The sequence below is a fragment of the Rhododendron vialii genome, chromosome 3a (assembly GCF_030253575.1).
Source record: "Rhododendron vialii isolate Sample 1 chromosome 3a, ASM3025357v1".
NCBI classification, from domain to species: domain Eukaryota; kingdom Viridiplantae; phylum Streptophyta; class Magnoliopsida; order Ericales; family Ericaceae; genus Rhododendron; species Rhododendron vialii.
The window spans coordinates 34,536,738-34,818,358 of NC_080559.1; the positions used below are offsets into that span (position 1 = coordinate 34,536,738).

The 281,621-nt window shown below is 37.9% G+C and overlaps 25 protein-coding genes, 3 long non-coding RNA genes and 1 other non-coding gene across 49 annotated transcripts; 11 read left to right on the plus strand and 18 right to left on the minus strand.

Annotated features, from left to right (window-relative positions):
• Positions 1–10,597: 10,597 nt before the first annotated feature.
• LOC131320300 (probable flavin-containing monooxygenase 1) lies at positions 10,598–14,317 on the plus strand. The gene is made up of 5 exons (XM_058350963.1): positions 10,598–11,162; positions 11,983–12,220; positions 12,445–12,620; positions 13,216–13,574; positions 13,729–14,317. The coding sequence occupies exons 1-5, from the start codon at positions 10,725–10,727 to the stop codon at positions 14,078–14,080; spliced, it is 1,563 nt and encodes a 520-aa protein (XP_058206946.1). The 5' UTR covers positions 10,598–10,724; the 3' UTR covers positions 14,081–14,317.
• Positions 14,318–14,914: 597 nt separating this feature from the next.
• Positions 14,915–19,536, plus strand: LOC131320301 (uncharacterized methyltransferase At2g41040, chloroplastic). Of its 4 annotated transcripts, none has more exons than XM_058350965.1 (8): positions 14,915–15,172; positions 16,055–16,155; positions 16,270–16,410; positions 17,141–17,222; positions 18,175–18,368; positions 18,471–18,582; positions 18,901–19,008; positions 19,095–19,536. In XM_058350965.1, exons 1-8 carry the CDS (start codon positions 15,023–15,025, stop codon positions 19,224–19,226), a joined length of 1,020 nt encoding a protein of 339 aa, XP_058206948.1. In that variant the 5' UTR covers positions 14,915–15,022; the 3' UTR covers positions 19,227–19,536. The 4 variants fall into 4 exon arrangements, with proteins under 4 accessions (XP_058206948.1, XP_058206947.1, XP_058206950.1 ...); XM_058350964.1 differs by having other exon boundaries at positions 14,928–15,160; positions 16,040–16,155; XM_058350967.1 differs by having other exon boundaries at positions 14,930–15,172; positions 19,098–19,536.
• A 1,816-nt stretch (positions 19,537–21,352) lies between these two features.
• On the plus strand, positions 21,353–25,723 carry LOC131321361 (protein RGF1 INDUCIBLE TRANSCRIPTION FACTOR 1). The gene is made up of 5 exons (XM_058352346.1): positions 21,353–21,502; positions 24,019–24,072; positions 24,200–24,445; positions 24,554–24,694; positions 25,270–25,723. The coding sequence occupies exons 1-5, from the start codon at positions 21,353–21,355 to the stop codon at positions 25,624–25,626; spliced, it is 948 nt and encodes a 315-aa protein (XP_058208329.1). The 3' UTR covers positions 25,627–25,723.
• A 5,547-nt stretch (positions 25,724–31,270) lies between these two features.
• Positions 31,271–35,392, minus strand: LOC131320302 (uncharacterized). Its single transcript, XR_009198174.1, has 2 exons — positions 35,229–35,392; positions 31,271–31,486 (listed from the first exon to the last, which is right to left on the minus strand). It is a non-coding gene; the product is annotated as an uncharacterized LOC131320302 (long non-coding RNA).
• Positions 35,393–37,689: 2,297 nt separating this feature from the next.
• LOC131321362 (putative UPF0481 protein At3g02645) lies at positions 37,690–39,315 on the minus strand. The gene has a single exon (XM_058352347.1). The coding sequence runs from the start codon at positions 39,313–39,315 to the stop codon at positions 37,690–37,692; it is 1,626 nt and encodes a 541-aa protein (XP_058208330.1).
• A 2,244-nt stretch (positions 39,316–41,559) lies between these two features.
• On the minus strand, positions 41,560–43,320 carry LOC131320303 (putative UPF0481 protein At3g02645). The gene has a single exon (XM_058350968.1). It carries the CDS (start codon positions 43,259–43,261, stop codon positions 41,687–41,689), a length of 1,575 nt encoding a protein of 524 aa, XP_058206951.1. The 5' UTR covers positions 43,262–43,320; the 3' UTR covers positions 41,560–41,686.
• Positions 43,321–62,076: 18,756 nt separating this feature from the next.
• On the minus strand, positions 62,077–70,380 carry LOC131321363 (putative UPF0481 protein At3g02645). Its single transcript, XM_058352348.1, has 3 exons — positions 70,070–70,380; positions 67,926–67,983; positions 62,077–63,681 (listed from the first exon to the last, which is right to left on the minus strand). Exons 1-3 carry the CDS (start codon positions 70,378–70,380, stop codon positions 62,077–62,079), a joined length of 1,974 nt encoding a protein of 657 aa, XP_058208331.1.
• Positions 70,381–81,483: 11,103 nt separating this feature from the next.
• LOC131321364 (putative UPF0481 protein At3g02645) lies at positions 81,484–83,067 on the minus strand. The gene has a single exon (XM_058352349.1). The coding sequence runs from the start codon at positions 83,065–83,067 to the stop codon at positions 81,484–81,486; it is 1,584 nt and encodes a 527-aa protein (XP_058208332.1).
• Positions 83,068–96,368: 13,301 nt separating this feature from the next.
• On the minus strand, positions 96,369–97,952 carry LOC131321365 (putative UPF0481 protein At3g02645). The gene has a single exon (XM_058352350.1). The coding sequence runs from the start codon at positions 97,950–97,952 to the stop codon at positions 96,369–96,371; it is 1,584 nt and encodes a 527-aa protein (XP_058208333.1).
• Positions 97,953–106,485: 8,533 nt separating this feature from the next.
• LOC131320304 (uncharacterized) lies at positions 106,486–107,648 on the plus strand. Its single transcript, XM_058350969.1, has one exon. It carries the CDS (start codon positions 106,586–106,588, stop codon positions 107,138–107,140), a length of 555 nt encoding a protein of 184 aa, XP_058206952.1. The 5' UTR covers positions 106,486–106,585; the 3' UTR covers positions 107,141–107,648.
• A 10,243-nt stretch (positions 107,649–117,891) lies between these two features.
• On the plus strand, positions 117,892–122,411 carry LOC131320307 (protein NUCLEAR FUSION DEFECTIVE 4-like). The gene is made up of 3 exons (XM_058350972.1): positions 117,892–118,384; positions 119,786–120,666; positions 121,300–122,411. The coding sequence occupies exons 1-3, from the start codon at positions 118,061–118,063 to the stop codon at positions 121,763–121,765; spliced, it is 1,671 nt and encodes a 556-aa protein (XP_058206955.1). The 5' UTR covers positions 117,892–118,060; the 3' UTR covers positions 121,766–122,411.
• LOC131321468 (small nucleolar RNA snoR100) lies at positions 121,988–122,095 on the plus strand. The gene has a single exon (XR_009198513.1). It is a non-coding gene; the product is annotated as a small nucleolar RNA snoR100 (small nucleolar RNA).
• Positions 122,412–122,735: 324 nt separating the features above from the next.
• On the minus strand, positions 122,736–128,454 carry LOC131320306 (ATPase 8, plasma membrane-type-like). The gene is made up of 15 exons (XM_058350971.1): positions 128,237–128,454; positions 127,749–127,868; positions 127,533–127,631; positions 127,285–127,422; positions 126,831–127,145; positions 126,319–126,645; positions 125,938–126,057; positions 125,566–125,688; positions 125,376–125,480; positions 124,968–125,277; positions 124,031–124,545; positions 123,781–123,954; positions 123,454–123,636; positions 123,154–123,335; positions 122,736–123,053 (listed from the first exon to the last, which is right to left on the minus strand). Exons 1-15 carry the CDS (start codon positions 128,285–128,287, stop codon positions 122,957–122,959), a joined length of 2,859 nt encoding a protein of 952 aa, XP_058206954.1. The 5' UTR covers positions 128,288–128,454; the 3' UTR covers positions 122,736–122,956.
• Positions 128,455–130,868: 2,414 nt separating this feature from the next.
• LOC131320308 (vacuolar-processing enzyme) lies at positions 130,869–135,905 on the minus strand. Its single transcript, XM_058350973.1, has 9 exons — positions 135,416–135,905; positions 135,036–135,200; positions 133,938–134,094; positions 133,464–133,549; positions 133,169–133,368; positions 132,210–132,258; positions 131,718–131,927; positions 131,319–131,525; positions 130,869–131,216 (listed from the first exon to the last, which is right to left on the minus strand). The coding sequence occupies exons 1-9, from the start codon at positions 135,620–135,622 to the stop codon at positions 131,034–131,036; spliced, it is 1,464 nt and encodes a 487-aa protein (XP_058206956.1). The 5' UTR covers positions 135,623–135,905; the 3' UTR covers positions 130,869–131,033.
• Positions 135,906–138,141: 2,236 nt separating this feature from the next.
• LOC131320309 (two-component response regulator ARR12-like) lies at positions 138,142–144,512 on the plus strand. 5 transcript variants are annotated; one of them, XM_058350976.1, is made up of 7 exons: positions 138,142–139,076; positions 140,956–141,108; positions 141,524–141,889; positions 141,980–142,056; positions 142,531–143,290; positions 143,360–143,766; positions 144,268–144,512. In XM_058350976.1, the coding sequence occupies exons 1-7, from the start codon at positions 138,938–138,940 to the stop codon at positions 144,358–144,360; spliced, it is 1,995 nt and encodes a 664-aa protein (XP_058206959.1). In that variant the 5' UTR covers positions 138,142–138,937; the 3' UTR covers positions 144,361–144,512. The 5 variants fall into 5 exon arrangements, with proteins under 5 accessions (XP_058206959.1, XP_058206957.1, XP_058206958.1 ...); XM_058350974.1 differs by having other exon boundaries at positions 142,531–143,766; XM_058350975.1 differs by having other exon boundaries at positions 141,524–141,880; positions 142,531–143,766.
• A 49-nt stretch (positions 144,513–144,561) lies between these two features.
• Positions 144,562–148,272, minus strand: LOC131320311 (uncharacterized). The gene is made up of 3 exons (XM_058350979.1): positions 147,890–148,272; positions 146,244–146,267; positions 144,562–145,156 (listed from the first exon to the last, which is right to left on the minus strand). Exons 1-3 carry the CDS (start codon positions 148,080–148,082, stop codon positions 144,855–144,857), a joined length of 519 nt encoding a protein of 172 aa, XP_058206962.1. The 5' UTR covers positions 148,083–148,272; the 3' UTR covers positions 144,562–144,854.
• A 1,079-nt stretch (positions 148,273–149,351) lies between these two features.
• LOC131320312 (uncharacterized) lies at positions 149,352–153,355 on the minus strand. The gene is made up of 10 exons (XM_058350980.1): positions 152,870–153,355; positions 152,463–152,643; positions 152,045–152,178; positions 151,854–151,966; positions 151,087–151,210; positions 150,839–150,994; positions 150,358–150,510; positions 150,110–150,189; positions 149,963–150,012; positions 149,352–149,847 (listed from the first exon to the last, which is right to left on the minus strand). Exons 1-10 carry the CDS (start codon positions 153,248–153,250, stop codon positions 149,714–149,716), a joined length of 1,506 nt encoding a protein of 501 aa, XP_058206963.1. The 5' UTR covers positions 153,251–153,355; the 3' UTR covers positions 149,352–149,713.
• A 3,860-nt stretch (positions 153,356–157,215) lies between these two features.
• Positions 157,216–159,378, plus strand: LOC131320313 (temperature-induced lipocalin-1-like). The gene is made up of 2 exons (XM_058350981.1): positions 157,216–157,672; positions 158,933–159,378. The coding sequence occupies exons 1-2, from the start codon at positions 157,298–157,300 to the stop codon at positions 159,116–159,118; spliced, it is 561 nt and encodes a 186-aa protein (XP_058206964.1). The 5' UTR covers positions 157,216–157,297; the 3' UTR covers positions 159,119–159,378.
• Positions 159,379–162,176: 2,798 nt separating this feature from the next.
• On the minus strand, positions 162,177–166,084 carry LOC131320314 (VAMP-like protein YKT61). Its single transcript, XM_058350983.1, has 6 exons — positions 165,722–166,084; positions 164,399–164,496; positions 163,759–163,863; positions 163,547–163,612; positions 162,799–162,885; positions 162,177–162,427 (listed from the first exon to the last, which is right to left on the minus strand). Exons 1-6 carry the CDS (start codon positions 165,915–165,917, stop codon positions 162,377–162,379), a joined length of 603 nt encoding a protein of 200 aa, XP_058206966.1. The 5' UTR covers positions 165,918–166,084; the 3' UTR covers positions 162,177–162,376.
• A 4,455-nt stretch (positions 166,085–170,539) lies between these two features.
• Positions 170,540–174,848, minus strand: LOC131320315 (uncharacterized). Its single transcript, XR_009198175.1, has 2 exons — positions 174,174–174,848; positions 170,540–172,852 (listed from the first exon to the last, which is right to left on the minus strand). It is a non-coding gene; the product is annotated as an uncharacterized LOC131320315 (long non-coding RNA).
• Positions 174,849–180,463: 5,615 nt separating this feature from the next.
• On the minus strand, positions 180,464–181,257 carry LOC131321367 (protein IRX15-LIKE-like; the record flags this gene model as incomplete). The annotated part of the gene is made up of 2 exons (XM_058352351.1): positions 180,464–180,522; positions 180,765–181,257. Coding segments are annotated over 2 exons (528 nt in total), but the record flags the coding sequence as incomplete, so codon positions are not given.
• A 9,117-nt stretch (positions 181,258–190,374) lies between these two features.
• Positions 190,375–196,768, minus strand: LOC131320316 (uncharacterized). Its single transcript, XM_058350984.1, has 9 exons — positions 196,255–196,768; positions 194,612–194,695; positions 193,819–193,853; positions 193,521–193,632; positions 191,919–191,992; positions 191,431–191,542; positions 191,125–191,210; positions 190,970–191,018; positions 190,375–190,884 (listed from the first exon to the last, which is right to left on the minus strand). The coding sequence occupies exons 1-9, from the start codon at positions 196,651–196,653 to the stop codon at positions 190,807–190,809; spliced, it is 1,029 nt and encodes a 342-aa protein (XP_058206967.1). The 5' UTR covers positions 196,654–196,768; the 3' UTR covers positions 190,375–190,806.
• A 3,736-nt stretch (positions 196,769–200,504) lies between these two features.
• Positions 200,505–212,680, minus strand: LOC131320317 (FIP1[V]-like protein). Its single transcript, XM_058350985.1, has 9 exons — positions 211,649–212,680; positions 208,119–208,348; positions 207,319–207,445; positions 207,176–207,244; positions 206,913–207,053; positions 206,320–206,421; positions 205,897–206,213; positions 203,038–204,574; positions 200,505–201,326 (listed from the first exon to the last, which is right to left on the minus strand). The coding sequence occupies exons 1-9, from the start codon at positions 212,537–212,539 to the stop codon at positions 200,772–200,774; spliced, it is 3,969 nt and encodes a 1,322-aa protein (XP_058206968.1). The 5' UTR covers positions 212,540–212,680; the 3' UTR covers positions 200,505–200,771.
• Positions 212,681–214,416: 1,736 nt separating this feature from the next.
• LOC131320318 (probable CCR4-associated factor 1 homolog 7) lies at positions 214,417–216,343 on the minus strand. Its single transcript, XM_058350986.1, has 2 exons — positions 216,035–216,343; positions 214,417–215,340 (listed from the first exon to the last, which is right to left on the minus strand). Exon 2 carries the CDS (start codon positions 215,308–215,310, stop codon positions 214,504–214,506), a length of 807 nt encoding a protein of 268 aa, XP_058206969.1. The 5' UTR covers positions 215,311–215,340; positions 216,035–216,343; the 3' UTR covers positions 214,417–214,503.
• Positions 216,344–222,503: 6,160 nt separating this feature from the next.
• LOC131320319 (NADP-dependent glyceraldehyde-3-phosphate dehydrogenase) lies at positions 222,504–228,317 on the plus strand. The gene is made up of 9 exons (XM_058350987.1): positions 222,504–222,790; positions 223,648–223,841; positions 223,928–224,056; positions 224,844–224,963; positions 225,427–225,563; positions 225,665–225,820; positions 226,519–226,897; positions 227,566–227,682; positions 227,982–228,317. The coding sequence occupies exons 1-9, from the start codon at positions 222,646–222,648 to the stop codon at positions 228,093–228,095; spliced, it is 1,491 nt and encodes a 496-aa protein (XP_058206970.1). The 5' UTR covers positions 222,504–222,645; the 3' UTR covers positions 228,096–228,317.
• A 6,022-nt stretch (positions 228,318–234,339) lies between these two features.
• On the plus strand, positions 234,340–239,150 carry LOC131320320 (bHLH transcription factor RHL1). Of its 2 annotated transcripts, none has more exons than XM_058350990.1 (8): positions 234,340–234,499; positions 234,576–235,094; positions 235,316–235,384; positions 235,513–235,665; positions 235,794–235,859; positions 236,662–236,727; positions 236,968–237,036; positions 238,363–239,150. In XM_058350990.1, the coding sequence occupies exons 2-8, from the start codon at positions 234,585–234,587 to the stop codon at positions 238,783–238,785; spliced, it is 1,356 nt and encodes a 451-aa protein (XP_058206973.1). In that variant the 5' UTR covers positions 234,340–234,499; positions 234,576–234,584; the 3' UTR covers positions 238,786–239,150. The 2 variants fall into 2 exon arrangements, with proteins under 2 accessions (XP_058206973.1, XP_058206971.1); XM_058350988.1 differs by having other exon boundaries at positions 234,424–234,499; positions 234,583–235,094.
• Positions 239,151–243,871: 4,721 nt separating this feature from the next.
• LOC131320321 (uncharacterized) lies at positions 243,872–245,876 on the minus strand. Its single transcript, XM_058350991.1, has 3 exons — positions 245,734–245,876; positions 245,478–245,615; positions 243,872–244,146 (listed from the first exon to the last, which is right to left on the minus strand). The coding sequence occupies exons 1-3, from the start codon at positions 245,815–245,817 to the stop codon at positions 244,030–244,032; spliced, it is 339 nt and encodes a 112-aa protein (XP_058206974.1). The 5' UTR covers positions 245,818–245,876; the 3' UTR covers positions 243,872–244,029.
• A 7,628-nt stretch (positions 245,877–253,504) lies between these two features.
• On the plus strand, positions 253,505–267,780 carry LOC131320322 (uncharacterized). 13 transcript variants are annotated; one of them, XR_009198188.1, is made up of 5 exons: positions 253,511–254,466; positions 254,573–254,622; positions 254,954–255,035; positions 262,126–263,438; positions 264,440–266,338. It is a non-coding gene; the product is annotated as an uncharacterized LOC131320322 (long non-coding RNA). The 13 variants fall into 13 exon arrangements; XR_009198179.1 differs by adding an exon at positions 266,979–267,249 and having other exon boundaries at positions 253,505–255,035; positions 262,126–264,283; positions 264,440–264,525; XR_009198180.1 differs by having other exon boundaries at positions 253,505–255,035; positions 262,126–264,283; positions 264,440–264,525; positions 264,652–264,697.
• A 2,915-nt stretch (positions 267,781–270,695) lies between these two features.
• Positions 270,696–272,616, minus strand: LOC131320323 (CBL-interacting serine/threonine-protein kinase 6-like). Its single transcript, XM_058350993.1, has one exon. The coding sequence runs from the start codon at positions 272,310–272,312 to the stop codon at positions 271,002–271,004; it is 1,311 nt and encodes a 436-aa protein (XP_058206976.1). The 5' UTR covers positions 272,313–272,616; the 3' UTR covers positions 270,696–271,001.
• Positions 272,617–281,621: the final 9,005 nt, after the last annotated feature.

The following is a 281,621-nucleotide window of genomic DNA, read 5'->3' on the forward strand; positions in this document are numbered from 1 at the left end:
TTATATGTGACAAAAATTTCTACTTTCTTTTTTTTATTCTTGTTTTGAGTCATTCCCTTCTTGAATCTGTCACTTCTTAACATATAATGTTATATGTGTGACAAATTTTTTTTTTTTTTTTTTTAAACCTATGTTGAGTCATTCCCTTTTATGAATCCACCACACCTTCACATATAAGGTTATCTATCTCAATCTGCGTTCTTGTCTTATGTTTAATACTACATCAACAAAAGTGCACATGTAATCTTATATGTCATAATCTGTCCTCTGTACGTTGTCAAAAATGAAGATAGATCTGAGACATATAAAATTATCTATGGATATCTGGAACGTATTTTTTGCCAACACAAGCACATACAATATCATATGTGCATATCTGAACTTTGTACCATGTCAAATATATTCTCTGCATGTTGAAACAATGCATATATAAACTTATATGTCACAATTCATATGTTCTCTGCATGTGTTTTATGCCAAACACAATCACGTATAATATTTAGCTTTGGTAAAATTCGGTTAACAAGGAGTCAACCGAACCGAACAAAGATCAGGAAAAATGAAATATGCCAAACATGGCCCAAAAAGTAGTTAAACAATGATGAAGACAAAACAAAGAGGAAGACAGCCTCTTGAACAACACCTTGATTTTTCTGGATCCCTTGAAAAGCCCATCACAGTTGAGAGGATGTAGATTCCCGTTGATAGCAAATCATGGCAGAAGTATCGTCAGCAATTCCAACTGCCAATTGATAATACCGCCAATTGATGAGTTGAAATTTAGATTGAAATGAACCCATGCAGTAGAGAAATCACCCCACTCTTTTTTGACGGAAACCTCTCAAACCCACTTTTTAGATGCAGAATCCCCATACCCATTTTTCTCCGATGGCAGAGAGAGAGGAGGAGGAGGCTGTGCTCCAGATTTATTGTTGGTCCAAGATTTCTCTCTTTATATGACAGCTTATATAGGAGGATATTTTTGTCTTGATTAACTGGGTTACAAGTTTTTTATAGTAGACCCAAGACCAATTTTTTATACTTTCTAAGGCCAGTTTGTCCATCGTCACTGATTTCTTGGTCCGAAAGTTATTCAAATAAATATATTGCTATCCTAGTGCAAATTCCAGGTGAAGTCAAATATTCAACTTTCCCAACTGATTTCTCATCCAGTGGAGTATTATTATTTTTAAACACAAAGTTGTCTATTCCTTATATAATTATATTTATAATCTTTAGGCCCCGTTCCACAACGGAAAAAAAGTTTTTATTTTTTAAGAAGTCGATTTTAAGCTCAAAAATTATGAATTTATTAAAATCTAAAAATATGCAATATGAATCTTAAAGAAAGATCTCGATGAGATCTTTTATACGATGCAAAAAAAATTGAAAATTTATTTTTTATTTACATTATTTTTGTGTTTGAAAATATAAAATAAACTATTTATTTTTTAAGAAAATTTCTGGAACAGAGCCTTAGTCAACTTCCCGTGATCAGCCGGGAAATATGGATCATTTGCACTGGACCAAAAATAATCACTACGCCGCTACCGATATTGTACTTTATTTTGAAAAACATCAAGAATAGTAGTCTCGAAGAAATGTATCGTGTTGAACTGACACACTTGGCTAATTGGGTATAAACCAACCGATATTGTACTTTTTCGGATAACTCATATGTCCGGGCCAACTTACATTATGTGCTAGTCATTAATAGCATCACATGTTACCAGTAAAGATACAAGTACAACAAATGATGCACAGCAGCTACTCACAGATCGTTTTTGCGCCTATTTCGGATCCCGCAAAGATGATCGGAACCGCTTATGTTGTTCAAAATATATTGTTTAGGGTCCCTGTAAATCCGATATCAAGAAAGGCGTTTACAAATCATCCAACTTTGCTTCAAAATATAATTTAGCCTATATTTTGAAGTAAAATTGGATGATTTGTAAACGCTCTTCTTGATATCGGATTGAGATGATTTTTTACAAGGGCCTTAAAACGAAGTATTTTGAATAAAATAAGCGACTCCAATCAATTTTTGGAATCCCGGACAGATGCAAAAACAATTTGTGCACATCTGCTATGCATCATTTGTTGTACATGTAGCAGTGTTCAGGGGTTACACTTTCCCGCACTGTTAACTAACGTGCGTTTATGATACAGCATGCCATTTCATGCGGCAGCACGTTTAGGGGACCAAATCAATCAATGAACAGAATGATTATTATCGTGAATGCGTCCCACCATTTTTTGTCCATCAATTGATGATTTGGTATCCCACTTGAGAACACTCTCAATTGATTCCAACCCCAAATCCACTTAACATGGCATACAGATATTGTGACACCCGGTCGGCTAAATAAGTCATTTTGATTTATTTTTTGTTTTTATTCAAATTTTGTTCGTATCACTTGGCTTATCATCAATTTTTTGAAGATTATTGCATCCTCACGACAAGAAAAATCTAAAAAGTAAAATTTTTTGACCGAAATCCAATTTTTTTTGAACAAAGACGAAAATAAAAATTGATGATAAGCCAAGTGATATGAAAAAAATTTGAATAAAGACAAAAAATAAGCCAAAGTAACTTATTTAGCCGAACGGGAAAGAGATTTTTGGATTCTGACTGTATTTTCACTCATAAAGCAAATTGTTTTTTCCACCCCTCGACACAACCCTAGGTCCCATGCCAAAAGTTCTAAATACCTCTCCCTTTTAACTAAATTCCATTTTTATTTAATTTCTTAATTTTTTTATCTTAATTTTTTAAATTCATTTATCTAATTATTTATTTTTCTCTTTTTCTTTATATTTTTATCTCTTTTATTTATCTCATATATTTTTTAATCTATTTATCTCTTTCTATCTATTTTTTTTTCTCCAACCTCACTATTGTAATGTGCGCGCCGATAAGAAAAAATTGACATATGTCGGGACTTGATCGAACAACATTGAAAATTTTGGATAGTTTAAAATGTGCTCAGGACAATTACCGTACTACAAAGATCAGTTCATTTAATCACCGAATTTGGGAAGCCGAAAATGTTTATTTGTGTGCTAATTAATAAGTGTGACTTATTATTAGTTATAAAAAAAAGACCAGACAGAATGGAACAAAAATGTTGATTCATGTGCCAAGAATATTTATTTAATATTCTATATATCTTTTTTCTCTTTTATTTATTTCATATTATTTAAGTGCTCCGATTTTCAATCCGGTTGAACCGGTGCGAAGATCTTATTTTTTTTAATCATTTTATTCTAAATGGTCGTAATGAATTTTTGGCTCTAAGGTCTTTCAACGAGCACTTATTTAGTTTCAAGGCTCTCTTAGGGTGTCCATTAAGATCTTAGAGCCAAAAATTCATTACGACCATTTAGGATAAAATGATAAAAAAAAAAAAAGATCTTCGCATCGGTTCAACCAGATTGAAAATCCGAACACTTATTTTTTTACACCGTTTATATATTAAAAAATATAGTTATTAAGTATTTCAATTTTTAATCCGTTTGAACTGGTGTAAAGATCTTATTTTTCTGATAATTTTATCTTAAATGGACATAATAGATTTTTGGCTCTAAGGCTTTTCAATGGGCACCCTAGAAAAGCTCTGAAACTAAATGAGGAGTCTTAGGGTACTCGTTGAAAGACCTTAAAGTCAAAAATTCATTACAATCATTTAGGATAAAATGATCAAAAAATTAAGATCTTCGTACCGATTCAACCGAACTGAAAATTGAAGCCCTTAATTTTTTAATCATATTTTTTAATTCGTTACCAACATATTTGTTACCCACATTAGGAAAAAAAGTTAGACAGTCTTAACATATTTGACACCCGAATTTCCAACTACATGTACTAGGAGTCTTCCTTATGTGGCATTCACAAAAATAGCATGTGCAAGTAAAAATTTTATTGCGGACACTTTTTTTTTTTGGAAGCTTAGAAAAATATGGGTTGTTACATTAATGTTATACTCATAAATATTCGTTATAATTGAAAATATAATTTGAGTTAACCAGAAACTCTTGGCACCACCTCACCACATGTGTAATCGTGTAAAACGAGAGTGTATGGGTTGAAGGAATTAGTTTGAGAAGCGCACAATGCCCAGGACACATTGCATTACCCAAAAAAAAATGTGGGAAAGACACTGAGAATGTAAACGGCAATTCCCGACGAGCACTGCTATGGGTACATATGGCCTGTACATGCCATGCACGTATAGGTTTTGTGGGGCCCATCTCGGGACTCACAGATATGATTCGAATCATTTATTATTTTTAAAACTTTTTTATGGAGCCATGTAAAAACTCAGCTCAATCCGATATCGGTAAAGATTTTTTCTGAATTTGTTGGGGCGAAACTTAGCAGTTAAGTAGTTTCGCTCCTACAAATTCCGAACAAATCATTACCGATATCGGATTGAGCTGATTTTTTACGGGGCTACATAGAAAAATATTTTAAAAATAATGAACGATTCAAATCATATCCGTGAAACATGAGGTTGACCCCACAAAAAACCGATATGTGCATAATATGTCCATACTCATGTGTACTAATAGCTTTTCCCATTCGAGAACGAGATGCATACTGTTCTGGGAGAGCCCAAATGAATCACCCCTTCTAATACTGATACTCCCTCCGTCCCTTTTTAAGTGTCCTGCTTCGTAACTCCAACTTATTAAAAAGACATTATCATTACACCTTTCACATCAACTTTTTCCTCCACTTTCCCTACTTACCTATCATCATTACACTTTTACTCACTAACTTTTCAAAATAAAATCTACTTTTAGGGACAAAATAGAGAATACACCAACTTTTACCCCCCTAACTTTACAAAATGGACACTTATTAAGGAACAGCCCAAAATAAAATACTGGACAGAAAAAAAGGGACGGAGAGAGTAATAAAATAATGATAACATAACAAATATAGTTATCAACTTTATTATCAGCAGCAGCAGGGCCACGTGAACTTCTTTCCTGAAATTTCAAAGTTATTCAAATAAATATATCGTTGTCTTAGAGCATCCACATCAGGGGAGGCAAAAACCCCTGTGCACTACTTTAATGAGAAAAAGGCTGAAAACTCAGCAACATCAAACTCGCTTACATCATCGTTACTTTACAAATTTTCATTTGGGCAAATTTCACTGACCTCCCCTGAGGTTTCTGACACGAACAGAAATCTCCCCTGAGGTTTCTGAAATAACACTGCCCTCCCCTCCTTTACCTAAAAATACCAAGGGACCCCCCTCTCCGTTAATTGCACGTTAGAAAACGGATGGAAAAGATTATTTCTCTCTCCACCCACTACTAAAACTAAACTAAACTCTCAACCAAACAAAACCGATGTCATTGTACTATATTTTTTACAATACGTACGTTACCCTCACCAGACTCTTTACTACCCCTTTTATTTATAAAATATAAAATACAAAAATCACTACACTTTGTACCCGTTTCACTTTGAGATTTTGTCCTTATTTAAAAGGTTTCACATTTGCTAATTTTCTATCAAACTTTTTTGAATTATTCTTTCGTCTCGATAAGAGGAATTGAAAAAGTAAAAAATTAAGACTTTTATCAAATATTTTGAAAAATTCAATATTTTGAATAAAAGTAATAATTTTATATTCTTTTGATTCCTCTCGTTGAGACAAACCAATGATCCACAAAAATTAACACAAAACTAGTAAATACAAAAAAAATTCAAATATGGACAAAAATAAAAAAGCCTAAAAATCCCACAAACAAGTCTGCATGAAAAAAATTCGAATATGAACAAAAACTAAAAAGCCTAAAAATTTCACAAACAAATCCCCTAAAAACCAAAAAACAAACTATTGGCAATGGAGGGTACGGGCTTGTTGGTGGAATTTTTAGGCTTTTTGATTTTTACGGGGTTTGTTTGTAGGATTTTTAGGCTTTTTGATTTTTGTTCATATTTGAATTTTTTCGTATTTGCAAGTTTTGCGTTAAATTTTTGTTGATTATTGGCTTATCTCAACAAGAGGAATTAAAAGAGTACAAAATTATTATTTTTACCTAAAATATTGAATTTCTCAAAATATTTGGAAAAAGTCTTAATTTTTTACTTTTTCAATTCCTCTTATCGAGACAAACTAATAATTCATAAAAATTTGATAGAAGATTAACAAATGTGAATCCTTTTAAATGAGGACAAAATTTCAAAGTGAAACGCGTACAAAGTATAGTGATGTTTATATTTTATATTTTATAAATAAGAGGGGTAAAGAGTCTGATGAGGGTAATGTAGGTATTGTAAAAAATATAGTACAATGACATCGGTTTTATTTGGTTGAGAGTTTAGTTTAGTTTCAGTAGTGGGTGGAGAGAGAAATAATCTTTTCCATCCGTTTTCTAACGCGCAATTAACGGATAGAGGGGTCCCTTGGTATTTTCAGGTAAAGGAGGGGAAGGCAGTGTTATTTCAGAAACCTCAGGGGAGGTTTCTGTTCATGTCAGAAACCTCAGGGGAGGTCAGTAAAATTTGCCCTTTTCATTTTTGCTACAGTTGCTCGCAGTTTTACACGAGCCACTGTTCACAAGTTACATATATTTTATTTTTCCTTCTTATTTTATTAGTGATAATTATGTTTCATCAGAATGTACTAGTAGAAAAAAATAGATGAAATCTTTAAAGAATGATCAATGAGTAAACCAAATTGAGTTTATTTCTTAGAAAAATTGAAAAGAGCCATGTTTTTTTTTCCCCTCTAATATGATGGATTAGATATCTCTTTGAGTCCTCTATTTGGAAAATTACACCTTGAAGAGAAGGGAAAACAATGACTATAATAATGTAAAATGCTTGATTAATTATTCAAATTTAACAAAAATTTGTATAATTGAGTCTAATTTGATGTTAAAATTATCTTATATAAACAATGTAATGTTACTTTTAATATTTGAGAAACTCCAATTAAAATACAAAAAAGAAGAAAATGACTTGATTGTTTAGTTTAGTAATATTCAAGGGCATTTTAGTCAATTAATAACAAAAACTAGCAGTGTTAGTGTGGATTTAACGGAATGGGGGAATCTGAACAATAGTTTGTAAAGTAAGGGAGGTCAGTGCAATTATTAGAACCTCAGGGGAGGTTCCTGCATTTGTCAGAAACCTCAGGGGAGGTCGGTGAAATTTACCCTTTTTTTTTTTGTAATAATAAAGAAGCAATATTTTTAATAGGATAGTTTTAATATAAAGAGTCTGATGCAGTAGATATTTTAAAAGTGAGTAGCTAAAGTAATAAAGTGAATTTTTAAGAGGTAATTTGATCCAAAATGTAGAAAGGCTAATGCGGATGCCCTTAGTGCAAATTACAGGTGAAGTCAAATATTCAACTTTCCCAACTACTGATATTGTACTTTATTTTCAAAAACATTAAAGAGTAGTAGTAGTGACAGAAATGTATCGTGTTGAACTGACACACTTGGTTGATTGGGTGTAAATCCAACCGATATTGTACTTTTTTGGATAACTCATATGCAGTAATTAATTGTATCATTTGTTTCACTTTCTTTTTAAACTTTTTTTTTGGAAAAAAAAGTAATTTTAAATTTAAATATAATAAAAAAAACATTTTTTAATTTTTTTTCATCGTTTAAAAATTTTCAATAAGATCTATTAAATAAAATCTATATTTGTAGAAAAATTATTTACATAAATACGTAATTTTTAACTTGAAATTATCTTTTTTTTTTAAATTTTTTTTTGAAAAAAATGAAACACCCGGTCCTACACTGTTAACTAATGTGCATTTATGATACAGCATTGTCATTTCGTGAAGTCGTACATTGAGGGGACCAAATCAATCAATGAACAAATTATTATCGTCAATGCGTCCCATCAATTTAATGTGATCAATTGGTGATTGGTATCCCACTTCAGAAGTGTCGCCCGTTCGGACAAATAAGTCACAGTGGCTTATTTTTTATCTTTATTCAAATTTTTTTTGTATCACTTGGCTTATTGTCATTTTTTTGGGGATTATTGCATCCTCACGACAATAAGGAATCTAAAAAGTTAAAATTTTTGACCGAAATCCAATTTTTTTTGAATAAAGACGAAAAAATTGACTTACTGATTTTTTTTCGTCTTTATTCAAAAAAAATAGATTTTGGTCAAAATTTTTTACTTTTTAAATTCCTCTTGACGTAAGGATGCAATAATCTCCAAAAAAATGACAATAAATCTAGTGATACGAAAAAAAATTAAATAAAAACAAAAAATAAGTCGAAGTGACTTATTTGTCCGGATACCAATCCCAAATCCACTCAACAGTCAATTGTTTTGTCTGATCAGTTACGTCAGTACATGGATGTTCTTATGGGGAGGTAACTTGGGCTAATTACTTCGAGTTGTGCTATAGCGGATCAAAAAAAAAAAAAAAAAAATACTTAGAGTTGTGCTATAAGTACCAACCGGCTGAGAGGGATTTTGTACTGACCGGCCGCGCCGGGCAACCTCTGGCCACCGGACGGCTGATTCGAGCCGTCCAAAAATTCTAAAAAAAAAAACCCGAGGGGCCCTACGCCAGAATCAATGGCATTCGAGGTGTGTAGGGTGCTTGATCCGAGCAACTTTTTTTGTGTGTATATACACGTATATACATATATACAAGAAAAGGGGTACTCGGATCAAACACCCTACACATCTCGGATGCCGTTGATTCCCACGAAGGAACCCTCGGTTTTTTTTTTAGAATTTTTGGACGGCTCGGATTGACTGTCTGGTGGCCAGAGAGGGCCTGGCGCGGCCGGTTGGTACGAAATCCCTCCCCGGCCGTCGGTACCTATATCATTTCTGAATTACTTAGGTCCGGTCGGCTAAATAAGTTAACGGTCTTACTATTGTCAGCCCACTGGACTGACGATAAACACATTAGAAGACAAGGAAAACACGTATTTCTGTGCACTTTTTACACCCTTTAATACATATTCACACGCTCACTATTGTCAGCCCATTGAGCTGATTTTAGAATTTTTCATAAGTTAATTGGCTAATTTTTTTATTTTTATTTAAAATTTTTTATTGCATTTCTTATTTTTGGTCAATTTTTTGAGAATTATTGTATCGTCATGACAAGAAAAATCTAAAAAGTAAAAAATTACGATCGAAACTTAATTTTTTTGAATAAAAACAAAATTAAATCAATAAGCCAATTTTTTTGTCTTTATTCAAAAAAATTGGATTTTGATCGTAATTTTTTACTTTTTAGATTCCTCTTGTTATGACGATGTAATAATCCCCTAAAAATTGACGAAAAACTAACCAATACGATTTTTTCTTGAATAAGGACAAAAAAATAAATCAGTTCGCTTATTTAGCCGAACGGGGCTTTACTCCATCGGTCTCAATTTACTTGTTCCAATTCTATTCTAACTGGATTAAAAAAACTAGTTAGGTCCCGTTCCGCTTTTTCCAAAAACCTTGTTTTTCAAAAAGAAGGTAATTTCAAACTCAAATATAACGAAAATGAAAAATAATTTTTCAATTTTTTTTACACCGTTTAAAAAATCTCAATGAGATCTATCAAACAAGATCCATATTGGTAGAAAAATTATTTGCGTAAACATATGATTTTTGGCCTTGAAATTTACCTTCTTTTTTAAAAAGATACTTTTTAAAAAAGTGGAATGACCTCGTATATCTTTAAAGTGGTAATGAATTTTATATCAAATATGGATCTTGTTTGATAGATCTCGATTTGTTCTATAATTCAATGTTTTTGAAATCACCTAAAATATTATAAATTACAAGATATAATTAATTGAAAAATGACACGAACTCCCAAAAATGACAAGTAAATTGTGACAGAGGGAGTATCCCTATGGTTGGCCAAGTAGTGTTGGCTAGAGATTTAGGGATTTGCTCTTTTTTATGGTCCCATGTTCGATTCTCTTAACCAGCAATTTTTTAGGTCACCTCGACACGTGTGCAAGCGTGTGAAACGATTGTGTATGGGTTAAAGGAATTAGTTTGAGATGTGTTCAAGTTGGCCCGAGACACTCTGCATTAAAAAAAAAAATTTTGTGGGAAAGCCGCTGAGAAGGTAAACGGCAATTCTAGAACGAGATGCCTACTGTTCTGGGTAAGCCCAAATGGAATCACCCCTTCAACTACTAATAAAATAGGAAAATGATACACCCACCGAGGCTCCCCCACTGCACGCATGTCGGGCCCACTCCGGCTATCGGACGGCCGATTCGAGCCGTCCAAAAATTCTAAAAAAAAAATTGAGTGGGCTCCCGCGAAAATCAACGGCATCCGACGTGTGTAGGTGCTCGATCCGAACTTCCATTTTTAAAGTCTTAGATCATCTGATTTTTGGAAGTTCAGATCGAGGACCTACATACGCCAGATGCTGTTGATTCTCGCTGAGGCCCACTTGATTTTTTTTAAAAAATTTTTGGACGGCTCGGATCGGCCGTCCGGTGGCCGGAGTGGGCCCGGCGTACGTGCGGTGGGCGATGCGGTGGGAGAGCCGCGGTGGGTGTATCATCTTCCAATAAAATAATGATAACCTACTAAATATAGTTATCATCAACAGGGCCACTTTTCTTGAAATGAGGATTTGAAAGTTTGACAAAATTATTAATTATCTATCTAAGATTAGAAGTATATTGCTTGTACGTAGTTCCTAGCTAGTCCAATTTCAGTCCAAATTACACCAGAAATTTGTTCAATGGAGAAACAGGTGGCGATCGTCGGGGCAGGGATCAGTGGCCTTCTGGCCTGCAAATACGCTCTAGAGAAAGGATTCCACCCAGTAGTCTTTGAAGCTGGAAGCAAGGTAGGTGGTGTTTGGGCACAAACAATAGAATCCACCAAACTCCAAAACAACCAACAAGCTTATCGGTTCTCTGATTTCCCATGGCCTGCTTCTGTGAAACAAGACTATCCAAACAATACCCAGGTCAAGGAGTATATTGAATCCTATGCTCAGCACTTTGGGATATTGCCTTTTATCAAGTTCAATTCAGAAGTGATTAGTATAGATTACGTTGGGGAGTCTGATGCAGAGATGAAGGCATGGGATCTGTGGGGTGGAAATGGCAAGGCATTTGGCTCTAACGGAAAATGGCATATAACAGTGCAGGAGGGTGGAAAAGGTTCCATAGAGGTATGCACCCTGGCTAGATTTGTCACCATAAATCTACTTTCTTGCTTCTTTTTGTTGTTATTTTCTGGTAAGTTGCATTCCTTTCATAGGAAATCATAATTCTTGAAAGGATTTGTTTTAGGACAACCCGGAAAATGACGTTCGAATGAAATGATGTGGTCGTAGATCGAGTTGAGTATTGATTTTCCAACAAGATGTGCATGAGAGACATCAGAATATGGACTTTCTACTATGCTCGTCCCAGCACGAATATTATACAATGAGTAAAAATTGCGTTTATTGCCCCTCGAATGCCGGAGAGTATTTACAAAATGCGTACCCAAATTTCCCTCAATTTTTTTGAAAATATCTCTATTGGCCCTTCATTCTGGAAGTATTTCAACGACTTATGTAGCAGGACTTTATTGACAGTAAGACTTTGACTGTCTATTTTCACCCAATCCATTTCCCATCTTCCATACTTTACAGTTATTCTAGTGACTTTATAATGAAAATAATCGATTGTTGCTCGATCAATTATGAAAGTCACAGATGCAGATTTGTTGTCCGGCCTAGTTAAATGAACTTCTGGCTTTGTTCCTAAGACCTGGGAATCACATTCCGTAAGGGGGCCTTTTCGCCATCATGTATGCAAGTGTCTAGGATAAAGGATACCTGCTTACTTACATCGAGAATTCTCATCATATCGACTGTTTAACTTGCTGTCGTACCTGGCTAAAAAGGGTTGGAGGGAAAACACCTAAGTTGTGCTTGGCATCTTGAATCTTTTATAGTAAACTACACTGGACGGGATTGTGAGATCCTTGTTTTGTTGTGATAGGAGTACCAAGCCGAGTTCTTGATTCTATGCGTTGGAAGATTCAGTGATTTGCCAAACGTTCCAGAGTTCCCTCAACGTCATGGCCCTGAAGTATTCCATGGTAAGGTGATGCATTCATTTGACTATTCTGCCATGGAAAATGCAGAGGCAGCTAATTTTATTAAAGGAAAGAGGGTTGCAATCATCGGTTCACAGAAATCTGCAGTGGACATAGCAGCAGAATGTGCAGATGCTAACGGTGAGCGAGAATACACTTTTGAGCTCTTTATGCAAGGGGGTATCCATCTATCAATAGCAACTTGGAAAATTTTTTAGACTGCGTCTGGATCATCAATTTGTTATTCTTTATGAAGTTCTTCACGTGCTCTTTTTAATGTTGCTAGTTAATGAGATTGCTTCTCAAAATTCCTCCTTCGCAAGCCACCTGATCATATTTTCCTCCTTTTTGTTTTTTGTTTTCAGGAACTGATTTCCCATGCACAATGATTCAGAGGAATACCCATTGGATGTTTCCGTCGGACCAAATATGGGGAGTTAATTTGGCTTACTTATACTTCAATCGCTTCGCCGAGCTACTGGTTCACAAGCCTGGTGAAACCTTTCTTCATAGTAGTTTGGCCACTCTGTGTTCTCCCTTGGTAATTTGGTAACATTGTCTCCTCCTATGTATTGCATTCGCATTGTCTTTTAGGTAATGCTATCCAAACAGTTACAAAATCTTCTATGCACAATGTTATTGAGCTGTCAGCTCTCACTCTTAAAAACAAAACCTTTCAAAGTTCAACATGGCACTCACCGCATCATCTGATATCATCTAGCTCTCCCAACTAAACTAGCATTTGTGATATTTCCATTTTTTATGTCAGATTAGATGGTACCCAAATGTAACACTATAGCATTATCGTATCTTTGGGTTTTGTTTTGGATACCATGAGTTGTATCATCTGATGGTCTTCGCATAAGACGTGTCACCTTACAAGCCAATCAACACAACATATGATGTCACATTGTGGTCACATCTGATTGGTCCATGTCTATGAAGCATGGATACTGATACTGGATATGAACATGATACGATACAGATACAGTGATACGAGAAAATCTAAAAAAACACAAGATACGAGTACAGCTAGGATATGGTTGACCAAAGAATCCAATTTTCTTATCTTTTCAGTGATTTGCTAGTGAAAAGTTTGTTTTCTTGTGTATGTTTTAAACTTGTAAATTTTTCAGAGATGGGGGGTCTCAAAATTTGTAGAGAGCTACCTCAGATGGAAGCTTCCCATGAAAAAACATGGAATGATACCAGAACACGGCTTTCTTCAAGATGTTTCTTCTTGTCGGATTCTTATGCTGCCTGATAACTTTTATGACAAAGTGGAAGAAGGAAGTATCATTTTAAAGAAACCAAAAGGCTTTCAATTCTGCAGAGACGGTTTGGTTATTGATGGAGAAAATGAGCGTCTGAAAACTGACCTCGTTATATTTGCCACTGGATTCAGAGGTGATGAGAAGCTCAAAAGTCTGTTTCATTCCCCAACCTTCCAAGATTACATTATGGGGTCACCCACTTCCGCAGTTCCTCTCTACAGGTACTTAATTTCAACAAGTTGGACTTCTAATTTTGCTATACCTTGTGAGGAACAAGATTTTTCATTTTATAACATGATCATGATATTTCCGCGGTCAACAAAGAATAACCGAATAAGCTAACTTGGGTGGAAAACATTCTCTCTTATTTTGTAGAGAGATGATTCATCCTCGAATACCAAGACTGGCTGTAATTGGATACTCGGAGAGCCTGTCGAATTTACACACGTCGGAGATAAGGTCCCAGTGGTTGGCACATTTTCTGAATGGAAGCTTTGAATTGCCAAGCATAAAGAGTATGGAGAAGGATGTGATGAGGTGGGATAAATACATGAAGCAGTATGCTGGGTGGATGTACAGAACAAACTGTATAGGTGGTCTGCATATATGGTACAATGATCAATTGTGCAGAGATATTGGATGCAAACCAAGAAGAAAGAAAGGGTTCTTTGCAGATTTGTTTCTACCATATGGACCAACAGACTATGTGGGACTCAGGGCTCAGTGATCCAAACAATGCCCACTTATTTCTGGTATATGTTTAGATCATGAATCAGTGAAGGGATTCAGCGAGGAAACAACATAATAAAAGACATTATAGATTTCGAAATTCGACATTTATGTTTATTTCATGGACAAGCAGTTGAATTTTGAGCTGCAACTGAGAGATTTATTTAGTTTGTCAAACAACTGAATCAAACTGCGCGAGTTATTAGAGATTATTAATTTGGTGCTCTTTTTCTTTGATTGGACTATTTGGTGCTCTTAGGACATTGCTTTCATGCTCGAAAAAAAGTAACACAAGACTCAATCCGCAAGTTATTATTTGTAGTTTTGAGGCATGGCTGTTTAATCACCACACAATCACGTGAAATTTAATGAAAGTGTTTAATTATGAATTTTCCAATTAAAATCGTGTTATCATTATACTTTCATAGAGTGCGTGGTTCACCTATTAGAGATAAAGTCGACTTTAAAAAGAGTACTAAAGTAAAAATTGTCATGAGTTCAACCAATCTTTCAAGTGTTAATCTAATTGTTGCAACAATATTAATTGTTGTCCATAAAAAAAGTCCACTTTTAAAAATGGTAGGAAAAAAAAGGTCCACTTCATCAAAGGAAAAAATAAGGGCCACTTTGACCTAATTTGATTGAGATTTTTTGGCGTGATTTTTTCACTTAATTTTTTTTTTATCAATTCTTATTAATTTTTGGTCAAATTTTTACCTCACATTGTTTGTTTCTACGTGAGCAATCAAAGAATTTAAAAATATTGACCAAAGATTAAAAAAAAAGAAAAAAAGGGTGAAAATGTGGTTGAATTCGGCGGGTCGTATGTACTTGGATTCTCCACGCAGAAGGAACACCACCATTCAACTCGGGAAAAAAATACTCCTATTCCTATATAGAGATAGAGAGAAGCAGAATCCGAAAGCCCTCGAATCCATCAATGGCGATCGCGGCTTCTTCGACTTCGTTTCCTCATCTTAATCACACCCTTTTCCCAAAACCCCCTTCCCTCTCTCACCATTTTTACCAATTCCGTCCCCATCGCTTTCCCTTCACAGTACGCGCTACCTCAGCGCTCGTTCTTGAACGGGTACTCTCTCTCTCTCTCTCTCTCTCTCTTGGATTTTCTTGTTAGGATTACGAAGGATTGAGTCTTGGTTCGTAAGTTTTCGATTGTGGGTGGATAGCTTTCGTGTTAATTGGGCACTGGGCAGTACTAGTACAGTACAGTTGAGGATGTTTACACTTCGGTACGAGGATAAGAATTGTTGATGCAATAATCCAACTCGTCCTTTTCTTGTTTAGGGCAACTTCCGCGTCCCACGTGATGTCATGTGAGAGAGGCCTTACAACTTACAAATAACTGTTGTATTGAAGATTTTTTCGGCATGAGGGGTATATTATAGTATCATAATGAAAAAGTTTCAGGAGGAGGGGACATGATGAACCTTATCTCTCACACAAGAGAAAGCCTAAAGCTAGAATGGTGAAGATGCATGACAAAAATATAAGCAGTACAAAATGCATGCTGGTAGAAAACGGACTCTTTTATAAGCAGTACTAGCCCTATCTAGACATGTCAGACCCTTGTTTGAATAATGGAGACGGGTGAAATCAGAGAAGAAGCTATCACCATTAGTTTAGCACAACCTCAATTTGGTATGGCATCTGTTGTGGAATTTTCTTCACAAAAGGTGTTAACAATTCGAAGCTCCATAACAGCTAGTACTTGCTTAATCTTGGGAATATCATGCTGAGAAACCAGGGAGGGGCGCGTTCACCATTTGAAAATTTTGCATTATTTAGTTCTGTTGGCACTGATAGATGATGCAAGATTTCAACATCATTCTTCTGAAAGACATTTCTTAACCTTGAAAAATTGAGCATTGATTTTCTTCTTTCAATCAATTTTAGGATATCCTCATCCTTGGACAGGGATACATATGGTGTTAATCAGGATTTCCTTTTTCAGGATTCAATCACACAGCCTCAAGTTACGTCGGAGGTCGAGTTATTTGCATGCCCAGTATGTTTTGAACTGCTAATAAGGAAAGGCCCCCCAGGTTTTAACTTGTAAGGTTTAAAATTTGAAAACGCTAAAACATACTTTTTTGGTTCAATTAGGTAAGTTTTCTTTTGGCATACATGATCTTGCTATTGTTGACTCAAAATCTGCCATACCTGCAGGCCAGCAATTTACAGGTCTGGTTTCAAATGTACGAACTGCAACAAGACTTACTCTAGCAAAAATATTTATCTTGATCTCACTGTTACTGCGGGAACTAAAGATTATATAGAATCCCAACCAGCTCGGACTGAGTTATTTCGGTATGAATGCGTGCTATCATTCATTGAATTCACTGTATGATGTAGTAATGAATTTGATGTTTTATTCATGTTTGCCCTGAACCTGATGAATTCAAGCAGTTAAATAATGAACAATTATGTTTCTGTTTAATGTTTCATAAGAATGTGTTAACAGACTCGCATTTGGATCCCAAATCAGCTTCCTATGCCTTAAAATGTGAGCAGCTTATGAGTTTTGTTCGCTTAGTAGCTCCCTCATGAATTTGACTTAACCTTGCAAATGCATCTTTAGAAGATTGAGAAGCTTATGCTTTTAATGTCAAATTTGGGTTTGTTTGATTGCTGTTCCCATGCTTTGGTTATAGATCTACACACTCCGGTCACCAAATCTTAGCTATTTGTGGACAATGATTTGTTTCCCTATATACTTCATTTTGTGTTTTTTATTTTGGTTCCTTTTTCTTTTTACTACTAGTTCTTTGGTTTTGTCGTCCAATGAGGATTCCTCGAAATGCTAGAGAGTGCTTCCTTCTTTATTTTGGTTGCCTACTTTGCGCATATTAGTGGAGACACGCGTACTTTGCGTACTTTTTAAGAGAAGAATCTTGCAGTCTGTTCTCTTTCTTCCAAGGATAGTCAATTTTCTTTCTTGTTTTCAGTTTTGGTTCTTGTGAATTGGAAAGAAACAATGAGATATGATTTATATAGGAATTGTTCATAGCTAACTTGTAGTATCTTCCACTTTCTTTAGGAGTCCGCTGGTATCATTCTTGTACGAAAGGGGCTGGCGTCAAAATTTTAACCGCAGTGGTTTTCCTGGTCCTGATGAAGAGGTAAAGCTTGCTTGCTTGGTTTTGTGATACAGAATCACAGATGCATTTCTACAGTTGAAGAAACTTTATGGAGTTCTATGTTTGAGCAAGGGAGCTAAAGTGGGGACTTGATCATCCTCATATGTTAGTATTGTTGAGTCTTTCTTGATCACAGGAAGGTCGCAAATCTAATCTATCTAGCTAAAGGAGTAATTGCCTCATTAAAGTTTAGAGAAACAAAGCTTTAGCATTTTGTTAGCTCTCTCTTGGTGAACACGCTTAATTGCGTCTGCATACTAACTGAACAACGTTCCCACAGTTGTAACTTACCCCATTCCTGAACCAGAATTACAGAAAAAGGGAAGAACGATTGAGCTACTATTTTTCTTTATGAATTTGTTGGAGAGCCTTTTCATGCATATCCCCCTTTAATACTTGTTGCAGACTTCTTGTAAGTTGTATCTTGCTCGGAGAGTCCAAGAGAATGACTGCCATAACAGTTGGGTTTGTGCTTGAAAAACTTCGTGAGAGTGCCTCGAACTTGTGCTTGAAATTTTAAGCTTGAATTGCAGAAAGAAACCTGAAGTTACCATTCGATAGCTCCTCTATTTATACTCTTTCTGATAATGTAAGTTGTTCATTATATGTCTGTATATGCATATGGTTGAGAGCTAAACTAGTTGACTCTGTGGAGGTAAACTAGTTGACTCTTTTAAGTTTATATATATCAGAGAGAGAGCACACTAAACTTGGCTCTTTGTATACCTCTGGATATTGACTTTCATAATATCAATCTGGTGGGACTACATCGCAGTGAAGCGTTGCAAACTAAATGAGATAAACACTGGAAGGTTAAAGTCTGACTAGTTATGAAATTGATGTCATCCATGCGTCATCTAATTCTAGTACTTGTGACACTACTTTTCTCCATGTCCACTGGTAACGGTTACTTGTGCTGTTGTTATTTTTACAGTTCAACATGGCTCAGGACTTCTTTAAACCTTCAGAATTAGGTATTTTAGTAGATGTTAGCTGTGGGAGTGGTTTGTTTTCTCGGAAATTTGCCAAATCTGGAACCTATTCAAAAGTTATTGCTTTGGATTTTTCTGAAAATATGCTTCGGCAATGCCATGACTTCATCAAGAATGATGACACGATTATATCTACGTAAGTTTTTCTACTTCTATCATAAGATAAAAAACGTTAATGTCTTGTCAGATGCAATCTTTAAGCTGTATTGTTCATGTATATGCTCCGTGGAATTTGCAGCAATTTTGCTCTTGTAAGAGCAGATGTTTCTAGGCTGCCCTTTGCGTCAGGTTCAATTGATGCTGTTCATGCTGGTGCAGCCTTGCATTGTTGGCCATCTCCTTCAAATGCAGTGAGTTCTTTTGCTGGATTTGTCTCTTTTTCTGAGTTCTTTTATCTGTTAGGATCAGAAATCACATCTATCTGTACTCTACATGGTTTAGGTATCGACCGTACACACCTCCCAAAAAGAAAAAATGGAAAAGGATGTGAATATAACGGAAGTAAAATACAATAGAAAAGGGACCCCATAACATGTTTCACTATTTGGCTCGCATATAGGTTCTGAACTAAGGATTTTCATCTTTGTCCGTGTATTTCTTTCAACCTTCTCATCTGCAATCACGAGTGAATGTTCTCATCACTGTATTTGCTCATATTGTGGACTCAGATCGCTGAGATAAATCGTGTAATGCGAAGTGGTGGTATCTTCGTCGGAACTACCTTTCTCCGAGTCAGTTCAACAACTCCCGAGATACTGAGGCCTTTTATTAGACAGGTGATGCCTGTTTCTATGCCAGCACTTGGTTCTAGCATTTGTTTCTCTTTAGTATAGACGTCTGAAAGTTCTTATGGTTTCTGAAGCAGGGGATGTCTCAGAGTTATAACTATTTCACGCAGGAAGAGATAGAGGATTTGTGCACAACATGTGGTCTTATCAACTACACAAGCAAAGTTCAGCAGTCATTTATCATGTTCTCTGCACAGAAGCCTTGATTTGTGGTTTTGATCCATTTGATATATACCCTTTTCTTCATCTTCTTCTTTTTATCTTTTGTACTGTTATTTATCTCTCGATTTGTTGTATATGTAAATTGTGATCATATTAGGAGTAACAATTTAGAATCAATACCTAGAATCAATTTAGTGTATGTTTAAGTGTCAGACTCATCTGTTCTCTCTCGGGGCTGGGCAAGCGGTGTTCATGAGATTTCTGGAAGTACCTCGTTTGTAATATCGGAGTTGTTTTTTTGCTGGAAATGTCTTTTTACGGATGTTAATTCATGATCAATTAACCCATTGACAATGCCGTGCATATTTTACTGTAAGTTCATACAACATGAAGTTGAAATATGCTTTACGTTTTTGGACTGAAATACGTTAGTGCACAGGCTTAAACTGATAATTGGTGTATTGCATTAATCCACAAACTTATCTATTCAAAAACTCTCTCTCTCTCTCTCTAAAGTAGAGGTTGTATTGGTATGTGGTAGAGCCCCATGTGGAAGAGGATTTTAAACTAAAACCACAACAATTGAACAGAAGAAAGTGGATGGTCTCAACCCCTTTCAGTAATCTTTTACTATTTCAGTAATCTTTTACTAATTTGCCAGCAGAGTGAGACAGATCCCCCCTCGTGCGTCTCAAACGCTGATACCTTCTGTTTGTTCCTCTCCCTTTTCCTCTCTCTCTCTCTCTCTCTCTCTCTCTCTCTCTCTCTCTCTCTCTCTCTCCCTCCTTACCCTCGTGCAGTTCTGGATCTTTGACCTTTGACTGCCCCAAAAAAATACGTATTTGAATGTAAGAGAGGGATATTTGGTCAGGAGAGAAACGTATTCACGAATTGTATTCATATTATTATGAAAACGAAAAAGTCAGGCCATTGGATTGCTTTGCACGTGAGGTTCATAACTCACAACGATAGAACAATTTGTTCAATACAATCGCAATACTAGCGGGGTTTTAAATCACGATATCGAGAAACGTAATGGTATCGGTGAATCATCATATAATCGGATCATATCGGACGACACATAAGCAAATAATAGTGTTGGAAGTCCAAAGTAAACACCTTAGTTTAAAACCACGATTTATATTAGTGTCCTCTCTCTTTATGGGAACTCTCTTATAGTCACATGGGGAGGGTGATTTTTTGCTTAAAATGGTTGTCTTTTATTGTGCTATGTGTACTTGAGTTCAGTAACTACCATTTTTTCCCTTTTTGAAATGGGAAAATTTAAGAAAGAAATTCTAGTTTTTTTTAGGCTTAATTGCAAGAACACCCCCTTAACTATCACTTTTTGGCAACTTCACCCCCTTAACTACTAAACTCCCCAACTACACCCCCTTAACTACCAAATTCGAGCAACTTCACCCCCTCCCCCATTTTCCGTTAAAAAAATGGATGGACTGAAAGAAAATGACCAACGTACCCCTAAATTTAAAAAAAATAGTTTCAATAAGTGTTGGTCGTGAGAGGGGGTTCTAGGTTTAGGTAAGGTGGTGTAGAGGGAGGAAAGAGATCTTGCAGGGAGAGGAGAAGATCTGGTGTGGAGGAGAGAGAGAGGGGGGTTATAATCCGGTGTAGAGGAGAGGAGAGGAGAGAGAGAGGGTATATAACACCCCAAAAGAGCATTTTGGTATGTTGAATTAATTTTCCATCCAACTTTGCAATTTTCCATCCAAATTCCTAACAGAAATGGACTAAAAATGGGGAGGGGGTGAAATTGCTCAAATTTGGTAGTTTAGGGGATGTAGTTGGGGAGTTTGGTAGTTAAGGGGGTGAAATTGCCAAAAAGTAATAGTTAAGGGGGTGTTCTTACAATTAAGCCTTTTTTTTATTGTGTTTTATGAAATTTAGAATTTATTGTGATTTTATTTATTGTGTTTTGTGGCACATCAAATTTATTCTATTTTCTTTAGCGGTTGTGTTTTGCAAGGAAAAAAAAAGTTTCTAAAATGGTGTTCGAGTTTTCGGGGCACATCAAATTCACCCCTTTGGTTTAGACTTGATGCACATTGCCTCCTTGACTTTTAAAAAAATTGACCACACCAGGCCCAAATCACAGGAGACATATATATATTTCGAAATTTGCCGTATATTTTTTGCAACCAGACATGTCATGTGTTTTATTGGTTACAAGTACGACGACCCAGAGATGCTGACCGGAAAAAGAACCGAGAGGAGGGATAGAAACAGTACAAGTGAAAAACAATTAATTACTCCACTACATAAGATTATAGTACAGTTAATATTCAAGATTAGGCCTTGGGTAAAGCTCAGGGTCTCCTCAAAATTAGCAAAAACAACAGCTCAACTTAATAAGGGCATTAATTTTCGAAACTAGTGCTTTAATGAGTTGTGTTTGTCTGTCAAATGGTATGGACAAAAGTGCATTAAAATTTTTAATCACAGTTTTTTCATTCACTAGTGGAGTGGTTGTTGAATGTTTCCCATTTTTGATTCCCCTAAACCGGGCTTCCTCGTTAGTGTTCTTCTTTTTCTCGTCACTTCCAGCTGATCTCCACAAATAAAGATCGATGCAGAGAGAAAAAAATTGAATCCCAATAATGCAGAATTTATACTGTTTGATTTTGGATCCTCCTCTCTTTTGTCCCAGTACTTTGAATTCTCTCTATTAATTTTCTCCTCCAAGAAGAATTGGAAACAAGCCAATTATGGTCTTATAAGATGATGCCATAGAATGCTGGTGTCAATGATAGCATGAGGAAAGTGTTTTTTTTTTGTTTTTATAAATATAAATCGAATGTTCGGGCTAGCTTTGCGCGCACCTCGTCAAATTTCGGGACCCTAAAGTTAACGACCGGACAAATCCTTATGAGGGCAAACACATATTAGCAGCTTTCTCATATTCTCAATTGGGATTGACAGTACTATGAGGATAGTGTTTGGTTCGCTAGAATGATTTTGGAAAGTACTCCGTAATAGAATGGTCAGTAATTCCTTGGCGTTCCATTAAATTGGGGCTGATCCTTCCATTGGTCTTACACTGCCTAGATATTAAAGGATGTTCTTAATTCTTTGTTCCTTCTTGTTCTTGATCCTTGAAGCATATATAGGATTGAAGTCAGGAATGAAAAATTTTTTCGGTTCCAATTTTTGTTGGAATGAACCCTGCATAGTACGAAATTGTTGTACACTAATAGGCTTGGGTATTTTTGAAAATTAAATTTTTTTTTTGAAGAGTTTTCACTATATCTTCAAGACGATCAAATTCTCAACGCTTTTATAGCCAGTGACGGATTTACTAAGAGACATGTGGGGTACATGACTCAAAAACGAAAAGATTCGACTAAGACCTCTTGAAGAGATGTCTCAAGCGTTGACCACTAAGCATAATTACTAGTGCTAATTTTTTTGATCAAAATAACTGGATCTAATTAGTTACCATAAGATTGGAGATCGAAATTGTAGCTACTGATTCTTTGGTAATCGGTTTACTACATATTTTGGTGTGATAACCAAGTGGGCATGTACTCCCAAGTTATATATAGATGCTTTGAGAAGTCAAATCTCACCTACATTAACCTTAATTTCCTCAGTAATTATAGTATATATATATTTTTAGACAAATATTCACAGTTCAACTTGTTCAGAAAACAAAAACTTTTGACATTTCAACTTGGATCCAAACGAAACACAATTTAGGTCACCAACTGTAACTTCTTTTTTTCCCCTTTTTAGTATACTAGTCAAATTACGTTGCCAGAGTTAATTAGCAAGGAAATAGATCCTCTCCCATCCAAAGATTCGGGCTGGACGAGACAGTCCATGTATGGACCGTACATTTTTGCAATGAATGATTGAGATTTGTTGAAATTTTTTTTCATGAAAGAGTTTTTGAACAAATTCAAACTATTGATTATACCAATGGACAGTTCGGATATGGATTGTCTCGTCCAATCTAAACCATTGGACCGGAGAGGATCTAAACCCGAGTTAATACTATGTACAATATTCTTAATTCCAGATCAAATTGAAGATATATATTCTTGCATGATAGGAAAATCAAGCTTGCCAATGAGATGGATACAAAACATTGGTTTCTAAGAACATTTTGAATTTGAAAATTTATTTATTTGTTTTAGGGAAACGGGTTCCAAGAATAGGTAATTGGCTGTGAGCACAAAAAAGGGGAGTTAGGCCAAAGAGATGACGAGTAATTGTATATTTTTAAAAAAAAAAGTGAGAGAAAAGTAGGGTTTTGGAGACACGGGAACAGCGCCCACGTTCTCCTCGATCATCTCTCTCTCTCTCTCTCTCTCTCTCTCTCTCTCTCTCTCTCTCTCTCCAAGTATATAAATGTACATCTACTAGTAAGCCAAACCTCTTGACAAAATGCATGTAGTGTATCTGCCCAAGGAATAAATATATACCCCTTCCTCTCTTGTGAACCTCCATAAATACTCTTAAAAACCCTTTTACTCTCTCTCTCTCTCTCTCTCTCTCTCTCTGGTCATGGTATGTCTCCTCTCTGCCTCCCTCTCTAACAGAATTCTTTCTCTATTTGTAATGATAGAAATTCATTCTTACAGAACTCTTACACAGAATTTTCGAGTAGAATTACGTAATTGTAGCATTTTCAAAATTATAGCTAGGCCACCTTGAAGGGACTTAATTTCGCTCTCAATTTGCAAAAACAAGACTTTACCGAATAAGTAGAGTATAGAAGAACAAAAACCGGCGAGATCGATGGACATGATTTTATAATGTTAGGTGTCACTAACGCGTTCCATGAAATCATGTTCATCCTTGCACTTTCTGTAGCCTATATTCTGTGATCAATTCCGGTGTCTGTTAAAGTTGCTAGCCAATTCCGGTGTTTGTACGTAATTTTGTTTTCTTTTATAACATCAATTCGATACTCCATATGTTTCCATAATTTTGTTCAAATTAATTCACATTCTCATCAATGGGTTTTTGGCTTTCTGATGGAATATTCATATAGGGAAATCAGAAGCCAGCATGGTTGGAAGCCCTGTACATGCAGAAGTTCTTCATTTCATGCCCAATTCACGAGAACTCGAAGAAGAATGAGAAAAACGTATTCTGCTTGGACTGTTGCACAAGTATTTGCCCTCACTGCGTGCCCTCCCATCGATTTCACAGGCTCGTTCAAGTTCGTCGTTACGTATATCACGATGTCGTCCGGTTGGAAGACTTAGAGAAAATTATAGACTGCTCCAATGTGCAGGTGCTGTAAAAAACAATTAGCTAGTTTACTTACGTGATATATTCATTTAAATTGGGATGAATTTACTTAATATAGTTTTTAAGTATTTTTACTAATTAACTGCTGCAGGCTTATACTATCAATAGTGCCAAGGTGGTATTCATAAAGAAGAGACCACAAAACAGGCAGTTTAAAGGGTCTGGAAATTATTGCACTTCTTGTGATAGAAGCCTCCAAGAACCTTACATCCATTGCTCTCTAGGCTGCAAGGTAATAACCACATTTTAATTTTAATTTCAGCATTTATACGATCATTCACCCTAAATTAATAGTATTCCTTATCAAGTGTAAAGTAATTAAGAGCATAAAACCAAATTATCGTAAGGGTTTTCTCAATAAAACTACGCTAATCTTATTTCTTGATCAAGCAAGAGTCTGCAAGACATACTATCTTAAGTGCAGTACGTTGTTGAATTCTGCAATATTCTGATGTTCATAGTTCAAAATAATGCTTATCTTTAAGAAGCTGGTCTATGAAAAGAATTTTGATTTCTTTTAAAAAATGGAATTCAAAAATAGGGTTTATATATAAATAAAGAAAAACAAGCTACTGAGCTCAACTCGGTTTGGCATGCATGTTAAACGCTCAAACGAGCTAGATTAAATCGTCCAATAAACATGCTTCAACATATTATGAACAATAATAATCTTTAATTAACTTTATCAAATATAGTAGTAGTTATTCTTTTTTCTGGCCGGGTACTTCGGAAATTCAATACTAGTAGTTATTCAATATTGATTGTAAAAACAATGTACCTATAATTTGATGTTATTTTGACAAATAGGTGGACTTTTTGGTGAAGCACTACAAGGACCTATCACCATACATAAGACCATGCCACACATTGCAACTAAGCGCGGACTTCTTTGTCCCACAAGAAATGGGAGATGATGAAATGACCAACGAGACCCCTCACTCCACAATTGTCGACGGCACCGAGTACGAACCCATGTGCTGGTCTTCTGGTTCTTCGGGGTCTGAGACCATGAGTGTCGGGTGCACCACCAGCTTCGTTCGAAAGAAGAGAAGTGGTTTGTATCTCTGTGGAAGATCAGCTACTAAGGTTTCAGCTGAGGAAGAAGACATGGCCACTTGCATTAGTAGAAGGAAAAGCATTCCTCATAGGTCTCCTTTGTGTTAACCAAATTAACTGATGAGCTAGCCCTACCCTTTTTTTTTACCACAAGAAAAAATTACACCAACTCTATGATGTGCACATGTTTATGTGCACAAAATGCTAATCTAAATGCGTCTGAAATCGTTCCGTGATCAGGTTCACGTGCATTGAAAGATTCTGAATGCGTCCGCGTCTGAATCTGAATCTGTACACATAACTATATATGTGTATGCAACGTTAATTAGAGAATAATAATCCTTCATTGGTCGAATATTCGTAAGAAAACGATTGAAATGTCGCATTACCATTGGACAGTCATAAAGAGGGGCCCACCACTGTCAAATGAGGTGGAGCCACCTCAGTCTGGATAGAAATTCGATCGATCGATCCAAGTGAAGTAACATGACTCTTTTTACCATTTTGTTTTTCTGTTTTAATTTTTACCGACTTTAGCGTTCTCTCTCTCTCTCTCTCTCTCTCTCTCTCTCTCTCCGAGGCTGTTTGTCTTTGGTTTTTGATTAATTAGGCTTGGTCGGAGGAGAGGCTTTGTCTTAATGGCATTCACGTGGTTCCCAACTCCGAGTCATTGGTTTCGTACATCGATCTTTCCAAATTGTGTTTGTTTTTCTTGTTTTTTTATACACTGGCCGGTCTGGTCTACTATTAGTTCAAGAAGAAAGCATTAATTAGAGAGCCATCTCTCGTTGTATTGAAATCTTCATGATCATCTTCTTCTTTCCAAAAAAACTGTCGGTGGCAAGAATTAATTAGAACGTACGCCCCATTGGGGACAACTATATATAAGTTTCTAACAACAATTGATATCGTTACGAAAATCGAACCGAAAAACGAAACCGGACTAAACTATGAATGAGTTGGTTTTGGTTCTAGAGGTAAACGGTACACAAATGATCGGAGCCATTCAATTTTTTTAAAACATCTATTTAAGAGTTCTTGTAAAAAAATCAACTCACTCGGATATCAGTAAGGGCTTGATCGGTTTATTTAGTTGATTTTTGTCAAATTTTACAAGATAAAACTAAATAAACCAATTAAGCTCTTACTGATATCCGACTGAGTTGATTTTTTTATGAAAATTCTTAAAAATATGTTTTTTTTATTTGCATAGAACTCTGATTCATTTTGTGTCAAATGTTGAGTCATCAGAACTGACCCTATATGTGTGTGTCTATATATATATATATATATATATATATATATATATATATAGTTTGGGCTTTTGGTGAACTACTTTTGACTGAATAATAATTTTGTAGGCCTAGACCCTAGTTAATAGATTTTACACCAGATTGGGAGCACATCTATCTATATTTTAAATATATTTGAAGCCCAAGATAGAACTTTGATTTGTCTTTGCTCAGTGCCGATCTTGATTGTTGTGTGAGTTTCTTTTGGAATTGCCTGTTGTCAAAAAGGAAAAAAAAATAATCCTACATATAGTCTTTGTGAACTGTGATCATCACCTTCTCTAGTTCAAGTCTCTGTATAATAATATGATCATCTGTAAAAATAGGGGGCTTTCCTCTTTGATTTGAGCCTAGAGAGAGAGAGAGAGAGAGAGAGAGAGAGAAGTTTATTTACCATAATTCTTGACCGGTCAAACCCCATTCACTTGGCATGCATTGACTATTATAAAGGCAATGGAAATTGGTATTATGATGTTTCTACTCTGAGATTAAATTAAGTAGGCCTAGGTTTCCAGTACATTAAGTAACTACTAGCACTACTAATATCTCTGTCTTGTATAGGCTTATGGAAGTAATGGCCCAACGTTTTTGAAGATCTTAAGAAGAAATCTCAATTACATTAACCAAAAGAGTTGGCATGGTGGTCTTGCCCTGTGATTGAGTTTATTCCGTAGGTATCGGGTTCGATAATCTTCCATCTTTCAGTGATACGCATGTTTGATTTTTGTATACATGATAGTACATATATGTGCGCGAGTGGGTGGATGGGCGTGTTCTTGTTTGTTTATAAGTACACGTTTTTGGTAGTTCATTTGATTTACACATTTTTGTTTTAGTGAACAATTAACACACGTTCACTCTCCTAGCACGTATAGGCAACTTAGGCCTCAAGTCCATCGGTCTTGATTTGGTCTAGGGTAGTAGACTCATATTGGGCCAGGTTGAAGCATTCCTAATGCAGCCCACTATATCTGTCTGCTTTGGGTCATTTATAACTGCAGCCCAAACTAAATAAAAGGGAAGGGAATTGATCTTTCCCAAGACCACAATTTGAGGATCATGTGTTGGATCAGTCAATCTGGACTAGCTCTGACATTATCTTTCCCAAAGCCTCTTCCTTCATATGCTAGGCGGCATTGAATCAAGGCCTCGAGCCAACTTTTTCATCAAAACATCCTTTGGTTTTACAGTTTCAATACATAAATTATTCTCCCATGCCTTGCAACATCAAATTCATCATTAAAGAATTCATCAATTGGATCTTTCATTTCACAAATGCCTTCAATCAAGCAAACATCACAAATCTTCTTTATAGCTTCGAGAGTCCCCCCCAAAATCTCACCATTAGCCCTCTTTAAACTACTCCTTAAACGACTTTCCAACTCCTGCCACTTCCATCCTTCGAATGTGTGGACGCAAATTTCCACTATCATGTTGCTCGTAGCTTTTTGTGCAAAAGCTTCACCGAGGCTTCCCAACAAAAACTATTTTGCCACATTGTCCATACCACACTTTACCTCCATAGCATCTCATTCCTTTTGAAACTCAAACCTATCAATTCTTGTAAAGGAATCCCATTCCTTTTGAAACTCAGATCTGTCTATTCTTGTAAAGGAATCTATCACTTCAGATATTGACTCTTCGTTCGATCGTCCATTCGACAAACCCAAAATTGAGATAAATGTAGGTTAAATACATCCATCTCTAAATGTTGTAAGCCTTTCAATAGAAATACCATCTTCAACTGGTAATTGCTGAACAAACTCACATATCCCTTCAAACAACCCTTTTTTACCCCAAATTGTTGTAATTTGACATGCAATTGATAGTTTTAGGGTGCGAAAAAGTGGGTAGTTGTAGAGGACAATCCTACCTAGACTCAATTTGGTATTATGTACAAGCCCAACATCTTGCTCATTTGCTTCACGGATAACAAGCGGGACCAACTGGGCAATTTGGTCTGCTTGTTAACCAAAGAAATCACTCAAGCCGAGAGCGATTGGAGATAAAAAAAGAAGGAAGAGTAATACCGATCATGCGATATTGGCCATGATGAAGCCCAAGTACGTCAACATCTGCTTGTTAACCAAAGAAATCACTCAAGCCGAGAGCGATTGGGGATAAAAAAAGAAGGAAGAGTAATACCGATCATGCGATATTGGCCATGATGAAGCCCAAGTACGTCAACATCATGGTACATTGACTTACAGCTAAGTTTCTTTGATCGAGATGTCCTTTTGCGGCACTTAAATGGAGTGCACCCTACCATGCAACCACTCCTCTTCAAATTCACTATGCATGCAAATCAGGAGTTGGGGAACTCAACTTATCAGTCTCTCCCTTCAAATTCAATCTACACTCATAACAACCAAACAGCCAAAAATAATAAAAGTTGAAAAAATATTTTACTTAGACGAATAAAATATTTTACATCGAAATAAACGGAGCCTAAGAGAAAGAAGTACAACTTGCTTAATTCTTTTGTCGATACAAAATGGCTAGTCCTCCTCCCTTGATATTTCCTCGGAGATATAATATTTGTGCAATAAAAATAATCTAAATTCAAAGATTTTTTTTCCTGGAGTTCAAGGAGCTCGTCAAGGCACTGAACATCGAGTTCGAGCCTGTTACCACAAGTACCTTGACATTGAGGGGGAAACCTTAATTAGCTTGGATTATGGCCATTGACGGCCTTTTCTTCCTGGATTTTCTCAAAGTTTACGGCGAGTCTCCTTCGACGACGATGACCCAAGTAGCTGAATCCACAGGGAGGAAACTGGCCTACGGGTCCATCCTCGGCAGCATAATGATGCTCGAGAACCAGATTCCGATCTTTATTCTAGGTGAGATCTTGTCCATCCAGTGCCCCTCGATTTCTGACCTAGCTAGTAATGTCTTGTCCGTTTCTCCTCTCTCTCTCTCTCTCTTAATTTCACCTTACAAATAGAAAATATCGTTAGTACTATTTTAAAGTACTGAAATTATACAATCGTCTGACAATACCCTCACATGGTATTTCGGATCATCTTACAATCACACATTTCTGGATTATTTTAAAATTGTATGTTTTAAGGAGAAAAATATAGCTCACATTTGTTTGGATACCATAGTTTTTGACTGAGTCCACCGGATCATAACGAGGCAGCGATTATGATTACTCGTAGGAGGTGATCTATAGGAAAGGGGTGTTTTTTCTGTTATAAAATTCTCCATATACATCCATTATTCAAAAGGTATTTACAGGTGTCCATTAAAACAGACAATAGCACACAAATTTAATTACAGAGGATGGACCATAATTCATTTGACGGGCCCAAGATTGAGAGCATATATTCTTATTGTTTGTGATGAGTGACCTCACCGCCCGCAAAACGCAATAATTATTGGGTACTCTCGGAATATCATGTAGCATTGTCATATGATTAGTTTCAAAATAAAAAAAATTCATCACCACACAATATGGGTCACTCTTTGTCTCCTAACGAACAAGAGGATCCTGTAGTATAGAGGTCATGTACTATAAGGTTGTAGTGCATGATTTGAGCAATCTGTTCGACAATCTATGGTTAAGATTATAATCTAGGTCCATGCAAATTTGAGCCATCACTCTGAGATGAAATCTGGACCACAGATTATCGAGATGAATGGCTCGGATCGTGGACTACAAATCTGCAGTGCACCCCTGCACTATAGGGTCCCCGAATTCCTCTCAACTATTCAACAAAAGTGAATGATAATGTCTTTGTTATAATCAGCTGTCACTGCCATAATCAAGCAATTAATTTTCATATTATCCACGCTTGTCCACCCACTCCTATCCATCCATATCAGCTACTACTCAAACCAATTAAATATAAGTTAATCTCCCCTCTTTCACTAATCCTCCGTATAACATATCCACCTATTGTCCATTCTCTTTTACTCATCTGTCCGACAAACGGGCTGTTAAGGAGTAAGGTTAAAATTTATCGACGCCTTACATAAGGCCTTAATTTATTCTCCATGCATGCATGTGCATGCATGCTCAAGCTTATGCATGGATTAAAAAAGGAGAAAAATATGTTATTTCTTACTTTTGCTTTAAAAAGTACCTAAAAAGACATTAGACTCCGTTTGAAGCAACAGTTTTGGCCTGGGGACACATCTCACAATCTGGAATTCCCTAGATTATTTGTGCTTTTAGAACAAATTAAAGAACCCACTTATTAGTGGAGTATTAATTAGTGGGATGTGGAATCTGCAATTCAGTGGAATGTGGAATTAATCTGTATGGGGAAGCTGAAAATGGAATGTGAAATCTGCAATTCAGGAGAACAAATTTTTTTTTTTGGGAAGAGGCTATCATGAGTTTCAGATATTGCATGATCAGAAGCTGCAGGGAGTGATTATTAATTTAACGGAAATGGGCATGATCATATTGAATGTGTAACGCTTCGATTTTTGGAAATATTAAATAAATAAAATTTTAAAACATAGTTTGTCATTTATTTAAATAAAGAGGATAATTAAGTCATTACAATCCAAATAGTTTTAGAAATTTAAATTACATTAATCCAAATTTCGAAAAGGGTACTAAGATAATTTCTACTCCTTAGGGCGTCTGTCTTCTTCTGCAACCATCTGTCCTGTACCAAATTTCTCCAGACTGTAGTACCCTTCCTGTCCGTCTCTATTATCTGGCATAAGATGCCAGGTCCACAAAAAAATAGATCCGATGAGCAATTAAGTTTAGTAGCTAACTCCAACTCCTATGTCCCTTACATTAACAAAAATAGTATATAACTTTGAATGGTAAATTTCAGGAGTCAATAGTTCATCTCATAAAAATCAAATCAACAAATAAAGTGTCAGTGTCTTGTCAGAGTTTATCATCATTGCAGCGTATCGTAATCCGTGTCCTCATTTCTCAAGTATCGATTCCACTTTTCATCTTATTTCTTCGAGCACCGGTTCCGTTGACCGTCTCTCAGGACCTATCGGCTCCCAGGCTAAATTCAGATTTTGCCACCCAATAGCACTAATTCCGCTGACCGTCTCTTTTAGAATTTACCGGGCTCTCAGTCTTTAATCATTTCACATTTCTCAACACATATGACACTAGTTCCGCTGATCATTCTTTCAGGACCTATCGGGCTTCTAGGCCACACACACACAACCGAGCCATGGTTCCGCCGACCATTCTTTTAGGACCTACCGGCACTACAAGAAATTACACAATTGCCGACTAAAATTTCCGACTAAACTAAATTTAGTCGCCAATTATTGAACAATTGCCGACTAAAATTATTTAGTCGGGAAATAATTATGTTTGCCGACTAGTAAATAAATTTAGTCGGCGAATATCAATTTTCTCCCTGATTTTAAAAACCAATAAATGAAAACAATTTCCCGACTAAACCATTTAGTAGGGAATATTAATATTTGCTGACTAACATTATATTTAGTCGGCGAATATCAATTTTTTCCTAAATTTAAAAAATTAAAGAACGAAAAACAATTCCCGACTAAATAATTTAGTAGGGGAATATTAATATTTTCCGACTAAAATCAAATTTAGTCGGCAAATATCTATTTTTTCCTAAATTTAAAAAATTAAAGAAAGAAAAAAATTGCCCGACTAAATAATTTAGTAGGGGAATATTAATATTTGCCGACTAAAATACATTTAGTCGGCGAATATCTATTTTTCCCTAAATTTAAAAAATTAATGAATGAAAAACATTTCCCGACTAAATAATTTAGTAGGGAATATTAATCTTTGCCGACTAAAATTACATTTAGTCGGCAAATATCTATTTTTTTGCAAATTTTAAAAATTAATAAATGAAAAACATTTTTCAACTAAATAATTTAGTAGGGAATTGAATAGTATTATTTGCCGACTAAAATTACATTTGATTGGGGAATATCAATTTTTCCTCTCTTTTAAATAAAATTTCAAGAAAATCAATATGTGTTCCGACGACATCGATCACACGATGAAACCTTCCTGATCGAAACCGTTCAATTTTTTTTTCCTTCTTAATCATAAAATTTCCGTAAATTTTTTGCTCGATTGGGTTAAGGAAAGCTGTTTATCGGCACACAAATTGTTAATTAAAAAGAATTTTATTGTCTGATCAAATGTCTATCCAAATAGAGTTAACTTCATTCTTGGTACGAATGATTAACTTCATTCTTGGTACAAATGATCTAATTTGTATTACGTAAAAGATAGATGATTTGGATTGCCAAATAAGTCCTCAGGCGGGGCTCGGTTAGTGCACTATAACACTTAAACGTCTCCGGATGCATTAAATATGTTTTTGATTATGTGGTCGCTGATATCGAATGGTCTTTGATTTTGGTGACAATGCTATAATTGGTAAGACATGAAATCCTAACGGTTCAAATCGAGTATTACAAAAAATTACTCTGCATTTATGTTTACAATCTATGCTTTTTTTTATTTACTTGATGATAGTCAACTAAGTCTTATGTTGCACTCATTGTTACAAAAGCCACACGACCATGAGAAAAATATTACGATCGAGACTGTTCATTTTGCTACACTCGGTGAATAATTCATTCTTGTAAATTTGCAGCTCGATTAGGTTTAGAAAACCCCTTTATAGAAAGGAAAAAAAAAACCCTTTATTGAGACATGAACACATTAGAATAAATAGTATTTTCATGCAATCAATTGTCTAATAAAAAACAATCAACTATAATCTCGGTAAGTATTATCGTTTAAACCATATTTAATAAAAACAAAAGATAAGATGGTTTTAACCGGGGAAAAAAAGACCTCAAAATGGGGTTTGGATGATAATGTTCTAATTTGTGCATTGAAGAAATAGGTTCTGTCTGTGAATGTGTGATTGAAATAATTCTCTTTTAGTGTGTGTAAGTTCTAAAAAAGATTTTTATTTTTAAGAAAGTAAATTTAAAGAAAATATAAAAAAAAGTAAATTTAAAAGCTTATCAAAGAAAAAAATAAAGGTAAAACAAACGAAACCAAATAGTATAAATATTTTTATTACTGAAAAGAAAACCAAGTACAGCAGTGGTAGAGTGGTTAGTCGCGCGTGTGATGAAGGCGGAGGTCTCAGGTTCGAGACCTGGAAGCGCCATATTCCATCAAATGAATGAATTGGGTGGGAAAGGCAAATACAGTTCAGAAATGAAAATGTAATTTTTCCACTTTGGTCCCCTAATTTTTTCGTAATGGCATTTGACGCCACAATAATTATTATTGCCGACTAAATATTTAGTCGGCAAAAATTTAACTTTTGCCGACTAAAATAGAAACCCCGACCAAGTTTTTTAGTCGCTAAAACCATACATTAGCCGACTAAACCTTATTTAGTCGGCAATTACATTAGCCGACTAAAAAATTAGTCGCGCGTGTGATGAAGGCGGAGGTCTCAGGTTCGAGACCTGGAAGCGCCATATTCCATCAAATGAATGAATTGGGTGGGAAAGGCAAATACAGTTCAGAAATGAAAATGTAATTTTTCCACTTTGGTCCCCTAATTTTTTCGTAATGGCATTTGACGCCACAATAATTATTATTGCCGACTAAATATTTAGTCGGCAAAAATTTAACTTTTGCCGACTAAAATAGAAACCCCGACCAAGTTTTTTAGTCGCTAAAACCATACATTAGCCGACTAAACCTTATTTAGTCGGCAATTACATTTGCCGACTGTCATTCTCCGACTAATTTGCCGACTAAATTATTTAGTCGGGAATACCCTTTGGCGACTAAAAAGTGGACATTTGGCGACTAAATCGTTAGTCGGGAATGGTGTAATTTGTTGTAGTGCGGCTCTCATGCTCACACATGCACACCCGAGCCATGATTCCGCTGACCATCTTTAATGGACCTACCGGGTTCTCATGCTCACACAATTGTCAATCCACTCTTTAATTTTTTTCCTCGTTTCTACTTTTCAACATTTTTCTTGTCTTTCGTGTCTCGTATACATGTCTCCTCTACTTGCCTGTCAAAATTTTGTTGTACGTGTCCTAAGAATAAAATCCCTACATGTTAATAGTAATACACTTGTCATCTTGCCACCAAAAAAAATTCTTCCACGTAGCAACAGTTGGATTCCCATTTCCATTTACTAAGTTCCAATGTCATGCATTACTTAATCAATAACAGTGAACCAATGTTTAGCTTTTGTTCCCTTATTTATTTATACGATTGTCACAACGTATGCCCAATTCGATATAAAAAAAAATTATAATAATAACAGTGATATACTTAAATGAGTAAATAGGAAGTTTCTATGTACCTCGTGATTGATAATAACGGTACTTATCATTTAATTCCAAAAATTAATTTAAACATGTGATATTATAAAAATTCTAATTTCAATATCATTTAACACATCCATATTATACTTAGGTGATTAGGTAAGAGGTTTCTACCGTTCTCCTTGCAGTGGATTGATTCTAGCAGCGTCGAATCAAGTCACGAACGACACGACTTCAGTCGGCAAAACACCCCCTCTTTTCTCTCTGGAACTTTGCTTGCATGTGTTGGGTGGGAGAATGGAAGCAAGGCGTGAACTAATGTGTGAGGTGGGTTCACTATTTATCAATGTTATCAATACCGTTCCGTACCGGCCGGTACGTACCGTTTTTGACAGAATCCGGTACCCCGTACCTCTAATTTCGTTCCGGCTCAAATACCGGTCGGTACCGGATACTTTTAAATTTATTTTTTTCTTCAAGTACCGGACAATACCGGTCAATATCGGACGGTACCGGGCAAATACCGGACGGTACCGGTCAAATACCGGATGGTACCGGGAAAATACCAGATTTTTTATTTTTTTAATTTAAAAAAATGTATATTATACTATAAATTCTTTTAAGTAGAAAAATAACACTAATAGCGATCAATCCGAAACGGTACCAGGTATTTGATCTTTACCGGTACGTACCGTACCAGTGGAAAAACCGGTACCCTGGCCGGTACGGTATTCATAACATTGCTATTTATAGCAAAACACCCACCCTCATCTCTCTCTCTCTCATTTATTGTTTTTCTTGCCCACCAAGATTGCCACGAGGATAAGGAAGTGATAAGGGGTGAGTCAGAGGATGGATAAAAGTTCATCCTCCCTTGCCTCTTTTCGGCTCTCTCTCCCTCTCTATATATGCATGCATGCAATTAATGCTTATGTTTATAAAAAAAAAAAAAATTAATGCTTATGAATATATATGTATAACTAGTCTAGGATTTTATTCACATATAATAATAATAGTGGGGTGTAATATATTTATATGTGTTGGTACGTATATACTTAGTACTAGATTTAGTTTTCTTTAGAATAGGTTATAAAATTGCAATTAAGTAAAAAGAAATGATAATTGAACATTAAATTTTATTGTCAAAAATTAGGATTGTTACAGAATGGATGTGGAGCTAGAACAGGCCAGGCAGAGAATTCTCCGTAAGGTCATCAGCATACGCAGAGTGGGAAAAACAAGTGCAGAATTCTCAGTAAGGTCAGCATATCCATGGCTATGGAAGAATTTTTATGTCCTCCCAAAGTTGGAAGGAAGTGTTCTCATGGCAGCTAATCCAAGACAGGATAGCAACAAGGTCTGTTCTTATTCAAAGGGGCATTCTAATACAAACCAATCCAAGTGATGGGGTTTGCCCGATGTGCAATAGTCTGAAACTCCTACTCATCTCATGTTGCTCTACCCTTTTGTTTGGTATGTTTGGTCTTTTTTTTTTTGAATTACATGGTGTCCCGGGCCAGTTTGCGCACACCTCGGACTAATCCCTACAACCCCTCCCACAACTGTTTCATACGTTTATGCATGGGAGTGAGACGGCCCCAAGAGTTGTTGGCAATGAGAATTGAACTTGAGATCTTAGAATGAAACAAACATCTAAATCTCAGTTCAAGACCACTTGGCCAACACCTTGGACTTTTGGCCAAATAAATAAGCCACTCTTATTTTTTGTCCTTATTGAATTTTTTTTCCTTTTTTAGGTTTTCTTTGATTTTTTGTGGATTATTCATGATGAGAGGAATCTAAAAAGTAAAAAATTATAATTGGAACTTCAAATTTTTTGAATAAAGACGAAAAAATTGGTTTATTAATTTTTGTACGTTCTTATTCAAAAAAAAAAATTGAGTTTCGATTGCAATTTATTACTTTTTAGATTTCTCTGATCATGACAAAGTAATCACTCCCTGCAGCTTAATAGATTGGTGCAAATTAATATTGAAAGATCATGTTAGGAGATATGCTTTTGTGCAATAATCCAGACAATATGGAAGGCACGAAAAGTTTTTAACGACAAAATCTTAAATTAAGGAAGAAGAGGTGGTGGATTTAGTAAAGAGTGGCGTAATGGATTAAGGGGAAAATGATCTGAAGGAGTAATCCATTGAAGACTTGAAGAGGTGTACGTGTTTATCAGGCCATTAGGAGGATTAATTAGATTGTAGAGGCAATGTTAATTTCATCTTGATTCTTTGATCTGAGGATGCCATTCAGTGGCTTATTGAATGATTTTTTTTTCATGTTTCTCTTTCCAAGGTTATTTATTTTAGCATATGATCCCCTTAGCCATAGAAGCCAAAAATATTGGGTTTTATGGTCTAAGTGTGATGCTCTTCTACCTTGTCGATGTACCCTCTTCGAGTCCTATTAAAATTATTTTCCTTTAGTTGATCAAAAAAAATAATAATAATCACTGAGATCCCTATCTAATTGTCCACCAGTTGAAAGTTTCAGACAAGTGCGTAGTAAAAAAAAAACATATGCAACACTATGATAAGATACGATTCATAAGATTAAGTCAACACGTAAGATACAGGGAAAATCATTTGTAAGCTCACTCCGAACTTACCGTGTTAAACACTCACTGATCCGAACTGAGAGTGTTGAAGAGTTTAGGGCAAATATAAACAGAACAAAACGACTGAACACCCATCAGCAACATCATCAACGCAACAGCAAGAATTGTGAGGAGCTGCCAAGAACCATACACAAAGTTCTTCATCCTCCTATAAACCCTAACTGCCCTCGTGTTGTTGAAGTACTTGTTGACATCTTCAATCGTCTTGTCAATCAACGGCACATTCGTGAGCCTAACACATTTACTCATGCCATTGAAAAGTAGTGCAACATCGGCATCACTCTTGAGACTATTGACGATGATTTTCTTTTCCCTCAACAGTTTTGCATCTTCAGCCGTGTCTACAATCCCATTCATTAGCTCTATGTATCGCGTGAAAGCAAGTGATTCGGACCCGATTGAGGCCTCATATGCCACTAGATTCCTCATTATAACTTCAGAATTGACGTTAAGGCTGATGACTGGGAGGTAGAATTTCTTGGTTCTCTGATCGAACCTAATGGTCGCGATTCTACCGGTGGTAGGACAGAATCGCACCCCGGCATAAGAAAGGTCGGATACCGAGGGAATCATGATTTCTTCTACTTTGGGAGTTTTCATCCCCTCGTTTTCGGGGTTTATATCTTCTATACTTTTTGATGCTATGATTCCCTTTGGTACACTAGAAATAAATTTTCCAGACACGCTAACTATGTTCTTAACCGGTTTTGTGATTTTACTTATAAACCCTACGGGTAGTTTCAATAACATGTTCCAAAGATACGTGAAAACTTGACTAAGCTTACTTGAATCCAAGCTCAGGTTTTTCTCAGAGCTTGGAGCTTCACTTTCCCCATATATGTTGCATGGTTTGACGGCCGGTCCAACCAATTTGGGCTCGATGATCAAATGGTACAGAAGATCCAATAAATGAGCATGCTCGGACACTTCATCAGACAAAATGAGATCGTCCCCGATTTTGAGCGGAGAAATCAGTCTACAAAAATGCATGAGTATGGTCCGTGTGGAAACTGGACGAAACAAATCTTCGGCCACTTCAAGATGCGATGAGCATTGCATGGACAGGATCTTGCTTAGAACAAAGATCGGAATCTGATTTTCAAGCATCAGTATGTCACCGAGGACTGCCTCGTGGGCCAATTTCCTCCCGGTGGAGTCGACCAAATGGGCAGTGGTAATTGAAGGGGTGGAATTATAACAACGAAGAAACTCGAGCAGGAAAAGCCCATCGATGGCCATAATCCAAGCTAGGGTTTCCTCCTCGAAATCCAAGTACTTGTGGTAGCATGCTCGAACTCTATGTTCAAGCTTGCTAAGCCCGCTAACAAGCTGTTTGAATTCAAGACTTCTAAACTCTTGTTGAAGCTTGATTGCCGCGGCAAGCTTGTACCTCTCCATGTCATAGAGCTCGGTTCGAAGATGGTGGTACGGGCCTAGGCCGATGACTTGTGGCACATAGGCCTTGGGCTTCAACGCACTTAGCGTTGCTGGTACTCGAAAGATGGAAACCGGGTCGATTTCCACCTTCACATCTTTTTCCAAAATCTTGCTGATTTGGGCTATCCATCGTTGCTCACCTATACATCGTTGCTCACCAGAGCTTGATTCAAAAATAGAAGTTGAGGCCATATATGTTTGGTTTGAGGCTACCAAAGAGTGTTGTGAACGTAAGAAAGATGAAAGCTTATGTGTTTTATATAGCGCGACGCAAGGAGCTAGGGAGTGAAGCCTTGGGGTGGTCCGTAAAAAACTTCTAAGCTAAGTTTGAATGACCGAATCTTGAATAGGAGTAGGAATATGATTACTAGGAATCAAATTCCTTGGAATGTGGTACCTGGAATATCTTGATTCCGCAATCAGAAACAAGCCGGTCCAAGCTTGATGCATATGGTGATCAATAGCAAAGGCGTGTTTGTGTGCTACAATTTCTCCTTTAACACAGGGTGCAAAATAATCTCCAAAAATAAGTCAATTTTGTCTGTTTATTCTCCATGCATGCTCAAGCTTATGCATGGATTAAATAATATGTGATTTCTTACTTTTTCCTTTTTAAAGTACCTAAAAAGACATTAGCCTCCGTTTGATAATGGTAGACATCAAATGAAGCAAAATTTTCATGACAGGCAGAGCAAAATTTTTCAGGTGAGGTTTCGATTAGATTACAATTCTGACTTTATTTTTTTCTATTCTGATTTTGTTAGTTTTGGATCAATTTGTTTTGATTTTTTATTAATCTTGATTACAAGCATCTAAAAAATAAAACTTAATAAACAAAAATATTAAAAATACTAAGAACAATTTTATTCAAGTTCAGATCAAGAACCTGAAACATTAATAATATTTTGGAAAAAAAGTAAATAAAGGTTTACCAGTACAAAAATAAGTCATTTCTATGAAAGTAAATTTATTTACGTTTACAAAATAGCTATGGATAATTTTTTTTCAAGAAAGTAAGATATTTTTTTTTTGCTTAGCAAAAAGATTTTATTAATCTTCATAAACGATTACAAAGATTAAATGAAACAATGGCACACCGACAAAAGCCACCCAAGACCACTAAAGAGGGCGGCAAGGCGCTAACCAAAAAAGCCAAAACCTGAGAAACTCCTAAAACACCCAAAAAACCAACCCCCAAACCCAAAACTCCACAAAAGCGAAAACCAACAAAAACTTCAAAACCTAAAAGAAAAACTCCAATCCAAACCCCAAAGCCCATATCTCCACAAAAGCACACACAAACCAAAGCGAGATTCCGAATCAGAACGAAGGACCAACGCCAAAATCAACAAAAGCACACTAAAGGCCTCTAAAACTCCAAAGATAAAGAAGCATTTTCCTCCCAATCTGATGTGTCTTTTTTTTTTTACCTCCGCGAGGTTCTTCAAAGCATTCTCTCTCTCCGCAATTTCCTCATCTTCCATTTCAACCAATTTCCTAGCTAGCGATGGCATCCATTATATTCTTGTTACCTATTGTAGAAGTACTAGGTCGACACCAAATTTGGTAAGTGCAGTTGTTTGCTCATGTTACACTCTATATTCTATGATCTACCAAAAAAATAAAAATAAATCACCAATAGGTGTGTGTCGGACCGCTTTTCTCTCCCAAAATCAATTGGTGTTATAGAGGGGTTCAATTAAGTCTTTTATGATATTTATTATCGCACCCGCAAGTTTATTTTTAGAGCGGTCATAGAGAATAACATCGAGTAACCAAATCATTAGGATCACTCCGAGTCCAACTGTATGGAATGGGTCTTTATCGAAATGGAATGGACTTATTTTTTATTGTCGATGGTGGAATCATTACACACACTATTCCTAGACCATCAGATCTTTTTTCCTAATGTCCCTAGACTCTTCCTCCAGACTTGGGCTTGGTAGTCGTGCAAGAAAATCTATATCCCATTAAAACCCAAGCCTAGAGAAAGAGTTGCGGGATACAATCTGGATTGAAGCTGGTATGACCAGTCAATTCAGTCTACATTCCATTAAGAACTCATTGAAAATTAAGCAAATTCTGTTTAAAGAAACTATTTTTAACAACTCTTCAAAATCTTTACCGATTTTTGAATATTGTCTCACCAATTTTTGAATACTCCATCTTCTCCACTCCCATTTCAAACTTATGCATATCATTGTTAGATAAATTGCAAAAACACTACCACTCACACGTACATCAGTCCCCCACACGACCTTCAACCTAATAGAAGGAATAAATTTCAAAAAATTTGGGTTTTATAGTCTAAGTGTGACGATCTTCAACCGTTCTCGATGTACCCACTTCAAGTCGGAACTTCCTATAAAAAAAGAAAAGAAAAGAAAAATCTATGGGATCCCAATCTAATAGTCCACGAGCTAAAAGTTTCAGATAAGTAGTACAAAGCATATGCAACACTATAATAAAATACAACTCATAAGATTAATTCAACAAGTAAGATTCATGAAAAATCATTTGTAAGCTAAAAGAAATCTCACTCCAAACTGACCGTATTAAACGCTCAATCCGAACTAAGAGTGTTGAAAAGTTTAGGGCAACTATAAACAGAACAAAACGACTGAACACCCATCAGCAACAACAGCAACACAACAGCAAGAATTGTGAGAATCTTCCAAGAACCATAGACAAAGTTCTTGAACCGCCTGTTAAACTTAACCGCTCTCGTGTTGTTGTAGTACTTGTTGACATCTTCAATCGTCTTGTCAATAAAAGGCACATTCGTGAGCCTAACAGGTTTGCTCATGCCATTGAATAGTTGTGCAACATCGGCATCACTCTTGAGACTATTGATGATGATTTTCTTTTCCCTTAACAGTTTAGCATCTTCAGCAATGTTTATAATCCCATTCATTAGCTCTATGTATCGTGTGAAAGCAAGTGATTCTGACCCGATTGAGGCCTCATATGCCACTAAATTCCTCATTATAACTTCAGAATTGACGTTAAGCCTAATGACTGGGAGGTAGAGTTTCTTGGTACTCTGGTCGAATTTAACGGTCGCGATTCCACCGGTGGCAGGACGTAATGGCACCCCGGCTTGAGAAAGGTGGGATACCGTGGGAATCATGATTTCTTCTACATTGGGAGATTTTGTTCCCTCGTCTTCAGGCTTGATATCTTCTTTACTTTTTGATGGTATACTAGAAATAAATTTTCCAGACACACCACATATGTTCTTAACCAGTGTTGTGATTTGACTGAGAAACCCTATGTGTAGTTTCGAACACATGCTCCAAAGATTCTCGAAAACATTAGTACCAAACTTACTTGAATCCAAGTTCGGGTTGTTCTCAAGGATTGCAGCTTCACTTTCCCAATATATGTTGCATGGTCCAACGGCCGGCCCTGCCAATTCGGGCACGATCAAATGGTACAGAAGATCCAGTAAATGAGCATGCTTGGAGACTTGAGACAAACTGAGATCCTCCCGGGTTTTGACCGGAGAAAGCGCTTTACAAAAATCCTTGAGTGTGGCAGGAAACAAATCTTCGGCCACTTCAAGCTGCGATGAGCATTGCATGGACAAGATCTCCCTTAGAACAAAGATCGGAATCTGATTTTCGAGCATCAGTATGTCACCGAGGACTGCCTCGTGGGCCAATTTCCTCCCAATGGAGTCGACCAGATGGGCTGTGGTAATTGAAGTGGACGAATTATAACAACGAAGAAACTCGAGGAGGAAAAGCCCATCGATGGCCATAATCCAAGCTAGGGTTTCCCCCTCGATTTCCAAGTACTTGTGGTAGCATGCACGAACTTTATATTCGAGCGTGCTAAGCCCACTAACAAGCTGCTGGAATTCAAGACTCTTAAAATCTCGTTGAAGCCTGCTTGCCGCGGCAAGCTTGTACCTCTCCATGTCATAGATCTCGAGTCGAAAACGGTGGTACGGGCCTAGGCCAATGACTTGTGGCGTATAGGCCGAGGGCCTCGAAACACTTAGCGTTGCTGGTACTCGAAATATGGTAACCGGGTGGTCGATTTCGACCTTCACCTCTTTTTCCAAAATCTTGCTGATTTCGGCGAGCCATCGTTGCTCGCAGGAGCTTGATTCAAAAATGGAAGTTAAGGGCATGTTTGGTTTGGGACTTTGAGGCTATGAAATAGTGTTGTGAATGTAAGAAAGATGAAAGCATATGTTGTTATATAGTGCGAGGCGAGGAGGGAGTGAATTTTGTTCTAGATTAGTTTCACATGTGAATCACATTTTTTATTTTTTTTACTAATGATCATTTGATTGACAATGTTGATATCTTCAATCCACTCATCCTCTTCTCAAATACTTTATGATAGAATAGATTAGGTTTAACGAATGACAAAAAAAAAAATTAATGCTACTTGTACGTTGTTCCCCTCTCTTTTTCTTGTTCTATCTCATAAATAGCAAAAATCATTAGTACTTTCTTTTTCTAAGCAAAATAATTTTTTTTTTGGTAATTAAACAGAGGAACAACCCTTCGGCTGAGTCACTATTGGATCCGTCTGCGCAATCCAAAACTTCGGGGGAGACTAGCACAACAACCCACTGCCATGATTCCCCACTTAAATCATGGTTTGTCTCTAGGGAGAATCGAACCCTACTATGTTGCAAGCGCAAGTTCGCCTTTATCATGTTGATAACCCATAGGTGGGTCTAAGCAAAAGAATTTATTAATCTTTAATTATAAAGGATTGCAAAGATTAAAAGAATATAAGGGCACATCGGCATAAAGCCACCCAAGACCTAAAGGAAGGCAAGACGCCAACCGAAAAATCGAAAAATCAAAGAAAACCGAAATGAAACCAGCCAACAACCTCTCGAGCCTCAACCCCAAACAAGCAATCGGAGACCAAAACACCAAAACCAAACCAAAGACACCAAACCAAAGATATCCGCACACCAAGCTCGAACAAAGAAACAGCCAAAACTACCTAAATCTGAAGGAGAAAAACCGAGCACATACGCAAATTGAGGGGTTGGGCAACCGAAAAATAGCGAGCCCCGTTCGGTTGGGTATTTTGGTTTTGGATTTGTAATTATGACCTTCTCTATTTCTAATCATTACTTTTATTTTTCTTTCTATCTCTTTTCAATCATTACATTTATTTTCAATCATTACTCTACTTCTCTCTATACTTATTACTTATAAATTCAAATCCAAAATACCCAAAACGAATAAGGTCAGCAAGACTCGACGTTAAAACTCCAAGGCGCTTCTCAAAATCATTAGTACTTTTCAGAGCTTTTTGATTTTATTTTATAATTTCGGTGTTCGACTAGCCTACGCAATTTGTTGAGTGTTTTTAAAAAAAACATCTTTAACATGCATTTATCTCGATTCCGTAATCAGACACAAGGCGGTGATTGTATCGTACCTTGATGTATACATAGTACTGATCCATAGGAAAGGAAAGGAAAGGTAAGTTTGTGTACTACAATTTCACGATTAATAGAACATGATTGACAGTGGTCCATTTTTGTTAGAACAGACAAATATTGCACAAATATGGAGTCCAAAATACAGTAATCTCCAAATATGGGATGGACCACAATTCTTTGTACGGGCCTCAAGGCCCATTCTTGTTGTTTGTGATGTGCCTCGCCGTCCAAAAAAAAAATAAAAACCGGTGGAAATCATTCACAGAAATTCGATGCCTCGTTTGGATGGAATTTGAAAATTTTTGGGTTTGATTTTTGAGATAATAAGTGAAGAGAGAAATTAGGGTAATAATAATAGATAAAGATAATGAGTAGAGAGAAAAATGATTGAAAATATGGGTAATAAATGGATAGAGAAATAAAAATAATAATTGGAAGTAGGGGTAATGAATATTTTTGGAGTTGAATTTTTTTTTTCCAAAACTCCATCTTTGGAAAAAATCCATTCTGCTGTTATCAATGATAAAGATCGACGGCCGGAGTGCCACTTTTGATCTATACTTTTAGTACGGTTTTACACGTGACGCACGTTTTATATGAAAATATCAGTTTCACTGTGGAGTCCCACGTTAACTAGGGAAAGTTGAATTGGTATATGTAACGTACCACGACCAACTACTGTGGTTTTGTCGTTTGATAACTTTGAGTATTTTAGTTTTGGTAGTGGGTACGTGGAGAGAGAAATAGGGCAATGATTGGAGAGAGAAATGAAATTAATAATTGAATAAATAAGAGAATAATTGGAGAAAGATATAAGATAATAATTGAAAAACAAAGTTAAATTTGGAAACTAATAAAGCCTGTATAACTTGAGATCAACCTTTTGAGCCACGTGGTTAGGTTAAGAGTTTACAGGTGAACTGACGCAAGTCGTTACACACACACACTCTCTCTCTCTCTCTCTCTCTCTCTCTCTCTCTCTCTCTCTCTCTCTCTCTCTCTCTCTCTCTCTCTCTCTCTCTCTCGCTCTCTCTCGTGTGTCTAATTATTTCCTCCGTCCCAAATCGTAATTAAAAATCCCTCCCATGTGTAATGGCAAAACTTTAAAAATCCCTCCCATGTCTAATACTGGTAGAAGTTAAATCCAGTATTAACCTTCAGATCAAAATTTTAGAAATTTCACTACAAGATCAGGACGGACGGACAGATGAGCACGGACGACCACCCTACCAACATTTCAAGTTTTTGATAGAATTTTAGTAGGTTTTATTCTTCTTTTTTTTTTAAAAAAAACTGTTATTCTCAAGGGGAACTTAATTTTTCTACAACATTATTACCATTTGTAATGGCAAAACTAATGTCGAATGGAGATAACCCAGGAAGAAAGAGAGATCTAGCTAGTGTTTGGGCTTTAGATCAGTAAAGTGTTTAAGCCATAATTTTATGGGCCACTTTGGATGAAGCAACCATAGGCTTCATGTGGTTCTCACACGCATAATTGGAGGCCCATATAATTATGTTTGGCTTCAACTTCAAGGTTATTGTAAGAGTATCTCCATCGGTCTAAGCAAATTTTTAGCCATTTTGCTTAGGATATTTCTCTTGGCTAGCCACCAAACAAATTCAATACCCAACAATCTAGCCATTTGGCTCAACAAAATCACAAAACCCATACGTATACACATTTATACGCATATTCGTCAACCAGGTGGTGATCCGGATGAAGCCCAAAACAAAGCAGCATATCCGGCTGGGTGGGTGGTCATCCGAAAATAGGACAGTCCCGGAAAGTCACAAAAATTGACCAACGGACAATATAATTATTCTGTACGCCTACCAAAAGCCCAGAAATACTTTAATGCGGTAAAGTTAGAATAGAGCGCTTGATTTTGTGAAATTGTGAAAAAGTGGCTAGCTAGCTACTTCCCAAAAGTGATTTTTGAGGTTTAATTTAGTCTAAAATTTGCTGAGTTTGATAAAAATGCTCTTAGATAGTGAAAGGAACCCAATTAAATAGTAGATTGTACACATCTTTAATGCTACTTGTATGTTGTTCATCTCTCTCTTAATTTCACCTTATAAATAGAAACTATCGTTAGTATTAATTTCCAATTTTTTAAGGAAAAATATGAGGAGTGATTTTGTCACTCCCATTTGTATCTGTATAACTGTATTAGGTAATTTATTTTGCGAGAAAAAAAAAGTACCATTAATAAAAATGGGGAATGGCAAAATGATTCCAAAAAATATACTGTAGGTCACAATTATCGATTATGATTACTTGTAGGACCCCGTCGTTGTATCTGGTGCCATGCGATCTATAGGTCCAGCTGTGCTTCTGTTATAAAATTCTCCATATACTGGAGTATCAATGAGATTCCAAAAGGTATTTACAGGTGTCCATTAAAAAAGGAAAAAGCACACAAATTGTTGTTCTTCTAGATAAGCTATTTGACTTATTTTTTTGTTTTTTTTCAAAAAAAATTTGCATTTGTTAGTTTTTCGTCAATTTTTTGAAAATTATTACTTCGTCATGACGAGAGAAATCTAAAAAGTAAAAGATTACCATCGAAATCTAATTTTTTTTAAAAAAGACAAAAATAAGTCAATGAGCCAATTTTTCGTCTTTATTAAAAAAAAAATTGGATTTCGATCGTAGTTTTTTACTTTTTAGATTCCTCTGGTCATGAAGAAGCAATAATCCCCAAAAAATCAACAAAAAACTAACAAATACGAAAAAAATTAGAATAAAGATAAAAAAAAAAAAAAGCCAAGTGGCTTGTTTAGAAAAATAACCTATGGGATGGACCGTAATTCATTTGACCGGGCCCAAAAGCATTCTTTATTGTTTATGACGTGAAAACACCATAATTCCTTCTTCCATCCCGATTTATTTATCTCATTTTTAGGTTTTCATAAGTCCTGATGGATAAAATTTTCTTTTTTTCCCTTACTCTTTAGAAATAAAGTAACTTTTCGAAAAACTTGACGGGTAAATGTAGGAAAGTAAAATAGTTTTAGGTGTAATTATTATGCTTCCTAAATAAGTTAGATTTTCAATATTAAACAAAAAAAATTTATTAGACATGTGATTAGTTTCACACACACAAAGAAATAGTCACCACACCATGTGAGTCACTCTTTGTCTCCCAACCAAACAAAAGGATCATGTACTGCAGGTCTAGAGGTGCACTATAGGGTTGTAGTGAATGATACGAGCTATCCGTTCGGCAATCTTTGGTTAAGATTTCAGCTTCGTCCATGCAAATTTGAGCCGTACATTCGAGATGTACTCTGGACCATAGATTGCCATGACGAATTGCTCAGATCATGCAATACAAACTTATAGTGCACCCTTTCACTATAAAGTCCCTGAATTCCTCCCAACTATTCAATAAAAGTGAATGATAATCTCACAACCATAATCTCACAACCATAATCAAGTAATTTTCATATTATTCACTCTTATCCATCCATTCACTAATTAATCTCTCGTATAACATATCCACCTCTTGTCCATTATTCTTTCTTATCTATTCAAAATCTCATACGTCCAACAAATGGGCTGTTAAGGAGCAAGGATATAATTGTCCTACGCCTTAAATAAGGCCTAAATTTATTCTCCAGGCATGTTTGTCTGCCTGCTTGCCTGCATGTTCAATCTTATGCATGGATTAAAAAAAGAAGAAAAATATGTTATTTCTTACTTTTGCCTTTAAAAAGTATCTAAAAAGACATTAGCCTCCGTTTGATAATGGTAGATATCAAATGAAGCAAAATTTTCATGACAATGGTAGATATCAAATATATGAAGCAAAATTTTCAAGACAAGCAGAGCGATTTCTTTAAGGTGAGGTTTGGATTAGATTAATTACTACTCTGAATTTATTTTTTCTATTCTGAATTTGTTAGTTTTGGATAAATTTGATTTGATTCTTTATTAATCTTGGTTAGAAGAATATTAAAACTAAAAATTAATAACCAAAAACATTTAAATTACTAAAAGAAATTTTATTCAAGTTCAGATCAGATTGAGAACCTGAAACATTAATAATATTTTGAAAAAAAAAAGTACTCCTAAATAAAGGTTTACCAATATATAAATAAGTCATTTCTATAAAAGTAATTTTTTATGTGTTTGCGAAATAGCTATGGTACAAGTACTACATTGTAGCTAAATTCCTAGCGATGACATCCTTTATATTCTTTTTACCTAATATTGTAGAAGTACTACGTTAGCACGTTGACACCAAATTTGGTAAGTAACTTATTGAGTGCCGTTGTTTGCTCATGTTATGTTCTATATCCTATGATCTACCCCCAAAAACAAAAACAAAAAAACCACCAATATATAGGTGTGGAATGGGTCTTATCGCAATGGAATGGACTTATTTTTTTTATCGTTAATGGTGGAATCATTACACACACTATTCCCGGGCCATTAGATCTTTTTAGTCTCTCGTGACTCTTCCTCTAGACTTGGGCTTGGGTGATAGAGCAAGAAAATCCGTATCTCATTAAAGCCCAAGCTTAGAGAAAGACTCGTGAGATCGAAACAATCTGAATTAAAGCTTGTATGACCAGTCAATTCAGTCGGCATCCCATTAAAAACTCACTGAAAAGCAAATTCTGTTTAAATTAATTATTTTTAACAACCCTTCAAAATCTTTACCAATTTTTGAATATTATCTCACCTAGTCATGGATATATATGCATGGTACTTCCTCTTCTCCCCTCCTTTCAAACTTATGCACATCATTGTCTGATAAATTGCAAAAACATTACCACTTGCACATTAATCGAAATTGAAAATGACAGAGGAAACCTAAGGTTCCCTTGGGCGAGCGAGGTGCCGCCGCTGCGCCTCCTCCTCCCCCTTTCTCTCTTCTATCTCTATCTGTCCATCTTTCTCACCTTTTCCCCTTTCCCGATCTGATCTCCTCCTTTTCTCCTTATTCTTGAAATGATCGGTAGAGTTTCGTGTTGGTTAGAGGCGGCGGCGTTGGCAAGTATAGGAGGTTGATGATGGTGGCAATGGAGATCGGTGTTGGCGTCATTGTTATCACGGATGTTTACCCCGGTTGTTTATGGGAGGCGATTTGGCATTCTCTCGGCGACCATTTTTTCGGGTTTTTGGACTGCGATGGGAGCGGCGATTGGTATGGTTTCTAGATCTACTTTCCTCCTCCTCCTCTTTTGGTTTTTTCTGCCCCCTATCTTTGTGGTCCGCTCCTCTTCACGCATGGCTGTTTTCATCTCTGGTGTCCCTCTCTCAGTTGTGCTCGATCTTGGTTGGTTCCCCACCGGTTTTTTTTTTGTTGGGTAAATCAGTTTTCGGCCTAACAGCCAGGGGTTCTGTTGATTTGGGATTCAATTAGCATTGCTCTCCCACCGTTTTCACTGCTGAGTGTTTCGGTTATTGCCTAATGACTTGGTGAGCTTCCGCGGCAAGAGGGTTGTGTGTGAACGTATCGTTTCGCCGGTGGGTGGCCGACGATGGCGTGGTTGGACCGGTGGCATCCGTTCTTTTTGTACTTTTGTTGGTGGCCCTCTTCGGAGGGTGGTTGTCGGCAGAGATATGGTGGCAATGTTTGAAGATCTATAGAAGAGTAGGACTAGATTTTGGGTCTTCTTGGGCTGGGCCTAGCCCACTTTTGTGGGCTAATTTTTCTCTTGTGTTAATTGTAATATTCAGGTTTTTGGTTGGACATCTGGTGTTTGAGCTTTATTTGGTTTTATCTGGTCTTTAGGCCTTTGGGTCTTTAGGGCTTTGTCCTTTGGATGTATTTTCCAACCTTTGTTAGATTTTCCTTTCCCCTTTTCCGTAATAAAATGTTACTTTTTTGATAAAAAAAAAGTCAATTTTTTTTAGAAAAAGAAAAGTATTAATGCTAACATATTATGACTTGATGAGTTATATACGTACTCATCATTCTGAACTAACCCCAATGGGTTTGGAAGCGTTTGAAACGGAACCAACTCGATGAAACTAATTACTAGTATTAAGCATCCGAAAAAGTTATATTAAGAATCCAATGATGGCCTAGTGGTCGACCAAGATTTTAAACGTATAAGTTTGCTTCCTTCCAAGGTTTCAAATCTGAAATCTCTATGTCCGAGAAAATAATGTGAGTTTTAAAGTTCATGAGTAACACCTGAGTGGGTGTTTTCGGTGGTAAAAAAATATTTGTAGATTTTTATTTGTGGTTAAAAAGTTGTGGTGTTTCTGATAGTGAATAAGTTGAAAAATGTTAAGTTGTTTCCGATAGTGATTAGATTGTTGATGGGTATGTGAGTGGAAGAGTTGTTGAGAAAAAATTTAGCGATGAAATCTAAAACCACAACCAAACAAGGGGAAAAAAAGGACACGATCGAGAAGAACAAGGTAGTGGGTGAAGGTGGCTAGCTGGCGGCGGGTGAAGAGACCACACAGTCTGTTGGTGGGTTGCATCATCACTGATCCACTCAAATTAAGGCATCGGTGGGTCAGTAGTACTCTCACTCCCATAGTCACATAGGAGTACCAAGAAAAGGTGGCCGACCACATACGAGGAACAACATTTTCAAGAATAGAGCTTTCATTTTGAGCATAATGTCAATGTCGTTTGGCAACGGAAATTCAAACAATTGGAAAGTATTTTTGAGCTATGTCAATGGTTGATTGAGATTAAAAGATCAGCGACCTACTTACTTGTTTAAAGAGTGGTGATACTTATGCTTACTCTTCATAGAGCTTCTCGTTTACGAAATCTTGGTTCCATCTTCACGTTCTAAAAATATCTTCCTTTTCTAACAGCATTGTCACTCTACTGATAGGATGAACACATGCGATTATTTCTAATGATCGCAATTATTAAGCACACCTCGATTATTTGTACTGTTAGAAAAAATTAAAGAACCCATTTATTAGTGTACTATTAATTAGTGAGATGTGGAATCTGCAAAGACTGCAATTAAGTGGAATGTGGAGTATTCTGTATGGGGATGCTGAAAATGGAATGTGGAATCTGCAATTCAGGAGAACATTTTCTTTTTCTTTTTTTGTTTTGTTTGGGAAGAAGAGGCTATGAGTTTCAGAAGGAGTATTACATGATCAGAAGCTGCAAGGGAGTGATTATTAATTAATTTAGCAGAAGTGGGCATGCATGATCATGCATATTGATGAATGGATGTGGAGTACAGGCTAGGCAGAGAATTCTCAGTAAGGTCATCAGCATATGCAGAGAGGGAAAAACAACTGCAGAATCCTAATCCAGTGCTATATATATACTCCAATACTATAAGAAGATTTGGAAGAATTTATGCATGTCCTCCCAAAGTGGAAATGCATGTTGTCATGGCATGCAGCTAATCCAAGACAGGATGGCAACAAGGTCGGTCTCTATTCTTATTCAAAGAGGCATTCTAATTAATCCAAACCAATCCAAGTGATCGATGGTGGAAGGCCTTATGGGTACGTGTTTGTAGTGCGGAAGCGTTAACAAACTCAGAAACGGACGTGATTAATTGCTTTGTAATTGAACAAACCACAGAAAAGAGAGAGAGAAAGAGCAATCACAGAGAACACTGAGATATATGTGGTTCGGTAATGAATACCTACTCCACGGGCAGTCAGACGATCAAGGGTTTCACTATACGGAAGTAATCGGATGCCCAAAGAGCTATAGATGAGATCTCTCAGAGTTCCTCTCTTTGCCTCTCACAGAAAAGCTGCTGTGAATGCAATACCATCAGCAAAAAACCCTAAAATATGCTTATATACTAATCTGTCCTGGTCCGGACCAAGTGTGTGTTGGGCCGGACCAAATAATCAGCAAGCTCCAGAAACGTAGAACACGCGCTGGTCCGGACCACCAAGGCCTTGGTCCGGACCACGGATGTTGAGAAGTCCAAAACGAGCCAAAAACTACAAATCTCCACCTTGGCAAGATATTGGACTACGAATCAGAAAACCAGACATGCAGCAACTAGAAAACCAGAATACCCAAACAAATCGTGCTCTAACTGCCATCAGAGCGCCCAACGGCGCATGCACCCGAAGGTGCTCAGATTTGCTGCATATGGATCAAGTCCACACAACGCTGGAACTTGACCCCAGTGACAACCTTAGTCATCATATCAGCCGGATTGTCCGCAGTACCAATCTTTTCCAACAGAATATCCCCCTCATCAATGATCTCGCGAACAAAGTGAAAGCGAACATCAATATGTTTGGTCCGAGCATGATGCACCTGATTCTTCGCAAGATGAATTGCACTCTGACTGTCACAATGAACAACGACGTGATCTTGCCCAACACCCAAATCAGCCATCAACCCATGCAACCAGATCGCCTCCTTTATGGCTTCAGTCACAGCCATATATTCGGCCTCGGTAGTGGATAGTGCAACCGTCGACTGCAAAGTACATTGCCAACTCACAGGCCCACCAACCATGGTAAACACATACCCAGTTGTTGAACGACGCTTATCCAAATCACCTGCATAATCCGAGTCCACAAAACCAGAAACCAGATCACAAACTGATGCGCACCTTTCGAACTTCAAACCCAAATTCACGGTCCCCAGAACATACCGCAAAATCCACTTAGCCGCTTGCCAATGCACCTTACCAGGATCGTGCATGTAACGACTAACCATACTGATGGCCTGTGCCAAATCTAGCCTCGTGCAGACCATGGCGTACATCAGACTTCCAACCAAGCTTGCATAAGGAACGGCCACCATGTATTTTCGCTCCTCATCTGTAGTGGGAGATAGCGAAGCACTAAGCTTAAAATGGGGAGCCAGTGGTACGCTCACCAGTTTTGAGCTACCACCTACACCGAACCGCTCTAGCACCTTCTTCAAATATTGCTGCTGAGTTAGGTGAACGGTGCCCTTCACCCTATCCCGAGTAATCTCCATCCCCAAAATCTTACGTGCCTCCCCGAGATCCTTCATCTCGAATTCCCGACTCAGCTGAATCTTCAACCTGTCTATCTTCGCCTGACTTTTACATGCGATCAGCATATCATCAACATATAAAAGTAAATAAATAAAGGACTTATCCGCAAGCTTTCTAAAATATACACAATGATCAAATTGGCTCCGAGTGTATTTCTGACTCAACATGAAGCTATCAAAACGTTTATACCATTGACGCGGCGACTGTTTTAACCCGTAGAGAGACTTATGTAATCAACAAACCAACTTCTCCTTACCAGCAACACGAAAACCATCAGGTTGAGACATATAAATCTCTTCCTCCAAATCACCATGTAGGAATGCAGTTTTAACATCTAACTGAGCCAACACCAAATCAAACTGAGCTACCAAAGCTAGCAAAATGCGAATTGAAGCATGTTTCACAATAGGAGAAAATACCTCATTGTAGTCGATTCCCTCCTTTTGTGCGTAGCCCTTAGCTACCAGCCTAGCTTTGAAGTGAATACCACCCTTCTTTGTTGACTCTTCCTTCTTGGTGTAGACCCATTTGCAACCAATCTCCTTCTTGCCTTTCGGAAGCGAAACCAAATCCCATGTCTGATTCTTGTGAAGAGAAGTCATCTCCTCACCCATTGCTTTCTTCCACTCCATAGTTTCTGGACTACCCATAGCTTCTTTGAAAGTGGACGGGATGTCAGCATCTATAACCGGCAATGCATAGGCAACCATATCAACATACCTTACGGGTACACGGATGACCCTTTTGGGTCGAGATGTTGCAATGGAATCTTTCTGCTGCTGCTGTTGCGAAGAACTGTCTGCTGGAACCTCACCCTCAACCGTATCACTATCATTTGATTCAACCCCACTGTCTTCTTCAACTAACTGAATCGGATCTTGAGGAACCACCGAGGTCTCTAACTCCACCTGTTTCTGAGCAACTTTATTACCCACAACCTGCACAGGCGGCTTGATCATCTCAGATTCATTGAAGGTCACGTCACGGCTAATGATCGCCTTCTTTGAATCGAGACACCACAACATGTATCCCTTAACACCTTCCATAAAACCCAAGAACAATGCCTTCTTGGCTCTAGGATCCAGCTTTGATTCCCTAACATGATAATAAGCAAGGCAACCAAAAATATGTAAGGAATCATAATCTGATGCAGGTTTAACTGACCATACCTCCAATGGCGTTTTACCCTCAAGTGCAACAGATGGCAAACGGTTAACCAAATGACATGCATACGTCACTGCTTCAGCCTAGTACTGTCTACCCAAACCAGAAGTCGATAGCATACACCGCACTTTGTCCAGTAAAGTACGGTTCATCCTCTCTGCCACACCATTTTGCTGTGGTGTGCCTCTCACCGTAAAGTGCCGCACTATACCAAATTTTTCACAAATATCGAAGAGAGGATCAGATCGATACTCTCCCCCATTGTCTGATCTGAGGCACTTGACCTGTCTACCTGTCTGGGTCTCAATCAACTTTTTCCACTTAAGGAAAATATCACGCACCTCATCTTTATGTTTCATGATATAAATCCAAACACGGCGAGAGTAATCATCAACGAATGAAACAAAATAATATTTACCACTCAAAGAAGCAACCCTAGCTGGCCCCCAGACATCCGAATGAATGTAGTCAAGTGTACCCTTTGTTTGGTGAATAGCAGTGCCGAACTTGACTCTAGTCTGCTTCCCCAGAACACAATGTTCACAGAAATCCATCTTGCAGGTCTTGGCACCTTTCAGCAAATTCTGCTTCAGCAGGCCTTGCATGGCCTTTTCGCCAGCATGACCCAAACGCATGTGCCACAGTCTGGTAGTGTCCGAATCATCCTCCCCTACGTTGCTACAGGCGGTGGCTGACCCACCTACAATTGCAATACCCTGCAGGTAATACAAATTGTTTTGTCGAATGCCCTTCATCACAACCATAGCACCTTTCGAAACCTTTAGAGCTCCACCTTCAATGGTAATCCGGTAACCTGTGGAGTCTAAAGTACCCAGCGATATCAAATTCTTCTTTAAGTCCGGTACATACCGAACATCAGACAAAATACGAATGGACCCATCATGTAGCTTCAGCTTGATCTTCCCTACCCCGATTGTCTTACAGGCATGATCATTACCCATAAACACTGCTCCACCATCAACCATGTCAATGCTGGAAAACCAATCCTTGTTAGGACACATATGGTAGGTACAGCCGGAATCCAAAATCCATTGATCAGACTGACAAACTAGCGACGAACCCAACAAAGCTAAATTAGAATCATCATCTTCATCAGAATGTACTATGTTGGCCTTGGAACTATCCTTGCCCTTTTTCTTGGGACAATCTTTCTTCCAATGGCCCTTCTCACGACAATAGGCGCATTCATCCTTAGCAACTCTACCAGCAGTTGAGGTCCCTCTCCCCTTAGAGTTGGAGCGACCCCGATTACCGCTATTCTTCCTATTTTCAGACCTACCCCTGACAAATAAGGCTTCTCCAGAATCTCCATGTGCCTGCATATCCCTCTTGCGATACTCATTGTTCACAAGAGCATTGGAGACATCATCAAATTTAATGGTATCCTTCCCATACATTAAAGTGGTAGACAGATGGTCATAATCTTTGGGTAAGGAATTTAACAAAAGTAGGGCTTTATCCTCATCTAGAATCTCAACATCTAGATTCAACAAATCAGCAAGTATTTTATTATAATCATTCAAGTGCTCGGTCATTGATATACCTGAACGATACTGAAACTTGAAGAGTTTCTTCTTCAGATAAAGGCGATTCTCCACGCTCTTGGTCATGTACTTGTCCTCGAGCTTTTTCCACAGGACCTTCGCATTCGTTTCCCGCATAACAAAATACTTATGATCTTTGGCAAGACACATCCTGATAAAACCGCACGCCTGACGGTTGATCCGATCCCAATCCCTTGCATCAAGGTCCTCAGGCTTGTCTTCCAAAGTAAAATCCAACTCCTGTTGGATCAGAACATCCATAACTTCGCACTGCCACATACCGAAGTTATTTTTGCCATCAAATTTTTCCACATCAAACTTCGCACTCGACATAATCGGCCTCGAAGCCCCAGGCCGATAACTCGATTCAGTTTTGGTGGATTCTCCATCTTTTGGAGTTTTACCAGATTTACCAGATTCTTCAGACATCGTTCTTCAATAACAAAGCAAAAATTACCAGAAACAAAACCCTAGATCGAAAACCAAGGGCTTTGATACCAGTTTGTAGTGCGGAAGCGTTAACAAACTCAGAAACGGACGTGATTAATTGCTTTGTAATTGAACAAACCACAGAAAAGAGAGAGAGAAAGAGCAATCACAAAGAACACAGAGATATATGTGGTTCGGTAATGAATACCTACTCCACGGGCAGTCAGATGATTAAGGGTTTCACTATACGAAAGTAATCGGATGCCCAAAGGGCTACAGATGAGATCTCTCAGAGTTCCTCTCTTTGCCTCTCACAGAAAAGCTGCTGTGAATGCAATACCATCAGCAAAAAACCCTAAAATATGCTTATATACTAATCTGTCCTGGTCCGGACCAAGTGTGTGCTGGGCCGGACCAAATAATCAGCAAGCTCCAGAAACGTAGAACACGCGCTGGTCCGGACCACCAAGGCCTTGGTCCGGACCACGGATGTTGAGAAGTCCAAACGAGCCAAAAACTATAGTGTGTTCTGCTTCAATCTCGATCAATGTTGGTGAATATATAGGTGGTTCTCAAACAGGTTTAAGAAGCTTGAAAGATCATGTTGCATGGGAGGTATGCTTTTGTGCAATAATTCGGACAACATGGAAGCTAAGGCACGAGAAGTTTTTAATGACAAAATCGATCTTTAAGGAAGAAGAGGTTGTATGGATTTAGTAAAAATGAGAATACTGGTACTGGTGTGTAATGGATTAAGGGGAAATATGATCTGAAGGAGTACTCCATTCAAGACTTCAAGAGGTGTTGTTTATCAGGGATTAGGAGGATTAATTATATTGTAGAGGCAATTTTTAATCTTGATTGTTTGATCTGAGGATGCCATTCGATCAGTGGCTTACTGGATGGGTTTTTTTTTTTTCTTGTTTCTTTTTCCAGGGTTATTTATTTTACCATACGATATCCATAGCCATAAAAGCCAAAAAAATGGAGTTTTATGGTTGAGTGTGATGTTCTTCAACCCTTCTCGATGTACCTCGATCTCCAAGTCTTAATAAAATTTCCTGTGTCAATCAAAAAAAATCTCTAACATCCCAATCTAATCGTCCACCGGTTGAAAGTTTTAGACATGTAGTAAAAAACATATGCAACACTATAATAAAATACAACTCATAAGATTAATTCAACAAGTAAGATCCAAGGAAAATCATTTGTAATTACGCTAATAGAAATCTCACTCCGAACTGACTGTGTTAAACACTCAATCCGAACTGAGAGTGTTGAAAAGTTTAGGGCAACTATAAACCAATGTTTTGAATACCGTACCGGACAGGGTACCGGTTTTTCTACTGGTACGGTACGTACCGGTACCGGTCAGATACCGGGTACCGTTTCGGATTTACTGCAACTACAATATATAGAATAATTATATATAATTATAATTCAAAAAAATCCCCTATACTATGCAATTCATCATAAAATACCTATGTGTTTACATCTTGTCCCACATTGCCTAGTTACAAAACTATTTTTCATCTTAAATGACTTTGCACATTAGTGGACTTGTGAATGAGGACCCAAGGAGAGGTCTCGCGTGCTTGAGAAAATAGGCCATGGCCGAAGGCAATTTGAAAAAACTGATGCGGAAACCAATTAACCGGGTGCACGTCACGGGTTATTCGCGCGCAAGGGAGGTGGAAATCCGGGATTTTGAGCCTCGCGTACGTACTATGGTTAAGCCCACGTTTTGCTAAAAAAAATTTGGGGTTAAGAGAAACGTTTTTTTTTTTTTTTACCAAAAAAAGGATACCGTGACAGAAAACAAATAAAAAAAATGCCGAGGCAAAAAAAAAAAAAAAATGCCGAGGCCAAAAAAAAAAAAAGCCTCGGCAAAATTTCGGCCTAAATTTCCTGTAACCTTACCTCGGCCGGTATTTCCCGAAACAACCTGTACCGACCGGTAAAGACCGGTATTTGGTCCGGAACGGAATTGGGGGGTTAAGGTACCAATTTTGCGCTAAAAACAGAACAAAATGACTGAACACCCATCAACATCAGCAACACAACTGCAAACATTGTGAGAATCTGCCAAGAATCATACACAAAGTTCTTCATCCGCCTGTAAACCCTAACCGCACTCGTTTTGTTATAGTACTTGTTGACATCTTCAATCGTCTTGTCAATCAACGGCACATTCGTGAGCCTAACACATTTACTCATGCCATTGAAAAGTAACGCAACATTGGCATCACTCTTGAGACTATTGTCGATGATTTTCTTTTCTCTCAACATTTTGGCATCTTCATCCGTGTCTACAATCCCATTCATTAGCTCTATGCATCGCGTGAAAGCAAGTGATTCGGACCCGATTCAGGCCTCATATGCCACTAGATTCCTCATTATAACTTCAAAATTGACGTTAAGGCTGATGACTGGGAGATAGAATTTCTTGGTTCTCTGATAGAACCTAATGGTCGCGATTCCACCAGTGGTCGAATAGAATCGCACCCCTGGCATAAGAAAGGTGGGATACTGAGGGAATCATGATTTCTTCTACTTTGGGAGTTTTCGTCCCCTCGTTTTCGGGGTTGATATCTTCTATACTTTTTGATGCTATGATTCTCTTTGGTACACTATGTAGGATAGGTTCGATTTCTGAATGGACAAATACCCTTAGAGAATAGATGTGCCGGAGAGATTAGAATAGTCAATGGAAAATGATGAAAAGAGTGATCTAGAAGGGTGCAGAAGAGAACAAGGTTGAATAGAGAGGGATTAGGTAGTGAATACCCTAACCTAGAAATCCCAAGGAGGAAAGACAATAGAGCCCCTGAAAGAGGATAAGACCTCCTTTAAAATCAGTGCTCACCAACTTTCTCTCTTTAGGGAATGTTCACAATGAGCTCTATCTCTCTCTCTGGGATTCAATGAAGAGACGTTTCATATTTATAAACCACACACACTAATGCTCGGGCACCAAGTGACGTGCTGATAAAATGACACGTGTCCCTTCTGTACCCTCTAACCGTCGAGGTGTCGCTACCCTCGCGATGACAACGAGTATGACGATGAGCATATCCTTTTATTCGCGGAGATCCTTTTTTTCTTTTACAGCCACCACTAGATTCCCTTCATTCTCGTAGGGCAAGGTCATGACCTACTCGGTCGCGCCAGTACCGCTGCCAAGCCTCAAGGGGCCCATCGGGTCCTGCCTAAAGGCCTGAGCAAACATAAAAGACTGGGCAAGTTAATTGTGTATATTGGTTAAATCGCGTCATCGTCTCCATTAGATTCGGACCGCACCAAGCATCCACCTGAATAAATGTAGTTCTCTTCTTAAGGGGGGAATCTGGGCTCGCGACCTTCACATGGGTGCAGCAGAACGATGGGTAGCGCGAGGCTCCCTCGCTTGATGGGCCAAGTGTCGCGATACTGAGGCACCACGTGGCGAGCTAGGGTTCATCGATCAAACCATCAACCCCGCGAAGTTGAGTACACATGTCGCATGCCCATTGGCTAGTCAAACGGTCAACGGTTGCACTTATTAACCTTTTCTACAATTGCCCCCCACCGCTGTCATGCGCACGTGTAATTGTCGGGACGGTTCGGATCTGATGAAATCATCACACCCCTTTATTGGATCCCCTTCTCAAGATATGGGGGACCCTCCATTGAGTATAAATAGCCACACTTAGCCACAAATCATGTCACTTTCCCAAAGATTCAACCTTTTTCTTCTTTCTCTCTCGACTGCAACTTCTAACTGAAACACCCAAAAAACCAACTCCCAAACCCAAAACTCCACAAAAGCGAAAACCAACAAAAACTTCAAAACCTAAAAGAAAAACTCCAATCCAAACCCCAAAGCCCATATATACCATAAAAGCACACACAAACCGGAACGAGATTCCGAATCAGAATGAAGGACCGATGCTAAAATCAACAAAAGCGCACTAAAGGCCTCTAAAACTCCAAAGATAAAGAAGCATTTTCCTCCCAATCCGATGTGTCTTTTTTTTTTTTTTTACCTCCGTGAGCTTCTTCAAAACATTCTCCCTCTCTGCAATTTCCTCCTCTTCCATTTTAACCAATTTCCTAGCTAGCGATGGCATCCATTATATTCTTGTTACCTATTCCATTTTAACCAATTTCCTAGCTAGCGATGGCATCCATTATACTCTTGTTACCTATTGTAGAAGTACTAGGTTGACACCAAATTTGGTAAGTGCAGTTGTTTGCTCATGTTACACTCTATATTCTATGATCTACCAAAAAAATAAAAATAAATCACCAATAGGTGTGTGTCAAATCGCTTTTCTCTCCTAAAATCAATTGGTGTTCCGGAGGGTTTCAATTAAGTCTTTTATGGAAGTGACATCGAGTAACCAAATCAATAGGAGCACTCCGGATCCAACATTGTGGAATGGGTCCTTATCGAAATGGAATGGACTTACTTTTTATTGTCCATAGTGGAATCATTACACACGCTATTCCTGAACCGTCAAATCTTTTTTACTAATGTCCCTAGACTCTTTCTCCAGGCTTGGGCTTGGTAGTAGTGCAAGAAAATCTATATCCTATTAAAACCCAAGCTTGGAGAAAGAGTTGCGGGATACAATCTGGATTGAAGCTGGTATGACCAGTCAATTCAGTCTGTATCCCATTAAGAACTCATTGAAAATTAAGCAAATTCTGTTTAAAGAAACTATTTTTAACAACTCTTCGAAATCTTTACCAATTTTTGAATACTACATCTTCTCCACTCCCATTTCAAACTTATGCACATCATTGTTAGATAACTTGCAAAAACACTACCACTCACACATACATCAATCCCCCACACGACCTTCTCGACAAGCTAATAGAAGGAATAAATTTCAAAAAAATTGGGTTTTATAGTCTAAGTGTGACTCTCTTCAACCCTTTTCGATGTCCCCACTTCAAGTTGGAACAAAATTTTCCTTTGTCAGTCAAAAAGAAAAATCTATGCGATGGCGGCTAGGTTAGGGTTAGGGTTTTGTGGGTCTGGGTCTGTCAGGCGGGTTCTCTTGGGCCTATTTGTTTTCTTGGGCTTTGTTATTTATATTTGGTATCAGGCTTGCTGATTTGTATTATTTTTAGATTCCCGAGTTAGACCTTAGGGGCTGAGCTGGGTTTTGACCCATGTGATGTATCGTCCAACTTTTTGTTGGATTCCCTTTTCCCTCTCTCTGTTTTTAATAAATTTTTTCCTATAAAAAAAAAAGAAAAGAAAAATCGACAGGATCCCAATCTAATCGTCCACGAGCTAAAAGTTTCATATAAATAGTACAAAGCATATGCAACACTATAATAAAATACAACTCATAAGATTAATTCAACAAATAAGATTCATGAAAAAACATTTGTAAGCTAAAAGAAATCTCGCTCCGAACTGACCGTGTTAAACACTTAATCCGAACTGAGAGAGTTGAAAAGTTTAGGGCAACTATAAACAGAACAAAACGACTGAACACTCATCAGCAACAACAGCAACACAACAGCAAGAATTGTGAGAATCTTCCAAGAACCATACACAAAGTTCTTGAACCGCCTGTTAAACTTAACCGCTCTCGTGTTGTTGTAGTACTTGTTGACATCTTCAATCGTCTTGTCAATAAAAGGCACATTCGTGAGCCTAACAGGTTTGCTCATGCCATTGAAAAGTTGTGCAACATCGGCATCACTCTTGAGACTATTGACGATGATTTTCTTTTCCCTCAACAGTTTAGCATCTTCAGCAGTGTTTATAATCCCATTCATTAGCTCTATGTATCGCGTGAAAGCAAGTGATTCTGACTTGATTGAGGCCTCATATGCTACTAAATTCCTCATTATAACTTCAGAATTGACGTTAAGCCTGATGACTGGGAGGTAGAGTTTCTTGGTACTTTGATCGAATTTAAGGGTCGCGATTCCACCAGTGGCAGGACGTAATGGCACCCCGGCTTGAGAAAGGTGGGATACCGTGGGAATCATGATTTCTTCTACATTGGGAGTTTTTGTTCCCTCGTTTTCGGACTTGATGTATTCTTTACTTTTTGATTGTATACACTGTATACTAGAAATAAATTGTCCATACACACCACCTATGTTCTTAACCAGTGTTGTGATTTGACTTAGAAACCCTATGTTTAGTTTCGAACACATGCTCCAAAGATTCTCGAAAACATTAGTACTAAACTTACTTGAATCCAAGTTCGGGTTGTTCTCAAGGATTGCAGCTTCACTTTCCCAATATATTTTGCATGATCCAACGGCCGGCCCTACCAATTCGGGCACGATCAAATGGTACAGAAGATCCAGTAAATGAGCATGCTTGGAGACTTGAGACAAAGTGAGATCCTCCCGGGTTTTGACCGGAGAAAGCGCTTTACAAAAATCTTTGAGTGTGGCAGGAAACAAATCTTGGGCCACTTCAAGCTGCGATGAGCATTGCATGGACAAGATCTCCCTTAGAACAAAGATCGGAATCTGATTTTCGAGCATCAGTATGTCACCGAGGACTGCCTCGTGGGCCAATTTCCTCCCAATGGAGTCGACCAGATGGGCTGTGGTAATTGAAGTGGACGAATTATAACAACGAAGAAACTCGAGGACGAAAAGCCCATCGATGGCCATAATCCAAGCTAGGGTTTCCCCCTCGATTTCCAAGTACTTGTGGTAGCATGCACGAACTTTATATTCGAGCGTGCTAAGCCCACTAACAAGCTGCTGGAATTCAAGACTCTTAAAATCTCGTTGAAGCCTGCTTGCCGCGGCAAGCTTGTACCTCTCCATGTCATAGATCTCGAGTCGAAAACGGTGGTACGGGCCTAGGCCAATGACTTGTGGCGTATAGGCCGAGGGCCTCGAAACACTTAGCGTTGCTGGTACTCGAAAGATGGTAACTGGGTGGTCGATTTCGACCTTCACCTCTTTTTCCAAAATCTTGCTGATTTCGGCGAGCCATCGTTGCTCGCAGGAGCTTGATTCAAAAATGGAAGTTAAGGGCATGTTTGGTTTGGGACTTTGAGGCTGTGAAATAGTGTTGTGAATGTAAGAAAGATGAAAGCATATGTGGTTTATATAGTGCGAGGCGAGGAGGGAGTGAAGCCTTGGGTTGGTCCATGAATAACTTCTACCAAAACTACTCCTGATTGAATTTTGTTCTAGATTAGTTTCACATGTGAATCACATTTTTTTTTTACTAATGATCATTTGATTGACAATGTTGATATCTTCAATCCACTCATCCCCTTCCCAAATACTCTATGGTAGAATAGATTAGGTTTAACGAATGACAAAAAAAAAAAAAAATTAATGCTACTTGTACGTTGTTCCCCTCTCTTTCTCTTGTTCTATCTCATAAATAGCAAAAATCATTAGTACCTTTTTTTTTTCTAAGCAAAAGAATTTTTTTTTTGGTAACCGAGGAACAACCGTGCAGCCGAGCCACTATTGGACCCGACTGCGTAATCCAAACCTCGGGAGGACTAACACAACAACCCACCGCCATGGTCCCCCACTTAAATCATGGTTTGTCTATAGGGGGAATCGAACTCTATTATGTTGCAAGCACAAGAATGCCATTACCATGTTGACAACCCATGAGTGGGTCTAAGCAAAAGAATTTATTAATCTTTATACAAAGATTAAAAAGAATATAAGGGCACACCAGCATAAAGCCACCCAAGTCCTAAAAAAAGGCAAAACGCCAACCGAAAAATGAAAAAATCAAAAAAAACCGAAATGAAACCAGCCAAGAACCTCTCGAGCCTCAACCCCAAACAAGCAATCAGAGACCAAAACACCAAAACCATACGAAAGACCACCCAAAGATATCCGTACACCAAGCTCGAACAAAGAAACAGCCAAAACTACCTAAATCTAAAAGAGAAAATCGAGCACATACGCAAACCGAGGGGCTGGGCAACCGAAAAACAGCGAGCCCCGTTTGGTTGGGTATTTTGGTTTTGGATTTGTAATTATGACCTTCACTATCTCTAATCATTACTCTTATTTTTTTTCTATCTCTTTCCAATCATTACCCTTATTTTCAGTTATTATTCTACTTCTCTCTATTAGGGGTGTTCAAGAAAACTGACCGAACCGTAAAACCGGTCCGATCCGGACCGAACCGTCATATTTGGTCTGGTTCTGTGGTTCTGCGGTCAGGTTATGGTTCCAAAAAAATAAGAACCATTAATTTTGGTTCGGTTACAGGTTCTCAATTAAAGAACCGTGGTTAGAACTGGACCGGACCATTTAAAACTAATATATATAATTATATAAAATAAATATATGTGTGTAATTTGGTAAGTTAATCTCTTTCTTGCTAAACTTACTTTATTTAGAGATGAAATCTCATTTGGTAGGAAAGTTTTTATTTTCTTTCTTCTTTTTCTATTCTAATAGATTACCTTCTTATTCTTTTAATTCTTTGCAACCTTATTTAACGGATTAGTCTTTATAATTTCAATCTCACGTCTCTCTTTCTCACACACCGGTGATAGGTTTGGATGTTAATTGGATAGAATCGGAACCGGAACCGAATCAAAACCGGACCGGTTTTGCGGTTTGGTTCTGGTTCGGTTCCACTCATATATTGGTTAGGTTCTGGTTCTCAATTTCCTAGAACTGTTTGATATGGTCCGGTTACTGGTTTTCTAGAGAACCAGACCAATCCGGACCGTGTACACCCCTACTCTCTATACTTATTACTTATAAATTCAAATCCAAAATATCCAAAACGAATAAGGTTAGCAAGACTCGACGTTAAAACTCCAAGGCGCCTCTCAAAATCATTAGTACTTTTCAGAGCTTTTTTTTTTTAATATATAATTTTGGTGTCCGACTAGCCTACGCAATTTGCTGAGTGTTTTTTAAAAGAACATCTTTAATTAACATGCGCTTATCTCGATTCCGTAATCAGACACAAGGCGGTGATTGCATCGTACCTTCATGTATACATAGTACTGATCCATAGGAAAGGAAAGGTAAGTTTGTGTACTACAATTTCTAGATCAATAGAAAATGATTGACGGTGGTCCATTTTTGTTAAAACAGTCAAATATTGCACAAATATGGAGTGCAAAATAATCTCCAAATAAGGGATGGACCACAATTCTTTGTCCGGGCCTCAAAGCCCATTCTTGTTGTTTGTGATGTGCCTCGCCGTCCACAAAAAAAAAACTGGTGGAAATCATTCACAGAAATTCACCTTGTTTGGATTGAGATTTGAAAATTTTTGAGTTTAATTTTTAGGATAATGAGTGAAGATAGAAATTAGGGTAATAATCAGAGATAAAAATAATGAGTAGAGAGAAAAATGAGAAAAATAATTGAAAATATGGGTAATGAGTGGATAGAGAAATAAAAATAATAATTGAAAATATGGATAATGAATATTTTTGGAGTTGATTTTTTTTTTCCAAAACTCCATCTTTGGAAAATATTCCATTCTGCTATTATCAATGGTAAAGATCGACGGCCGGGTTGCCACTTTTGATCTATACTTTTAGTATGGTTTTACACTTGACGCACGTTTTATATGAAAATATCAGCTTCACTATGGAGTTCCACGTTGACTGGGGAAAGTTCAATTGGAATATATAACGTACCACGACCAACTATTGTATAATTTGAGGTCGACCTTTTGAGCCACGTAGTTAGGCTAAGAGTGAGCAGGTCAACCGACGCGAGTCGTTACATTCACATTCTCTCTCTCTCTCTCTCTCTCTCTCTCTCTCTCTCTCTCTCTCTCTCTCTCTCTCTCTCTCTCTCTCTCTCTCTCTCTCGTGTGTGTCTAATTAAATCGTAATTTAAAATCCCTCCCATATGAGGTAATATACAGTCACCTCAATGTTCACATCTTTTTGCCATCACAAACAAGAAGAATGTTTTGTGTGTACATAGTTCTTTTTGCCATCACAAACAAGAAGAATGTTTTGTGTGTACATAGTACTGATCCATAGGACAAATATTGACGGTGGTCCATTATTGTTAAAACAGACAAATATTGCACAAATATGGGATGGACCACAATTCTTTGTCCGGGCCTCAAAGCCCATTCTTGTTGTTTGTGATGTGCCTCGCCGTCCACACAAAAAAAAAAAAAAAAAAAAACCGGTGGAAATCATTCACAGAAATTGATGCCTTGTTTGGATGGAGATTTGAAAATTTTTGGGTTTAATTTTTGGGGTAATGAGTGAAGAGAGAAATTAGAGTAATAATCAGAAATAGAGATAATGAGTAGAGAGAAAAATGAGAAAAATGATTGAAAATATGAGTAATTAGTGGGTAGAGAAATGAAAATAATGATTAAAAGTAGGAGTAATGAATATTTTTGGAGTTGATTTTTTTTTTTTTTCCAAACTCCATCTTTGGAAAAAATCCATTCTGCTATTATCAATGGTAAAGATCGACGGCCGACGCCACTTTTGATCTATACTTTTAGTATGGTTTTACACGTACGTGACGCACGTTTTATATGAAAATATCAGCTTCACTGTGGAGTTCCACGTTGACTAGGGAAAGTTGAATTGGTACATATAACGTATCACGACCAACTACTGTATAACTTGAGTTCAACCTTTTGAGCCACGTGGTTAGGCTAAGAGTTAGCAAGTCAACTGACGCGAGTCGTTACATTCACACACACACACACACTCACTCACTCACTCTATCTCTCTCTCTCTCTCTCTCTCTCTCTCTCTCTCTCTCTCTCTCGCGCGCGTCTAATTACTTCCTCCGTCCCAAATCTTAATTTAAAATCCCTCCCATATGAGGTAATTTACAGTCACCTCAATGTTCACATCTTTTTGCCATCTCAAATGTTTGGGGTAGAAATTAACCATTGATAAAATATATAAACGAAATATAGTTGAAAAGGAATTCTATGCCCAAAGTGACAGTATCAAATCAATCCAGTATTAACCTTCAGATCAAAATTGTAGAAATTTCACTACAAGATCAGGACGGACGGACAGATGAGCACGGGCGACCACCTTACCAACAATTCAAGTTTTTGATAGAATTTTAGTAGGTTTTCTTCTTCTTCTTTTTTAAAAAATAGTTATTCTCAAGGGGAACTTAATTTCTCTACAACATATTATTACCATTTGTAATGGCAAAACTAATGTCGAATGGAGATCACCCAGAAAGAAAGAGATCTAGTGAGTGTTTGGGCTTTAGATCAGTGAAGTGTTTGGGCTCCGAGGACCCCGATCCTCTGCTTGAGGGATTCTAGGAGGAACTCGGCGACCGTTTGATGATCATACCTTGGTGCTGCCAGATACAAGTCCTGGCACATTCGTCCGTAGGAGGGTTCTTGACCCACTGTTGATGGTGTTTATAATGTCGTGTTTGAAAGAAAGAACATGGAAAAAAATGAGACGAGAAACGACTTTCTCTTCTTCTTTTTTCTAACACTGTTTTTCCTTGAAATCAATTTTGCAAGTTACTTTTGAATATTGATTGTTAAATGTACATTACAGTTATAAGAGAGATTGGGGGTGGACAAGTTTGGCCCAATCTGACAGAAGGTTTAAAGAAGCTAATCTAGACATAATAATCACCAACAATTTAGAAGAGAAAATCAAGTAAAAAAACACTAAAAACTCTGAACTGCTAAGTCCAAAAATTCCAAAAATTTCAGCAAAATCTCCATTCAGTTCGGTAATTTTAGTGGTAATTTGGTCATTTTAGTATATAGGAGTATTATGGTAATTTTAGTATGTAAGGGTAATTTGGTCATTTAAATGTACAATGGTGATATGGTCATTTCAGTGTATATGAGTATTTTAGTCATTTTAAATTTTAATTGGGTTAATGGGCGGGTTGGGTTTGATTTTAAATAAATGGATTGAGTTGGGTATGGGTAATTGGACTCTTAACTAATTGGGTCTAAGTGGGTCAATGACTCATTAAAAACTTAATCCACTTGTAACTTACGCAATTTGGCCCAAACCCGCACATTTAACACCCATAATTTTATGGGCCACTTTGGATGAAGCAACCATAGGCTTCATGTGGTTCTCACACGCATAATTGTAGGCCTATATAATTATGTTGGCTTCAACTTCGAGGTTATTGTAAGAGCATCCCCATGGGTCTAAGCAAATTTTTAGCCATTTTGCCTAGGAATTTTCTCTTGGCTAGCCATCAAACAAATTCAATACTCAACAATCTAACATTTGGCTCAACAAAATCACAAAACCCATACATATACACATTTATACGCATATCCGTCGACCGGGTGGTGATCCAGATGAAGCCCAAAACAAAGCAGCATATCCGGCCAGGTGGGTGGTCATCCGGAAATAGGACAGTCCCGAAAAGTCACAAAAATCGACCAACGGACAATATAATTATTCTATACGCCTACCAAAAGTCCAGAAATACTTATGCAATAAAGTTAGAATAGAAAGCCTGATTTTGTGGAATTGTGAAAAAGTGGCCAGCTAGCTACTTCCCAAAAGTGATTTTTGAGGTTTAATTTGGTCTAAAATTTGTTGAGTCTAATAAAGATGCTCTTAGATAGTGAAAAGAACCCAACCAAATAGTAGATTGTACACATCTTTAATGATACTTGTACGTTGTTTTCATCTCTCTCTTAATTCACCTTATAAATAGAAACTATCGTTAGTATTAATTTCCAGTTTTTTAAGGAAAAATATGGGGAGTGATTTTGTCACTCCCATTTGTATCTGTATCTGTATAACTGTATTAGGTGATTTATTTTGTGAAAAAAGAAAAGTACCATTAATACGTTAATAAAAAGTGGGAATGGCAAAACGATTCCAAAAAATATAGGGATCCAATAAGGGATCCCGCACGGTCTTACTGTGCGGGACTCCCCTTTCCGGATCGAATTGTGACGATTCGAGCCGCTCAAAGTGTGCAGAACGTGATTTTAAGGGTACCCGCGAGAAATCGGCAAAAAAAATGATCGGGACGGGCTTGATTCGAACAGTTTTTTATTGAACCGTTCAATAAAAAACTGTTCGAATCAAGCCCGTCCCGATCATTTTTTTTGCCGATTTCTCGCGGGTACTCTTAAAATCACGTTCTGATCACTTTAAGCGGCTTGGATTGTCGTAATTCGATCGGAAAAAGGGAGTCCCATACTGTAAGACCGTACGGGATGCCTTAGGAGATCCGGACTCTAGATCACAAATATCGATTATGATTACTTGTAGAACCCCGTCGTACGTTGTATCAGGTGTCCATTAAAACAGACAAAGGCACACAAATTAGTAATGCTACCCACACATACTTTAGATACAGATCTTGCACAGCACATGAGGTGGCTGGCTGAGTTGGAAAAAAGGGGCCCACTCCCTGTCATTTCAAAAACTGTCCCAAATTTTTGATCGGGAAAATGGAAATCACAGTCTCGTCCAAATTTCTTCACCAAATTCACCTCCCCTTCTGCTCTCTAATGAAATCCTCCATCACCACCACCCACAACCCCCACCTCACCCGGACCACCCATCCCTCCACGGTCACTGACCACCACCCCTCATCTCTACCCAGCTCCTCTCTCTCTCTCAATTCCAAAATCGACAACCCCTCTCTCTCTCTCAAAATTCCAAAATCGACAACCCCGTCGCGCGGTGGCCCAGTAAATGTAATCTTTTGGAGAATTAGTTGACGTCGAACGGCAAAACTCCACCGGCGATTTTCTCTCGACGTCAACGGTGGCAGGATAATAATCTTTTGGACAATTACCATTTTTGGCCTTCTTCTTAGCGTTGTTACTCCATTTTCCTTTCTTTCTTTTTCCCTTTCGGTCTCTCTGAACCCAGAATTTTTGTTCATATATTTGAAGAATGATTGAAATGTGAAGATCTCATCTTGTTAATCTCTGCCTCTGAAAAAAGATTCAAAGAGAGGATTGAACCCATTATAGGAATTCAACGGGTTATTACCCTTCACTGTTGGTCAAGCCAAAGGGGTAAGAACAGGGGTCTCCATTGAAACAAGAAAATCGCTGACTCTTCTGTTCTAGACCCTTTTCTTGATCTCCCATTATTGGACTCCAAATCCTCCTTTGTTTCTTTATTGATTGTGAAAAGAAACTTGGGCGGGCCACAGAGAGAGAGAAGAGCTAGGTACCCAAGAGAAGAGGGGTGGTGGTCGGTGACCGTGGAGGGATGAGTGGTCCGGGTGAGGTGGGGGTTGTGGGTGGCGGTGATGGAGGATTTCATTGGAGGGCAAAAGTGGAGGTGAATTTGGGGGAGAAATTTTGTGTGATTTAGCTTCCATTTTCCCGGTCAAAAATTTGGGATAGTTTTTGAAATGACAGTAAGTGGGGCCCTTTTTTCCAACTCAGCCAGCCACATCATGTGATGTGCAAGATCTGTGTTTAAAGTATGTGTTGATAGCATTATTGCAAATTTAATTACAGAGGTTGGACCATAATTCATTTGACCGGGCCCAGGAGCATTCTTTATTGTTTGTGACGTGTAAACGCCGTAATTACTTCTTCCTCCCCCATTTATTTGTATCACTTTTAGGTTTTCATATGGAGTACTACTGTTTGCACCGGGGAAACCGCACCGACGGCCACGCGAAAAAAGGGTCTTCGGATCAAGCACCTTACACATATCGGATACCGTTGATTCCCGCGTAGGCCCCCTAGTTTTTTTTTTTAAATTTTTGGACGGCTCGGATCGGCCGTCCGGTGGCCGGAGACGGCCACGCATGGCCGTCAGTACGGTTTCCCTACGGAAACCGTCGGTGCAGATATCTTTTCCGTTTCATATGTCCTGGATAAAATTTTCTTTTTACCCTTACTCTTTTGAAATAAAGTAACTTTTCAAAAAACTTGACGGGTAAATGTAGGAAAGTAAAATAGTTTTAAGTGTAATTATTATGCTCCCTAAATAAGTTAGATTTTCAATATCAAACAAAAAAAATTGATCAGACATGTGATTAGTTTCACACACAAAAAAAATCATCACCACACCACATGAGTCACTCTTTGTCTCCCAAACGAACAAAGGGATCATGTCCTGCAGGCCTAGGGGTGCACTATAGGGTTGTAGTGCACGATCCGAGTTATCCATTCAGCAATCTTTGGTTAATATTTCAGCTCGGTCCATGCAAATTTGAGCCGTACATTCGAGATGTAATCTGGACCATAAATTGCCGAGACGAAATGCTCAAATCATGCAATTGATAGGCGCGTAAATGCTCACATTAGCGCCCCTTAATTTATCATTACTAAGTCTATTTATTTTATTACTTGGTGATTTAATGCTTAATTGTTGTTTTGTAGATATTTGGAGAGTTTGATACAAAAATATGCAAAGTTAAAATATTAAACGGTGATCGAAGTTGGGCCGTTCGAATTCAAGCAAATGGAAGGTCTGGGCTGCAATCCGAGTAATAATTCGGAAGTAATTGGCGGAGGTTGGTTCAGGGAAAGTAAAGAATTGGACTTATATTTGTGTATTAGATGGGCCCAGGTTATAAATTTTGGTTGGACTTAATGGTGGGCCAAGAAGGGAAAAAAAGGGGAGTCGGTGGAAGTAAATAAGAAAGAAAAGTAAATAGGTTTCTCTGGGGTGGACAATCTACAACTTATAAAAGGGCATCAGTACTCACGGATGACCGGGACTTTTTCTGACAGACAAAATACAACTGGGGGCTGCCGAGATTACTTTTCGTAGGCCGGAAGAAAAAAAGTGCCGATCACTTTTTTTCCAACTGCATACCGAAGAACGGGGCTGACATCAGGAGGTTTTGTTCTGAATATTTTTTTTTTTTTTTTGCAGTTTTAGATCTTACGTTGTTACTTCGGTTTCTATTTTTTTTTAAGTTTTTAAAGTTATGTTCAATTACTCGCATATTGGTAATTTGTTTTAATTTATGTTTTTAATTAAAGTTGTTCGTTGATTTTCAATTATTTGTTATCTCTCGTTTATTCAATTTCTTTCTCCAGTATTAGAATCATGATTCAAATTAGGGTTTTTTGTGTTTCTTGTTCAATGCATAGTGAGTAGTCGTTCAGGTAGGGTCGCGGGGTGATTAGCACATCGTGGCCAGTTCGGATACTGCTCCTATTTTCAAATGATTAAAAAAAGTAATTTTAGATTGAAAAATACTTCCCGTGGACGAACCCGGGCATTGTCGGAGCCCATGTGAACGGGAGAATGGGGGTCCAAAACCCATTCTTTGCTGTGCATGGGTATACGGCGACCCTAAGGTTTCGCATCTTGCGGGGTATCTTTTCAATCCAAAATTGAACGTTTTTAAGAACACCAAATGGAGCAGGTTGATCTGGACTGGTTGCAAGTGCTAAGAACCCTTCGACTGTACCTCCTTTTAATTATCTGAAAAGTACAATAAATTTCTAGGTTTTAATTAATCTCAATCAAAACAATAAAGGGGTGGCTACCTAAGAGCTAACTTTAATACTAATCCGAGTTCCACAGCACACACTTCACCGTCCTTAGTGGATTCGACTCCGGTCTTACCGGATATTGTGCTACGTCGGTCTCCGCCCTATGCTTGGGGCAACCCATTATTTTAAGACTAGAAATCGGCCAAGCAGCAATACAAACCTGTAGTGCACCCCTGGACTATAAAGTCCCTGAATTCCTCTCAATTATTCAACAAAAGTGAATGATAATGTCCCTACCATAATCTCACTATCGTAATCAAGTAATTTTCATATTATGCACTCTTATCCTTTATATTCTTGTTACTTAATATTGTAGAAGTACTACGTTAGTACGTTGACGCCAAATTTGATAAGTAACTTACTAAGTGCTGTTGTTTGCTCACGTTATGTTCTATATCCTATGATCTACCCAAAAACAAACAAAAAAACACCAATAATAGTTGTGGAATGGGTCTTTATTGAAATGGAATGGACTTATTTTTTATCGTTAATGGTAGAATCATTGCACACACTATTCCCGAGCCATCAAATCTTTTTTTCTAATGTCTCTTGTGACTCTTCCTCTAGATCGCTTGGGTAATAGTGCAAGAAAATCTGTATCTCATTAAAGCCCAAGCTTAGAGAAGGAGTCGTGGGAAACAATCTGAATTGAAGCTTGTATAACCGGTCAATTCAGTTGGCATCCCATCAAGAACTCACTGAAAAGCAAATTCTGTTTAAATAAATTATCTTTAACGACCCTTCAAAATCTTTACCAATTTTTGAATATTGTCTCACCTAGTCATGGTTATGGTACTCCCTCTTCTCCACTCGCATTTTAAACTTATGCACATCATTCTATGATAAATTGTAAAAACATTACCACTCGCACATTAATCGAAATTGAAAATGACAGAGAAAACCTAGGGTTCCTTGGGCAGGTGAGGTGCCGCCGCGGCGCCTCCTCCTCCTCCCCCCACCCTCTCTCTCTCTCTCTCTCTCTCTCTCTCTCTCTCTCACTTTTTCCCTTTCCCGATTGATCTAATCTCCTCCTTTTCTCCTTATTCCTGAAATGATCGGCAAAGTTTCTTGTTGGTTGGAGGCAGCGACGTTGGCGAGTATAGGCGGTTGATGATGGTGGCAATGGAGATCGATTCTAGCGTCATGGTTCTCGACGGATGTTTACCCCAGTTGTTTATGGGAGGCGATTTGGCATTCTCTCGGCGACCATTTTTTGGGGTATTCAGACTACGATAGGAGCGGGGATTGGTATGGTTTCTAGATCTACTTTCCTCCTCATACTTGTAGAGACCCGAATAATTTTAAAATTTTGAAATATTTATTAAATGACTAATTAGAAGAATATGGTTTATTAGGTGATTTATTGAATTGGAGACTAAAGTGAAAGAATTGAGAATTGAGGGGTGAATGTGTGGTTTAAATGATACATGTGTATATGAGGGGTGTACGTGTGGTGTGGGAGAACATTTTCCCATCTCCTTATCTCTCTCCCTCTCTCTCTCTCTCTCTCTCTCACTCAAAACCTCACTCAATCTTGCAAAACCCTCAAGGATTGACCACCCTCCAACCTTCCGATCGTGTTTTGAAGCTTGAATTGAAGATTGAGAGCTCAAGAAAGCTAGGGCTTGTTCGAATTTCGAAGATCTTTGTTATTGTCTTGAGGTAGGGACTTCTTTACTTCTTTTGTGTGTGTATATGTTGAAATGGTGTAGAAATCGTGCTTGGATTGTCCCCTTTTGGTGTTTTGAATGTTTGTCAAAACTGCAGAAAATCGCCTCGAAACAGCGGGGTATTGATACCCAAATATGGGGTATCGAGGATTTCCAGCTGACCAGGTATTGATACATGATTTCAGGGTATCAATACCCCTTGTTGTTCTGGACAACTTTGATGCTATTTGTGTTTTCTTCGATCGTTTCAACCCCAATCGATTCTAAACCCTTTTGGATACCTTCTAGCCCATCTTTTGCTTATCCAATTGACGTCCTATGATTAATTGATGTTATTCGTGATCCTTAGGCCTTCCGTTAGTAAGAAATGATAGTAAGAAATGATAAAGGACTAATTAATTAAAACTTGTTATTTCGCGTATTATTGATCGGTTGAATGTTTGTGACATATTTATGATATGGTTGGCATTTCATAACATATTTTGTGTTGGATTGTGGTCTTGGGAGAGTCATAACATGTAAGTCGAGTGAGGAAATGGTCGTTTGTGTCGGGAGTTAATAGGGGAAGTCTCGTAACGCAAGGGGTGGTAATACGAAGACTTAGACGGTCTCGTAACGCAAGGGGTGGTAATACGGTGACCCGAGGTGTAGGGATCACTGTGATGCAAGGGGTGGTAACACGGTATTCCTCACGGTGTTATACGGTAACGCAAGGGATGGAAATATCGATGGAAGGGATTTTGGACAATGGTGCATCGTATCGAGGTTATTGAGTCGTTTGACATTGAGTGAACTTAGTGACATTTCAAGCTATATGCATGTGATAGAATGATCATGTTGAACGTTAGGAATATCCTTAAATCACTTGTTTCCATTGTTTGAGCTATACCTCTTACTTTTATTTCACCTGCACATTTCATCATGTTTACATAGAGAACTGGAAAAGGTTTTCCTACTGAGCTAGTGTAGCTCAACCTAATTTTTTTTTTCAGGACAAAATACTGGACAATAGCTCGCATGCTATGTATGCTTGGGAATGAAAGACTTTTTGGAAGTTAACCTCACGTAGTTACTTAGCATCTTTGTATTAACTTTATTTTTACAGAGATATAACTGTAACTCATTATCTTAATCCTTTTGACTAAACGTTTGTAATATTCTAAACAAGATCGTACTTGCATTTATGTGTTTTTGGGGCCAAAGCGCCAAAGTTGTAAACCTTTGATCGTGGGGATTTGATTTGTAATTTAAGACAGGTGGAAACTTTTTTGGGTAATATGTATGATAGGCGAGACTCTTTATTTAAAATGTATTACTTAATTATGTTGACAATAGAGGGCGTGACACTACTCTTCTTGTTTTTTCTGCCCCCTATCCTTGTGGTCTACTCCTTTTCACGCATGGCTGTTTTCATCTCTGGCGTCCCTCTCTCAGTTGTGCTCAATCTCGGTTGGTTTCCCACCAGTTTTTTCTGTTGTGTAAATCAGTTTTTGACCTAACAGCTAGGGGTTCTATTGATTTGGGGCTCAATCGGCGTTGGTCTCCCACCGTTTTCACTGCTGGGTGTTTCGGTTATTGCCTAACGGCTTGGTGAGCTTCCGTCGCAAGATGGTTGTGTGTGAACGTATTGTTTCGCCGGTGGGTGGTCGACGATGGTGTGGTTGAACCGGTGGCATCCGTTCATTTTGTTAGTGGCCCTATTCGGAGGGTGGTTGTCAGCGGAGATATGGTGGCGATGTTTGAAGATCTATAGAAGAGTAGGACTAGGTTTTGGGTCTTCTTAGGCTGGGCCTAGCCCACTTTTGTGGGCTAGTTTTTCTCTTATGCTTAATTGTAATATTCGGGTTTTTGGTCATTTGGTGTTTGACCTTTATTTGGTTTATCTGGTTTTTAGGCCTTTGGGTGTTTAGGACTTTGCCCTTTGGATGTATTTTCTCACCTTGGTTAGATTTCCCTTTCTCCCTTCCCGTAATAAAATGTTACTTTTGCCGATTAAAAAAAAAAGGGTCAATTTCCTACCTCTCTTAAAGAAGATCATGTTTCGGGGTGATTTCGCTTGGCATTTTTGGTCCAATTTGGACAATTGTGGCCCTCAAATATATGGATGTTGTCTCTTTGTTGAGTTGGGTATAATGGCATTCCAATTTTTGCATGTGGTGGGTAGCTTTATGCATGTCGTGGGTTACGTGTCTTTATTGTGAGGTGAGGGGGTGTAGCTAATGTGGAGAGTTTTTGTAAAGTTGGGTGGGGTGGTCACGCCAGAAGGTTTTGCAAGATGAGAGAGAGGCTTTCCTCTTCTGTGCTCTGAGCTATTACCTATTTTTTCTGGGATTTTTGGCGTAGGATTTAGCTTGGTTTTTTGGCTGTTTGCTCTGGTGTTTCGGGTCGATTGTTAGTGCTTTGCTTCTTGCCGTTGGTGATAGGTATTGCTTACGATTTCAAAGGTGTATTTTGGGTGTTTTTTGTCATGCAGTGCTCTGTTCTTGGGAGTTTGTGAACTTGTGATTTTTCTGTCTGAGTTTTGAGTGTGGATTAGCTTCTGGTCTCTTTTCCGTGGGACATTGGTGCTGCATGTGTGCTTTTGTGGTGCATTTTTGTCTTTGATTTTGACTCTTTTCTGTCTGAGTTTTGAGTGTGGATTAGCTTCTGGTCTCTTTTCCGTGGGACATTGGTGCTGCATGTGTGCTTTTGAGGTGCAATTTTTTTTTTTGATTTTGACTCTTTGCTGATATTTGTTGCACGTTTGCCTTCGTTGCTTCGTTCTAAAATTGTGGAGCTATTTTGGCTTGCATGTTTGGTTTTCTCCTAGAATTTGGAGTTTTGTTTGTTCTAAAATTCTGGAGCTATTTTTCGTTAGATGTTTGGTTTTTTGCTCATTCCTTCTGCCATATCTTGGAGCTATTTTTCGTTGCATCTTTGGTTTTGAAGGAATTTTCAGCCTCGTCCCCTGGTCGAGAAGAATAGGAATACATAAGTATATGCTCGAAACTAATGCTATCCAACTGAAAACTAATGCTTTTTCAGCAAAAGCTTCATTCCTTCTTCCGTGTCATGGAGCTGTTTTTCATTGCATGTTTGGATTTCTCGTTTTTCATTGCATGTTTGGTTTTCTCGTTGGATTCTAACTGAAAACTAATAATGCGGTCGGGATTCAATTTTGGTCGATAATATGGTGGAAAGTGGAGTGTAACATAGCCCAATTGAAGCGGTGAGGTTCCCCCACAACTCTGTGGATTGGTAGAGGAATCCCTGGGCTGCCAAATCCTCTTGAATCGTACTCGCGCCTGCACTACCAGTTGTGTATTGCCATCTTTCCAATCCCAGAGTCTGACGATTCGTAATACCGAACCATTTGAACGATCGCTTTTGGGCTCGTAGTAAGCGAACTCATATGTTGCAATTGCAAAAGGGCCAGTTCGAATCAAACCACTCGATTCTTGAGTCTTGAGTGAGAGGTGTGCCTCATACTACTTACTTTGTACTGCGCAGATTGCTTCTGCATGCCTTTTTTTGGTTCCCCCTTCAATTCATCAAATGGAAAGTATGGTCGAAGATCAGTAAGTAGGAATTGTAGAGGAATCAGAGCTTATTCCATCATTCCCATAGTCACAAGGGAAACCGAACCCAAGTGAAGTTAAGCCGAGTCCTTGCCTTCCTTTGCTACCGGGCATTCACTGCCGGTCACTCCTAAATCTACCGGGAGCCTGGTATGGACTGCTAAATGGATTCCTCTTAGCTTGGCTACTTTATCTTTACTACGATATCAGCAGCTTAGCCTTTCTATTTAGGAGCGCAGCCTATTATAAAGAAAAAGATAAGATGAAAAGCGCTGCGCACCTCTTAGTGGCAAAAGCCTATCCTTTTTATAGTGAGATATTCTCTCCCAGTGCTTCACAAACTGAGCGAGCCAAAGGAATGCACCATCACATTGAAGGCCCACATGTACAATTATGCCGGAGTCAACCAGATAAAATTCAAAGTCCATTCCATCTCCACCAAAGACATGACAGAATCACAAAACCGTTTAGAGGCACTCATTGTTCTGCCTTTAAATGCTGCAAATAAGAAAAGCAAGACCACAGAGCACAATGCAAGCTCCTCCTCCTTCCCAACAGTGAATACTCCAACAGTGAACAGCTCTACAGAAGACTCTACTGCAACAGCTGAACAAACATCCAACAGCCACAATGACAACAAATAGCCAGCCACTTCCAACATATGCAGACCTGCCCAAGCTTTTGCCATGAACAGCTTGCAAGCCATGGACTTTTGCTGTCTCCAAGAAACACAAAATCTACTTAAGCACTGGCCCTTTTGTAATCTACTTCACTGCTAGCCCCTTTGCAAGTAGTCACAGAACTACTTATGTTAATGTACCAAACTTATATAACCTACTGTGGATAAGTCTTTTGCAAGCATAAATATAACCTACTTATATGCAGCTATATCGCAAGAAAATTGAAAACTGATCAATTCAATGGGCATGGCACACGTGCCTTGCACGTAGCAAAGTACCTAGTTCGTTTAAAAAAAATAAGTATTAATGCTAACGTATTATGACTTGATGAGTATATACGTACTCATCATTCTGAACTAACCCTTAATGGAACCAACTCAATGAAACTAATTATTAAGCATCCGAAAAGTTGTATTAAAAATCCAATGATGGCCTAGTGGTCGATCAAGATTTTAAACATAAGTAACAACTGAGTTGGTGTTTCCGGTAGTGAAAACATTATAAGTTTTTATTTGTAGTTAAAAAGTTGTTAGGTATTTTCAGTAATTAATAAGTTGTTGAGAAATGTTAAATTATTTTCTGTAGTGAATAAATTATTAATGAATACGTAAGATAAAAAGTTATTGAAAATAAGTTTAGCAATCACGAAATAAAAACCACAGACAAACAAGAAAACAAAAGGACACGATCGAGAAGAACAAGGTACGTAGTGGGTGAAGGTGGCGTGCTGGCGGCGGGTGCAGAGACCACACAATCTGTTAGTGGGTTGCATCATCACTGATCCACTCAAATTAAGGTATCGGTGGGTCACTAGTACTCTCACTCCCATAGTCACATAGGAGTACCAAGAAAAGGTGGCCGACCACATACGAGGAACAGCATTTTCAAGAATAGAGCTTTCATTTTGAGCATAATGTCAATGTCGTTCGGCAATCGGAATTCAAACAATTGGAAAGTATTTTCGAGCTATGTCAATAGTTGATTGAGACTAAAAGATCAGTAACCTACTTACTTGTCTAGAGAGTGGTGATGTTTGTGCTTATTCTTCATAGTGCTTCCCGTTTACGAAATCTTGGTTCCATCTTCACGTTCTAAAAATATCTTCCTTTTCTAACAGCATTGTAAATCTACTGATAGGATGAACACATGCGATTATTTCTAATGATCGCAAGTATTAAGCACACCTCGATTATATGTACTGTTAGAACAAATTAAAGAACCCATTTATTAGTGGAGTAGTATTAATTAGTGGGATGTGGAATCTGCAAAGACTGCAATTAAGTGGAATGTGGAGTATTCTGTACGGGGATGCTGAAAATGGAATGTACGTGGAATCTGCAATTCAGGAGAACATTTTCTTCTTTTTTTTTTGTTTTTGTTTGGGAAGAAGAGGCTATGAGTTTCAGAAGGAGTATTACATCAGAAGCAGCATGGGAGTGATCATTAATTAATTTACCAGAAATGGGCATGCATGATCATGCATATTGATGAATGGGTGTGGAGTACAGGCTAGGCCGAGAATTCTCAGTAAAGTCATCAGCATATGCAGAGAGGGAAAAACAACTGCAGAATCCTAATCCAGTGCTATATATATATGCTCCAGTATAAGAAGATTTAGAAGAATTTATGCATGTCCTTCCAAAGTGGAAATGCATGTTCTCATGGCATGCAGCTAATCCAAGGCAGGATGGCAACAAGGTCGGTCCCTGTTCTTATTCAAAGAGGCATTCAAATTAATCCAAACCAATCCAAGTGACGGTGGAAGACCTTATATATGGGTATGTCCTGCTTCAATCTCGATCAATGTTGGTGAATGTATAGGTGGTTCTCAAACAGATTTAATTAAGAAACTTGAAAGATCATGTTGGGAGGTATGCTTTTGTGCAATAATCCGGACAACATGGAAGCTAAGGCACGAGATGTTTTTAACGACAAAATCTATCTCAAAGGAAGAAGAGGTTGTATGGATTTAGTAAAAATGAGATTACTTGTGTGTAATGGATTACGGGGAAACATGATCTGAAGGAGTACTCCATTGAAGACTTCAAGAGGCGTTGTTTATCAGGGATTAGGAGGATTAATTATATTGTAGAGGCAATTTTTAATCTTGATTGTTTGATCTGAGGATGCCATTCGATCGATCAGTGGCTTACTGGATGGTTTTTTTTTTTTTTTTTTCATGTTTCTCTATCCAGGGTTATTTATTTTACCATATGATCCCCATAGCCATAAAAGCCAAAAAAAAATGGGGTTTTATGGTTGAATGTGATGTTCTTCAACCCTTCTTGATGTACCTCTCCAAGTCTTAATAAAATTTTCCTTTGTCAATCCGAAAAAATCTCTGACATCCCAATCTAATCGTCCACCGGTTGAAAGTTTCAGACAAGTAGTAAAAAAAACATATGCAACACTATAATAAAATACAACTCATAAGATTAATTCAACAAGTAAGATCCAAGGAAAATCATTTGTAATTAAGCTAATAGAAATCTCACTCCAAACTGACCGTGTTAAACAACTCAATCCGAACTGAGAGTGTTGAAAAGTTTAGGACAACTATAAACAGAACAAAACGACTGAACACCCATCAGCAATATTAGCAAGCCAACTGCAAGCATTGTGAGAATCTGCCAAGAATCATACACAAAGTTCTTCATCCGCCTGTAAACCCTAACTGCACTCGTGTTGTTGAAGTACTTGTTGACATCTTCAATCGTCTTGTCAATCAACGGCACATTCGTGAGCCTAACACATTTACTCATGCCATTGAAAAGTAGTGCAACATCGGCATCACTCTTGAGACTATTGACGATGATTTTCTTTTCCCTCAACAGTTTTGCATCTTCATCAGTGTCTACAATCGCATTCATTAGCTCTATGTATCGGGTGAAAGCAAGTGATTTGGACCCGATTGAGGCTTCATATGCCACTAAATTCCTCATTATAACTTCAGAATTGACGTTAAGGCTGATGACTGGGAGGTAGAATTTCTTGGTTCTCTGATCGAACTTAATGGTCGCGATTCCACCGGTGGCTGGACAGAATTGCACCCCGGCATAAGAAAGGTGGGATACCGAGGGAATCATGATTTCTTCTACTTTGGGAGTTTTTGTTTCCTCATGGGAGACCTCGTTTCCGGGCTCGATATCTTCTTTACTTTTTGATACCGAGGAAATAAATTTTCCAGACACACCAACTATGTTCTTAACCAGTGTTGTGATTCGACTAATGAACCCTAAGTGTAGTTTCGATAACATGCTCCAAAGTTTCGCAAAAACTTGACTAAACTTACTTGAATCCAAGCTCGGGTTTTTGTCAAAGCTTTCATCTTCACTTTCCCCATATTGTATGTTGCATGGTTCGGCAGGTCCATCCAATCTGGGCACGATGATCAAATGGTACAGAAGATCCAATAAATGAGCATTCTCGGACACTTCAGACAAAATGAGATCCTCCCGGGTTTTGACCGGAGAAAGCACTTTACAAAAATCCATCAGTATGGAAGGAAACAAATCATCGGCCACTTCAAGATGCGATGGGCGTTGCATGGACAAGATCTTGCTTAGAACCAAGATCGGAATCTGATTTTCCAGCATCAGTACGTCACTGAGGACTGCCTCGTGGGCCAATTTCCTCCCAGTGGAGTCGACCAAATGGGCTGTGGTAATTGAACGGGACGAATTATAACGACAAAGAAACTCGAGCAAGAAAAGCCCATCGATGGCCATAATCCAAGCTATGGTTTCCCCCTCGACATCCAAGTACTTGTGGTAGCATGCACGAACTCTATCTTCAAGCCCGCTAAGCCCACTAACAAGCTTTTTGAATTCAAGACTTCTAAACTCTTTTTCGAGCCTGCTTGCCGCGGCAAGCTTGTACCTCTCCATGTCATAGAGCTCGGGTCGAAAATGGTGGTACGGGCCTAGGCCAATGACTTGTGGCGTATAGGCCTTGGGCTTTGAAACACTTAGCGTTGCTGGTACTCGAAAGATGGAAACCGGGAGGTCAATTGCGACCTTCACCTCTTTTTCCAAAATCTCGTTGATTTCGGTGATCCATCGTTGCTCACCGGAACTTGATTCAAAAATAGAAGTTAAGGCCATGTTTGGTTTGAGGCTATACCAAATAGTGTTGTGAATGCAAGGAAGATGAAAGCATATGTGGTTTATATAGTGCGACGGGAGGAGGGAGTGAAGCCTTGGGGTGGTCCAGGAATAACTTTCACTAAAACGAGCATTTGATCATTTGAGTAGATAGCTTCACATGTGAAGCACATTTTCTGACTAATAATGATGACAATGTTGACATCTTCAGTTAATGCTCAAAAATGCTCTGGGTACAAAACTTTGTGCACACCACATTGTCTGGGACCCATTTTGAGGTTCCACACAAATATTTTGAGCCTTTCAATTTGTTCAGAATTTTTTTTGAAGGTTTTTTTTGTAAAAAATTAGTTCAATCGGATATCGATAAGTACTTGATCCATGTATTTTTTTTTTGGTTGGTACGATTAGAGACAAAAAAAAAACGTATGGATCAAGCACTTACTGATAGGGCTGCTCGCGGTCCGGTTCGGTTCAGATTCCTAGGAATTCGAGGACCGAACCGCGAGTCACAATTTTTATAAAATGAAATCCGTGTCCGGACCAAAAATCCTATAGTCCGATTCCAATCCAATCCGTAACTAGCGGATCGGTTATAGTTTTGTCCACGAATTTTAGCAAAAATAAAGGTCAAGCATATATCCCATACTAAAAGGGAAGAAGGTTACACTCAAAATTAAGTTTAGTACCACCGAAAAATACTTGTTACATAAACTACAAAGTTCTACTTCATAAATCAGATTCAAAAGAGTCTACAGTACATAACATAAAAAACTGAAAAAGAAACAAACTACTAAAGCTAAACTATGGTTACCCGTAAGTTATTAAATAAATAAATAAAAACTACTATTTACCCCTATATTTTATGTACATCTATACTATATCCCATTATTAAGATGAAATACTAAAATTGGTAGAAATTTTTTTTAACATTACTAACAATTAATTATATAAATACACATATAGTTTTATTTATTATTTATATAAAATAAATATCTCACGATCCGGTTCGGTTAATCCACAGTTTCATAATGAAAATCCATAGACCAAACCACGAGTCACGATTTTCTAATTTTCCAATCCTTTTCCGGATCATTAATCTACGGACAAAATCCAAAATGTACGGATCAGTTTGGTCCGGACCGGTTTCACGATTCACCGGATTTTTTGAACAGCCCTACTTACTGATATCCGACCGGACTGATTTTTGGTCCGTACGATTAGGAAAGGTATGTATGTGCACTTGTAATTTCTCCATTGCCACATGATTATGATGCATATATACTGATCAATAGGAAATGTATGTTTGTGTACTGCAATTTCTCCATTGATACATGATTCATAGTGGTCCATTATTAAAGCAGACAAATGCCCATTCTTCTTGCGTTTTGTGGAGTGTCACTTTTGATTTATACTTTTAGTACGATTTTACATGTGACGCACATTTTATATGAAAAATATTACTAATTAGTTTCACATTCTTTCTCTCGTGTGCATGTGTGTCTAATTACTTCATCCGTCCCAAGTTGTAATTAAGAATCCTTCCCACGTAAGGTAGTTTAAGTGTTCACATCTTTTCCCATCTCAAATGTTTGGTGTAGAAATTAAACCATGCAAAAAATAAATAAAGATAATATAGCTGAAAAGGAATTCTGTCGCAACCACCACTCTTTCTTTTTTAAATTCTATGCCCAAAGTGACAATATCAAATCAATCCAGTAGTAACCTACACATAAAAAAATGTAGAAATATCACTAGAAGCTCAGGACGGACAAATTAGTACGGGCGACCACCCTACCATATATACCAACATTTCAAATTTTGATAGAATTTTAGTAGGTCTTCTAACTGCATGTTATTCTCAAGGGGAACTTAATTTCTCTACAACAACATTATTACCATTTGTAATGGCAAAACTAATGTCGAATGGAGACCACCCAGAAAGAGATCGCGTGTGTTTGGACTTTTGATCAGTGAAGTGTTTAAGCCATAATTTTATGGGAATTTTAAAGCACTAATTGAAGGCCCATAAATATTTTACCTGGAATAACCACTCCACCTCTTTTCTTTTCTTTTCTTTTCTTTTCTTTTCTTTTTCGAGTGGCTTCTTCTTCTTCTTTTGGGAATCGTATAACCACTCGACCCTAGCATTACGCTTGTAGTTTCAAAATGCGTCTCGCTCTTGATTCTAGCATTACGCTCGTAGTTTCAAACTTTACTCCCATGAATTTTACTAATCTAGAATATATTTTTAAAACGTTTTCGCTCTCATATTCCCACAAACAAATTACGTGACTTGACTACTTCGGGTCTTGTACTACTCTAGAATCTTATAAAACCTGTCTTGTTGGAAAAGCAATGTAATGGGCAAGGGTCGTAACCAGTTACCCACCCAACCAGTTCGGTCCAGTTTGGATCCGTTGTGAGCTTTTTTCGGGCCCACAATAATGATCGGAACCGTTCATTTTAGAGCTCGTTGAGAACATTGGTCACATCAAAAATCACGTTGGTTGGATATCGTTTGATCTGATATCGAAATGCATTTATCTTCGGATAATTGTGTCGAATGAGTTGTAATCCAGTGTTGCACATTTTTTTTCCCAAATTGAATACATTTGGAAACTATATCAAACAATATCCAATCAACGTGATTTTTGGCGTGGCTAATGTTCTCGACGAGCTCTAAAAAATAAACAGTTCCGATCATTGTTGCGGATGCAAAAATGGCCTACAACAGATCCAAACTAGATCAGGTGGGTAACTGGTTAGGACCCTTGCCTGCAATGTAACAACTCATCAAGTCCTTTCGGTACAAGCATTCCCCCTTCTTTTTTATCATCATGATGATGCAACCAAATATATCCCTGGTGGGGACTTCTTTTACCCAACAAAAAAAAATAAAAAAAGGTCTATATGATACTACTTAACTTCTAGCGTCAATTAATTGTATAAAACTATAAATGGGACATCTATTTCGTAGCAATGTTTTCGTTTTTTATATATAGAGATATTTTTTGCATTTAAAAGTAAGGGTCGTCCTATAAGTGTTCAATGACTATCAAAAGAATGATACAAAGGTCGTCCAAGGTATTTGGGTGCCCAAAGCCTGTTCTAAAAATAATGTCCTAAACGCTTGATAATTTTTACGGATAAAAAAAATAAACAGTCACAGAAAGTCAAAATTATAGTATTAAATCCCCTTGGTTAATACATATATATATATATATATATATATATATATATATATATATATTTGAAATTTGAAATTTCCCTTCAAAATAATTTTAATTTTAATTCCGATACTTAGAGGGTTTTATCGGTGAGCACTTTTCCAGTTGGGTCTTTGCTCTGTCGATGTGAGACAAACAAGTTGCAAAACAAAGCCTCTCACCTATAGTCCCATGTCGCTAGTTGAAGGAAACAATGAAGTCAAAGAATCTTTTACTGTATAAGTAGAAAGTCCTACTACCTCAGTACCAATGCTCAAGAGACTGAGCCTAGCTTTTGAAACTTGGACTGGACCTTTCCTAATAAAAGTCCTACCCAACCCAAACACTAAAAAAAATTGGGGTGCCCCAAAAAGTAGACATCTTGGGGATACCCAAGGTCTAGGCCTTGTGCCTGGGCCAGCTCTGAAAAGAATACATAGTACTCCCTCCGTCCAAAAAAAGATGATAATTTTTAAAATTTGTGTCATTTCCCATTACTTATATCTTTCAATCTATAATATTTTTTATGAGTTTGAAAATTTTGTATAATAAAACTAATCGAGAACTATCAAACAATATCCATATTGCATATTTTCTGATATTTATATTGAAAGATATAAAGAATTGAAATTGGCACAAATATCAAAAATTATCATATAATTTGGGATGGAGGGAGTAACTTTTCTAGTAAACAAACCAGAGGTTACAATGCAGTCTAGACACAAGAAATCCAACCATTGTCTCCCACCTACTCCTTTTGTTCCTATTCTTTAGTCCCTTGTCCTATCCCAATCGAATAAAAAACTAATTATAATTTTTAATTGAAAATATTATTTTTATGCAATATAAATCTTGTTTGATAGATCTCAATGACCTCTTTTAAACCAAAAATGATACGCGCACAACTGTTGTGTTGGTTGGAAGTAGGGGTAATAAGTGTTTTTGGAATTGAATTTTTTTTTCCAAAACTCTGTCTTTGGGAAAAAAATCCATTCTACTGTTATCAATGGTAAAGATCTATGCCTGGAGTGCCACTTTTGATCTATACTTTTAGAGTGGTTTTACACGTGACGCGCGTTTTATATGAAAATATCAGCTTCACTGTGGAGTCCCACATCGACTAACTTGGAAAAGTTGAATTGGTATATATAACGTACCACAACCAACTACTGTATAACTTGAGGTCAATCTTTTGAGTCATGTGGTTAGGCTAAGAGTTAGTAGGTCAACTGACCCGAGTCGTTACTCTCTCTCTCTCTCTCTCTCTCTCTCTCTCGTGTGTGTGTCTAATTACTTCCTCCGTTCCAAATCGTAATTAAAAATACCTCCCATATGAGGTAGTTTATAGTCACCTCAGTGTTCACATCTTTTTGCCATCTCAAATGTTTGGGGTAAAAATTAAGCCATTGATAAAATATATAAGGAAATATATAGTTGAAAAAGAATTCAGTAGCGACCACCACTCTTTCTTCTTTGAATTTCTGTGCCCAAAGTGACAGTATCAAATAAATCCAGTATTAACCTTCAGATCAAAATTGTAGAAATATCACTACAAGATCAGGATGGACGGACAAATAAGCACAGGCAACCACCCTACCAACATTTCAAGTTTTTGATAGAATTTTGGTAGGTTTTCTTCTTCTTCTTTTTTTTTACAAAAAAAAATCTATTATTCTCAAGGGGGAACTTAATTTCTCTACAACATTATTACCATTTGTAATGGCAAAACTAATGTCGAATGGAGATCACTCAGAAAGAAAGAGAGATCTATGAGTGTTTGGGCTTTGGATCAGTGAAAAGTGTATAAGCCATAATTTTATGGGCCACTTTGGATGAAGCAACCATAGGCTTCATGTGGTTCTCACACGCATAATTGTAGACCCATATAATTATATGGCTTCAACTTCAAGGGAATTGTAAGAGCATCTCCATCGGTCTAAGCAAATTTTTAGCCATTTTGTTTAGGATTTTTCTCTTTGCTAGCCACCAAACAAATTCAATACCCAACAGTCTAGCCATTTGGCTCAACAAAATCACAAAATCCATACATATACACATTTATACGCATATTCATCGACCGGGTGGTGATCCGGATGAAGCCCAAAACAAAGCAGCATATCCGGCCGAGTGGGTGGTCATCCGGAAATAGGGCAGGTCCGGAAAGTCACAAAAATCGACCAACGAACAATATAATTATTCTGTACGTCTACTAAAAGCCCAGAAATACTTTAATGCAATAAAGTTAAAATAGAGAGCCTGATTTTGTGAAATTTTGAAAAAGTGGCAAGCTAGTTACTTCCCAAAAATGATTTTTGACATTTAATTTTTGGTCTAAAATTTGCTGAGTTTGATAAAGATGCTCTTAGACAGTGAAGGAACCCAACCAAATAGTAGATTGTACGCATCTTTAATGCTACTTGTACGTTGTTCATCTCTCTCTTAATTTCACCTTATAAATAGAAACTATCGTTAGTATTAATTTCCAATTTTTTAAGGAAAAATATGAGGAATGATTTGTCACTTCCCTTTGTATCTGTATTAGATGATTTCTTTTGTGGAATGGCAAAATGATTCCAAAAAATATACTTAGGTCACAATTATCGATTATGATTACTTGTAGGACCCCGTCGTACGTTGTATCCAAGGACGGAACCAGGATTTTACCCTAGCAGTGGCGAAATGTATACTAAAAAAATTTAGTGGTGGCGAGACTATATAAGTTGGGCATAAATTTTTTTTTTACATATAATAATTGCATTTTTTAAAATTCTTGTCGTGGCGGTCGCCGCTACTAGACCCCCCCTGATCCCATCATTGGTTGTATCTGGTGCGATCTATATGTCCACCAAGCTGTGTTTCTGCTATAAAATTCTCCATATATCAATGGGATTCCAAAAGGTATTTACAGGTGTCCATTAAAACAGGAAAAAGCACACATATATTAGTTACAGGATGGACCATAATACATTTGACCGGGCCCAAGAGCATTCTTTATTGTTTATGAGTGACGTGTAAAAACGCCTTAATTACTTCCTCCTTCCCAATGTATGTTTTCATGTGTTCCGATGGATAAAATTTTCTTTTTCTTCTTCTCTTCTGAAGTAAAGTAACTTTTGAAAAAAATTTGACGGGCAAATGTAGGAAAGTAAAATAATTTTAGGTGTAATTATTATGTTTCCTAAATAAGTTAGATTTTCAATTTTAAACAAAAAAAAAATTGATCAGACATGTGATTAGTTTCACACACAAAAAAAAAAAAAAAAAAATCGTCACCACACCATGCACAAAAGGATCATGTACTGCGGGTCTAGGGATGCACTATAGGGTTGTAGTGCACGATCCAAGCTATCCGTTCGGCAATCTTTGGTTAAGATTTCAGCTCGGTCCACGCAAATTTGATCCATACATTTGAGATGTAATTTGGACCATAAATTGCAGAGACGAATTGCTCAGATCATGCAATACAAACCTGTAGTGCACCCCTGAACCATAGAGTCCCTGAATTCCTCCCAGCTATTCAACAAAAGTGAATGATAATGTCCCTACCATAACCTCGTACCCGGGGGCTCTGCTGCCCCCATGGGCATTGTAGCCCCTAAAACGGCAACGTTTGGTTTAAAAAGAAAAATTCTTACTATCAATTTGCAATCCTATGAAACATAAATGTGATTATGAGAGCCTTAGAGACAAAATTTGATTATGTCTCTTTAGAATAATATGATCAGAATAATAAGATCTTCACACTCGTTCAAACAGATTAAAAATTAAAGCACTTAATTTTTTAACTATATTTTTTAATACATACACGGTCTCAAAAAATTAAGTGTGAAAATTTTCACTCCGTTTGAATCGGTGCAAAGATCTTGTTATTCTGATCATATTAACAAGATCTTTGCACCGATTCAAACGGAGTGAAAATTTGAGCACTTAATTTTTTGAGACCGTTTTTGTATTAAAAAATATAGTTAAAAAATTAAGTGCTTCAATTTTTAATCCGTTTGAACGGGTGTGAAGATCTTATTATTCTAATCATATTATTCTAAACAGACATAATCAAATTTTGTCTCTAAAGCTCTCATAATCACGTTTCTGCTCCATAGGATTGCAAATTGATGGTTAGAACTTTTTTTAAAAGCAAACGTTGCCGTTTTAGAGGTTGGATAGGATTTTAGAGGCTGGGTAGGGGCTACTATGCCCATGGGGGCAACAGCTAGAGCCCCCGGGTCCCATAATCTCACTACCGTAATCAAGTAATTTTCATATTATTCATCCTTATCCATCCATATTAGGTACTACTCAAACAAATTAAATATTAGCTAATCCCCCTCATTCACTAATTAATCTCTCATATAACATATCCACCTCTTGTCCATCCTTCTTTTTTATCTATTCAAAATCTCATACGTCCAACAAACGGGCCGTTAAGGAGCAAGGGTAAAATTGTCCTACGCCTTAAATAAGAGCATCCGCAATGGGAATAATCAAATTCAATAATTAAAATGTGTCACGTCAATATTTCATTATCCATTTAGTTTATAATCAAACTTAACAAACTTTACCTCCACATTGGTTATTTTTGCATCCCTATAAACCCCCCCCCCCCCCCCCCCCCCCCCCCCCCCCCCCCCACAATACGCAATGTACCTATGTTCAATTGCAAACGAGTTTTAATCACACACCCGACCACACCAAATTATTCGTCTCGATGAGACGATTCTAATGTGGGGTGTTTTTTAGTTTTTTAGTTTTGAGTTTGGTTATTGGGTTTGGTTATTGAGTTTTGGTTATTGGTAAAAGTTGTTAAGTTTGGTTATAAAATGGATGGAATTTGATTATTTGCTAAAAGACTTGTAACTTTGCTTATTACAATGTGAGGTATTTTTTTAGCATTGTTGTTAAATTTGGTTATCCATACCAATTTGCTCATTACAATGTGGATATGATCTAAGGCCTAAATTTATTCTCCCAGGCATGTCTGTCTGCCTGCCTGCCTGTTCAATCTTATGCATGGATTAAAAAAAGGAGAAAAATATGTTATTTCTTACTTTTTGCCTTTAAAAAGTATCTAAAAAGATACTCCAGCCTCCGTTTGATAATGGTAGATATCAAATGAAGCAAATTTTTCATGACAAGCAGGGCTTTAAAGTGAGGTTTGGATTAGATTACAACTCTGACTTTATTTTTTCTATTCTGAATTTGTTAGTTTTGGATCAATTTGATTTGATTCTTTATTAATCTTGATTAGAAGAATATTAAAACTAAAAATTAATAACCAAAAACATTTAAAATACTAGTAAAAGAAATTTTATTCAAGTTCAGATCATATCGAGAACCTGAAACATTAATAATATTTTGAAGAAAAAAAAATTACTCCTACATAAAGGTTTACCAATATAAAAATAAGTCATTTCTATAAAAGTGAATTTTTATATGTTTGAGAAATAGCTATAGTACAAGTACTACGTTGTAGATAAATTCCTAGCGAGGACATCCTCTATATTCTTTCCTAATATTGTAGAAGTACTACGTTAGTGCGTTGACACCAAATTTGGTAAGTAACTTACTAAGTGCCGTTGTTTGCTCATGTTATGTTCTATATCCTATTATCTACCCCAAAAACAACAACAAAAAAACCACCAATAGGTGTGGAATGGGGAATGGGTCTTTATTGAAATGGAATGGACTTATTTTTTTTATCGTTAATGGTGGAATCATTACACACATTATTCCCAGGCCATCAGATCTTTTTTTCTAATGTCTCTCGTGACTCTTCCTCTAGACTTGGGCATGGGTGATACTGCAAGAAAATCTGTATCTCATTAAAGCCCAAGCTTAGAGAACGAGTCACAGGAAAGAATCTAAATTGAAGCTTGTATGACCATGACCAGTCAATTTAGTAGGCATTCCATTAAGAACTCACTGAAAAGCAAATTCTGTTTAAATAAATTATTTTTAAAAACCCTTCAAAATCTTTACCAATTTTTGAATATTGTCTCACCTAGTCATGGTTACTGTACTCCCTCTTCTCCACTCCATTTCAAACTTATGCACATCATTGTCTAATAAATTGCAAAAACATTACCGCTCGCACATTAATCGAAATTGAAAATGACAGAGAAAACCTAGGGTTTCTCTAGGCGGGCGAGGTGCCGCCGCCACGCCTCCTCCCCCCCCCCCCCCCCCCCCCCCCTCTCTCCCTCTCTCTCTCTCTCTCTCTCTCTCTCTCTCACCTTTTCCCCTTTCCCAATCTGATCTCTTCATTTTCTCCTTATTCCTAAAATGATCAGTAGAGTTTCATGTAGGTTGGAGGCGGCGGCACTAGCGAGTATAGGCGGTTGATGATGGTGGCGGTTGAGATTGGTGCTGGCGTCATGGTTCTCGACAGATGTTTACCCCAATTGTTTATGGGAGGCGATTTGGCGTTCTCTCAGCGACCATTTTTTGGGGTTTTCGGACTGCTATGGGAGCGGCGATTGGTATGGTTTCTAGATCTACTTTCCTCCTCCTCCTCTTCTGGTTTTTTCTGCCCCCTATCCTTGTGGTCTGTTCCTCTTCACGCATGGTTGTTTTCATCTCCGGCGTCCCTCTCTTGGTTGTGCTCGATCTCGGTTGGTTCCCCACTGGTTTTTTCTGTTGGGTAAACCAGTTTTCAGCCTAACAGCTAAGGGTTCTGTTGATTTGGGGCTCGATCAGTGTTGGTCTCCCACCGTTTACACTCCTGGGTGTTTCGGTTATTGCCTAACAGCTTGGTAAGCTTCCGCGGCAAGAGGGTTGTGTGTGAACGTGTCGTTTCGCCGGTGGGTGGCCGACGGTGGCGTGGTTGGACCGGTGGCATTTGTTTGTTTTGTTGGTGGCCCTATTCGGAGGGTGGTTGTCGACGGAGATATGGTGGCGATGTTTGAAGATCTATAGAAGAGTTGGACTAGGTTTTGGATCTTCTTGGGCTAGGCCTAGCCCACTTTTGTGGGCTAGTTTTTCTCTTGTGCTTAATTGTAATATTCGGGTTTTTGGCCATATGGTGTTTGAGTTTTATTTGTTGTATCTGGTCTTTAGGTCTTCGAGTGTTTAGGACTTTGCCCTTTGGATGTATTTTTCAACCTTGGTTAGATTTTCCTTTCCCCCTCCCCTCCCCGTAATAAAATGTTACTTTTGTCGATAAAAAAAAAGGATCAATTTTCGTTAGAAAAAGAAAAGTATTAATGCTAACGTATTATGACTTGATGAGTTATATACGTACTCATCATTCTGAACTAACCCTTAACGGAACCAACTCAATGAAACTAATTATTAAGCATCCGAAAAGTTATATTGGATTTCCTAGTGGTGGATCAAGATTTTAAACATAAGTAACAATTGAGTTGGTGTTTCCGGTAGTGAAAAAGTTGTAGATTTTTATTTGTGGTTGAAAAGTTGTTAGGTATTTCCGGTAGAGAATAAATTGTTGAGAGAAATGTTAAGTTGTTTCCGGTAATAAATAAATTATTAATAAATATGTAAGTGAAAAAGTTATTAATGTAAGGTATCGATGGGTCACTATCAAAGTTAGGGCTGTCAATGGACCGACTCCGATCCGGGTCCGATCTGAATCCGATAACGTCGATCCGATAATCTGAATCTGGTAATCCAAATTCGAATCGGATTAAATTCGTTATCAATCCGAATCCGAACTTTATTTTTTTTACTTTTTTAAAATGTTTTTAAAAAATAGTAAATTAAATATTTAAGAAGTTGTATTTTTATTTTTTATTTTTTTTGGAATTTTTTTTTTTTTTGCTAAAATTTTTGAAGTAAAAAAGTTTTCGGAATTTTGGATTGGATCCGAATTACCACTATTGGATTTGAGTCTTATCGAATTCGGTCCGGATGGGATCCAGCACATTCACAGGCATAATCAGAGTACTCTCCCTCCCATAGTCACTTAGGAGTACCAAGAAAAGGTGGCCGACCACACACGAGGAACAACATTTTCAAGAATAGAGCTTTCATTTTGAGCATAATGTCAATGCCATTCGGCAACCAGAATTCAAACAATTGAAAAGTATTTTCGAGCTATGTCAATGATTGATAGAGACTAAAAGATTAGTTACCTACTCGTCTAAAGAGTGGTGATAGTTATGCTTACTCTTCATAGAGCTTTCCGTTTACGAAATCTTGGTTCCGTCTTCACGTTCTAAAAATATCTTCCTTTTCTAACAGCATTGTCACCCTACTGATAGGATGAACACATGCGATTATTTCTAATGATCGCACGTATTAAGCACACCTCGATTATTTGTACTTTTAGAACAAATTAAAGAACGACATATTAATTTAAAATCCAAATGAAACAATCCCATAGGAGTTTTAGTCCAGCTTACATTTCTGTAATGTGTAGAGTCCATTAATAAAAATATTTTAGAGTCTAGAGTCCGTGAAAAGACAAAATTATATTGTCTTTAATGAGACAAGGATTTTGTTTGGCTAACACAAAAAATATCATTTTTCATTTAAATTGTTTTAAATGAGATAAAAGCCTTGTTTGGCTAATACAAAATATGTCTTTTTCGTGTTTTTCAATCTTGTTACACTTTCCTAGGGTACCTTAGGATTTTAGGCACTTTCATAAGGTACCCTAGGATTTTAGGCACTTTTATAGGGTTTTAGCGGTTTAGACATTTTCATAGGGTACCCTAGGATTTTAGACACTTTCAACGTCTGTCAATGCAGGTCAACCTTAGTCAACGCCGGTCAATCTTGAAAGGGGTTTTTTGTAAATCCTAAGCAGAATATCCTTTAGATTTTACGTGAAAATATTTATATTTTTATTATATAAAAACCATTATAGTATGTCCTCCTATTCAATTTGCCCATTAAAGAACCCATTTATTAGTGGAGTAGTATTACTTAGTGGGATGTGGAATCTGCAAAGACTGCAATTAAGTGGAATGTGAAATCTGCATGGGGATGGAATGTGGAATCTGCAATTCAGGAGAACTTTTTTTTTTTTTTTTTTTGGGGAAGAAGAGGGTATGAATTTCAGGAGTATTACTACTATTACTATTACATGATCAGAAGCTGCATGGGATCGAGTGATTATTAATTTACCAAAAATGGGCATGCATGATCATATTGATGAATGGATGTGGAGTACACGCTAAGCAGAGAATTCTCAGTAAGGTCATCAGCATATGCAGAGAGGGAAAAACAACTGCAGAATCCTAATCAAGTGCTATATATATACTCCAGTATAAGAAGATTTGGAAGAATTTATGTCCTCCCAAAGTGGAAATGCATGTTGTCATGGCATGCAGCTAATCCAAGACAGGATGGCAACAAGGTCGGTCTCTGTTCTTATTCAAAGAGGCATTCTAATCCAAACCAATCCAAGTTATGGGGGAAGACCTTATATATGGGTATGTCCTGCTTCAATCTCGATCAATGTTGGTGAATATATAGGTGGTTCTCAAACAGATTTAATTAAGAAACTTGAAAGATCATGTTGGGAGGTATGCTTTTGTGCAATAATCCGGACAACATGGAAGCTAAGGCACGAGAAGTTTTTAACGACAAAATCGATCTTAAAGGAAGAAGAGGTTGTATGGATTTAGTAAAAATGAGAGTACTGGTGTGTAATGGATTAAGGGGAAATATGATCTGAAGGAGTACTCCATTGAAGACTTCAAGAGGTGTTGTTTATCAGGGATTAGGAGGATTAATTATATTGTAGAGGCAATTTTTAATTTTGATTGTTTGATCTGAGGATGCCATTTGATCAGTGGCTTACTGGATGGTTTTTTTTTTTTCATGTTTCTCTTTCCAGGGTTATTTATTTTAGCATATGATCCCCATAGCCATAAAAGCCAAAAAAAAAAAAAAAAAGGGGTTTTATGGTTGAGTGTGATGTTCTTCAACCCTTCTTGATGTACCTCTCCAAGTCTTAATGAAATTTTCATTTGTCGATAAAAAAAATCTCTGACATCCCAATCTAATCGTCCACCAGTTGAACGTTTTAGACAAGTAGTAAAAAAACATATGCAACACTATAATAAAATACAACTCATAAGATTAATTCAATAAGATCCAAGGACAATCATTTGTAGGTTAAAAGAAATCTCACTCCGAATTGAGAGTGTTGAAAAGTTTAGGGCAACTATAAATAGAACAAAACAACTGAACACCCATCAGCAACATCAGCAACACAACTGCAAGAATTGTGAGAATCTGCCAAGAACCATACACAAAGTTCTTCATCCGCCTGTAAACCCTAACCGCACTCGTGTTGTTGAAGTACTTGTTGACATCTTCAATCGTCTTGTCAATAAACGGCACATTGGTGAGCCTAACACATTTACTCATGCCATTGAAAAGTATTGCAACATCGGCATCACTCTTAAGACTATTGACGATGATTTTCTTTTCCCTCAACAGTTTAGCATCTTCAGCAGTGTCTATAATCCCATTCATTAGCTCTATGTATCGTGTGAAAGCAAGTGATTCGAACTCGATTGAGGCCTCATATGCCACTAAATTCCTCATTATAACTTCAGAATTAACATTAAGTCTGATGACTGGGAGGTAGAATTTCTTGATTCTCTGATCGAATTTAATGGTCGCGATTCCACCGGTTGTAGGACAGAATTGCACCCCGGCATAAGAAAGGTGGGATACCGAGGGAATCATGATTTCTTCTACTTTGGGAGTTTTTGTTTCCTCATGGGAGACCTCGTTTCCGGGCTCGATATCTTCTTTACTTTTTGATACCGAGGAAGTAAATTTTCCAGACACACCAACTATGTTCTTAACCAGTATTGTGATTCGACTAATAAACCCTACGTTTAGTTTCGAACACATGCTCCAAAGATTCTCGAAAACATTAGTACTAAACTTACTTGAATCCAAACTCGGGTTTTTCTCAAAGCTTGCAGCTTCACTTTCCCAGTGTATGTTGCATGGTTCGGCAGGTCCATCCAATCTGGGCACGATGATCAAATGGTACAGAAGATCCAATAAATGAGCATGCTCGGACACTTCAGACAAAATGAGATCCTCCCGGGTTTTGACCGGAGAAAGCACTTTACAAAAATCCATCAGTATGGAAGGAAACAAATCATCGGCCACTTCAAGATGCGATGGGCATTGCATGGACAAGATCTTGCTTAGAACCAAGATCGGAATCTGATTTTCCAGCATCAGTACGTCACCGAGGACTGCCTCGTGGGCCAATTTCCTCCCAGTGGAGTCGACCAAATGGGCTGTGGTAATTGAACGGGACGAATTATAACGACAAAGAAACTCGAGCAAGAAAAGCCCATCGATGGCCATAATCCAAGCTATGGTTTCCCCCTCGACATCCAAGTACTTGTGGTAGCATGCACGAACTCTATGTTCAAGCCCGCTAAGCACACTAACAAGCTGTTTGAATTCAAGACTTCCAAACTTTTGTTGAAGCCTGCTTGCAGCGGCAAGCTTGTACCTCTCCATGTCATAGAGTTCAGGTCGAAAATGGTGGTACGGGCCTAGGCCAATGACTTGTGGCGTATAGGCCTTGGGCTTTGAAACCCTTAGCGTTGCTGGTACTCGAAAGATGGAAACCGGGAGGTCGATTGCGACCTTCACCTCTTTTTCCAAAATCTTGCTGATTTGGGCGATCCATCGTTGCTCACTGGAGCTTGATTCAAAAATAGAAGTTAAGTCCATGTTTGGTTTGAGGCTATACCAAATAGTGTTGTGAATGTAAGGAAGATGAAAGCATATGTAGTTTATATAGTGCGAAGGGAGAGGAGGGAATGAAGCCTTGGGGCGGTCCATGAATAACTTTTACTAAAACGTGCATTTGAAAGCCTGATTGAAATTTGCTTCTTTTTTTTTTTTGCTCGGCAAAAGAAAATTTTTTATTAAGCTCGCCTGATTTGAAATTTGTCCCAGTGGAGTCTTGACTCTTGATCATTTGAGTAGATAGCTTCACATGTGAAGCACATTTTGTGACTAATGATGCTGACAATGTTGACATCTTCAGTTAGGGAATTGATATTCGCGCTCTATTTTTTATTGATGGCGCTCCATTTTGTTCATGAAGTTACAAGTAACTTCAAATTAAAGTTGGAGCATCATCAGTAAAAGTTAAGCACAAAAATAAGTTTCCCTTAGTTAATGCTCAAAATTGCTCTGGGTACACAACTTTGTGTATACCACCTTGTGTGGGACCAATTTTGAGGTCCCACACAAATATTTCGAGCCTTTCAATTTGTTTTGAATATTTTTTGAAGGGTTACTGTAAAAAATCAGTTTAATTGAATACTGATAAGTGCTTGATCCATGTTTTTTTTTTTTTTGGTCCGTACGATTAGAAACCCGAAAAAGAACATATGGATCAAGCATTTACTGATATCCGGTCGAACTGATTTTTGGTCAGTACAATCAGGGACGGATCCACATGGGGGCACGTGCCCCCACTCGAACGCGTGTTCCCACTCAAAATTAAAATATTTTTTAAAATATTTATGTATAAATTAGCATAATTATGAAAGTGTGCTAATATATAAAAACACACTTGTATATATCCCCAAAAATGCACATATAATTAGTTTTATACATGAATTTCATCATATGATGCATTTATACTTGTTTTTTTACGAGTTGTTTGTCTATTTGGAGTTACTCTTTCTTGATTCTCTTGATTTTTAACCTTCTGGGAGAAGTACTTTAAAATAAAGACATTAACAAAACTAGCTTGATCATTTTAAAATTTGTTGATGTTTATTGAAAACGTACTTTAAATATTTTGTCTGAGATTTTGTGCTCATTTTTACCTAATTTAACTTAAAATACGCATTATAATTTTTTGTAATTAGTAATGCATACTTTAATTTTATACGATCTCACTATGGTTGATTAAAAAATGAACATTTGCCATTATAATTAACAGGTACTCCCATTAGGGTATATTCCCGGATTCGTCCTGCGTACAATTAGGAAAGGTATGTTTGTGCACATGATTATGATGCATATATATATATATATATACTGATCAATAGGACAGGTATGTTTGTGTACAATTTATCCATTGATACATGATTCACAGCGGTCCATTAAAGCAGCTGACAGCCCATTCTTGTTGTGTTTGTGATGTGTCTCACCGTCCACAAAAAGCTGATCGAAAACATTGACAAAAATTCATTCTACTGTTATCAATGGTGGTATGATCTATGCCCGTAGGGTCACTTGTGATTTATACTTTTAATGCGATTTTACATGTGACGCACGTTCTATATGAAAAATATTACTCCTAATTAGTTTCACATTCTTTCTCTCGTGCATGTGCATGTGGGTGTCTAATTACTTCCTCCGTTCCAAGTTGTAATTAAGAATCCTTCCCATATGAGGTAGTTTAAGTGTTCCCATCTTTTCTCATCTCAAATGTTTGGTGTAGGAATTAAACCATTCAAAAAATAAATAAAGATAATATAGCTGAAAAGGAATTCTGTCGCGACCACCACTCTTTCTTCTTTCAATTTCTATGCCCAAAGCGACAGTATCAAATCAATCCAGTATTAACCTACATATCAAAAATGTAGAAATATCACTAGAAGCTCAGGACGGACGGATTAGCACGGCAACCGCCCTACCATACCAACATTTCAAATTTTTGATAGAATTTTAGTAGGTCTTCTAACTGTTATTCTCAAGGGGAACTTAATTTCTCTACAACATAGTATTATTACCATTTGTAATGGCAAAACTAATGTCGAATGGAGACCACCCAGAAAGAGATCGCGAGTGTTTGGACTTTAGATCAGTGAAGTGTAAGCCATAATTTTATGGGAATTTTAAAGCACTAATTGAAGGCCCATAAATATTTTACCTGGAATAACCACTTGAACTCTTTTTCTTTTTTGAGTGGCTTTTTTTTTATCTTTTTCTTGAATCGTATAACCACTTGATCTTAGTCACATAATCTTTCAAAATGCATCTTGCTCTCAATTTTAGTATTACACTCGTACTTTCAAACTTTAATCCTACAAATTTTACTAGGCTAAAATACATTTTTAAAACATCTTCGTCCTCGTATTCCCACACACAAATTACGTGACTTTGAGTACTTCGAGTCTTATACTACTCTAGAATCCTATAAAACCTGTCGTGTTGGAAAAGCAATGCAACAACTCATCAAGTACTTTCGGTACAAGCATTCCCCCCTCCTTTTTTGTCGTGATGATAATGCAAACCATATATATCCCTTGTGGCCCGTTTGAATACGGGAAAAGAAATGGAATATTAGTTAATAAGAGAGGATAAGATAGTAAGAGATATTAGTTAATAAGAAACTCTTTTTACCCCCAAAAAATAATCTATATGATAACTTCTGCCAGAGCCAGGATAGGTTGCTTAATCTCTTTTTACATTGGAACATAATTTTTTGAATTTCTTTACACTATATAAAGAGCTCGTGAAGTACTTTAATTTGGTGTAACGAAACTTTAAAAATGATGCTTGAAAGTACTTTTTTTTTTCAATTCAAAAACTGCATGACTTTTTATAAGGGCAAACAATTGAGGACAGTGAAAGTAGTAGTATATAACAGGTGAATTTGAGTCAGACCTTTGAATTAATAGTAATTCAATTTGGATTGAACTTTTCCACTCAATTTCTGCGCATACACTATTAGAGCGGTAGCAAAAAGTATCATTGGTAACCAAAATACCCCTTGTTGAACTAATTTTCCACCATTTGTCCTAAAAATCAATGAATTGATATTATGGAGGGTTTGAATTAAATTTCTCAACGAACTAAACGTTACTGTATTATTTTGGGAACAACGACAGGAAGTCGATCGAAGAAAACAAAAATGTGAGAGTTTGTTGAAAACGGCTGCTCTCTCTCTCTCTCTCCAGAGAAATGTGTACATATTATGTGTACGTGTAGAGTTACAGAACAACAGAAAATGTGAGGGCGACAGCCTGACAAGGAAGAAGATAGAAAAATATGAGAGTTTGGGTCTTTTAATTGTTGGGCCCGGAGTGCTCCATGTATTTGGTTACACAATGTCATTCTTTGTAAATATTTTAAAAATAAATTTGCGAGTGCGATGTCGAATACTATAAAAGACTTAATTGAAACTCTTCCTACCACCAATTGGTTTTAAGAGAGATGGTGGAAAAGCGGCCCGACAAGTGGTATCAAAACCAAAAAGTCATAGATTCGAGTCGCGGGAGCGTCATCGTGAGGGAGGGATTGTTGGACCCTGAGTGCCTCCATGGATTTGGTTACACAATGCCACTCTCTGCGATCGCTCTAAAAACAGACTTGTGGGTGGAATGTCGAATGCCATAAAAGACTTAATTAAAACCCTTTCTACCACCAATTGATTTTAGGAGAGATAGTGGAAAAGCGGTCCGACATTAAGTCTAACCCATATTAAACCTATTTTCAACCCATTATAGGATATGGGCAGATTGGATTGGATTATAAGTGGTCGAATTTGAGCAAGTTAAGAAATATGGGTTGGAATTGTCACCTCTAACTTCTGGCGTAAGTGTTCAATGACTATCAAAAGAATACATAACTTTTATGGTAAACATACAAGACATTACAATGCATTCTAGACACAAGGAATCCAACCATTTTCTCCCACGTACAGTGCAAAATCTATAAGAATTATTCAGTGCCCCTGAGACATTTGGCCATGCCCAAAACTATTTTTTACCACACAAATATATAATGGGTAAAGAGTTTAATTAGAACATTAGAACATAACGTGACGGTACCATGGGGAGACTGAATAAATAATTACCCAAAATGTCGCGCAACTATGGAAGTTGAATGAGGCCAGGGTCGCAAATCTTGCGGGGAAATGTAGGTAACCACACATGTGCACCGTCTTTATGACTCCACATGCCCCACTAATGACTGACCATACCTTCTCTCTCTAGCTCGTTTAATACTAACTAATTAATTCCATCAACACAAGTAAGTAACGTTAAAGTATAGAAAGAGAATCATCATAAATACTAAATGCATGCACACATGATCCATTCCTACGTGGAATCTAAAGAAATCGTGTCACCTTCCCTAGCTATGACAAATACAATCAACGGGGCAATCATTCACCTTCCGCTATCTCCAAAATTAGGACTTTGTTCCAATAGGAACTTTTACGTCTTTTTTAGAATTTGTTTTTGTTTGAATTTTTTTTTGCGTTATTTAGTTTTACGAGATGAATTGAAAAAGTAAAACAATGAGGTGTAAAACTATTAAATGCGAAATTTTTTTGAATAAAGACAAAACCAGAAAAGTTTTAAAAAAAATGTGGAAAAAATGTTACTCAATAGAATGGGGTCTAGTACTACTCCACTACTAGTAGTACTACTATAAACTACTCTTGAAAGTGATGGAAAAATATTAACGAGTTCACCCATTTACCCTTGCTTTGTGAAATTAAAGATCATTGGACAAACAACGATGATCTTTTGAAGGGTAAGAAGAGAAAATAAAAAATATAATAAGTGTGGTGATTTATTCCCTAAACATTAAGGTTCTTTTTGTTTTAATATAAAATGTTTTACATGTAAAATATTTTATTTTAAAAATAAACTTTAATTATTTATTTTTCGATATTTGGTTGGCAAATGAAAAATGTTTTCAAAAATCGATAAAATTGTGTAGAAAGAGAAGGCTTAACGATAGAATTCGAGAGGGGGGGGAGGGAAATTAAATGTCGGTCAGGACTGACGATCGAGAAAACTGAGTAGTGAAAATTGTAGTAGAATGCAGCGAGTTCATTTCAAAAAATAACTCAACGAAAATTTAAGAGTAAGTCATTTTCATCCAATTAATGAAATATGTTTGTACATGTAAAATATTTTCCTCTTTTTTATACAACCAAACACCGAAAAATAGGTAAAACATTTTACGCCCAAACAAACAGAGCCTAAGTTTACACCTACCCCACGGTTTTACCGCTCCTCTTACCGCACTCAATCTCACTGTCAAAATATGTTTTGGACGGTCCAGATTTTAAAATAATTCTTCCGAGAAGAGTTACCCGAAAGAGTTTTTTTTTGAATTCAAACCATTGATTGCCGAAACGAACGATAAAATTAAGCGTGCAGTAAAACAGAGCGGTGAAAACATGCGGTAAGTGCAGTCGTGCTGTTCCTAGATATAGTCAAATTGAAATCTCTAACGACCTGTTTGGATAAAGGATTTGTTTTGGGTGGATATAAAATATGGGTAGATTTGAAGGTGGGTATGTAATGAGGAGTGATATGTTAAGAAGGGTGGCCCCATCTTTTAAAAATAGTGAATTTGTAATGAGGTGTTTGAATGATTTTTTGAGAAGTGGGATTTGGAAGGTGGATATGATGGGATAAGGTGTCAAATGACTTAATTGCCTCCACTTTGTTATTTTAATGGAGAGAAATTAGATTAATTTCATTATAATTAGAGTAAATACATATTTATCATTAAATCTTTAAAATGTTTAAACCTTTTTTTATTGGAATTTTTTTCTCATATGACTCTCATTTCATACCATTAACTTCTTCTTTTTTTAATTTGTGAGAAGACTCTACAATACTATAAGAAAATTCAATTTTAATAGAGAAAAAAAAGATTAAAAACGAGAGAAGAAAAAGAAAACTACTGTACGTATCAAGGGGTGGCATCCCACCCATTGGATCAAGAAAAAAAGAGGGGTGGCATCCCACCTATTGGATCAAAGCCCTCTGATCAAAAAAAGAAAGATGAGAATTGTATGGGATTAAATCCCAATATGCATTTCAAGATCAAAACCACCACGACAATCACCACATATTTCTCCCCCATCTCTCTCTCAAAAGCATGAAGCCCTAATCTATGAATTAGAACCAACCAAACTGAAAAACGAGCAGCTCTGACGACGAGGGAGGCTCCAGGGATGAGCGGTAGTCTTCTCTCTCTATGACCGAATTTCTTAAATTTTTTTTTTCCTCTCTTCTGGTTCAATGGGGGATTTGGAAGAGCAAAACAGTCTGTTAAAGCATCCAACTCCAAACTAATTGGCTAAGAGTGGAGAGGCTGCCCAAGCTCATATACTAGTTTTTGGAGGAGATATTTAACCGATGTGGGACAAATTCCAATACTCCCCCGCACGTGCGACCCCTGACTCGCACGTGGAGAGGTCAACAAAGGATTCGGAACACACGAATCACAATGAAATAAAGTGTAACTATGACACAAACAAAGGGGAAAAGCCTCCGAAACTCTAGCTTTGATACCATGTTAAAGTATCCAACTCCAAACCAATTGGCTAAGAGTGAAGAGGCTGCCCAAACTCATATACTAGTTTTTGGAAAAAATATTTAACCGATGTGGGACAAATCCCAATACAGTCTGAAAACTCCCGAATTAGCCAACGCTGGGGTCTGACCTCCGCCCCTTCACAAATCCACCTCCAGAAGGAGATGAATCCACTACAGTGTTTATCTCCATCTTCCTAAAACTCAACCAAACACCGAATTTGAGGGGTACCAAGACTACAAAATCCTGCCGGCTTACATATCCCCCTTCATCACCGCCATCCAAACACCTCGTAAAAGGAACCATAAAGTCCGACTGGAGGGAGTAAAACAAAGCTGGAATAAATTTTTCAGTTGCTCATAAAGTTATATCAGACGGCTCTTTTTTGTCGTTTTGGTACCTCCACCACACGGTATCCCAACCATAATCGCCCAGTCTTAACCAAACCCAACCGAAAAAATAAACCCACTTCTAGTTATTGTATTAAAACTTGTTTTTTGTTCCTTTCGTACAAGTAATTTTTCAACCAGAAAGCCGACCCAAATTCCCGATTGGAATCCCGACGCCCCTCCGATCACATTCCGGCCACCGGAAGGCCGATCCGAGCCGTCCAAAAATTCTATAAAAAAAAACCGAGTGGGCCGTTGCAGGAATAAACAGCATCCAACGTGTGTAGATGGCCGATCCAAACAATCTATTTTTGTGTTTGGATCGGCCAAAAATAGAGTGTTTGGATCGGCCAAAAATGAAGTGCTTGGATCGGCTACCTACATACGTCGGATGCCGTTTATTCTCGAATAAGCCCACTTGGTTTTTTTTTTTAGAATTTTTGGACGGTTCGGATCAGCCGTCTGGTGGCCGGAGTGTGCCCGGCAGGACGTCAGGATTCTGATCGAAATTACTCCCATCGGAAACTATAGCTTCACTGTTTTTCAACATACATAAACATTTACACACACATTCACAATAGAGGTGGGCCCCATACACCCCTATTGTGTGCAGTGTATGTGAAAGCCACCTCTATTGTGTGTAGTGTATAAGTGTTTGTGGATTTGTGTGTAATACTAAACTTATTGCTTTTTTGATAACAACACTTTTCGCTAATTCATTAGGTAATTTGACTATTAATATCATGTTCCAAAAGTGACACTTGCCTCGTTTAGATGACATTTTGAAATCAACTCAAAAAATATTCATTAACTCTACTTTCAATCATTAATCTCATTAAAGTTTTTATTTTTTAAATATTTATTTTTCGCTTTACAAGACAAGTCATTCTCTCACAGTACAATACCTGTAATTTCAAAAAATAAATACTTATTTTATTTAGTAAAACACTTTTAGAATTTTTGCATTTTTCTCACTGTGTAACTTGGTTCATATTGACTCGGGTTTTTGAAGTTTGTGTTGTGACAATTAAGGTAATGGGTGGCATAGCATAATTTTCTCTAGGGAAAAAAATTAGTACAAAATTATGAAACGTTGAAAATTGTACTTAAAATTATCCTATACATATACTTAATTACTCCTACCAAAAAACAATATGCATACCTAATTACACCAACCCTCTATTATTCGTTTAAATTGCCTAATGATACCAACTCAATCAAATCATAACCGTGGGGGTTTATAATTGAGCCCTGCTATCACCTAATTTCAACGATAGCTCCAAATACAGAAAGGAAATACTAAAATATACTACTCCAATAAAATAAGGTGATTAAATTTTTTACATTGTCGGTATAAATTTTTGTTTCCTCCAAATCAATTATATTGCCTCACGTTATCAAAACAGTGGTTCCAATTATTTAAACATGGTAACATGACGCAATATAATTAATTTAGATAAAATAAAACTTTACACCGCCAGCGTAAAGAAGGCGTAAAGAATTTTAAATCTCTAAAATAAAATACTAATCGTCTCGATCGATAGTTCCTGTAATTACAGGGCTTGAGACGTCCAAAGGTTTTGCCAAATTGGGCACCCAAACGCTCCCTTTTCGGGACAAGAATTCTCTCTCTCTCTCTCTCCCTCTCTCTCTCTCTCTCTCTCAATGTCGGCTCCCACTCGGAGATCAAGCGGCCCAGTCCTCCGCTCTCTCTCTCCCTCCGCCAAACTCCCCTCCCCGCCCACCCCTGACCGCCGCAGACCCACCTCCCCTCTGCCTCCGCGCGTCAATCTCCACATCCCGCCCCCGTCGACCCCTTCCCTGCGCTTCCCTCTCGACCGTCCGATCTCCCCGATCCGTTCCCTCTCCGTTTCCGCCCGTCTTAACAACATCGTAAACAACCAGGTGGTGAAGAAGAAGCCTCTGGAGAATCAGAAGCGGACGTGCATGTGCTCGCCCACGACGCACCCGGGGTCCTTCCGCTGCAGCTTTCACAAGAACTTGAACGATCAGAAACTGAAGTTCCCGTCGAACCGGCTTAACATCTGGAGAACGGCCATGACGAACTCGCTGGTTCGGATCGGGACGGTGGAAGGGGATCTGGTTAGGAGGGCCCTGGCGGCTCTGATCCGGCCTTCGTCTCACCAGCAGCGGCGGCGCGCCGCGTTTAACCCAACGCCAAGCCGGCTTTCTATTATGTCCAATGCGAACGACGTGTGAATCGTGATGAGCCTGTGGGTTTTCCGGTAATAACGTCTCGGTTTTGCGGTGATATTTGTTGGGATGCGTTGACTATCTCATAAAAAAACCCGCGGGTGTTGATGCAGCCTTGTGTCCTTTTATCACGCTCGATCGCCAATGGGTCAACTTAACTTGGCCCTTTTGGGCTTCTGCCTTGGACCTGGCAAGCCTGACAGGATGCTGGACTTGGCCCACCTGACCCCAGCCCGTCATACTTGACTTACCGGCCTGATAGCAAGGAGGAGGTACTTCCGGCCGCCACATACGCAGCGGCGGTGGCGGTATAAGATCCCGGTGAATTCTTGCAAAGTCTGGCGGATGGAGATGAAGGTAATGTTCATCATCTTTTATGTAGTCTGGACCATATTTCGGGTCGTACGTGAACAAATTTTGCCTTTTGCGGGTATGTACATATACGGGACCATATAGAATCGTGGCTCTTGTAGCCAATTGATTGATCTTCTCTACTGCAAAGATTATCATTCAAGATTTCAGGTGCCAATCTTGTTCAAGAAACTGCTTCAAATTACTGCAAATTTTGTTTGATTTCGTCAACATATTTGTTGGCTTCTGTGCTCTTTCTGTTATATATTTGACGTGTAGTTTAACGAATCCCGTTACCTCCGTTTTTTATTAAGTTTATTTAAAACATTATAAACGATTTTGTAAGCAGCACGTATATCGAAAAAAAACTCTTGTTCAGGAGCGGAATAGTTTTTGCGTCAATTGGTGTATGCAATTCCAGTTGGTACGCTAAAGAATTTATTTATTTAGGTTTAGTATGAACGCGGTATTATCAGATATTGATCCGGTATCAATCAACATGATTTTTGTGTTTTTTTTTTGTTTGACTAGCTCTACACTATGATCAAATGATTTCTTAAGGATTTTTTTTTATTCGACGAGCGCTACAGCATGAATCAGTCCGATCATCAAGGTTGAGTTGAAAACAACCGGTCCATTGGACAAGCCGCTGCAAAAACTATTTAAAATCCATCAATATGTTGGTTTAAAGCCGGTTTGGGGAATCAGACACAAAAAATAAATCTGAAAGCGGTGGAGAAACTGTATCTAGACGGAGAGACAAAGCTAGAATTTTGCAATAGAAAAAGGATCCTAAAAAATAGTTGACGTGATAAATAAATATAAATGTGACAAAGACGGACAAATAATAAATGCAAATTGCGGACACCTGCATGCCTAGTGGTCGATGGATGATTTCCACCAAGAAATAGATAATAGTACTTGACAAAAGGATATTCCAGGGAATGGGCTCCATCCCCATCAAAATCAAGAGCCCCGAACCTACTTCCACCAGGTACATGATAGCAGAGGAACAAATCCCTCGTTTCTTTGCCACTGACAAGACTCGAACCTGAGTCTTGCCTGGGAATGAACGAGGAATCCTGTAGGGGCGCCCCAAAACAGATGTGGACTGTTCATCTCGATAATATACGATTCAAATTTTAATCCGATCAATAAACAATCCAGATCCGAACAGTATGTGCCAAAATGGACTGTCAAATTAGCCACCTTACAGCCCTCTGCCCTGTAGAGCAGAGTGCCCCATAGGATTTCCCCGGGAGCTTGTGCCAATTTTAGAATATAAATAAATTTAAAAGGGTATGAGCTTTGTGCTATTGTTTTATCGTACTAATTCTTAAAAACCCATTAAACAAGAAATGGTATCAGTTTTAAGGCAAGTGCGTAGTGGAATAAGATCCCTATAATTTACCGATATGCGTGTAAGGTGATCCGGACACTTGAGTTATCAAAAATGAACAAATGCGCTATTAGTTAGCTTGTTTTTCATTAGGTTTTGTTCCAACTAAGCGTTTTGGGACTTTTTTTTGTTTAGTCCTTATTCAATTCTTTTTTGCGTTTGTTAGTTTTGCACCTAATGTTTGTGGATTATTTATTCGTCTCGAAGATAAGAATCGAAAAAGTAAAAAATAATGCCTTTTATCGAAATATTTTCAAAAATATCCAAGAAAAAGCTCCAAAACCCGATTTTTTGGGCTTTATTTTAGATATTTCCAAAAATATTTGGATAAAAATCATACAATTTTTTACTTTTTCAATTTGTCTTGACGAGACGTGTAACGACCCGAATTTTTGACCCAATTTTTTTTAATACAAATTTATATTGTTAAATTCCTAATTCAATAATTAATTAGATTGAATAATTAAAATATATTATTATGTGTACAATTGATATTATTTGCATTATTGTATAAGATATGTATTTAAACTTTAGATATACAGGAAATCAGTGATTCATATTCATCTCTTATCTTTCCTATCTAAACCCTAAGTAAAACTCTATTCAAACTAACTCTCCACTTCTCTATCTCTCATCCTATACATAAAAGCGTCCAAATACATCATCACCATGTACATACATGCGTCCACATACATTAGAATTGAAAACCCCCCAAATGTGGCACTTGTTCCCTATCTTTTTATCATTATCAGTATCACTCTCCTTCCTCATTCCATCACTTCTACACTTATCCTCTCACCTTCTCACTACCTTATTCTCTCTCATTATACATACCCACATAAATCCAAAAATTGAATACCAGTATATTATTTCACTCTCCCAATTCTATTGTTGAGTCTAGAAGAGAGAGAGAGAGAGAGAGAGAGAGAGAGAGAGAGAGAGAGTTGTGGCGGTAGGTGTGTACACACCGTGAGTTTCGTGGGTACACCGCCGCTGCGGGCCCTGTTGGAGTGCCACCGGACGCTGCCTCGAGATTTCAGAACCACCATGGCGATCTACGGACACTGTACAACACTTATCCGGACTTAGAATCGCGTTTGAGGTAGTTTTCCGGAAACCCGAAACCTTTATCTGCATTTTAACGGAGTTACTTAGATTTAAAGTTTATTGAATATGATGACCTGTTGTTAAATTATCAATTTATTTTTAGCCCTATTTATATTAAAATTTAGTCCGGTTGTGCTAGAATGATTAGTGTTATACCCTGTGAAAATTTATGATCGTTTAACAAGTGTTAGATTGTGAAATTATTATTGATGATGCATTATTGATTTGTATTGAGTGAACGTTTACGTGTTTAATAAATTATTGGGGTAAATAAATGTTTATGAAATATTCACAAGAATATTTTACTAGTAAAAATTTATTTAGATTGTAAACAAGAAATATTTTAGATTATATATTAGTTAATCTTTAACTCTAATAAATATTGACTAGAATAGCCTCGCATAATTTTGTTGTTATAAAAATCTCATATTAATATTTAATATAGTTAATAAATACTAAATTTAGCAATAAGTATTTTTCAATAAAAATTTGTTTGTAAAATCTATGAATAATATGAGAGTTAAAGAAAATGTTTAAATAGTAGAAATGTTTTATAAAATTTCTAAATGAGAGAAATACACTTAATTTTAAGTGTAGTAATTAATTGTTTGACTGAATATTATTTTGTTACTCGCATGATAAATTCTATGACATGATTAATTTTATCGCATGGTTATGTGTTGTTAGTACTTTTAGTTGAAATGTTGAACCGTGCGATATTTTGTTGTGGCTGTAGATTGAAAAAATAGGTTCCCTGGGTGGTTACGAGTAGTGACTCATGTAGACGATGTTAAGTAAATGGAAATTGATAAAGTGTTGGAAGTGTGATTGTGTGGATTGTGATTTGAGCCATAGTAATGGCAAGGGTAACCTATGGGGCCCTGTGTTGAAATGGGTTATCTGAGGGGCCCGGTATTGTGACGCTAACGTATAATATGTCATGGGAAGTTTCTCTTCGAGGAAGAGAATGGGTCCCATGAGACGGTTATAGTTAGTGAGACGTTAATGTATGATACGTCATGGGAAGTTTCTCTTGGAGAAAGAGAATGGGTCTCATGAGACGGTTATAGTTAGCGTGGGGTAGTGGATATCCAACCCTAATGTACGATACGTCATGGGATGACTCGATCCTCCTGTTATGGTCTTAAGTGAGAACATACTCGGTACATAACTTAGATGCGCTCACCTAGGACCTTGGTGCAGAACAAGCAAGAGGAATGGTGGACCCATGAGACGATTGTAGTTAGTGAATGTGGGAGGAAAGGATCTCGCGGAGAGAATCCTTAGATTACATGTAAGATGATGGATAGTAAAGAAAAAGACGATGTGTTATTATTCTGTACTTTTTGTGTATTATTAATTATTATATTGTTGATCTGCATATTGTGGTATTGGGTTTTAGGATTTCTACTTAGTGAATTATCACTCAGGATACGTTTGTATCCTGGCAAATCGTTTGCTTCGGCGTTCAATTTGCCAGAGTGTGCAGGATTCCACAGTGGAGCAGTTGATACAGGTGGGACCCCTGAAACGGAGTCTGGGCCAACGTTGCTTGGAATTCGTGTTAAAATTTGAGTCGCTCTGGAGTTGCTTTTATTAAGTAAATGTACATAGATTTTTGTATTATTTTGAAATTGTAATTTTTGTATAAGGATAAATAAGGGCCTAATAGTTTGTAAAATTCAGTGTATTTTAGGGTTAATGTTTCCGAAATCTCTTGAGAAATCGGGGCGTTACAAGACGAATCAATAATTTCCAAAAGTTAAGCGTAAAATTAACAAATGTAAAAAAAAAATTGAATAAAGACAAAATAAAAAAATTCCCAAAAAACTTAGTGGAATAAGACCACCCTTCAATTTTTCAACTAATTCAAGCGACGGAATTATTCACCCTCATTTACCAAGCACAAGTAAAATCATTCTACTTATTGATGAGTTGAGTTGAAGTAAGACAAATACTGTATAAATTTTTCTAACAGATCATGACATGAAAAGCTACCTACCTTATTTTACTCAAATGATCAAGACTTTGCAAATTGACCTCCACAAGGCCTTGACTTGTCCACTACTAATGAGTAAATATGAATAAATTACTGCCAAATATACGCTGGAAGCTTCTTCTTTTTTTTAATCAGAACAAACATGTGTTTAAAAGTGACCTTACTTTTGCTAGGTTCAAATTCTTGATGGAGGAAAGTAACCTTCTAATCTACTATCTAGTAGTAGTACTTCATTTTCGGGCAGTTACGATCCCCGTTCCAGAAGCTTTTTTAAAAAATAAGCAGCTTATTTTACATTTTCAAACTCAAAAATTATGTAAATGAAAAATTAATTTTCAATTTTTTTTTGCACTGTTTAAAAGATCTCGATAAGATCTGGAGTATCAAACAAGATCCATATTATTAGAAAAATTATTTGCGTAGATACGTAATTTTTTACCTTAAAATTGTCTTCTTAAAAAATAAGTACTTATTGAAATTTCTGAAACGGGGCTATGGGATCAAATTTTTTTTATTCTAGTCGGATTAGTTTTTTTATCGAACCCACACTTTGTTCATCTATTTACCATCATTGTAAGGAGGGTGAAATCAACAAACTCAAACTTACCAATAAAGATATCAACTTTCTTTTTCACAGTACAGATAATAGCTTACAAGATCAAATCATCAAAGGAAATTATAAAATGAGTAAGCCAAAAATCAACAATTCCATTGATAATTTTGTATTAGCTTGAATACTTTCAGTCATTCATTATTGTCAACTAGTGAATATAAGAAAAGAACCAATTGGCCGGTTGGCCGGTTAGCTCTGCTCAATTGGCCAAGATTCTTGCACCTCACTAGGAGGTCAGAAGTTCAAGTCTTTCCACCTGCGTGTGAATGTTCTTTCCTTTATATTTGTTAGGGTTATTTCTCCCCTTAATTGAGTTGGGCTTATAGTGATTGTGGTACATTTGATGGGCTTATTTGTACTGTTGGTTCAGTTGTTGGGTTTGGTTATCTCGTGAACTCTTACACAATGGATGTAAGTACTATGTACTTCATACATGACGTAATAATCTCTCCTACCAATTGACAAAAAACAAAAAGAAAATCTAAGAAAAGAAAGTCCACTACTTATTACTCGTTATATCAAAACATAGTGCGATTAACAAAGCTTAATTATAAATGTTGCACGCCAGATTGGTGATTGCAAAGTAGTTATTTTTTCAACCAACAATCATATGGTGTCATATCAAGTTGTTAAGCATATTATTAGACACAATTTTCTGTTAGTAGGCTTTATTATTTAAAATTACTATAAAAATAGCATAACCAATAAGAACAACACATTAGGTGAGAAAATTCAATAAATACTCCTTTCAATACGGAGAGCATATGGGCCACCTCCAAACAAGGCATATTAGACATCCACTCTTATTTCTTCCATAGTCACATAATGCGCGTGCACGGGAGCACGATCGCAAGAATAAAATTTTATTTAAAATTAAAACATCTGAAATTGTTAAAATTCCCGAAAAAATTAAGATGATTGAGAGTACAAATGCAAGTCAAAATTTAAAAACGAAAGTGGAGAGCCTACCGTAGAATTATTTGGCTAAGGTCCCACATTGCTGGGAACTTAAATAAAATGTATTTAACTTTTTTTCTTTTTTTTTTTTGGGGGGGGGGGGGGTGGGGGCGGGGCATGGATACAAATTATACAATGCTAAGAACAAAAAGACCGAGAAAAACAAAAGCACAAAAATAAGACAAAGATACTCCTAGCTAGTAAGCAACATAGGAGATTATCCATTTTCAATCGGTGGAAAATCATGAGCCAAAAGGTTCTGGGTGAAATGTAATGTGAGTCACAAACGGGATTCTCGATCATACTGGCACTTAGTGTACGTTTGCTTCGACAAGTTGTCCTTGAATCTGTAGCCTATGTGCTTTTTGCAGTGACTCATGTATTTGATTTGGTAGTTTTGGTTCATTCCTGTATTTTGTGATGGAATCTTTTGCCTTCGGGCATTCGATATGAAATGCTAATTGACTGTTGATTAAATAAAAAAAAACCATAAATTGCATGTGCATGAATAAAGTGTCACACCAGTTTGTATGAGTTCTATCTATCAAAAGTTTGTCCCGACAGTTTTTGTTTGTGTATGTCATGGTGGTAAGAATTCATTTTAGAATAAATTTCAGATACCTAAAATAAGTACAGTAACAGATACTATCCAAAAAAAAAAAAAATGTAGCGGTATGGGATACGTTAAAGTAATCGCAACCAAATCTTAATGCAAGACTTCCGAGAGTAGATGGGAAAGGATCCGGGAACCCTGTATTGCACATCCGCACTGCTGTAGTGCATTATCTCAGCTGTCCAAAATGAAAAATTGTAAAAATAGTAATAATAAGGGAATACAAATATATACCGAAATGAAAATTTAGTGCAGAGAGGGCTATATAGCTTTCGATTGGGCTGAAAATGTCTGACTTTGCAATGTATATCAAATGGGCCAATGGATTGAAAGCAGATTGGACCGCTCACTGCAGAAGGAATGGGCTTGAGTCAGTCCAAGAAAACGAAGAGAAATCCAAGAACAAACCTTGCGGCCATAGGTTCAAAGTTTGCGGTCTTGGGTTTTAAGTTGGCGGCCATGAAAAAAATTACTCCCTCCGTCTCGATTTGTTTGTTCAATTTCGAATTTCCAACTTATTAATGAAACTAAATCTGATCTATTGATTTGGAAATTTACATAATCTGATCCATTGATTTTGAAATTTGACAGTTAATTCGGGACATGTATAAGTAAAACAGGGGAGGGACAGAGAAAGTATTGAGGATCGTGCACGGAAGAGGAGTTGGGTTTGGAGGTCCAAAGCTAATGGATATGTGTCCTTGTTGCTTTCATTGAACAACGTTTCTTTTTATTTTTCTCCCCCTTTGTAAATTCACATGTCTCTTTCTATGTGTTAGAACTCTACTAAACAACGATTACATCACGCCCTGATTTTTAACTCTACTAAACGATTACATCATCTCTAGGTACAAAAGAGTGTGTCCATAATTCACTTGCTAAAATAAAAGCCATATAACTTGTACAAAACACGCAACAAAATATAAACATATGCATGACACTTCACTTAGATATTCTCGCTCTTTCTCCGTGTTAGAACTTATTTTATTTTTTCACCTGAAGCGTATAATAAGATAAAAGCTACGTGTACATAATGTGGGACTCATACAGTTCACCAATAGTCCAATAAATAAAGACTAATGTCTTTATACGTAAGAAAAATCGACACACGTTCATTAGCCCTCTATCCACAATTTTGTTGCGCAAAAACGTGTTCTATCGTACTCTGAACAGAAAATCATGCTAACTAAAATCATTTGTAACCATTCTTGCGCAACTCCGCAAAATATCTCTTGGGAAGAAAGTTTAACCAATAGAGACCCATTGTTAAGTGCTACAAAATTTTACGAGAAGTAAAGAGATTTTATGGGCCCGACTATATTAATACATGGAACATTTGATTTTACTTATGTACACTTTTAGTGGTGGCTGACCTTTTCCATTGCTTTTTCTTCCTTAGTGGGGCTTCAAAATGCGCTTTATTAGTCAAGGGTATCATAGTGCCAACCACTACCGACGTCAGCCCCCAAGGGTTAGCCAGGTTGATTAGTAGGTTTGCAGTTTGCGTTTGCTCCTCATGTGATTAACCAAAGTTTGATTCTTAGATCAGGCTGCAAGAAGGTAATTTCCTGTAAATCTTCTAATTCCGACATGAATGGTCTGCCTTTGACTGAATTGGAAAACAGATTAGTCGAGTTACCCAAAAATTAACTCAAACACCCTTGACTGTCGAACCAAAAACCACTAACCACGTAGCATTCGCACTCATTTTTGCTCTCCACTATGTGCACAAATTATTTAGTTGCAAATGAGATTTTCAGTATCTTGTAAGGCGCAAATGGGATACTACCTTTTTGGGAAAATGACACGTGTTTTGATAATTAATATCTACTGAGAATATTTTCAGTATTAACAAATGTTCTTAGTATGTCCTTGGTGAGTATTAATTATAAAAAACACGTCCTGAGCCATCATTTTCCCCTGCTTTTAAGGCTTTGGCAGTAGAAAAGACACATATGTTTCCATGCCCAAACGTACACCCCTGATTCGTAGGTCAAGATTTAAAAAGCTAAATGCAGAAAAATCAGATCAATCTTTAAATTACTAGTATACTTTCTCTATTTTACAGTCAAAACTTTCTTTCATTTTTATGATGTTGATAATATAAGCAACAATAATTTCTCCACGACACCGTGGCGTGTAGTAAGGGTCTTCGTCGGTCTATTATACTATTGTTTTAGCTTCAAGAAAAAAAAAATTAACACGGTCGTCGGCTAAATAATAATACTAGTAAATAATAAGTGAACAAAATTGAATTCGTTGGAATAAACCGGACCTAGATAATACTAGTAAATAATAAGTGAACAAAATTGAATTCGTTTGAGTAAACCGGACGTAGATAATGTGTCCTTAGGTGGCTCAATCCCCCTGTTCTAAGGCATATATATATGGTGGTGTCAAGAAGATCTTTTTGTCTGCTTTACTTGAATTTAATAATTTCATTTGACTTTGCAAAACCTCAAAGTGGATGATTTTTGTAAGGAAAGGAGAGGTACTTGATTGTGATATAGTAGTAGTGTATTTTTTATATACAGGGACAGGGAAGTTAACCTGGTAATTGGACACCCAAAAGTAGAATTGGCTGTCCCCAAACAGGTCCTAAAAAGAAGCAAGTAGCAGTGCACGTGGCTCATAAATCTAATGAAGTTTACAAAAGTTAAGTTCCAAACAAAAGCAATTGAGCTGTTAATTAAGCAGCAAGAGCTCCAGAGACGTCTCGTTTAATTCTACTATATGTTAGGGGCAAGGATTTTCTGTGATCCCAAATCAGGATGGTACCGTAGTGTCGTAAAAGTGACTTGCTCCATTTGAATTAATCCAAAAAATGTTGATAGTGACCAAAAAAAAAAAAAATTTTGAACTCGCAATCTTATGAGATATAAAACTCCTAAATTTCATAAATTGACAACTAGGCCAAACAATCCCTTGGGGTTAATGATGAGTGCAATTTTGTTCATCCTCTTTAAAAGAGGGTGGACATTATCTTCATTCTTATTGGTTAAAATGGTGTAGGCCCCATACGTGCAAGAACATTACCCTCATTTTTTATTGGTTGAAATAGGGTAGGTCCCACCCGTGCAATACATTTTTTTGGCAAACATGACATCACTCTGTGGTGAGATTCATATCATTTCAACTAATAGAAAGGAAGGCAATGTTCACCTTTTTAAGTGAAGAATAAACAAAATTCAACTCGGTTAGTGATAGGTAGGGTTCAGATTAATAAGACTAGAATTTCAATTACCGACAAGATATCTTTCACAAATTATAGGAACTACAGTAATTCTGTTCTTTGCGAGACAAGTTTTGATTATCACCTCCCTCGACATCTTGTACTACGAAGACCACTTTCGACCCCATCAATGTGTCCAAAGGACTCGGATAAGAGAAAAAAAATAATATATGTGTCCAAAGGATCAAACTTCCAAATTGCCAGCATGCCAAGGAATTTAACGGTGGTGCTCGAGATGTTTATTGAGTCAATCACGATAGTTTGAAAATATTGTGGACGGTTCTAATGTTAATGAAATTTTTTCAAGCTAAGAGTTAAACTTTTTCGGATATTTTTTTTATCAAAATTCAGATTCTTCAAAATATTTTCGAACGATCGTGATTGGTTATTACTGCCGTGAATAAGTTTCTCTGCCAAGCAAAGCTCCAATGCAACTACAAGCACTACCCGCTTTCACCTTCAGACAAAAAGAAAAACGAAGAAAACGGGAACCTTCTCCCTTCCCCATCACCCCTCCCCTGCCCTTTTCTCTTTTCTCTCTGCCCGCCCACCCCCCCCCCCCCCCCCCCCCCCTTCATAAATAAAATAGCTCTCCATCTACACATCTGAGAGAACCCAAAACTGGATAATCCTCGAATCTAACCAATACCCATCAATGGTGACTCTCAAAGGCGGGACCCGGCCGCCGTGGGTGGGCCTAGGAGCGTCGGTTTGGATCCAAATAGCATCCGGAAACGCCTTCAACTTCCCCCTCTACTCCCACTCGCTGAAATCCGTTCTGGGTTTCAGTCAGCAGCAGCTCACCATGCTGGGAGTCGCCAACGATATCGGGGAAAACGTCGGGATCCTTCCGGGCATTGCCTGCAATAAGTTCCCGCCGTGGGTCGTGCTTCTGATCGGTGCTGTTTTTTCTTTCTTCGGCTATGGAGTTTTGTGGCTCGCCGTTAGCCGTACTGTTGAGTCCTTGCCTTATTGGCTGGTAAGAGCATCTCCAACCATTACTCTTTTTAATTGAATCTGAATCAGAATCAGATAAAAAATTCACTCTAGCCCTTGACTAGAACTCATATCAGATTGGGGTTGTACTCAATTTTTAATCAAATCAATGAAGGCTCAAACTTTTTCAAATTCGTACCAGATTGAGTTTTAACCAAATTCCGTTCCTTTTACCTCTTCGGGTTTTTTTTTTTTTATTTAAATTTTGTTCTTATTCAAATTTTTTATGCTATTTGTTATGTTTACGCCAAACTTTTATAGATTATTGATTGTTCTCGACGAAATGAATTGAAAAATATTACTTTTACCCATATATTTTTTAAAATATCCAAGATAAAGCCAAAAAAAACCCCGACTTTTTTACTCGAACTTTTGAAGCTTGTTTTGCTCTTCACAATTTATGATTATGTCATTAATAAAGTTTTTATCCAAATCCGTGTTTAGATTTGAATTTGTCCATGAATTAATGAAGCTTCCACTCAAATTTGAGTACAAGGGCCGGAGATGCTCCAACTCCAAGTTGAGAGCATAAGATATGAATAGTGTTGTTAATGTTACTGGCCTGGAATTGCAACTTTTTGCGAACCCGTTTGGTGGGTTCGTGGGTATTTTGGTAATCATTGTAATTTTTCGCATACGTTTGGATTTCTCGTGTTTTATCTATTTGATAGGTAACTGTAAAAATTCATTAATTTTTTTGGCCTATAATTGCAATTTCTTGCAAATACATATTTTGGTTTTCCGGTCATTGTAGGAATCATTAGTAATTTTTGGAGAATCATTACAAAAATCATTAGTAATTTTTGTAGTTCATTGTCCTTCTCTCTATGATGAAGAGGAATCCTTATGAGGCAACAATATTCAATAAATGAACGTAATGCACTGAATCATGGCATTTACCAATTTGATTATCCCAATGCATGCCTGACCAATAACGAGCTCAGAGCATTCTACCATGTGGATTTGACGAACCTGGATCCCCTGTCTGACCCGCCTGTCACACCCCTCTCGGCCGTTGATCTCGCAAATCAATGGCTGAGATGGGCCGAGCACTTTTTTCTCAAAACGACGTTGTTTTGAAGCAAAACATGCTCAGCCCATCTCAGCCGTTGATTTGCGAGATCAACGGCCGAGAGGGGTGGGGCAGGCGGGTCGGATAGGTGGGAGTCGGACAGGGGATCTAGGTCGGGATTTGACAATCAGCATGACTCATCAATTAAGGATGATTGAGTTTCAAATCAACGACATACATTCGTGCCAATTCAGATTTCTTTGAAACACATTGATAAGAAGGTTCACAACAATTGACAAGGCCTATTTTTCATCCCCTGTACTTTGAGCTCTCATCTTCGATTGACAAGGCCTATCTTTAATTTGATGGCAGTTATGGCTTGCGCTTTGTGTTGCCGCCAATAGCAATGCTTGGCTTGGAACAGCTATACTTGTGACAAACATGAGAAACTTCCCTCTCAGTCGAGGCACTGTCGCTGGCATTCTCAAAGGCTATGGGGGTTTGAGTGCTGCAGTTTATACTGAAATTTTCGGCATCTTGCTTCACAATTCCTCTTCCAAGCTCTTGTTGTTTCTCAGTCTTGGGATCCCAATTCTATGTATTCTCATGATGTTTGCTGTTAGACCATGTACTCCCGCTTCTGGGGAAGACACTGCGGAGCACTGTCATTTTCTCTTCATCCAAGCTGCCAGTGTCGTACTCGGCCTGTACCTTCTCACAACCACAGTGTTGTATCATTTTGTTTCGTTAAGTGCTTTCGTGTCCTACGCATTTCTTGTTCTAATGGTGCTACTTCTCATGGCTCCACTTGCTATTCCATTAAAGATGACATTATATCCCTCGAATCGAAGTAAGTTGGGAACACTTGGTCAATCAGTAGAGTCCATGGACAAAATGGAACCGTTGCTCACTCAATCTATATCAGCCACAAATCTTGCAAGTTTTTATGAGAGTGACAGTGTTTCAGATGTGGATATGCTTCTAGCTGAGGGAGAGGGGGCAGTGAAGAAGAAGAGAAGGCCGAAAAGGGGGGAGGATTTCAAGTTCCTTGAAGCTTTAATAAAGGCGGATTTCTGGCTTCTGTTCTTGGTTTACTTTGCTGGTGTTGGTTCAGGGGTTACTGTTTTAAACAACTTGGCTCAGATAGGAATAGCTCAAGGTGCTCATGATACGACGACCCTATTATCTCTATTCAGCTTCTGTAATTTCGTGGGGCGTCTCGGCGGGGGTACAGTTTCTGAACATTTTGTCAGGTGACGTGACAAATTTACATATTTGTTAATTTTCTGCATAATTAATTCGAGGAGTTTACTGAGGCGTGATTTATGTCTTCTTCCGTTTGTTGAACTTTTGTAGAAAACCAAATTTCGGAAGGGGAAGTTAATTTTGATGGTTAGGATGTGTTGCAAGTTACATATTCAACACATTACCCATCAAGATATTGCTTATATTAGGACTGTGTTTGATCGTGGATTTACGGAAGGATTTTTTGAGAGCAAAGAAATGATGGGGAAACCACAATTAAATTTAGCTCTTTCGTTTCATTGTCATCTTATCCTTTTATTTTCATCTTTTCCTTTACTTCCGTTAGTTCCTCCACAAATCCTTGGTCGGATTTCAGAAGTGTTCCTGATTGGGAGTTCTAGAAAATTTGGCATCACTGACTCAAATGGACAATGAGCTTGTGATTTGAATCTCTACAGAGACCATAATTGACTAGGACACAACACTTGGTTTGGTTTATTTGGAGCTCTATTAGTTTACTAGTACCTGTTTGTTTGTTTTGCTTAATCCTTTTCAGCGTCATGTACTTACTAACCATCCTGAGGACAATTTGCTGTAATTTGTCATAACATCCAGCTTTATTCCTTATTTCCAATTTGCAGGTCAAGAACCATCCCAAGGACAATTTGGATGACATTCACTCAAATAATAATGATCCTAACATACCTCCTCTTTGCTTCTGCACTTGACGGTACACTCTATATAGCAATTGGGGTACTTGGAATCTGCTACGGCGTTCAGTTCTCTATTATGGTCCCAACTGCCTCTGAGCTTTTTGGGTTGAAGAATTTCGGAATATTTTTCAACTTCATTTCACTGGGGAACCCACTTGGTGCTCTCCTCTTCTCTGGTCTCCTTGCTGGTTTCGTATATGACAATGAAGCAGAAAAGCAGCACAGTACTTCGTGCTTGGGTCCAAATTGCTTTAGACTTACATTTCTGGTTTTGTCTGGCGTTTGTGCTATAGGCACAGTACTTAGCGTAGTCTTGACTAAGAGAATTAAGCCTGTTTACGATATGCTCTATTCCGGGGGATCCTTCAAGTTGCCTCAAAGTTCAAGTCATTGAGAGAGGAGAATTGACATGTCGAGTTGAAGGGTTTTGGGAGAGCAAGGTGATGGAGTGCAGTTTTGTGTTTGCTTCATGAGCCTTGGTAAAGTACTTGTTTCTTGGACTTAGCGTGGTTAATCGTGTGTAAAACCACCACATAAACGTCGGATCATTGCACATGTATTTATAATTTGTGCTTATGATCCTTATTATTTTGTGCATACCGATGCTCTGGACTATCAATGAAGGAAGTATGATAATGTGCACATAAATTGATTTGGGTCTCTAGGCCTGTCCTCTCTGATGCCATTTGGCTTTGATTTGGGGGTATGGTTCTACAACAAAACGTCCCTGTAGCTCCTCGGTTCTTGGAGGTTAGGGGGGCCACTGTTTCAGTGGTATTCTGAGAGTAGCCACTTTGTGCATATATTGCCAAAGGTTAGGTCTGTCTCCAATCATCCCCCGCCCATACCCCCAATGATTGGAGACTAGATGGGTTATGTTATGTTGTTGTTGGTGTTGTTGCTTATGATCCTTATTATAATGCTAAAGCTTGGAGTTTGGGTAACTTTTTGTATCTCGGGTTTGAGCTATCTAGCACCTTTTGTTCCTAGGTTGTATGGAACATTGTCGAAATCTAATCTTAACTTTTCTGTTTATCTGATACTTCATCTTTGAGCGGGACGCGGTTAATTTATGATGATCTTGTGCAAAAATCGTGTATTTTACCCAGAAATCAAGTGTATGGTGTGATTTCCAATTTTGGTGTTTGATGGGCCACAGCTATAATGAATTTAATCCGCATGATTTGATGTTTGAAATCCGTGAGAATGTTACGTGTATAGATCCGGGCAAAGATGGGTTCGGAATCATTTGATGCACGTGGACCCCTCATTATTTCGTGGGGCTAACACGCACCAAATGGTTCCGAACCCGTGTCCTGGTGTATGAACAGACTTTCCGTTTGCTCTAAGATTTGTACTCCTAGTAAAAGAGGAAGAAGATGATCGGATAAACACAGGATTATGATAGCAAAAATTAGAACAATGCATATCTAAAGAAGCATCAGCTTTATTTTATTGCATTCCATCTGTTAACCTCTCTTTGAGCAATCTTATGTGAAAAATCCCTCTCTGCTATTTACTTGCACTTCTGATACAGTCTTTCCCCTATCCAGCTATCGGCTTTGCTCAATCCCCATCCTTGGTCTTAAACTGTGTAGTGCTGTTGAATAGTTTCAATGTCCAATCCCTTCAGCTTCACCACTGATTCAACATGGCCCTTGAGTGTGTGGAGCTCCCTTAACCTACAAAACCATAGTAGAAGACCATATTCAGAAACAACATTCGCCCGAATTTGTAAAAAGATAGTAACTGTTCTTGTGACTGAAATAGACGAGTATGTACCTGGCAACTTCAGCACGTCTTTTCGCTTGCTCGGCTATCTCAGACAACTCGCGATAGCCGCTCTTATCGTTGAAGAGGTCTTGTGAATCTGAGCACTGGAGCCCGTGAAGTGTACGTTGAGCTAGGGCCCACTGTGCTTCCCTCTCACCTCTACCGTAATCCTTCTTAGTTGTGAAAGCAGTCTAGATCATTTTTAAGGGGGTGTGGTGGGGAAATGGTTAGTTACAAAATCAAAATGAAAAGTTTTTCCTAGTTGTACTTTAGGGATATGTGCTTTTATAAAGCTTTTGTGTCAATTACCTTGTTCTGGATCATATTATCCCAGGCCTTTCCGCTCAAAGCATACCGAATGATGAACTTAAGGACATCGAGAGGGAAGTAGGTAACGACGCTGAAGATCCAAATGACTCCGGCCCATCCCCATCCGATGCCTTCGATGCGAGCGAATTCCCATCTTGCATACACAGCAATGACAGTAGCAACCTGCAATTAGCAATAACTAATTTGTAAGTGATCAAATACACTTTAAAGACTTTCCCAAAAAAAAAAAAATGCACTTTAAAGAAAAATCAGGACTCAGGAGAAAAAATCAAATAGAAATTGAACAAAAGCTCTGAAAAGACTTACCAACTGAGCTGCAATGAAGGCACTGACAAGCAAGAGACCGGGGCGTTCAACAAAGGACCAACTTCGCGACCTGGTCACGAAGATGAGTGCTTGACTCACAATACTCACTTGAAGATACAGAGCTGCAGTGAGCTCATCGGTGTGACCCCTAATTGATCTCACTCCGAAAGTATTCTGCAAATGATGTAATAATTAGTGATACTATTTCAAATTCTTGGATTTTGTCGGGGTTTAGTATCGAAAAACTTACTGAAAAGAAGTCAGTGTCAGCTGCAAGCCAGAAAAAGACGACAGTCATGAGAGCAAGGTAGGTTCCAAGGACAACACCGGTGGCAAAAATTTCCTTGAGCTTCCATGAATCTGGCACCGGAGACGGCTTCACCCTATCCTTTGAGATGGTCATGATGGTTCCATCGTTTAAGATGGCGATGATGAGGACCATGAAAGGCGAGAAATCAAACTTCCATATAAGTGCTATGAACATGAATCCCATCACGATACGGATGGTGATTGAAACTGCATAGATGGTGTAGTTCTTCATTCTTTGGAAGATGGCCCGGCTTGTCAACACGGCGCTCACAATCACGCTGAGTCCTGGCTCGGTCAAAACAATATCAGAAGCGCTCCTGGCTGCATCGGTTGCATCTGCCACGGCTATACCGATGTCTGCCTTCTTGAGTGCTGGGGCATCGTTCACACCATCTCCTGTCATTCCACAAATGTGCTTCCTCTCTTGCAGCTTCTTCACAATCTCGTACTTGTGCTCTGCACAGCCCCAAGATGATGATGTTCAATCAAACACCTTAGTACATATCTTACGGAATGTTTGGTTCATATTTCTTAGTTTAGTCAAATCAAGAATAAGCAAAAGCGTATAGCTAACCAATTGCTTATTTACTTATATTCTTTAGGCAGTTGCCAAACGAACAAATGAGCAAGTGAACCAAAGAGGTCCCTAGTTTGTACCAACATAATTCGTGTACAAGTTCAAAGTTCGGCCATGGGTTAAAAAATTTCGGTCACGGGTTCAAAGTTTGCGGCCAGAGGTTTAAAGTTTGCGGCCAACGTTTTTAAGTTTGAGGGTTCAAAGTTCGGCCACACTAAGATAGTTTTCGGCCACAGATTTTGTTTTGGTGTAAATTCTGTTTGTTAATCGATTTTGTGTTGTTTGATTTAATCCAACTTACCAGGGAAGACTCCGGCGAACCCATCAGCCTTCTCGATGAGCTCGTCAATGGGTATCGAAGAGATTGACTCGTCCTTGCACTGGCCAAGAAGTGAAGATGATGGATACATATTGGTGCCCATTCCTAGCCTACGCCCAGTTTCTTTACCAATGGCAAGTTGGTCACCAGTGATCATCTTTACATTGACACCAAGGTCAAGGGCCCTACGGATTGTCTCTGCACTGTCATGCCTAGGGGGATCAAAGAGTGGCAACAGACCCACAAACTCCCATGCCTCACCGGCGCTTTCCTTGGTCTTCTCTGGGACAGTCTATCGACACATCACAGGCAATCAGATTCAACTTAGTGGAGAAAATCGCAAAGTGCAAAATCATCTCATTTGTTTTATGACACGTCAAGGAAATTAACCTGTTTGGCGACACCAAGTGATCGAAGGCCGCGTTCGGCAAAGTTGTCGATGATCTCATGGACCTTTTTCGCGACAGCTCCATTAAGTCCACAGAGTTCAATGATCTAGTGGAATGGGATTTAGTTAGATATGTTCTTGGTGATAGAAACCTTCGTGAATAAGATGGGGCAAGTGGGTAAATTTTTTTACTTGTTCTGGAGCACCCTTGCTGCTTCTGTGCCAATTGCCATCAGTGTCAAAGTAGGTGTTTGCTGTGCGCTTATCCACTGGATTGAAGGGCAGGAAATGAACCTCTGTGATTCCGGCTCTAGCCTAAAATCCTCAGCAGAAAATAGCTCAGAAAACCTCATTCAATCTCTCTGAAACTTGGTAGAAACAGACTAAAAATGGGTATTGCTAACGAGAGCCTAAAGACGTTGGAAAACAACCTTTTGCTATTAGTTCTATTTGAAATGCTCACTTTTTACCAAAATATGTGCGACTATACTTCTGTGTCCGGCATCTGTGCACAGGCAATCGGTAAAAATATTTAAGAAAAAGGATAGATGAACTGGTTAATACCTCTTTGGGGTCACCCAACATGCCAACAATGCAGGCATCAATGGCATCTTGGTTTTCAACCCTTGAAGCCCTAGCAGCATGCAAGAGAACCATATCCTTGTCCATGTCTTTTGGGAACACCTACAATCATGAGTACTCATTTCAGCCCAAAACCCACAAAGCTTGACAAAGCGAGTGTCGCTTGCAATGTAGATAATGGTAAAAAAACGAATCCGAAAGCATCAAAATGGAGCTTATTTGGTCTGTTTTTGCACAAGAGCAAGAACTGCGGCAAATGTAATTTGCATTCAGAATTGAACAAAAATGCTAAAAGTTGGCCTTATGAGCTATATAACAAGCACTTCCATCGAAAAGGTGTACTATTGTTGCTAAATCACCAACCTCGATCAAGTTCTTATCGACAGTGAGCTTGTTGAGAGTGAGGGTTCCGGTTTTGTCACTGCAGAGGACATCCATTCCGGCCATCTCCTCAATGGCAGTCATTCTCTTGGTGATAGCACCTTGTTGTGACAGCCGGTGAGATCCAATGGCCATTGTCACAGACAAAACAGTTGGCATGGCAATTGGGATTCCTCCAATGAGAAGCACCAACAGATTATCAATTCCTTCTCTGTATTTCCTGTGCTGGATTGGGTACATCACTACCACCTCAATCAGCATTCCCGCGGCAATGGAGCAGATGCAGAAGTTTCCAATGGCAGTCAACACCTAATCAAAAAATAAAAAAATTCAAAATCGTTCTATTCTGTGATAAGGTTATTGGAATGGCAAACTGCTTAGTGCCAAGAAATTTCTACTAAAAATGAATCAAAGAAAGAAAGATGGTTAAAACTAGGAAGGTGGGCAGCTCAGTTCTGACTTAATGTACCTATTACCCAAATGAAGAATATTACCTGCTGGAAATGACCCACTTGGTTGGTGCTGTCAACAAGGTGAGCAGCCTTGCCAAAGAAGGTGTGGACACCAGTGGCAATGACGATAGCCTCAAGCTCACCTTGCTTGCAGGTGGAACCAGAGAAAACTTCTTGTCCAGGGTGCTTTGTCACAGGAAGGGACTCGCCGGTGAGGGCAGATTGATCAATTTTTAAAGGATCTCCTTCCAGAAGGCGAGCATCAGCTGGGATGATATCTCCCAGCTTGACGCTAATCACATCTCCTGGAACCAAGATGGCTGCTTCCTGCTCACTCCACTTTCCGTCTCTCAACACCTTCAGGAAAAAATCTTAGCATGAGCTTAGTCGCAATACAAAAACAAATTTTCACTCAATGCTACTTTTTTGTCTGTCCTGATGTAATGACAACCACACGATATGATTAGAACCTCCTGTTGAAAAGTGAAGAATGTACCTTGGTTTTGGGAGCAAGACCTGCCATAAGGGCAGCAGCTGCATTGCCTGCATTGTTTTCTTCAATAAAACTGATGGTTGAGTTGATGATAAGGAGCACAATGATACCGACAAAGTCTTGCCAATCCGGAGGCTTCCCCTGCATAATTCAACATTTCATTATAGAGAAAGAGAGACAAATAATTACAAACATAAATGTATATATACATTTACACATGTGGAGAGAGAGAAAGAGAGAGATGGTGTTACCCCTCCATTTGCAAGGGCAATAGCCATAATGGCAGCACACTCCATCACCCATGATAGGGGATTCCACATAAAACCCAAAAACTTGAGAAACTTGCTTTCCTGTTGGGAATTTGTATCCAACAAATTAGTTCAAGAATCTTAACTTGAGAAGATGTAATTAGAAACAACTCAAACAAGGAATTCAAAGAAAAAGATAGAAGAAAAAAGAAAATATGCCTTCTTCTCCTCAAGCTTGTTGGGGCCAAAGATATGGAGCCTCTTTTCTCCTTCTTCTGAGGACAAACCTTCCCTCGTGCATTTTAGCTGCTCGAAGACTTCCTCGATTGGTATATTTTCCTGCACACACGTGACACAACAAGGAAATTACATTTCATCAACTCGTTTCAACCTAGTATATTTGCTCACATGCAAACCTTAAACTATTGTCTGAAGTAGGAATGAAATTGAGATTGTAATGGATCTGGACTGGGATGGCTTTCCAAAGAATATTATGTTTCATATTATCTTTCGAAGGTTGAAAAATATCCCATAAGAAAGGAAAATGATCGAGACACAGATCCGTATACAGATTGTTTTCTGAGATGTACGATGTGTGGAACCACATGCATATTGCAAGGTCCATGTGCATCAAACAGCTCCGAACACATGTGTTTCTCGATACCTGTGTCCATAGCATCACTAAAAAAGTTTAGGCGGGTGCTTACGAGATCAACTGTCTCATTTTTTATCTCTTCCAAAGAGAGATCTGAGGCCATGATGGATCAAGAATCCAAGGAAGAAAGAAAGAAAGAGAGCACTATCTCCCTCAATCTCTCTCCCCTTTATTTCAGCTGTTCCCCTCTCTCTCTCTCTATCTCTTCCAATTCTCTCTCTCTCCTGAGGCCTCCCCAATAAACATCAAGGGCCGAGCTTTTTAAATGGAGACAGGGGTGGTATTTAGAGACCCCCCCTACCCCCTAATTATAAGCCTAATTATAACTAAAATAACGACCAATGACGTGTCGGTTCTGCCTTTAGTTGTGGCCTGTTTGGCCTTGAGGCTCTCCAGTAACCTCGGCCTCCCTATAATTAGGAAAAATATTTGGTGTTTCTTGAGCATTGTTCAATAAATTACAAAATGACTTCTCCCGTGCGCACCGATTCATGTGGGCATTATTGTAGAGATTATGAGGTTGACACAATGTGTGATGGAGAAAACTTTTGAAACGATGCCTAGTGGTACTGAATAACCTTATCTACGTTGGGTATTTACCTTCTTCTTCTTTTTTTAAGAAAAGTTAACAATCACTATTAACTTAATCAGAAGGAAAATGGATATAAATTGTGTCCAGGAGCAACTATCAATTTTTTTTTTTTATAGATTATGTAAACGAGTGCGAATGTTACTGATGAAACGGTATTTCCTATGCTTCGATGAAGTGTAGATGCTCTATGAACTCTTTGGAACACTTAAACAATGAAAAAATACCTACGAAGTAGGGATTTTATCACCAAATGAAATTTAAAACATGTTTTAGCCTTCGTGGCTTTGATGGTTTTTGTAGTCGTCTTCTTTGTACCCACTTTTCACAAACGAAACTTAAATAAGTAGCACCTAGGGAAGTAAATTAGATACTTATAATTCATTAGTAGGAGGCGACCCTTATGCTAGAGAAAAGAAAAACATAAGTACACGCTTTAGGTCATATATCCATGTCCGCTCACAAAGCGCAAAGAGTAATTGACAAACGGAATAGAAAATCTACTTGATGCGTTATGGTGACATTGGAGGTCGTAGTTATAATGTGGTGGCGGTAGATTGAAATACATTCTCAATCTTTTTCCGTATTCTCATTGGAAACATTCTTAATTTTATGTTGCATTGGTGGTAATAGATTCCAAAATTTGGCTTTGAAAATATTTAAGCCCAAAGTTGGGCGAATGTCATTGATAAAACGGTTTCTCCTACGCTTCGATGAAGTGTAGATGCTCTATGAACTCTTTGGAATACTTAGACAATGAAAAAATACCTACGAAATAGGGATTTTATCACCGAATGAAATTTAGAACATGTTTTAACCTTAGTGGCTTTGACGATTTTTGTAGTCGTCTTCATTGTACCCACTTTTCACAAAAGAAACTTAAATTTTTTTTATGGTTGGATTCCACCATCTTTTAGTGCTTTAAAAATTATATTTATTGATATATAATGGGTCTTGATCCGATTTAAAATGAGAGATATATGAGCATTTTACCGAAATGAATTATTTTTTGACCCACTAAGGGTAAAATGGTCACATCTCTTAAAATACAAATGATATATTATCCAAACTACTTGGGTTAGAAAATAGATTTAACAACCTTTTTAACGGCTGAAACCACGCACAAATCGGAGTTCGAGAGTATCCGGAGCAACTCTACAAAGTTTGGCTCATCTTGAAGCTTTAATGCGCCCCAGGCGCAATCTTGTGCGCCCCAGGCGCACTTATATGCTCCCAGGCGCATACTCCACATTGCAAAACAAGTCAACGTTTGTGGGGTAGGCGCAATCTTGTGCGCCCCAGGCGCATACTCCACATTACAAAACAAGTCAAGGTTTGTGGGGTTGATACGAACACACTCGAAATTCGATTTGTATGTGGTTTGATCCGTTAAAAAGCTTGTTAAATCTACTTTCTAACCGAAACGGTTCTTATTAAAAATAATCTGTACATCAAAATACATAATTATTTTACCCTCAACAGGTCGAAAAACAAATCTTTTGATAAGACACTTGTATCCCTCACATTTTAAATCAGATCAAATCGGATCAAGACCAATTACATAATGATAAATAAAATTTCGGAGTACTAAAAGATGATGGAGACAAAGGATGAAAATAATAATGTTTGATTTACGAAACTTAGTCCAAAGGAGACCGATTCAAAGATCATCGAACCAGACAAAAGCTTAAAACGGAAGACGACTACAAGATTAGAAGCAAATTAGATATTTTAGAGATACACACAAAGTCAAACACACAATTGTGAACACGTCACAAGGTCTTGCAGAGTCAGAAATTTTACTTAGTGGGGTTAAAAAAATAGATCATATACAAGTTATTTTTTTTAAATTGGCAATCCCCAGAAATAACTAAATTCTTTGGTTAATTATAATGTACATCTAAACACAAACGTAATTTTACTTTTCATTTGATCTAGAAGACTTGTTATAGTCTGACAATGATGCATCACAGCTTCAGTCGTAATTATAATTGTGTTTCGAGTTGTCTGATTGATGTGGAGTCAACGTGCATCGTGTAAAACTCACACATAACGGACAACTTCCTTCGTAGTTCTACCGGAACATATGGAAACTATGCTTATTCAACTTCTTTAGTTTTGCTTATGTACAATCATGAAATAGGAGAGGTAGTGAAAACACAGAAAACAAAACTAAGTTTAGAAGTATGTATAAGCTCTTTATATGTTACAAACTGACATGTGCAACATTGATCGTCACCATGTACCTAAGTTTCAACAATCAAGCACTATACCCTCTAAATGAAGGATGCCACTGGCCGGAGTCATGTCCTCCACATGCAACCACACAAGCTTCCTCCATAGCGGCCTCCGACACCCCATTGTTGCATATGTTTGCAAATGCTCGCATGTGTTTCATGCCATACTGGGTTAATGACCCACAATGCTTCTCAAATAATCGAACCTGTGTTTGGTAGCATTATAGTGATTAGTCCTTTGTATAACTAGTGAGCTACGATATCGATTTCAAATTTGGTCAAAGAAATGAGGAAGAGGGGAAAATTACCATTGATTTGAGGCAAATCCAATCATCAACAAGGGCCAAACCAGGTTTTCTCAAGGAATTGAGGGTAGAAGGTCCCTTTTTGGGTCCAAACAGAAGCACTCCGATCATGTCTACGCTACCATCTAAGTGATTACGGTGCATCACTGTTTCTGTGATCTCCTTGAGAAGAGTTCTCTTATTTTCTGATCCCTCTTCAGATCTTTCGTACTGCAATATATAGCAACAGATTTAGATAGCAAGACTGGAATAAACAGCTTCCGGTTATAAAACAAACAAATTTAAAATACGCCGGGAACTTTAAGCATTGCTTACAGTTAGTTTGGCTTTTCAACTTTCCAAATAACATTGAACATAATTTGGAATGTCTACAGAAAATATCATAGAAAAGACACTGCTCACCCTTTGCCACAGGAAAAGAAGATCTGCGTCCCTTTGGTTAACAACATCCATGGGTGTACCAAAGTAAATTTCGTTTACCGGAAAGTTCTTAGTGGCAGGATCGAAACCTTGATACAGATAAACCCTTTCACCTTTGATGCTCTTATTCCCATATTCCATCACATGGGATCCGGCGTTATATGTGTTGTAATTTGAAGTCCTCTCCTTCACCTGCACAAGTAATGCACAATCGCATGCTGGTAAACAAGGTTATAGCTACTTATTGAGTTATTAAATTTAGACTTGATGTTCTGCCAGTATGGCCTTCAAGTCCCACATTTTACATAGTTTGTGGAAAGTGGAACATTCACTTTCTGTCTCAAAAGCACAATGCCATGCTTTGCACAAACCTCAGCCATATTACGCTTCTTTGTTTCCATTGGGCAATTGAATCATGCCGTGCCTTAATGACAAGATAAACAAGGCTCTTTGATTCAAAATTTTTGGTCTTACCTTGGTGTACTGATGTGCTAATGTTTCTTTCTTTAGATTGTGGGTCTCACTACAGAAAGAAAACAGCACAAGTGTAAAAATCTGTTACTGCAGAGAACGGCGACAAAGAAAACAACGAAAAAGCAATAAACATGTAATTTTCCCCTGTAGATCGATTTAGTCTACAACAGTTTCAGCTACAGAAACTAACGCTAACTTATCAGCGTGGGACTTTTCGGGTTGGGATTTTTGACATAATGGGCTTTTCAGATGAATGAATATACGAAGTACTTTTATTTAAGTAAATTTTAGGGGGAAAAAAACGAAAGAAGAAACAAGTGAACTTGAGGATGCTTTCCAAAGCACAAATGAAAACCCTATGTGCATTTGCAATTACGGAGAACAAACAACTATTTAGTACCCATTGAAAGACAAAGGTGTAATGAGATATCTAGGGAGGATTCAACTTGATTTCCAATTCCCAGAATAATGGCAAAATTTGACCTTCACCTTGCAGCTGTCTACTCTTGAGAGGGTTATTATTTTCAGAGTTTGGAACAATGCCTAAAAACTTAATGTCATCATGACAAATCATACCATGCACAATATATGCGCCCATAAATGCAATGGCAAGTGCTTCCGAGGATGAAAAACACAAATATACTTCTTTTAGTTTCCAATTTGCAGTCTTGGACTCTCAACTAAACTATTTTCCCCAGATTCTTTTTGACTGACTCCGTGTTGCATTTGGTGACATGTCATATATATTTCTGCTTTGCAAATGGCCCCCCAAATACAAACTCCATCTGTCTTTTTCAAATTAAGGTAACCTTCAATTCCATGCCAGGGCTTGAAATTTTGGGTTCCATGCAAAACATATACTGTAATCTCAATGTCTAAAGTCTAAACCAGCTTACAGTGTTAAGTTTAATTCCTAAACTGACCTCAGTTTTCCTCTAAAAAGTTGCATCAACGCATACCTGTCTTCCATCCAAGACACGCTATACAGATCCCCTAAACAAGTTATGTATTCCGGAGGAGGAGCAGGTTCCATCCCGGGACAATATGTTCCCCAGCTACTCTCCTCTGCATTTGATGCTGTTGTGACGTAAATGTTGAGATCTGTTGGCATCAAGCCTTCAAAAACACTACCACTTTCACATGCTTCAATATACAACACCTACACACTCGTCATTCCAGTCATGGTAAATATAAAAACAACTATGCTATTCCACATGATGAACTCCAAAGAAACGGAAAACCTCAACAACATACCATTTCTTTGTAGCTTCCAGATGCGTGTTTCTTTTTCAAAACCTCTATGAAATCTTTTGCATACAGAAAAGGCATGTTTGGCATCCCTACAAACAAACAGGAAATCATTGCAAGCAAGAAATTTCTCTATAGCCAAAGCATATTTAATCCCTAAATTGCTATATTATATGGCTGTAAGCGGTTATTTTCATTTCCGTTCCTATTACTGGCAAAAACCTTTATATTACCACAAATGGTATCGATGATCATGACACAAGAATGAAGGTCACTGTTGTTGATGCCTAATGCACTTTAGTCTCATTTTATTTGTACTGCATTTCAACCTGTTAGACCTGGGGTTGTAATTGAGACAACTAATTCATCACTTTGACTGCTCAACATTTTCTTCTTGTTGTAGTCAAGATGCTCCGTATTTCACTTCACACCAAAGACATGCAAGGTTATGCAATGAAACAATACAACTATAAAACTCACCAAGCACGCCAGGGCCACCATGATCAGAGTAGTACAAGAAAATCCTATCATTGGGTTTGCTATCCACAACCTTCCCACTTCCACCTTTCACAGCTTTTTTATCCCCCAGAAGCACTGCGTACAAATTCTCCACAGTGACATGCTCGCCAGTGTAATCCTGTCACCATAGCCCGAATACCCCAGTCAGTACATAAATCAGACCAACAAGGGAAACGCAAATAAAAAGCAACATTAATGTCAATGTAGCAAAACATTAGTTTTCCACTTGCAACACGCCCTTCTCGTCAGATTAAGCAACATGCGTCTTTCATTACAAACAATGAAACCATCAGTAGTACATAACTGGAAGTTTGATTCTAATTTGGATATGCATTCAAATATTTAAATCAAATCACAGTTCAAGGGCAAGCTTGATTGACGGGATTTGAAACGAAAGTTGATTACAACCCAATAGCATATTTCTAGCCTTTGTATTCAAAACAGATGGCATCTGTGGTGTACCGCAGAATCTACCCAGACCTATTGGGTACGAAGTAGATTTTTCTGTACACTTTTTCGGCATTGTAAAACATTTCTCAGGATTACATATACATGTGGGTTGAAAAACCAATCTTATTAACATCCTAGAAACATGGACATACAACTCATTCCAAACTTGGTACTGTCAATGCCCTCAGTAATAGTCCAATGGAATTATTACCCATTATATCCCACCATTGAAAACATGACCCAAGATCAAAAGTCCTAATCATTCGCTCAGCTAGATAGGCCATAGGAAAGAGAGGTTATTTCTTAAGCATTAATACTACTAGCTTCCAAAGGCAAGTAAAAATATATATGCGGAATGCATGCAATGCAGATTCTACCGAAGCATGACGAGTCGTCAGATACAATGTTATCAATAATTAACCATATAAACCAGTGACAAATTTCCACTTCTTTTTTTTTTTTTTTTATCTGCAATTTTTCAATTACGACAATGCCGGGTTTCGAGGTACTTAATTGAGGATTGAATAGAAATTGTACTACCTCTTGCATGTGTTCTCTAGATTATAATTGAAATTAATTTTCGCAACTAGAAGAGGAACTTATACGTACCTTGGGCACACCAGCATACACATCTTGGCCTTGTGGATGATTAATTAGAATTCCCTGCCTCGGATTGAGTTCACTCTTTGCAATATCATCATACATGAACACAACTATGTTCTCGTCTTTCAAACCCCCTCTCTTCAGTATTTGGTACGCATGACATACATCCGCCTGTTTTTTTTTTTAAATCGGCAAAGAAAATTTGATTATTTTCAAATCATTAATAGGAAAAGAAATGCATCGAGAGAGCTTCGAATAGTACATCCGCCTGTTAATTCATAATAATCCTGTATATATGCACCACCATAATTACTTGGCACTGGTAAATACCCGAACCAAAAAAAGAACAAAAATAAAAAACTAATCTTTTGTTCATGGTAATTCACCTGATGCCTGTAGTTCCCATATCCCAACGAACCCGCGACGAGAACCGCCCATCGGGTGCCGTTTCCTTCGGGTCCATCTTCCTCCCCTGGCATCCGGATCACCTGATCCAACCGGTTCAATCGCCCGGCTTCCAAAGGCAGTAGTAGTACCCCTAGTAGGAGAAGCAATGCCACGGTCGAGGCAATTTCATAGCGTTTAGCCTCCATTCACAGAAACAGTAGTACCGAGTCTACCGACCCAGAAAGGGGATCAAAGAAAGAATAGTAAAGAGAGAGATGGAGGCAGCTGCTTGGAGAGGGAGAGAGAGAGAGAGAGTATGTAAAGTTGTAAACATGACCCATAGATAAACGTAATCTGCATGTGTGAGGTGCCTGCCATGCAGAACGTGGTAACGACACCTGTGAGAGTCATGATCAGGAAAAACAAAAGACACCTGTGAGAGCCCTTATTCATATAATCTTACAAAATATGACGTGCTCTGTGTTCTCAATTTTCACACTGTGCTCATGTTTCGATCCTCACTCTGATGGATATGATAGTAATTTAAAATGTGTTTCAAAGACATTTTTCACTCTTGCGCTCACGAACCCTGCATGCAAATTATGTGACTGGCCCCCAAGATATTGTAAATTAAGCAGGTGGATGCTCTTTGTTTGGCTAATTTGACTTTTGTGCGGCTCGTGAAACGGCAGTGCGCCTGTGCATGCCTTTGTCTTTTTTTCATTGAAACGGTCCAATATCTGACATTTTTCTCGTGGACGGTTGTCACCCAATTCGTCAAACACTACCACCTTTTACGGTAACCGTGGTAGGGCCAATAAACGAGTAACGCTGCTTGAGTTCGAGCTCGTGTCTGTTCATTAAAAATTGGTCCGAAATCGTTTTGTTACATAAACAAGGGAGACACTAAACTTGAATATTTTTTAAAAGTTCATTAAGTTTTCAAATTAAGCGCCTTTAACAAGCTAGTACTGTGCAAGTGCAACTTATATTGTATAAAAAATTTAAATTATTCAAGATTAATTCGTATTTGGCTCGATTAAAACTTATTCAAGATCGGCTTGTCTCATAAACAAGTTGAATATATGTTTTGGAACTCATTACATTTTAAAACCAAGCTTCAACTCGTCTTGTGAATTTTCTAGTCCAAGCGTGAATGACCTACCTTTGACGAACCAAGGAGAGAGTTATTAAGCTCCAACTAGGGCTGCAAACGATCCAAGCCGCTCGCGAGCCGCTCGAAGCTCGGCTCGATAACGGCTCGGCTCGGCTCAATTCAAGACACAAACGAACGAGCTCGAGCTAAAATGTTTGGCTCGTTTATGAAACGAGCCAAGCTCGAGCTAGTCGAAACTCGGCTCGAATTGGCTCTCGAGTCCAACTATATTTTATATATATATATATATTTGTTTCATAAACGAGCTGAGCGAGCCGAACTCGAGCTCTGTAAGTAATCATAAACGAGCCGAGCGAGCCGAGCTCGAGCTCTGTAAGTAATATATATATTTGTTTCATAAACGAGCCGAGCGAGCCAAGCTCGAGCTCTGTAAATACATCTCGAGCCGAGCTCGAGCTCGAGTCCTGCAGCTCGTCACGAGCTCGAGCCGAGCTCGAACACTCTAAAACTCGGCTCGGCTCGTTTGCAGCCCTAGCTCCAACCATAAAACAATGTACTAGAGATAGAATCCCTTTACAAGAAACAAATTTACAGCACCATATCCGAGAAGAGATAAACTTATTCAAGTTATTTACAGCAGCAACCAATCGCGATTATCCAAAACTGTTCTGCACGGTCCGAACCTCAGTTTTTTTTAAAAACAAATTGAACCGTCCAAAACATTTCGAACCGGTAAAATTTACCTCTGTAAACTCATTTTCACAGAAATCTCCGTGGTAGAAACTTTATGTCCATCTCAAAACCAATTGGCAATGAGTTGAGAGGTCCCAGATGTTATTAAGTGATCACCCATTCCACTCCCAAGCAATGTGAGATTCATTTCCTTAACATCCCCTCACGTGCAGCCGCCGCGTTTTGAGGTCTGTCACGTGTGGTCACTTTTTGGATCCTATCATCGTGCAGCCTTTTCGCTGTTCTGTCATCGCGGGGTGTGAAATAACATTTGGGACCTCTCCATTCATTGCCAATTGACTTTGAGATGGGTATAAAGTTTCCACGTCCGTAAAAAGATATGCTCATCCAAAAAAAACCTATCATTGATGTTCTATATGCGAATACTGTTATTGATGCATTTATGGCCGTAGCTTGATTGAAGTGGGTTGAAATCTTGTAATGGGCCCCGAATCACGCACCTTTCCTAATCAAATAAAGGAATTGTTCTGATGTAAATGGCTTCCCACAGAAGGAAAATTTCCATATCTATAGCATTTAAAGCAGTAGAATCAATACCCAGATTTTGTTCAGATTTTCTTGTTGCAATTTACCCATTGAGTACCCCTACTTTGACTGTAATACCCTTCTAAAGCCTACGTTTCCCAATTATTCTTTGTCTTTTCAACACAAGGGCATAGGATGAAACCCAGCATATCCAAGAGGATCATTTTGAAAGAACTTTTCAAAGCAGCATTCTGATCATTCGTAGGCCACCACCACCAAACTTCTACGGTCAAACTAAATCGTTACCATTGATCTGAACCCTTGGTCACTAGAATCCCTGATCAAGTACTTGGATATTTATTCCTGTGCTCCAGATCTCTTTTACGGGTGCTTGGTTCCCAGTTGTGATTAAGTCCCTGTTTGGAAATCCAGAAAACCTTCTTCCTTTCCATTTTTCTCTCAACAGAAGGAAATCCTGAGAACCAGCATCTTTTGCAATTCGTTTTCTCTTCAATGACCCTTTTTTTTTTGTGCAAAATGTTTCATTTTATTGATTCTTTTCCATTTGGATGCTACACTTAGGGTGCCACTTTAAATATATAGTCTTATTCAATTTTCGTATTCGAGAAGTACTTGAAAACTACAAAAATCACCAGAAGAGGAGGAAAAAATCACTCATAGGACAAGATTAAGACAAAAAAAAAAAAAAGAAGACTTTTTAAACATTTGAATTCCCAAACGGGGTCTAAAGAGTTTAGGCTTATTGAAGAGACACACTATACAGGAGTATATTTTATGAAAGTCTAACACTTTCCAAATATGCACATGCCTCTTGCCATATAGTAAGGAGCAGAGAAAAAGGTCCTAGGATGAGTTTTGAAGGTCCATTGTTCGTGAAAACATGATGCACATGCGACTATACCATATTGGAAAGAGATCTCTATTGGGAATTAAGCAAAAAGATAGATAAACAAGAGGGAGTTGTTGGGTTGGAGCAATCATTACCAACGTGAACAGCTTTACTTAACTCCAGTCATTCAATCTATTTCTCCATTTCCTCTCTCTCTCTTTCTCTTCACTGAATAATTGACCCCCTGTTTCGATACTCAAAACTCCAACTTTTGCATTTTGATTTCTGGTTTTTGTGTATACTGCCGTCTGGGTTTTGGAAATTGCTCTTCCCAAGATGACTGTGGAGGAAATTAGAGCGAGATTAGGGTCTGAAAACGATAGATTTCCGGTGGGTATGCGTGTTCTTGCCGTTGATGATGACCCAACTTGTTTGAAGCTATTGGATACCATGCTGCAAAAATGCCAGTACCAGGGTTTGATTCTCCTCTCTTGTGTTTGATTAAGGCTTGTTCAACTCTTAACCTAATTGGGTTTCTTGTGGAAAATTGATCCAAGTTCTGTTGATTTGTTGCATTGTTTGTTTACTGTCCCGTCTTTAACAGCCCTTTGGATTGAGGGATTTGATAAAAAGAAAAAAGAAAAGAAAAGAAAGGGTTAGTTTCTTGCAGAATCACTCATTTGGATTGAGTAATTTGACGAGTAATGGAGAGAACTGTACAAATGTGATACTGTATTTGTTAATTGGCTCCTTCCCCTTTCTCACCAAATCTCACCCAATGGCTCCCCTTTTTTATCACACCCTGTCTCAAAATCCAAGGAGCTGTAATGTGTATGTTGATTTGAGTCACACGGTGGCAATTTCTTGTGAATGAACTTTTGTTTTCTATTTCATACATATTCTGAAGTAGTTGGGGTTTTGAATGGCCGTCGGTATCCGATTATTTTTGTCTTAATTCCATAGTTCTATATTTGGATTTGTGTACTCACTCTTCAAATGTGAGTTAACTCAAGTATGTTTTTTCACTTTTTTGGGTTGTTTGGAGGATTTTGGAGAGAGTGACAAAAGGGTTGTGATTTACTTCGGTGGCTACATTTTCTCAATTCTTCAGGTTTAATCAGTCGTATATTATTAGCTTTTAATTTGAGGGATTGGAGATTATGACAATTCTGAACTAGATTTTTGTTGATTCAGAATATTTTTGTTAATATCAAAGCACAGCAAGAAATAGGTGTTTTCAGTCATAACCCTAAGAACCCCTTTGGATGGAGGGATTTTATAAGAAATGAAAGGGTTACGGTTTCTGGTCAAATCTCATTTGGATAGAGTATTTTGACAAGAAATGGAGAGAAAAGAACGAAAAAGGATTTTTTAATTGGCTCTTCCCCTTTCTCACAATGGTGAGATTAGGTGAGAAAGTGCTCCCCTTTCTTATCTCGCCCTTTCTCACCATCCCAAGGGGCTGTAATTTTCTGCGCTTTTCTTTTCATGCATAATTCAATTTGAAATCCCATTTCACAGGTCCTGTTATCTCCAATGTTCTAAATGGCGCTTGGCGCTAGTAGGGCGGAGACCCACCTCCAAGCGCCAAGCCGCCTAGGCAGCGCCAAGCAATTCGGCCTTTTTTTTTTTTTAAAACAAATCATTATCCAATCAAACTATATTCTATGTATCCATAATACAAGTTCAAAGTTCTACATAACCATAATGCAAAGTTTAATGTACAAACGCAAATGAAATTAAGTGGTAGCAACTAGCAAATAAGTTGAATAAGACAATAAGTAGAAATAAACGAGATCGGAGATCCCTAATGCCAAGTTCAAAGTTCATCTCCTTCCTTTAACTCTTCTCCTCCATACCCTTCCAAAACTTAATCTCCATTAGTTTAATACTATACATTTTAGGCCTCCAAAGACGCCGCCGATGCCGCCAAGGCCGCCAAGACCGCCTAGGCGGCCGCCAAACCTCCTTGGGTGCCAAATCAAACGCCAAGGGGTATTGGTGTGGCGGCAGGGCACCTCCAAGCGCCTAGGCGGCCTCGGCGGCCGCCATTTAGAACACTGGTTATCTCTATCAAACGTCAAAAATACTCTCTATTCTATTCAACTGCTAGGGTACACTACATGAGTTAATGGTGCTCTATCATCTCCCTTTGTTCCCATTCTTGTTCTGTATGACTTTTGGGTTTTAGTAGCAGTGCGTTTTTTTATTGCTAATCCTGTCTCGGTCATCATGCGTTGAGGTTCTAGATCTCTTGGTTGCCGCAAGTAACTTCTTTCATTATGCTTCTGGGTTTTTCTCGTAACCAATCAACCATAACCGTTACTTCGAAAATGGTTTTGTGGTCTTTGCAGTTACAACGACCACCCATGCTAAAACGGCGTTAAAGATGTTGCGGGAAAACAGGAACAGATTTGATCTTGTTATAAGTGATGTGGAAATGCCAGATATTGATGGTTTCAAGCTCTTGGAGCTTGTTGGTCTCGAAATGGACCTTCCTGTCATCAGTAAGTAGGAATCCCTTACATCATGTCTCATTTTGCACATGGTATGTGTTTCATTTTCATTGGAAATCATCGATTTCTTTGTCATGTTGATATTCAAGCTATCCAACGCCCTACTTCATGTGCGACCTATTTTTAACGTGGAGGTGTAAACATCCACATATAAAGGGTGCAAAATACAAGTGGAGAGCTAATGGAGGTGGAGCCGCTGAGGGACCTAAATTCAAGAACCTTGATAAACCAAAGTTCTGAGAAAAAAGATGTTAGATCACCGCTTGTCTCAAAAGCTTAAGATGTTAGGAACTCGACCCATCAATGCATCAGGCTATCCAACAAGTAATGCATATGACTAATTAGAAATAGTCTCCCAAATTAATTTGTTTAGATTGAATTGTTTACTCTTTGTTTGATGTCTCAGTGTCGTCGTGTCACGGTGATACCTCTTTTGTGATGAAGGGAATTACACATGGTGCTTGTGACTATTTGGTGAAACCCGTTCGAATTGAGGAGCTCAAGAACATCTGGCAACATGTAGTAAGGAGGAAGAAGTTGGAGTCCAAGTCCTCCTGCCTAGACAAGGATCGCCAAGAAAATGGAGGGGGTGGAAAAGGGCATGCACCTACTGATAATGCGAATGGAAAGCTCAACAGAAAGAGAAAGGACGAGGAAGAAGATGAAGATGAAGAAAATGAGGACCCGACAACCCAGAAGAAGCCTAGGGTTATTTGGTCCGTGGAGCTTCATGGGAAGTTTGTTGCAGCAGTTAAGCAATTGGGTATTGAAAGTGCGTCCTTTGGAACAATGATTGTGGTAGTATTGTTATGCTTCTTTTGTTGTGACTGATATCAGCCTTTATCTCCCCTTTCTGATGCAGAAGCTGTCCCTAAAAGGATCCTCGACATGATGAAGGTCGAAGGAATTACCAGGGAAAATGTGGCGAGCCATCTCCAGGCAAGCACAAACCTTTTCTTTTCCCTCCCTTCTGGTGTTCCTTGAACATGTTTTCTCTTCAAAGTAAAAAGTTCAAATTCGATTTTTTTTTTTTTTAAAGGAAAAAATTCAGGAATTCTTTCACCTAACGAGTGGCGAGTAACTCACAATCTAGAATAGACTGGGTAAATTTGGTGAATGTTGGTAGCCAATCGCCAGTATGCAAACCACTTAGCAGAGATTTATGAAACAATTTGTAAAAACAGGAAAACCTACACTTGTCAGTGTAGATATACATGTATGTTCCGAAGCTATTTTTTTCTGTAATTATGTATTCAAAATGTCAAGAATGAACCTAGTTACCCTTCTTGAGAAACCATAGATTATGGTTATGGTTTTGCTCGACGTTTTGGTTAGTTGCGTAAGTTTTTAGTTATACTCTTGTTGGTTTTTATAATGATGCCAATATGCTTATTTTCTTGGGTTGTGCTACAGAAATATAGGCTTTTGCTTCGAAGGATCAAATCCATGGAAGATCAGAGAGTAAACATGGTTCCTGAACTAGGGGGAAAAGATTTTTCCTCAACGCCGATAAATTCATGCCATGGACTTGGTGATTTTCTAACATTTTCTGGAAATGGGAGGTTTTCAAACTCCGGCCTATCAGGATATCAAACTGGTGAAATACTTGGTAACCTGAATAACCCTCCTGGGATTAGCCTCCATAACCTTTCTTCTTCTGCACTACTCCCACAGAATCATGCCCAGAACTTGAGTGATTCCAATTCTAACCTTGGGATGCCCTATTCAGTTATTTCCCCAGCAAATTACAAGGACAGGTTTTTTCAAAGGAATCCAACACTATTGAAGATTGACCAATTCCAACAAACTAAGTGCGTTTCTGGCATTCCAGAGTTCAATTCTGCTTGCATTCCAACAACTTTTGCGGATAATATAGTTCCAGTTAGTGGCTTAAGCAACTCTCTAGCTTGTGGCTCAAGGAACCCTTTGTTTCTACAGGGAATTCCGAAACAAACACAAAGTGGGGGACTATTTGGTAATCAGTCCAATTTGAAAGTGACCTCTTTGAATACAGAACCTTTGAATGCTGGAATCAGTGGTTCTAATTTTCTGGATAACAGCAGATTCAGTCACAACTGGCGGAACACCATTCAGCTATCAAAATTTTCACCTAATCCTTTGTCATTGAGTGAACAATTGAATGTTGATGTGCCTCCTAATAGCTGGAGAAATGGTAATTGTTCAACTGGCTTTCAGATTCAAAGAAACCCAGTTGATTTTTCTTCTACAAACACAATTTCAGCTCCCATGCAGGATTCAAGAGGAGAGATTCAGCGTCGAACAGGCTTGGTTGGTGATTTCGCTCATGGTACAAATTTAGCTACAGACCTGAGGTGGGGAGAACATCAACAGGATCATACCCAACACCCGAATGAAATTATGGTTCCTCCCAATGCTGTTATGGGTCCATTAGGCCAGGTTTTGGATCAAAACTATGGAGTATGCAATAGAAAGAGTGATGCGTCCTTGGTCAGCCATAGCAGCTTTTCAGATCTCCTGCCGCTTAGAGATATTCAGAAATCTGCCATGGACTCGCAAATGAGGTCAAGTGAAGACTATCATTTGGAGCAAACAAAGTCACCGGGAAGCTTAGGTCATGATGGTTACGACGACTCTTTGGATTATCTAATGGATGCAATTAACAAGCCGGTATGATTATATTTCTAGCGTTTACCGTGTGGGTTTTGGATTGTATTACTCATGTTAAGATTCAATTAGCCATGCAACATCAGACTCTGATTTGGTGGTAAAACTTAAGCTAATTAAATACTTGTGGACAGAGGTTCGTACACAGTAGACCACCGAGATGCAACTCGGGCAAGTCGTATACCTTCTGCCCAAGTTACATGCTTACCATAATAAAGTCAATCTTCATTCCGAAAGGGTCTCCTTTTTCGAGATGAACTAGGGGGTGCAAAAATCCCCTATAGGATGAATACTTTAAGGGCCATCTGAAAGATATTTGCAAACTTACTTTCTTTGGTTATCCATGATCAGAGTAGTTCTTTGGCTCTAGCTTTCTCTTTCTCCGATTCTAATTTAAGCTATGTGATGTTTGTTTTTTCTTCTGGAAAGAGCTGTTATCTCCTGCAATGTTATTTTCTGGATAGGAAAATCCGCCGTCTCTTACATATTGTATTTCCTTTACAGGGACAAGATCTAAGTGAGAAAGTGGATGGAGAATTTGAATACGATGCTTTCTTGGAGAATAGGGAGAGCCGCAGCAGTCAAGTCTACCCATGAGGAGCTTCGTCATCATCTAGTTGCTTCCCAGAGAAATTATTTGCTTCTGCATTATTTTTCCCCTTTCTGTTTTTACCCTTCAATTAATCCCTTGAACCAAAGTGTTATTTCACATTTGCAATTGCTAATGCCATGCTTGCTTTTTTATCTTAGTTCTCTCATTTTCTCTTGGATCCTGTATTCCTGTTGATACAACAATGATTATACACATCCTGCAATCGCATAAAGTACTGTCCCCAAACTTGAATAAATGGGGAATAATAGACTGACATGATTTGCAAGTGATACAGCTGACAATAGAGATCTATGGATATAAGGCCATTTGAGGCCACATAGGAGTTACACAACAGAGACAGATGAGTGCGCTTGCGCACAAAGATCATGAATGTGCTATAACAGGATAACAAACATGGAGCAAATTTGCTTCCTTCTAATTCATCCAGACAAGTACTCCTATATAACAGAACCAGAACCAACAATATCGAGTGTCAAACTTATTCCCCTTCCCAACCCAGTTGACGGGCTCTTCGCTCCCACAAGGATGTTACCTTCTTTTCCTTGAGCCACAAGGCCTCAGACCGCTCTCTGGCCTGCTCACATGTCTCCGTGGCAGTGTTGCATTTTTCAGCCTCTTTCTGGTACTGAGAAGCTATCCTTCTGGCTTCTGCAAACGTAATGTTGATATGGTGGTTATGTTCTTTGCTAACAGTCTCCCTCAGCTTCATCTCCTCCGACAAAAGGTCCACAAACTGCTTTCCCATCTCCTCTTTGAGGTCCGGATCATCTCCTCCACAGTCTGTTTCCGATCAAAAACATCATTTACTTTTCAGTGATCGTGATTTCAAAAATGTGGAAGAAAGAAGTTATCTTAATGATTCAATATACAATGAAACAATGTATCGCGCAAAGAAAAAGATCCAATAGAAAAAGACAGAAAATCCACCATCTGCTATGCCAGAGCTCATAGAAAGCGCGACATGCCAAACGACATCATAAGTGGTGGAACAAGCATCTGTTGGCTGAGGAAAGCAAATAATGTAAATAAACTCCCACACCAAATTTTTATCCACCAGCAGAGATGATTTTCCAAATTTCTACTGTTTTCTCTTGATCTCAAATGAGATTTCAAAAGGTTCGATACTATGTTTATTATACAGTACACCTTCTCTGTATGTAATTCTTTATTCACCGCCACTACTAAGTTAAGGCCACACGTGAGATAAGCGTACGGCCATTGTGCCCTTTTAACAGTTGCTATTCACCTGAAAAAACCACAGGCTCATTCTTTGGACCTCTGATTTTTCAGTTTCAAAAACTAAAGCTACAACCCTATACAGTTGGAATTATCCCTCTCTCAGCAGATGACCAAAACTTTCAGCCAGTTTCTACTTTGAACATGCTAAACCAAATCACCAAGAAGTAAAATGGATCATAATTCATAACACAATTACAAAACATAAATAAATTCCAATGACCAGTTACGTAACAGCAATTTTAAGCTGTCATCGCACTAACATGATCCTTTTTTTTAATCGGCAAAACACTCACTCACAAGATCCTGCTTGCTTATTCTAATACCTTTCAAGGGAAGACAACATGAAAATCTTCTGCAGAAACATGCACAACCCTCCAAATACAACTCCTATGCATGAGAATTATGAAGTTTCATCTGTGCTCATGATATCAAAGAAAGGAGTGTAATCGGTATTTCTCCACAAGAATGTCATAAGGACGGAAGAACAAGAACAAGGCAATGCACTTTTTGCTTTCTTAGTATAAACCTCATAAAACATCAAAAATGGAAATACAAAACGTGATGTTAACAAATCACAGAAATAACAAGTGAAGTAAGAATTGATAAGTTTGGGGGGACGAACTCTAACCTGTAACAGAAAGATTGGCCAAGCCTGCAAAAGAAGAAATCATACGTCAATAACACTGCAAATAAACCAAATAGAATGTAAGACTAAGGATTAACGAACTCCCTAGTAGACTTCATTTTAACTTTCAGACAGAAAGTAAACTAGAAAGCACAAGGAAACTAATAACACAGGATGCTATATTTAAATTGAAGGTGATCGCAAACAAGTTCCCCTGAGACCTAATGGAATAAGATCGCATGCTACTGACTTACCGAGTAGAAAAAGAATGTTCTATAACAAATAACACCAACAAAATAGAACTAATGACTCTCAATTTCCACTCTGTCAAACTTCTAGAAGGAGATGGGCCATTGACAGGTCAAATTGAAGGTAAAGAAACAACCCTTCACCACTACTGTGGGACACAAACACACACACCCCTGAAACCTGGGGATGCACACCCGCAAATCTGGAAAGGCAGCAAGTGTTGAAGTTCATGTCATACTCATTTCAGTCATACGACTAGTAAAATTATTACATCTACAATCTCAAAGCAAATTTATGGAAACATCTCAGTCACAGCAAGCATAAAAGAAACTTTGATGTATTGCACCACTTGCATAAAGGATAAAGAGGACATCTTCTAACTAGCATATAAAATATTTTAAGGATTGTTAACCAGACACATAGTGAAAGCCACACTAATTCTACCTGAAATTCCCGTCACTGCATGAACTAATCAAGTACTCTCCTAACCAAAAAGAAAAACAAAGCTCATTTCTCTCTCGTGATGAACAAGAATCTTAAATAAAAACCAACCTTTGTGAAAACCGCAACTTGTTCAATTCAAAAGAAGGCCTTTTGGTTGGACAAATTTATATCAGCACTCCATTTATCAACTATTTTAAATTTCAGAGCTTGTAAACTCACAAACGAGCCAATTCAAGATTTTTGTGGCCAATAAACTAAACCAGTGTATTAAAAAAGATTACCAAATCTTGACTTCCATGAAAAGTACAAAATGGTTTCCTTTATCCCATTCCCAGTTGACTGGACTCAACACATTTTGGGGAGAACCAGCTAGCTCTAGGTTCGAGTGGCATTTCTCCCCAAACCACAACTCATCCGCTGAGATGATCAAACAGTTCAGACCTCCACTTAGTTTCACCAAAGCTTCATCCTGGTCATGGGTAGAGATTATTATAGTTCTACAGGTGGAAGAAACTGTGGTTTCCGCTTTGGGAAAAGAAATGGTTTAAAGTGAAATAAGAAATAAAGCATTTGATCGTTTTATTGATAAAATCAAACTGGATACAATTAATACCCAAAGGTGTAACTGGGAACGGAATTTTTCAAACAAATTCAATCGGCAAAACTTATGAGATCAGATCGGAGAGCAAAGCAGATCACGCAGTAAAATCCCCCAAATAAATAGCAAAAACGAGATAGCAAAAATGGTCCGAAACCCAGAACGACGAAAACCACGAATTTTCTTCTAATTAACATGTGAAAACAAAAAGATCGAAATTAAAGAAGAGATTCGAATTGGGTTTAGCTTAAGAGACCTAAGAATCGAAAAATGTGAAATGGGTACCCTTCAATTTGAGTCTTCACGACAAAAACCCGAAGAAAAACATGAATCAACGACAATGAAAAGATGTTGGTACCAGGAGCAATCTTGATGAGGGAGAGAGGAGGAGGGCAATCACAAACGCAAGGGCTGCAAACACTAGAAGCGCCTGTATGTTTTAAGCCTTTCTTGAACTTCCAATAAAGAGCAGGACCAGAGACGCACAGAGCCGATACCACTGCGAAAACTACCAAACAACACCTCAAACAAGCCCCCGATCGCCTTGACATCTCTCTCTCTCTCTCTCTCTCTCTCTGGAGTGCGAGATCTAGTGCATTGTGTGATGCGTTCACAGGTTTTACGTCTATGGAGGAAGTCAGTGGGTTGATGGGTTCACATTTATGAGCTGTGAATCAGAAATTTTTTTACCGGGCAAAGCAGGTACAAAGTTTGGTACTGTAGTAAAGTTTACTAAAGTAGAACAGAATTGGCAGTAGTAGGGCTGTCACTTTTTTGGCAGGGAGTCGTCGATAAGTTCCGGAGCTCAATCTCAATCGTTCAAAAGTGTTGCGGAGTTCAATCTCAATCGTTCAAAAATGTTTCGGACGATTCGGATCAAAAACAATCTATTACAACTAATAGATTAACTATGTGAATAAGTTATTCTCTTTTTTTGCAACGATGTTCTAGCCAGCTTGAACGTCTTTCTATTAATTAGTACCGAACAAATATCCAGTGACCATAAGTTTAAAATATTTAACTTTTGTAAGATTCAAACCCGTAATCTTGCCACTTAATTGTTTTTATGTCCACTTGGCTTAACCCCCGAAGCTATGGTTGCCACTATTTACGAGTTGTTTGAGAGCAATTAATTTTAAACTTTTAGATCTTGAATAGCAAATTCCTACAAAATTTTCAGAGTATACTAATCAATATTTATAAATAAATAAAAATATTTGAATAATAATGAAATTGAGCTTTGTGTCTCAATCAATTGAGGTCGGCTTATTTGTAATAATGCGCAAATGTGATTTTGCAAAAAGTTTAGGTGCATGTAAATTTTTATTGAGAATTCAAGAAGTTTCTTCACGAAATAATTTTTAGATTTTGCATTCTTGGCACCCGACATATGCTTAACTATTTGTGGTGCTGCCCAGTATACCATTCTAATTGGATTAGGAATAAATAAACTTATCTTTTCCCTTTGTTTAAGAGAATTTTCTCACAAGAATGATCATATTTTAAGTGTATGATGTCTATTTATCGACAATATGGAGTGGAGTGGAGTGTTAATTTTTATATTGATAATGTCTCAATAGAGATATTTTATTTTACTAACTAAAAAAATCATCACAAAGTGAATACTTTTCAAACTTATATATTTTGTTATTATACGTGTGTATAATGTTTGAAAGATTAGAATAATTAATAATTGAGCCAGTGTCGACATGGTGAAAATGTAGTCAAATGATAGCGATAGCAATGCAACTCGTGCATGTCTGTTACCTCCATTTTATTTATTTCAACCTGTAAACTATGACTATCAATGCAAATGATCATTATTTTATTGTATTATTTTAATCATAATTAATCAATAATTTTCCAGAAACTTTAATGTTCCTTTACAAAGTACGATTAGGCACAGTTACGGGCACATGCACTACTTTGGTGTAGGCTTTAGTTACAGGCAGAAAAATTTGAAACAACAAATTGTTGCAATCCCATGAAAAGCATTCTTTAGCTCCACCGCGAACAACAGAAGCAAAGCAAATGGACCAGAGGACCCTCTAGAGGAGGGGTGAACTACAGAGGTGTAGACGTCTCGGATCGCACACTACACCTTTGTAGTGCACCCCTGCACTACAAAGTCCTCCGTTCCAAAATTTACGCATATTGGCTTGAAGTTAACTGACGAGATCGTTTATCGTTCTTGTTTAATATCCCTATAGTACTCATCTATCCATTTCTGAATTATCTCCACTTCTTGTCTCCTCTGCTGAACCAGCCACTCCGGATCTTCTTTCGTTGCTGACCGGAAATCCACATGGTGAGCCCCTAAATGGTGAAAATTTAACGAAGGATCAGAATAGGCTAAACGCAGTCAGTAAATCTTTCGACAGATGCGAAATGGGGAGGCCTAAACTGATGAACAGATGACTAGCTCGCTCACCTTTTTCAGTCACGAGCGCTGTAATCGTAGCTGATATGTTTTTCAGCACACTGGATAAAGAATTGATCGGACACTTTTGTCAATTACAAGTGCAATGATAGTAAACATGTGATCGAAATTCAAGCATTTAAATTGCGTTGAACTGACCCGCCTCTGCTCCAAGGGTCTTGCATTCCATTGGAAAAAATGATGTTGCCGCCTGATCTCTTTAGCACTTGCTCGATTCTCTGCGTTCATAGGAAACATTGAGAAAAGAGATGACGATTTGGATAAAAACCTAGTACAAAATGGACTTTTGTTTAGTTCCATCTTTGAAGCAACCACAAGGAGCAGGATAAGACATTTGTGAAGGAGATGGAAAAGAAGAAAGATAAAAGGAAATCCTTTTAACTCACATGGCCACCGTATTCAGTAGTGATCCAATGTGGGCAAGGCGTAACACCATATTTCGTCCAGCAATTCTCTGCAAACTCCTTGTAATCGTAGGAAGACGGAGGAAACATGCTTTCATTGGAACAAATCATTGGCATTACCATCTCCGTACATGCCTGGAAAAACAAGTACCCAAAATATGTTCTTGTTTTTCCACATTTTTTGGACACAGCAACATGAAATTCTGAAGGAAATTTTCGTACAACATGCATGCTATGAAAGAAGGAACACCGTTGAAAACTTGTGTACAATCGCAGGTTGTTTACCATGGACTGGCTCCATCGTTACGATGCCATGATGTCTTAATTGGCATTCAAAGCCTTGTATCAGTAGTCATTTGAAAACTGGTTTGACGATTCCAAACGTCACATTACATAGCCCATTTTCAGTAATCTACTTAAACAGAAACAATTTGTGGTGTTGTATTCTGAGTTAACTATTTACCTGCCAGCCCCAACCATGGAGGCCATGAGCATCAGTCCCATTTTCCACATTGAAGCATTTTTCTGACCGGGAATAGTTATAATACAAGCTTGCAGCTGCAAAAGCTTTGCTAAGCTTGGTAGCTCCTGGTGAGATTCCATCGATAATCTTGCACATCTTCATTCAAAATAGAAAAGTTCTCATTTGAAGATACTGAAACTAAATTTGGAATATTTTTGGTTGATGCAATGAACTTGCAATAGACGTACCTCATGCACAGGATAAGCAGGTAATGGCATCATGAAATTGGCTTCTGTTGGGTAATTCACCATAGCCGTGTAAACAAACGCTTCCCATAACCAGTTTCGAACTGAGTACATGGACTGAAGGTTCCTGAAACTCGGAGAAATTATCCACGTAAATCTAAGAGATTGAACAAAGGACTAAATTAATAATCGAACAAGGAATACTACTTGTGACCGCATTTGACTTTTCATCAACTGCCATTACTACACGTTAGTCATTTCAGCTCAGAATTCCGCCGGAGAGTCATTTTCCTTCCCTCAAACATGTGATCTAAGTAAAAGCTATGAATCTCTAAAGCTCATTATGTTGGGGAACATGCTTTTAACCTAATCACAATAGAATAAGCACAAGAACTTTATTTGGTAGATAAAGATATAAGAAACCATTTCTTTCCCAATGGAACCAAGAGCTCCAAACTGATAAAGAATGATTCAATGTCTTACGTATCTACAAACAAACTCGTTTGACCCACCATTTGCAACTCAAAGCTTTTGGTTCTAGTTCAAGATTCACACATCTTTTTCCACTTGAGGCCTTCTGAGTTTGAACTGTGACTCTTGTTGAGTTGAATTACTAAAAGCCTATTACATGGGACGGTTAAGAATTAAGTAAGAGGAGAAAACTCCACATGGTGGGTGCATAGACATGGAATTACATTAAAATTCCGTGAAGATAGCTATCCATTTCTTCCCTACTCTTTTTCGATTTCGATTTTTATCACTGAACTCACTTGCAAGTTCTGAAATTTTTGCTGAGTTCAGCCAACCCTTCTTTTTGAGCTGAAAGAGCTTCCAGTTCTTGCCAGCTCCCCTTGATCACCTCATAGCAATTCAAGCTCGCATCCTGCACATGTGCATTAATTATCACCACTAGTGGAGAGAGAGAGAGAGAGAGAGAGAGAGTTTGTTTTCCAACACTGACCTTGTAATCCTTGGTTACACCATCATAGAAGCTGGACCATGGGGTTATATCATCAAACTGCAATATCGGGGCTGAAGATGCTAAAGCTCCAATTGCCATATGAGGATATTTCAGTCTAAACCAAGCAGCCAGCACTGTTTGAGAGAGAGAGAGAGAGAGTATTATTGTGAACAATGATAAAGAAGTAACAAAGAATGGCATTAATTGCTGTCCAAAGGCTGTGTGACATATTATTGGAAATAAATGCTCCCAGTACAAGAAAAATCCATGTCAACAATGGAAAGCATAAAAAAATGTGGAGAATCCAAATTTTCACAAAACCTCAAGGACAATCTCAAAGATCAACCAAATGTCAGACCAAATCATCTCATAAATACCAAAAACTGAGTGTGTACGAAGGGACTGTTTCTCAACTTACTTCCTCCATAAGACCCACCAAAGACAACCACAGGGGATGCCTCAGAAGAGTGGTTCTTCTTCAAACTCCTAATCAAAACTGCGAAGTCTGCCAATGCTTGCTGTGAATTCAAGTATCCCAGTGTCTCTGCAGATTTATAGGAATCCTTCCCAAATGGCATCGATTCTCCATAAAACCTATGCTGTAAGTAAATATCACACACACAAACAAAGACTAAGAGATTATGGAACTTGGGTTCAATTCTTTAATTTTCCATGACTACCCAGATAACAAAGCAACAAATATCTTCAAAACCCATCAAAGTTAGAGCAAATTATATTGGGAAAAAAAGCAACAAAAAAGGTGAGTGTGCTTATTTTAAGAGAAACCCAGATGGTGATTTTTTACTTAACAGAACACGGTCATACTTCAATGAAGACAAGAAGAGCATTGAATTTGGGGGCAATGTCAAGCATAAATCCAGTGTTGGCCGCAAACCACTCAATATTGCCTTCATTGCCTGTGTAGACAAAGATTGGCCCCCCTTGGCGCCAGTAGTGGTTGTTGACGAGGTACTTTTGGTAGAAGATTTTGGAGCTCTGGGGTTGGAAAGTGAAATGGTCTAGGAGCTGAGGAAAGTAATGGGTCTTGAATGGAATCTCTGGCTTTTTTGAGGGCTTGTCTTGTTTCCGCAGAGAAGATTGATACGTTGTTAACCTGGGAAAGAACGTTGGGGTTGATTGTGTTCTTGGTATTGTTAAAGATATGGTGAGGAGAATTAGGAAGAGGAAGGGCGAAGATGAAGCCATGCTCTCTCCTTCTCTCTCTTCTCCCTCTCTGTTACTTTTTACTGTGAGAATGATTCAGAATAATTGGAATACGAGTACGTTGTTTTGTACTCCCACCATCTCTTTTACGTTGGCTTTTTGTGGAGTTTGTGCTAAATTAAAGTTCTTTAGCGTGGATGAGGGTGAATCCGTGAGCTTTTTGCCATCAGACTGGAGCATGGGCCAACTGGCCTCTTGTCTTCATCTACCTACAGGAAGTGCCAAATGTGGTTAGTTCATGGATTATCAATACACGAATGATTTGAATTTAACGTGCCAGATTTTGAACGAAACGGTTCGAATAAGGTTCACGACGAGGCCCACTGAAAGGGCATAACAAGTTACCCTTGTATAGCTAGTTATATAATTCAGTCGGACTAATTGCGAAGTTATAGCTAGTTATTGTACGAGTAATCATCATCCTAATAAACTCTACCGTCAAAACATTTTGAATGATATTTGTAAGCCCATAGGCCCAGAAACGGCCAATTATATCTTGCACTACGCAAGCAGAGAACGCAATTGAAGGAACAAAGTCCAATTATTTAGCTACAAAGAAGTCACTCAGTTCCAAGAGTTTACAGTAATGTAAGTGACTACTTTTATTTTTTGTGAAGGGACAGAAACTGGGCCACGACCACGAGCATTGTGCTTTTAGCTCTGATAACTTGACGCCAAATAGGTACAGTACAAACAAACAGAAGGCTCGAAGGATGGGATTCTCCCCAACTGCTACCCTACTTTTCTCAGTTTTTGAGTCCAATAATTCAGTGGTTTGTAGAAAGGAAAGGTCTAGGAACATAGATTTAAAAGTTAGAAACACAAATTTGGATACAAATTATGTCTGAAATCGTTCGATTCATGTGTGTATTTGTGCATTAAATATTTTCCGATATCGTTGTATTCGAGTAAATATACCCTAGGACTTATGGGTTGGTCTAGATGGAGAACCCCAGATAAGATGGGATCCCAATTGCCGTATTGGGCCTATCTGAAGAGGCTGAGCCCAATCCCACATCATATGCTGTAGCCTGTAGCACAAAACTGTTCGAATTCGGGGTCAAGTTCATTTTCGAGTTCAATTATTTTATGAGCAAATAGGGTTGCTCGCGGTCCGGTTCGGTTCGGATTTTTAAGAATTCGAGGACCAAACCGCTAGTCACGATTTTTACAAAATGAAATTCATGTCCGGACCAAAAGTCCTACGGTCCGGTTCCAATCCGATCCGTGACTCACGGATCGGTTACAGTTTTGTCCACGGATTTTCCCCACAATAAAAGGGAAAAATGTTACATTCAGAATTAACTTTAACACCACTGGAAAGTACTTGTTACATAAACTACCAAAGGCTTATTTCAAAAATCAAATTCAAAAGAATCTAAAACACTAGTATGATTGTATCATTATAGTACATTCCATAACATAAAAGAAACGAACTACTGAAACTCAACTAAGGTTACTCGTAATTTTTACGAAAAAACTACGATTTACTTATTATATTTAATGTATATCTACACTATATCCCATTATTAAGATAAAATACTAAAATTGGTGGAAAAAAGTGTTAACATTACTAACAATTTATTATATAAATACACACATATATATTATTTATATATAAAATAAATATCTCATGGTCCGATTCGGTTAATCCACAGTTTCGTAATGAAAATCCGTGAACCGAACCGCGAGTCACGGTTTTCTAAATTTTCAATCCATGTCCGGACCATTAATCCACGGACAAAATTCAAAAGGTACGGATCGATTCGGTCCGGACCAATTTCACGGTTCATTGGATTTTTTGAGCAGCCCTAAGCAAAATACTTGATGCTCATCAATATGTATTTGTAACCATCCGACCTTATTATGCTCACTTGCGTCAAAATTATTCCAGACTCATCCGTATACATAGAAATAGAAAAATATGCACACCACTACCTTACTTTATTGAGTTTATCAAAGCCGATTTCATAATTTCTCCAACCACAAGGTCTATGACTGACAAACGATGTATTGCCTCTGAATACAAAATAGATTTAAAATTGTGAATCTAAATACAATTAGGGGCCGTTCGACTAAATAAAGTCAAATGGTTTATTTTTTTGTCTTTATTCAAAAAAAATTCACATTTATTAGTTTTTCACCAATTTTTTGGGAATTATTGTTTCGTTATGACGAAAGAAATTTAAAAAGTAAACAAAAACGATCGAAACCAAATTTTTTTTAACAAAGACAAAAATAAGCTAATAAACCAATTTTTTCGTCTTTATTAAAAAAAATTAGATTTCGATCCTAATTTTTTACTTTTTAGATTCCTCTTATCATAAAAAAATAATAATCTCCAAAAAAATTGATAAAAAACTAAAAAATACAAATAAAAAAATTAAATAAAAATAAAAAAATAAGTCAAATATCTTATTTAACCGAACACCTCCTTAGTATATTCAAAATTGTGAAATAAAGATGGTGCTCGTACACCCATTGGTAACTTCCTATAGACTTGGTGTTGATCCATTCCCACCGCATGAAAGGCCCTCATTTCTCCACGTTAAAATTGCACCTATCAAGCTTGACAGACCCTAGGCCCGTTACCTTATCAAGAAAAACAAAAACCCGCAGAAAAGAGAGCTGCTTTCCCCCACCCCCCACGACCCCACCACTCCTTTTCCGTTTTACCCCCAAAACTTTTCTTTCCAATTTTTATTCTTCTTTTTTTCTTTCCTTTTTTTTTTCTATTACCCCCTCCCGTTCTTTCCTTCCAACTGTTTTTTTTTTCCTTTTTTTTATATATATGTATATATATATTAAAAAATATAGTTTAAAAAATAAATGTTTCAATTTTCAATCCGTTTGAACCGGTACAAAAATGTTATTTTTCCAAACATTTCATCATAAATGGTCTTAGTAAATTTTTTAATACACTTATTTTTTTAACTATTTTTTAATATATAAACGGTGTAAAAAATAAGTGTTTCAATTTTCAATCCATATTACTAATCAAACTATTATTTCTTACATTTAAAAAATTTGTTCTTTCTTTCTTACACAATAGGTTCAAGTCTAATTCTAGATTTTGTAAAGTAATTAAGAGAGAAAAAAAAGTGTTTCAATTGATCATATTTATCCGACTATTTTTTTTCTCCTTTTTTTCTCCTTTATAGATTAAAAAATATAGTTACAAAAATAAGTGTTCCAATTTTCAATCCGTTTGAACCGGTTCAAAGTTGTTATTTTTCTGATCATTTCATCTTAAATGGTCGTAATAAATTTTTTGTTTCAAAGCCTTTCAATGGACATCCTTAGAGAGTCTTGGAACTAAATAATAACTCTTAAGGTGTTTTGTTGAAAGGCCTTAAAAAGATATGAGTAATTAAATAAAGAAATAAATTAAAATAATATGATCAGAATAAAAAAAATCTTCACACCCATTCAAACGCATTAAAAATTGAAGCACTTAATTTTTTAACTATATTTTTTAATATATATAAACGGTCTAAAAAAATTAAGTGCTTAAATTTTCACTCCGTTTGAATCGGTGCAAAGATCTTGTCAATATAATTAGAATAACAAGATCTTTGCACCGATTCAAACGGAGTGAAAATTTGAGCACTTAATTTTTTTTAGACCATTTATATATTAAAAAATATGGTTAAAAAATTAAGTACTTCAATTTTTAATGCGTTTGAACGGGTGTGAAGATCTTTTTATTTTGATCATATTATTGTAAAGAGACATAATCAAATTTTGTCTTAGCTGCTCCATAGGATTGCAAATTGATGGTGAGAATTTTTTATAACCCAAACGTTGCCGTTTAGGGGCTACTGTGCGCAGCAAAGCCCTGAGCCAATTAAAATGACAGAGGGAGGTAATTAAAAAGGCTAAGGGAGGGTAAAAGCGGGAAAAGGGTGTGGGACCGGGAGGGGTGTGGTGTCAGGGGGTGGGAAAAGCTCTCCCTCTCCCTATATATATATATACACATCCATACATGTCTCGAAATCCCAAATAATCTTCCTCCGCTCTTTTCCAAAAATGGCCAAGAAAGAGATGGAAGTGGTGAAGGGTGTAGACCTAGAGAGGTACATGGGTCGGTGGTACGAAATAGCCTCTTTCCCATCAAGTTTTCAACCCAAGAATGGGATCAACACAAGGGCTACGTACACCTTGAAGGAAGATGGGTCTACTGTGAATGTGTTGAATGAGACTTGGAGTGATGGGAAGAGAGTGTCTATTGAAGGGACTGCTTATAAGGCTGACCCTAAGAGTGAGGAGGCCAAGCTTAAGGTCAAATTCTATGTTCCACCTTTCCTTCCCATCATACCTGTTGTTGGAGATTACTGGATTCTGTATCTTGATTCTGATTATCGGTATGCTTTGATTGGCCAGCCCTCCCGGAAATATCTTTGGGTATGTTTCTATGTCTTGTTGGAGTACTTTGTTACCTTTGATAATAAAATACTTGCTATGTATGTGATTCTTTAGATTTGTTAATAGAATACATACGGCATACTCCTATTTAAATTGCACAATTTATGGGCGTTGTATCATCTGTCCTGAAGGTTGGCTTGCTGGTCTTGACTTGAGACTTAGGGTTTGCTCACTCTTCAGGTTCCCTCACCTTCGCACAAGCGTGTGAATATACTGATGTGGGCGTGGGAGGGGCGGTAGGAATTAGGGGATTAGTGTGAAGTGTGCGCAAGCTGGCCCAAACACCCTGCATCACCGAAACAAGAAAGATATCATTAGTCCTGAATTCTATATTCCGCAATGTCAGTGTCCTTATGGCCATATGATCCGCATGATCGTACATCGAAATTTGTGTATTTTGAGATTCTCACACATTTTTGTTGGATTTATTTTAGCTGGTTGGGTTAAAAATTGCATCGGATTACATAAACCTTGTGATCTCATCTTAGGTGCTTTTAGGTATCTGTGTATGGAGGGATTACGGTTGTCCTTGCTCTTCAAACAATTGAAATCACAGAAATATGCCGAAAATGCAATGTTTGGAAATGTGGTATTGCCGTATTGGGTTTGTTTGGTAGGATTACTCATCCTAGGAAATTATATTCGAGAAATCTATGAGACTATGACAAATTAATCGGGGCCTTATTTCAAGTACTGGGCAGTGAAAGGAAAATAAAGTAAAGATGTGGTATTCGTGGGGATATTTTCTCTTGTTTAAATTTCTGATTTCGTTCATAGTTTTGGTTACGAGACTGTTGAGCTATCCCTGTTTGTCCATAGGTACTTATTGTCTAGTAATGCTACACAACATGAATTGTGCAAAAAATTCTTACTGGCTGAATGAGTGAATGGTTGGTCAGAGTTTGGTTGCAAAACGAAACCATTAAGATACCTGGTAATCCATTTTCAAGTTATTGTTGGAGTGAAGTTAGGTATGTTTGGGTAGTGTTTGGTTGTTGGAATGACTTCTCGCAAACGAATGAGATGGTTGTTTCTTGACCCTCCCCATGGAATTACATCAACGAACCAAATGCCGGATGTAGTATCTTCAGGGAGTGAACATTCTATTTCCTGCCTTCATTCTAGTGAACCAAACATTGCATTGGCACTTTTATTAGTAGCTTTGTCTGTTTTTGTTACCCAAAATTTGGTTTGAGACTTGCTTACTAAAAATCTTGGGGTGGTGCTATTTTCTTCTAGATACTATGCAGACAGAACCATCTTGATGAAGAGATCTACAATCAGCTTGTGGAGAAGGCCAAAGAAGAGGGTTATGATGTGAGCAAGCTTCACAAGACAACACACACCGAACTCCCACCAGAGGGAGATGAAGGCCCCAAGGACTCAAAGGGCATTTGGTGGATTAAATCCCTACTAGGGAAATAGGCAGTGGCACAACCCAACCCAACCCAACCCTTGGCGTTTGAAGTCTTTATAATGAAGTATGGAAATAAAGGGCCTAAAACCCTAGTTGCAAAATCTTGGTTGAGAGTAGTATCATGAGTATCTAAGTTTTGAACAGTTTGTGTGTGAATGTGCATGGTTTTAGTTTCCTTTGTTGTGAAGTTTCTGGGATGTTTCCTTGTGTTGGGTAAAATGGATGTTTCAGATATTTGGGTACCAAGAATGTCTTCCATTGGACGTTACCTTTGTGACCCTTTTGTCCTGTTGGCTTGTTGTCTATGTGTTGCCCATTGTTTTCTTGTAGCCTGATTGAAATGGGCTCCCATTACCTGATGTAACTGGTACATTTTCTTGCAACTAGTCAAGGCTTATCCATACTTTTTCTTTCAAACGGATGTGATTTCTTGGCTGCCGACACCCTTGTAGTTTGTTCTAGTGGAATAGCTATTGAGTGGATGGAGACAACACATTCATGTGGTAGTCGGTATTTTTTCGGAACCTGCTGCAGGTACAGCAATGGCTGTACAGCAGCCGAGTACAGATAGATTTTGTGCCCGTTTTGGATCCCGCAAAGATAATTGGAGCCGCTCATTTTGTTTAAAATGTTTCATTTAGGGTCCCTGTAAAAATCATCTCAATCCGATATCAGAAAGGGTGTTTATGCATCATCCAACTTTACTTCAGAATTTTGCCTAAATTTTGAAGCAAAGTTGGATGATTCATAAATACATTTTCCGATATCGGATTGAGATGATTTTTCATAGGGACCCTAATCGAAATGTTTTGAACAAAATGAGCGGCTCCGATCATTTTTCCGGGACCCGAAACGGGCACAAACAAAATCTGTATCTTTACTTATTTTTTCACCTCTAGTGACCTCGTTCGGAATCCACTATGGCATAATTTGAAAAGTTGTGAGTTTTTGTGTAAATCATTTCATGAAAAAAAAAATCAATTTTTCTCCATTATGTAGTCACATTGATCTTTAAGAAATATATGTTACTGTACATAATTATTATGACTCTAACGTCGGGCCTTGTTGTGCCCTCAATTTGAGCCTCGTCCCGAATCATTCACTGATTAAATCTAGATGCGAACAACCTTATAAAAATCAAGGTGAACGGTATGAGTAGCTTACAGATCGAATCAACTTGATATGTATTTTTGTGCAATTGAATTTAAAGTTAATTTACCGAAGAAAAATGTTTTTTGTTTACTAGGTCGACGATATCCGATTGACTTATTTCTAATAGGTTGTGATTGATAAGCCTTGATTAGTGTAAATTGTTAGGCTTATCTCACACCGTTTTGTCACACTTGCATGCATAATCGTCCCTTTTTGCTTGATATTGCGCGCAAGGTGTGTTTTTGTTGAGCGACAGGTAAATGGAGTAAATATGGGTGATTTCCAAGGCTTCTAAGAATTCCCGGAGGAGTTCGGATGTGCTTGATGTATTTGAGGAGCCGGAGGGGTCATACCGAGTCCTTAACGAAGTATCCGAAGCAATGGAGGAAGACTCGGAGCAACCGAAGACCGACGACAGCAGCACAATCCAGTGGCCACCGAGATCAATCCCCCCTTGTCCAGGGATCGATCCCCTAACTCAGCAGAACAATCCAGTGGCACTAGGGATCGATCCCCCCCTGACCAGGGATCGATCCCTCACTCCTGCGCGGGCATTTTAAGGGCATTTTTGTAAATCTTTTGTAAATGGGGTATATATACCAGCCTTAGTCTGAATGTAGGGCATCTTTATCTTCTGCACTTTCTCTCTCTACCTCCATTAATGGAGCTCCCACCTCTCTCTTCATTTATGCTTTGAGCAAGGTTTTTAGGTACGATCCATTTACTTTCGAAGTATTTCACCTTCATTAAAGTTGTAAGGAATCTCATCCTCGAAGAGGATCTTGTGTTTGTTTCGAATTTACTCAATGTTTGGTATTTTCCTTAAGTTTACTCTTGCTCATTTTGTTGCCCCTTTCAATATGAGTGAGTAGTGTAGTAAGGTTAGGTTGTGGGATGGTTAACATCCCGTAACCAAGGATGTGACTTGTTCTTCTCTTGTAAAATCTCATTTTCTAGCTTAAACATGGCTTAAGACTAATTTTATGTATCAAAACTTAGAGGTGTTAATCTCTTTGATCAAATGTAGGCAAGGGCTAAGTTATTTGCTACATTTGATGCTTGGAGCTATGTTCCTCTTTGTGTTTGTCAAAATGAACCAAAAGAGCCCCAGTCATGTTTATCACCTTTGTTAAGAAGAGAAGAATTGAGTTTATCCTTACGTTATGGGTGTTAATTATCCATAAACCTAATCTTTAGTTTAATCTCCAGTAAAAAGGCCGTAGTTAAGTTAAGTAGCTAGTTAACTAAATCCTTCAGTTGGCCGACTCGACGCCGAAGTTTGGTTGGCAGTCCAAACGCTAAAATCTCTACGCAAGCTAATCTCCGAAACAAATTATGGATGCGTTCCCTGTGGATTCGATCCCGTACTTCCGGGAATTATTATGCTTTCAACCGACCTAGCCCTACGCTTGAGGCATTCTTATTCTAATACACATTATGGTTGCAAGCAGTGGTCCATCCCTAAACGATGAACAATTCAAATTATGTTTTCGAGCTCGGGACAAGAACCGAATCAGGGCCCTGGGTCCCAAAGTCATCAGGTTTTTCTAAATTTTTCGCTCGAAGATAAGTGGGGTCCACGGTGGCCTGGACTTCATGGCGCGTACAGAGAAGCCATTCCTTGTCAATCAGGCTGGAAGGGAGCCATAACTGACAGAGAGGAACCATAACTGACAGATGGAGGGCAAATCCAGTTTTTCAAAAGAGATGATGGGAGCAGCTTATAGATAGCTGGACAGTGATTTCATAGCAAATGCATGCATAATAACATTGTGAATTTGTGATTACTCATTTTACGACTTCAAATCTGTACGGGTAGTAGTAGTAGATAGATGAATTGTAACAGAAGAAAGTAAACCATAACTCCCATGAAAGGTGAAAACACCGGTGCTAGGATAAGAAAACCATATCCAATTTAAGTCTCAAACTCTCACTTTCATTCGTCAATCTAAAAACCAAGTTACAGGATTAAAAATCCGATTCTGTTGCAATAACAAATCAATAAATGGTATCAACAAGCAACAATCAGACCATTTCGTTATCCTAGTAAGTTCACAACATAACAAGGAGATGCCACCATGGGATAGCCCCCACGCTTCGGATGCTCACAATACTCACAATATTGTACAACATTGATTGGTTTTCTTTGCCTGTTTGTAGAACATCTGTTTACACAAAACCAGCAGCAGGAAATCCATAAGAAACAATGTGCATATTCCTGGGTGGACATTCCTAGCAGATAGATACATCTAGTACGAAATCTATGACCTAAATGCCAAGCAAACACTAGTTCCTCACTCGTTATTAATCATGCAGATATTCACATAGCTATAGCCTAGGCCCTAGACTATTGTGGAATTCTATACCCGGGGTTTTCCAATTTGGACCTTTGCATTTCACTGGCTTGTTCAAATAAACAGTAAAGACACTATATAAGTTCCACACACAATTTGAAATTGAATATTCTTGTGAAAACAGAAGCAATGATGAGATAGTGAACAAATGCACGCAGTATGTGTAAAGATATGGAAATAACCTGTGAAGCTGCACTCAGATCTGAACTCTTCTCAACTAAACTATCCAGCCTCTCCCCACGTGCAAGGACACTATCGATGGTCTTATGCTGTACCCAAGGAAGATCCACGAGTCAATTTAAGGAGCAAAAGGGGCAAAGAACATCGGACTGGGTCAGTACAAGTGCAGAATATGAACATTAGTATGCAACAAAGCTAAGCATCTGTATAATACACAACAAAACGCTGAATGCATCTGAAGCTAAAAATAATTGATGCTCAGCTATATCTACAAAATTTGGTTCCCAAAACATGTCCATGAAGTATGCCATGAGTATAAAGATCAAAAGAGTCTCCCATTTTATTAAATAGACAGAGATCAAGAAGTATGTTATGCAAATTTGCTGAACCTGTATAATATCATTACAATCTGGTGTGTCGAAAATAGTATGTGACAAATAAAACTGCAAGTTTGCCAATAAAAAGGAGCACATCAACAAGACAACAACAAAGTGAGCATGCACAACACCACAACCCATTAGATCTTAAGCATTTGCATTTGCGACATCATCAACAACTATTAATTGATCAAATGAAAATAATAATAATAATAATAATAATAATAAGGCATCAGCTGCTATCAAACTATCCAATTGACACTGCAAAAACAAAGTTATCAGCATGCAACATTAAAATCAGAAAGAGCAAACAGCAAAAGGACCATGATTGTGTGAAGATCCTTAAGCAACCGCAATTTAACTTGCCACTCACAAGAATAATTTTTGTTTCATCCAGTTCCCTCTGAATTTTCAACAACTTGTCAGCTTCAGCAGGATCCTGAGGAATTGGAAGGCAAATAAGAAAAAATTGCTTCAGTTCATCATCAGCATAAGGACCACAAAAGCAACTGAAAATGTCTTGCGCTGAAAAAAAGAATAAGAGAGAAATATGCTGTCCCAACTTAAAGCAAAGTTAGTAGACACCTGAAATTTGGCAAGAGCTTCATTCAAATAGGGCCACGGTTGAGTATTATCCACTTTCACCGCTCTCCATGAATCACCAAAATTCTTTTGGTACTCATCTAGGACCTGAAAAAGAGCAATATACATGGACAAATTTCTCAATAATGTATGCAAGCTATACTTCAAGAAACTTATTTCTGGAATTGAAAGGTGAAAACGGATAAGTAACATCTAATAACTCTGGCTGGAGGTACTCAAGGAATTCAAATTTCTAAATGAGCTGGGCAACAGTTCTAAATGAGCACTCATGAAGGAAGGGTTCAAAATTGCCAAACGGGATTATCAACGTTTCACAGGAAACATCATCAAATGCTTCGATGTGCTTTTGCATTCGTTGCACCTAAGGAGGGTTTGGCCTGTGACTAGTTAGTACCTCCCAACCAAAATAGATTCCAAACCAAAATAGAATCATGCAAAGCAAAAGATTAGTTTAAGTGTCTATTTCTTTTCCACTCTACATTGTCTACAATCTATACTTAAGAGATGATGGTCCAAGTTATTTCTGGTCAGTAAAAAAATGCAAACATACAAGAACTAAGCATCTGCAAAAAATCAAATGTGGTCCCGAGAAAGCATATGAACTCATAAAATGTGATATTACCTGGTTAAGCAGAGAAAATGAACTTCGAACTGGGTAGTGATCGTCCATGAAACCCACTGCACAAAGGCCATTCCTATAGTACGAATGTACTTTGTATTCTGCGAAACCAGCAAACAAAAGACAACTAAGCCAATACAAAAAATTATCTTGACACAAATGTATGCCAAAATGTAGAAACACGTTTCTACAGATGGAACAAAACTCTGAGCATCAGCTTCACTAATCTGCTTTTGAAAGACAGATATACCTCATTGAAGTCGTAGGAGGTTCACCACTTCACTACCCTAGTTTATCCACACAAAACAGAACCAGCATAATGCCGTTTCTGATGTGGGAGGTGAATTTAATGTGGTAATTCATTTCGGTGTTATATTAAGAATGTGGCTGTGAGGAAGTTTTCCTCCTTTATCACAGACTTGGAGTTGGTGGACCTCTCTCTTAATAAGCGCTGATATATGTTCATGATCTCTAATGACTGGAAAGATCTTTTATCGGGCGTCGTTCAGTTAGCTCTCTGAGGATCATTTCTGATCATGCCCATTTTGCCTGGCAATGGTGACATGAGACAGGGGCGCAATAAGTTAAGATTTGAAAATAGATGGGTTACAATGTCAAGGGATTAAAGAGAGATTTGAGAAGTAATCAAACAGCCCTCCAGTTGAAAGCACGCCAAGCTTAAAGTTGAAGCTACTCAAGAAAGGACATGAGGCAATGGATAACGGAGGAATGTGAAATATTGGAGGTTCGGAAAGCAAATGTGGGTCTATGGGATGATGCTCTATAGTGCTGAATTTTGAGTATTCAGAGCCTCATTCTTAACAAAACTACTGCTAAGATTTGGATCAAGCTTCAAAATCCACACCCCAATCCAAACTTCCCCCCAAACCCAACCCTATTACAAAACCACAAGTTCTTCCAAATTTTTCGCCAGAACCAAAGAAACCCAATTATGAAAAACCAAATGAGAAATGTGGCCCCATCAAAAAGTTATCCCACATTGGTGGGAAATGGGAAATGAGGGCCAAATATGAACAAACGCGAGGAGCTACGGTGCAACTCGAGGTTAACCTTTCGAAGCCATGTGGTTAGGGTAGGTAGGTTAAGGGTTAAGTAGATCAGCTAGAGCGGGTCGTTAAAATTTTCACCAGAACTAACGAAACCCAATTATGAAAAACAAAATGAGAAATGCTATGTGCACCAAGCACAGTACATGGGTGAAAACGATATTTATCTCATCAAAACATAAATTAATTCACGTAAAACAAAATAAGCGATCATTTGAAACGCCAAAAGAAGTGGCGATAAGGAGATAAGAAATGGGACCTTCGTGTTGAACGGATTGGCGCTGGTTGGGAGGGGTACGTTTCCCTACGGTCCGGCCCACGAAGACGATGAATTCTCTGACGCTGGACCTCTGGAAGTAGCCGAAATGGCTCACGTCCGAAGCGTTTGCGAGGATCACCGGATCGGATGATCCATCCGGGTTGCATTTCAGCACCAACAACGCCGTGATCTTCATCCAGTCTATCTAGATTGACAAAAACGGAAATGGGTTTGACCAGAATTGGTTTCGATTGATCTTTGATTGCTTTCAGTGATGATGAAAATGGCCAATGTGGGGTTGAAGACGACGGAGCGGTGATGGTTGGGATTCTATATTGGGTTGCTAGATAAAAAATAATAATAATAAATTACCCGATAAGGCAAATTATCAGTACAGATGCACTTTAAAGTGAATCGGTACATTGCGTTGCCCTTTCAGAGTAATTTCTGGATAGATTTTCTTTGCCCTTAAAATTTCCTTTCTATATTATGTGGAGGGGACATGTTTTACACCGTTAAGCATGCCAGGTGTCAAAATTAGATTGGCAGCTCAGCTGCTAAACAATTTTTTTGCACGTCCTGTCCTAAAATACTTTGTATTTTGGTCTGTTCCATAATAAGTGTTCGTTTTATAAAGTTAATGGATAAAAGTTGATACATTTTTCATTTTGCCCTTAAAAATAAATTTCTTTTTGAAAAGTTAAGTAAATAAAAGTATAATGATAATGTCTTTATAGAGAAGAAAGCTGCTACTCCCCCTGACACACCCCCCTCCCCGGCCCCACCTCCCTTTCCCGAAATTACCCCCCCTCTCTCTCTCTCTCTCTCTCTCTTCCTTTTCTTCCTTTCTTTTTTTCTTTCCTTCCTTCTTTCCAGTTTCTTCTTTCTTTCTTTTTTTTTCCTTTTCTTTCCAGTTTAATTTTTTTTTCATTTTTTTTCTTTCTAGTTTGAATTTTTTTTTCTTTAATAATAAATTGAGTCTAATTCTAGGCTTTGTAAAGTAATTGAGAAAAAAAAAGTGTTTCAATTGATCATGTTTATACGACTGTTTTTTTTTTCTTTTTTTGTCCTTTATAGATTAAAAAATATAGTTATGAAAATAAGTGTTTCAATTTTCAATCCATTTGAATCAGTGCAAAGATGTTATTTTTCTGATCATTTCATCCTAAATGGTCGTAATAAATTTTTGGCTCCAAGGCCTTTCAATGAACACCCTAACCCTAAGAGAGTCCTAAAACTAAATAATGATTCTTGGGTGCTCGTTAAAAGACCGTAAAGCAAAAAATTCATTAAGATTACAATTAGTGTTCGGAAACTAATTACGAAATGTATTTTGCAAACGACATACTAATCCAAAATACAAATGTTATATTTAGGATTACTTTTTTTTAACTATAGTACAATTTAATAAATTTGTTAACCATTATTTAGCATAAATCCTCTTAACTGATTCAGTAGTATGTTGCTTCAAATCACGTCTCTACTCCATAGGATTGCAAATGGCTGGTTTCTATTTTTTTTATAACTAAAACGGAAACGTTTTAGGGGCTTCATAAGGGCTACTGTGCCAATGAGGGGCAGAGCCCCCGGGTCCCCCTACTTTTTAATTTAATTTTTTATTTACTTATACCTCATTTATTTAATTTCTATAAATACACCCTTTGTATATTTAAAAATATAATTAAAGAATTAAGTGCTTTAATTTTCAATTCAGTTAAATCAGAGTAAGAATCGTTTTTTTTATTATTTTATTTTAAATGGTCATAATGAATTTTTTGGTTTAAAGCATTTCAACAAATACCCTAAGACTCATTATTTAGTTTCAAAACTCTCTTATGGTGTCCATTGAAAGGCCTTGGAGTCAAAAATTTATTAGGACCATTTAGGATGAAATGATCAGAAAAATAACAACTTTGCACCGGTTCAAACGGATTGAAAATTGAAACACTTATTTTAGTAACTATATTTTTTAATCTATAAAGGACAAAAAAATACCGTAAAAATAAAACAGTCGGATAAACATGATCAATTGAAACACTTTTTTTTCTCTCAATTACTTTACAAAGCCTAGAATTAGACTTGAACCTATTATTAAAGAAAAAAAAATTCAAACTGAAAAGAAAGAAAAGGAAATAAAATGAAAAAAAAAACGAAATTGAAAAAAAAATGAAAAAAAAAACGAAACTGAAAAGAAAAGAAAAAGAAGAAGAAGAAACAAACAGTAAAAAAAGAAAGAAAAAAGAGAGAGAGAGAGAGAGAGAGAGAGAGAGAGAGAGAGAGAGAGAGAGAGGCGGGGGCATAATGGGAAAAGGGAGGTGGGGCCGGGGGGGTGTGTCAGGGGGGGAATTAGCAATTTACCATAGAGAATACGTAAAGAAAGTGATGGTAAAAATTGATGTGACAAGTATAATAATAATGTTTTCTTTATAAATTAGAGTTACGAAACGGAATACTTAAAAGAGGAGGGAAGGAGTAGTAGGTTTTTGTGTTTTTTTTTTTTTGGCATTTTGAGCTAATTTTAAAAAATAGTTAAAATGTCTTAATACACATGTACGATTCTGAAATTTTGATTATAAGATGGTATATATGCTTTTTTGGGGGGAAACTGAAATTATGTGACCGGCAGTATGACTGAAAAATTCTAGTATAACCACAAACATTTTACCGCTCCAAAGTGAGTCTCACACACATTCATTAGAGATTTAGGGCGACGTAAGAATGTGAGTTGAGTGTAATTTTTTTTTTATCAACCATGTAAAAGTGTTTGCATAAGTTTTTTTTTTTTTTTTGAACAAAAACGTAAGTGTTTGTTGTTGTAATAAAATTTATTAGTCTTTTCCATAATGCATTCCCGTTAAACTAATGATCTAGTAATATTTGGCAAAAATAACTTAACTATTGTTATTCTCTTCACATACATCAACTAAAATACATTTTAACTAAAACTTCACTATTGTCATTAGCTATAGTTCATTTAATTTAGCCGAAACGCACCCTCATTCTCACAAGCCCACAGGATGAGAGAATTTAGTTATGCGTCAAAGAGAGCCTACAAAAATAAAAAAATAAAACTCATTTGTTTAGCTTTATATACTCTATCTAAATTTGTTTGTTCAATTTTTCTGAATCCAACTTTTTTAGGAAATATATTAGTTGCACCTAGTAATATTCAATTTTTCTACATTTACCCTAAAAAAATTTAAAAAGCCAACGTAGACAAACAAATTACTCCTACTGAAGGACTAAATATAGTTCAGGTCAAATAAAAAGATGTTTACTGGCATTAAATTAATATGCCTTTTCATAGTGTTCATAACTTCATTCCCATTATAAGGATAGCTGAAAAATTCCAAATCAAAATTATTTTGGCTTTTTTTAAAATTGACATGTAAGATATTCAAAAATTAAAAGATAAAGAGTAAAATGAAAAGTAGAACTGACTGCGATAGCACTGTTGCTCTCTCTTGTATTATCTGATATGCAAGATTTTTACTGGTTGCAATTTAAGTTTTTTTCCATGCCATAGGAACATCAAACTTGTCCAATTATTCCGATAATAAAAACCTTCGTCTTATTATGGAGTTTGCATGCTTCTCAAAAGATAAAACAAATTAGTAATAATGAAGTTTCCATTATAACTTTGGAGAAGTATTGATTAAACAATTAAAAGAACCTCGTTTTGTGGGAAAAAAATATTAGTAATATCAATTATAGCCGTAAAACCACCTAAATAAAAATGTTTTATTTCTTTTCTTCTTCTTTTTTATAAAAACCATTTGAAGAAGTAAACCCAAGGGTAACCGTGATTTTCCCCAAAACTTCATTTCCCAGCAACCAAACACCAATCACAGATTTCCCGAGAAAATGCGTCGGGAACAGCTTACACAGATTTCCCGAGAAAATGCGTCGGGAACAGCTTACACTGCATCAAAGTTGTCAATTCTGTACTGGCCAGTTTACCATTTTTACTACTGGAATGGTACGTACCGGTACCGATCTGTATTCAGTACCGTTTCGGATTTGCCACAATTTTTTTTATTTATATTCAATATATGTTACCTGATTGCAAAGTTTGAAGTATAAACATAAATAAAATTTAAGCAAGACTTCCAAACAATAAACCAACAGATTTCATTCATTGAACTACTCATCTATTGACTAATATTCATATGCAAACCAAGTTCTCAAAACAGCTGGTTCAAAAATAAAAAAAGGTCCTCAACACAGTTGATATATTACTCCTATACTCACTGGATCATTTCTCTCCTTCACATCTTACTCCTATACTCCCTGCCTCACTCTGTCGTTTCTCAGGTTAGCCACACAAGCACTGAAGCACTCACGTGAAAAAAAACAGTGTAAATTTGTACCCTGCCTCACTGTGTCGTTTCTCAGGTTAGCCACACAAGCACTGAAGCACTCACGTGAAAAAAAAGAGTGTAAATTTGTACCGCCGGAACGCCGAAAAATGTCCGAAACACACCGGTATTGTCCGATACATCCGGTATTTGCCGGAACAGTCCGGTATTTCAAGCGGTACGAATCGCTAGTCTTTGCGTTCCGTTTAAGCTCCGGTACAGTACATGTCGGCCAGTACGGAACGGATTTCACAACTTTGCACTGCATACATCTTCCAATAATCTTCAACTAGGCCAGCCCTTCAACTGTTAAACGTAAAACCTTTTTTCTCATTTTTCTAATGGGAAAACTCAAAAAATCTGGCCAAGATTGCTACTCCATGCTACACAAATCAAAATCAAATTAACAAGAACCTCCCCAGAAAAAAGGAAAATCTTCGAAAGAGAGAGATATGAAGAGAGACGACAAGGCTCAGATTCGCCTTTTCTCAGTCAAATGAGGCCCTCCACCATGGCTGCAACAACAGGAGCCATGAAAGACTCACTGAGTTACCCCGCCAAAACAAGAGTAGTCCTCAAGTTCCTGATTTTGTTCGAAAATATCATCACAGCCTCATTCAAATTGGCACAGAGAGAGAGAGAGCGCGCTTTTCACAGCCACTTCAATATATATATATATGTACGAGTGTATGTATGCAGAAGGGCTGTTGAATCTTGTATATATGATAATCATCGGCTCCAAGAAGATCGATCTGGAAAGAAAGAGATCATCTTGTACAGAGAGGGCAACCACCCTTAGAAACTTCCCCATCCCTTTGATCGAGCCTCATACTTAAACTAATGAGATTTTTAGCCCTAAACGCTTCCTCACGTCCATATTTATATTGGCCCGCGCCGAAAGCCAGGCGGGTGTTTCAGTCATTCTGCCAATGACAGCCATTTTCAGAGAGGTCCAAGGAAATTCTATTCACAGCCCCACTTTTCCTCGATAAGGCTGCGTTCTTGTAAACTTATGTCAATGCTGACCAACGGGCTTGTAGCCCAACGGTAACTTCTGGTCCAGAGAAATTCTAGGGAAAATGACGGCCCAGGACTTCACACCCCATCTTTTCCTCAGTAAACATGCAATGGCTAACAAATTCTGAAGACCCATTTCAGAGAATTGATATCACTTTGTTATAGCAGTGCATCTTTTTCTGAGAGAAAATTCTTAGCACGGCAGGAAGTAGGGGTCGTGAGTTCGATCCCAAATCTCCACCACAAGGCACACTTATTTTTTTAAGTACTTATTATCCGCTTTACAAAATTGGTCATTCTCACAATACATCACCTTTAGGCTCCGTTTGTTTCGACGACAAATATTTTACGATGTAAATTGTAAAATGATTTTGGAATAAATAATTTTTGTGTAAAATATTTTTCATTGTTTGGTACACAAATAAATTTACCACAAGTGACCAACAAAATAATGAAAGGCACCTTAACTGAATCAACAATTGAAGGTCCGTTTTTTTTTTAAATACACACCGAGCAGTGAGTACCGTGAAAGTAATGAAAGTAGGAGTAGTTCTAAACTTAATAACCACAAAACAAGACCCAGCATAATACTTTCTAACCAATAAATCAACAAACGAATGAAGTGAAAAAAACAAAAACCAAAAAAAAAAAACAGCAAAAAACAAATACTAAGCTTTAGAATCATCAAAATACCCCCAAAAAATGCCCCAATTAAGACTTGTTTCTATCTAAAATCACAAAAATCAGATCAATAAATATGTGAACTGTAAATGCATGTAGGGGTGTATGTGGGTGTAATATATGCGTAGAAATTGAAGGGGATAAAGGGTAAAGGCTCAGATCTGTGTATGATCGGACGAGAATCCGACTCTGCCATGGCTGCAACAACAGTTGTCCATAAGAGCCTCCTACAGACCCTCTGTGTGCCCCATAAGAGCCTCCTACAGACCCTCTGTGTGCCCCGCCAAGCAACGGGTTAGATCGTTGTCTCTAAATTTCTGCTCCGAAACTGATCCTCACAGCCTTATACATATCGCGGCAAAGACCGAAAGGGATCGGCCTCGAGATCAATGCCTCATGCTTTGGGGGTTGCTTCTTCTTCTTCTTAGGTCTCGGTTCAAAAATCTAAAAATCTCGCAAGCGTTGTCAACTCCTTCGGGGCAATCCATACGAAACTTTGTCCAATTGCCCAAAAAGGAAGTAATTTAGAACGGAGGGAGTAGTAGTTTTTGGTGAACACTGAATAATAACTCTATTTCCTCTGCTTTTGGATACCTTTGGGGGTAATCAATGAAATTTTCCCTGGCTGTTTTACTAGCAAGTAAAAACACACACACAGACAAGGGCTGTTGATTTTGGGAAGAAAATCATCGGCTATGATGATCAGGTATCATCTCGTTGCTGAGAGGGGGCAACCACCCTTAGAAACACTCATTCCCCCTTTTGAAGCCTCATTCTTGAGCAGAACCCTACATCCCTTCTCACCGTCAATATTTATATTGGAATTTTATGGGAAGGATCCCCCAAACCATGAACTAAAAAAATAGGACCTGCTTAGCATTATCCTTTTATATTGCTCATGGTTCAAGAGACCCAAAGCGAACAGTCCAAAAGAGGGAAGAAGATATGAAGAGAGAAGACAAGGCTCAGATTCGCCTTTTTCTCAGACAAATGAGGCCCTCTGCCATGGCTGCAACAACAGGAGCCATGAGACTCACTGAGATACCCTGCCACAACAGCAAGACGTCTCAAGTGCCTGAATTTGTTCGAAAACATCATCACAGCCTCATTCAAATTGTTCCATAGAGAGAGAGAGAGAGGGAGAGAAGGGCTTTCACAGCCACTTCAATATATATGTATGTGCATGCATGGCTATTGGGAAGGGCTGTTGACTCTGATTGAAAATAATCATCGGCTCCAACACAATCGATCTGGGAAGAAAGAGATCGTCTTGTACAGAGAGGGCAACCACCCTTAGAAACTTCCCATCTCTCTGATCGAGCCTCATACTTAAACTAATGAGTGTTTCCACTAAAGTAAGACTCCGTTCCGCTAATATTCTTATTTTTTAAGTAATTATTTTCCCTTTACGAGACAGGTCATTCTCTCCAAAACATCACCTTTAGCATGAAAGCAAAAAAATATAACCACAACGCACCCTTATATTGGCCTGGGTGAAAGGGCGTTCGTTAGCGGAAACGCACCCTCACGTCCATATAGACGGATGATAAAAGCAGGAAGAGCATCATCATTGTCCCAAGGGTTAGTCTAGTTGGTTGCTCCCCCACACAATTGCCTGTGTTCGATTCTTGGGTTTAGGTCGCAAGAAAGAAGACCCGTTCGTTTTGGGATTTTGGATTTGAATTTGTAGGTAATGAGTGTAGAGATAAATGTAATGATTAGAAATATAGGTAATGATTGGAGATAGGTAGAGAGAAAAATGAGAATAATGATTGAAGAGAAATAGAATAATGATTAGAATCCAAAACCCTTAACCGAACAGGGTCCAAATTTCCGGTGAATCCCCTAGTCTGGGAAGGAATTGGTCAAGGGGCGTGACATGATGCTTTTGCTAAACTGGCGGACACATTACTCCAAAATATGCTCACTCTTCCTGGCAAAAATAAGTGACCAGTATTTCTCTCCAAAAAAAAAAAAAAACAGATAGTAAGAGGCACTTATTTCAATCAACAATCGAAAGTCCTTTTTAACCCATGCACAACCAAGTACCATGAAAGTAATGAAATCATGAGATCACTCTAATTCCTTCCATTGCTGATTGCTCTAATCACCACAAATACTTTCTTACCATTGAATCAACAAACGAATGAAGTGCAAAAGACAAAAACAAAAAACAGCAAAAAAAAAAAAAACAAAATACGAAGCTTTGGCCGAATCATCAAAATCCCCCCCCGCCCCCCCAAAAAAAAAAAAAAAATACCCCAATTAAAATTTGCTTCCATCTAAAACCACAGCAATCAGATCAAGAAATATGTAAATGGTAAATGCATGCACATATGTATGTGTATAATATATATGCGTAGACTTTGAAGGGGCTAAAGAGTAAAGGCTCAGACCTGCGTATGATCGGACGAGAATCCGACTCCGCCATGGCTGCAACAACAGTTGCCCATATAAACCTCCTACAGACCCTCTGTGTGCCCCGCCAATACACGGGTCGGATCCTCCTCACTGCATCATAACTGCTCCGAAACTGATCCTCACAGCCTTATAGGTATCGCGGCAAAACCCGAAAGGGATTGGCCTCGCGATCAATGCCTCTGCTTGATTTTAGCCGAACTTAGCCTTAATCTTAGGGTCTGCTGCTTCTTCTTCATCTTAGGTCTCTGTTTCAAAACCCTCAATCAACTCCTTCGCGGCAGCCATACGGAACTTTGTCCGGTTGCCCGAAAAGGAAGTAGTAATAAATTGGAACGGAGGGAGTAGTAGTACTAGTAGTTTCTGGTGAAAACTGAATAATCACTCTGTTCAACCTCAGGGGGTAATCAGTGAAATTTTCCCAAGCTGTTTTACCAGCAAGAAGAACACACACACACACGCGGAGAGAGAGAGAGAGAGAGAGAGATACATACAAGGGCTGTTGATTTTGGTAAGAAATCATCGGCTCTGATGATCTTCAGAGGGGGCAACCACCCTTGGAAAGACCCATCCCTCTTTTGGAGCCTCATTCGCAGAACCCTAGACCATTTACCATTGCCAGTATTTATATTGCCGCTGGTTTGTTTTCTTCCTTCTTCACCACAACTTTAGATGTTCTATTCTAATTCATTTTTAAAAAAATTCCCTCTAGATTTTTTAAAATTTCGTATTTTCAACATTTCTCTCATTATCTCTCCATTTATTATCCTTACTATTTTTTTAAAAACTTTTCAAATATCAAACCAAACACAATATTAAAGTTTTGGATTTTGGATTCTGAATTCTAATAATTATTTTAGGATTTTAGATTTTGGATTCTAATCAATATCCTATTTTTCTTCAATCATTACTCTTATTTTTCTCTCTATATCTTTTCAATCATTACCCTATTTCCAATTATTACTTTATTACTCTCTACAATCATTACCTATAAATCCAAATTCAAAATACCAAAATGAATGGAGTCTTAGTGCTGGAGTATTTTTTTACCTTCTTTTCCCTGACCATAAATGTTACTCTACCATCTCAATTTGTTTGTCCTATTATTTGACTTTTTAATGTTTCAAATTATTTGGCCAATTTGAAGTCGACTCATTTAAGTTCTATTAATGCCCTTTCTCTTTTTAAAGAAAAATACACATTAGAGAACGTGCACCTTGTGTAATGCTATAAAAATGGAGGGTATATTGTGGAAAATAAACTTTTCAAGAGTAATCATTTTTTTCGGTCGAATGAAAACTCCAAGAGTAATCATTTGTGCCTCCTAAAAAGATTGAAATCCTCAAAATAGACAAGCAAATTGAAACGAAAGGAGTAAATTAAATTTATCCGCTTTGGGTAGGAGTATGTTATATTGAGTTCTACCACAATTAGTGTAATTTTGTTACCTCGCTCAAAATTGGATGAACATTACTACTGTAGCCAGTTCTATTGTCGCCACTTCAGTGAAAAACACTTGTCCTGGTTTAGAACCAAAACTATATGTCTGAATTAGCCGTCTGTCCATGTCCATTATTGATGATCTTGTAGTAGGAATAACGATAAAATAATTAGTGCAAAATGAAGGGAACTGATCATCGAGACTCAATAGAAATACTACTCAAAGAAAATAAAGCTCACCCTTTTTCTTTTTCTTTTTATTTTTTTAAGAAAATGTAAACAAATTGCTCTCCGCCTTTTTACACCGATATTGTGATCGTAATCACATTTCATATATCACTAATGTCATTCTTACAGTCAGTTGGCTAGATCTTCTGCACCTCGTTGGAAGGTTTGGAGTTTGAAACCCTCCGATTATGTTATTTTTTACTAGTTTAATGGATCTATTAATTAGGTTGAGCTTCATAGTGATTATGAACTTATTTTTTACTTAATTCTGATACTTATGAGATAATGACCAGTCTCGTAAAACAAAATATAATAAATTTAAAAAATAATAAATTTAACAGAACGAGGACTAACTCACAAATTATATTAATAACAAAAAATAAGTATTTAAAAAATAATAAATTTAGCAGAACGAGGACTAACTCACAAATTATATTAATTGTAGAGAATAATTACCACCTTTTTGTTTTTGTTTTTGTTTTTTTTAATACTTTTTGTTCTCCGACCTAGTATTTGGTTCCCCATGTAGAAAAATAGTACTAGTAATACAGGACCAATTGGTTTTGTCGGTGCAAATGCCATTTCTTTACCATGGTTTTTCACCCAATTCTCTGTCCCCTCTTTTCCACCCATTTCTTTACCATCACGTTGCAAGTTTCGAAGTTTTCACTCCCAGTGAAAGCATATCCATTACTGCACACAAAAGCAAGAAGCGTCATAAAGGATCTAGCTCCTATCCAGTACAATACTAGTTTGGACTATCCAGATCCGGATAGTTTAAATTTAAGGGTTTTGTTAATATGTGCCCCTGAAGGCGGGCACATATTAAGGCACATGTTACGACTCTATAAATGAAGCCAACTAATCCCACTAGTATAGAAAATAGTGACAGTAATTGTAATATTGGGCAAAGTAAGAAACTTGTTCGATGGACAAAAATACCCTTTACTTTCTACTGCCTTCAGTTTTTTCCCTCTATTGTTTTTTTTGGTAAATGTTTTTTTCCCTCTAAATTCATTAGACAACAATAACCCCAACACCTGTGCGTGGGAACAATTGTTTTTTTTTTTTAAATTTTCCCCTTCTTATCTCTAGATACAAAAGATCCATTCAATTCCTTTGCTGGATGAAAACTTATTTTTCATAATTTTTTTTATTAAAACTTATATTTTGTAATTTTTGTTCAGATTTTCATCATTATTGTTGAATTAAATCATTGTTCTCAATGTTTGGACCGAAGTTGAAATTTTTCATATGGGACAATATTGTAGGCAAAAAAAAAAAACCAATTATTTGGTATTTTTGTGTCTTTTTTAGTGAACCTTTTTTGTTTTTTGTCATAATTTTTTACTTTTCAGACTTATCTCGAGACAAATGATTGATCTAAAAAATAAAACATGAATTCAGCAAAAATTCAAAAAGAATGGCAAGAATACCCAAAATAAGTGTGAACTCACCATGAGAATAGGCTTGTCGATAAAGTGGAGGATCATTGAAGGGACTCAAATATGCCAAATAAAAAGGAGATCCATTCTCAAAGAAACTCTTTTCGAAAAAAATCTCCAAAGAAGGAAATTAGGTTAAGGAGTTATTAGAATTTGGTAGTGAAAAATAAAACGGCAAAGTGTTAAGAAATTGCTATCTTTACTCACTCATCATAGAATTAATGAATTAAGTACGATATTTATGTATTCATCCAATAAAAAAAATCAAGCACAATAAAATAGCTTCTCATTGCAAGTCTGCAATTGCCCATGAGAGTTGAAACGGTTAGGAGTAAAGTTGAAAGGGCAAAGAATTACAGAGGGAAAAAACATTTACCAAAAAAAGTGGGAAAAAAAATAAAGGGAGGGCAGTAGAAAGTCAATGGTATTTTTGCCTCATCGGAAAAAAAAAAAACAAGTTTCTCGCTTTGCCTAATACTACAATTACTACACTATTTCCTACACTAGTGGGGTTAGTTGGCTTCATTTATAAAGTCCTAATAAGTGCCTTAACATGTGCCTTAAGAGCATCCATAGTAGTGAAATAAGCAAAACAAAAAATTGTTAAATCTAGTAATATTGGATTAAAAAAGTGTTTACATTGAAATAATCAAACTTAGTAACCTCTTAATAACTCATCAAAATTTGCTTTTTAATAATCAAAACTAACAATATTTTATTAATAACCAAATTTTATCTTTTAATCAAAAACACCAACATTACACAAAAACATTTTATCTCTCTCTCTCAACAATGTTTGCAAGAAATAATTTTAAAAAATTGTAACTTTTAAATATTTTTTTCTATTTTTTTTTAAAACAATTTTTTCAAAATTTTTAAAAGCTATAAGTAAATAAAGTGTGTTTTTCAAAAAAATATTTTTGAAATTTCAAAACTCTTTTATAGAAAACAGTTTTTTTACACAAAAACTGTATTTAAAGTTTTTAAAATTTCAAAATTATTTATATAAATACAATTCTTTCAAAATTTCTAAAAATTGTATTTATCATTTTTAAGTAAACAAAGTGTGTTTTTTGAAAAACTGTTTTTTGTTTCGAAAAACTTTTTTTTTGAACTATTTATAACATAAACTGTTTTTTCAAAAAATATGCGTAAAATAAAGAAAAACAATTTGGAGATCTCATTGGTTTTGATTATAAAAAAAAAATAACTAATATAAAATTTGATATTGTTAACTTTAGCTACTTCTAAATAAATAATCAAAATTTGATGTGACATATTTTAATTATTCACATTTGCTTATTCCACTGCTGATGCTCAAAAGACACATATTAACAAAATCCTAAATTTAATACAATACAAGTAGTTCAGATTTTTTCATACATTTTAACCAGTAAAAGAGTAAAACTACATCAAAATTATTAATTGCAGCAAATGAACGATCTCGTTAAAGGCTGTTTTCTCCGATCCAAAACATGGACCGGACCGATCCGGATCCGGATCTGCATCATAAACATCTCACCGGAACCCAGTTCCTTTCATCTCATCCAAATGAACTTTACCAAATTTAAAGAATTTAACCCATTTCGATGGGTACCACAAATAACCTCGAATAATATACTAGTAGAATAATATGAATTGTAGAGAAAGAAAGGATTAGGCTCAGATCTGTGTACCATCAGACGAGGATCCGACTCTGCCATGGCTGCAATCACAGTTGCCTACGAGGGAAGAAAAAGAAAACCCCTTTTCATCTCTCGAATACCCTCTGTGATGCCCCGCCAGGTAAACGGGTCGGATCCACAACGTCCGAATCATCTGCTCGGGAAAGCTATCGTCACGGCCTATTAGAGATGGGATGTTTCCGGTGAAGTGAAGTATTCGTCAGAAACCTCAGGAGCACTGAATAATTTCTCCGATAACTGGGAAGATTGGAGATGCTCTTAGTTTTGATTATTCCATTGCGGATACTCTTAGACCCTGTTCTGCTGGTAGTACTTGTTCTGGAAATGGAGACTGAAAAAACTACGAGTACACCAATGGTGTAAACACACACACACACGCACACAGAGGGGAGGGCTGTTGAGTTGTGGGGGAGAAATCATGGGCTCAGATGATGGGGATCATCTTGTATGTTTACAGAGAGGGACAACCACCCAAAGAAATCCCAATTTCTCTCTGTTTGGAGCCTCATTCTCGAGCATATAACCCTAGTTACTTTCCCAAACCCATTTTTATAGTGCCCCCGTAATTTTTCTTCGGTTTCACCGCCACTCCCTTGTTCGCATCTTGTTGGCGGGGCAACCAGAATCCGGTTCAGAAATTTTCTTAAAAAGTAAATAGTTTATTTTATATTTTTAAATTTAAAAATAAAGTAAATAAAAAATAATTTTTTAATTTTTTTGCATCGTATAAAAGATCTCGATGAGATCTTTCAAATAAGATCCATATTGTATATTTTTAAATTTCAATAAGTCCATAATTTTTAAGCTTAAAATTACTTTTTTAAAAAATAAGGACTTATTTTTAGTTTCGGAACAGAGCCTAATACTCAAGTTTAATCCGTGTCGTTAGTTAAAAATTTGTTCAAGATCGGCTTGTTAAAGTTTCAATCAAGGTTGTACAAACTATTACTCTTTTTGTTCAGCTTATCACTGCTTATGTAGAATAAAAAATTCAAACTATTTGAGATTGATTTGTGTTTGGCTTGATAAAACTCATTTGAGCTCATCCCATCTCATAAGCAAGCTAGTTCGCACATATTTTTGAAACTCATTTACTCCGCTTGGTTCCCATTTTTTAGAGTAACTTTTTACTCTCGACACAGTTTCCAATAAATCTCTCTTTATCTCTCTCCACTCATTACCGCTCATTATATCCAAAATAACTTTTTAAAATATAAACCAAACAAAGTGATTAAGGGAAATGATACGCCCACCGCCTATCATCCACCGAACAACCCACCGCATCACCCATTGCACGACACTCGGCGGTGGGCCCCACCATTTAAAAAAAAAAACCCAGAAATAAGTCCACACCCAATTGAGAGAGAGAGGAGGAGGACGGCCATAAACACTGCCGACGACCTTCACGACCGCCATCCCCCAAACCTCCGTTCCAAGTACGCCGATAATCCCTGATATCCTTCCTCATCACCCCCTTCTCTCTCTTCCCCCATTTCACACCCTCTCCTCTTCTCTCTCTAGAAAAGACTCTAATGCTCTATTCCGTAACTCAAAATAAATATTTATTTTTTAAGAAGGTAATTTTAAGTTTAAAAATAATATATTTACGCAAATAATTTTTCTATTAATATGGATCTTATTTAATAGATTCCATCAAGATCTTTTATACGGTGCAAAAAAAATTAACAAAATATTTTTCATTTACATTATTTTTAAGTTTGAAAATGTGAAATAAGCTGCTTATTTTTTACGAAGGTTTCTGGAACGGGACCTAAATCCCAAACAAAAACTAGAAAAGACTCCAAATCCCAAGCAAAAAGCAACACACCAGGCTCCTCCGAAAAATCAACAGCTACATCAAAAAAAAGAAAGAAAGAAAAGAACTGGAACCCTGCAATCAGAGAATAATCATAGGCCTCGATGTCCGGGTGTGCTTCTTCGAGCTTGGAGACCAGGTAGGCGTTCTCGTCAACGAAGACGGTGCGGCCGTTGTGGTTGAGGACGTGCCAGAGGAGGGTTTCGTGGGCCAAGTTGAAGATGAGGAAGTTGCATTTTGGGGCAGCGCCGGGAGGACGGCGGTGATGGATTTGAGATCGATGGAGGCGGTCGGTAGTGGCGGTGGAGTTCGGGGTTGAGCCGTAGTGGAGGAGGGCGTCGAATATGGGTTTGGGTAAGGGGCCGCCACCCCTGTCAGCGACATAGGAAGTGGTGGTGGAGGTTTTGGTGGTGCGGACTGATGAGAGGGCAGCGGAAGGAAGAAGAGAAAGAAGAATGAGGGGAGAGAGAGAGAGAGGGAGGAGGGAGGGTAGGGATGGCAATCCCGACCGCCTCACCCCGCCCCAAATGGGTTGGAAATTCGGGAATTTTTCGGGGATCGGGTAGGGGATGGGGATAATTTTTTTTTAAAAATGGGGAACGGGTAGGGGATGGGTATGAGTTTGTCCCCGCCCCATCCCCGCCCCGCCCTGTTTGTGTGTGTGTGTGTGTGTGTGTGTGTCTATATATATATATAAAATAAATAAGTTATATACATAAATGAAAATTATATAGGAGTACTATATATACATAAGTGAGGAAGAAAGAAAGAAACTAAATCTCACTGTCAATTAACATAGAAAGTAATTGAATTCACTTACCACGGATAGAAGATTAGTAGAAAGAAGAACTCAAATCGATAGTTCTAGTCAGATAAATATTGTTCACGTCGAAAACTCATGAAATAACGTCGTGTTGAGAGACTAAGAAACGAAGCTTCAAAGAGCTCTGCTTGTGTTGTTTGTTCTTGGCATCTTGCTGCAGGAGGGATACCGGATTAAGAATATCGATTTTGCCTGTGGTTCCAGTTGGATTCCCGATTCCCCACGGGGATCCCCGTTCCCCGTTTGGGGAGGGGATGGAGGGTAAAAATAATTCTCCGGTGGGGATTGGGGAGGGCATGGGGATGGATTTGGATTCGGAGACGGGAATAGTGATATCCACCCCCTACCCGCCCCATTGCCAACCCTAAGGGAGGGAGGGAGGGACTGGATTTTTCTAGCTTTCTTTCTTTCTTTTTTTAAAAATGGTGGGTCCCACCGCCACGCGTCGGGCAATGGGTGATGCGGTGAGTTGTTCGGTGAATGATAGGCTGTGGCGTATCATTTCCTAGTGATCTGTGCCTTGTTCTCTTTACAATTCAAAAAGAAATTTTCAAAAAATTATTCCTAAATTCTTTCTACTTCCAACATTTCTCTCTTTATCTCTCTTCACTTATTACCCCTACTATTTTTCAAAAAAAATTCAAACACCAATCCAAACATAATATAAGTTTTCAAACCAAGTATCATCAACCAGCTTGGCTCATTTGACTTGTTTATCCCTATTTGTTGGTGCTAAGGCTTATACTAGTTACACAATTTTTGGTTCTCGTTTTAAATTTTCACTCTGTTTTTACTTTCATTTTCCGTTATCACATTTCTTTAGTATCAGGTTTTTTTTTATTTTATAAAACAAAAAAATTTATGGGTATACCATTTGGTGTATATCAAATGTACGCCGAATGAGCTAAATTTATTAAGTGTTTTATTAAAATAATATTTTAAACAAATTGAACAATTTTGATCATTAGTGTGACACGATCTGGTGCATATTTGAAATACCCATAGTTGACTCTTTATAAAATAAAATAAAAAAATTGCTTGCGTGCACTCGCTTTTTTTCTCAGTATCACTTAAGCATGCACGCAGTATGCGACTTGGGATATATATATACTCTCTCCTCATTCTCATTTTGGCTCAAGCATGCACATTAGGACCTCACCATGGGAAGATAGAAGAATAGTTTGGACAAAGCGTGCGCATGAAATTTTTTTTCTTCTCCCTTTGGTTGCGCGGTGCAAACTTCGTATACTTGAAGAGCTTGGTTAACCATTCACTAGGCGATGAATAATATGCATGAGAGACCAAACAAGTTTAAACCTTAATGCACATCTCAGGCATGTCGATACTCACTCACTGACATCAACACAATTTTCTCAGGTGTCGATACAACTTGCACACATTTTCCTAATTGAAATTCTCGACTAACGACTTTAAGTGCAAACAAAGTGGTAAAAAAATAAAGCATTCGAAGGCAAGCATTTGGCAAAATCATTAATTTCTTTAAAAAAAAAAATCCAGCACAGACGTTCAAGACTTTGCTCCGCACCATTGAGTTTTCAGAAAACGTCTATGGATAATTGTTTCAGGAACGCGTTTCGAGCGTAAAGATATGCAATAGATTTTTTTTACGTCAGTTACTACCCTGCTATTTTTGCTTTGGGAAATCGGTCTTATTCGCTTATTTGTTCTTCAATTTACATGCCTTGTGAGAATTTGAAAACCCATCAAAATGTCTTCCACAAACCGTAATCTCTCAAGGCATATTACATAGCCCACAGCCAAGTACTTTGTTTTACAATTGATTCTGCAGTAGAAATCAAACTGCTAATAAAACCCTCCAAAAACCTCACATATTTAACAGACAAACGCAATTCACGAATAAGAACCACCAAGCTCCCCAAACTGAACACATTATTACATCCAGAAACCGAACGAATCAAAACAAAAGAAATAAACATAACTTTGTGTACATATATAAATAAACAGGAGGCAATAAATGATTAGGCTCAGATCTGTATATGACAAGGCAAGAATCTGACTCCACCATGGCTGCAAAGAACAGTTGCCCATAAGGTTGAGAAAGGGAATTGGGCTAAAGAGAAGATTTGGGCAAGGATAAATTATGGGTTGCAAATGGAATCACCCACAATCCCTCATAGGCCCTCTGTGTTGCCCCGCCAAGAAACAGATCGGATCCTTTTGCCTGTATCATATTCTCGCCAAAGCCATCGTCACAGCCTTCAAGTTCAGGTGTGTAAAGAAAACAGAACCAGCAGGTGCAAATGTGCAAGCTTTCCTCCAATATCAAAGACCACCAAATAATTTTTCCACACAGACAGATGTATGCAAGCCAACATATTGTATGCGCAAGAGAGAGAGAGAGGGTTGTTGATTTTGTGGGGGAAATCATGGGCTCAGATGATCCGAAAAGGGATCATCTTTGTGGAAGAGAGGGGCAACCACCCTTAGAAATACCCGATCTCTCTTTTGGAGCCTCATTCTTGAGAAAAAAGAGAGGTATGAGGAAGGGCTGAACCGTTTCTTTGTATCTTTTTTTTTTTATCGGCAAGCTGAACCCATTCTTGAGTTCAACTTCAACCCTTGTTCTTGGTCCAAGCTCTCAAATTATAGTCCCAAAATCCTCGTGGTTTGAGTGGCATTGCTAAGAGAGGAGTACAAGGTTCCGTTCTGTTAAAGTTCTTAGGCTGTGTTGTTGTAAACTTATAAGTCTAAAAAAAAATAGATATATGTATGGGGGTTAGGCTCAGATCTGTGTATGATCAGAAAAGAGTCCAAATCCGCCATGGCTGCAACCACAGTTACCCGTGAGAGCAAAAAGAAGAAGAAAACCCCTTCTTCTCCCAGAGCTGTGCATGCCCCGCCAAGAAACGGTCAGATGCTCTATCGCCTGAATCATCTGCTCAGAAAAAGCTATCATCACAGCCAAAGTTTTTGTTTTCTTTTCCATTGTACGTCTTTTGGGTAAGATACTGGAGGGGATCTTAACTAAGAGCATCCGTAGTGGAATAATCAAAACAAAAGGTTGCTAAGGATAGCAATATTTGCTCAAAAAGAGCTCACATTGGAATAACCAAACTCAGCAACCTCTTAGCAACTCATTAAAGATAGGTAATGTATTGTAAGAGAATGACATGTCATCTTCCAGATTCTGATTTCCCAGCAAAAGAGCGCAAATACACACACACACACATCGATCGAGAGAGAGAGAGAGAGATGGGAGGGTTGTTGATTGTTTGGGAGGAATCATCGACTGTGATGATCTGATTAGGGATCATAATCTTGATTAGCAGAGAGGGGCAACCACCCTCAGAAACACCCACTAATCTCTCTGCTGAAAGCCTCAAAATCCTGAAGCAAGGCCTTGCTTCGCATTACCAAATGGTGTGTACCCATAGACAGTTCGCAACAGAGAGTAAGTAAACTATAACAAGAAGGGCTAGTTGGAACTCACCCTGAGGGCTAGTTAGGCTCAGATCTGTGAATATTCATAGACGAGAGTCTGACTCCGCCATGGCTGCAACCCACAGCAGCTCTGTGAATGCCCCGCCAGTGAACGGGTCGGATCCTCCGTCCCTGAATCACCTGCTCAGGAAAAAGCTATCTTCACAGCCAATGTTTTTCCTTTTCTTTTCCATGGTCTGTTTCTGTTTCGCTTTTTGGGTAACCATGTTTCCACAAACAATTCCCTACTGGAGCTGTAAGTATCATTTCCAGTTCTGATTTCCCAGCAAAAAGCCACACCCACGCACGCATATAGATACATACATACATAAATATACAGAGAGAGAGAGAGAGAGAGAGAGAGAGAGAGAGAGAGAGAGGGGTGTGTGTGTGAGCAGAGGAGGGCTGTTGATTTTTTGGGAAGGAATCATCGGCTGTGATGGTCTGATTAGAGATCATCAGCATGAGTAGCAGAGAGGGGCAACCACCCTCAGAAACGCCCTCATCTCTCTGCTGAAGCCTCAAAATCTTGGGGTAAATCCAAATACCAAAAACGGACGGGGTCTTCAAGTTTTCAGATGGTCAAAGTACAGCACTCGCTTCGAAACAGAGAGTAGGTTTGGAGATGCTATGCTATGAAGCTACCAAGTTCCAACCCTAATCCCTTGCTCGAGGCCATTATTTACTTAGAGCATTTCCAATCCACCTCTATTTTTCCAAAATAGAGGATGGATGTGACACATTGAGGGGAGATTTTATAATTTATTCTCTTTTTTCTTCACTTTTTGTAGTTTTTGGGAGAATTTTTGAGGGACCCACCGTCCTTTTTAGAGTTTGATCCTCCAAAAGTAAATTTGGTCCTCTAAAAATGGAGGATCAAAAGCAAATTTGGAGTACAAAATTCCTCCAAACTCTAAAAAGGACGATGGGTCCTTCAAAAATTCTTCCAAAAAGTACAAAAAGTGAAGAAAAAATTGGAATAAATTACAAAATCTCCCCTCAATGTGTTACATCCATACTCTATTTTGGAGGAAATGGAGATAGATTGGAGATGCTCTTATAAGTCTTATATCGCTTCCAGCTTTCCCTTCTGTTCTTTTAAAGGTTATTTTGGTAAGGTGCAGAAGATGCAAGGTTATTTTGGACACTCCGCGTAAACATAAACTGTTGAGAGATTCCTTTTTTTTTACTCCGTATTAAGAGCATCTCCAACCAATGCTCTATTTCTCCATTTGAGAGTATAAAACTCTTTCAACCCATCCTCTCAAGCTTCCTCTATTTGAGAAGATGGGATTTTGATCCTCCATATTTAGAGGATGAAAAAAAATATGGAGGATCCCTCTATAACACTATTTACCTTTTAAAATGACATTTATATCCTAATTATGAGTTTCTACTGAAACTGGTAGTTGAACTACCACCATCATTAACTTCACTCTGTTTATTCCTCACTCTGTCTACACTGATCTCCAACATTAATTTCACAGAGGATTTGTGCTTAACTTCTATACATTTCACAGGTTGTAAACTGGTGTTGGAGACATATAATTGGAGTAGTATGTCATCTTCCTCCTCCCATTCTTCCATTTCTTTTGCATAATTAGTAAATTGTGATTGAGCCCCATAAATTGGAAATGTAGTGGAAGCCATGGCTATAGAAAATTGGAGTAAAGAACAAGTGGGAGGGTGGGGGAAATGTAGTGGAGTAAAAACTGGAGTAAAAATCAGGAGGGGAAGTGCCGTGGCAGATTATTTTTGGAGGGAATTTTTGGAGGGTGATTTTGGAGGGAATTAGTAGAGGTTAATTTTGGAGGGAAATTTTAGAGAGAAAAATAGAGGATTTGTGGTTGGAATAAAAAGGAATAGTAATTTCCTTTAAAATCATTTTATGAATAAAATAAAGTATTTTGATACTCTCGAATAGAGTATTGGATTGGAGATGCTCTTAGGAGTACTAGATTTTTACTACAAGACTCCAACAATTGCTTTATCCAATGCACCAGCATTGCTGCCTATGTCTCCAGACTCTCCCCTAAAACCATAAGGCCGTATTTATGGTGTTCACGAGGCGGTACTGTGGTGTGGTGGGCCTAGTGATGGGCAACGGGACAGATCGGAGGTGAATATTGATATATTCAAATCCGAACTACGATCCCTGAAAAAATCTGTATCTGTCTTGATTCTCGAAAAAATTCCCGAATATCCAATTCATTCAGGAAGGGTAACGGATCAAATACGGACGGATCTGTCGAGATGGTCATCCTTAGGTAGGCCCGTAACAAGGTGGGATAATTTACTGTTAGAACTCCAAACGAACCGAGCTGTTCACGACCAGTTTGAGACTCGGTTTGTTAGGACTTAACTTGGAATGGGAGAGGCTGTAGTACACCCGCCACACTTAACTCGGAATGGGAGGGACCGTAGTGCACCCGCCGCACTTAACTCAGAATGGGAGGGATTGTACTACACCTGTCGCACTACAGCGCCGATCCGACCGTCTATCTTGGTGCGGACGATTTGGATTTAATCCAAGCTCTTATAAATCCTAATCGTCTATTGTTCAGATGAAAATCCAAACCATCCATTGTCGAGATGGACGGCCGGATTGGCCGCACTACACGTATAATGCAAGGGGTGCTGCGAGTCCACTTAACTCGGCTCGTTTAGTAATTACATCAAGCTCAAACAGTCAAACTCGAGTTTTTGACTCATTTAATAATCAAGTTAAACTTAACACTCAAAAGCTCAACTTGACTCGAAAAATAGGCTCTAACTCTTTTATAAGGCTCACTTACAGGGGAGCCGAGCTTGAGCTTTTAAATGACATAGTTACTTTTTAGTTTTCTGGAGTAATTTTAAAGTGTAATTAGGCTATTTTATCTATACGCGGGGAAGAACATGAATTTTATTTGTGCTAAAAAGAAATGCCAGCCTACCACCTTTTTCTCAAGAGCCGTTGTTTGAGCTCTCCTTTGATTATAGCTATGGCTGGTGGGTTGAACTTCTTTCTCCAGGAGGTCATTTCTGTATCTAGGTTAGTTTCCGTACACCTTAATTAATTATCTCTTCGGTTTAATTAGAGGCATGACATCCATGCCAAGAAAAAAAAAATTCACAAAAAATTATATTACTTATTGGGCATGATCTAAAGAATCAAGCCCTGATTAATTTCGTGGGGTACAAATTCACCAATCAATCAGATCAATTCTTGAGACAAGTGAGAAAACTTACTTCTATACTTGTCAAATTATTCGCGACTCTTAGTACATTTTTTAAATTACTCTTAGGCTCCGTTCCGGAAACGGAAAAAAGCCCTTATTTTTTAAGAAGGCAATTTCAAGCTCAAAAATGAGAGGTTTATTGAAATCTAAAAATATACACTATGGATCTTGTTTGAAAGATCTCATTGAGATCTTTTATACGATGTAAAAAAAATTAAAAATTTATTTTTCATTTACATTATTTTTGAATTTGAAAATGTGAAATAAGCTGCTTATTTTTTAAGAAGGTTTCTGGAACGGGGTCTTAATTGCCCAAGAGAGTTGATAGATTTTGACTTGATCGTGTTCGTTCTGGGCTTTGAAATAAAAAATGAAAAGAAATGAGAGTGAAAATTTATTTAAACGTGTGCAAAAAAAAAAATTTTGAGTCTAAAATCCCAAAACAAACATGACCGATCTTCGGGGATATGTACTTGTAAATCCCTAAACTACAGGCCTAAACTATCACATGATGCGAACCCAATTTTTGGGTGCCATGTGCGTATCGCATTACCAGGTGGATGTAGTGCCAAGCACCCACATCTGGATGCTTTCAAAAATATGTTTGACGGTTCAAATTAAAACACTCTCTTTCATCTCACCCCACTACTCTCTTTCCTCTTTCCGAAATGAAAAGCTCAGATGCGCTGAGCGGGCATCCCGGGACTTGAAATAAACCAATTATGGAAACAACCCAGGCAGGACGCAATACATGGGGAAGGGCCATGGTTTAGTCAAAACAAAAGACGAAAAACGAAAGAAAGAAGAAATTTTTTATTTTTGTAAAAAAAAAAAAACAATTAAAGAAAAGAAATTAGATTAGGCTCAGATCTGTGTGAATGATTCAGAGTGAAGATTGGTAACTCCGCCATGGCTGCAACCACAGTTTCCTGTAAGAAGAGAAGAATGAGAAAACCCCTCTCTCACAGACCCTCCGGGTTGCCCCGCCATGAAACGGGTCGGCTCCTCCATCCCCAAATCATCTGTTAAGAGATCTATCATCACAGCCTGAATTTTTTTTTTTTTTTTTTTTTGGTTTTCCGGGTAAGATTCCTCGAGGAAACAATTGGATACGACGACGAAGAGAGGTCACCGTAATTTACCAGCACACACACACACACACACACACACACATACATACAGGGAGACAGAGTGAGAGAGAAGGGTTGTTGATGTTTGAAGAGGAATCATCGGCTCAGATGAACTCCGAAGAGAGATGATCATCTTGATTGCAGAGAGGACAACCACCCTTTGAAATATCCCCAATCTCTCTGCTTGGAGCCTCATTCTCAGTCTTCAAAATTAGTACTGAAGAACATTTACTATCTGAAGAGTCAAATGAAGAAGATGTTCTTAAACAGAATTAGGGCTGGAGATGCTCTGAAGCCTCTCTCTCTCTATCCCTCACTATCCGCACAACCAAAAGCCTCTTCTTATTTTATACTCCTACCAAATTTCACTTTCTTCCTCCATTTACAGCTTATTTACATCTTGTGAGCACCCACATTTGACTCTTAAACATTTTCAGCCCCGTTTGCTAACGGAATATAAAAGACGGATATGTTCGCCCCGTATAAGAATATCCGAAGTACTTCTATCCAAAACGGACATTATATACAAATAGAGAATTATTTGACGTAATTAATTATTATTATTATTATCTTGTCATAAGCAATTACTAGTTACTAACGAAAACTATATGTAACAAGAGGATTAAGCAAGAACCCTCTCATCCCAAAAAAAACAAAAAACGAAATTAAAAATTTCCTAACTAGATGCAATTGTTTCAAGTTATATCCTACCCGTTAAATACAAAATGGGAACAAAGGATAGTAACCCATGAGGTAATTTAGCGATGCACAAAAGATCAATTAAATCATTCTTCATCTTCTTTTGTTTCTTTCCCATTCTCAGAGGGAGAATTTCCCCACAGGCTTGACAAGTCAAAGAATCAAGGCGACACGGTGGAAAATCCACAATGACAAATGAAAAGGCAGAAAATCAGCACTGCGATATTTGCGAGCTATTTTTGAGTTTTATAAGTATCTGCGTGTGCGTTTTTAGTTTCTAAGTGAAAACATAACACACATCCGCAAGAGCAAACAAGTATCAATGTATCCGTAAAACAATATTATGGAGGCAGCACTTCTGTGATGGGAGCACGGACGTGCTATTTTTTTACATAAGAGCAAGCGCTCAATCTCATTTGCACTCTTAATCGCAAATAAATGGTAATAATACAACGCTTAAAACTAAGGGAAAATAAAGCTCATTATAGAACTCACTGCTGATGTCAAAAAGGCAAAGGTTGTGTTAAAAAGCAGATTTGATATGGCAAAATTTTTTTTTTTACAAGGCACTGATGCGAGAAAGTATGGGGGAAAATGGTGAAGAAATTGCGTAGCACTAGCAACTTCAAAGAATGGACAGGACTGATGCTGATGGGATGAATTTACATGAACTCCTTACCCTGTTGTTGGAGTACAATTTTGTGCACAATTTCCCCCGTCAAGGAAATGAAATAGGTCACCTGTCGTACAAAGCAGAAAATACAAATGCATCAGTTAACGCGAAAAATGCATCCATATTTAAACGTGGAACAATATGATACCCACCATCTCTAGGGAGCTCACTCTGTGGAGAAGGAACCCGGTACCTTTTTCTCTGCAAACCCCGAAGAGAGGCAAAGAGTAAGCAAGATGTAAGTGCACGTTCGCTCTCTATTGAAGAATCACACCAGAAATAAGGGATTCAGCCTTCAGGTAATCACCTGTGGGAAACCAGTCTTTGGTTGATAGGGGTAAAATCAAGCCCTTTGTCGAGTCTAGCATAAGCCTGGCCGCTCAAGTATGCATTCTGAAAAGAAGATGCAAACTCATCTCATTAAAGAGTGATGAGAAATTGAATTATCTATCCACACGGAAACATTTTCAATCTGTTTTGAGCACTGAGCCAAATCAACATCATCATATGACTTCTACGAGTTCTCATATTTGTAGCCAAAGCGTTCTTTTTCACTTAGACAAGGTTCGATAACAATTCAGGACCTTGCAAGTTGCAAGAGTCAGCCACTTACCACTCCATGTTTATGGAATATGGTGTAGAGAGAGACAGGAACTTGTTTTGTCTCATTTTGCTCAATTGTTGTGTTACAAGCCTCCATTGGGTGGAATCCAACAACAATGCACCTGGATTGAGAAATGGAGGTGATTAGTACTGAAAATGACTAGCCAGTAAACATGCTAACAATATGGAGATGCTTAGGAGGGGTGGATAAGGTTGAAGGAACCCTCCTTGAAAGCGTATTTTCTCATACTCGTTCTTCACATTACCATTTACCATTTAAAGCAAACAGAAACACCAACTCTTATGATAGCTTTCTATAAATGCCAAGTTTTCAAGGGACTTCACTAAGGATCATAACCATCATATGGAAACAGTACAGGATACATTGATGCCGTTGAGGTGAAAATTATTCCTAGGTCTTTGTAATGAAGCCATATAGCACATTCTGCCTTCAGCAAATAAACTATGAATTGCAAGTATGAAGCACTTGGATTCTACCAGTTACTGTTGCTTGCTTTTAGTATCCTTGTCAGCCAGTGTAGTTGATCTCTTCCTTTGCCACTTGGACGATCCTAAATCATGAACTTTTTCAAGTTTAATTCAAGTGAATAAGAATTGCAACACTATCACCCCAAAAGTCAACAAGTATTTATCTCAAACAAAGCACTAATTTACAAGGAGGAAAAAAGACAAGTATGCATATTGAACATTAGAGGAGCGCCATGTGATATCAGTAAAATGCGTGCTAAGTTTTGAGTGGATCAAAAAATTCCAAAGTTTATCATAGGCCAACTGAAACGAATCGTAAAACTCAAGCTAAATAGGAAAGGGAAATAGAACACGAGTAATTCCTCAAAAAACATTATCCTATTGCAAAAGATCATCGGCAAATTTCTTATTATCACTTTTAGAGATTCTATCTTCCACCTTCAAGAGAAACTTTGAGAGTCCTTTTTTCCAAAAGTAAAGGAAAACGGTTTCTCTTTTTCTTCATATGAAACATGGCCACTTGTATATTAGACTCACTCATTTGACTGTGCACGTGATTGACTACTAGAAAATGATACCATTTGAGCCTAGCTTTCTCAACAAGACCATTGGTGAGATATTTGGCCTGTTAAGCCTTCAAGAAGCATTGGGCAGGGAGATCCTTCACCCCTTTGTTGGTTTGTCCTTTGTGCTAAATGGCAGACAGAGTTGCTAGACATAGAACTGCAGAATGAGGTAATTCATGGGTTTTCTCTGAAGCTTTGCACTGAGGGAAATTCAGCTCAGCACTGGACAGATTTTGTCGGGGAGGAGGAGGCGACTTGTGTTCATCAGTTGTCTTGAAGTAAGTTTGAGTAAATTGGCGGGAGGCCTTGATTTTAGGGATGCTAATGGATTGACTACAAAGACCATGGATCTGTGAGAAATCAAAGTCTGATTGCTGCAGTTGTATCGACATTGAAGTAATGAAAGGTACTTCCCATTGTTTTGTAAAGAGAGCTTGCACCAGGGTAGCTCATAGAGTTGCTAAATATGCAGTGTCTAGTGATTCCAGACTTCCAGTGTATGGCACTATGGTGGGATTCTCATGTCCCAGCTTGGTTATGAGACATTGCAAACCAAGATGTCTGTTCTGGATGGTTTCTAATAAAACCTTGTTTGTGTGATAACAAAAGGACTAGCTTTCTAATTGATAAATCCAAGGCATCGTTTATTTCATCAACTGCCCAGGTTATAGCTAGGTAGCAATGTAGGAGGCGAAAAGAGCATATGAGGAATTGATATCGGGCTATCCCCAAGGAAACAAACCATCGGTTTAGACCGCGTTCCAGCAAGGATGAGAAGTAAGAATATCATGAACAAAGAGCAGATATCATGCTGATGCGGTTGTTTGTGGACTATGTGCGGTGAACAATTTAAAACAAGAAGATGCATATCAAACCATCCAAGGAGGGCATAGAAAAGCTCAAACAACAGCCAGACTTCTGCCAACTTAAACACAAGAGTGTTGGAAGGTAGAATGAAAACATGGACTTCACCATATCCTTATACATAGTTGACATAAATGAAATGTTAAATTGCACAGTACTACTACTAAGAAACACTGCATACTTGTAGCGAACCAGTATTCAGGGCAATGAGATCGAACGTTGCCCCGTGGGAAGTTTTCACCCGCTTGAGGAAATAATCTGATCCTTGCCTATCCAAAGCTGTAGTTGTGTACCTACAAGTTCAGGAGCAGACAATTAAGAGACGGTATGGAAAAATCCCCATAAGTCATCAATTTCAGAGTACCCTTGTTGTTTCACAAATAAGAATATGAAGGTTCCCATATTTTGTGAAAGACAAAACAGACCAATGTGAAGTAATATCCCAATATCTGTAACTGTTTCAGAGAGGAATTGTGTACCAGGGAACTTTCAGTGACTCAAAAGATCGTGTAGCCTGCAAGGAAAAAAATACGTAATATTGTTACTAATAATTGAGGTTAAAACAGTGGTAAACCCTTGAATCACACAATCCCTTCCCATGTCCAACTAATATGACTATAATTATAAGAAGGTGCATAAAAATCATCAGATTAACCAAACAAAGTACGTACAAGGTCACTCCTACAAGTGAAAATTGTTGCCTTAAAATAAGCAATATTACAGGATATTGGAAACAACATGAGAGATGAAATTGTACTTATTACCAGATTGAAGTAGTGGTGGAGTCAACTTCCCCTCAGTTTAACAATTTACATTCTCTATGAACTTCAGAACTCGATATTTATGAGGAAACCAAATGGATGAGATTTTATGTACTGAAATGACTTCTAGCAAAAGAAATGGAGGTCAGAGCCCTTGTTCATTTTTCCAAATGAATATCACCATAAACAGGAAATGGTACTGTCTTAAAAGGGTTGCCAGAAAGCAAGTTTATAGGTGTCAACACTGCCATAAACTACCATGTTTATCCATTCTAAAGGGTACTAAAAAGTTATATTTCCAGAATTCTGAAAAGGAAGTGAAATCAACCATTTCCCACTGCAAAACCATGCCTAAGTCCTAACTTAAATATTTTACTCCAAACAGTCAAGGGCAATAATCATTTCCATCACTTAAACCAAGTACGAGGCTATCATGAGTTATCAGATTACAGATAAAATTCAAAGGCTAGACCAATTTGATTTTTTGGGAAAAATCTGATGGAGTTCTTACATTCTGCATGAGTGGATCTTTCTCCCCAAGTTCACTAATGTCGACCACAAACTCTGCCTTGCATATCTTTACCACCTTCTCCACCTTCATCAACAAAAGAAATTCGAATAAATGGGAAATTTACTTTGAAATAGCAAAGATCCAAAACCTCGTAAAAGTAAAGAACCAGTAGAACGCTTTAAGGCTTCACTGAGAAAGAACATTGGCAAAAGAAACTGATAAGGTGTTGCAGCCCAACCATAACAAATAAAATGTGCCCCAAAGTACTGGGAAAATATGCTCTTCTCACAGAACGGGGTTGTGAATCATCACCAACCACAAGCAACACGCCAAAAACAGTTGGAAGGAAACTAAAAGGCCAAGAAGAAGGCTGAAAGGAACAGACTTTGAGGTTGTGAGAAATGTCAATATTCTCTTGAAACAAAAAGGAAACTAAAGAAGACGAATGTATGAGACAATCCCGAGTTATTGGTAATTAAATCTTTCTCAGTTGAGTTGAGTTGAATTGAAAGATTACAGCTTCAGCCAAGCAGAATAAGCAAAAATAAATATAAAAATGTATACATTCCAATTCCAAACAAAAACTACGATGTCCATTAGCATTCAACTCCTACAGGCTAGGCTAGGCTAGACAAGCCAGACCCATCAACAAAAAGAATCTACATTCCATTTTAAATGCATACTGAAAGCAAGTTTTTACGGATCCGGATCTTCTGTGAGGATCTTGTGAGAGTTTTAATGAGAGGGAGCCACTTATTAAGTCAAGACATCTAACGGTCCAGAACAAAGAAATTCTTCGAGCTCATAAAATTTGTTTAAAACGATGTCGTTTAATGAATTGTATCTCAAATGGTTACAACGCTCTTTCTTTAACGGAGTCACCTCCGTTAGTTCCCCCGTTTTGTGGGTGTTTTTCTTTTTCTTCTTTTTTCTAAGTTCTCCTTTTCTGTTCATCTCCTCAAATCGTTCCAGCAAGTTCACCCCAAATTGATTCATCTGAGGTTGACAACTTCATGTTTCTATTGTTGTATTGACAGATTTCCTTCTCAATTGATAGAAATAGAACCAGATGACGAATTGTATGGCTCACCGCATCGAGGAGAGACTCTACAAGCCAAGCTCTGTTTTAGTCACTGTTATTCTTTGGACTTTGTGACTTGGTGATGGAATGGTGCATGTCTTCGTAGAAATTTATGAATTTTTAAGTGGATAAAAACTTTTGTTGGGTGAAATTTGGTGGATGGACATAGTTGTCCTGGTTGAGAACAAGGTTTTGGGCTGAAATGGGAACTGAAAACGAAGGAGAAGACTCAGATTTTCTGGCTCTTCTGGGTTCCGCCCATCTAAATGACGTTGTTTGAGCACAAAATTGGAGCAACACACGTTTTCAAGTTTTGCACCGTTGGATATCTTGGCTTAATCAGTGGCACACCCTCTCATTAGAACCCTATCCTCACAGAGAGATCCTCACACACAGGATCAGGATCGGTTTTTACGGGCAAACAGAATCTCTCAACAAAAACAAACAAGGAGAAGGTAACCAACAGAACAGGGTCACATCACCAGCATTCAACAAATTGAGAGGAATTAAGCCAAACCCGCCAACAAGAATTCAAAGAAGTAAGTACTAGAAAGAAACTGACTTGTTTGAGAAGAAGGGTCTGTTCTTCAAGAGGCCTAAACCCTCCCCTGACACTGACGAAGTGAATATCAAGAGGTGGCCTGTCACTGCTCTTCTTCTGGTAAATGGGCTTCTGAGACTGAGGGCGGCCAATGTTTAGAACAAGAAAGAGACCAAAGCAGAGTGAGAGCTGTGTAATCAGAGTGACAACCCATGATTTTTTCTCCATTTTTTCTCCAGCAAGATACAATCCGCAACTGGTGGATCTATGCCATTTCCAGAATGCTGCATGAGCTCTGCATGTTTTTTTCGAGGAAAAAAAGAAGAAGAAGAAGCTCTGTTTGTTTGGGCTGAAAATGTTTTCCCCAAATTGGTATTCAGATTTTTTGGTGTCTGATTTGAACAAAAAATGGGAAAACATATTTTATCTGTAAAACATTTTTCTCGAATTAGCATTTTACGGTTGTGATGGCCGTAAATCATTTTACGACACTGCATTGAGATACCGCTTCACCCATTACGGACAATTGAGTGCATGAATGAATGGCCACTAGGCATCAACTGAGGCTTTTGATTCTCTCCGTGGAAGTCTACATGGAAGGCCACCACCACTCATCGGCTTCCTCTCTCTCTCTCTCTCTTCATCAGCTTCCACTCTCTCTCTCTCTCTCTCTCTACAAGTCCATGATACCCAAGCATCTCTCTCCATGTATATATGAATATGTATGTATTTTTGCCAGACACTTCGAAGCCCCCGCTCCGTGAGAAACGTTTTTGTCAAAACAAATGTACCAAACAGCCACAAATAAAATACGTCAAAACAAACCGAAGCCTAATTTACGGAAAAAATGTTTTTTGCATTTCTTTTTATCTTGTATACTCCCTTTCTAGGAGTAATTTTTAACAAAAATGATACACCCACCGCACCACTTACCACCTGTCACGTGGCGGTGGCTGCCACGTTAACACAGCAAAATTAGAGCAGTCGCATTGTAATAATCAAAATTTGCCACGTCAACTTTTGATTATTTATTTAGAGGGTTGCTAAAGTTAGCAATGTGAAATTCCACATTGTTACTTTTGATTATTCAAATGCCTAAATTTAATTATTGATTAGGATGTTGCTAACTTTAATTATTATAATGTGAGTATTTTTTTAAGCACACATTGCTAATTTTAGCAATTTTTTGATTTTGATTATTACATTGTGGATGCTCTTAAAAAAAAAACACCCAAATCTCCGATCTCTGCACCTTTTCTAATTAGGCTGCCATGTATCCTTTACAAAATCTCAGCCCTTCATTAATCCAAAGGTTAGTCCGGTTGGTGTTGCTCGCTACACAATTGACCGGGGCTATGTAAAAAAATATTTTTTTAGCTCCGGTGTGATTGACCTATCTTTGATCGAATCGGAAAAAAAATTTGTTGATATGCTCGTAAGCTAGCCCGGACACTCATTGCCATCGAGGAAAAAAAAGGTCCTATAATGGATGGTTTGTAAGCATTCTTTCACTTTTCAGAATAATAATAGTAATAATAACGTTTTTGATCCAGTCTAGTCTGCATGCTCTGATACTTTTCGGAATTTCTAAAACTTTTTTGACTAGATAATTACTTCCTTCGTCTCCATTAATTATAACTTTTTTTTTTTTGTCTCTTGTCCTATCTTAACCGGATAAAAAATTAATTATAACTTTTAATTGAGAATACTATTTATATGCAATATGGATCTTATTTGATAGATCTCAATAAGCTCTTTTAAATAATGTTTTCAAAATCACCTAAAAAATTATAAAATGAAAGATACAATCAATTGAAAAGTGGTACGAACTCTCGAAAGAGACTAAGGAACGGAGACAGAGGGAATATTTGGAAAATCACCACCATGTTCATTTTAGAATTTTGGATAATGAGTAGAGAGAGATAGAGACAAAAATAAGAATAATAATTGAGAAAAAATTTATTAAAGGCCATGTACAAAGAAAAAGTCGAAAGGTCAAAATCCCAAAACGAACATGTTCAAGTTCCATGACTTTTTGACTGCCATGCGGCCCATGCAGGAAGGTTAAAACCAGCAAACTCACAGTCATAGGAGTCAGATCCTGTCAAGTTTGGTCCTGACCAGTTTAGTCCATTTTTTTCATCTGAACAGTATTTGAACAGCTCAGATGAAAAAACATGAACCATACTTGACCGGATCCGACCCCATAGTCACAGGGTAAACCACTATTTTGTCTTATTTGATTAGTGAACCCCACTTGGTACCGGTAGGGTGGCCTTAATTTTCTTGGATTCTCGTAAATCAAATGGAAGGAAAATTATTCAATACTTTCAGTGTATACTTAACTCACTTTATTTATAATTTAAAAAAATACTAATTGGATTCACGTCACGTTTCAAATACATTTAGTTCGATTCACTCAAAAATTGATCAACTTAATGAAAATAGACGCCGGGACACACGCTATGTGTGAGCAAGGCAAATTATGATAAAATAAGGCTATAAGCACATCAATTACTTTTGACCATTTGTTGTGCATATTTTTATTAGGTTTGTGCATATTTTATCAGAATTCGCCGTGCACACGCTTTGCGTGTGCCCCTGGCCTCTAGTAATTTATGAAGACACAATGATGTATGTTACTAATAATTGACGACGGTATGAAACTAATTTTTTACGAAAATTCGAACTTCACACCCACGCTCACAATAGGAGTAGGCCCCACACACACACACACACTAGGTGTGTAGTGTGTGCGGGCTCCATCCCTATTGTGAGTGGGGTTGTGTAATTGGATGTGTAAGTGGAATGATTGAATTTTGTATACTTTCAGTTTTTTTTTCAAAATGTTTAAAAATTAACTTAAAAGACGGAATTTTTTTTATCCCAGTCTCAGATTTTTTATCAACCCAAAAATTTAAAGGTTAAAAGGTTATCAAAATGTTTTAAAAGTTTACTAAACGACGGGTTTTTTTTTATCATCACAGCCTCAGTTTTAACCAAAGCTACACGACCTCAGATTTCACATACGCCCCAAAACAGGAAGGGGAGAGAGAGAGAGAGAGAGGGAGAGAGAGAGAGAGAGAGAGAGAGAGAGAGAGAGTACCAAAAAGGTATTGAAGTACAATGGCTTATGATTCATGCACAGCAGCTGTGCACAGCGGCCTTTTTCTCCCACCTCGGGTCGCGCAAAGATAATCGGAGCCGCTCATTTTGTTCAAAATATGTTGTATATTAGAATAGATACTTCACTTACAAAATGAATAATTTGAAGTCATCAAGTGAGAGTTTAAAGAATTGCTGCGATTTAGGTATTAAAAGCCATATGAGAAGAGTAACAAGATTAAATGAACTAAATTTTTTTTACTTAGTATCCATACCCATTGAATTGAATGAGCATAAAAAGATGAAAACAAAGAACCTTATGAATTATTTTAGTTTCTTTTTAACAATCATGGTTCTCAACCAATTAAGACAAAACGATTCAAAGGCAATTTCTTTGAATCGTTTTCTACGACTATCTTCCTATTAGACCACGTGATCCACAACCAATCAAAAGACAAACTTCTAGTCGAATTAGGCCTAATATAATCACTTTACCAATATATTTGTGATTCAAAGGCATGAATATATATACCTACATATTCTAGAAAATCATGACCAAATCAAAGCTATTCGATGGTACCATTTTGATTCTTGATTCAATTCACGGTTTGTCAACTATGCACATTAACTATACGGGGATCAAGAATATTGGCAGATGAAAAGGAAAAGTTACTTTTTCTTGAAAAATCTCTCCGCAAATTCAAGATCAAAACACAGCCTTAACGATTCTTTTCCAAAGAACATGCAAGGCATACAGTGCAGGAATTGCACCAAAAACTGGATACTATCAAATATCATTTAAAACTGGGTAAATGCAGGCTCATAGGGGACTGTTTTGAGGAATTATTGCTCTTTTCTTCTATTACTTTCTGTATCTACTGCTCCTTGTACCACAGCAAAGGAACATCAAACTAATGACAAAAAACCTATCATACAATGAACAAACTCTAAAAAAACTGTGATACAGCATACAGAGGTAATCAAATAAACTACAGTATCAGTGTAAATCATTAATCTACATTTACGTCAACGATTTCCCAACTCCGGAGCTAGGGTCTTCATCAAAAGATCTCTCCGAATCCCTGCTACCAACATTTGAAGCAGCCAGCGTTAATCGAATGCCTCACCTCATGTATCGTCCGCCTTCACATTCAGGTCAGATACTGTTACTGGCAACCGTTTATGATCTCTTTAAATGAATACATGGAATAAATGTTACTGGTAGCTAAAAAAATACAAATCCTGTGCCACCATCCATTGCCGAAGCAATGTTACACTCCACGGTATATATACAATAGAGATAAGTGTATACGGCGGCGGCATGGTTACAAAGTCAAAATAACACTACAAATGGCATATTACACCATTGGGCATGAGGGGCGCTCAAAAGAGTGGCACAATACATAATGACAATCGACTGCTTGGTTTTCGAACTAACTACCTATCCACCTCCGCTTACGAGCTGGACGCTCCGGTTTGACCTCTGAATCTGCACGAACTTCACTTTGGGTTGAAGGCAATGGTTCACTCTCCATCTTTTTAATCACAATTGCTTCCTTCTCACTCGGCATTGGAAGCTTGAACCGCTCACTTCGCTTCTTCAACTTTTCAACTGTGTCTGAGTGTTTATCCTCCAAGGGTTTCCCATCTACGTTCTTAATCTCTGGATTGTCATCATCTTTTTCGTCAACTGGGGGATGCTGATTGATGAGGGTTTCATCTAGAAGCTTCTTGCTGGCTAAGGAAGGGCCACCGCCGTTGTCCCTGTCTATATCTTTGACCTTCAAGGAAGATGATGACTTCTTGGTGGCAATAGTAAAATCCCTCTCTTTATGGCTTGTCCAACGTTCCAATTTGGACCGTCCTCTTCTAGAATCTTGCTGCTCATCATCTGAAGAAGCATGTTCCTTATGTTTTTTGGAAGAGTGACGGTTCAGAAACATCTCGTTCTTATTGGTTCCCCGCTCAGTTGTGCCTCTCGATATCACCTGAAACAACAATCACAACAATAAAAAAAGAAAATACAGAATAGAGGAGGCGAATTCTCAGGACAATATCCAAGCCCACATCCATAAGTAAGAAGATACTCCAAAACACAAGTGGAAATGCCAGAGTTGTTCTTACACCCAGCATTTTAGGTCTTTTTTAAGGAAATATATTCAGCCGCTACAATTGCTAATACTCAAGCTATACGTAGCACGAATATGAACTCGGACAAGGAAACAGTGGACACACCGACACGGATACAGGACACGGCAATTCTCAGAAAATGGAAACACGGACACGGAAGGGGACACAGTTAATTTCTTTTAAATAACATTTTTAGTCATGTGAACCTATATTGTAACCACTAAATATTTAGGTTAGGACTCCTATCGAATGCATTACTGACCGATCGTGTATGCGTATTGAACATACACATGTTTTATATCACACTTTTCATCTAACACTGTTGAAGTTATATATTCAAATCTGGAAAAGCTTTTAAAATTGATAGAAATTACCCTGTCGCGTCCCCATGTGTCCCTGGCGTGTTCCCAGATTGTCCCACGTGAAAAAGTATATTAAAGTTTAATGGAGACGCCACTAGGCGTGTTCCATACATGTCCCGCTGTGTTGGGCGCCCTTGGAGTGTCTGAGACCGATACCACTATCTCTAGGAGTGTTGGTGCTTCATGGCTAAAACTTATGGCTCATAGACTTAAGAAACAACCTTCATTTGTAGCTGTCAAGGTAGATGAGATGCTATGCGCAGAAACTATGAAGGCAACAATAACCAGTGAGCAAAGTAACATTCAACTAAAGTTACTAAACCAAACCAAACCAAACTGAGCCTTAAGTCCCAATCAATTGGGGTTGGCTACATGAATCCTTTTTCTCCATTGAGCTCTGTCAAGGGCCACTTGTTCACTCAAACTCATTAGACTCGTCGTACCTTTGTGCACAAGCAATGGCCAACCTAGGATAATTGATTGACTTTCCAAGACGGTAACATATTTACTTGTAACAAACCAATTGTTGAACAGAAGGTACTTTCTTATACGTATAGTCTCTCCAATCAGGCATAGATATACTGATGGTATAAATAGTTGCAGAGGATCTACTACAATCTGATGTAAATAGTAGTTGAGACCTCCTTTGACCCACCCCAAGGGCATCTGCTATCAACTGATTTCAATGAATGTCTGCAATGGTAGTAAAAGCATTACTTGTATCTTAGTCAATGTGCTGCCCTTATATTTATCACTATAATTCTAGGTTTTGTCAGAAACACAACGCGAATCTCCTTAATCTATATCGAACCATTTAGTCTTGCATGTAAAAGAGAACACGTGAAAAATGTCATGTACAAAAAAGCACATGAAAAGAACGATAGCACCCAAACCTGAATCACAGCAGACCACAAGTGGTATTGAGATATGGAAAAAATATCTTCCCATAAAAGAAAGGAGGATGTAAAAAACATGCCAAAGTCTAATAGCTTATTTTCATAGTGCTGCACAAGTGTCAGATCTACTAATACAATATCCATTTAGCACTGTGTCGATGTATACAGTATACTACCAATAACAATATACAAAAATATATTTCTTGTTTTATTGCCATATTTCCAACGTTTTCGACAGATATCAAAACGCATCAGCATGTCATTGCATGCGATTTGCAAAAGTAATATCCGTGTATAGAGACGAAACATACCGGATCATTCACCAGACCACTTTGGTCTTCTTGATTCCTTTTGGAAACACCCTTGGAGTTCTGATACACAGCCTCAGATTCTCTACTCTTCCTTGTGTTCTCTTTATGTTTTCTCTCATGTGCTCTATCATTATCAGAACCACTAACAACATAATCACCACGAGCACTTGCCCTTTCCTGCCTTGATCTTCTCTCATCATTACTGAGTTGGTTTCTGCGTGCATGGACATCCTCTCCCATCATGGTTTCAATTTGTCCCCTTCTCTCAAGTTGCTCATTATGCCGCCCTTTGTCTTTAAATTGGTAATCTCTGTCAGAATCCTTATACTCATCCTTCACTCTAACTCCTCCCCGCCTGTCCTCTCTTTCCTGCTTTGGTAAGCTTTCATGTGATTGTTTGATCTTTTGCAACTCATCCCTCTCCCTATGCCTCTCACTCCTCTCTCTCTGAATCCTGCCATCTTCTTTATGTCTGGCAAAATGGCGATCTTCATCTCTCATTCTCACTTGGTCATCTCTCTTACTCTTATGCTGATCCAAATAATCATCCCTTTCTCGCTTTGGACGACTTGACATGTTTTCTCTATGGCCATGCAAGATTTCTTCCTTTCCACCATCCCTCCTCAAATATTCCTCTTCCTTTCTTGCTTTTCTATGAAGATTATTGTCCATGTCCTCATATCGAATCTTCAAATTACCATCCCTTTCTCCACGTCGTGATTCCACATCTTTATCGTAACGGCTCCTTAAATTACCATTTTCCAACTGCTTCCTCAACTGCAGATCTACATCTTCCTTGTTCCGGTTCCTAGACCCTATTTTGTCACCACGCACTCGCTTATTTGTGTCCTCAGCTCTAGTCCTTCTAATATGTGGATCGACATCTTGCCGATGCCAAGATCCATCCGAATTCTCTCTCTCCTTTCGCCTGTCTATGCCTTCATATTTCCCTTGCAAGGGATGGGATGAATATGGATCCCAATCGCTATGAGAATAAGAATCCTCCCTAACTTTTTCCACCAAACGGTGTTTTTCCATTTCATGCATCTCATCACGACCTTTACCTCTGACACCATGCTCACCTTCACCGTGCAACCTCTTTGACTTCCCTGTGTGTGTAGAATGTTCATTGTGAACAATATCGCGCATCAACTTCCTTGGTTTGCTGTTTTCCCTACTTCTTGAGCTCTTAATGTCCCGTCCATCATCCGTTCCCTGAAGGGAAGAAGATTGTTCAACTCGAGAGCTTAATTTTTGTTTTTTCACAGAATGCAATTGATTTTCATCTTCCTGAGTGCTAGTAGCAGGTGTATCCAAGACCAATTCTTCTCTATCCACTCCAGAGCTTCCATCGGCCACCACCACCTCATCGTGCAAACCATCAACATGTTCTACATCAAGCTCTTCGTCACTCCCAACAGTGACAGGAGATGATAATTGACTACTTTTCCCACTAATGCCTTCTACGGAATCTTCCTTCTGACTGTCATATTGGGTCGTATTGGGTGATCTTCCATGAGCTCTTCCCTTTGTCCGTCTGGATTAAGAAGAAAGTGATAGATACTTCAGATACAATGTAAACAAATCAAAATCAGTTGAAACTGCCACATAAATTTATTCAACAAAAGTACCATAGTAATGTTACAAAATGGGAGAAAAAATCAAACGCAAGAGATGATAAAAACAATCATAATGAGGCCCCGCCTCCAACACCCAAACATGTCAAACACAAAATATGCGCAGAGATTTCTCGAGAAAAAGATATTTCATAGTGGTTTAAGGAGTAACAAAAATATCAATCAGCAAGACATTTGTGTGAAAAGCATAAGACAAGCCTTTATGCTACACAATCAGTTGGGGACTTTGTAAACCTGCTAATACTTGCTTGCTTACCAAGCCATCCTGCCTTAACTCTTCCAGCTACACTAGTAAAAATAGAAAAGTAGAACCATGAGGAGAACTACTTCTGCTCGGGGGAAGATACATTCTTATTCTCAAGACACTAATCCTTTCACACCGTACGCAAATTCCATACCTCAGGAAAGCCTGGTCAGGACCACACGGGCAAGTTTCCCTGCATGTGGCTCGTCCGTGATAATGAAGATGACTTACTGGTATAGTGGTATGTATATCATAGAAATGGAAGTTAATAATACGTATGCGACAATTAATTGCCATTACAATCTCAAGGAAAAGGATTCAGTTTAATTCTTCAACAGGCAATCAACTCTTCACTGTACTTGGTTTTTGTTTAAGTGAGCATAAGCACGTTGTCTTGTTTGCTCAAAAAGGACAGAACAGCTGTTAAACCATTTACAAGAATACATTCTCTACTACACTGAGCTTTCTAGTGGTATGTATATCATAGAAATGGAAGTTAATAATACGTATGCAACAATTAATTGCCATTACAATCTCAAGGAAAAGGATTCAGTTTAATTCTTCAACAGGCAATCAACTCTTCACTGTACTTGGTTTTTGTTTAAGTGAGCATAAGCACATTGTCTTGTTTGCTCATAAAGGACAGAACAGCTGTTAAACCATTTACAAGAATACATTCTCTACTACACTGAGCTTTCTATGATTGCAGATTGTTATTTGCTGGCCCCTTCCCTTTTCTTGTTACACACGGCACATATCACACAGGTAATTTAACGTAGGGAAATGCTTCTGTAAATAAGCAAGGGAGTGAGTGACTGCAAATAAAAAAAGAAAAAAACAAGCTATAGCTACTTGGACTGACAACTCCCACAAATGAAATGCAAAGTTGTATCAGGCCAGCAACAAGAGCAAAAATCATTTAAGAAGCTTGCTCTCAAGAAAAAGCATGGGGTTTAATCTAGTGGACTTAATTCATACCTCGCTTCATGGAGGGTGCCAACATCTCCGCCAGGATATGCAGAGTTCTTCACCTTAGAATCCGGAGAATACTGAACCTGTGCTTTGGGGGGAAAAGGCAAACTTCCATCCCCTTCGATTACCGTATCCTGAATAGATCTTATTAAAGGTGCTGTTCTACCAGGAACTTCCCTCTTTCCACCATTATAGGCAGGTGGAAAACGTTTGCCATCTTCCTTTGCAACACCACTTCCAATTTCATGGTCTTCTGTAAAAGCCTCTCCTGAGGGATCATTTTCTGCTTGCTCTGCGTCATCTGCAGAGTCCTGCAAAACAATCTGATTGCCAAACCAAGTCAAGAGCAAATTGTATTGAAAATAAGCGTGTCGAAATATGCATCAGAACAAGACTGGCTGGTTCTAAAAGAGAGGATTAAGCACTTACCTCAATTATGGCATCGGAATCACGAAGTCTTGGTGGCCGGGTATCCATGGATGGGAGACGCTCACTATAACTAGTTTCCACCTGTATTGCTCTCCCAGTTGGCTGGTTGGAAATAAGATAAACCAAGTAAGCCCAAAAACTGACACCGAAAACTAACATCATGTCTTTTAAGGTTTCTCCATTCTTGACCAGTCACACAAAACCTTAAGGCCCTGTTTGTTTGTCTGGCCTAAGGGTGAAGGGATGCTTTCTCTCATAAGATAAGTAATCCTATCGGAATGATAGTACTTCATGTGGCATTAAGAGTGATAACTGTTAAGAATACGAGAAATCCCAAGGTATTGGACATTCCATGCTTTGTGGGACATTATATCCAACAGATGTTTAATCCTAACCACAAAAGTTATAATCAAACATGTGATATGTGCCCCCTTGGATTTACGGTCGAATCCGACAATATCCAGACAAAAAAAGGCGCCTAAGAGAAACGTAACATCCACCATTGTTTTTTTATTCCTTGATTTATTTATTTATTTATTATTACTATAGACATTATATATACATATATATGTTTTTCTTTTGCATCTGCATACCAATGGTGGTCGCACCCGCGTAGATCCTTTTGATACGTCACTTTGTCCCGAATCCATCTTAACAAGATTTGCATTTCCACATGAAATATCGTGAATAGCAGCAGCTGCAGCAAGTTCTGGAGGCAGATCTGGATCGTACTCCTGAAACGAGACCAAGAAAAGATAAAGGCTTCTCTGCTTGCTTCTTTAACCACAAAAAGTGGGTTAAATGAGCAAGATACCAACACTGAGGCATACATCAAGATGCAAGATCACCTCATTACCTGTTCTGTTCTCCCACTTTCATAGACACGAATTTTGCTTTGCATTGTTGTCTCCAGACGAAGTTGTTCCTGCACAATTTCAATTCAGCATCCTCTCAACTTCCACCCGTATAGAAAAGGACAAACCAATGGCCAATTCTTACCAGCTGTTTGCAATAACCTTTCCAACTATCCTCATTCATGCTAAAGTTAAAGAAATCTGACACGTCAATGCCAGGGAGCTTCCATGGTTTTTCCTCAAAACTATCAACATCAACCTCAAATATAGTCCTGTGGAAAGAACAAAAAATCAACCATAACTATATCTCCAACATACAATATGAACTATGCAAGAACAATGGTAGGTTACATCGTTCCAAGTTAAACCAACCTTTTCTGCAAGCTGCGACAGAAACACTGCTTTTTTTCTGCAGCATTCGTAGTGCCATGGCCCACAATGTGGAGACATTACAAACTTGCAGAAACTGGCATGCCTCATCATGGTAACCGAATGAGTTCAGCAAAAACAAAGACTACAGAGTACGCTGAAGAATTATGAAGTGGAGAAGGAATTTATTTCCCTTTTCTCACTTTTCTTTTTTCAATAGGAGTGCATTTCGCGCGGTGGAGGAAAGAAGGTGGGAGTATATCCAATGAAACAGAATACCTAACTAAGAAAATGTGCAAAGTAGTGTCCCATCATGGAAGGCTTTTCCCTTTTGTTTCTACATCATGTCCCTTCGCAGAGGGACACAAAGATTTTAGCGACAGCTATATGGCCAGCAGTATTATACAAACCAGAAAGTGTCAAAGTCCCACTAGAACAAGCATACCAAGTGAATGGCGATACAAGAAACGACCAAACAACGAATGCATGGGTAGAAGGCATGGCACCAGCGCAAAGTTAAGAGTACAATAAGCATATAAATAACATAAAATCTAAGTACAGTTGCAAGAGGGTTACTTGTGTGACGGAAGTGTGAAATCCAGCCCGCTGCCAAACCCCCTCCCTGATGTATTATTCCCCCAAACAGGACCAAACCCGGGGTGAAAACTTTTCTGCAATGGCCGCCAATCACCTCTGCCACGACCAGCGACAGGGCCCACGTGGACTGGCGGACGAACTTGACCTGGGGCTCCTGCAGGGCCCACAAGAGCTGATCCAGGTATCGGTGCTGCACCAGGCCTCACATACTGCACAAAGAAATGACAATAAGTTAACAAAGAGGAACAAGAAATGAACTGACTTTCAGTCACAGTAATGATCACCTTTAGGAAAAAATCTGCAGCTGGGAATAATAAACAAAATCTATCAGACATTGAAACATTGAGAGCATCCTTGAGCATGAACATCAAATTTCAAGACCACAATAACCTTCTATACAATGCAAACAATAGTAGACATCATGGAGGAATTTCAAGTTACTTCTGGCCATTTAAAATCTACTAAATAGAGAACGGATCTCGTTTGTCATTAACGAAACGGTGGAAGGAAATATAATTTTACAGTTACCTACGGACAAACTATAAAGAGAGAGCACTTATAAGTTCTAACCAATGGCAATAATAAGTGGACATATGAGGAATATGGAGAAATACATCCTGACGCCAGGCAAAATCTTTTTACTTCAAACTAACTAACTGTACTGCCTGAAGTAACAATCAATCATGATCAATTCAAATACCCATTCCACAATCTTATCAATCCAAAGGTTTAGCAAGATGGAAAAGACAACTGTCAAAACTCTTGCCTGGATGGCATGATGAGAAGACGTAATCCAATATCAGGGCATTTTGAAGTATCCAATTAGAAAGAAAAATTAGTGGACATAAAAAGCATGAGCTGGATTAGGGTAAAACCAAATTCGGAACTTATCATGACTAGAAAGACGCCCGACGAATGGAGAATGAGCACCTTAGTACCTATCTATAAGAATAAAGGGGATATTCAAAGCTGTAACAACTATAGAGGTATTAAATTGATGAGTCATACGATGAAGTTATGGGAAAGAATTATTGAGTATCGCTTGAGAATGGTGACTACGGTGTCTTGGATTCATGCCTGGAAGATCAACCATGGAAGCTATCTACCTATTAAGGAGATTGGTAGAAAAACATAGAGCAAAGAAGAAGGATTTCCATATGGTTTTCATAGATTTAGAAAAGGCTTATGATAGGGTGCCTAGAGACATCATATGGTGGGTTCTAGAGAGAAAGGGAATGACCAAAGGGTATATCTGATTAAAGACATGTTTGAAGGTGCTGTCACTACCATTAGATCACCAATTCCAATCACTGTAGGATTGCATCAAGGGTTAGCCAGGAGCCCGTACCTCTTTTGCCTTAGTTATGGATGAATTGACTAAACAATTTCAAGAGGATATCCCATGGTAAATGATATTTGCAGATGACATTGTTCTTGTAGATGAAACCGCTAAAAGTGTTAATACGAAACTAGAAATTTGAAGGGAAGCATTAGAGTCAAAGGGTTTCCGGATAAGTACGAGTAAAACTGAGTATATAGTGTGCAAATTTAGTGATACCAGCAGTGCGCATGAAGAAAGAGTGATGATCCAAGACCAGGAGATACCAAAGAGTGATCATTTTATGTATTTAGGCTCAATTATTAGTAGAGATGGAGAGATTGCCGAAGATGTGACCTATAGGATCCAAGTGGGGTGGCTCAAGTGGAGGAGTGCTACTGGTGTACTATGTGACAAGAGGGTACCCATAAAATTAAAAGAAATTTTTTATGAAACTGCCATAAGACCAACAATGCTTTATGGAACAAAATGTTGGCCTATTAAGAAACAACAGGTAAGCAAGATGAGCGTAGCGGAAATGCGAATGTTGAGGTGCATGTGTGGTAAGACTAGACGAGATAGGATTAGAAATGAAACGGTTTGTGAGACAGTAGGTGTAGCACCTATAGAGGAGAAGTTGAAGAAAAATAGGCTAAGGTGGTTTGGACATGTCTACCACACACCAAGAGATGCAGTAGTTAAGAGAGCAAATAGGATAACTTTGGGTAGCAATGCTACGGAGAGGAGTAGACCCAAATTGACATTAGATGTTGTTGTGTACAAAGATATGAGTCTAATGAGTTTTGTGTGAACAAGTGGCCCTTAACAGAGCTTAATGGAGGAAAATGATTCATGTAGCCGACCCCAAGTGATTGGGACATAAGGCTCGGTTTGGTTTGGTTATCAACTTTATGAATCATTAGCCAACTAAAAGGTGGGGTAAATACCCAAAAAAAATATAAGAAGGTACACAGCTTTATGTATAAATGCAATTCAAAGCAAAGAATTTAGCCAACCGTGTAATTTTCCATTTCATCCACGGTTGACCAAGCAAGAGGATCCCTGATGTTCTTAGAATGTAACAAAACAAGATTTTTTGTCCTTTCAGGGCATCATTACATGGTTTGTGGGGCACCAAAAGTGCAAAACTAGTGGCCATAGCAACGGTCATATAAAGAATCGAACAGAATATGAGTACATACATTCATGTACAATTGTACATACACCGCGTACATATGCATTTTGGACCCGTCTCGGGTCCCACAAAAATTATCCCAGCCGCTTATTTTGTTCAAAATTGTTGGATTCTAAAGCGAAGTTGGATAATTCATAAACGTCTTTACCAATATCAAATTGAGTTGATTTTTTCACAGGGTCTCCAAACAAACCATTTTTAACAAAATGAGCGGGTTGGATCATTTTTGTGGGACTTGAAATGGGTCCAAAATGCGTATGTATACAGTTATGTACATGAATGTATGTACCTATAGCAGCTCCCATAAAGCAAGGTCCGAAATTCTACCAAGCAGCAACAACTTCATAGTTCCATTACTTTTGATCCATTCCTTTGCCTTTTCAGTCCTACTGCCAGAGAAGGAGCAGCGAAGGGAGGACAGTGATGAGCACAGCTGATATTTTTATTCCAAGAGCTAAAGGCCACACATACTCACCGTATACACTGTTACCTAACAGCATGAAAGCAGTTCAACCAACCTAGAAACGTCTAGCACACAAAGCCTGAGGTTATCAAAATAAATGACCTGAAGGAACATGAACAAGCTTTGTCGCGCAAAATATGCCACCTGCTTTCCATAAAATATGCCACAGCTGACAAAATCGGGGGACTGTATTATTTAAAACTGTGCTCTTTTCAAGTAATTACGCACATCTAACTTTACAAGAGATTTTAAGCATTGTTGTTCGTGAAATCGACATCACAATAAGTCGTTTACCTGGAAGAAATAAAGTTTCATTATGATTCAAAAAATGGCATCCGTACAATTGTCAATCCCACCACTTGTGGTCACAATTTCATTCAAATTCCTCCAAACAACACATGGAAAGCAGATAAAAGAACATTGATCTACTTCACATCATCCGCGTACAATAACTTACACCTCATATTACATTTCAAGTTCTTATCAAAACAATCCGAAAAACACAAACCCCACATGTGTACAACATCACTGACCTTAAACTGAGAATGATATGGGTGATAAACATGATTGCTGTACCCTATCTTCGGCACAACGCCCGCTCCTCCAATTACTTTACCTGCATCACCTCCCAATTCTTTTCTCTCACCGTCCATGGCCTGCGCCGCATCTTCACCCCACTCTTGCGCTTCCATCCCCTGATGACCCGGTTCGCTATCCGCAACAATAACCAAAGGATCACCATCTTCATCCTCATCATCATCACTTCCCATCACTCCATTCCCATCCATCACCATACCCACGTGGTTATTTTCATTCAGCACAATCTTCAAATCGTCCTCACTATCACTATCCCAGTCATCCCCCTCTCCACTCCCATCATTACCCCCGTTTTCCACCCGATTGGAAACCCCGGTAATACCCGGAATCAACGGACCCGAACCCATATCCCCAATCCCAGTATCACAAACCTCTTCATCTATATCAAACTCCTCAAAATTCTCCTTCTTGTCCATCAAGACCTCGTCTTTTTCGACCAACACGTCATCTTTCTCATCACTCTCCTCGACAACAACATCAATCCCTGATTCATCCATCAAATTCAGATCCACAAAACCCCTTCCACTTTCCGAACCCTTAGTTTCACTTGGTTGTGGAAAATCAGATGCCAAACTGGTTACCCCATCTGCTAAACCCTCCTTTTCTGACTTAAAGACTGGGGCTTGATTGAGGTGAGAGCTCGTGAAATTGAATTTAGGGTTAGGGTTAGGGTTAGGGTTAGAATTAGAAGCTGGGTAAAGAATCTCTTCTTCATCGTCGCTGTGAATGGCGTTGAGATCGATCGGACGGGTGGGAGAAGGTTGTTTGGATTGGAAGGGTCGAAGGACGTCGGTGTACAGATCGCCAAACTCGTCGTCGTCTTCCATTAGAGAGTTTTAGAGAGAGAAAGAGGAAGGAGGGTTTTGAGGGTTAGAGAGAGAGAGAGAGAGAGAGAGAGAGAGATATGATGATGAATTGGATTAAGATTAAGCTGGCGGATTCTGCCATAAACGTGATGGGAGAGTGATAATTGATAAATCCACAACTTGTGGGTTGTTTAGTTCAAAGGTTTTATTTTTATTTTTTAAGGTTCAGTTTTATTAAGGTTCTTACTTTTCTCACATTTTATTTTAACCAGATAAAAACTTAGTAAGTATACCTGTAAATCAATAATGAATTTTATATCTAATATGAATCTTGTTTGATATATCTTGATTAGTTTTGTAATAAAATAATTTTAAAATCACATAAAATATTAATTGAATAGTGACATGAACTCTCAAAAAGAACTGTTACATTGAGACGAAGGAAATATTTTTTTAGTACTTGTTTTCGCTTTACGAGATCAGTCTTTGTCTTACAATACATCATCTTTAATTATAAAAATAAGTACTTATTTTTCTTTAGCAAAACTGAGCCTAAGTGAAAAGGGAAAATTAATATTATTAGTACTAAAAAATACGAGAATACACGAGTCTAGTGTATGAAACCCCCTGAACATCGGCCCTTAATTGAAAGATCAAAGAACCAGGCATATTAACAAAATAATGAAAATCAGAATGTTTTTGGAAGCCCAAATTAGTCAAATAGTTCGTCCGCACACGCATTTCCTTTGCCATATCTATGCCTCACTTCCAACTGTCGCAAGAAAGTACATGCATTCATTCAACAGAGCACATCATTGGGGTGTGTCATCACATTGTGTAGCAATTTCCATATTGATCTCGAATGAGAACTCCAGCAGTAGTCTCTGTTGAGTCATGCTGTGACGCTCCATTCAAGTTCAATTTGTATCCAACCATTAAACAACCATCTCTTTGTCTTAGCTGAGTTCTGTTTTCCTGTGGGTATGATGTGGTTATAAATGCTATCCCGATTGGTAGTATGTTGTCCGGATGCTTTCCGGTTCCTATTAAGCAAAATATTCCAACAGGCAATAGAAGCAAATAAATATATTCACTGTAGCTATGAGAAATTATAGCAAAAGTTAGTAGCGTTTGCTACCAAAAAAAAAAAATTATTTACTGTAAAAAACAATTTTAAGAGGGAGCGTCATGCACTGGGAATTTTTTTTATTCAGAATTCAAAATTCAAGTTCCAAAAGCACTCCAAACCAACTTCTACAAAATCAAATTATAGGCTATTTTTCAACTTTTTAAGAATGGAAATTGATTTTCACCACTCCCCTTGTGTTTAAATGCACTCCATTTTTTGTCTCCATTCATGTAAAATTACAAACTTACTATTCGTACATTTTTCCCTTCACATATGAAAAAGGTAATCATGGAATTTCACATCACCACAAAACAAAAGGGAAGTGCATTTGGATAAACGGGGAGTATGAAAAAATCAATTCCTTTTTTAAGAATCTTCAAATTTTCAAAACCTGATCATAGGAATTTTCGTCAAACACCATCAGCTGCTTGGTAAAAGTTACTCCCTCCGTCCCATAATGTTTGGCACTTTCACTATTCCAGCCTTATGAAAAAATTAACTATATCTTTTAATCCATAAATTTTTTTATAAGCAATATGAATCTTATTTGATAAAGTTTAATTTGTTTTATTAAACAAAGTTCAAAAAATTGCCTAAAACATTATGAATTGAAAGATATATGCAATTTAAAAATGACACGCATTCTTGAAAATGCCAAACATTATGAGAGGGAGGGAGTAAAATTTCTGCTTGTAAATTTCTTCCTAGAAACACACACAATAGTTGTCAAGCAAGAAGAAAGAGCACATTTGGTACCAGACTGAGAAACTGAACTAACATCAACTTCAGTACAAGAACAAATTGTATTTTTTCCAAGACTTGCTAGTTTTCTGCGATTCAATGAGTATAGTAGTATCTATTCAGCTTCAAGGCCATACAACACACCAGAAAATCTCTCAGGTGAGCCATTCAAGAAATTCTCCTTCAGCTTCATGAAAGTAAAACAAGTAAGCAAACTATCTGAACCAGCTTGATGAGCTGCACCAACCCTTTTGACACCCAACTGCTTAGAGACCTTGTTCAATCCACCATGTACATCGTGGCAAAACTTCATCAGATGCTTAGTATCGTACATTGTCGGGAAATACAATTTGATCAAATCCAAGAATTCCTCGAGTGTATCAGGCAGATTCTTGCCGGTCAATAGCTTAACCAAATACCCAAAATCATAAGCACTATGGAAGGTAACCCATTGTACATCATCATTCAATACAGCCCCAGAAGACATGAAGAGCTCGCCAAACCGGTTGGCATCTACGCCTTTCTCATTGTTCATCTTGAAATCCAGGCCAGCCTTTTGTAAGAGCTCAATCGAAGCGTGGTTATGGATATCTTCATCCACATTGAATTCGCGGAAATTGAATTGCCAAACACAGTACTTGTCAACCCCACAGATGGGAAGATTCCCTTTCTCGTCAGAAAACGTAAGACCCAACTGGATTAACTTCAAGATATCAACATTGGCCTTTAAGGTACCATAGTCAGTGTAGCGTTGAGGAGTGGAATTCGAATTCAGGGTATGAACAACTCCAGGGAATTCAGTATCCATAGCTATGTAAGTGTAATCATCTACGATGCCACGAATAAGTGCAAACTCATCTTCAAGGTTATCATTCCAAACTTCCCTAATGTCAAATGCCCCAATTTCAGGTAAAACAGCCATTTCTTCAACACGACTGAATCAAGAACAAACCTATCAAACGAAAAAACGAATTAAACAATGAATTCCGAAACCATGAGACCTAATTAGACAACCCGAGAAAATAACATCAGTACATGAATCGTCGATGCAAACTCATTCAAGGTTATCATTCAAGACTTCGAAGTGTGATACGACCCAAGTTTACACAAGAGCAACCATTTCTTCAACAAGATCGAATCAATAACCTTCCTATCAAACAAAAAAAAAATTATATCCGACAAGATCGAATCAAGAACTCATGAAACCCAATCAACCAGAAAAATCTGTACCCATACAAAATCCCATGAAATACCCAGTGGGAAAAAACACATAAAACCCCTAAAATCGAAGCACATTGAAGCTAGAGATGAGTCCAAAGATTTCTGGGTCTAACCGAAAGATTCTTGAACTACTCTGTCGTGGGTTGTGAATCAATTGGGAAAGTTTCTAACTTCTGGGGTTTTCCTCCCAGAGAAAAAGGGGCACAAATGCACCAAGGGACGTGAACTAATGAACCAAGAACCCACATATGAAACAAAAACAAGACGGACAGAATCAAGAAACTTTAAAACCCATCTAAACCTAAACGACAGAAACATGGAATGTACGTGCTATACCCAGTAGGTAGAAGCTGCTCAGAATGCTAAAACTGAAACAGAGTTGAAGCTACTGGTGAGAGTATAAAAAAATCTTTTGTGGGTCTAACCTTAAACGTCAGAGATTCTTGAACCACTGGGCAACGGATTGTGAAGCAAAAATGAAAATTTTCTAGGGGTTTTCTCCGCGAGGATTGGGGAGATGAAAGTGAACACCGCGGGTGAGTGGACAATGAGAGGCAGGGCTTTAGAGAGAGACAGATATAGAGCGGGGAAGACAAAGAGGAGAGGGAAAAACGGGCGTGGAGCAAAACGGCTCACATTGTAGTTCTAGACTTTTTGTCAGCGGAATGGGTACGGGAAGAGGAGGGCTGGACGGGGAAGGGGAGTATATATATAGGCGTGGGTATATATCTATATCTCTGATGATACTGTGCGAAAGGACGAGGGAATTATGGGTTCATGTGATTTGTATGAAACTCGCCTTCCTTCTGTCTTTTCAGGGGTTGACCATTTTCTTGTTGAGCCTTTTGTAGATTTTTTTCCGAGCTCGTGTCAACAATTGAACTTGTTAATTTTCTTCAAACTAGTTGATAACATGCTTCCTAAAATAATTGAAGGCGGAATTATAGATTTTGTATAAAACTCGTCTTCCTTCTGTCTTTTTTTAGGGGGTTGATCGTCTTCTTGTTAAGCCTTTGTGAATTTTTTTCTGAGCTCATGTCAACAATTAAACTGATTTATTTTCTTCAAACTCGTTGATAACATGCTTTCTAAAATAATTGAAGGCGGAATTATGGATTTTGTATGAAACTCGTCTTTCAAAACGACACATGCATACCACTCCTGTCATTTTTAGGGAGTTGACCGTTTTCTTATTCAGCCTTTGTGGATTTTTTTTTTCTGAGCTCGTACTAACAATCGAGCTGGTTTATTTTCTCCAAACTCGTTGATAACATGCTTCCTAAAATAATTGAATAAGCAAACACTTCTAACAATTGGTGTCCTGAAGAGCGAAGACTCTAGTGAATTGCAATCTTTTTTTTTTTCCGGTCAAACGAAAATTCGGTGAATTGCAATCTTAATTGGTGATGAAATAGCCCAATTTTAGTTGAAAATACTAAGGACGCCACAACTCATGAAGTTCCAATGGCAACCCATTACCACGATTGCTAGGTTATTCGGATTTTAATTTCTAGATTCTTCAATGATTTCCATGCTTTCCAACAATCAAGCTTTTGCCATCCTTCATTGTACAATTTGATTTGGAAGAGGAGAACAAAGTGGGAATGCTGAACAGTGAAACTTCGAAAAGATCCTCCGGTTAGTCATTTTTCTTGTTTTTTCTTGTTTTTTTTTTTTTTTTGCAAATGGACCCTTGTACTTTGAGAATTTAGCATTCTGGCCGCAGGATTATTTTAGCCCTCAGCCCTGTTTTCACTAACAAAAATCACTAAAAACTTAACGCATTTTATCATTTCGTTTCACTAACAAAAAACTTTCAGCATTTTATCATCTCATTTCCACTAACAAATTTTTTTTATCAACAAATATTATTTTTGCCATAATAACTCTACTCACAAACCATCAACACCTAACAACTTCTTGACTACGAATAAAAATCTACAAATTTTTTACTACTGAAAACACCCCTCAATGAAGTCGTTTTTCGTTTTGGAGATTTGTTTTTCGCTTTTGAACAGCAATGAGCGTTGTCCAAATCAATGGAATTGCCATGTCCCGGGGGGGTCTTGATATGATGGGCTTGTGGTCCACGGGCATTGTCCGCTTGTGGGTCATTGAATTTAGATACGGGCTTTTTGGCTGTTTTTTGTTTTTCTCAATTTTTAAGAGATTTGGGTAACATTTTTACATCAATTTTTTCGTCTCGATGAGAGAAATTCAAAAGTATAAATATATAGACCAAAATTATAAAAGGTCCATGTAAGGCGGCAAAAAAAGAAAAGAAAAAATTGACTTGGTGATCATCCTCCATTCTGTGACTTCTGTCAAGGCTGGTAGCTTCAAAAAAAAACTAATTGAGACTCTTCTTATTCCTCACCGCATGGGCCTCTGGCTACAAATTAAAGCAAGCCCTTCAATACTTCACCTAAAAGATGACCCACTTTCATTTTGGGCTTTAGCTACTTTCCTCTAACCATTCCCATCAAGGAAAGAGTGAAAACAGCTTATCTGCTTTTCTTTTTTGTTTTGATATTGTTGGAAAATGGTTCCATAGGAGCAAGTACACCAACAAATAGGTAAAATAACTAGTTAAAATATACTTTTTTGTATTTTACCTACCCAATTTTTCTCCTATTCTGTAGCAATGCTATGTATCCATATCTCTACTCTATAAACTATTCTATATAATCCCTGTCACCCGTAAAGAGTAAAGAGAGAAGAGGTTAAATGTTAAGAGAGAGAGTGAGAGGAGATTAAGTGGATGAAGGGGACAAAAATCAATTTTTTAGTCTTTTGTTGTGCAATAGTACTTCGCCAAAAGTGCCGAAGAACCATAGCAAAATGTATAATGGATGGATAAATACCTAATCTGTTGTAGCATGGTTTTCTTTGATTTGCATAGCTACTCTACCAAAACCTACTATTTAACTATGCTGGTGTTGTTGCTCTAAACCATTTGGTGTGAATGAAAATTACTAGGGGGTGGATAAGTTATTTGTATAGGCACCATTATTGAGAGTCGTGATCGCTCGGGGTGACACATATTCGGCTGAATGGTTGTGTGAAATACTAGCTTTGATGTAATTTTCGGGTTACATCTTCTTATGATTTTCCGTTGTTGATTTCGTCAGTTTTGCATCACAGTAACACAATACATATATTGTTTTTGTAGCAATTTTAAGAGAGAGTCCGTATTTACTTTTTGTTCATATTTGATGCGCAGACATAAATGGAAAATGCATGTGGGTTGCCTTTTGTGCAATCTCATTTTTTCAAGTTCATAAACACAAGTGGAATATAGAGACTTGAAGATTGAGAATCTCAATTTCTAAACATATGGAAAGTCTTCTTGTCCGTTGATAACTTGATATACTTATTAATAGGATGCACTGGTTGTTTCTTGTTTTGCCCTCTTTTTTTTTCCGCACATTTGATCCATTGCTATTTTGGAATGGTGATCTGGTACCTTTATGTTGTCAACAATTGTTTTCGAAAATTGATTACCAATCACTATGTCCTCCATCCAAGTAGCCTAGTGTGGCCCCCTAGTCACAGGTGACTAGCTGCTCGGATGGTGTTGCCAAGCAGAGGTGTTTGGTAGCGGTGCCGAGCACCTAATTCGGCCGTTCATCTCGACAATCAACTGCTCAAATTTGTATGTGCTCAAATTCAATCCGAATCGTTCGTATCGAGATAAACGGCCGGATGTCGCTCGGCACCCCATTCGGCACGGGGTGCTCGGCAGCATCCCGAGTAATTGAAGTTGTATCAAACCCTAAAAAAACCTCCAGCTGCACTCTTGGGGAGGAAGATGTAGTTCCAACTTCCAACCTCCAACTTCTAACTTCTATGAAAGAGGTGTAAATATGGTATGGTTTGACGGACGCGGGGCTCTGCTGCCCACCATGGCACAGCAGTCCCAACCCACACCTCACACGGCACCGTTTTGATAAGGGAAACAAAAACAAACTCTTCCGCTTGCAATCCTATGGAACAGAAACGTGATTATGAGAGCCATAGAGTTAAATTTTAATCATGTCTCTTTAGAATAATATGATCAGAATAATAAGATCTTCGCGTCAATTCAAATGGATTGAAAATTGGAGCACTTAATTTTTTAATCATATTTTTTAATATATAAACGGTCTAAAAAAATTAAGTGTGCCAATTTTTAATTCTTTTGAACAAGTACGAAAATCTTATTATTCTAATTATATTATTCTAAAGAGATATAATTAACTTTTGTCTATGGGACTCTCATAATCATTTTTTTATCCTAAATAAAGAACAGATACTTAATTATGAAAGCTCTAGAGACAAAAATTAATTATGATACTTTAGAATAATATGATTAGAATAATAAGATATTCTTACTTGTTCAAACGAATTAAAAATTGAGGTACTTAATTTTTTTAGACCGTTTATATATTAAAAATATGATTAAAAAATTTAAGTGCTCCAATTTTCAATCCGTTTGAATTGACGTGAAGATCTTATTATTCTGATCATATTATTCTAAAGAAACATAATTAAATTTTAACTCTAGGACTCTCATAATCACGTTTCTGCTCCATAGAATCGCAAGCGGAAGAATTTTTTTTTTTTCCTTATCAAAACGGTGCCGTGTGAGTTGTGAGTTGGAGGTATGAGGTTTGGGTTGGAGCTGCTTTGCCATGATGGGCAGCAGAGCCCCTGCATCCATGGTTTGACTATTGGACAGCTGCGGTGGTTGGAAATGAGATACCCATACCGATGGAATAATGGAATATCCTTTACCTATTCCTTTTCTAAATGAGATGAGGATAGGATATCCATGCTTGGATCTGTTTCCTGTTTTCTCTTACATGCGCAAATCTCTCCAACAAAAAGGAAAATTGGCGTCAATGGATAAAATAATCTAGCGTGTACATTTTTATTTGAGGACTGCGACAGCCACCGACCCATGGGGTTCCGAAATTGCATCGATGGGCATGCGGAGCCTACTTCAGATCTGCATGGATCATTCAAGCTGTTCATTAATCTTTTAAAAAAAATTGAGTGGGCCTATTAAAAACTAGCTCAATCTAATATGTGTAGGAACTTGATCCAATCATCCCATTTTTCATCCAATCTTCCAATTTTTTCTTTTTTTTTTTCAAAACTTGAAAGTTTGGATCAAGCACCTACACATGTCGAATTGAGCTAATTTTTCGTAAGCCCACTTGATTTTTTTTAAAATTATTTAATGGCTCGAATCTTTCGTGCGGGGCCCGGAGTGGGCCCCGCGTGCTAGTCGGTGCAATTCTAGGACCCCATGGGTTGATATCTCTTTAACATAGGGGGAATGAATGACTACGGCTTGCTTAAAATTGTGGTTATAAAACGTAGCATTTGGATATTGATTCAAGTTTGTTTTCATGTTTTTTCACGGGGAGGCGGCTCGTCCGAGCTAACTCCAAGCACTACTCCAAGACTGTCTAAGGCTCGTGCGAGATTTTGTGTTTCTCAAACTCAATTTTTGTTTTCGGGATGCTATATAATAAAGTAGCGGATGTTTTGGCAAAGAAGGCCGCGACAGAGCAAAATACAATCGTGATCTTGTGGCTCCCAACTTTTTGACTACACTATTGTGATTTTTGGGTAGGTAGTATAAGGGAATTATTGCCACTTTTGTTTTTAGTGGTTGTAGCCATTAATTGTGTGTCAACAATTATTTCGGCAATGACCATACCAGACAAGCTATGTAGTAGCTCACAAGTTAAGTAAAATCAAAATCTCAAAAAAATAATGTTTGCCAGGTTTGATTTTAATAAGGAACTCACATATAATCTCTAATTATCTTTCCAATGGCATAACAAAAGATAACCAACACTTTTGCTGTTTTTTGAATTTTGGAACCAAAATTTCCATGCTATAATATTTGTTATTCAATTACTCAAACCCACCGAACTCTCTATATTAGGCCCCAGGCTCAAATTGAGAGGTACCATTCTCATTTTAGAGTTGTATAGGCATTAAATTATGGACAAATTAAGGTTGTGCCTAAATCAATTACTACTAGTATTTAACACTACGGGTTTGGCCTGGTGGTGAAGGCTTGAGAATTTAGAATTTGTTCTATTTTATGATCTCATGTATTCGACTCTTTTTGCCAACCGCGCAAGCGTATGTAATGAAGATGAAAAAGGACCGTAGGAATTAGTTCGAGGGACGTGAGTTGCATGGTAAGTGAAAGAGGGTGCACACGTGCTAATGTAGCCTAAATAAAGGAAGAAAAATGTATTGCCACTTGCCAGCAGGCAAAATGAAAACAAAAACGAGGCTAACTAACTTTTGCCTGTAACCGTTGAGTCCAAATGTGGAGTCCACCTACCCTAGAAAAATAAATTATAGAGTTTCTTTTTTCATTTTTTAGCTGCTACAGGGTAGTATAATAACCCAAATTCTTGGTCATTAATTTTATGATAAAAATATATTTTAAGTATTTTCGTAAAAAATCAGCTACTTTAGATATCGGTAAAGGCTTAATCGATTCTATGCTCAATTTGTTGTCAGTAAATCGGGCGTAAAATCGATCAAACATTTACCAATATCCAAAGAAACTGATTTTTTAGAAGGATGCTTAAAAAAATATTTTGAAAAAATTGAACGGCTTCAATTATTTGTATAAAATTCCTAAATGAATTCTATTGGAGATGGTTTACATTTGGTATTTGGTGTACACCAAATGGTGTAACCATAGTTTTATTGACTCAGCACTGACTTCATTTTTTGCTTGGAAACACTAAGCACTGACTTAATAAATGTGTAATTTTTCAAAAAGTTGAAAACAATTTTATTTATTTAAATAATCATCCCCTCTTGGACACGTCATTTAATTTATTTAAATAATCATCCCCTCTTGGATACTCAAGTTATCAACCACACACCAAACAACAAACCAGTGTCACACACTCTCTCAGCTCTACCAGTCACCATTTCTCTGCTTCTCTCTCTACTTTCTCTCACCAGGAACCGCCTAGGAGGAGGCCAGGGGAGAGTTTTTGGGTCATTGCCAATGGCTGGGAGTGGATTATTTGCAGAGATAACCGATGGGGATGTGTTCAAGTACTACGCAGATGGGGAGTGGAAGAAATCTTCCTCTGGGAAATCTGTGGCTATTGTCAATCCAACTACAAGAAAGACCCAGTACAAGGTTCAAGGTAGTAATAATCATCAATTAACTTGCTTACCATGTTGTATACATATATTATATACATGAGGCCCAGTTCGGTTTGGATTTTGAGGCAGATTTTGAAGAATAATGATTGAAAAAAAATAGATAGAGAAAATTTATTGAAGACCGTGCGCAAAAAGTTTAAGTATCCCAAACGAACAAGGTCTAAGACTCTGTATGTTTATGCATATTTAGTTCTGGTTTGGAAAGATAAGCAGTTGGGGATTTGGGGATTTAGGTTTTCTTCAAGTTCTTGTAGATAATTAATGAACTTTTGTTTCTTGGAATCCTAGAAAGTTGTGTTTTTTCCTCACAAAAAATTGTTTCTGGTTTCTCACAGAAAGTAGCGGGTAAATTTAAGATGCAATACCCGTTTTCCTTTTCACAGTCTAATAAGGAGTACTATTTTTCAGCAAACAAACAGTGTTAAAATAAAGAGAAAACAAAGTAAAATGAAAAGCCAAAAGGCCTTTGGCCCAACGTACCGCAGGGGTGGACTTCGGGGGCAGAGAAAAGAAGGTCAGTAGTTGTTAATCTAACTATTCTAACAATACTGACTTCCACCGATAAAAAAAATTTTAAGACCAAAAAGCTAAATAAGTAAGTTTTTGATATATTGCTTTACAAATCCATGATTCAAACACAGACTTGAGAAGAAATAGAAGGCTAAAGTAGGTCCGGATTTCAGTCTCAAAAGCTATGTTCCAACTATTGTAGCCTAGCGTGTGTGTGTGTAGCCCATCAGCCCATCTGAACCAGAATGAGAAACAATCAAGTGTTTTCTTGAATCTTGCATTTCTTGAACGTTAACTACTCGATTATGATCCTATGGCCTCAATTCAGCTTGCACACAAGAAGAGGTGAACAAGGTAATGGAAATAGCAAAAACGGCGCAAAAACAATGGGCGAAAACCCCGCTTTGGAAGAGAGCCGAGCTCCTTCACAAGGCAGCAGCTCTTCTCAAAGAGCACAAAGCCCCCATTGCAGAGTGCCTAGTGAAGGAAATTGCGAAGCCAGCAAAAGATTCAGTAACTGAGGTACTTGAGTTGTTTCAAAAATTTGACCAATTAATAGTAAAATTTGAAGCTGATTGAGTGATCTGAATTGTGGGTTTTTGGCGAAGGTTGTAAGGTCTGGTGATCTTGTTTCATACTGTGCTGAAGAAGGGGTCCGGATTCTTGGAGAGGGGAAGTTCTTAGTGTCTGATAGTTTTCCTGGAAATGAGAGGACCAAGTACTGCCTTACTTCGAAGGTACTTTTCTTACTCTTCTACCATCAAATTTGAGATCTTTCCTTGCCCGTGTACTTTTTGGTGTATTTCTCCTTTACATCTGCACTAATTGTTTATATACAATAGAGATAATGGAGTGTCAAAGGGATTCGGATGAAAGAGACGATAACAGGCTTTTGCAGATGAGAGAGTTTGAGAAAATGTATTTTATATTGGAAATCGGATAAATAACTTCCAGTCAATTTGGCGTACTTTTGCTAGAACTGGGTATGGTGTACAAATGATCTTTTGATTATTCGGGAACTAGACCTTGTACTAGGTAAATGGAAGCTTTCGAATAAGGAGGGATTACTGGAGGCCAGATACTCTTCTTCTCCCGCTCCAATGCCCATCTCTGTCACATTTTCAGTGGATAGGAGAAATGGGATTCGGACGGGGTTTGGGCATGGGGACAATCGTGGTATGAACCAACATAGAACACTACTACACTAGAAATGGGATTGGGACTGGAGAACCGCCCGTGATCAGAACCAGAGAGAGTTGCACATCTTGTTGTGCTTGCCCCAATGACTGCATTTGAACTCAGATTTGACTTAAATTTAACGTCTAAAATATTTGTACACATTATGAACTATTTCGTCCCAATTGATCTATAAAACACATACTGTGTTGGAGCTGCATCGGAATTCTGAATTGTAACTTCGAGGCTTCCTAGTCCTGGCCCAGTAATTGCTTCATGGCTTTTGTGATGAACTTGTTATTCATTCACGTTCAATAATATTTGTGGTTCAACTGATCGGAATTGCAGATTCCCCTTGGGGTTGTGCTGGCCATTCCACCCTTCAACTATCCTGTCAACCTTGCTGTCTCCAAAATTGCTCCTGCTATTATTGCTGGAAACTCTCTCGTGCTCAAGCCTCCAACTCAGGTAAGAATATTTCACTATAATTTATATAGGACTCCTTTTGCCTTTAATTTATTCAATTTGCTTAGAAGACCCAAAAAAGAGAGGCCAAGAAACCATTCCTTATATTACTATCACAATCATTTAAACTGTATGTTACCAGAGTTGTAAGCCAAGTCGAGCTCAGAAGTGGATAGTTTAAGCTTGGATCGAAAAGTTAACAGGCTTCTAGATGTGTTTGAGCTCGACTTGTTTTTCATTTGTGCCGATCATGAGCTGAACTCGGGTTGACTAGTCTAAATGCTTATAAACTTTTCAAGCCGAGATAAGATAATTAATAAACTTCAAAGCGCTTTCAGATTGTGTATTTTTTTTCATAGTTAGCCAATCATGAGTGAACTGTTAATAAACCAAACATGAGTTGAACTAGCATGGTTCATTCCACAGCCGTTAGAAAGAGATCATTCTCATCTGAACTTTCCTCCAGGGTGCTGTGGCTTGTCTTCATATGGTTCATTGCTTCCACTTAGCTGGATTTCCCAAGGGCCTCATCAGTTGTATCACAGGGAAAGGTTCTGAGATTGGTGATTTCCTCACAATGCATCCGGGGGTGAACTGTATAAGGTAATCAAAGTTCTTTTCTTTTCCTTAGTGCTACTTTAGTTCTTGCTTCGTTCACCTTATATATGCTTACTCATCCCTAGTTTCATAATTTCTTCATGCAGCTTCACTGGTGGAGACACTGGTGTTGCAATTTCAAAGAAAGCAGGTATGGTTCCTCTACAGATGGAGCTGGGAGGAAAAGATGCGTGTATTGTGCTTGAAGATGCTGATCTTGATTTGGTAGCAGCAAACATTATAAAAGGAGGTTTCTCCTACAGGTGAATGAAACCTTTTGTGGACAACTATTTGGTAATTGCAAATGCTACTTGCAAAGGGGATGTGGTAGTTAGTTGTTAGTGTAGAAATCCCATATTCTCTATATACTCGAGTTTAGATAATGTGATGTGTTAAAAGATCTCGACAATGTGCAGACAAACACATTTTTATGTTGTCGAACTAGTTTCAGCTGTCTTTGGATCTTGGATAATTTTTTACGAAGAGAAAGGAAAGGGGTTTGTGAAACTGTTTAGCCATTTCTTTCCCTTGTCAAATCTTCCCCAAAGCCATGATCCAAACACAACCTTAGATAATTAGGCTGGGCATTTGGCCACAACAACAATAACAGCACCGATGTAATCCCAATCAATGGGGCTAACGGTGGGGGGCATTTTGCCGCCATCATTTTTTGTTATGCACCACTTCAATAGCCTTGCCACTTGAGGATTGTCAGATGAGCATTCATCTTTTTCATGTTAAGGATAGGGTTAATGAGCCACGTCGGATACAAGCTAACTTGCATAATCATCAAAGAAACCGAAATTTGCTTCATTTTTTGCAAACAGTGTCAAGTTCCTTGTGGTTCAAAAATGAGATTAGTGGGACCTCCTCACTACTTGTTTAGGATACATTTATCTTCCATTTTGCATCAAACTCAACATGTAAAACTTCTCAAGCTTGGTACAAACATTTGTAACAGTGGTCAAAGATGCACTGCTGTGAAGGTTGTCTTGGCCATGGAATCCATCGCCGATTCCCTCGTTGAAAAAGTGAACACCAAAGTAGCAAAGTTGACTGTGGGACCGCCTGAGGAAAACTGTGACATCACTCCGGTCGTCACAGAATCCTCTGCAAATTTCATTGAAGGGTTGGTTATGGATGCTAAAAAGAAAGGAGCCACATTTTGCCAAGAGTACAAGAGGGATGGCAACCTTATTTGGCCCTTGTTGCTGGATAATGTCCGTCCTGACATGAGGATCGCGTGGGAGGAGCCATTTGGGCCAGTTTTGCCTGTTATTAGAATCAACACCGTTGAAGAAGGGATTCACCATTGCAATGCAAGCAATTTCGGTCTCCAGGTACGACAACTATCTCAAAAGCATTTCTTTTCCTTTTTCTTCCTCTTCTTTTTAACAAGTTCTGAATCTCAACTATCATGAGGATTACATCTAACTGCCTGCTCAATTATGTCGTCTTTTTCATAGACATTAGTATTTCCTTTCTCCACTAGAGTGCGTTGTGATGTGGTAGATGCTTTCTGAAAATTTGGTTGTCCTCATCTAACATTTTTTGCATCAATTAGCACAACCCTTATGATGATAAACATTAAATGGTAAAAGATTGCCTACTAAGTAGAGGTTACTTTCCTCCATTTTTGAATGTTCTTACAGTTTATATGTCTCTGATTTTTACTTCAAGAATGCAACAAAACGAATTCTCCTTTCTTTTCGCCAGGTATATAGTTATGTCAGTACCTAAATCATAGGATGTGAGAAAATAGCCTTCGGATCATGCTAACAAGTAACAACAGCACAGTGGACTGCTGAGGAAAATGTCCAAATTGGGGACCCTTAGCGCCGAAACATTTGTACACATTTCTTAGCGCTTTTTCACGTGCTTGCAATCACTTTTCTCGTGCCATTCAATACTAATAACCACTGCCAACTGACTGTTAATAACACAATCCATAACCATAGAAACCCCAAGTGACACTGATGAGATGCTGATAAATGCAACTGAATTGCAGGGCTGTGTCTTCACAAGAGACATCAACAAAGCTATTTTGATCAGTGATGCCATGGAGTCAGGAACAATTCAGATCAACTCAGCACCAGCCCGGGGCCCAGATCATTTCCCATTCCAGGTGACCTACAACTCCCTAGAGACCTGCCAAGCAATATTCAATTTAGGCTGTGTTCGAATCTCAAGTGTGGAGGGGATTATTGAGAGGAAAATAAGAAACAAAAGGGGAAAGAGCAAGCGGCAAAAAAAATGAGATTAGCTTCACAAATCTGTTTGATTTTCTTTTCACAAATCTGTTTGATTTTCTTTTCCCGACGTAAACTAAAAGATCCAAAACACAGCCTTAAAAAGGGTAATTGAGTATTCTCTATAGTCCTACAGTGACTAGCAATTGAGATACATTTTTGTTGCTTTTGGCAGGGTTTGAAGGACAGTGGAATTGGATCACAAGGGGTCACCAACAGCATAAACCTGATGACCAAGGTGAAGACCACTGTGATCAACTTGCCAACTCCTTCCTACGCCATGGGCTAATGCCCCCAATAACTTCCACTGCAGAATAAATTTCAATAGATTACTTTTGTTATAGCTATATGAGATTGCTTTTGTTGTAGCTATATGAGATCAATCGCCAGTTTTTAGCCATCAGCTATGAGCAAATAATGGATAATGCTGAGATTTCTAAGAACAGCTATCCTCGGTTAAGTTTATGACATTCTCATGATAAATGATCGTTTAATATGATAGCTTTGTACATACCCAAAGCGAGTTTTATCTGGGGTTGACATCGGCTATGTCAAAAAGAACACGTTAATTACCACAGATGAAGAGTGCCATTGTTCTGGTCAGGAATCTGCTATTCTAAAAAATTCTTGTCCCCGTGTCTCAGTATTCCCAAAACAAGAAGTAGTAGTCTAAACTATCCAGTAATAGGCGTCATGTACTCGTATGCATTTGACTGGGTTCAAACATTGCTAACGATACAGACGTTAGCTGGAACTGTGTCTTAGTATTCCCAAAACAAGAAGTAGTAGTCTAAACTGTCCAGTAATAGGCATCATGTACTCGTATGCATTTGACTGGGTTCAAACATTACTAACGATACAGACGTTAGCTGGAAAAATAAATGGTAATTCCCAGAAAACTCTATATTTTCGGATTGGGCCCAGATGCAAAACTGAAGTTGTTCAAAATGGGAAAGGGTAATGCTTTCGCAAGTTAGGCCGGCCCAGAATCACGTAGAGGCCTATAAGAAAGAGCAAAAAAATTGTTTTCCTACAAAAAAGGGTAGTGTGAGATTATTCCCCTTGTCAGTTAAGCCAATCCAATATCCGCTTTTGGAATAACAGCCAGCGTCTTGGCATGAAACTTACAGGTTTGTTCCCTTCTAAAATTTCAGGTTTGATTCTCCTAACTTACTAACTGCTAGGGCCACCTCACGCGTAAGCATGTAAAACGGCTGTGGGTGGGGTTATAGGCGATGTACGCGTAAGCTGGTTTAGGACACCCCGCATTACCCAAAAAAAATTAAAATAGAAAATTAATTTGACATGGGATATTTAACCTCGGGAGTCTCTCCTCTCCTATTCCCAAATTTTCTATCCTTAGTTTAAACTTTATCAGTTCCCAAGTTGATATACTAAAACTTGATCAGATCCCAACTTAACACTATAATAACAGAAAGTCATATTTTTAGATCAGAGACAAATTCTTGTAGAAGAGTTGGTATAGGTCTGATGATGGATATGTTTTTGGTTAAATAATGCTCAATAGTCCAATTTAGTGGAGCCCATTGGAAAAAGGCCCTTTAAACTCTAAAACCAAAATAACTTTAGTCATTGATTGATTTGTAGCCATGAGATGAAATGCTAGCTTTTTCTTTATGTGTTTTCTGTTTAAAAATTCCCCATGAGATCTCCAGTTCATTGTGTCATTAAAATTCATCTTTTAATCTTGGACGGGCATACTTTCTTCTAGAGTTGACTAAAATAATAAACAATTTAATATTGAAAAGCATCTCTCTCTCTCTCTCTCTCTCTCTCTCTCTCATGGTCCTGAATTTCTTGATGTGATTTTGACATTCTTCTTGAATTGTTTATAAAGTTCTCTATATGCTTGATCTTTAGAAAGGATACAAGATATGAAATTGTATACTCTATAGTTTTCATCAAGAATCCAATTTACAGCTGTTCTATCAAGTCTCACGTATATAAATCTTTTTGCGAATTGCAATTCCTTGTAATTATGGTGAAAGCATTATTTTAGTTCCAGGTTTTTTGGGAGTTTTGTCTAGTCATTTTCAATTTCTTCTCAATTTTGTCTATAGAAATAGAAACATATAGAATAGAAAATAGTAGATTAAGAAACCAGTTACATGAGAAAAATCTGCCTTCATTTGAGACTATAGAAGATCATTGTAATATGTCTAGGAGACGTAGAGTGCCAAGAAAAAAAGAAAGAAAGAAAGAAGAAAGATGAAGAAAAAAGAGAAAAGAAAAGGTATTGAGCATCAAAATTAACCCCTTTTTTATTTGTTAACAAATGCTCGTATATACAAACAGAATTTTCGAAGAGCTGTTCTGCAGGTACAACAACCCATGTACAGCAGCCGCGTACAAATTTATTTTGCGCCCGTCTCGGGTCCCACAAAAATTATCGGAGCCACTCATTTTATTCAAAGTATATCGATTTCGATCATTTTTGTGAAATCTGATTGGTGCAAAATGAATCTGTGCGCGATTTCTGTACGAAATTTGCTATACCCCTAGCATTTCTGATTTTGGAAATTGAAAGCGAAATTACCCAATTAAAAATTGGTGGAGGTGGTGAGGTGTAAAGGTAGTTTCTCAGTACCTGAGAGAAAGTGGGAATGTGATTGGTACAAGACAAGGACATCTACCTATACATCTTTTATAGCTTTGTCAATGAGTTTTTTTTTTTTTAGGTGTCAAGGGTGTTCAGGTCAATTTATATACACATCGACTAATCTCTTTCTCGATCTGATCAAAAGCAGACCATTCGCATCCAGACTAAAAAATTCACAAGAAAATATTTTCTTGACACGTGACCCCGAAAATCGAATCGTAGTCAATTACGCGGCCTGACCCCTATTTTGCTAATGCATATTCTACTCCCATTAATCTCTCTCTCTCTCTCTCTATGCGCTGGTGAATATTAGCTGTGTAACCCATAATACATACACCCCTCACCTATGGGCCTCAAATCATGTCAAGAAAAAGGGAAACTAGGAACTTATGTGATTACGCCCAAATCCATCAACCCCTGATTCCAATTAGTTTCGTCTCAATCTCTTTTACTATCTGCAAACATGATTCGTCAATTTAGTGAGCTAAAAATAGGACAAGTTCTAGGGGTAGGATAGGAAACCCCTGTAGCATCAACAGACATTGAGCTATTAGAATTAGGTGTAAAATCCTCAATAATAATAATAATAAAAAGAGACATTAATAACAAAAAAGCATTCGTGTTCCCGACTCTCGTGATTTTTTGAATAGTATCGAAACACATCTGCATGAAAAATGCTACATCATCTTGCACTCAGATATAATATTTACTTAGACAATAGAAGCGTGCCGTATCGAATTCTTTTACTACTTCGGTAAAACGAATTACCTTGTGTTGCTCAACATGCTTCGCCCGCTCACAATAAGGCAGTTGTAAAACCCCAAAAAATAAATCGATTCGAGAATTTCCTTATAAATCCTTTGGTGTGACTTAACGACGGACCTACATTAATTCCTCTATTTATCGCGTTCCCTCTCATGTTCTAAACAAATCCTTAAATTTATGAAGTAGAGTGCCTAAATTTCTTTGTCCTTTTAGGAACTAGAAACCCAGAAGAATATATATATATATATTGGTAAAAAGAAAAAGCTATGGTTATTAAGCTGGCTGCCTCGAATCTTTATTTTTCATTCATTTTATTATGATATATCGTTGAGATCTTAGATGGTACAGTGACTATGGACCTAGAAAACAATTAAGACCATCTTCACTTCAGAATGAACTAACATGGTTTCATGACTTTAATTATCACTTAATTGATATTAAAATATACAGTAAAATATTTTCCCGGATCTCGTGACAATGGGTTAATTTCCTACTATAATTTGCGGCATGGTAATCAAGGTTGAACATTCTTTGTCGGATCTTAGCAAATCGAGGTCAAACAAAAGGAGTATTATCTATCCAAGCTCTCCCTTTAGAAAAGGTTGTGAGCTCCTTGATATTTTTTTAGTTATAACTCAGGTGCTCGGACCAATTTCAATTTATGCGCGTCTCGATTTGGAAATAATGTACGATATCGTAGTTTCATATGCTGATTTCATAATATCTTACCTAGAGTATGTTTTGATTTTGCAACAGTTTGAAGAGAGTGGAGTACTGAGGAGAGCGATTTATTCATTCATGCATGATGCATGATTTTGGAACGTTACAAGTAGTATAGAACTTGAATTTGTGGAAGATTCAGAAATACTAGAACGAAAAGGGGAGGAAAAAAAACCTACCGGTAGTATATTTTATCGTCCCTTTTGATTTTCCTACCACATATTCTTCAACAACCCGACCATCAATTTTTTTCCCCGTACACTTTCATGAACCGAGTGTTCTGGACTGTACCAAGCGAGTGGTTAGTTTGGTTGTTACAGACATCAGGTCCACAGAATAATGCTGACTAAATCAAATAGAGATAATAATTTTTGAAGCTCTGTAATTGCCCCTTAGAAAATAAAGTATTTACGACTACATTTATCGCGTCATTAATAACTATTATGGGCAAAATAGTAATCTACTACAAAACCCCACTATCCCCACCCATCCTAAAAATGTGCAAACACAATAGTGTTTCCAACCCCTCTATTAGCAGAAAGTGGTTGAGTTGAGTTGAGTTGAGTTTTCTCTTTTATAGAGCCGCTGATAACAGATAACTGAAACAAATATGGTTAGGGCTTTTCACTGTAAATACTCCATTTTGGTGTTTGCCACAAAAATAGCAAGGGCTTGACGCGCCAAACGAAGAAAGTGGGATTTCGTTAAATGTCTAATTTTATATTAGCACATCCTCACGGGCCACATTCACGAGAGATAATAAAGAGAGTGTGCTTGCGCTTATTTGTCTTTTTTTGATTGGTTTTACGCCAAACTTTTGTAACTTGTTGATTTGTCTCAACGAGATGAATCGAAAAGTAATTTTTTTAACTTTTATCCAAATATTTTGGGAAATAACCACCTTTAAAAAAGTCAATTTTTTTGTGTGCCAAAAAATGGTTATTTTTTAAAATATTTGGGAGAAATCAGCAAAAAAAATGACCGGGAAGGGCTTCATCCGAGTAGTTTTCATTGAACGGTTCAAAAAAAACTGCTTGGATGACGCCCTTCCCGGTCATTTTTTTTGTTGATTTCTCGCGGCGACCCTTAAAATTACGTTCTGCACACATTGAACGGTTCGGATTTTCAAATTTTGATCGGGAAATGAAAGTCCCTCATTTTAACAAAATGAGGGATCCCTCATTTGAAAATTCCTCTATATATATATATATATTTCTGACAAAAAAAGTAAGGAACAAAACTAACAAACGTGAAAAAAATTCAAATAAATACAAAATCCAAAAAGCGAAAAAAGTTGTTAGTGGAATGAGGTATTAAGTTCTCAAAATTTTGATCTTTTTTTTTTTTTTTAAATTTGAGAGACAGAGAGAGAGAGAGAGAGATCAGGGGGAGTGGGGTAAACTAAAATTCAAAAACTAGCCAACTACTTTTTCCCACTCCCACTTTTAACGGGGATTTGTTTTACTTCAATTTATGGCAATGTTTTTTTTTTTTTTTTTGGGTAGTCTTAATGCTTCTTTAAATTTTCATGTCCTATTTTAGTTATGTGTTTTTATTTTGTGAATGTTTATATGCATATTTAGACCATTTCAAGCTATTTAGTATGGCTTAATTTCTCGCCATTGCAACACATGCATTTGTATTCTTTTTTTACAATAGTATATCTTTTCAGTCGTCATGTGCATCAAACAAGCACAATGCTAGTGCTATAGAATCTAGATGTGGCTGGATAGGTCCGATACACATGAATCCGAACACATGAGCCTCACGAGATGTTTGTGAGACTTGCACACATCAAACGGACTTCGAATTTAAGTTTGAACCCATATCTATACTCCAATTCTCTTTCCAATAGTTAACGGACTTGATTTATTGAGAGTCTGTTATAATTAAGATGGTCTCTTAACTGCTACAAATTGTCATAAAATATTAAAATTATTCTCAAAATAAACAGTCGTGATCTATAATAGAGTTCAAAATGAAAATTGGAGAAAATCCAAACGCTAAGCTCCGTTCCTCTTAGCTTTTTGGCGTTTTTGTGTTGTATTGTCCTTATTTATTTTTTCTACATTTGTTAGTTTTACATCAAATTTTTATGGTTTATAGATTTGTCTCGACGAGAGAAAGCGGACAAGTAATTTTTTTTTTTTTTTTACTTTTACTCAAATATTTTTGAAATTATCCAAGATAAAACAAAAAGTATTTGGGTAAAAGTCATAATTTTTAATTTTTTTTATTCTTCTCGATGTGACAAACTAATTTTCTAAAAAAAATTGAAACAATACTACTAACAAGCAGAAAAAAAATTTAAATAAAAGACAGAACTCAAAAAGTCCCCAAAAAACTAAAAAAAAAAAACTATCAATAATTCTTAATATTTGAACGAAAATAATGTATTTCATTTCGAGTATTTCTCTCTCTCTCTCTCTCTCTCTCTCTCTCTCTCTCTCTCTCTCACTCACTCTCTTTCTCTCTATATAAGTCTTCACAAGCGAGCAAAAGTCATATGATACCGGAGAAAAGAAGAGAAAGAGACTCTTCATTTAAGTTTTGTATACTTCAGTCTCTCTCTCTCTCTCTCCCCTCAGGTATGCATTGAATTCATGTTCTTTCTCCCTGCAATACCCATATCCGATGTATAACATGTTGTTCTGTTTTGCGTAGGAAAAAGTTATGCAGCCTTGCAGCAGAGAAATGCAAGCCCTGAAATCAGTCCTAAACCAATCCCAAATGTCTCTCCAAACCATTCAACAACACCACCAACAACAACAGATCGACACCAGCAACAATCAGATTCAACACTTCGATCCAGCGACGCCGTCCCACGACGACTTCCTCGACCAAATGCTCTCCACCCTCCCCTCCTGCTCCTGGCCGCCCGACCTCACCGGACCAAACCATAAGTCCCCGTGGGACCTCTCCGCCTCCACGCCCGACGATCAGTTCCCTTTCGATCACGACCAGTCCGCGATTCTGGCCGCGAAGCTTCGGCAACACCAGATCAGCGGCGGCGGAGGGAGTTCTCCGGCGGCCGCGGCGGCCAAGTCGTTGTTGCTTCAGCAGCAGTTGTTGTTTCAGTCCAGAGGTGGGATTTCCGGTGGTGAATCCGGCTTGATGCCTTTAAGTCTAGGTGGAAGCGGAGACGACGTCGCAGACGGTTCCTCCTTCAAATCTCCCCATTCGGTTAGTCGTGGTTACCTTACTCAAATAATCCTTCATCCGCTCCCGTTATCAACCCTCAATTTGCGTTTGCGCTCTCAATTTCTTCACTCGCGAATTTTAGTAGTGGTTTGAAATGTTTTTATAAACGTTTTCACGATCGCGCTTCAGCTTACGCACGCGTATTATGTGACTGAATATTGAATTTACAAAGTACTGAACAACTGTGTTGATCATTATTTCAGGGAGACGATGGTCCAGTTCAAGCTCTGTATAATGGATTCAGTACTGGACAACATTTCCACCATGTTCAGGTCAGTAATTATGTAACCATATAGTATATTCATCTGTTATTTTTTATATGTGTACGCACTTGTCTGTATCCTCGTGGGTAGGATGGTAAATTGTTGATTATAGTACAATGTTTGGGGCTAATTTACAGGGAGGAGCGATGCAGGCGCAGAATTACGGAGGGGCGGCGGCGGCAGGGGTGATGAACCAAACTCCGGCGGGAGGGGGAGGAGTGGGGCAGCCGAGACAGAGAGTGAGGGCACGGAGGGGTCAGGCGACTGACCCTCACAGCATCGCTGAAAGAGTAGGAAGCCAAATATTCTCCTCTGATCTGATCTCGCTGTCATCTGTTTCCGCGTGGTTTTTGTTTTTTGTTTTCTTGTGCTTTTTACTGAAACGTATAACAAGGGCTTTGAATTTTTTTTGTGGCAGTTACGGAGAGAGCGAATTGCGGAGAGGATGAAAGCTCTGCAGGAACTTGTACCCAATGCTAACAAGGTGATTTCACATCCCATTTAGAACAATTGAGGATTTTGCGGCCCCTTTCCATGGAGTGATTTCATGAGAAAAAGAAAGAAATGACTGTAATTTTTAACCAAATCACTCATTTTGATGAGGTATTTTGGTGATAAATGGAAAGAAAAATACAAAAATAGAATATTTTTATTGGCTCCTCCCAATTTCCACCCAATTTCACCAAAAATGACAAGAATCGTTGAGAAACGAATTTTTATTTCTTACCTTGCCATTTCTCACCATCCAAAAGGGCTGTTAGTTTGTGTTTAGTGTCCTATTTATGAGGTGTTCATTTGTTTTTCGGCTGAAATTATCCAAATGTTCAGGTCAACTTATATCCATCTCGATTTATTTTGATTCATTCTCAATGATTTGACTATTTGGCTTGTTCAACTTCTAGTATGTGTATCGATATTGCTTTGATGAACTCCACGGTTCTTCAAATGAAATTGGGATACAGAACTTAATAATTGGGCTATTTGGCTGGTTCAACTTTTAGTATGTGTACCGATATTGCTCGCATGAATTCCGTGTTTCTTCAAATAATATTGGGACACAGATAATAATAGGATCCGAGCCTTCATCAAAACGGGTAAAAAGAAAAAAGGGGATCCAAGTAAAGATGATAATTTCTTTTTTTCTGCCAATGGGAAGTTACGTATGTTTATTTCTTATTATTTCTTTAATCTGAGTTTTACTTAAATTGTAGTATTTTTTTTTTTTTTGTAGTAATTGACTAATAGTAAATGAGCTTATCGCCTTGGTGGGTTTAATGGAATGACAGACGGACAAGGCTTCAATGCTTGATGAGATCATCGACTATGTGAAATTCCTCCAGCTCCAAGTCAAAGTATGCTCTCTCTCTCTCTCTGTACATTAGTAGTATAATACTCCAACAGATCCAAAATGTTTTTGTTTCAACATAGAAAACGTAAACGATTCCATTGGGTTGACAAATTTCATGGGCGAAAAAGTTTAATCGTATATTAAAAACAAGTACTCTATATCTCAAGAAACGGCTTCCCAGTTAATTGGTCAGTTTTGGTTACTCTATTAAAACTCCTTTTCTTGGTCCTTCTCTGGTGGTCAGGTTCTGAGTATGAGCAGGTTGGGGGGTGCTGCAGCTGTTGCACCGCTTGTTGCTGATATGTCCTCCGAGGTAAATTAAGTACAATTTTTACCCATTTCTACACACCTGCATCTATGTACGCCTACAATTTTGCCTACACCTAGGAGAAAATTTTTCAGTGCCGAGCAGGTACCGCGTGTTGTCTACTCGGCACATCCAGGCTGTCTATTTTTGTTTTGGACGGCTCGGATTTGGAAAGAGAAAAATAGAGAAAAAGAGGAGAGAGAGTGTTTCAATTTGAACCGTCTAATATACTTTTGGACAGTCCAGATGTGTTGCTCGGATACCACGTCAGCCGGGTGACGTGATACCCTCCCGGCACAAATTTCTCCAAAAATAGAGTCACTTGCTATTCTATGTTTATTGTTTGTTTTTTTTTGGGATCCGATTCTATGTTTATTGTTGGCTGTTGCTAATGCCAAAATAATTTTTGTGACCGTCAAAACTGTAATTGAAAACAATAAGAAAAATGGATAATGTTTAAACTGTTGCTGTTAATACCAAAACTTTTATAAATATTTGAAACGTTACAAGGAACTAAATTTTTTTTTAAAAAAAATTTGGTTTTTGGCTCTTGCTTACACGCTGTCGACTTACAACTTTTAGTTAGCTAGATGTAGCCACTGGAGTTTATCTTGTAAATTAATGTTATTTTGGCCAAAATTTGTTATCTCTCTGTTCATATAAAAATAGGCAACTGTGGTATTAGTTGTGCTTTAGCCCTAAGAAGTTTGGCTATTTGGGTATAAAAAAGCAAATAAGTGATCATCTTTCACGATGTCGCATATTCAAATCTCACGTAGATCAAACATTTTCAAACCTTAGGACTATTAGAGGGTTTGGTAGGTCGTTATCTTCAAAGTCTTAAAATTAGACGCGGCGCACGCAAGCGAGCCCGCACATCCGATTATTAAAAAAACTCAGTAGTTGTGCTTTTGTCTTTTCGTAGCTAAACACTAGTAGTTTTCTCCAACTTAACTTTTGCTTGTTTTTGCCATCTTTCTCGTATCCTTGTTGACTTCTGCTTATCTTGTGTCCTGCTTATTTACTTAAATTTTAAATCGGAAAATTAGCTAAGAAACAAAGTACTAACAATAATTAACCAAACCAAAACCAATACTGAATGTCTTTCTTTCTCTTATGCTTTGAGCTTTCCATAAAAAGAAACAGAGGGGGGGCAAAAAAACATGAAAGAAGTCTAGAAACCAGACAACCCCACAATGTCTTTTTCATCCAAGTTTTTTTTCAATTCTCTAATCAGCACAACACGACGAATCAAAAGCAGCACGCTTGCTCACCCACTTCCCCACTCTCCACTTTTCTCTCTCTCTCTCTCTCTCTACTTTTGTCTTGTAGGGAGGCGGTGACTGTACAGCACTAACAGCCGGAGGGAAGACCACCAACGGAACCCAAGCGGCGTCGGCGTCGGCGTCGACCAACAACGAGACCACCATGACGGTGACGGAGCACCAGGTGGCGAAGCTGATGGAAGAGGACATGGGGTCCGCCATGCAGTACCTACAAGGGAAAGGCCTCTGCCTCATGCCCATTTCCCTCGCCAACGCCATCTCCACCGCCACGTGTCACTCTCGCAACCCCATGATCCCCAACAACCACCACCCACTCCTCGGATCCAACGGAGGAGCAGGAGGAAACGACGGCTTCGGTGGGCCCTCCTCCCCCAGCATTTCCGCCTTGACTGTTAGCTCCGCCGCCATGGGCAACGGCGGTGGGGCAGACGGTTCCGTTAAAGACGCCGCCTCCGTCTCCAAGCCGTGAATGGCTGCGTTGACCTGGCACTGACGTAACGGCTCCGTTTGTTTGGTTACTCGGTAAAAGAAAGAAATTTGTGATGGAGACAAGTCCGTGGAAATTTAAATCTAACGAGTAAAGGGAAAAGGAAAAAGAGAAAAGGAGAGTTTCAGCTTTTCAACTTTCAACGCCCGTAGGGTTTTTTGGAAACGACGCCGGATTCACTTTTAGAACTTTTAGAACTCGACTCGTGTTCCTTTTTCCCTTCTTTTTTGTTTATTTTTTTGTTTATTTTTACTTAAAATGGGTAAATCTTGTTTATGTTTATTGTTATCATTTGCAAAGAACTTTATGATCTCATCAAATACAGTATGAGATTAACTTTTGTTTTATGAGCCTTGCCCGGAGCTACTACCAGGGGATTAAGGTGTTTTTTTAATAACCGGATGTTTCGGTTCATTTGTGCGTTTAAACCTAAATCAACAATCAAAAAATCTTCCGCGACTCTAAAGTCATATATGCCTAAATCAACGACCAACAAATCTTCAGCGACGAGAATGATTAAGATTACTAAATACTAATAAATTATAGAAATCATAGATAAGTTTAATTTTGCTCACCCACCTCGCAAGCGGATGAACATCGCCCATTGAATTGATTGGCTAAAATAGTGTAATCCAGAGCTTTAACTCCCAAAAGAAAAACCACTCATTGTTTAAGACAATCGCAAGTGAGGATAATGTTTACTTAGGGGGGGACTGGGTGAATAAAATTGAACTCTGAGAGTTGGTTTCGTGCATGAGGTGAGTGAACATTACCCTTCGGAGGGTGAACATTACCCTCTTCCGTTGAAATGGTGTGAATTCCACCATAAAGTGATATCATGCTTACTAAAAAGTATATTGTATGGTAAACATGACATCACTTTGTGGTGGGATCTACACTATTTTAACCAATAGAAAGGAAGGTAATGTTCACCATCTTTTAAGGAAGGTGAACAAAATTACACTTCCTGCGAAGAAAGAAAGATACATACAATTCCGACAATAAAGATAGGGAAATGATTTTGCAACTCCCTTTTTTGTTAACACCACTCCACTGCAAGTGTATTTTTGCATTAAAAATACACTTGAAGGGAAGTGGCGTTAACAAAAAAAAGAGTGGCAAAATCAGCAGCCTAAAGACACTCTTGTACAATCAGTTAAAACTAAGGATCCGTTCCGCTACGGTTCTTATTTTTTAAGTGCTTATTTTCTGTTTTACGAGACATGTAATTCTTTCACAATACATCACTATTAATTTAAAAAATAAATACTTATTTACTTATTTTAATTGGTGGAAGCTCATTCTCGCATCTTCTTTCTTTTTCCCAACCAGCAATCAGTATTTGGTAATTGACCCAACAAGAAAGATGACAAAATTCAGGAAAAGATTCAAACAAAAAAGAAAAACGTGTTTAAAAAATCAAATTTGTTTTGGAGTGAAATGTTTGCTTGTGATTCAAATGGAATAGGTTCACATCGATAGTCAACTAGTGGAGACAATAGTCAAATTAAGTCTTAGACCAGTTCACTCTGATGGAGACTCGAAAGTGTTCATATTAGGTGAATGGTAAAAATGATTCTGTTCATAGTATATCATCTTTTCTGAAAATTCATCGCGTCAAATGAGACAATTAGGGCTTAGCCCAGTTGACACTCTCACTTGGACTCTTCCCAAAATATGATAACAGTATATTCTTCGACAAACTAGATCCCGTGTTTGACATTATCGTCCTCACTTGACGGGAAAAATAAGAAGAAAAAAAACACCAACGTCTCTATTGAGAAATTTGGGGAGACGAAAATAGCATCTTGTTGAATAGCCAACGAAATAAAGACGCAGTAGCATATTGTGCACATTGCTGTGCAAGACGTTATGTTAACAGCAATCCTCCAACCCAGCGTACTTTAAGCTTTACTAAAGATCAAAAGTTGGTGTTTTTACCCCATACAAGTGATGAGATGATGAAACAGGCAAATGGGTGCAAATTAATCCATTTGGAAAAAAAGAGTCTCCAAAGTTATATATATTTTTATTATATCAAAGAAAAGGTCCTTATCTACAATATACATAAGTTGCGTTTCCGCAAGGTTTTCTTAGTTGCAAGACCCACCCAGAAAGCCAGGAAACAAGAATTCCTTAAATACTGCACAAGGAAGATAATATCATAGTTTATCGAAAGGACCACTCGATATTTTCTATTAGAAGGGTTAAATTATGCTCACATCTGGCCATCATCAATTCTATAATCCTACTGTTAGGTGAAGAGACATGAAATACAGGAGATGGTAGAGATTTGAAGGTGAGGATTGGGAATGATGAGTGGGTAGCAACTAAGGATAAAAGTGGGTGTGGCTAATGGTTCAGCTCAAGTTCAGTCAAAGCAGCTTTAAAACCTAATTCCTACCCCAAAGTATACGTCCCACGTACGCACCTAAACCTTGAAAACTCTTTGCTCCTAAAACCAATATGCAAATTGCAAGAATTGTGCTGAAACAAACCTGGAAGCCTAATAAGCATGAATAGAGATATGGATACTGACATGGATATGGAAATAAATCAAATACTCCCTAGAGCATCAGACACCGCATCTAGATAGTGTACAAGACTACACGAGAGTCCAAGGCGTGTCGTTCAATTGTGACGAACAAGAAAACATTAGGACAGGCCTCGTGGCGTGTCTGACAGGTATCCAGGCATAACCAACATTCAACGGCAACAGACATGTGTCCAACACGAATCCGACACCCATTTAGGCAAAGCCTGTGGTGTTCTAATGTAAGGGCAAACAAGTCCGTAGTCTCAAAACTACACGCTTTCTTGCTGTATTTTATATGCTGTGATTATGAAAATGCACCTTCTCTTCCATTATGAGTATTATAACCCCAAAGTAAACACTTATCTTTCCTATAGCAATCAATGTTCTAAAGATAAAGATGATCACACTAGACACGTAATCTATGATTGAATAAGACAAGCATTCGAAGGGAGCTACTTCTTCATATAAAGTAAAAAGTAAGTCAAATTGATAAAGATGGAGGCATCCATAGACATTCCAAGAATAGTCTAAAGACTCTAAATGAATAGTAGGTATGAAATTTAAGACATCAAGTCCCTAGAAAAATAGATACCACAGTAAGTAAAACACACACACACACACACACACACACACACACACACACATATATATATATATATATATATATATATATATATATATATATATATAGAGAGAGAGAGAGAGAGAGAGAGAGAGAGAGAGTTATAATCACACAAGTGATTGGATGGTAGAGTTATAATCACTGGTACTTGATATAATCACACAAGTGTTCAAAAGAACATGGGAACATTAAGTGATTGGATGGTAGAGTTATAATCACTGGTACTTGATATAATCACACAAGTGTTCAAAAGCACATGGGAACATTAAGAGACTGGTCAATACAATATCTCAAGCAAGTCGACGGTAAACCTTTCACCCAGCCATACATAAAATGCACCAAGGAAATTGAACAAAAAAAAAAAAAGAGTACGCAGGTAGTTGCAAATTCAGTAGAATCAGTACTGTAAAAAGTCTTGGTTGACATTTTTTTGAAAAGTCTTGGTTGACATATACTCCTAACACATAAGCAAGAACATTGGAATTAAAGATCCAAGAAAATTAAGGATCCCAGGAGTTGATGCTCAATGGAAGCTTCAGAAACTACTGCAGTTCAATGCAAGTTTCCAAAAGACTGACCAAAACATTGTAGGCTTTCCAGCAATGGATCCTCACACTTAAAGGTTAAATGAGCTTTTAGAAGCAGAAAAAACACCTTAGTGTATCCAGATGTAAACATTCATGGAAAAATGACGCAATCATTACTGACTTGGTAGAATAGAAAACTCAAGATCAAACATATCACTCAGGGTTTGCCAATCAGAATTATCATTATGGCACTTCAATAGTGACTGCTTGGACTCACCAGTAGAGATTGGCATGTCTCGTGCCCAGCCCCCTCCCCTATTTTTCGCACATTATCAAAATATTATTGAAATGTCATCCAACGGAATTCGTTTAAATCTTCACTTGCAGTCAATGGTTCCACTAAAAATTTCAATGAACATCTCACGAACAAGATCAAATTTTGTTAACATTCTATCTTCAATAACCCAAGGATCAAAGTTGGTCATGCAACAATTACAACTTCTCGAAAGCAAGTTCCAATGTGGTGTGAATACGTTCCAAAAAAATAAATTTAGCGATCCCCAGTAATCCCAAACTTTTTCCTATCCAAATCTACAGTCTAGAGATATAGAAACTTTAGCAGTAAAATACAAAAAGCTTGGTCATCCTACCTGAAATATCACGTTTCTATTCTCGTTCCTCCAATCTGAATGATTTTTGTTCCAAACAACATAGGGTTGGCGTATTATATTTCTACCTCCCTAAGAGAAATTTCATCATAGAAAATTCCTTCTTTGTATCTTGGAAAAGATGTCTCTTATGTCCTCATACTCATGATTTAAAGTTGCTTCCTGTTATACATGGTTCAACAACCGTAATTTCATGAACGTTTGACCTTGGTTGAATATCCAAACCATGGCCAAAAGAAACTGTACGTCACTTATCTAAATAACAAACGATAATGAGATCGTAGGAAATCAACATCTAGAGAAATAAATGCCCCCATGTAGTGTACTCTTCCAGCAGATGGTGTACACAAACCATATGCAGATGCACATATCAAACCAAACAAAGCTTTACCAATCGATTGGGAAGTAAAATCAAAGATGAAATAGAGAACATTCAAAGCAATAAAACCACCCAGCAGGTTTCCAGGAATTGGATAACCAACAAAAAGATTTCAGTTCCCTCTTCCACAGGGGCCAAGTTCCTACCCCTAGCAAAATGTACCAACCTAGCCCAATGAAGCCACAGCCTAACTTAAGAACTCCCAAAACAAATCAATAAGCAACTGATACAACTATTAAGTTTGGATTTGCCTGAACGTGAAATCAACAATTAAAAATACTCATGATTTATTTCACGGTTTCACCTTCAACAAATGTACCATAACTACTCACTCAGTAAAGCACATCCTAACATTTCCATATACGAAATCAGCCGTAGAGCCCAAATAACTCAATCCAAAACTTATTCACTTTACAATTGGAATTCATCAATATGCCAAGCCAAGAAATAATTTTTCAACAACAGCCACATGTCTATTCGTATAAACCAATGAATCAACTACTGGGTTTGAAAGTGTAAGGCTGTGGAAGTGACAACGGACCTCTTCTGGACTCATTGTCATCCAAAAGCCTCTTCTTCTTCGACGCATACTGCCTATCAAAATGCTTCACCTGTACGAATTAAAATACACGCAAATGCCCAAGAATTAACACCCCAAGCTGCAACAACATAAGAGAAAATCAAAACCAACATATAAATGATACGATGACCACATTTGGTAACTATGTTTAGGATACCACGTGAGTTGTAATTTCTGCATCGGAAAGAACAAGAAACATGATAGGTGGGGTTATGGAGTTAAATATTGGTCGCAAAGCGCTTTTTCGGTCCTCTGATACCACTACACCCATGGTTGTCAAAGGCGCGCATTTAGGTGCAAGGTGCAGAAGCTGCGACTCGCATGAGGTAAGGCGACGCATGTTGAAAGAAGCACAAACAAGTCGCAAAAGGTGCACAACTGTGCGAAAGGCGCAGAGGCGCGCGACTCTTTCAATTTTAATCACAAACGTTGGATCAAAGATTAGGATAAACAATAAACCTTTCCGGCGTTAGTTTCTCTCTATTTTACAGAAGCAAACGAAGAGAAACAGGGATCCCTATCGAACAGCAGCAGCAAAAGAAGCAAACAGGGGATTGTGGGTCTATCTCGATCGACTTCAATCGACCTCTCTCTCCCAGTCTCTATCTCGACCCAATCTCCAACTCGTTTCACTTTGGTATTGACAATCGACGCTAGTGCTTCATCTTTCTCCCCTCTCTCTCGATTGACTTCAATCACATACACACAAGGTAAAAATCTAATCTTTTTGTAAACAAAAGAGTCCATCATCTTCTTCTTCCTCAAATGTTCGATTGTGCTTTGTAAATTTGAGGCAATGAAGAATTTGGGTTTGGATTACTGGTGGATTACAAGTGCTGTACAGTAGAGATTTTAGGGTTTGGATAACAAGTGTTGTACTTGTGTTTGTAATTCATATGAATATAGGTGTGCTATTTTCCCCATTTTTTTCCGCATAGGTGCACCTCGCTTCGAAAAGACGCGCACCGCGCCTCGCCTTGCACCTCTTGTTTAGGCCCCAATAGGACTTTGTCCCCCGGTGCGCCTCTCGCCCTTGACAACTATGACTATACCTCGCTATACCGGTGCTTCCTAAAATTTGCACTTGTATCGGCTGATTCCCGATGCGTATCATTAATCATTTCTTTCCGCTTCATGGCCCCATGGCCCCTACAGCGGCAATACGTGACTGCTACGGCAGCCTCAAGTGCTCTGTCGCCATAAATAATTTTAAGAAATTCACGATCACAACTCCCGATCCCTGCTACGTATCACTATTACCAATGCACGAAAGACAATTGATAGCCGTTCAAAGACAAAATTGATATGGTATCCAAAAGTGATCACAGTCTTATTGTATTCATCAAAATTCGAAGATTTTACCCAAGTGGATCGACATTGGTTGACGAATTTGTCCCTGCATTTCTTGCATTCCACGGGGTAGAGCAGTCCGACGGTGGCGATTTCGGTTGGCTTCTTGTTCGATTCCCTCTCCAAACACGCGTAGAATTCGTCACGAGCCTTGTGGGTATCGAAAGTTTCAAAGATAATTAGTATTAGGTTTCTAGCGTTATTTTAAGGTGTACAAGTATAAAAACACAAGTAAATACACAGTTACTGGAAAGTAATGGGATAATACCTTGTAGCAAGCTTGTCTAGCTTCCGACAGGACATCGGTGTACACTTTTTCTGGGTTCTGCGGGGCGTAGCCTTCTAGTGCCATGAGAGAGAGAGAGAGGTGTCTTTCTCTTTCTTGAAGCTGTCTTTCTCTTTCTTGAAGCTGAAGTTGAAACAACATTGACAACTTAGGCTCTGCTCTTATTGGGCTGTTTAGCCCAATTGGACAACCCATTGGGCCTAAACTTACTGATGCAGCCTTCGGGTTCTTTAGGTTGGGCTGCTTCTAATCCTGATGTCGGGCTTGAGACATCAGCTCGACGACTGGTAGTTATAGTGATTTAGAGTCGTCTATTGCTTAGTCACGTAATCCTTCAAATTACTCTACGCTTCTGCTCTTAGTCCTCGCTCTTACGAATTTTGAAAGTTTGGGACGTGTTTCAAAGACGTTTTCACGTTTTACGCTTCCGTGCATGCATACGCATGTGAATTATGAGACATAGGTTTATCTTGGTTTGTACTTTGTAGCGGGAGAATAGTGATTCAAAATAATGGTCAGCTTTGTTTGGCATGATTTTATTTTTTGAGGCCTTTCACGGATGGATGTACTGAAAACTAGGAATTCTTAAAAATGCGTATATAAAGAGAAGAAAATTCATCCAAAAAATTGACCTCTATAACCCAAAACCCAGTTTTCGGACCTAAAATGCTGTCTTCCGTTTTGCTCTAACGGCCAAACCAGTGTGTTCTTTTTTTTTTTTGAAAAGAACCAATGAGTCCTCTCTATCGGCCGAATAATGAGAATTATTGGGCTATTATTGTCCTTTTATGCTAATCATTAGTGTTGGGCTCGGATTGCCCCCATGAATTTGGTTACACAATACCACTCCCTGCGACCGCTCTAAAAATAGACTTGCGGGTGTGATGTCGAATGTCATAAAAGACTTAATTGATAACACCAATTGATTTTAGGAGAGATGGTGAAAAAACAATCCGACAGAATGTCATAAAAGACTTAATTGATAACACCAATTGATTTTAGGAGAGATGGTGAAAAAGCGATCCGACAATTAAATTATGGGTTGACTTCAGAGTCTCATTTCATTTTTACTCTACTCCAATAATGAGAATTATTGGGCTAGTTATTTCTGCTAATCGCGCATCAGTGTACTATTTTACAACCCTTTTATTTATGGGAAAATGACGGCCAATGACGTATTTTGATAATTAATACCCTCCAAGAACATGCTAAGAACAATTGTTAATGCTGAAAATGTCCTTAGCGGATATTAATTATCAAAACATGTCATTGGCCGTCGATTTCCCTTTATTTATTACGCCTTTTGAGAATAGTCCTTTTGTTGATAATGTGGATTTTCACAATGGGCCAACTAGTTGGATTTGTACTGAGAGAAACTATTTAAACTCATCAAATTTGTATGACTCCTATTCTGTTTTTGGCAAAAGAAATTTATTAACCATGGGTGACATACAAAGATTAAACGAACTAAAGACAGAACGATAGTTGACACTCAAGAATCTAAATAGGACGGCAATATGCCAATTTTAACAAAAAGGACCACCATAAAGAAAACACCCAAAACGTGACTACCAAACACCTCAAAACCCAACCAAAAGCCCAGCCTGCGCGCAACAGAAACACAACCAAAACCAACGCGCTCGCTAAAACTACCCAGAACAGAATCAAACAAGAACTGCAAAACCTGCGCAAAGCCTTGCACAAAAGCAGAAAACAAGCAAAGGAAACAAATGATTAAAACTCCACAGAAAGAGAGGCATCATCCTCCCCTCCGGACTGGGAGACCCTGCCAAGCAGGAGTGTTCGGCAGGGGTTCCGAGCGCATCTCGACCGTCCAAAAGTGTTTTGGACGGCCCGGATGCAAAGATACCGAATGGATTTAAAAAAAAAGAAAAGGAAAAGGAAAAGATGTTTCGATCTAGGCCGTCGATTTTGACATGAACGGCCGGATTGGCCGCTCGGCACCCGCTCGGCAGGGTCCCCGGGTCCCCATCCTCCATCTCAGCAAATTCTCTCTCCTCAATCTCAGCAATCTCACCCTCCTCCTTCTCGGCAATATCTTCCTCCTCCTTTGCCACTTACAAAACGGTATTTAAAATCGTATAAATATTATAGATAAAAAAATGTAATTAATTTACCAATGACACGCATGCTGAAAATTGAAAAAAAACAAAAATGGACTGACGAAGTACCTTTCTGAGTTACCAAACCGAGCCTTATGTCCCAATCAATTTGGATCGGCTACATGGATCATTTTTTTTCATTGAGCTCTGTCAAGGACCACCTTTCTGAGTTACAATGGAAAAAAAGAGTGGGAATTGAAGAGAAATGCGTGTTAGTACTACTTTACTATTACTCCTATAAATTTATTAGTTTTACCCACAAATATCAACCCTGTTATTATGATTCTCATAGTACTAATAATTTGTTGATTGAAAAACTAATAGGAGTAAATGAAATTCAAAACATCAGTCATTTTGGTGTCCTTTCCCAACCAGCCCTTTGGAGCACCCCGCATGCACGTGATGCTTCAATAACCCCTACTGCCACACATTCACGTGGGATTTTGGACTAAGTGTATACATGGATCCATGTGAATTTGTGATGATATATAGAGGCTCGTAGAGCAACATGTGGTGATACTTTAGGAGCACTCCACTCCGGCACTCCTAGAAGTAGAAGTGTAAATGGTTTAGTTTGGTTCGATTCAGACATTTCTTAAACCAAATTGGACATTTCGGTTTGGATGTTTTACAAAACAAATCAAATCATATCAAATAATAATAGCTCGGTTTGGTTTGTTTGACCAGTTGATTCGGTTTTCAATTTCTCATCTAGGAAAGACTGCTTCCAAGTGCAGTCTATGTACCAGTCTTTTAGTAATACTGCTACAGACACAATTTTAAAATACAATTTTAGATACGATTGTGTCGAAAATTGTTGGATTCTCACGAGTCTTCACGCATTCATCAATGCTGGAAACAAATGTGTTTTAAAGTTGTATTCTTGGACTTTTTGTTTGCGTAATTTCCATATTAAAGGTCATGTCCCTTTCCTTTTTATTGTCCTTTTTTTTTTTTTATTATCACTACAACAATTCCAAATTATAGAATGAAGTGCATGCACGATCCCTTGATGACCTCTCCCTCCTGACTAGACTAAGGGATGACCAGAAATATAAAAATCCTCACAAGAGTTTGCTGCATCAATTTATAAAAACCCGTCTAAGTGATGTGTGCGTGCCGTATAATTTTCTTGATGCAGAACTCGTTTGGTTCATCTTATAACTCAGCGAAATTTGAGTTTTTGTTGCGATCGCTCAGGCATTCATGAGACAGTTTAATTTTACTAAAATTGTTTCATTGGCTGAAATTACATAGCTATTTTAAGAAATAATTTTATATTATTATTTCGTTATTTGATTGCTTTCAGAAAACAAACTACTGAGAGTATTTTTTTCCCCCCAATGGTAGACTTCCACGCTGATTAACCAACCTTTATATTCCAAGCCAAGTGATATTAATACGACCTTTTATTAAATTATTCTTTATACTTTTCTTCATTTCATATGGCTTACTAATTGCTTTTAAAAGGAAAATTCTAAAATCAGCCCATTGGCCTGACGATAGTAGGTGTGTGAATGTGTATTAAAAGATGTAAAAAGTGCACAGAAATATGTATTTTTCTTGTCTTTTAGTATGTTTATCGTCAGCCCAGTGAGCTGACAATAGCAAGACCGTTTAGAGTATAAGTGCGAGATCGCATGTTCAAATCTCATGGAGATCAATCATTCCAAACTTTTGGGCTACTGGAGGTTATACTCGGCCGTTACCTTCAGGGTTTTGAAATTAATTGAGGTGCGTGCGTGCAAACTGACCTAAACGTTGATCCATTTGAAAAAGAAAAAGAAAAAGAGAGACAATAACAAGGAGAGAGATACACGAACTCTAATCTGGAGTTACGCCAAAGACAGGTAGGTACATACACTTGATTTGGAAGCAGTCCTTCCTTTCTTTCCACATGCAACTCAGAGTCGACCCTGAGCTAAAACATGTGTCGCAGTCGCTTTAAGTCTTTAAAAAATTTTGAATTGTAAGAGTCCCTCCTACTTTTTTATCTCTGACTGTATTATAGTCCAATAAAAGAAATTCTATTTTTAATTTTTACTTTAAACTGTCGAAAAGATCGGCTCTGATGCAACTCTACCCCATAATGTACTGAAGAGTATTGTTGATCCAGAGGAATCCAAAACTTGTACTACTGTAGTAGTAGTAGCAGCAGTAGTACACTTTTGGTGATAAGATCAAAGATTTTTAACATCCCCATTTCTTTCTCCAAAAAAAAAACAATTAATAGAAAAAATCCCCATTTTGGGAAACTTTCTGAACAGTTCCACTATGGATACCGGTCACGGCTTATTTTATACGGTACAATAATTCTGGTGACACAGACAAAAATGACACAGATCGCACACAGATTTTGCGCGGGGTTCACTACGGATTTCACACAAACAATTCGAGCCGTTCATTAAATGTAAAATTACTTTTTCAAGGGCGGCGCTCGATCTAATCATCTAACTTTTTATTATCTTGACATTTGAATGAAAAGTTAGATGATTGGATCGAGTATTTATAGAAATCGGATTGAGCTGATGGCCTTCGAAAAAATGTTTTACTTTGAATGAACGGCTCAGATTTGTGTGGGCTCCACAAATTTTTTTTCCGATCTGTGTCGTTTTTGTATGTGTGAATAAGCACAATTGTCGAATAGTCTTGTGAAAAATTTGGAAAACTATAACTACATAATCTAAGTTTCTAATTTTTCATTTAGAATTCAGGATCTTACATAACGAAAAGATTAGAACATTGGATTATTCATTAAGCTAATCTTTTACGTACAATACTTGGAAAATAATTTTGAAAAAATAGAAAGGTTAATGGTGCAGATTAAATCTGTACCAGCACGTACAATAGCCCTTTTGGGCTCATTTCGGATTCTAAAAAAATAATCGGAACCGCTCATTTGGTTTAAAAAACTTTGTTTAGGATCCTTGAAAAAAATAAGCATAATCCCATATCATTTAGGGCGTCTACGAAATGTTGCATTTCGTCCCAGAATTCAAGCCTAAATTATGGGACAAAATGGAAAGTTTCGTAGATGTTCTAATCGAAATAGGATTGAGCTTATTTTTTTAGGGTCTGTAAGCAAAATATTTTAGATAAAATAAACGATTCCGATCATTTAAAAAAGAAATCCAAAATGGGTCAAAAAAGTTTTGTACTCGCAGATTTTAAAATCTGTACCAATAGCACGTCAGTAAATGACTTGAGCCATTGGCGTGAGACCAAATCTGTGCACTGTAATTCTCTCTGAGGGAGGAGTAATACTACCGTATTACTCATCAGAATATCTCCAGTTTGGGATACTTTCCGAGGGATGAGCAATTATTATTCAAAAGCATCCCCTATTTGGTTGACTTTTGAGGGAGGAGTAATTACAATACTTCATCCATTTCAATTTTAGAGTCCATTATTCTATTTTGGATTGTTCTAAAATGATAATCATTTTTTAAAAATAGAAGAAAAAATTTGATGATTTTCCAAAAGTGTCTTTTACAAGTGAATATGAGTGTTATAAATTAAGTAGAATATATGAGTAATGATGGAAATGATAGGCATTGTAGGTGTAATCATTACATGTCCCCTTAAATAGTTGAAATCTCTAAAAGAGACTCTCAATTTAGAACGAAATGAGTAATATTTTGGCCAGTGACATCTTTGAATACTATGTGATATGTCACCAATAAATTATTTTTGTTGCCCCATGGAGGGGGTTGCCCAAACCCAAGGTTTTATGGGGCTTATCCGTGCCGGCTCTGAATGTATCATTAGGTTCAAATTTAGATTCCATTATTTCATTTTGGACAATCCAAAATGATAATCCTTTTCCAAAAATAGAAGAAAAAATTTGGTGATTTTTCCAAAAATGTCTCTCACATGTGAATATAAGTGTCATAAAGTAGGTAGAATATATAGGTAATGATAGAGATAATAAACATTATATGCGTAATCATTGCATGTCCCCTTAAATAGTTAGAATCTCCAAAAGAGACTCTCAATTTAGAACGGAAGGAGTAATATTTTGGGCAGTGACTCTTTGAGTACTATGTGATGCATTACCAATATATTTATGAAATATGTTATTTTTCATGTAGTGGAGTACATTCTACCAATACTTTAATAATTCATCTAGAGTCGGCCTGGATAAACCCCACAAGACCTTGGGCTTGGGCAACCCCTTCCATGGGGCAACAAAAATAATTTTTGGGCACCTATCGGGTTACATTTTGATTTTGACATCTTGATGTAATTCACGCTAAAATCGTAATAGTAAGTAGCTAGGCAACCAAGCTTGACGTTGGGATTGGATAACCCAAACATCAGAACTGACACTGGATACATCACGCGCTACTCAAAACATAGTACTCAAAGATAATTATCGTAGCATTGTTCGAGTAATTATTTGGTTGTACCCCAACACCAAATGAAAATAATTTTTCCTTTTTGGGTGTTCATGAATTATTGCCAATTAATCAGATTCGAGCGCGGTACCATATAAAGGACTGGTTTGGGGCGGACACCGAAAGGACTTAAGGTACCGTTAAATGTTCTGAATTCTTTTGAGTGGTTTTGAATATCGGGCGATTAGGAAAGATACACCTACTGGCCAACCCAAAGCGGTGGGCTACTGGAAGCAAAATACAGTAGCGTAAAGCAGTGCGCAATTTCACCACGCAAAATTGTTTTGGAGTGTTTGAATTTTAAAATAACTCTTCTCTGATTGTCGAAACGGATGGAGAGATAAGGGTTCGATAAATTCTACGAATGACCAATTCAAAATTGGAGATGGTGCTGTATAGTGATGGTGCTGCGCACCTCCGAGCCTTCAGATCATGCATTTGACGGCTCGAATCTCATATCGATAATAAACGGCTCACAAATTGTTAGTTGCCAAGATGAGATTCGAGTCGTCAGATGTACGATCTGATGGCTTGGAGGTGACCAACACGGTGTCGTGCACCTCACTGCACAGCACCGATTCAAAATGAAGATGATAATTACTCAAAAAACCTTACCGAGATGCGTTCGGTACACCACAGGAACCCAGGTCAATTTTGAGGGAGATGTTTTTTGTAAATTAACAATGTTGTGTAAATTATTGTTTTCGAGCGTTATAATAATTTTAAAAACAAACTAGGCATGGTTTGGCTTAAATAAGCTGATTGGCTCAGTTTTTTTTTTTTTTTTTTGTCTTTGTTGTACTTTTGAATTTTGCATTTTAATTTTTATAAATTATTAATTCGTCTCGATCAGAGAAATTCCTACTATTTTTTGTTGATTTAAAGATGGTACAAAAAATGAGGAAAGTAAGTAAAAAAATCCATGATGTAAGAGTGAGAAGCATGAAATTATTGGGGATTTTGGCTCCTTGTATTTCATGTTCGAAAGAGTGTGAAGTCCCTTTCCTTGTCCCCCTACTAAGTTTGACCCAATCCCATAGCTCTCTCAGCCACCCCATCAAAGCAAAGCGGGGACCCCAGCCCTCGCTAATCCAACGGCCCAAACTCATCCACAGGGCTAAGCCAACAATTACAACGTACGCCCCCCACCCCCACCCCTACTCCACACAATCCCACCACGTAGCCACGACTCACCCGTCCACCAATTGTACCGCGACAACCCCAACCTCTCTCTCTCTCTCTCCACCCCCCCTCTCTCTCTCTCTAAAGTTCTGGCATCACCCCCCGCCGTGTGATCCGCTCCTTCTTGGAGTATTTTATTAGTATTAGTACTACTCCGTAACAAACAAAAAACGACAAGCGTGCGTTTGGATAGGGAACGATTTCTATTCCGCCGCCGCCCTCGCCAAAGGAATCTCCCCATCAGTTTTCAGTTTCACTCCCTCAAACCCTACCCGTCTCTCTTCACTCTTCCCTTCCCCGGCGGATTGACCTGAGAGAGAGAGAGAGAGAGAGAGAGGGAGGGAGAGGGAGAAGGAGAAGAATGAGAACAAAAAAAGAAAAGAAAAGAGGGTGAAGTGATTGACTTGAGAAAAAAACCCTAATTCTCGTATGAATATGGGTATGTTTCGAGAGAGAGAGAGAGAAGCGAAAGGGAGAGAGAGAGAGAGTGGGTGGGTGGGGGGTTTTGCCTGTTAAGATTGACAGAAGAGAGTGAGCACACACTGCTGGCAATTGTATAGAAGAGGTATACTATTGTGTGGTGCGTGCTCACTTCTCTTCTGTCAGTTTTTCTCCGCCTGTGCTGGACTCTCCTCCTGCTCATCATTACTCTCTCTCTCTCTCTCTCTGAATTTCTCTCGAAGATGGTCTCTCTCTCTCTCTCTATGGATTTCTCTCGAAGATGGGATCATGGTGGGACTGACAATTGGATATATACAACACACTACCACCACACCCACCGAAGTCGTTTATTTGTTTCCCTACTTTTTCTTTTTTTTTAATCATTGATTCATTATATTTATTTATCTCTATAGTACATATTTAACATTCCTGTGTCTGTAAAAATACTACTACTATTTCTATTCCTTATTTTTATTATATAAAATTCTGTGGCTGTTTGAGATGTGAAGCGTGACTTTTGATGCGTCAATGTTGGTGTTGGACAGGAGGAAGTGGGGTTTTGAACTTTGAAGGTACGCCTTGTTACTGTTCTGATTCCATGGAAAACTGTGAAATTTTTTTCCTCTCTTTTCCCCCATTCTTATCTTGTGTGGGTATTTATTTATTTTCCCTTTTTAGGAGTATTTTTCTTCTGATTCTTCTTTCATTTCACCACCATGATGGAATTGGTATGATTTCCCAATTCCCATGCCTTTCTTCTCCTCCTTTTTTTGAGCCCGGAATTTTTGTATAATCTGCTGAGCCTGCGAGAGACTTCTGTTTGTGATATTCCTTCAAAACCTGTGTTTCAATCAAGTAAACAAACAAACTCCCTCAATGTAATTTTTACTTGTTCTTGGAGGCCCATATTTGACTCAAAATGGACGTATTTTTCAGCAAATGAAAAAAAAGGAGAGAGCGTGTGTTCATGAGAAGCATCTTTTTGACGAATTAGTTGTTATTTACTGAATGCTTCATTAATTTTTTTTATGTTATGCTATCTAGAACTCTTGGTGGAAGGAGAGAGGAAGAAGATCCTTTTGGGAAGGTTTGGATGCTTCACTCATGACTATGGACGAAGAAGAAATCTTCGATTATACAGGTTAGAAACAAGAAGTAGCTAGGGATCTCAACTCCTAGTTTTCCTTATGGATGTGTTTGTTTCATGGATTTGTGGAGTAATTTGTTGAGATCCCTAGCTACTTCATCTTTTAGCCTTTTCACTTCATCTTTTTCATTGCTTTTTTTTTTTTTTCTTCTCCTTTTCCCTCCGTAATCTCTTCATAAATCCTTGATATTTAGAAGACCTTTCTTTCTAGTAGAATTAGTTGAATATTGTTTATTGCCTTTTTTTTTTATTATATTAGTTCTCTCTTTCAGTCGTTGCTAACCGGAGTGCTTCTTTTGCATACACTTTAATTGTTGCCTGACTTTAATCCCTCATGTATATTTGATTCTTTGGACTTATCTTTTTGTTTGTGTTTTGGGGGCTTAAAAATTATGTTTGGACTTTAATTGTTTGGGGCTAGATGTATTGCCTGTTTCTCTGAAGGGACGTTAAGGATACATACTGCCCATATTTCATGGGAGCTTTGACAAATTGAACTCCAAACTTGAATGGCTTATTATATTGTCTGTAGAAGAACAAGGCATTATAGGAGTAGTTTACCAAGTAATGTACCATATGAAAAGTTTGAGTGATGAGATGTTGTGGTTTTATTCAGTATGAGTGCGTTTGTTATGATATTGTAGCGTTAGTTACAAATTGTGAACGTTGTAGCCATGAAAGGGCATATAAGGCATACTTCTTTAGGGGGAAAATAGCCATTATCATAGAATGATTAAGCAACTGGATTTCCATTGTCAGTTATAGTGGCCTTAATATGCCTTTTTGGTCAGATTGTGATTTGGAGCTAAGTCATATAATCCTTCAATTGGACCCTCCCGTCTCACTCTCACGAATTTTAATAGCTTAGGAATGTTTTCACTATCACGCTCATGCATTATGCGGCTTAAGGTTTAGTAGATTCAGCCAAGGGAACTTGAGTTACGTTATGACTCCAATTTAGGATTTGTACGGAGCTTCATTAGGAGTGTGTATGTGTTCAAACTTCATTTCACATGCTTTATTCTTAGAGCATTTCATTGATAGGTATAATTGTTTAGTAGTCTAGCATCTTAATCTCTCCTTCATTCTTTTATAGCTTGGCTTTAGGTAGATAAACTAGGAAGATTTGAACCTAAATCTTTAATGGGAGAATACGACTTAAGCCGTTGGGGTGTCTTCTAGTTGAGCTTCCTTTCAATAGTAATGTTAAATCTTATTTGATGTAATGACTTTTCTAGCTAGAGCTTATTAAAGGAGAATTTTTATTGGAAGTAATCACTATGTATGTATAGTTATCGTCTAAACAGTAAGGCGCCTAATAGTATTTTCCAGTCAATGTTACAAAGTTTGATGGAGGCCAGCTCACCATGCCCTACTTCTAACCACATAAAATGCATCACTAATGTCTACCATAAAATAAAATAAAAACAATATTTTTTTGTTCTTTGATTTCTATCAAGGAATTTGATTGAGCGCAAGTACACCATTAACTCATTTTCTTAAAATAAGGGAAATCAGTAGCATCCCTCTATGTATTCATTTGTGTAAATCGAACAACTTGAACTAAGATGAGAAATAGTTGCCTTTCGTTAGCAAATGATTTTCCAAACCACTACTACTAAAATGCACTCATGGGTGGGGATATATGCGAATTGTGTGTAGTTAGCTTTACATTGGGCGGTCGCCACTAAAGTTCATGAAGAGAATGAAAATTGAGGGTCGATGGTGGTATGAAATGTGTATTTACGAATTTGACCGACAATTGGAAGGAAAATTTAACATGTTATCCTAAAAGAAAACTAGAAGCTTCCATGTTTATCTATGCAATGGATTGGGAATTATTATGCAGTTCGAATTGTCCTAGTGAAGAAATCACCCTGGGCAGTGTTTATGTGAAAATTTGTTACTCTTTTCGTCCCAAATTGTTTGCAATTTTTCAAAATTAGCAACACCAAAAGGCCAAAACCCAATTTCACCCCCTTTAGTTTAGAGGCGAAGGAAATACCAAGTTAATACACCAAGGTATTTGTGGAAGGGCAGCCCTAATGCCACGACTCAGATTTCTATTGCCACGACCTTTTGTGTAGTCTGACTATCTTGCCCTCACTTTAATCTTTTCCACTTCTCTCCTTGTTTGCAAAGAAACCTTTGCCCAGTTCTCGTTGTGTGTTTCCAATTTGTTCTTATCTGCTTTGCAAGTTTAGGATCTCTACCCCGTTCATCTTGATCTATCAAAATTAAAGACCCCCTTTTGTGGTCCACAATGACTCGGACAACCGCACGTCACTGATCTTAGGATGGAGCTAACGTCTTTGAACTCATCAGCAATCACATGATTTTCTAGCTATTGTCAAGGTGTATTATTTTACACAAAAATAAAAGGGAACACCATGAAAAAGTCCAAGGGGGGGGGGGGGGGGGGGGTGGGGTTAGGGATGGAAAACGTGGTCACAGCTGTATAATTGTCGTGGCACTAGACAAAAGTGTCGTGGAATTATAATTTCCCTTTGTGGAAATTTAAACACTTTTCAACCCTAAAACTTTTAGTCAATAAAAAGGGAGAATTCCCGTAATGAGCAAATAAATTGGGGCTGAGGGAGTATTGTTTACTTGTAGGCTTCAGGCTTGTGGACAGCTGGAGTAGTTTATCATCCTATAAGCTATATCTAGCACAATTTTGAGATGCATCTCCTTGATGCATTAAACATATTGCGATGTACTTGATTCAATTTTTTTTATATTCCATTGTGGAAATTCATTTCCTGGATCGTTGAATTAAGATAATCAGAACTTCCCATTGTTATGGAACTGAATGTTTCCATCTTTTCTTTTACCCGTCACTCAATTTCTTGTTTGTATGATGCCGTAACGATAAATGCTACTTCCATAGCATAAAGGGCTGTCCCTTCCTTAATTGGGTAAGTTAGAGGAAAGGAAGGTGAAAGTTTAATTGTCTTACCTTTTTCCCCATCTCAGCTAAAAGAAATTGGAAGAAATGGATATAACAGGTATTGATAGTCTGTTTTTAAAGTAAACTTGCTTCTACTAGAAAAGTGCTGCCATTTGTATTGTGGGACCAAATGTCATGATCCTTGTTACAAGGTTTAGCTATAGGACTAGTTATATGAGTACTAGTTTAGGGATAGATTTTGTGTGTGTATGCTTTATGACTTGACTATGTGAATAATCTTACCTATTTTAAATTTACACACTATTTTTCTCGCGCAAAAGCAATAGGAAGAAAGCTAAAAGCAAATAAAGAAAACCTAAGTGAGAAGATATTTCATTGTTTTGAATGATCATAGGAAATTTTGGTCTTGCATTCTTTTCAACTAGAGGCTGGGGCACACGCACACGCACACGCACACGCACATGCACACGCACACCCACACGCACACGCAAGTCAGATTTTGACAAAATTTGTAAGCAATAAATAGGAAGCTATTGCCAAACTTCGGTCAAACAATAAACAGGAAGCTATGTTGGGCAAATTTTGCCAAAATCTTAGCCTTTAGTATTAACCTATTCTAATAGATAAACAACAATTAAACTCTTGAAAATTCAATTGAACTGTTCATATATATTTTTTAACAATTAACATGTATATGCATATCTACACATTACCATGCTAATGCTGCCGTTGCTGCCACCATTTTTCCCACGATCTAATACCTAAGTACTCTTTTATCAGTTGGTGATGTAAAAAAGAGAATTAACTTATCTGGTAACAAAATATGGGTGCGGAAGCCAAACAAAAATATGTATAGTTAGTGAGGTAAAAAAGAGTCTTAACTTTGATCAATTGGTGAGGTAGAAAAAGTGGCATCCCAACTTTTGCTTTTTTATGTTTAGGTTCTTAGTAAACAGAGTGTCTTGACTTTTATTTCTACAAAAAGGTGAACACATACCTATTTTCCTGAAAAGTGTTGCTAGACAAAAAAGGTTAGGAAACCATTTGAACGAAAGCATTTGTCGAATTTTGCCCCCTGCTTTGATCGAATTTTGACAGAACATGCAAAATTTGATTTGCACATGAATCGCATGTGCCCAAACCTCTAGCAGATATATAGCATTTCCTCAACCCAATGGACAAAGAGAAAACTGGGAATGTGCAGGTACCTACAGTATCTATTATCAATGGGTTTCTGGCCCTCCGAAAACCTCGAATGGCCCACACGAGGTAGACTAAGGTCACAGTGTCTCGGGTCCTTCGAAAAACCTTGATCGACCCACCAAAAACTAGTACAATTAGAGACATAGCATAAGTGTTTTTTTTATTGAAGCAATTTGAAAAAGGTTGCGCAGCGGAGTACGGAAAACCTTAATCGGCTCACCCGCGGCAAAGTACAGTCACAGCGTCTCCGACCTTCCGAAAACCTTGATCGGCCCACCCGCGGCGGAGTACAGTCACAGCGTCTCTGTCCCTCCGAAAAACCTCGATCAAAGACATAGCATTAGAGTTTTTTCGCGCGCATATGTGTATGAGAGAGAGAGAGAGATGGGGGGGGGGGGGGGGGGGTGGGTGGGGAACCTGAGTTCAGAGTTTGTGCGTGGGGAGGAAAATAAGGAGTGAGGTGGTTTTTAAGGGAATTGTGTGGGAGTAGTTGAAATTAAGTGAGGTGGGTGGTTTGGATGAGGGAAGTTTTGGATTAGGAAAAAGTCTTCATGGCTTCAATTTGAGGTCACACCAACTTGTGCTATGGCAAGTTGGATATTAGGAGCAATTATTTTTGGAGTGGCAAATACAAGTTGATACTTGTTACACTGTTTTTGGGTGATTGGCTATGGGTAAGTTAAATGTCGTAGGTCAATAGCTTTGCCTTATACAAGGTAGTTTTACCAGAGCCTCCTTTTCAAATGTATATGTTCAAGTGTTAAAATCGCTAATTGTTATTTGTATTTGTATAACTGTGATAATCAGCCAAAATTTTTTTTTTTTTTTGATTGGCAAAAATGAATTTTATTAAAAACGGGGAAAGGGAATGGGGATCCAACAAATAGTTGGATAATACACCACAAGGGCAAGCCCAAAACACCTAAAGGTCTATCAGGGTCCACATCAGAAAAAAACATTAAGTTCAACCCAAATCCAAATTAATCAAATACAACCAAACGCCTAAGACCTGGCCCAAGCCTGGACCGACCCATCCAAACTATCCCACAAAACCCTAACTACACTGGCAGCCACCACTGTACATACCACCGGAGCCCAACTTCACAGTTAAACCGAGCCGGCCTCTCCTAGATGTAGAGACCGGCGGCGGGAACCAGCCTACGAAAAGTGAAAACCAAAGCAGCCAGGGCCTGAGGGCCAACCACCACCACAATCTGCCATCACTGAAACATCCCTTGCACAAAACGATCTTCAACAGCAGCAACATCAAACCAGAAGAAGATGAATTGCCGGCCCCTCGTCTGAATGAGGACTCACACAGGCCGCCAGTCGGAATTCGGCACACAAAAGACGACCAAGATCAACCCATCCATGGGGACCGCAACCACCTCGCCACCACCAGAGAGAAATCGACCCGACCAGACCGCCATCTTCGCCTATCGATTTTTGAAAAAGTTGGTTAAGAAAAACCAATTGGAGACCCATCTCCTTAGCAAGCACCAACTGCCAAACCCAGCCCAGACCGTCGACCACCACCGCATGTCGCCATGCCGATGAGACCACTTGCCAAACCCAAACAGAAACCACCAAACCAACGCCGGCCCACCCAATCTGCTGAGATACGGCACCATAGACCCACCGCACACTCGCCGCGCCGGCCCCCACTGGCTGTTAGGCGTTTCCAACTATGCCTAGGAGCAATAGCCGGCGGGGGACCACGCATCTTCTCTACTGGACTCCAGAGCCACCCTCGCCATTAGGCATAGCCAGATACACCTAACAGTGATATCCGGCGGGCGTCCGGCTCCAAGGGGATGAGGAGGGCGATGACAGGGGAGCACAGGGAGGAGGAAGATTACCTGCAAAAAAATAGGAGGGGGAATTCCAATTTTGCTTCCGTCTTATCTTGTTATTTTTGTGAAATACATTAAAAGTTTGGAATCATGGATTAACCATGAACCAAACGCAGTGGCGGAGCTATCGTGGGGTCAGAAAAGGCCTGGACCCCACCCAACTTATTGTTAAAGTGGATTTTGCCTAATTTCGGTAGATATTATGAAAAAAAATACTACTTATAAGATTTCAACCATAATTAAAAAGTAAGAACAATATTCATTTTGAACACATTAAATTTTGGTGACTAGTCCTTGCTGAAATGATATTGCTTGTAGAAGGATATGATGCAACATTAATACTCAAAATTAATTCTTCAAGTGATCAAAATTGTTCCATAAAAACTTGTGACTACATTTAATCTTGAAATCTTGAAAAATCATCGTACTAACATTTGTTTCATAGCTCGGCCACCATCAACTTTCATCCTGGCTCTGGCACTGGTCCGTGCATTGGTTCGATTTGGTTTGTAGGACTTTTGGTCCGGTCCTGGATTTCAATTTCTTGGAACCATGGGTAATGGCTCGGTCCTTGGATTTGTACGAAACCAACCGATTTCGATCGTGTGCCTGCAGTGTGCACCCCTAATTTTAGGAATGCAATTCTTACCTCTCTTTTCTTGGGTTGTGGTGAGGAATGGATAATATCCAGACATAATTTTTCATTTTTGCATTAATCGCAGAACAAAATGATATATGAGGAGACAAAATGCAATAGTAACAAAGACTGGTAAAGGGTTACCAGCTCTTAATGGTCAAAGTGGGCTTGTTCATTCTTAGCCTAAAATATTTTCTTTACTAGCAACCACCTCATTCACTTTGGGTTTTCATTTGCTTTTAAAATTTAGGTTGCATCTAAGGAGAGAGTCCCAACTAAAAGTTCCTTGTTTAACTACACATAAAAACTATCTCGTTGGCCAATACTTGCTTAGTTTTCCACCTATTGTGCCCTTTACATGAGCTTATTCAGCGATTTTACCTCAATTGTTTTCATAAATTACTTGTCAACTAGACTTCCTTGTTATTTTTTCATGGGCCTCATTTTGTTAATGTAGCTTTATAGCTTATTCTTCCCCAGGTCTGGGTATAAGATCCAAGCATGACTTCAAATGCTGATTCGGGAAGCATCCAGTTTACACAGAAGCAATTACTTATTCCAATCAAGCATCTCATATATATGATAGAAACCATAGACTATCTGCAAATGGTCTTATATGACAAGGTATACGAGGTTTTATGTTTTCTTAGGCTGCTGGAGTCAGTTGCAATTTTTTTAGTCTTCTACCATGGTGCAAGCATTTTGTGAAATGAACTCATGATTGTTATAATTGTTAAATCAAATCTGGGAGTGAACATGAAGATGGTGAAGTGAGGTTGACACGTATTGTTGTTCAGAGAAAAAGGTTGACACACCTTGCATGAGTGAGATTGTGATGGAGCGGAACCGTAGTGATGTTGTTGACATCTAAGAAGCACTAACTTGGACTCAAGAAATGGGCTAGCCATGACACTAACAAGTTGGCACGATAATGTCAGGAAAAGCCTAGAAACCATGATGCGGGGACACAGTAAATAATGTATAGTACATGCTTTCATTGGACTGATAACCGATTGATCTTTGGCATTTAAAATAACTTAAAAATTATCGTACCACAATGGCAAGGAATCATTTTTACATTCTACCTACTCAGGAAGAGGATTAGTAATGATAAATTATACTTATTTCAACCATTTTGGTAAAAGAATTATTTGGTAACCATTTGATCACAAGTTGTTAGTTTCCCAACTTGTAATGTTTTCGTACAAGTGTTAAGTAATGGAACATGTGCCCCCCATGTGTTTGAAGCATGGTAATTGGATTCTATAATGTAGAAATAAGATATGGACACATGTTTGGGCAAATACGTGACACGTGTCCGGGAGTGCTTAACATGTACACATCCGCCCTCTTAGATGTCATTTCCTCTATCATGTATCATGAAGAAAACATGAGTTTTCTGTCCTAAATATTTTTTTGCGCTAGAATTTTTTTAGTGGAAGAGTTCCTTTAGGAAGAAGAACGTTTAGAGGAATTCAGTGCTCATGGGAGACTACATATAGGGTATCAATTGTGGAGCTCGTTTTGCAGGTCCGGGTTTCTTTTTGGTAAAAATTTTGCGGTTAAAGCGTATTGAAATTGATAGGGAGTTTCCTTTATTATGGAAGCATATGTCAAAGCTATTGTAACAAGTCATTATTCTGTTCGAAAGCAAATTTCCAAATTTATATGCATCAGTACTTGTTTTTTGGCAGTCAATATTTTGAAGGAGCGCAATGTAAACTGGAATGCGCGGCGTTGAAGTTTATTCCTTCAAAGTAGTGTTCGGGAGTCAAAGTGCATTTTCAGTTCTGGTAAGCTGCTTTTTATTTAGCTTCCACAGGAAAGTTGAATGAGAAGTTTTGGGGATTTTTTCCAATAACAAATGTTGGTATGACATTACTGCAAAGAAGAAATCCCGGGAGAATCTACTTCAAATGGAAGTAGTAGACAAACAGTAACCTGGAATTCAACTAGTAAAGCACTGGTTCCAGACAAACAATAACCGGGAATTCAACTAGTTAAGCACTGGTTCCATCTGCTGAAATGTTGAGACAAATATTTCATTTTGTGGGATTAACTTGATAAAAATACATAGTAAAATTCCCCCCTGCCATATTGCATTCCCCTTTTGTAACCCAGTCTGAGTGGGGGAGTTGTAGATTTGCTCTCTAATAGAAGGCATAATCCTCAAGAATTTATGTCCAATAGACAGCATAACCCACCCACCCACCCTCGCCCTGTTCTTTTTTGTTCTCCTATTCATCGGCAGTGCCTTTTCTTTCTTTCCTAGAGAACTTATGTGGTTTATATAGTGACTGGAATGTGCTTGGCTGAGGGTTTTGCCGTTTTAGTGGTTGCTCTTCTTTTCATTATCCGTGCGACGATGGCAAAATTGTTTTTCTTTTCTTTCCTCTATAAGTTTCTCTGAGATTCTCATAATCTGTGTTTAGAACTTGGATTTGCAGAGAAATTTGTGCTATGGACGGTCCAAAAAGGGAAAAGATAAATATAGGCAGTATATTGCTTCAATGCTCTACTGCTTCACGATCCATTTACTTTTCTTTTTTCTGCCAAGGAGAAACATGTTAAGAAAAATCCCGAATATGTGATTGGATGGAATAATATTGTTGATGGGGAAATCGATATGAGAACTTAGGTAGTGGACTTCTTTTTTTCCCTTGTAGAAACTGTGCTAGATGCTTCATTTTTATTTTTATTTTACAGGTGATTCTTTCATATGAATGTATAGAAGAAATTTTTTTTATTTTGATTTTTTTATCATTGTATGTAACATTTTGATTGTTTTTGGCAGTAAACACCGTGGCAATATCTTGGAAATTTCACTCTCTCCAAGTTGTGCTAAGAAGTGCCTAAAGACGAAGTTTGTTTTCTGGCCTGGTAAGCTACTGACTAATTACTCGAGTCTGTGCTTGTGCTTCACTGTGACTGTTACCCTTCTAAACCTTCGTCAGATGGTCGGATTATGCGGTTAGGGTTATTCGGTCATCTTGATTTTTTCGGTAGGGATATTGGTATAAAAATTCATATGAAAGACAGTGCTGGGATGTTTTAGGTACAAGGGTGGTTAAATGAATTTTAAAAAAAATATAGGTAAGCCATTTGGTGTACATGATGCTCTAGATAGCATTCATCTGGTAAGTCTACATGATGCTCTACAAATGATTTGTTTGATGAATTATGCTGCTCTAGATTGTATTCATTAACTAGTCGATGGTGGATACATGATTTAAGCTTGTTAAGTTTTCCAAACAAGTTGAAACCTTTGGTATGGGGGTTCGGCTCTCACCTTCGTGTTATCAAAATTTATGTTGGGACGGTCGATACGGGACTTTATCTTAGCTTCAATTAGACCTTTGCAAGTGAACTGTGGGATTGGTCACCGGATTAGTCGGTTCATTTGACGGATACCGAATCGTCGGAAAGTTTTGAAACAAGCTTGACTTGGCTCGTTTGTAGTCTTCACGATACCACCTAATTAAGTAGAGTATACTCAAGAAAGAAGCCCGGATAACGGGAGGAGAATTAATCAATCCTCTCAATTGAGATTAGATTCCTTAACAACTTAATTATGGAGATTTATTATCTTGATTATAATTTGAAAAAAAAAAAAGAGCCAATAATAGTGTCCGGTGGTTGGGGGAGGTTTGTCAAATCATCTTGTAACGTTCCAATTATTGTGGATTTGATTGCTAATGTTTTATATCTTGAGGCCCTACATGTAATAAAATTAAACAAATGGAGAGAGAATTGAAAAATGGCCACAAATCTGAATATTATCTTTCCCCAGATACATACATTAGGAAGAAAAGAAGCATTTGTCAACCATTTAATCCAATCTTAAAATTTTGTTTCTTGTTAAGCCTGATGTATCGTTTCTTAATTAATGTCTGATTAAGTGGTAGTATCTATTTAATGCAATCTTTAAAATTTTGTTGAGTTTTGCTTTTTTGATTACTGTTTTACTGACTCAGTTACTTTTTTTTATTTTTTAAAATTTCTGGTTTTGACCCAATAAGTGAAAGCCCGAAATAGCAAGTTAAAACCTATCACAAACAATAAGATTAATTTAGTTCTTTAGGACAATAAACGAGAGACTTACCATTTCCGTTGTACCAAAAAAAGAGTAAATAAATGAGAGACTGAAAAGGAAGGTACCTCGAAACAAAAAGAAGGAAGTCTAGCATCAGTCCATCGGTATTATTGAGTGATAGTTCTACCGACCGGCCCAGATGCTGATGACTACCTTAGCGTACGATGCTTGGGGCCTACAAAAGCTCTTGTTAGCTCCATCCCTTCACTAAAAATACAATTTAGTCCGTTTAGTTTGACGAAATGACTTCTCTTCCCTTGGGTATGGTTCAAGTTTTATTGCTTAATTAACAACTTTTGTACTACTAAATAAGCTGTTCTTCGTTTCTGAATTCGTAGACGAAAATTGAACAAAGAGAATTATGTAGCAAGCAATTTTTCTTTTCCTCTTTTTTGGTTGTGTTAGATTGGAAAACATTTCTTCATTCGTTGGCCGGAATATATAAGGTGGTCCACGGCCATAGAAAATTCAAATTTATACGGCTAGCTATATTTACTTTCTCGAAAAATGATTAATCATTGCATTATTTTTCCCTTGCCCGACGAACTTAAGACCACTTCAAGTGAATTGGGAAAATTTTCAGCATGTGTGTGGAGCCGATAATGTTACAAGAGTGTTTGGTGCTCGCAAAGATAGGAAAACCAGCCCCGTCTTCTTTTTATTTGTATTTCCTACAGAAAATTGATTTTCGCACTACTATCTGCACTCCAAAAGTGGAGCATGAAAATCTACAGAAAATTGATTTTCGCACTACTATCTGCACTCCAAAAGTGGAGCATGAAAATCAATTGGATATAGGGTTGGTTTTGGGAACTCCACTCTTGATAGAATTATATTCCCAAGCTAGAGTGCACTCCACAAAAACTAGAGGTAGACCTCGTATATAAAAAGTACAATTATTTGAGAGAGGATTAATTGACATTGACATGCACATGTTATTATTCTACATCCTTTACAATTATTGTATACAAAACAAATATCCAATTACGAGCACAAAAAGCAAGTTAAAATCCCATGACAGACAAAATCATGTGTTTTTTCCTCAACCATAAGGACATTGTGAAGATAGAAATGATGGAACAAATAACAGATTGGTGGGCAGCTTTTTAACTTACTGCCAAACAAATGCAAGTTGCTTCAAACCGATTACCATATTTTGATTTGCACCACATGCAAAGTTCGGTTTATTTCCCTTTCTTTCTTTTTTTGGTTTTATATTTTGTTGTGTTTCGAAAAACAGCTGTAAGATGCATTGAGCTGGAATCGGGAATGACTTGGTCTACCTGATGTTAGTTATGACATTACTTCAAGAACTATATCAATTGGTAAGAAAATACATTTGATGGTCGTTTCGTGTAAAAGATCTCTCATGTGAAGTGAAAAAAAATACCTACCAAAATTTTAGATTAAGGGGGACGACTGAAGAAAAGTATTTTGATTCAGAAATGTACTCAGCATATCGTGTGTAGATGGCATTGTTCACTTTGTAATAATCGACGTCTAATATTGTTCAAGCGAATTCTCGTGATCCTACAAGACTCAAGGATCCTCGTATAAGAGGACCCAATGTAGTTGAATTAGTCGAACACAAAAGATTGACCATCCAATCTTATTTCTAGTGTTTTCTTTTTTGGAGTTATCTGTCGGCAATGGTTTTGAATTTTATCTTTACTCGTCAAATTTATATCTTCTGTAATAGTAGAATTTGGTACTTGAAGAATGCCAGTGTAAAATGTGGAAATAAAAATCCAAGGGAGAGAGAGAGAGAGAGAGAGAGAGAGAGAGAGAGAGAGAGTTTTTCTGAGGTGAATGAGATAGGTAGGAAGTACTAGTAAAACTTTCAAAAAAGTCTTTTACTTTTTTTGGGATATTTGGGTGTTTGGTTTAGATTTCTCACCTTATCATATTGTCTGCCTCCTTGTCCTTTACCATTCAGAAGTGTAGCAAAGCTGTTGAATTTCAAGTTTGTGCTTATCTATGTATGTGTAAAGCTGTGACAAGGACTCCATTTACATGTGAACAGATTTAACCAAGGCCAATAATTAATTCTATACGCAACCAAAAGATCCCACAAGATCTCATTGTTTGCATTTTTTATTTTTATTTTGTCACAGCGATATACATATGTGGATTAGTGAGTTAATTGTTAAAGTATTTTTGGAATTTATTTTTAATTTTTTAGCTTGAAAATATTACGAAAATACGATTTTTTTTAAAGGTAAAAAATACACGATTTCTCATAAAGAGCATTTAAATTGAGAGAGAAGAAATATGTGAATATAATTTCTTAGAACATTTCTCAAATGGTTCTACTCTTGGTACAGAGACTTCTACGAAGTACATATAATGATATAAATTATTCTGAATTAATAATTCAGGTGTCTTGTGTTCGGGACGACTTAATGACATATACTCTTACCATTACTATTCAATCCCCCACTTCCAAATTGTGTATCCGCGTTCAATATATACTAGTTACTAAAACATTCTCACAGTTTTATTAACGAGACAGTAGTAGAAAATACAAGAAAAAAAAGAGAGTATGTTTTTTTGTGTTCACTAGATATTGTGTGGATAGAGAGACCGTTGAGAATAGGGCTATAAACGAGCCGAATCGAACCGAATGTTAGAATGTTTAAATTCGTTCATTAAGTTTTTTAACGAACTCGAGCTCGAGCCGAACTCAATGAAAATTATGACGCGCAAAACTCGAACCGAGCTTGCCCAGGTTTGGGTCAAACTCGAGCTTGTTCACGAGCCTTAACGATCCAATAATATCATATATTTTATGCCCTCATACAGGTCTAAAACTGCAAATAAAATTTTCATTATGTACATAAATATGTTCATATGCATATAAAATCATAAAAACATATACGTAAGTAAATTTTTAGTAAATGTAAATGTTTAGACTTGTACAAGTTTTAAAATTTTTACTATATAAGTTATATAAAATCTCCATGATATATATATATACTCTAGGTTCGCGAGCCTAATCGAGCCGAATACTGCTGCGTTAATGTTTGGCTCATTTATGAAACGAGCCTAAAATTGAGGTTCAAGTTCGATTCATTTAGTAGACGAATCAAACTCGAACGAATTTTTTTCGAGTCGAGTCTCGAACAGTTCACGAACGGCTCAATTCATTTATAGCCCTAGTTGAGAGGGGAGATGTTTCCAAGCAGCCAGATATTGTGTGAATGAGGTCACCTTTAGCAGTCAAAATTGTCCAGCCAAGTACTGTAATTATACCATCCAAAGTCCAAAACACAATAGTAGTAATATTCTCAGTGTACTTATGACAAAGACCAGAGGCATAAGAAAGCGGGAAAATGACTGGCAGGTGGACTACGGAAGGCTTAATTCCCATTTTCATAGGCTACATTTTTGAAATTACTCGTACATGGTAGGAAGTCTTTTAATGACAAATACATCGTAACCATAACCTTAGTGAAATAGTTGGGACAATTTTGCCTCTAATAAATATAAAACGGCACCGTTTATAATCAGAAGCTCTAACCTTATTTGGGCAAAAAATGGCAAGTTAATATATGAAACAGACGTTTTATTATATTGAAATAGATCATAATTTTTATTGATAAAGACCAAGTCAAATCATGTTCAATGAATGTCATCTCCTATTGAAGCTCAACCAACCCTTTTTAGGCCAAAAAATGGCAAGTCAATATATGAAACAGAGTTTTTATTATATTGAAATAGACCATCATTTTTATTGATAAAGACCAAGTCATATCTTGTTCAATGAATGTCATCTCCCATTGAAACTCAACTAACCTTATTCATCCGGGAAATGACAAGTCAATATATGAAATACACGTTTTATTATATTGAAATAGAACATCATTTTTGTTGTTAAAGACCAAGTCATTTTTATTGAAATATGACATCTGCCCTTCTCTTGTTTCTTTTCACCGCCACCAGGCCCACCAGGGCCACCACCATCCCACCATCTCCGACAGGACCAGCACCCCTCAACTTCCATAACAACCACCACCCCTAGCCATACCCATCTCTCTCTCTCTCTCTCTCTCTCTCTCTCTCTCTCAATTTGAAAACCCTCAATTCTCTGTCATTCACAAACCACAAAACCCCTTAATATCTTCACCGCCACCACCATCCCCCATCTTCGGCACCATCACCCCTCAACCCCCAAAGCAACCACCATCAATTTTTTTTGAAAGGCAAACTTAAATTAATTCCGATTTTTCCCAAATCAAACCCAAATTAGTATCATTTTTTCCCCCACCAAAATCTAAATCAATGGAGGATAACTGCGCTTACTTGAGAGAGAGATACCAGAGTGAGCAAGGAGTCGCCTGGTGTGTTGAACGATGAGAGATTGGGAGAGGAATGAGTTTTAGGACTAATAAATGATATATAAAGGAGGGTAAAATAGACATTTCAAGTTGGCACACCATGTATGAGTCAATATTTTGTCTCTTGTCATAAGAGTGGTAGTTTCAAGAGTGCATACCATGATTTTTGGATTAATCCGGGTCAACACCTCTTACCAGTAATTTTCCCGAAGAAAGCAACTCAAATACTCACACAATCATTGCCATCCAAACAATGTAACCCACGTTTCGGATTGAAACACTTTTTTCTTTTTCTTTTTAAATTTGTTCGATACTTTACAATCCAAACCGTTGATTGCATACTTGGACAGCTTAAATGTGCTGCATAAGTACCACGTCAGCGGTATCCTATTTGCACCAAAAAAAAAATTCTCCACCTTATAAGTCAACATTGTCCAACTATAAGTAAAGTAATTGCACCATCCAAACACATGGGTCAAGAGATTCAGTGTACTTACCAGAGGCATAAGAAAGCCATTCAAATCATCACAACCATTGCCCATACAACCCCTAGAAAAAGGACATTGGAAAAGTTATCTAAATAAACAAACCACCATAATTGATGATAAGAGATTACAAAATTAGTGTAAAAAACAAATACGCATTTTATATTCATCCAACCTATATACATTTTCTTCTACAACTCTGCTGTTCGAACAGCTGAGCAAGCCAATTTCATCATCCACTTGCATCAAGATTGAACTACTTGATTCAAACACCATTTCAACTAAGACCAAAACATACTCTACTAGTAATATTTACGTACAACACAAACACATGAATTGAATTAAAATGCAGAACTCAATCGAAAGCACAAAGCAATTCTGAGACTGAGAATTTAGCCCATCATGTTCTAATAATACAAATTCTCATTCCAAAATGGTACATCAAGCAGGGGTTGCATTATGAGCCACAGGGGAGGAGGTCCATACGATATCCTTCAACGCCGGCCGCAGCTCCTTGCTGCAGAACTGGTTGTACTCCAGCGTATCCCCACTCGACTTCGTCACCTCCACCACCAGGAACGACGGCGTCACGGCGAAAATCTCCGCCGCGATCGACAGCTGCCCTTTCCTTCCGCTCTTCTCCCCCTGCAGCCTCACACTGCTGTTGTCCCCACTCTTCCTCACGCTAAACTTCCCCGCCCTCGCCGCCGCCTCCTCCAGCCGCGACACCACCTCGCTCGCCGTGGTCCCCGTCGTGGCGAATCTCAGCTCCTCTCTCTCCTCCCTCTTCTTCTCCTCGAACAACGGCGACAGATTAAACCCTTCCGACAATGAAATTATGTGGAACGCGTTTAAAGTCTCTGTTTTCTTCTCCTTCTGTAAACAATCTTCGAAACTCGACGCTTCTTTCCTCTCCTCCTCCTTCAACCTCATAGCTTTCGGAACCGATTTTTTGAACCAAGACGATTCCATGACTTTCGCCGCGGTGATGCGAGTGCTAGGGTTTGGATCTAGCAATTTCGTTATCAACCGTCGCGATTCGGATGAAAACCACGGCGGGCACTTGAAATCGCCCTTGTAAATCTTCCTGTACATCGCGACCAGGTTATCGTCCTGGAACGGCAAGAATCCGGCCAACAGAACGAATAAAATCACGCCGCACGACCAGACGTCCGCCTTAGCGCCGTCGTAGCCTTTCTTCCCGATCACATCCGGCGCCACGTAGGCAGGGGTGCCGCACGTGGTGTGGAGGAGCCCGTCCTGTCTGAGGTGTTCGTTGAAAGCGCTTAGACCGAAATCGGTGACTTTCAAGTTACCGTCGTCGTCGAGCAGGAGGTTTTCGGGCTTCAAATCGCGATGGTAGACCCCACGGCTGTGGCAGAAATCGACAGCGGAGATCAGCTGTTGGAAGTAGTGCCTCGCCACGTCCTCTTTCAATCTCCCTTTGGAGATCTTGGAGAAGAGCTCGCCGCCGCGGACGAGCTCCATGGCGAAGTAGATCTTAGACTTGCTGGCCATGACCTCGTGGAGCTCCACGATGTTGGGGTGCTTCACCATCTTCATGACGGAGATCTCGCGCTTCACTTGCTCCGTCATGCCGACCTTGATCACTTTGTCTTTCCCGACCACCTTCATCGCCACGCTCTTGCCCGATACGAGGTTCCGCGCGTGGTAAACCTTGGCGAACGTGCCGCAGCCTAGCAGCCGCCCTAGCTCGTACTTCCCGTGTAGCACGTTCTTGTCGCCGGCCATCTAACCGAGGTTTTACAATTAGGATATTTATTAGAACTTCTGCGAGTAAAAAAGCTACTGACAGCGGTGGTTGTGGTAGACTGGTAGTGGTAGTAAAAAAGAGTTGCTCAAAACAGGATTGTTCACCCGTCCTCGACGTGTTTGCGGTGGCAATTACGGTCGCCGGCAGGTTTCTTGGCCGTGGCTGCGGGGTGGGGATTAGAAAACGAAGCAAATCTCATCTCTATGCATTCCCTGACTGGCACTTCGAAGGGATAATTGGTTCACTCTTCTGTCTGGGTTATGGGGACTTGAGGAAGGGCGTTATATAGGCGGTGTGAGGTGAATTTACCGTTTTAGGGTTGGGGAAATGGGTCTTGGATCGGACGGCTTGTGTTGATTGGAATAGGGGACGCGTGTTGCGATCTTGTGGGACAGTGGAGGAAACGGACGTCGTGGATGGGATATTTGGTTTTGGACACGTGTAGGATTCATTTGGTAATTGATGGACTTGAATAATTAACGAGGCAATATATCATTTTGTTTGTTGACATTAATTAATTTTTTAATTATATAATTAGAGTCCCTTTCAGGTCATCCCTGATAAATTATTTAACTCAATAGTTTTATTTTTGAACGGGCTAACCAGGTAATTATGGCCTAGATGAAGTACTTAACCAGATGAAACATATCTAGTGATGATGAAACACGATTTTTTTTTCTTTTTTGGACTAAAAGTAGAAGATTTTAGTTCGCAGGACTCTTAAAATAATAACCATTGTCTATCTACGGTAAATAAATAAATAAATAAATAAACGTGAGATTGTAGTTTGGAGGAATCTTAAAAAGTTAAAATTAAAATAATAAAGGGATTGTAGCTTGGAGGACTCTTAAAAAACAATAATGATCCTCTATTGTAAAAATTATGAAGAATTTATTACTATTGTGTAAGTAAAAACTTATTTTCTAGTATGTTTTAGAAAGGGAAATGATATTGGCACTCTAAAAATTGATACAAGCACTCCAAAATCAGTGTAATTTTAAAGCCATTTTGTTTTGGTTTATGGAGTGCCTGCATCAATTTTTGGAGTGCCAATATCATTTTCCTTTAGAAATTATGATAAAAAAAAAATTAGGCAAAACATGATTTGCAGAAATTTAGTTACCTTCGCACATGCTAGTCTTAAACATTCGGTTACCAACAAAAAATTACTCGAATAGTTAACTTAATAAAATTCGCAATGGAATCGTTGACCAGGGGGAAAAAAAGGGTTAAAAAGTCTCTATTCTACTACTATAGTGTTGTGGGCAACTAAAAAATGGTGAAACACGTATTTTCTACTACACTAAGGTCACTTCCGCTAAGATTTTTATTTTTCTAAGTACTTATTTTTTCTTTTTGCGAGACTAGTTATTCTCTCACGATACATTACATTAAATTCAAAAAATAAGTTTTTATTTCTCTTTCTTCTTATAAAAGTGGGAGATCGATGGGCGGTTTCTCCTAAAGATTTTGTTTTAATTAAAATCTTTCCAGCATGCAGTTTATATACCACTAGTGAGAGATTGCTTGGAAATGCAAAGATGGACTGACCAAACAAAAAAGGACAAATACTATTAGACCCATTTCAAGCCCGCCAATTAATTGAGCGTGTGCTGAAATTAAAGAAGATTCATGGCAATTCTGCGGGGACAGCAACAACCCTGATAAAGTGATAATGAATGCGCGACCAACAACCACCCACCCTACAGCCGACGTATTAACAGTTTCACTCACGCTGTATTTATTTACTAAACATGGTAGTTTAGGAGTGTTTTGATTATCGATCTGTATAGTTTCAATTTAATTTAAAACTATTTTTGTTGATGCTAAAACTCCAGCGTACGTATAAAAGTCTTGTACACTGCACATGGTACACATTTTTTAAGCATTAGAGTTTTAACACAATAAAAAAACAATTTTACTATTATCATTTCCTTAATACAAAGATATTAGTATAAAATTCAAATATGAGATAATATAAAATTCAAATATGAGGTAATAGAAGACAAAAGCAACACAATGGCAAAAAAGAGTAAAAGCAATTATCAAGTAACCATCATTAAAGACGAAAAGGGAAACTTGAAATTCATCAATTGGTTGGTAGAATTCGTAACAAAAATATCTCCGCCAAATTAATTACTGGAAAACATTAATTATATTTATGTGCTTCACAAATTCATGCAAACATTGCTCCTGCCAAGTCGAAAAATTAAAAAATTGCAAAGAGATGGTTCACTCGTTATTTCTTTAGACATTTGAAAGAACAACACCAAGTAACACGGCAACTGACGATGTTCGTAATTTCGAATTCCACACATGTTTCTTTGCGTGTTTGGCTGGACGAAATTAATTGCATTGGGGTCCAAGACATTTACTTTGAAACCTCGTACATTTGGATGGATACGAGAAATAAGGATTAGGAACTCTTTTATGATAATCTGTTATGTGATGATGTTGATACAAAATGGAATTCACTTAGATGGTATGCATGCTTTGAAATTCACGACCTCCATTTTAAATTGTATACTCATTACTGTGTTCAATCACCCAGTGATAGTTATTTAAACAAATCGCAATTATCTTGAAAAAAAAAAGTAGACTACCAGATCCTCGTGAGGTTAATTGTGACTATGTTCTGATCAGGAAAAAAAATGTGACTATTTTGTTTTTTCAAGACCGTCATTTTTTTTTTGTCAAGACACGTGATTTGATTAGACATTCATTTTACCTGCTCTTTTTGCATGTACTATGATTTATGTATATACTCAGTATGATCTATAAATGAAAGGACTCGAATTATCTAAATTATTAGACGATAATGAATTCAAATCATTCGAGATGATATATCATGCATGCATAAAATTGATCCTCCCCTGTAATTGTAGGACTAATTAAAGCCTAATAGAGAGATCAATGCCCTCCCCTAATCCTATTTTCAGAAAATAAAATCACCTACTAGGGTTTTCTTAGGGGAGGAACGGGGTGCCCCCCCCCCCCTCTCGCGCGTGCCTTCTCTCTCTCTCCTTTAGATCTCTTCCCCTGTATCCTCTTCGCGTCTGTTTTTCGCTGCATACGAAGAATTATTTTTCAGCTTGCAGTAGCAACGGCAACGAATTGCCATGGAGTCTGACATCGGTGGCCTGAACCAAAGAGGGAGGCCCAGATTGGACATTGGAGGGGGTGGTGGTGTGCCGGCGGCCGCGGCAGAGGCGGTTCTTTGCCTTTGGCTTTCATGGAGCCCTTATGGGATGATGGCTTAGGGAGTTCTCGCTGGTGCGTGATGGATGGTGGCGGTCTAGTTGACTCGTCTGCTCCCGGTACAAAAACTCTAGTGTATAAAAGTCTTGTTCACTGCATGTGGTACAAACCTTTTGAGCATTAGAGTTTTAATACCAACAAAAACAGTTTTGGCATTATCATTTTCCTGATATAAAGAAATTAGTATAAAATTCAAATATGAGGTAATAGAAGACAAAAGCAACACAATGGCAAAAAAGAGTAAAATCAATTATGAAGTAACCATCATTAAAGACGAAAACGGAAACTTGAAATTCGTAACAAAAATATCTCCGCCAAATTAATTACTGGGAAAACATTAATTACATTTATGTGCTTCACAAATTCATGCAAACATTAATTGCCGCTGCCAAGTCGAAAAATTAAAAATTGCAAAGAGATGATTCACTGGTTATTTCCTTAGACATTTGAAAGGACAACACCAATTAATATGGCGACTGACGATGTTGGTAGTTTCGTATTCCACATGTATTCCTTTGCGTGTTTGGCTGGACTCTTCCACATATATTTCTTTGCGTGTTTGGATGGACGAAATTAATTACATTGGGGTCCAAGACATTTAGTTTGAAACCTCGTACATTTGGATGGATACGAGAATTAATAAGGATTAGGAACTCGATCTCTTATGATAATTTGTTATGTGATGTTGATACAAAATGGAATTCACTAAGATGCAGGTATGCATGCTGCATGTGAAATTCACGACCTCCATTTTAATTTGTATACTTATTACTGTGTTCAATCACCCAGTGATAGTTATTTGAACAAATTGCAATTATCTTGAAAAAAAAAAAGTAGACTACCCGATCCTCATGAGGTTAAATTAATGTGACTATTTTGTTTTTTCAAAACTGTAATTTTTTTTTTTGTCAAGACACACGTGATTTAATTAGACATTCATTTACCTTCATTTTACCTGATCTTTCTGCACGTATGATTTATGCATACTTAGTATGATCTATAAATGAAAGGACTCGAATTATCTAAATTATTAGATGATAATGAATTCAAATCATTCGAGATGATATATCATGCATAAAATTGACTCTCCCTGTAGTTGTAGGACTAATTAAAGCCTAATAGAGAGATCAATGCCCTAAATGGGTCAGCTAGTATTACCAATACAATTGAAAAAGTAATTTTTTTTTTTTTGCGTTTATTAATTTTGTGTCAAACTTTTGTGGATTGTAGATTCGTCTTGATGAGAATAATTGAAAAAGTAATTTTTTTTTTACTTTTACCTTAATATTTTTTGAAATATCCAAGGTAAAACTCAAAAAACCGGGTGTTTTGGGGCTAGCTGGGGTTTTTTGTTTGTTTGTTTGTTTTATCTTGGATATTTTCAAAAGAATGAGGACAAAAGTCAATTTTTTATTTTTTCAATTCGTCTCAACGAAGCGAACCAATAACTCACAAAAATTTTGCACAAGACTACTAAACACGTTTTTTTTTTTTAAATAAAGACAAAATTCAAGAAACCAAAAAAAAAAAAAAAAACCTCCCCCAAATGCGAAGGACAACATCACTTCATGTGCGTAAAATGAGTCGTATTATCAACAAAAACAAACAAACAAAAGCCTGTGAATTGTCCCCTCATCCTATTATATTCCAAAAGCCTCACAAACAATTATGCTCAACTTCCGTCCAAACCTACCCAACCAAGGAGATCGGATCCCCTGTCCGACTCCCATCCGGACAGGGGCCTGTCCGACTCATCTCGGCCGTTGATCTCGCAAATCAACGGCTGAGGCAAATCAACGGCTGAGATGAGTCGGACAGGCCCCTGTCCGGATGGGAGTCGGATCTCCTTCGCCAACGAAGTAGAACCAGTATCCCAACGTATAATGGTATCTTCTTCTTTTCTTTTTCTTTTTCTTTTTTCTCCTTTCTTTTCTTATGAGATGGTTTTTGTTTTGGTTAGGAATTGAAACGTATTTTAAGCAAACAAAAGTCTTACCTAAACAGCCTCCCCCACATTAAAAAGATCGAGTTATTCGTTTGAACAAATGGTTTTAGAATTTTAAGCGTAAGGAACGGATTCACTTTGATACATAATCTTTTTTTTTTTTGGCAAAAGATATTATATTAAAAAACTTGATAAGCATATATCAAGAGGAGAGAGAAGAGAATCAATCAAAGGATGAAGAGAAAGGTTTAAAACCGATCAAAGAGAAAAGCATGAAGAATGTTAATTACATGGACAACCAAATTTTGAAATACCACCACATTTCTTTTTTTCCAAACTAAACTTGAATTTGCACCTTATAATTTAATCTCCGAAATATATTTTTACTTTAATTATGGGTATATAGACCTATTGTTGAACATTTAAATCCACAAAGTTCAATATAAGTGCCATATGAAAACAAGCGAAAGATTGACAATGAAAATCTCATCTAATTTGAGAAGAATAGACGCAGATGGAGAAATTTGAACTCTTGACCTCCTAGTGAGATGTAAGAGTCCTGATCAACTAAGTTAGCCCGAACTGGATTGAAAAATTTTGTGCCAGGTATCCAATTTTGATTTGTTTTCACGATCTTCAATAATAATATGATTGCATGAATATTTTAAGTTGGTTCATTGTATCACGCCATATTGCACATGTACATTTGACTTTACCAAAGAATTAATAATAATAATTCGTCAACCAGGGGCTCGATTTTCATGAAGGGGTGACAAAAATGCGTAACATGTAAATCACAAATAGCCATATGCAAATTTAATTGGACTTTCAAATATTAGTTTATAACTTTATTACCACCACACATCCACAAGCATTTGTAGTGTATTATACTATTCAAACACACACGCGGTCACTTAAAACACACACACTCACATTGTGGATGCAAAACACTTAAGATATTATATAACTTGTTTACAGTAGAGTTGTAAACTTGGAGTTTTCACCCTTGCCATGTGTAGCCTCATTGATATTTTATCGCAATAATCTGAACCGTTCATTTTGTAAAGCTCGCAAAATAGTGCATGTATGCAAAAAATCAGCTTGACCCAACATCGATAGGTATATCACAAATTAAATTTTGGTTTATAAAATCGACAGCCTAGATTTTGTCAATAGTTTTTAAGTTAAAGTGATCCAGGCCGTCGATTTTATAAACCAAAATTTACATTAGTTTTTTGCATACCTCTCGAGGTTGGGTCAAGTTGATTTTTTGCTTACATGCACTATTTTGCAGGTTCTACAAAATGAACGATTTAGATTATTGTAATAAATTATCGATGGAGCCCACACATGGCAATGGTGTAACCTCCAAGTTTACAACTCTATTGTAAACAAGTTAATCTCAACACTTAAAACACACTCACATTGTTGTTTGGTAAGCACTACAAGTGTTTGTGTATGTGTGAATGATTTTAGAGTTTTTTTTTTTTTAATTTTAACTCCGCACGAGTGATCCAGTGCTGATAATGCTAGAGAAAATTTAATCTACATGTAAAAAGTAAACCTTTTTAGCGCATTTTTAAAACCCTTTTAGTGCAATTTTTTGAATCCAGGAGATTCGGTTGAACCCTCATATTATTGGTGCAGCCGCCCCTAGCCTCCATATCCATCCCATGTGTCCAAAATCAAGGAATGAAATTGAACATGCAAGCTCTTTTCTTAAATAAATAAATAAAAAATCAACAAAGCTAGCAAGCTTAAAACTGCAAACACGCATGGGAAGTGACGTATTTGTCAAGTGGGCAGTACAAGTCGAAATACTATCAAAGTGATCAGACCAATGGGGTGGGACTGATCATGAGTTCTCCAAATGGGATCGGGCATTCCCGCTTGGGTTCCGCGGGCTTATCTTATCCCAAACTCTCGTTCGTGATTCAAATTGTTCACTTCGATCATGAGAAATACTTAGAATTATCTGTTTAAGACAATATTATTTTGATACCGAAAACAGCAATTGCGCGCATGGTCGGATACGGTTGTTTCGTTCGATCAATAAATGTTATGAAACTCTAATTTGTATGGTTTCCCGATGACGATAATAATGGGTTTTGTAACTACCCCGGGAATATAGTCCAGAAGACATGAGAAGTTACAAGAACCATCTCTCTCTCTCTCTCTCTCTGTGAAGAAGTCCATGCACATGCCTAGAAAAGCAAAACCAGATACTATCCATACTCCACAGCAAAGTTAATAACACCAGATCGAACATTTGTTGCAGCGTCATTTGTCCACCTAAATACTGAAATTGACATGCTTCATTTTCTGTGTCATATGACTCATATTTGCACGTAGCTAGCTACCATGATTCCAAAATCGCAGATCAATCGGGAGACAGAAGAATCAGCTACAAATAGATAGTACATCTGTTTCCACTTGATTGGTCGCTGGGTTCCACGTAGCCTAAGCAACAGTCTTGGTGATTGAGCGATATACCAACTAACTTTTGAGATGAAGGAAGTTTGAACTCTGAAAGAGAAGAATGGCAGTTGAAAGGGTAAGGCTTGTTGGGTTGGTTTCGCAGTTAAGGCCTGCGATTTTCGGGTTTGCTCTCTCTCTCCCCTAAGGTTTAAGATCGAAACCTCTCAGATACTATCGATCAACTCTTTGGGTCAAATCCAAACATATATAGTTTTGCTCGAGATTGATCTTTTAACAGAGGACTAGGGCTGCAAACGAGTCGAGCCGAGCCGAGTTTTAGAGTGTTCAAGCTCGGCTTGCCAAAAATTTAGTTGGCTCGAGCTCGGCTCGAGCTCGTGACGAGCTGCAGGACTCGAGCTCGAGCTTGGCTCGAGATGTATTTACAAAGCTCGAGCTAGGCTCGCTCGGCTCATTTATGAAACAAATATATATATATAAAATATAGTTGGGCTCGCGAGCCAATTAATTCGAGCCGAGTTTCGACGAGCTCGAGCTCGGCTCGCTTATGAAACGAGCCCAACATTTTAGCTCGAGCTCGTTTGTTTATGTCTCAAACCGAGCCGAGCCGAGCCGAGCCGTTGTCTAGCCGAGCTTCGAATCGCTCGCGAGCGGCTCGGATCGTTTGCACTCCTACAGAGGACTGGTAGTTAACGTTAACAAAGGATAAGAGCATAAGACTAGTAGATCGAGGAAATCATGAAACAGACCCCAAAACAAAGGGTCTGTATTTTTGGGAAGGTGGCTGATTTTCGGCGCTACACATTTCACACTGGTGGCGCTACACTTGTGTTTTCATTTGGTGTGAGAAATGATCTGCTGCATATGCAGCCCACCCAAGTCAAGGACCAATTTTGCACATGGTTGTGTGGGATTCACTTAGAAGTCCCGCTCAAACGATCCAAACCGTTCCATAATTTTAAAATAATTACTCAATTGATCTTGAAAATTTTTAGCCCAAATGGATTTTTTTAAGTAATTAATCTAATTTGTTCAATTTTTCATCCAGATTTTAGGGCTCTAAACTCTAAAATAATTATTTTAAAACAATGAACTGTTTTGAGACCTATCGATATCCAATAATAATAATTTTTTTATTCAATGCTCTTCTCAACAAGCCCTACGATTTCTACGGTTCAGATCAAGGGGATGCTAAGCATACAATTATCTAATTTTTTTTTCAAGATTTTTTAGAGTTTAGGGTCCTTAATTCTGAATGAAAATTGAACGAATTAGATCGATGAGTTCTTCTACAACCACACCCAAACACTCACCCACACACACCAAGTGTGTGGGCTCCACACACATTAGAGTGTGCAGTGTGTGTGGAGCCCACACACTTGTGTGTGTGAGTGTGTGTATGGGTGTGTAAAGTGGGTATGGTTATAGAATTATTGTTAGATCGATAACTTTAAAAATACCCATTTGGGCTAAAAAATTTCAAGATCGATCGAATAATTATTTTAAAATTATTGAATGGTTTGAATCGTTTGTGCGGGATTTCTAAGTGGGTCTCACACAAGCATGTGCAAAATTGGTCATTGACTTGGGTGGACTGCATATGCAGCAGATTCTTTGTCACACCACAAGAAAACAAAAGTGGAGCGCC

Bases quoted from the DNA above. Each gene is read 5' to 3' on its own strand.
- LOC131320300 (XM_058350963.1), top strand. From the start codon at position 10,725: ATGGAGAAACAGGTGGCGATCGTCGGGGCAGGGATCAGTGGCCTTCTG. The intron at 11,163-11,982 runs GTATGCACCCTG...TTGTTGTGATAG, and splicing joins GTGGAAAAGGTTCCATAGAG to GAGTACCAAGCCGAGTTCTT. The intron at 13,575-13,728 runs GTACTTAATTTC...CTTATTTTGTAG, and splicing joins TCCGCAGTTCCTCTCTACAG to AGAGATGATTCATCCTCGAA.
- LOC131320301 (XM_058350964.1), top strand. From the start codon at position 15,023: ATGGCGATCGCGGCTTCTTCGACTTCGTTTCCTCATCTTAATCACACC. The intron at 16,411-17,140 runs GTATGAATGCGT...CACTTTCTTTAG, and splicing joins GCTCGGACTGAGTTATTTCG to GAGTCCGCTGGTATCATTCT. The intron at 18,583-18,900 runs GTGAGTTCTTTT...TTGTGGACTCAG, and splicing joins GGCCATCTCCTTCAAATGCA to ATCGCTGAGATAAATCGTGT.
- LOC131321361 (XM_058352346.1), top strand. From the start codon at position 21,353: ATGTGTTTTATTGGTTACAAGTACGACGACCCAGAGATGCTGACCGGA. The intron at 24,446-24,553 runs GTGCTGTAAAAA...TAACTGCTGCAG, and splicing joins TAGACTGCTCCAATGTGCAG to GCTTATACTATCAATAGTGC. The intron at 24,695-25,269 runs GTAATAACCACA...TTTGACAAATAG, and splicing joins ATTGCTCTCTAGGCTGCAAG to GTGGACTTTTTGGTGAAGCA.
- LOC131321362 (XM_058352347.1), bottom strand. From the start codon at position 39,315: ATGGCCTCAACTTCTATTTTTGAATCAAGCTCTGGTGAGCAACGATGT.
- LOC131320303 (XM_058350968.1), bottom strand. From the start codon at position 43,261: ATGCCCTTAACTTCCATTTTTGAATCAAGCTCCTGCGAGCAACGATGG.
- LOC131321363 (XM_058352348.1), bottom strand. From the start codon at position 70,380: ATGGTAATTGTCCAAAAGATTATTATCCTGCCACCGTTGACGTCGAGA. The intron at 67,984-70,069 runs GTGAATTTGGTG...CACCATCAACAG, and splicing joins ATTAGAGAGCAGAAGGGGAG to TGGGTCAAGAACCCTCCTAC. The intron at 63,682-67,925 runs GTATGATCATCA...ACTATTTCACAG, and splicing joins TTGTATCTGGCAGCACCAAG to CCTCAAAGTCCCAAACCAAA.
- LOC131321364 (XM_058352349.1), bottom strand. From the start codon at position 83,067: ATGGCCTTAACTTCTATTTTTGAATCAAGTTCCGGTGAGCAACGATGG.
- LOC131321365 (XM_058352350.1), bottom strand. From the start codon at position 97,952: ATGGACTTAACTTCTATTTTTGAATCAAGCTCCAGTGAGCAACGATGG.
- LOC131320304 (XM_058350969.1), top strand. From the start codon at position 106,586: ATGTCGGCTCCCACTCGGAGATCAAGCGGCCCAGTCCTCCGCTCTCTC.
- LOC131320307 (XM_058350972.1), top strand. From the start codon at position 118,061: ATGGTGACTCTCAAAGGCGGGACCCGGCCGCCGTGGGTGGGCCTAGGA. The intron at 118,385-119,785 runs GTAAGAGCATCT...ATTTGATGGCAG, and splicing joins AGTCCTTGCCTTATTGGCTG to TTATGGCTTGCGCTTTGTGT. The intron at 120,667-121,299 runs GTGACGTGACAA...TCCAATTTGCAG, and splicing joins GTTTCTGAACATTTTGTCAG to GTCAAGAACCATCCCAAGGA.
- LOC131320306 (XM_058350971.1), bottom strand. From the start codon at position 128,287: ATGGCCTCAGATCTCTCTTTGGAAGAGATAAAAAATGAGACAGTTGAT. The intron at 127,869-128,236 runs GTAAGCACCCGC...ACGTGTGTGCAG, and splicing joins AAAATGAGACAGTTGATCTC to GAAAATATACCAATCGAGGA. The intron at 123,955-124,030 runs GTAAGTTTTTCG...CATCATTTGCAG, and splicing joins CTGACACTGACTTCTTTTCA to AATACTTTCGGAGTGAGATC.
- LOC131320308 (XM_058350973.1), bottom strand. From the start codon at position 135,622: ATGGAGGCTAAACGCTATGAAATTGCCTCGACCGTGGCATTGCTTCTC. The intron at 133,369-133,463 runs GTATGTTGTTGA...ACGAGTGTGTAG, and splicing joins CTGGAAGCTACAAAGAAATG to GTGTTGTATATTGAAGCATG. The intron at 131,217-131,318 runs GTAATTTTCCCC...TACCAAACACAG, and splicing joins GGATTTGCCTCAAATCAATG to GTTCGATTATTTGAGAAGCA.
- LOC131320309 (XM_058350974.1), top strand. From the start codon at position 138,938: ATGACTGTGGAGGAAATTAGAGCGAGATTAGGGTCTGAAAACGATAGA. The intron at 139,077-140,955 runs GTTTGATTCTCC...TGGTCTTTGCAG, and splicing joins GCAAAAATGCCAGTACCAGG to TTACAACGACCACCCATGCT. The intron at 143,767-144,267 runs GTATGATTATAT...TTTCCTTTACAG, and splicing joins TGGATGCAATTAACAAGCCG to GGACAAGATCTAAGTGAGAA.
- LOC131320311 (XM_058350979.1), bottom strand. From the start codon at position 148,082: ATGTCAAGGCGATCGGGGGCTTGTTTGAGGTGTTGTTTGGTAGTTTTC. The intron at 146,268-147,889 runs GTACCAACATCT...CTTCTTTTGCAG, and splicing joins CCTCATCAAGATTGCTCCTG to GCTTGGCCAATCTTTCTGTT. The intron at 145,157-146,243 runs GTTAGAGTTCGT...GATCGGAAACAG, and splicing joins GGCCAATCTTTCTGTTACAG to ACTGTGGAGGAGATGATCCG.
- LOC131320312 (XM_058350980.1), bottom strand. From the start codon at position 153,250: ATGGCTTCATCTTCGCCCTTCCTCTTCCTAATTCTCCTCACCATATCT. The intron at 151,211-151,853 runs GTGAGTTCAGTG...TCCGAGTTTCAG, and splicing joins AAAAATTTCAGAACTTGCAA to GAACCTTCAGTCCATGTACT. The intron at 149,848-149,962 runs GTGAGCGAGCTA...TTCACCATTTAG, and splicing joins AGCGCTCGTGACTGAAAAAG to GGGCTCACCATGTGGATTTC.
- LOC131320313 (XM_058350981.1), top strand. From the start codon at position 157,298: ATGGCCAAGAAAGAGATGGAAGTGGTGAAGGGTGTAGACCTAGAGAGG. The intron at 157,673-158,932 runs GTATGTTTCTAT...ATTTTCTTCTAG, and splicing joins CCTCCCGGAAATATCTTTGG to ATACTATGCAGACAGAACCA.
- LOC131320314 (XM_058350983.1), bottom strand. From the start codon at position 165,917: ATGAAGATCACGGCGTTGTTGGTGCTGAAATGCAACCCGGATGGATCA. The intron at 163,864-164,398 runs GTAATATCACAT...GCTCTTTTTCAG, and splicing joins CATTTTCTCTGCTTAACCAG to GTCCTAGATGAGTACCAAAA. The intron at 162,428-162,798 runs GTTATTTCCATA...TTGTGTAAACAG, and splicing joins ATCTGAGTGCAGCTTCACAG to ATGTTCTACAAACAGGCAAA.
- LOC131320316 (XM_058350984.1), bottom strand. From the start codon at position 196,653: ATGTTTTCCCATTTTTTGTTCAAATCAGACACCAAAAAATCTGAATAC. The intron at 191,543-191,918 runs GTAGAATCCAAG...TTCTCAATCCAG, and splicing joins AAAGCAAGCAACAGTAACTG to GTGCATTGTTGTTGGATTCC. The intron at 191,019-191,124 runs GTGATTACCTGA...CGGGGTTTGCAG, and splicing joins CAAAGACTGGTTTCCCACAG to AGAAAAAGGTACCGGGTTCC.
- LOC131320317 (XM_058350985.1), bottom strand. From the start codon at position 212,539: ATGGAAGACGACGACGAGTTTGGCGATCTGTACACCGACGTCCTTCGA. The intron at 207,054-207,175 runs GTAATGAGGTGA...GTCTCGTTTCAG, and splicing joins AAAGTGGGAGAACAGAACAG to GAGTACGATCCAGATCTGCC. The intron at 206,214-206,319 runs GTAAGTGCTTAA...TTTGGCAATCAG, and splicing joins ATTCCGATGCCATAATTGAG to ATTGTTTTGCAGGACTCTGC.
- LOC131320318 (XM_058350986.1), bottom strand. From the start codon at position 215,310: ATGGCTGTTTTACCTGAAATTGGGGCATTTGACATTAGGGAAGTTTGG.
- LOC131320319 (XM_058350987.1), top strand. From the start codon at position 222,646: ATGGCTGGGAGTGGATTATTTGCAGAGATAACCGATGGGGATGTGTTC. The intron at 224,057-224,843 runs GTACTTTTCTTA...TCGGAATTGCAG, and splicing joins AGTACTGCCTTACTTCGAAG to ATTCCCCTTGGGGTTGTGCT. The intron at 224,964-225,426 runs GTAAGAATATTT...ACTTTCCTCCAG, and splicing joins TGCTCAAGCCTCCAACTCAG to GGTGCTGTGGCTTGTCTTCA.
- LOC131320320 (XM_058350990.1), top strand. From the start codon at position 234,585: ATGCAGCCTTGCAGCAGAGAAATGCAAGCCCTGAAATCAGTCCTAAAC. The intron at 235,385-235,512 runs GTCAGTAATTAT...GCTAATTTACAG, and splicing joins AACATTTCCACCATGTTCAG to GGAGGAGCGATGCAGGCGCA. The intron at 235,860-236,661 runs GTGATTTCACAT...ATGGAATGACAG, and splicing joins TTGTACCCAATGCTAACAAG to ACGGACAAGGCTTCAATGCT.
- LOC131320321 (XM_058350991.1), bottom strand. From the start codon at position 245,817: ATGGCACTAGAAGGCTACGCCCCGCAGAACCCAGAAAAAGTGTACACC. The intron at 245,616-245,733 runs GTATTATCCCAT...GATACCCACAAG, and splicing joins CTAGACAAGCTTGCTACAAG to GCTCGTGACGAATTCTACGC. The intron at 244,147-245,477 runs GTAAAATCTTCG...TAATTCGTACAG, and splicing joins ACCAATGTCGATCCACTTGG to GTGAAGCATTTTGATAGGCA.
- LOC131320323 (XM_058350993.1), bottom strand. From the start codon at position 272,312: ATGGCCGGCGACAAGAACGTGCTACACGGGAAGTACGAGCTAGGGCGG.